Here is a 243,793-nt window from a genome sequence, read left to right as displayed (position 1 = left end):
ATCAATTGTTCGCCACTCTGTCTTTCGATATCTTCAATGCAAGTAGGTTTTTGTCTCATCCTGAGATATCATGTTCACTTGCCAACACCCAATCAGGAAATTAAACCTTGAGTTCAGAGGCATTTTTTATAGCACTTACCACTGTAGAGAACAACTGTTTTCCTGGAGCTGAGCCCTACTCTTGTGATGCACTGTTCTAAAATTTTATTCATCGGCAGAGTGGGTAGGGCAATGACTCACTACGCTATGCCTGGTTTTGGTATGGTGCACATAGTAAGCATAACTCTGTAATTTCATAGTCTATGGCCTTATGTCCCACCTGGGACAAAGTGGAATCTGTAAGTATAGTAAATCACAGTATACAGTATGATGATGATGATGTAGTGGAGGGGTTGATGGGTAGAGGTAAGATGCCTGCCATGTAACAACTGTATGGACACACAAACAAAAGTTGAAATAACAGAAATACAATGACTTTTCATTAAATTAAAGATAATTAATCAACTTTTTGAGAGATCGCAATAAAGTTCAAGCCTTTAAAAATAAGAACACCTCAGTCCCCCTTCATTACACAGGTCAGTTGGATACAGTAGGAGATGGCAAATACTGATGAATGGAATCTCTTGATTCCATTCATTTTTCCAGAGCTCTGTGTGTGTGTGTGTGTGTGTGTGTGTGTGTGTGTGTGTGTGTGTGTGTGTGTGTGTGTGTGTGTGTGTGTGTGTGTGTGTGTGTGTGTGTGTGTGTGTGTGTGTGTGAATGCATTAATTTGTTGAGTGTAAGTGTATGTTTTGCAACTATTGCAGGCCTCTGTTTCTTTTCTCTTTGTAAACCTGGTTCAGCCTGTTAAGGAGGAGTGGTGTGTACTTCTCTTATTCATGACCTCTCACTCTCTTCGCAAGTTTCGGTTGTCACCAGCCCTGCAAATGTGTATGACATGTCCCTCTCCCTGTGAAAGGGTTCAGGGTGGGGGTTGGGGTGGCACTGAGGAGCAGGTCTAGGTGTAGTCTAACCTGTTCTCCAGCTCAGGTGGTGGTCAGAGAAGGCATTTAACTGACAGATCCTCTTAAATTGACAGAACAGCTGAGGTACAGAGGAGACAACATTGCCTGGGCTTTTGGAGGACTCTAAGACGTTGACAAGGTGAGTCCTTCCCATCCTATGCCCTAATCCGATCCCAGCGAAGCCCCAGCATACAAAGATGAGCTTTATAAGCCTTCTGTTGCCATTAGAATGTGATATTTAACATTGTCGTTCGTGCTGCTGGTACAATGGGAACTTTGTACTCTTTGTAACTCTTGTATGTAGAGTACAGAGGCCTAACAGTTGTTCATCATGCTGTGTTGAAACTAGTAATGGATTTATAGTTTCTGCAATTTTATGAAATTCTTTTAGTTTTATATTTGAAATGTTTTGCTAAACAGATTAAATGGTCCCTCATGAAATTGCCTTGACTTAAATGTAAATGAGCAGGTGAAGGTAGTAAATCATTTGATTCGTGTGCCCCTGCGACTTGATTTGTGTGATATCGACATTTGTGGGTGGATGTAGGGTCATATTCCAGTAATGTATTTTGCCACATGGGTTATTGTTGTTGGCTGATTGTTAATGAACTTGGCGTCACCCTGAAAGATAGTTTGTCAAAATACCTTGCCCAGAACTGTAGATTGATCAATGATTGGTGAAGTGGATTTTGCTAGTGTGGTACTATTCATCAAACATATAGGGCTGGTTTTCCAGACGCACATTAAGCCTAGTCCTGGAATAGAATTCTCCATTGAGATTCTCCAGTTGAGCACGCTTTTTAGTCCAAGCTTAATCTATGTCATGGAAACATGTGTATTGTGTCTTTTATAGTACCCTTGTTACTTAATATCTCTGAGGTGTTGCTGTTGCATTACGTTCTTCATAGTGGTGAGATGAGAATGAAGCCACCATAACATGATGAAAAGGTATACAGCATTTCAATCATTGTCTCATAGAACTAATTTTACATATTTAATGTGTTGCATACCAAGCCAAGCCATTCATGCTGTATTTTTGCTGGTCTATGAAGCCACAATTATAAACCCACAACTATTGACTTGCTTCAACTGCATTATATCTTCTTTTACTTCTAATATTTATCCTCAATTGAAAAATAACTTTTTTCCTTTTCATGAAACAGAGAGACCGGTTAAAGTTGTAACTAAACTTATGTGGCTTCATGTTTTACATTTTCACAGAAGGCATTTGTGGTGGTGTAATAATGTATTGTTTTGATGCCAATATCATGACACTCATAATTCCACTTACACCATTTCTTCTTTCTGACATGCTGCCCACCCAAACCCTCATTATCACAATGCAGGTGAATGTATTGACATTCATTGAGAGTAGTGTGTGTGGCAGTGTGTGGCTGTGGTAGTAGGAATGGCATGTAAGCTAGCATGTGTCTCAACCAACTGGTTTGCAATACATTCCCCTGAGCATCCTGGCACGGGGCCATGCCTTGGATTCCTGAGGCGTGAGGCTGTAGGTGGGTGTCGCTGTCACTCTGTCAGTCTGGCAGCAATAAATTAAAGGCAGAGAGCTTTGACAAGCTTTAGCGTGGATATGAAGTATTATTGTCATTATAAACATTAAGAACACCTTCCTAATATTGTGCTACACCCCCCTTGCCCTCAGAACAGCATCAATTTGTCAGGGAATGGACTTTACAAGGTGTCGAAAGCGCTCCACAGGGATGCTGGCCCATCTTCACCCCAATGCTTCTTACAGTTGGTTCAAGTTGTCTGGATGTCCTTTGGGTGATGTGCCATTCTTGATACACACAGTAAACTGCTGAGCATGAAAAACCCAGCAGCGCTGCAGTTCTTCACACAAGCTGGTGCGCCTGGCACCTACTACCATACCCTGTTCAACGGCACTTACATGTTTTGTCTTGCACACATACTGTCACGGTCTTCCTCCTCTTCATCTGAAGAGGAGAGGCGAGAAGGATCAGAGGACCAAAATGCAGTGTGGTATGTGTTCATAGTGAATATTTAATTAGAGAAAGTACTGAACACTGCAACACTATACAAAAACAATAAACCAATGACAACCGCGAAGCTACAAATGAGACCTGTGCTGACACAAGCCACTAACATAGACAATCACCCACAAACAAACAGTGCAACCCAGGCTACCTAAGTATGATTCTCAATCAGAGACAACTAATGACACCTGCCTCTGATTGAGAACCATACTAGGCCGAAACATAGAAATCCCCAAATCATAGAAAATCAAACATAGACTGCCCACCCAACTCACGCCCTGACCATACTAAATAAATACAAAACAAAGGAAAAAAAGGTCAGAACGTGACACATACACAATCCATGTCTCAATTGTCTCAAGGCTTGAAAATCTTTCTTTAACCTGTCTCCTCCCCTTCATCTACACCGACTGAAGTGGATTTAACAAGTGACATCAATAAGGGATCACAGCTTTCACCTGGTCAGTCTGTCATGGTAAGAGCAGGTGTTCATAATATTTTGTATACGTAGTGTATAGTATTGTCCGGCTATTCCCAAACTGGGGTATGCTTACAATGCCGTTGGGGGTACTGCCCCCTTATTAGTGAAAGCACCGAACAACAGACAGAGAGGTTGGACAAACGAAGAGGCGCAAATATGATGAAAACTACATTGATTTGGGGTTCACTTATATTGGGAGTAGTGCCTTTCCTCAGCCATAGTGTGTTATATGTGCAGAAGTACTAGATCACAACTCGATAAAACCTTCACTCTTGTGCAGACATTTAGAAACTAATCATGACAATTTGAAAAATAAGCCATGGGAGTTTTTTGAGCGAGAATTAAGACAACTTTCAAGTAGTAAGACATGTATAAAAGCAACAGATACCATTAATAAGACTTTGACTTGGCCATTCTAACACCTGGATATGTTTATTTTTGAACCATTCCATTGTAGATTTTGCTTTATGTTTTGAATCATTGTCTTGTTGGAAGACAAATCTCCGTCCCAGTCTCAGGTCTTTTGCAGACTCCATCAGGTTTTCTTCCAGAATGGTCCTGTATTTGGCTCCATCCATCTTCCCATCAATTTTAACCATCTTCCCTGTCCCTGCTGAAGAAAAGCAGGCCCAAACCATGATGCTGCCACCACCATGTTTGACAGTGGGGATGGTGTGTTCAGCTGTGTTGCTTTTACGCCAAACATAACGTTTTGCATTGTTGCCAAAAAGTTCAATTTTGGTTTCATCTGACCAGAGCACCTTCTTCCACATGTTTGGTGTGTCTGCCAGGTGGCTTGTGGCAAACTTTAAACAACACTTTTTATGGATATCTTTAAGAAATGGCTTTCTTCTTGCCACTCTTCCATAAAGGCCAGATTTGTGCAATATACAAATGATTGTTGTCCTATGGACAGAGTCTCCCACCTCAGCTGTAGATTTCTGCAGTTCATCCAGAGTGATCATGGGCCTCTTGGCTGCATCTCTGATCAGTCTTCTCCTTGTATGAGCTGAAAGTTTAGAGGGACGGCCAAGTCTTGGTAGATTTGCAGTGGTCTGATACTCCTTCCATTTCAATATTATCGCTTGCACAGTGCTCCTTGGGATGTTTAAAGCTTGGGAAATATTTTTGTATCCAAATCCGGCTTTAAACTTCTTCACAACAGTATCTCGGACCTGCCTGGTGTGTTCCTTGTTCTTCATGATGCTCTCTGCGCTTTTAACGGACCTCTGAGACTATCACAGTGCAGGTGCATTTATACAGAGACTTGATTACACACAGGTGGATTGTATTTATCATCATTAGTCATTTAGGTCAACATTGGATCATTCAGAGATCCTCACTGAACTTCTGGAGAGAGTTTGCTGCACTGAAAGTAAAGGGGCTGAATAATTTTGCACGCCCAATTTTTCAGTTTTTGATTTGTTAAAAAAGTTTGAAATATCCAATAAATGTCGTTCCACTTCATGATTGTGTCCCACTTGTTGTTGATTCTTCACAAAAAAATACAGTTTTATATCTTTATGTTTGAAGCCTGAAATGTGGCAAAAGGTCGCAAAGTTCAAGGGGGCCGAATACTTTCGCAAGGCACTGTATGTGCATCCTTTCAAGCACACCCTTCTCATTAACCTGTGGTGAGTTATTCACAATTGTTGATGAACAAATAAGGTTTGTATACGAGCTCTTTGTCACCTCCCATGAGCCGGGTTGTGACAAAAAATCACACTCGTTCTTATGTTTAAAAATGTATCGTATAGTGTGTGTGTGGCAAGCTTACAGTGATGTCAAAAAACAACATTTTAGAGTGTGCTGACCCTGGTGCTGACCCTGGTACGCAGCTGGAGGTTGAATGTTTGAAGGGGTACGGGACTATAAAAGTTTGGGAACCACTGTATTAAAGAATTTGGCTGTACATCCAACCGGCCTCACAACCGCAGATCACGTGTTACCACGCCAGCCCAGGATCTCCACATCCGGTGTCTTCACCTACGGGATCTGGAGGTTGAATGTTTGAAGGGGTACGGGATGATAACAAGTTTGGGAACCACTGGTATAGTCCAATTTCTATTTTGGTTGGTTGTTGCATGTTATGATATGATAACTCCAGTATTGATGCGAGAATGTAGTAATAATGTAATATGTAGTATTGTTTAGAATGATAGTTGTCTTCCCCTTTATTGAAATGAGTGGCATTCCTAGGCCATAACACATCTTTTGTGTGATGAATTGTTTATCATTTTGTATGAGTGGGGTTAGGGATCTTGAGATGTAGCAAAAGTCTAGGAAAGACTATTCAGTTGTAAGTCTGACCAGAGAGATGCATTAACTCGGTTCTAAAGTGTTGTCACCTGCATAAAAAGTAGTTTTACTTCAAAGAAGTGGTATGCGTTTTTGTGTGTGCACGCATGTACATGCATGTGTGGATGTTTCACCCAATGGGCTCGGAGAGGATGTGGTTTCCTGCTAGCTACACCTCTAAAAAGTTGCACCAGTTATATCAACACATGCAGATATTATTATAATGTGAGGAAGTTTTGTAATTATACTGAACAAAAAATAAAATAAAAGGCCACTAAAATGTGCACAGATATCTCAAGTTTTGAGGGAGCATGCAATTGGCATATTGACTGCAGGAATGTCCACCGGAGCTGTTGGCAGATAATTTCATGTTAATTTCTCTACGATAAGCCGCCTCCAATGTCATTTTAGAGAATTTGGCGGCACGTCCAACAGGCCACACAATGGCAGACCATGTGTAACCAAGCCAGCCCAGGACCAACACATGCAGCTTCTTCACCTGCTGGATCGTCTGAGACCAGCCACCCAGACAGCTGATTAGACTGTGGGTTTGCACAACCGAATAATTGCTGCACGAACTGTCAAAAACCGCCTCAGGGAAGCTCGTCTGCATGCCCGTTGTCCTCACCAGGGTCTTGACCTGACTGCAGTGTGGCGTTGTAACCGACTTCAGTAGGCAAATTCTCACCTTTGATGACCACTGGCATGCTAGAGAAGTGTGCTCTTCGCGGATGAATCCCGGTTTCAACACTCCGGGGCAGATGGAAGACAGCGTGTGGGCGAGCGGGTTGCTGATGTCAACATTGTGAACAGAATGCCCGTAGTGGTGGTGGTGGTGAGGTTATGGTATGGGCAGCCACAATCAACAGCCTGATCAACTCTATGCGAAGGAGCTATGTCACGCTGCATGATGGCAAATGGTGGTCACACCAGATACTGACTGGTTTTCTGATCCACGCCCCTATCTTTTTTTTTTTTTTAGGTATCTTTGAAGAATAGATGCATATCTGTATTCCCAGTCATGTGAAATCCATAGATTAGGGCCTAATGAATTTACTGTAACTATAACTCAAAATCTTTGAAACTGTTGCATGTTGTGTTTATATATTTGTTCAGAGTAGTAACTACAACAATTCCACATTTTCATTGTAGAACGGTACCTTACAATAAAAATAGTTGAAAATATTACGTTGAAATAGATTTTTCATTATTCTGTCACAAAATGATAGGAGAAAATTGTCCTTGAAGATGTTTCAATGTCCATTTTAATGTAGTGCAAGATAAAACCATGTAAGATTGTTTTATATCTGCTTCTTAAACCACATTATTAACTGCACCTCACTACTTTTTTGTTTTTACAGGTTATAGTGAACATTTTTCTTGATATGCTGCTGTAAATATACTTCAGAAATCATGGTGAGTGAAATACTTTATTTATACAGTTTCCTGACATTTCATAACCTTTCATGCTTCCCATTAAAGAGGCAATCTGTGATTGGTACATCCATTTTTTTTACTTTTAAATTAATTATACCCATTGATTCATGAAGAATCTAACTTAAAAAGCTTAATTAGCTTAGTTCCACTGTCATCCCCCATTGGAACCCAACATATATACACGTTTGTTGCTACATTGTTAGTAAACAATTGATTTATAAACCAACACTAGCTTTAAACCATGTTAAAACTATACTTTTTATATCATGGTTGGTCAGTCCTTGCATCCATTGCTCTGGCAATGAATTTGAGAGTGGTTTCATTTCTCTAGCCTCACCCCTCAACTTTTTTACAAAAACAGTGTTTGAAATCCAGATTTTCCCTTTAAAAGAACAGAAGCATTGAGGAAGTATGTTCTCCTAAAAACAAGCTATCTATCCTATTGGAAATCAGATCCTAAAACCATGCAAATATTGTCTTACCAGAGTCTTTGAATACTGCTCACATACTAATGTAACTGTTACAAACAGTTGATGCTTAAACTTCATGATAGTGACTACAATTGATTTGATTTAATTGTATTTCACTGTTGACATCTTAGAATGGGGAAAGTCAGCAAAGACGTTATTCCGAAAGCTTGGTCCTGGAGGATTCAGACAGAGGAGGAGTTGTCATCACTGGAATCACAGACCCTAGAGTCACTAATAAGAGTGGCTTGAAAGAAGGTAAAGTGTCACAGATCAGTTAATTTCTGCAACAACAAAAAACATTCTTAATTATAAAATGTAAAGCATATGTACGTTTTGTTATTGGTTGTACATACAGTGGGGCAAAAAAGCATTTAGTCAGACACCAATTGTGCAAGTTCTCCCACTTAAAAAGATGAGAGAGGCCTGTAATTTTCCTCATAGGTACACTTCAACTATGACAGACAAAATTAGAAGAAAAAAAATCCAGAAAATCACATTGTAGGATTTTTAATGAATCTATTTGCAAATTATGGTGGAAAATAAGTATTTGGTCACCTACAAACAAGCAAGATTTCTGGCTCTCACAGACATGTAACTTCTTCTTTAAGACCCTCCTCTGTCCTCCACTCGTTACCTGTATTAATGGCACCTGTTTGAACTTGTTATCAGTATAAAAGACACCTGTCCACAACCTCAAACAGTCACACTCCAAACTCCACTATGGCCAAGACCAAAGAGCTGTCAAAGGACACCAGAAACAAAATTGTAGACCTGCACCAGGCTGGGAAGACTGAATCTGCAGCCTGGTTTGAAGAAATCAACTGTGGGAGCAATTATTAGGAAATGGAAGACATACAAGACCACTGATAATCTCCCTCGATCTGGGGCTCCACGCAAGATCTCACCCCATGGGGTCAAAATGATCACAAGAACGGTGAGCAAAAATCCCAGAACCACACGGGGGGACCTAGTGAATGACCTGCAAAGAGCTGGGACCAAAGTAACAAAGCCTACCATCAGTAACACACTATGCCGCCAGGGACTCAAATCCTGCAGTGCCAGACGTGTCCCCCTGCTTAAGCCAGTACATGTCCAGGCCCGTCTGAAGTTTGCTAGACAGCATTTGGATGATCCAGAAGAAGATTGGGAGAATGTCATATGGTCAGATGAAACCAAAATATAACTTTTTGGTAAAAACTCAACTCGTCGTGTTTGGAGGACAAAGAATGCTGAGTTGCATCCAAAGAACACCATACCTACTGTGAAGCACGGGGGTGGAAACATCATGCCAGGATGAGGACCAGGACGACTGATCCGTGTAAAGGAAAGAATGAATGGGGTCATGTATCGTGAGATTTTGAGTGAAAACCTCCTTCCATCAGCAAGGGCATTGAAGATGAAACGTGGCTGGGTCTTTCAGCATGACAATGATCCCAAACACACCGCCCGGGCAACGAAGGAGTGGGTTCGTAAGAAGCATTTCAAGGTCCTGGAGTGGCCTAGCCAGTCTCCAGATCTCAACCCCATAGAAAATCTTTGGAGGGAGTTGAAAGTCCATGTTGCCCAGCAACAGCCCCAAAACATCACTGCTCTAGAGGAGATCTGCATGGAGGAATGGGCCAAAATACCAGCAACAGTGTGTGAAAACCTTGTGAAGACTTACAGAAAACGTTTGACCTCTGTTATATACCCTTTGTTGGCAATGACAAACTATTGAGATAAACTTTTGTTATTGACCAAAAACTTATTTTCCACCATAATTTGCAAATAAATTCATAAAAAATCCTACAATGTGATTTTTAGGATTTTTTCTCTCTCATTTTGTCTGTCATAGTTGAAGTGTACCTATGATGAAAATTACAGGCCTCTCATCTTTTTAAGTGGGAGAACTTGCACAATTGGTGTCTGACTAAATACTTTTTTGCCCCACTGTATAAGAAAACGACAGAGACATTTTTTAAACCCTCCATTTCTTCTACTGTTTTAGGCGATGAGATTGTCGCTGCCACCATACATCTTAACCACCTTAATAAAGATGACCTGATGAAAATACTTAAGATCATGGAGCCTTATGAAGACAACATGAGTTTTGTGACAAAGCCGGATCTGAATGCCAGCGTCAGTCTCAGCTCACTGGACAGTGGTCTCAAAAGTCCCGGGGATGTACGTTTCAGAATCAAATTTACTTCATGATTTATGTCAGCAGTCATTACACTATGCTCAAGGTTCTTTTTAATTTCTGAACAATTATATTAATAATGTATTATGGATCAATACCTTAGTATTTGTCCATTGACTACCACTTAATTGCTATTTGATTGTCTACAGATGCTCAAAGATACCTACAGCAGAATGCAGCGAGCAGTTGAGGCACCATCTATTGAGGTTAATGGCCTCAATGGACAATTAAATGCAGAAGGCTGGTTGAAGAATGAAATCAATGGTCCCGCTTTGAATGGGGTATTGCCCAATGTGACATTGGACACACCTGGACCTGATGGAGGTGCAAAGTTCCCCACCATTGGAATGTCTGGACCAGTAATGAAAGGAGCAGATCAGGAAGGCACCCTCACACACCCTAAAGTCAGTCTATCAACACCAGAGTTCAGCACTCCAGATGCTTCACTTGACTTGGAGAAACCTGAGGTTAAGACAAGTGGATTGATGTACAAGCCTCCAAAATTCAAAATGCCTCACTTCAAACTACCACACGTAAAAGCCAACGCGCCAAAGGGAGATGTGAATGTATCAGCAGATTTAGAAGGCCCTGGTTTCAGTGGAGAGCTAGAGAAACGAGACCTGAACCTCTCATCCCCTGATGTGGAAATCAAATGCCCAGATTTGAATGGGCCAAATGCTGTCTTGAAAGCTCCAGCTGTTGACATAGAGGCTCCTTCTGGCAAATTCAAATGGCTTACTCTCACAAAGCCCAAGTTTGGATTATCTGGACCAAAAATGAAGGGACATGAAGTGGACATAGATGCTGACCTGTCTGCACCTGACATGAATCTCTCCACTCTAAACATTGATGGAGAGATAAGCGCATCAGATGTAGACTTGAGTATACCAAAAGCTGAGGTAGATCTGCAAGCTCCAGATATCGACATTGAGGCTCTCTCGAGTAAATTTAAATGGCCTCATTTAAATAAACACAAATTTGGTCTTCATGGGCCCAAAGTCAACTCCCCTGGTGTGGATGTTAAGGCAGATCTGGAGAAACCAACAGTTGATCTTTCTGTCCCAAAGATTGAGGCTGAAATGAGCAACCCAGATTTAGAACTGAATTTACCCAAAGCAGACCTCAGCAGCCCTGAGGTAGATGTGAAGGCCCATGTTGTTGATATTCATCCTCCCACTGGGAAACTTAAGTTCCCAACACTCAAAAAGCCCAATTTCAGGCTCTCTGGACCAAATATAAAAGCTCCAGACATTGATGTTGATGCAGATCTGAAGGCACCTGACCTCAGTCTCTCTGTCCCTGAAGTTGAGGCAGGGCTTAACATGCCTGATTTGCACACCAATTTGCCAAATGCAGATATCAAAGGCCCTGAAGTAGACCTGAACGCATCAGAAGTGGACATTGAGCCCGTTTCAGGGAAATTAAAATGGTTTACTCTAAAAAAAACAAAGTTTGGTCTCTCTGGACCCAAGGTTAAGGGTCTTGAAGAATTGAATCTCGCCCCTCCAAACGTTGATGGAGAAATAAATGCACCAGATGTAGATCTTATTTTACCCAAATCTGACCTGGAAGGCCCAGAGGTAGATGTTGACACTGATGCCCATTCTGGAAAATTCAAGTGGTTCAACCTAAAGAAGCCCACAGCTGATTTGAAAGGTCCAGATGTAGATCTTCAAGCACCAGAGGTCGACATTAAGACACCCTCTGGAAAGCAAAGATTTCCAACTTTAAAAATGCCCACAATTAACTGGACTGGACATAAGGTGAAGGGACCAAAGCTTGATGGTGATCTGAAGAGAGCAGAATTGGACCTATCAGCTCCCAAGTTTGATGTGAATTTACCAGGAGCAGATCCCCAAGGCCTTGATCTTAACCTCTCCACACCATCAATTACAGCAGACATTGCTGTTCCAGATGTAGATCTTCAGGCACCAGAAGTTAACATGGAGGCACCCACTGGAAAGAAACGATTTCCAACTTTAAAAATGCCCAAAATTAACTGGTCTGGACATAAGGTGAAGGGACCAAACCTTGATATTGATGCTGATCTAAAGAAAGCAGATTTGGACCTCTCAGCTCCGGAGGTTGATGTGAATTTACCAGAAGCAGATCTCCAAGGCTCTGATCTCAACCTCTCAGCACCAGCAATTGAAGGAAACATCGCTGTTCCAGATATCAATGTCAGTTTGCCTGAAGCTAACCTCAAAGGACCAGATGTAGATTTAGACCTTGATGCTCCCTCTGGAAAATTTAAGTTGCCAAAACTAAAATGGACAAAAATAAGAAAAGTAAAAGGACCAGAACTTGATGTTGATCTTAAGACCTCAGAATTAGCTGTTGATGTTAATTCACTTGAAGCAGATCTGAAAGGGCCTTGTCTCAACTTGAAAACAACAGATCTCAACCTTTCAGCACCAGCAATTGAGGGAGACATTGCTGCTCCAGATTTCAATACCAGTTTGCCTGAAGTTGACCCTGATGCTCCCTCTGGAACATTCAAGTTGCCAAAATACAAACTCCCAAAATTCAGTGTAATAGGGCGAAGAGTTAAAGGACCAAACCTTGATGCTGAGCTAAAGGCCCCAAAATTGGATGTCTCTGTTCCTGATGTGGACGTCAGTTTGCCGACTGCTGACATCCAAGCCCCTGTAGTTGAGCTGAAAACACCCGACCTGGACCTTTCTGCTCCAAAGATTGAGGGAACCATCGCTGCTCCAGATTTGAGTGTCAGTTTGCCTGAAGCTGACATCAAAGGTCCAGAGGTAGATCTCGACACCCCAGAAGTTGACCTTGATGTTCCCTCTGGAACATTCAAGTTGCCAAAATTCAAACTCCCCAAAACCAGTTTAACAGGACCAAGAGTTAAAGGACCAAACCTTGATGCTGAGCTAAAGGCCCCAAAATTGGATGTCTCTGTTCCTGATGTGGATGTCAGTTTGCAGACAGCTGACCTCCAAACCCCTGTAGTAGAGCTGAAAACACCAGACCTTTCTGCCCCCAAAATCAAGGGATCTATGGCTGCTCCAGATTTGAGGACCAATTTGCCTGAAGCTGGCATTAAAGGTCAAGCGATAGATCTTAAAGCCCCAGAAGTTGATCTTGATGCTCCCTCTGGAACATTCAAGTTGCCAAAATTCAAACTCCCCAAAACCAGTTTAACAGGACCAAGAGTTAAAGGACCAAACCTTGATGCTGAGCTAAAGGCCCCAAAATTGGATGTCTCTGTTCCTGATGTGGATGTCAGTTTGCAGACAGCTGACCTCCAAACCCCTGTAGTTGAGCTGAAAACACCAGACCTTTCTGCCCCCAAAATCAAGGGATCTATGGCTGCTCCAGATTTGAGGACCAATTTGCCTGAAGCTGGCATTAAAGGTCAAGCGATAGATCTTAAAGCCCCAGAAGTTGATCTTGATGCTCCCTCTGGAACATTCAAGTTGCCCAAATTCAAACTCCCCAAATCCAGTTTAACAGGACCAAGAGTTAAAGGACCAAACCTTGATGCTGAGCTAAAGGCCCCAAAATTGGATGTCTCTATTCCTGATGTGGATGTCAATTTACCGACAGCTGACCTCCAAGCCACTGTAGTAGAGCTGAAAACACCAGATCTCAACCGTTCTGCCCCCAAACTTGATGGTGAAGTGAATGTACCAGAGATTAGAATGAATGTACCCAAAACTGATCTCAAAGGACCTGGACTAGTTCTAAAAGCTCCAGATGTAGACATTGATGCCCCTTCAGGCAAATTCAAATTGCCCCATTTTAAGCTCCCCACATTTGGCCTTTCAGGTTCTGAACTGGAGGGACAAAACCTTGATGTTGAGACACCTGACATTAAAGTTTCAGTTCCCAGAGTTGAGAGTCGACTTGAAGCCCCAAAGGTAGATATAGCTCTACCTCAAGCATACCTCAAGCTATCAGATCCTAATGTTAAAAGTGATATCAGTGCTCCAGATGTAAATCTAAGTTTACCAAAAACGTACCTCTCTGGCCCTGAGGTAGAGTTGAATGGTCCTGATCTAAGTCTCTCTACCCCAGAAATGAAAGTAAGTGTCCCAGACATTAAAGGCCCTGATGCCAAGTTTAAAGCTAAAGATGTTGACATTGAGGCTCCCTCTGAAAATCTGCCACATTTTAAGATGCCAAAGTTTGGTCTCTCGGGGCCTAGAATAAAGGGCACAGAATTTAATGCTAGTGCAGATGTAAATACACCTGATGTGGAAGTTTCAGTCCCCAAAAATGAGGGAGAGATTAGTACCCCTGAACTGAGTCTCTCTGCACCTGGCATTGAGGCCAGTGCTGACATGCCATATTTGGATGTAAATGTACCAGAAGCTGACCTCAAAGTAGATGTTGAGGAAGAGGGAGACACTCACAAAAGTACATTCAAATGGCCATTCAAGTGGCCAAGCTTTAACTTATCTGGCTCAAAAGGTAAAGATTCTGACATGGACGATGAGGAAGAATCAAAGCGTGATCAGGTGGAGGTGCCAATGTTTACATTTCACAGACTGCCACAGAACAACAAGATTGAGAGTGCATTCCAAGATGCTGCCAAGGCCCTTGGTGAGGCGATGGACACGCCAAAGCTTGAAGGAGGCCTTGAAACAGCTGGCGTAGAGGTCAGTTTGCCTAAAGTGAATGAAGGACAGAAGGTGACATCACCTTCAGGACTTATTAACATCATGGAGCGGTTGAATAGATTTAAAGCAAAAACACCCACAGCTAATGTCTCCCTACCAGAAGTGAAAGGTGAGCTCCATACCCCTAGCCTTGATGTCAGCTCTACCTCAGACGTAGATAGTTCCACTAAGCTTAAAAGAGGGACTTTCAAAGTTACAAAACCTGAATCTGGGATAGGCCTGGAATACCCTGTAGTGGACTCAGAGGGAAACGATAGCATGTCAATAAGCCTCTCCAATATGCTTGGTCTGAATATCAAAGAGCCCGATACAGATTATTGATAGTTTCCAGTCATGTGAACCGTACACTTGGGATAAACCAACATGATTGTAACTACTTTGTAAATACATACATTTGTTCATGAGTTGACTCCATTTTAAGGATGTGTTTTTTCTCTATGTACAAACAAAACAGAAACATGTAATTATTTGTTTGTCGATTCTCTGATAACTTAGTTAATCCATATGCTACTACATCTATATTCAAACAGTTGACAGCAAAATGAAGGAAAATATGCTCATTGGCTCTGTGTACTCAAACGTATTTAAATTATGGTAATGTTTCCCAAATGCTGTTCACTTGGAAGTTTACTTATTATTATTTTTTACAAATGCCTCAGTATTGTATCTTTCACAATTCAGACATGTTTCACCCATAAAGGAGACAATCTTTATGGAAGCTGTCATCTTCACATTTTAAGCTAAAACAATTGTTGAACAGTGAAATGTAATTCTACTATTAATTTGTTATTTCCTTCTCCAATAAACTACAATATGTCTATATGACTAAATTTATTGATGATTGACTATAAATTATACTGTAATTGACTACAGCAATATGTAACAGTATTATATTACATGGCAGGTTTGAATTCCTGTTTGATTGGATATTCATCACTGAAATTAAAACAAATAAACATGAACCAAGTTGATATAATCATCACACACACAGAAAGCTCAAACTTTCATGGAAGACTTCCTATAGTAAACCTTTTTTTCGTCACTTGTATTTTCAATGTTTCCGTACCTGTAGATTTCCAGTCATTGCGCTAACACTAGTTAGCATTGGTTCACGAAACTACCGCTAATGTCCTTCATACTGCACGCAGAGACATACAAATGGTATCCAAGAGTTCAACTGATGCAAGATTCTCACAGTATCCCTTAAATAGTATTTTAATTGACATGATTAAAGTAAATGATGATATGAGGATATGATTTTTTTTTAAAAGTATTATTGAGGGAAAGTTAATAAGATTAGCAAGAATATGTAAACCATCTAGCTTTTATTTGCTTCAAGTGGGGTTGGGGAGAGGAATTGGAACCACATTCAATATATCTCTGCGTAAGGGCAAATTCCTAATTAGAATTCAAACTGTAGTGAAATTGAAAAACACAATCTCAGCTTCATCAAACTATCCCAAAATAATCAACTCATTAACTATGAATACGAACAATACATTATTTGGAGATTATTCCTATTTTTATGAGACTATAAAGACCAAAACGCAACACTGTCATCTTTGCCATATGATATATACTACATTAATTCTTATCATGGTCACTGTTCTAAAAAAATTACAATTGATGAACAATTCACCCTTTTAATCTCGTTCTCCTTTTCCCACCTCACCTTCTTTACGTGCTGTTGGTTAACACAGCTCTACTTTTTATGCTCTAGCCGCCTCATTATTTTTGTGGGTACACCAACACTTGAACACACAACAATTCAGAGAATGAGGAACCTTTTGAAAAAGAAAAGAATGTGCCGGTTGAGATAATCTGAACTACAGTATTGGTAACAAGTACAAAACGACAATCAGTCCCATTAAGTCCTCAACTCCACAGGAGTCATAACATGTGATCCAGTTGTCTTTTGCACACCAAATCATCTAAAATCCGGGAACCACTGGTTGTTAAATAAATAGGCTTCTGATAACAAATGGTCCAAGTCCCTGTTGTCATTGCTAATTCAATAAAGTGGATAGCGATTAATGAGGGCATATGTGATTAATGAGCATTTTGCCAGCGTGAGGGCCAGTCGTTCTCCATCCAGCGTTGCAGAAGCCGCAGCACATCAATGCGCTGGTAGACCCGGCAAAGTTCGGTGAGCTCAGTGACGGTCTTGTGGTTGTTGCGCAGCAGGAACTCTTGTGTGGGGCTGTGGCACATTGAGCCCTGGGTCCGGTGCTCCAGCAGAGTCAGCTCATCATAGCTCATACCCCAACGGCTCGCAAAGTTCTTCCAGTTCTTGACAGTGCAATGATTTGGATCCAGTTTAAGACGCAGTAAGTCAAGCAAGTCGTTGTCATCCATTAGGTCACTGATCTTTGGAGGTGGAGCTGAGCAGCAGCACTTCTCACATTGGTTGTTCAAGAACTGCAGCTCCTTGGGGAAGTCTAAGGGGTAGGGATTGGGGCAAGGGAGAATGGAATTACCAACAGCCTTGGAAATATACAGTGCACATGAAAATGATTAGTCTACTATTTTGGTACATGTACTGTATGCAAATGTAATGCATCTGTCTTGAAAGATGTGTTGCTATAATCTATCTACAACATGTGTTTGCAAATGTTGTTCAGGGGTATAGTATATATCATGATAAAATGAAAATTACCTGGTGAGATGGAGCCTGTGCAGATGCACTCTACACCATCTTCCACTGGCTGTATGAGGTTGGATAAAACAAAACATTACATTCAGTTCTAATTATAGAGAGGAATTAACTACAATATGATTCAGAATATCTTACAGCAGTGGTTCCCAAACATTTTATAGTCCTGTACCCCTTCAAACATGCAACCTCCAGCTGCATACCCCCTCTAGCACCAGGGTCTGCGCACTCTCAAATGTTGTTTTTTTGCCATCATACAACTAATAATAATCAATAATTTAGCTCTTTATTTAACGATCTTACATATGAAACCTTATTTGTTCATCAACAATTGTGAATAACTCGCCACAGGTTAATGAGAAGGGTGTGCTTGAAAGGATACACATAACTCTGCAATGTTGGGTTGTATTGGAGAGAGTCTCAGTCTTAAATCATTTTCCACACACACATGCTAGTGAGGGCCGAGAATCCACTCTCACATAGCTCACTCAAGTGCTTCGCTATGTCACATTTGACATTGTCCGTAAGCTTGATCATTTGCACACAAAAAATCATACAATGATGGAAAGACCTGTGTTGTCCTTGATAATGCAGACAGAGAAGAGTTCCAACTTCTTAATCATAGCCACAATTTTGTCCCGCACATTGAATAGTTGCGGAGAGTCCCTATAATCCTAGATTCAGATCACAGGAGAGAAAAAACATCACCCAGATAGGCCAGTCGTGTGAGAAAATGGTCAGTAAAGAAAACTTTAGGCTTGTCTCTCAATTAAAAAAAAAAAAAAGTGTCAATACTTTGCCCCTTGATAACCTGCGCACTTCTGTATGTTGTTAAAGCGTTACATGGTCGCTGCCCATATCATTGCATAGTGCAGAAAATACACAAGAGTTCAGGGGCCTTGCTTTAACAAAGTTAACCATTTTCACTGTAGTGTCCAAAACGTCTTTCAAGCTGTCAGGCATTCCCTTGGCAGCAAGAGTGGATGCTGCGGTGTACCCATGTGACGTCGGGAGCAACTGCTTGCACGTGCGTTACCACTCCACTATGTCTCCCTGTCATGGCTTTTGCACCATCAGTACAGATACCAACATAAGCAGCAGCTACGTCTGGCTACATACGGACCATTAGTGTAATTCCCGCGAGAGAGTAACGGTTAATGTGATTGGATGTTAATTATTTGACTAGGCTACCTGTATTTGACATTGTGTTGATATTTCGTTGAACACTAGATGGTTTAATTACATGTTTGGCAGTGAAACGAGGCTGCTCAGGCGAGAAAAAAACCTCACCCAAATGTATAGCCCTGTTGGAAAATATACATGGACGGTTTGAAAATGTGAATAAATAAATATATATATATATATATATATATATATATATATATATATATATATATATATATATATAACATGTGAATCACATTTTTATTTGGAATACCTGCCTTACAGTATTCTAATTGATAGTATTAAAATAACACAACCTTTTTAAACCAACTCACAAACCTTTTCCTATACGGAAACAAGCGATCATTCTCACTCATTAAAACGGTCTTGTGGTTTTGACACCAACCACTAGTTCCAGTTACAAAGGCTCAAACATTACAGACCAGGTCATGACATTTCAGATGCTGGCTTAGCGGTTGGAGTTATCTTTAGTAATCTACAGTTTACAGGAGCATCCTGTCAAGGCTCATCACCACATTTTCACATTAATATGAAACTAACACAAAGAAACTACACTATCTCAGTGTAAGTGAGCCCATCACCCACCTGTCTTATTCTGTCTGAGAGAGGTGTAAGGTAGCCAGGTGGCATGGACCTCAGCTGCAGTGTCACTGTATCTGGAAAGGACAGATAGAAGGTATAGATGAATATTGTACTTTCTCATCAGAGGCCCTAGAAAGGCACATCAGTTGTGTGAACAGATGTATTGAGTTTAGAGCACCTACCTTGAGGTTCTGTGACTTGGACTGGATAGTTGGACTTCAAGGACTAAGAGACACAAACACAAATGTTCAGCTTTGCTACAAAATGACACTGATGGATTCTGATCTTTATAGTGATAGAAATATTTGAAGACAGAGAGATAGCAATTAAAACACAAACTGTGGAGAAAAATTATACTCTGTGTTGGATAGCAAAAAGTGGCTTGTTGCAACTTGCTTCTATATTAGTCCCTGGGCGTAAGAAATCCCAGCATAATGTACTCAACTATGGTTAAATTACTTTACATGGCTATTTTCTGAAAACATGGCTTTTCTCAGTCTACTCAGGCTGAAGAGTTAGCACTCATTTTGTTCTATTCTTTTGAAATTAGAAAACATTCAATTAAATTCAGATTGTACATTTCTTAACACTAGTTTGTTTCTGATGATAGACGGCCATACCATTTCTGCCATGAAGCTACTAGTATCTGTGTCCTCCACTGGTTCAGAGATGATTCTATCTGTCAAGACAAAACAGGGATATTACATGAAGAGAACAATGGAAAGGAACATATTGCAGATGTTATATATAATGATGGCTGATGGAAATGATGGAATGCAGTTTTTCAACTAAGCAAATATCAGAATGAAGAGGATACATTAAATCTGAAATGATTGATTGTCCTGGGTCCTGACATAGTGGACATGGACACACATGGATGAGTTGCAGATGTACAAAGCCCTCAATTTTGGCTTTAAAACATACAGCTAAGTCTAACTGACAAAATATAGGAAACACCAACATAAAGTGTCTTAATAGGGTGTTGGGCCACCACGAGCCAGAACAGTTTAAATGCACCTTGGCATAGATTCTACAAGTGTCTGGAACTCTATTGGAGGGATGCAACACCATTCTTCCACAAGAAATTCCATTATTTGGTGTTTTGTTGATGGTGGTGGAAAACGCTGTATCAGGCGCCGCTCCAGAATCTCCCATCAGTGTTCAATTGGGTTAAGATCTGGTGACTGAGACGGCCATGGTTTACGTTGTTTTCATGCTCATTAAACCATTCAGTGACCACTTGTGCCCTGTGGATGGGGGCATAGTCATGGTAGCCAAAATAATGGCCTACTCAGTATTTTTATACATAACCCTAAGCATGATTGAATTTTAATTGCTTAATTAACTCAGGAACAACACATGTGTGGAAGCATCTGCTTTCAATTTACTTTGTATTCCTCAGTTGCTCATCTTTACATTATTTTGGCACTTACCTGTACCTCTACAAGGTCATTCAGGCTTCCATCAGTCTGCATCATTGTAAGGCTATTGTATGAGACCTGAGGGCTCCAAATAAAGAGCTGCTCTGACTTTTCTGGCCTTTCTTAGGTTACATTCCATGAAGCTGACACTCACTTCGGCTTAGATGGGAACATTGGGTTTGTAAACACATTCAAGTGAACTAAAGACCATTTCCTATAGCTACATTAAGTTAGTGACACAGTTGAAACTGTGCCAGGCAAAGATCTCAAATGAAAACACGTGGGTGGACTTCCTCGTACCAGAGACAACATTTTCAGGGTTCTCACACATTGGTGACGTGAGCAAACATATACACAAACTGATGCACCGTATCCAATTTTACCACAGCAAATGTTATTATAATGGAGCTGTAAGGTCACTCGCACCAGGGGCCTGTCAGTCTGTCATTGATTGAACATATCACCATCAAGAAGGGACATTTTGTCAAGACGTCAAATAACTACTAAAACACCCTCACAAGTTTTGATTGAACAAAATTATTTTCACATTTTCTAGTCATAGATCACGGTCCAGAAACTGTGATCATTTCTGTGCAGGCTACAAACAACTTAATTGGCACACACTGGTTCAATTAATGTTGAATTAAATTACATTGAATCAACGTGGAATAGATGTTGAATTGACATCTGTGCCACGTGGGAAAAGAGTACATTTTGCAGTATTTTCTGCATATTGTCATATTGCAGTATTTTCTCAACTGTTTCCTACATGATTATGATGACAGTGAGACAAGAGAGGACCTGCCAGTTACCCCTCCATATGCCAAGCTCTCAGTAAGATCAATAACAGCAGAAGAGTTAGTGATGTTTTATGCAGTGTCACTGTAATAACCATGTAATTGCTGTTGCATACATAGAAATAGAGTCTCATTCTAGGCCTGCGGTTGCACAGAGTTATGTACAGATCCTTTGGTAATGCATACTCACTCTACCTTGCTCCTTATTAGTGCATGCAATGCTGAGACACATCAGCCCCACATCCCCTACTCATCAACTATAAGCAGAAACCCAGCTCATCTCAGTATTGTTTCTGCTGCACAGGGAATGCAGAGACATGTACCTACTTGCTCAGGAAAAAGTTCAAGAGATGAAATATAAGCCACATCATAATAACGTTAGATCCCTCGAGGCCATGATTCCACAGAGATGAACCTACATTTTCTCCTTTTTGACCACCCATGCCTTTGCTGCTAAGATAAGTCAAGTTTTTAAACATTTAATCAGATCGTGTAACGGTGCATTTGCTCAGCAGTGACAAAGGCACACAAATGGCTTGAGATGAATGGCGTGCTGACGTGCTAATACCTAACTCAATCCATGCAGTTTCTATCTCTAGCACAAAGATGGACAAATGCCTCGTTGCCTCGTCTATGCACGGTGGATGATTGAGGGTTGTGTGTGTGTGTCTGTGCTGGAAAACTCAAGTTCCACCATGCTCAGCACGAAAAATAAGTTATGTGATTTGTTGAGTGAGATGAGGCGTACTTTGCTGACCTAAAGCCTTCGGCTGCTGTAAAGGCTTCGGCTACTGTAAAGGCCTTGGCTGCTATACTAAAATTGACAACGCAATAGTAAGAAATAATAGAGATCTTGTTCTTCAAGACATGCTGATGAGGACAACGTTTCAGTATTAAAAAAGCAGACATTTTTATGAAAGAACCAGAGCATTGTGCAGCAGTGGGGTATTATTGTTCTGCTCATTCAAGTGAAAAGGCATCCTCAAGACCCAACAAATATCTGTTCAAACAGATCACAGAGTAAATGTAATTCATTTGCATGAGCTCAAGGGGTCAGCTCACATTTTCACACACCAAAACAACCATTTACATTTGCAAACATTATTGATTAACCATTTCAAATCATTATAGATTCACAGTGAAAACCAAACATAAAATGTGGGGTTATATTTTTTACAACATTGACGTTTAAAAAAAACAGCCATTTAGGTTTGATTCATCAGGGTGTCCAAAGTCTCAAATTTGAGATAGCATAAAACTGTTATGTTTAATCACGTTAGTACAGTTTGGCATAGCCTAGGCCTACCCTACTCACTTTTATCACTGACAGAATTTTATATTTTCCAACTCCCACACATCTTATACATCCACTGAGAGCAGTGGAGGATACTCAGATTAGGAAGGGGAGGACTATCTTCCTCAGTGAATTTCATAAAAATTAAAATAGTGAAACATTAAAAAAGTTAGCCTTTTTAGATAAAACTATACTAAATACATTCATGTCACCAAATAATTGATTAAAACACTGTTTTGCAATGAAGGTCTAGAGTAGCCTCAACAGCAGCTAGCTTTCGTCCTCCTCTGGGTACAATGACTTCAATACAAAACCTAGGAGGTTCATGGTTCTCACCCCCTTCCATAGAATTACACAGTAATTATGACAACTTCCGGAGGACGTCCTCCAACCTATCAGAGATCTTGCAACATGAACTGACATGTCCACCCAATCAAAATATCAGAGAATGAATCAAGTACTGAAAGCATAAGCTACAGCTAGCACTGCAGTGCATAACATGTGGTGAGTTGTTGACTCAGAGAGAGAAGGACAATTGTTGAACACTTCCAAAATTAAGGAGAAGCGAGAGAAAGAGCTACGTAGCTATATTTGGTTGTATTTTGTCTTACTTTCACTTAGCTAGAGAATGCAGTGAACTGTGTTTGACTGTTATATTCATTCCGCCGAATCTGTTCAAAAATATTTCTTAAACAGAATGAAACTTGGATAAAAATACCTGAATTTGTCCAATAGAAATTCACATTTGCAACTGTTGGACTAATGATTACTCCCTAGATCAGCTAGATGCAGGCAAGAGTGTGCAAGGCAGTATTGAATGTGTCTGTCACCTTGATCACTGAAAAGTCTCTCTTGTAAACTTTCATTCATAGGCTATGTAGTGGCAACCTTGTGATGGGTACAGAGAAATTTAAAGTGTCACGTAGAAGCCTAAACCTATCAATCTTACATTGAGCTGGGTGACAGGGTCTATAGACAATCACACACTACAAAGGGAAAACCCCCCACGTCTTGCTTCCGGACATTAGCTTCAAGATGTCCACCATTGTTCCTGTACCCAAGAAAGCAAAGGTAACTGCACTAAATGACTATTGCCCTTTAGCACTAATTTCTGTCATCATGAAGTGCTTTGAGAGGCTAGCTCTTTCTCTCGCTTCTCTCGCCCTCTACCTTACCTGACACCTTAGACCCATTTCAATTTGCTTACCGCCCCAATAGATCCACAGACGATGCAATCGCCATCGCAATGCACACTGCCCTATCCCATCTGGACAAGAGGAATACCTATGTAAGAATGCTGTGACGATAGCTCGGGAACCTGGGTCTGAACCCCGCCCTGTGCAACTGGCACCTGGACTTCCTGACGGGCTGCCCCCAGGTGGTGAAGGTAGGAAACAACCCCTCCACTTTGCTGATCCTCAACACACGGGCCCCACAAGTGTGCGTGGTCAGCCCCCTCCTGTACTCCTTCTTCACCTATGACTGCATGGCCATGCACGCCTCCAACTCAATCATCAAGTTTGCAGACAACACAACAGATTACCAACAACGATGAGACAGCCAACAGGGAGGAGATGAGGGCCCTGGGAGAGTGGCGTAAGGAAAATAACCTCTCACTCAATGTCAACAAAACAAAGGAGCTGATTGTGGATTTCAGGAAAAAGCAGAGGGAGCATGGCCCTATCTATAGACACGGCCGCAGTGGAGAAGGTGGAAAGCTTAAGGCCAAAAAGATCATCAAGGAAATCAACCACCCGAGTCACGGCCAGTTTACCCTGCTAACATCCAGAAGGCGAGGTCAGTACAGGTGCATCAAAGCAGGGACCGAGAGACTGAAAAACAGCTTCTATCTCAAGGCCATTAGACTGTTAAATAGCCATCACCAGCCGGCTACCACCCGGTTACGCAACCCTGCACCTTAGAGGCTGCTGCCCTTTACACATGGACTTGGAATCACTGGCCACTTTAATAATGGAACACTTGTCACTTTAATAAATGTTTAAATAATGTTTACATACTGCTTTAAATCATCTCATATGCATATACTGTATTCTATTCTACTATATTTTAGTCAATGCCATTCCAACATTGCTCAATCTAATATTTATATATATTTTTTTAACTCCAGTATTTTACTTTTAGATTTGTGTGTATTGTTAGATACTACTGCACTGATGGGGCTAGGAACACAAGCATTTTGCTACAACTGCAATAACATCTGCTAAATACGTGTATGTGACGAATAAAATGTGATTTGATTTGAATGGAATATGAACGACAGCCAGCCAATATGCTGTAATAGAAATAAGGCCATGCTCATAAAAAAAATGTATCATCCTCCCTCATCTTAAACTGCACCAACCACCACTGACTGAGAATAAGGTGCAAGTCCCTTACAGTCATTGATACAGGAAGGGTTTTTTTTTATGTTTGGGGAAATGCCAGTTGTGTGAAGAGAACATTGAAATGGAACCAATAAAATGCAAGTTCTCTGTTATGTCAATACATTCTTACAACTAAGATGTGGAAATATGTATTCAGAAAAAAGTTCTTATAGCCTACATTTAAAAAACAAATCAAAAGGACATTCCAAATTTACAGTCAGACTGTCCGTTTGTAAATTAGTAGGTTGTTCAAAAAGCACACAACCCACTGGGGAGAGACGTCATTCAACGTATATTTTTAACCCACATTTCCCCGTTAGGCGGTCATTGTAAATATGAATTTGTCCTTAACTGACTTGCCTAATAAAGTAATGTGTTGGGTGAAAAACTACGTGTATGTCTTTACAAATATACTAATTAAATCAGTTTTCCACGTTGAATTGTTTGTTGTTGAAATGACGTGAACACAACGTTGATTCAAACAGTTTTCGCCCAGTGGGAAGATGTCATCCTTAACGCATGTTTGAATCTACATTCATCCACAACCAGTAAGAAGCCTATAGATAACATACAAGAGGACCATAAACGACATATCTATATAATTTAAACATTTTAAATACAAGTGCAGACTTACCGAATGGCTCCTTAAACGCCTTCAAGCTATTCATCTTGACACAAATTGACGTACACATAAGAGAAAAGTCCGTTGCACCTAATAGTAAAATGACAACGTCTGATAACAAAATTGATGCGGAATGGCGATACGACTTCGGCGACTGAGTACCCGAGACTGAGCTGAGGGGGTGGGAGGTTAAAGATGATGTAATGATGATGATGCTGCTCAATAGTAGAACAAGTTCAGACTTCAATCATATATGCCTCTTCTCTGATCAGAAGTGTCTCATGTCGAGCAACTTCCCGTACACAATGGAAGACATGTCATGGAGGCCGAAAGACCTGTCTGGAGATTAACCATTTAAGTTCCGCCATTACTACATGACCCAATAACTTTCCTTAGCCGAGGCGATGCTATTGAATACTATATAGCCAAGGAATTATATACAGTCGTGGCCAAAAGTTTAGAATGACACAAATATAAATTTTCACAAATGCTGTTCAGTGTCTTTAGAATTTTTGTCAGATGTTACTATGAAATACTGAAGTACAATTACAAGCATTTCATAAGTGTCAAAGGCTTTTATTGACAATTACACGAAGTTGATGCAAAGAGTCAATATTTGCAGTGTTGACCCTTCTTTTTCAAGACCTCTGCAATCCGCCCCTGCATGCTGTCAATTAACATCTGGGCCAAATCCTGACTGATGGCAGCCCATTCTTGCATAATCAATGCTTGGAGTTTGTCAGAATTTGTGGGTTTTTGTTTGTCCACCCGCCTCTTGAGGATTGACCACAAGTTGTCAATGGGATTAAGGTCTGGGGAGTTTCCTGGCCATGGACCCAAAATATGATGTTTTGTTCCCAGAGCCACTTATGTAACAGGGTTATATTGGTGATTCCCCTTGCCACTTTATTGTTAAGCCAATGGGTTTTTGGTTTGAGTTTGTCTTGCCTTCACCTACTCAACCCACATTTCAACCCACATTTTCCAGAGCCACTTATGTAACAGGGTTATATTGGTGATTCCCCTTGCCACTTTATTGTTAAGCCAATGGGTTTTTGGTTTGAGTTTGTCTTGCCTTCACCTACTCAACATGGCATCTTATTGGCTGGTTTGCGTAGCTTGCTTACGAGGGGGGATGTTCCAGTTAGAATCGTCCCAGTGAACAAGCACCAAACCAGCGGTTGGTTGCAAAGCACTGTACATCAAAAGTGATTTTTATACTCTCAAGTGATGATTTAAATGTACAATTTATATCAAATTGTTTGTAAATGCTATTCGAACATCACACATAAGATGCAGCGGTTTTTGCAGAATATTTGTTGTGCATTTTGTTGTAGAGAATTCCCGCCAGTATTGGCTAGCAACTTACTGTGTCTGGTGGGGGGGGTTCATATATTTTGTACAGTGCGTGAGTGCAGAGTTGGATGGTGAGACGTGCATTGCATGACGTGCCATTTTGTGTCGTTCTTATCAGGTACATTGTTAAAGATATTATATTGTATATTGTAATTGTATTATTTTGGTAACTAGCCCAGTGAACAAGCACCAAACCAGCGTGCGTGAGTGCAGAGTTGGATGGTGAGACGTGCATTGCATGACGTGCAATTTTGTGTCGTTCTTATCAGAATAAAGCTACATGACTGGTGCTACATGTTGGAGTTCCGTATCGATGACTGATTGTACACAACGCAAGACGAGTACTGTTACACTTAGTTATTACTGTTGCCTTATGGCAAGGTGCTCCATCATGCTGGAAAAGGCATTGTTCGTCACCAAACTGTTCCTGGAAGTTTGGGAGAAGTTGCTCTCGGAGGATGTGTTGGTACCATTTTTTATTCATGGCTGTGTTCTTAAGCAAAATTGTGAGTGAGCCCACTCCCTTGGCTGAGAAGCAACCCCACACATGAATGGTCTCAGGATGCTTTACTGTTGGCATGACACAGGACTGATGGTAGCGCTCACCTTGTCTTCTCCAGACAAGCTTTTTTCCGGATGCCCCAAACAATCAGAAAGGGGATACATCAGAGAAAAGGACTTTACCCCAGTCCTCAGCAGTCCAATCCCTGTACCTGTTGCAGAATATCAGTCTGTCCCTGATGTTTTTCCTGGAGAGAAGTGGCTTCTTTGCTGTCCTTCTTGACACAAGGCCATCCTCCAAAAGTCTTCACCTCACTGTGCGTGCAGATGCACTCACACCTGCCTGCTGCCATTCCTGAGCAAGCTCTGTACTGGTGGTGCCCCGATCCCGCAGCTGAATCAACTTTAGGAGACGGTCCGGGCTCTTGCTGGACTTTCTTGGGCGCCCTGAAGCCTTCTTCACAACAATTGAACCGCTCTCCTTGAAGTTCTTGATGATCCGATAAATGGTTGATTTAGGTGCAATCTTACTGGCAGCAATATCCTCGCCTGTGAAGCCCTTTTTGTGCAAAGCAATGATGACTGCACGTGTTTCCTTGCAGGTAACCATAGTTGGCACAGGAAAAACAATGATTCCAAGCACCACTCTCCTTTTGAAGCTTCCAGTCTGTTATTTGAACTCAATCAGCATGACAGAGTGATCTCCAGCCTTGTCCTCGTCAACACTCACACCTTTGTTAACGAAAGAATCACTGACATGATGTCAGCTGGTCCTTTTGTGGCAGGGCTGAAATGCTTTTTGGGGATTCAGTTCATTTTCATGGCAAATAGGGACTTTGCAATTAATTTCAATTAATCTGATCACTCTTCATAACAGTCTGGAGTAATTGCAAATTGCCATCATAGAAACTGAGGCAGCAGACTTTGTGAAAATTTATATTTGTGTCATTCTCAAAACTTTTGGTGACGACTGTATACAGTACAAGTCAACATTTTGGACACACCTACTCATTCCTGGGTTTTTCTTTATTTAGACTATTTTCTACATTGTAGAATAATAATGATGACATCAAAACTATGAAATAACACATATGGAATCATGAAGTAACCAAAAAAGTGTTAAACAAATCAAAATATATTTTATATTTGAGATTCTTCAAAGTAGCCACCCTTTGCCTTGATGACAGCTTTGCACACTCTTGGCATTCGCTCAACCAGCTTCATGAAGTAGTCACCCGGAACGCATTTCAATCAACAAGTGTGCCTTGTTAAAAGTTCATTTGTGGAATTTCTTTCCTTAATGCGTTTGAGCCAATCAGTTGTATTGTAACAAGGTATTTATTTTTTATGTTTTTATTTTATTTCACCTTTACAACTGCGACCTGGCCAAGATACAGCAAAGCAGTGCGACAAAAACAACAACACAGAGTTACACATGGGATAAACAAATGTACAGTCAATAACACAATAGAAAAATCTATATACAGTGTGTGCAAATGTAGTGAGATTAGGGAGGTAAGGCAATAAATAGGCCATAGTGGAAAAAGAATTACAATTTAGCGTTAACACTGGATATATATATGTGCAGATGATGATGTGCAAGTAGAGATACTGGGGTGCAAAAGAGCAAAAATAAATAACAATATGGGGATGTGGTAGTTGGGTGGGCTATTTACAGATGGGCTGTGTACAGGTGCAGTGATCAGTAAGCTTATGAACACTCCTTCCGAGGCCTCCAACTGCTTTTAAATGCAAGTAAAACTAAGTGCATGCTCTTCAACTTCGCTGCCCGCACCCTCCTGCCCGACTAGCATCACAACTCTGGACGGTTCTAAGTTGGAACGGTTGAAGAGCATGCATTTAGTTTTACTAGCCTTTAAGAGCAGTTGGAGGCCACGGAAGGAGTGTTGTATGGCATTAAAGCTCGTCTGGAGGTTAGTTAACACAGTGCCCAAAGAAGGGCCACATGTATACAGAATGGTGTTGTCTGCGTAGAGGTGGATCAGAGAATCACCAGCAGCAAGAGCGACGTCATTGATAGATACAGAGAAAAGAGTCGGCCCGAGAATTGAACCCTGTGGCACCCCCATAGAGACTGCCAGAGGTCCGGACAACAGGCTCTCCGATATGACACACTGAACTCTGAGAAGTAGTTGGTGAACCAGGCGAGGCAGTCATTTGAGAAACCAAGGATGTTGAGTTTGTCTAGAGTGTCTCCCCCTTTGAAGAGGGGTATGACCGCGGCAGCTATCCAATCTTTAGGGATCTCAGACAATATAACAGAGAGGTTGAACAGGCTAGTAATAGGGGTTGCAACAATTGCGGCGGATAATTTTATAAAGAGAGGGCCCAGATTGTCTAGCCCAGCTGATTTGTAGGGGTCCAGAAATGGCAACTCTTTCATATCATTTAGCTATCTGGATTTGGGTGAAGGAGATGCAGGGGGTGGGGGGGTGGCTGGGGTAGGGGTAGCCAGGTGGTAAGCATGGTCAGCCTTAGAAAAATGCTTATTGAAACTCTCGATTATCGTGGATTTATCGGTGGTGACAGTGCTTCCTAGCCTCAGTGCAGTGGGCAGCTGGGAAGAGGTGCTCTTATTCTCCATGGACATTACAGTGTCGCAAAACTTTTTGTAACTTGTGCTACAGGATGCAAATTACTATTTGAAAAAGCTAGCCTTTGCTTTCCTAACTGCCTGTGTATATTGGTTCTTAACTTACCTGAAAGTTGCATATCGCGGGGACTATTTGATGCTAATTCAGTACGCCACATGATGTTTTTGTGCTGGTCAATGGCAGCCAAGTCTGGAGTGAACCAAGGGCTATATCTGATCTTAGTTCTACATTTTTTGAACGGGGCATGCTTATTTAAGATGGTGAGGAAAGCACTTTTAAAGAATAACCAGGCACCCTTTACTGACGGGATGAGGTCAATATCCTTCCAGGATACCCGGGCCAGGTCGATTAGAAAGGCCTGCTCGCTGAAGTGTTTTAGGGAGCGTTTGACAGAGAAGGGTGGTCGTTTGACAGTGGACCCATTACGGACGCAGGCAATGAGGCAGTGATCGCTGGGATCCTGGTTAAAGACAGCAGAGGTGTATTTAGAGGGCAGGTTGGTCAGGATGATATCTAGGAGGGTGCCCGTGTTTACAGATTTAGGGTTGTACCTGGTAGGTTCCTTTATAATTTGTGTGAGATTGAGGGCATCTAGCTTAGATTGTAGGACGGCCGGGGTGTTAAGCATATCCCAGTTTAGGTCACCTAACAGTACGAACTCTGAAGATAAATTGGGGGCAATCAATTAACATGTGGAGTCCAGGGCACAGGTAGGCGTGGTATACAGAAGATAGCCCTATTTGGTAAAAGCCCAATTCCATATTATGGCAAGAACAGCTCAAATAACCAAAGAGAAACAACAGTCCATCATTACTTTAAGATATGAAGGTCTGTCAAAATGTTGAACGTTTCTTCAAGTGCAGTCGCAAAAACCATCAAGAGCTATAATGAAACTGGCTCTAATGAGGACAGCCACAGGAAAGGAACACCCAGAGTTACCTCTGCTGCAGAGGATACGTTCATTAGAGTTAACAGCCTCAGAAATTGCAGCCCAAATAAATGCTTCAGAGTTCAAGTCACAGACACATCTCAACAACAACTGTTCAGAGGAGACTACGTGAATCAGGCCTTCATGGTCCAATTGCTGCAAAGAAACCACTACTAAAGGACACCAATAATAATAAAAAACTTATTTGGGCCAAGAAACACGAGCAATGGACATTAGACAGGGGGAAATCTGTCCTTTGGACTGAGTCAAAATTTGAGATTTTTGGTTCTAATCTTTGTGTCTTTGTGAGATGCAGAGTAGGTGAACGGATGATGTCTGAATGTGTGGTTCCCACCGTGAAGCATGGAGGAGGAGGTGTGATGGTGTGGGGGTGCTTTGCTGGTGACACTGATGGTGATTTATTTAGAATTCAAGGCACACTTAACCAGCTTTGCTACCACAGCATTCTGCAGCAATACCCCATCCCATCTGGTTTGCGCATAGTAGGACTATCATTTGTTTTTCAACAGGACAATGATCCAACACACCTCCAGGCTGTGTAAGGGCTATTTGACCAAAAAGGAGAGTGATGGAGTACTGTATCAGATGACCTAGGGATGACCTGGCCTCCACAATCACCCAACCTCAACCCAATTGAGATGGTTTGGACCGCAGAGTGAAGGAAAAGCAGCCAACAAGTGCTCAGCATATGTGGGAACTCTTTCAACACTGTTGGAAAAGCATTCCAGGTGAGGCTTGTTGAGAGAATCCCAAGAGGCATGTATGAGAGCATCGGCTGTTCTGGACGACTGTGTGATCACGCTCTCTGTAGCCGACTTGAGTAAGACCTTTAAACAAGTCAACATACACAAGGCTGCGGGGCCAGACGGATTATCAGGACGTGTGCTCCGGGCATGTTCTGACCAACTGGCAGGTGTCTTCACTGACATTTTCAACATGTCCATGATTGAGTCTGTAATACCAACATGCTTCAAGCAGACCACCATAGTCCCTGTGCCCAAGAACACAAAGGCAATCTGCCTAAATGACTACAGAGCCGTAGCACTCCCGTTCGTAGCCATGAAGTGCTTTGAGAGGCTGGTAATGGCTCACATAAACACCATTATCCCAGAAACCCTAGACCCACTCCAATTTGCATACCGCCCAAGATCCACAGATGATGCAATCTCTATTGCACTCCACACTGCCCTTTCCCACCTGGACAAAAGGAACACCTATGTGAGAATGCTGTTCATTGATTACAGCTCAGCGTTCAACACCATAGTACCCTCAAAGCTCATCACCAAGCTAAGGATCCTGGGACTAAACACCTCCCTCTGCGACTGGATCCTGGACTCCCTGACAGGCTGCCCCCAGGTGGTGAGGGTAGGTAGCAACACATTTGCCACACTGATCCTCAACACGTGTTCAGCCCCCTCCTGAACTCCCTGTTCACCCAAGACTGCATGGCCAGGCACGACTCCAACACCATCATTAAGTTTGCTGACGACACCGACAACGACGAGACAGCATATAGGGAGGAGGTAGGACACCTGGCCGGGTGGTGCCAGAATAACAACCTGTCCCTCAACGTAACCAAGACTAAGGAGATGATTGTGGACTACAGGAAAAGGAGCACCGAGCACGTCCCCATTCTCATCGACGGGGCTGTCATGGAGCAGGTTGAGAGCTTCAAATTCCTTGGTGTCCACAAGATTGGTCCAAATACACCAAGATAGTCATGAAGAGGGCACGACAAAGCCTATTTCCCCTCAGGAAACTAAAAAGATTTGGCATGGGTCCTGAGATCCTCAAAAGGTTCTACAGCTGCAACATCGAGAGCATCCTGACCGGTTGCATCACTGCCTGGTGTGGCAATTGCTCTGCCTCCGACCGCATGGCACTTCAGAGGGTAGTGCGTACGGCCCAGTACATCACTGGACCATCCAGGACCTCTACACCAGGCGGTGTCAGAGGAAGGCCCTAAAAATTGTCAAAGACCCCAGCCACCCCAGCCAGCGGTACCGGAGTGCCAAGTCTAGGACAAAAAGGCTTCTCAACTGTTTTTACCCCCATAAGACTCCTGAACAGGTAACCAAAAGGTTACCCGGACTATTTGCATTGTGTGCCCCCCCCCCCAACCCCTCTTTTACGCTGCTGATACTCTCTGTTTATCATATATGCATAGTCACTTTAACTATACATTCATGTACATACTACCTAAATTGGCCCGACCAACCAGTGCTCCTGCACGTTGGCTAACCCGTCTATCTGCATTGTGTCCTACCACCACCCGCCAACCCCTCTTTTTACGCTTCTGCTACTCTCTGTTCATCATATATGCATAGTCACTTTAACGATACCTACATGTACATACTACCTCAATAAGCCTGACTAACAGGTGTCTGTATATAGCCTTGCTACTCTTTTTTCAAATGTATTTTTACTGTTGTTTTATTTCTTTACTTACTTACCTACACGCACACACACACACACTTTTTATTTCGTACCATTGGTTAGAACCTGTAAGTAAGCATTTCACGGTAAGGTTTACACCTGTTGTATTCGGCGCACGTGACAAATAAACTTTGATTTGATTTGCAGAGTGTGCAAAGCTGTTATCAAGGCAAATTGTGGCTACTTTGAAGAATCTCAAATCTCAAATATATTTTGATTTGTTTAACACTTTTTTGGTTACTACATGATTCCTTATGTGTTATTTCAAGGGTTTGATGTCTTCACTATTATTCTTCAATATAGAAAATAGGGAAAATAAAGAAAAACCCTTGAGTGAGTAGGTGTGTCCAAACTTTTGACTGGTACTGTAGGTCTCATAACACTGTTGTCGAAAATGGCCTAACAGTAATCATGCTTCAGCCAAAGGCAGCCATGCCACTTGGTGTGCAGAGGAGATTTTGCCTAATCTTGATGCATCATGATGCATTTATAAGTTATATTCTTCAAGAATCAATGTATATCAGTAGCTTTAGCTACAGTATTGAAATGTGAACATTGAACAGTAGGAAACATCCCAGAATGAAATATAGCAGCCGATCCAATAGGCTTGATACATTGTATGCGCTAGACTCCAGTAGAAACTAATGTTGAAATAAATGTTGGTGGTGTCCGCTATGTGAAAAAAAAACACACATTGTGATATGGGAAATAATAAACAGATACTTTCTTTGACACTGCCTTGACTGTTAAAGCAGTGATACAATGTAACAAGGTTGCATTGCATCATGGTATCATTTAATGGCTTACTTGCAATGCACCATTGCGTTTGCACTGCGCAAGAGATTCTTCCTTTCTAAAGTGTATTTTGCAGATTCAAATGTAAAGGTGCTGCCATCTGCTGTCATGTATGAGTACGTCATGTATGGGTACGAACACAGGTTCCCTTCGAAATGCAATGCAACACCTGCTTTTAGGCCTATGCATTTATTACGACTTAATTTCAGTCTATAGTCTAGGCCTGAATCAATGCGCGATATTATGTTCTTTACGCATAAATTATTTCGGAGCCTATCCTGTTTACTGTTTAAAGTGTTGTTTTGGCAAGCAGATGTTCTTGTGGAAAGATGAAATATGCCCAGAATTTGCCATTATTCTTCACGAGGCATGATTCACTGCGTAAAACTGGTAGGTGACTTTGAAAGAGACAATCATTTGGCTTCAGTTTTCCTGGGGTGTAACCATTCATCAAAACAGTTGCTAAAGGTTCCATTTTTCAACGAAAATAAGAGTTCCTATTGGAGAAATGCAAGTATGCATCTCCCCGTTTCGTTCCGTTTGGTTTCTTGTGAATACACCCCTGGGCTCGGTGCGTTGTGTCGCCTAACGCACACTTTTGTGACTCCGTCATTACGCACAACTACTTAAAACGTTCGCCCAATCAGATGAGGAGCTTGAACCCCAGGAAATAATTAGTGTCACGGCAGCAGCACCAGCTGGATCATATCCACATTAAGGCTTCCGGATTTTGAATTTAGCCTTCAAAATAAAAGTCAGCGGTAAAAACGCTAGGCGTATGATACAAAATCGATATATTTTTGCAGCTTTATATAGTGCATAATGTGAAAAGCCAGCAGCAAGCTGTGCAACACAGTCCCCCTTGAAAACAAATAATATTTGGTTTCTAGAAACTCTACTGAGTATTTTGGGGTGGGAAATACTCAGTAGGGTCTCTACTAACCAAATATGATTAATTTTGGAGGGGGAATGTGTTGCACTGCCCATTGCTGGCATTTCACTCTGCCCCCTCCGTAGCCCCCAATGCAATACACTCTAATACACCGTGCAAGAGATCTGTATTAGTTTGAACAGCAGTAGCAGTGTGTGGGTAAAATCCCTGGGGAAGCCAAGCCAGGACAATAATGCCATATTACAACCTGTATTGTGATATTTGCATTATTTCCTCAATAACCTGTTAGTTCATATGCCTTGCCACTGTGATAAATAGGCCTAAGGCTGAGACAATAAGAAGACACAGTGGCAGAATAAATTCAACCACACCTTTGTTTCATCACAAAACTGGAGCGCAACATCTGTCTAGTGGAGTCCGCAAGGCTGACATGACTGACAGCATGGTCAATCAAGTTAATGTTTTCGTCATTTTCGGACTACTAAACGAACACAGGAAAGTTACAACAAGTCGCAAAGAAAACAGGAGCTGCTTCCACTATTCCAGCACCATTTCAACATCATCAAATCACCTATGCTAATAGATGTCTAATATAGTGACAATTAAAAGATTCCCAAAACAATTTAGTCCAATAAACGTAAGCTAAATACCATGTGGCTGTCTATTGGTACTGATTTGTGTGTGTGTACATAAGTAGAAAAACATGTTGGCTCACCCTACATGTAGAGAAACACCAATGCCATCCTCCTTTCTTTCATGTTGCTGAAACAATCTATGACTGTCATACAGTACACACTTTTAGTTTCTGTTGTCCTAGGCTTGCTCGCTAGTCTAACTTCCTTTCATGAGCAATGATTAGCCAGCTAGTTAACATTAGCTTACTAGCTACATATTGAACTTCCATCCTCTCAGCCCCGAGGCACAATGTATAATTTTATGGTTGGGTCAGAATCACCTTTTATAATCATTGGCCAGTACTGATAATTAAGTTAAACCACAAGTCCAAATCAAGTCCTATCTCCATAAATGGATAATTTAGGATAGGGCCAATTTTTCGCTAGATAGCTCGCCACTGGAAGACAACAACACAACGACATGCAACAATTCAAGTTTTTTTCTGTTAATGACATTTGGCTTTTGATGTAAAGTGATTGGTGTGAAGCCAAATCCAACCTGGCTTCCCTTTACACTTTTTTTGTACCATTCACAGTTGAGTTCATTCAATTTAGCTCAATACTGAATGGCTATTAGTGTATAAATATTTTTTTTAATCAATGGAGGTCAAATGCTTATTGGCTTCCCTTGCACACAACCCTACGGTGGCAACAATATCATACATACTCTTTTTGCCCTGACAACATCAGATAGATTGGCTACACATACAGAGACAGAGGGGCGCTGTTTCGCTTTGTCGGATGCTTTCTCCAGTGAGATACAGCAAATTGAAGGTTAATTATGAAACAAAAAGAGATGACAGATAAATAAAAAACATAAAATAAGTTTTGCTTGGTCAATTTTTGGGGAAATATATATATATATATATATATACATACACACACACACACACACACACACACACACACACATACTGCTCAAAAAAATAAAGGGAACACTAAAATAACACATCCTAGATCTGAATGAAATATTCTTATTAAATACTTTTTTCTTTACATAGTTGAATGTGCTGACAACAAAATCACACAAAAATTATCAATGGAAATCAAATTTATCAACCCATGGAGGTCTGGATTTGGAGTCACACTCAAAGTTAAAGTGGAAAACCACACTACAGGCTGATCCAACTTTGATGTAATGTCCTTAAAACAAGTCAAAATGAGGCTCAGTAGTGTGTGTGGCCTCCACGTTCCTGTATGACCTCCCTACAACGCCTGGGCATGCTCCTGATGAGGTGGCGGATGGTCTCCTGAGGGATCTCCTCCCAGACCTAGACTAAAGCATCCACCAACTCCTGGACAGTCTGTGGTGCAATGTGGCTGGATGGATGCAACGTTGGTGGATGGAGCGAGACATGATGTCCCAGATGTGCTCAATTGGATTCAGGTCTGGGGAACGGGCGGGCCAGTCCATAGCATCAATGCCTTCCTCTTGCAGGAACTGCTGACACACTCCAGCCACATGAGGTCTAGCATTGTCTTGCATTATGAGGAACCCAGGGCCAACCGCACCAGCATATGGTCTCACAAGGGGTCTGAGGATCTCATCTCGGTGCCTAATGGCAGTCAGGCTACCTCTGGCGAGCACATGGAGGGCTGTGCGGCCCCCCAAAGAAATGCCACCCCACGACTGACCCACCGCCAAACCGGTCATGCTGGAGGATGTTGCAGGCAGCAGATTGTTCTCCACGGCGTCTCCAGACTCTCTCACGTCTGCCACGTCTGTCACATGTGCTCAGTGTGAACCTGCTTTCATCTGTGAAGAGCACAGGGCGCCAGTGGCGAATTTGCCAATCTTGGTATTCTCTGGCAAATGCCAAACGTCCTGCACGGTGTTGGGCTGTAAGCACAACCCCCACCTGAGGACGTCGGGCCCTCATACCACCCTCATGGAGTCTGTTGCTGACCGTTTGAGCAGACACATGCACATTTGTGGCCTGCTGGAGGTCATTTTGCAGGGCTCTGGCAGTGCTCCTCCTGCTCCTCCTTGCACAAAGGCGGAGGTAGCGGTCCTGCTGCTGGGTTGTTGCCCTCCTGCGGCCTCCTCCACGTCTCCTGATGTACTGGCCTGTCTCCTGGTAGCGCCTCCATGCTCTGGACACTACGCTGACAGACACAGCAAACCTTCTTGCCACAGCTCGTATTGATGTGCCATCCTGGATGAGCTGCACTACCTGAGCCACTTGTGTGGGTTGTAGACTCCGTCTCATGCTACCACTAGAGTGAAAGCACCGCCAGAATTCAAAAGTGACCAAAACATCAGCCAGGAAGCATAGGAACTGAGAAGTGGTCTGTGGTCACCACCTGCAGAACCACTCCTTTATTGGGGGTGTCTTGCTAATTGCCTATAATTTCCACCTGTTGTCTATTCCATTTGCACAACAGCATGTGAAATTCATTGTCAATCAGTGTTGCTTCCTAAGTGGACAGTTTGATTTCACAGAAGTGTGATTGACTTGTTACATTGTGTTGTTTAAGTGTTCCCTTTATTTTTTTGAGCAGTGTATAATATATATAGAATATACAGACCCTACTGAAGACTCTACACCCCACTTTTACATCTGCACAAAACACTTTTCCCTGTACCACTATAGTTGGACTATCTTGTGCCCAGGCACCTTGATCCTGGAACATGTTTTAAAACCATGATTTAATACAAATGCAACTGAAATATGAACACCTATTAATCATTGTTCATGTTTAGACAATTCTTTTTTCATACTTCATGAATACATATAGGTTAATGATGCTTTCCTACGATTATGGGGGAAATTTCATTTGGAACATTTCCGAAATTCTGTGACCCGGAAGTACTTTTTTAGTGTCGCTGACGAGCCGCTGATCAGGGAAGAGGCAGATGATATGGCAGCTTTGTGAGCGACCAGGTGGAACTTGCATTGTTAAGACGGTTAAACGTCGGAATATGAAAACATTTTAACGCGGAAACAGGGAGAGGGACACTGTTCGAAATGATTTACTTGATAGTCATTTCCGCATTATCTGGAGCACTCTTTACATTGGTATTACAGTTCTTACTGCTTTACCGGAGAAGCCCCGAGCCTATAGCCAGGACAGTGCAATATGTCAAAGCAGTGCCTGATCCCGCATTGAAGGATTACTTTAATAACCAACATGCAGAATCAGGCCAGCAGCAACAAGACAACACATCATCCGCTGCACCCAAACAGCAAGAGGCCATCACTCCCAGGCATCAGGAAGCGGCTGCCACCAGCAGTAGCCCTAAACAACAACCGCCACCGCCTTGTCAAAGTGAGCCCCTCCACACCTCCAAACCGGAGACGTGCAATTTTCTTAATGCTATCTTTTTGTTCCTATTCAGAGAACTCCGCGACACTCCCGTCGTTAGGCACTGGCTGACCAAAAAGTTCAAGGTGGAGTTCGAGGAGCTATTACAAACCAAGACAGCTGGTCGGCTGTTGGAGGGACTCAGTCTCAGGGATATCTCCCTTGGTAATTCTTTGCCCGTGTTTAAAACGGCCAAACTTATGAAGCCAGTGAGTTTAAATGAAGACGGCATGCCCGAGGAACTCAATTTCGAGGTGGACCTTGAATATAATGGCGGGTTCCATCTAGCAATTGATGTAGACCTCGTTTTTGGGAAGTCAGCATACCTGTTCGTAAAAATGACGCGTGTGGTTGGAAGACTGAAGCTGCAGTTCACTCGCATGCCTTTTACGCACTGGTCCTTCGCGTTCCTTGAGGACCCACTGATAGACTTCGAGGTGAAGTCACAGTTCGAGGGAAGGCCCTTGCCCCAGCTCACCTCAATCATTGTCAACCAGCTGAAAAGAATCATCAAGAAGAAACACACCTTGCCAAATTACAAAATCAGGTAAAACTTGCACGGAGTCTACCACTTTTATATTTATTTAGGTCTATGCAAGTCAGTAGGCCTACCAAGAGATGGTCAGAGATGTGTATCATCAACATTTCAAGCTGATTTAAGGACAAGGGAAAGTAGCCCAACTATTATTTTGATAGCTTCCAAGATCTGTAAGATGCACATTTGGACTCCAAATGGGTGATAACGCATAGCCATATAGCCTTCTATTTGGCTAAATTGAAGGCTCTGCTTAGGCCTTCTATCCTAATGCAACCTTGTAGATATTTATTTTAGGTTGAAATTGTCCACCACGTTATTGAACAGCCTGGCCTCAGACTAGACGTAACAGAATATTTGTTAATCTGTGAAACTGAAATGAGTATGATATGTTTGGTATGGTTACATTAAACCGAAGGTTACTTAGCCAAAACGAAAGGACTGAGTTTGTTCGGGGAGTATGGGTGGGCGTATAACGTGTGTCCAGCATCCCATAGGTTGTGTTTGAGTCACATCCATGGACAACTTTAGCATTGTAGATAATTAGCAACTTTGTTAAGTCCAGTTTGCAGCGAAAGGTTAAATGATGATAAACATGCAGTCTTTAATTTTTTTTCATCTGTCAGGCATAGGCCTACCGACTGTCAGTAGGCAGTGTGGTAGTATACAGTGTTGAGACATGGGACAGCACCTGTTGCAAAGGAAGCCATTGAGGGACATCATAGTTGCGAACTTATGAAATGATAAAGGATAGTGTTGATCCTTCTGAGACAGAGGAGTGCCCCCTGTCACTACATTGAGAACATTTTGAAATGACCACAACCTGGTGTGAAATAGTCACAGTTAAACACTTTGCCAACACTAAAACTGAAAGACAGAAAGCTTTTTAGTACTTCCCTGTTAGTAACATTAATGCATGTGCAGCATCTTGTCACCTCTTATTTATTTTAGACTCTGTCACACTAGTCAGGTACCCTTTTGCAGATGGATTATTTGCTGGAAGTGTTCACCATCACTTTTGTATTTGGTTGCACTCACTCAAAGCAAAAAACACCAATGTAGATTTAACTAGGCCTGAAAGTATACTTATTTTCTATGGATGTATTAAAACAGACCTGATGTCACACAGCCTAGATTTAACAATTTAACTAATATATTTCCTTGCTAATATGTTACTGTAGTACATTCTAACTTCTCAGTTATAAGAGCAACTTAATGTTAGACATGCTCTCGAACTTTGGTGACTACTAAGTATATTTAAACCTCCCACTTTGGGCTGGATGTGTCAATGTGTAGTTCATACATGCATAATCTGTTAGCAGAAATACTGCTAACACCTGAATTAGCCATGAAATGCCTAGTTTGAAAGCGACTGTTGTTCTGGAAGCTGTGCTGTGCCATTTTGCCTACATTTTCCCCACGTTGGCCGGCCCCCTAGCAATTTGAGTTCTAGCCAATGAGCTTCAGCACCTTGCCATTTGAGTGACAGTTGGCAAGATGCACATACAGCAGAGCGAGAGAGCAATGACGTGGTGCACACACTGTATCTGCACATATGTATGCAATTTTCGGGGACCACTTTTAGCTTGTGAGTGCTACTTTAAGAACTACTGGTTAAAAAGTATACAAAAGTACCAGGAAATCTCTAAGTGTTAGCTTTCAACATGACTAGGCCTGAATGTTAAATTAATCTAGGCTATTTCTAGATGTGGAAAACAAATTTATTGAATTATGCTGAAAGGGTAAGCCTTAGCCTATCACCTACAGAAGTCGCTATTGTTGAGGTTCTTGTTAGTGCTTCTTTTGGCCCAGTCAGCTTGTCACAAATGTTGTGACAGCACTTACTGGGCTCAGCATTTGTGGCCTCAATTACATGGCACACTGACCCATGTAGCTGGTTCGTCTGTGTTATGTCTGGAAGGGTCACGCTGGTGTGCTGGAACTGCAGCGATAGCCACATTGGAACACCAAAACGTCTTTTAGAATAGCACAATTCCAGCAAAATGCTATATTGTTGCCTGTTCTATCCTTTAAAGTGAAATGGACTTCAAACATCCTGGGTTGGTTGTTTGCAGGTGTGTTTGAGATTCGCTACAACGCGGCATGCCAAAATCACCTTTTTTGTTTGCTAATATTGTTTTTAGCGTTCTGTGATTTATTTCAAGATGTCGTGTTTAATTGTGGGGAAAAGTTGTTTTCTTTTTAGAAGGTGTAGTAGTGATTATTGGGCTGTGAAATAAGCTACTCTAATATGTTCTGGTCCATGACATACATCTGTATAATTGTAATATAGAGATATACGGTACCAGTTAGAAGTTTGGACACACCTACTCATTCAAGGGTTTTTAGCTTTATTTTTACTATTTTCTTAATTGTAGAATAATAGTGAATGCATTAAAACTATGAAATAACACACATGAAATCATGTAGAAACCAAAAAAGTGTTAAACAAATCAAAATATATGTGATATATTTTCTTCAAATATCCACCCTTTGCCTTGATGACAGATTTGCACAGTCCTGGCATTCTCTCAACCAATTTCACCTGGAATTCTTTTCCAGGAGTCTTCAAGGAGTTCCCACATATGCTGAGCACTTGTAGGCTGCTTTTCATTCACTCTGCAGCCCAACTCATCCCAAACATTTCAATTGGGTTGAGATCGGGTGATTGTGGAGGCCAGGTCATCTGATTCAGCACTCCATCACTTTCCTTTTGTTCAAATAGCCCTTACAAAGCCTGGATGTGTGTTTTGGGTCATTGTTCTGTTGAAAAATAAATGATAGTCCCACTAAGCACAAACCAGATGGGATGGTATATCGCTGTGGTAGCCATGCTGGTTAAGTGTGCCTTGAATTCTAAATAAATCACGAACAGTGTCACCAGCAAAGCACCATCACACCACCTCCTCCATGCTTCTCTGTGGGACCCACATATGCGGAGATTAGAGGTCGATCGATTAAGATTTTTCAACTCCGATACCGATTATTGGAGGACCAAGAAAGCCGATACAGATTAATCGGCCGGTTTTTAAATATATATATATATATATATTTTTTTTGTAATAATGACAATTACAACAACACTGAATGAACACTTATTTTAACTTAATATAATTCATCAATGAAATCAATTTAGCCTCAAGTAAATAATGAAATGTTCAATTTGGTTTAAATAATGTAAAAACAAAGTGTTGGAGAAGAAAGTAAAAGTGCAATATGTGCCATGTAAGAAAGCTAACGTTTCAGTTCCTTGCTCAGAACATATGAAAGCTGGTGGTTCCTTTTAATTAACATGAGTCTTCAATATTCCCAGGTAAGAAGTTTTAGGTTGTAGTTATTATAGAACTATTTCTCTTTATACCATTTGTATTTCATTAACCTTTGACTATTGGATGTTCTTATAGGCACTTTAGTATTGCCAGTGAACCAGTATAGCTTCCTTCCCTCTCCTCGCTCCTCCCTGGGCTCGAACCAGCAACACAACGACAACAGCCACCATCGAAGCAGCGTTACCCATGCAGAGCAAGGGCAACAACTACTAGAAGGCTCAGAGCGAGTGACGTTCGAAACGCTATTAGCGTGCACTAACTAGCTAGCCATTTCACTTCGGTTACACCAGCCTCAGGAGTTGATAGGCTTGAAGTCATAAACAGCGCAATGCTTGACGAACAACGAAGAGCTGCTGGCAAAACGCACAAAAGTGCTGTTTGAATGAATGTTTACACGCCTGCTTCTTCCTACCACCGCTCAGTCAGATACTTAGATGCTTGTATGCTCAGCCAGATTATAAGCAACGCAGGACACGCTAGATAATATCTAGTAATATCATCAACCATGTGTAGTTAACTAGTGATTCTGATTGATTGTTTTTTCTAAGATACGTTTCATGCTAGCTAGCAACTTGCCTTGGCTTACTTCCTTCGCGTAACAGGCAGTCTCCTTGTGGAGTGCAACGAGAGAGGCAGGTCGTTATTGCGTTGGACTAGTTAACTGTAAGGTTGCAAGACTGGATCCCCCGAGCTGACAAGGTGAAAATCTGTCGTTCTGCCCCTGAACGAGGCAGTTAACCCACCATTCCTAGGCCGTCCTTGAAAATAAGAATGTGTTCTTAACTGACGTGCCTAGTTAAATAAAGGTATACATTTTTTTTTTTTTAAATCTGCAAATCGGTGCCCAAAAATACAGATTTCCGATTGTTATAAAAACTTGAAATCGACCCTAATTAATCGGCCATTCCGATTAATCGGTCGACCTCTAGCGGAGATCATCAGTTCACCTACTAGGCATCTCACAAAGACACTTCGGTTGGAACCAAAAATCTCAAATTTGAACTAATCAGTCCATAGGACAGATTTCCACCAGTCTAATGTCCATTGCTCATGTCTCTTGACCCTTGCAAGTCTCTTCTTTATTATTGGTGTCCTTTTAGTAGTGGTTTCTTTGCAAACCTCATGAGAGCCAGTTTCATCATAGTGCTTGATGGTTTTTGTGACTTCGCTTGAAGAAACTTTCAAAGTTCTTGAAATGTTCCGCATTGACCGACCTTCATGTCTTATGGTAATGATGGGCTGTCGTTTCTCTTTGCTTATTTGATCTGTTCCTGCCATAATATGGACTTGGTCTTTTACCAAATAGGGCTATCTTCTGTATACTACCCAATACCTTGTCACAACACAACTGATTGGCTCAAACACATTAAGAAGGAAAGGGATTCCACAAATGAACTTTTAACAAGGCACACCTGTTAATTGAAATGCATTCCAGGTGACTACCTCATGAAGCTGGTTGAGAGAATGCCAAGAGTGTGCAATGCTGTCATCAAGGTAACGGGTGTGTACCTATCTTTTCTTGGTTACTACATGATTCCATATTCGTAAAAATAAAGAGAAACCCTTGAATGAGTAGGTGTCCAAACATTTGACAGGTATTATAAATAAATAACCTGGCTGTTGCCATTTACAATTTTGATTTAATATGAAGACATTTTATATAGTAATGCCGCAAACGGTCCATACAAAACCAGCATTTCTCATTGATTTAGGTTAAATGTATATAATTAGGTGGGATTAATCAGGCGATTATTGTTGTTAAAATGCCAGACTGTGAGAAGGCACATTGTTTCACTTGAAAATCAATGAAACGCTGTCTTGTGCCTGACAAAATGAACAGACTTTCCTTTTGTCCACCATATTTACTATGTGGGCTGCAGAGCAGGCAAACAATAGTTTGGTTGTTTTGTGAGAACAACAACTAAATGTAACTATTTTATGTCCCTCTGTGCAGCCACAGGCCTCTACTGGCATGGCATAGCCACTTCTTGTGAAATATCTGGTTTGGATCATGTGTGGGAGCTAAATGTTAAATGTAGGCTAAATGCAACAATCTGGAGGATTGACCTAAAATGGTGCATGTTTGTGAGGTGCCCATGATAATGACTCTGTCTGAGCGAGAGTTGTGAGGCGATGTCATCTAAAACAGCCTTTGAGGACGGTGCAGTGGACATTAGGATTAGCTGAATGTCACAGATGGCAGGACTCTGGAGGGGGGGGGCTGGAGGTAATCCAGGCATAACAACACCCATCTTGAGTCAGAACAAAAGCAATATGGATACTGTACTGAAACAGTGGGGAATGAGATACTACAGCAATCCTCTGTAGCATAGAATAAAGCTTTATCTCTGCAGTAAGTTTCAGAGAGGGTAACATTCTTTGTGTTCCAGATTTACGGTGAGAGTTGACAGAGTTATGATGACCTCCCTTCCTCTCTACTCTAACAAACCTGACAGGGTTGTGAGTCTTGACAGTGAGTCTGTCTGGTTTCTGAATGGAATGTTCAGGAGATAGGAGACGATGCAGTTAAAAAGCGTGAGATGAATGGCTGATTAAGTACTGGAATCAACCTTTCACCTGCTCCTATCTTCACTAAGGCAACACTGATAGCCCTGCAATCTCTGCAAACCCACATGGTGTGGATTGGAGAGTTCTTGTTTACATGCATTGCAAATACACTCAAATGTTGCGTTCAGGCGGTAGGTATTCTTAGCATAATAGATGGGGGTGGTGAACAGATCATTGCTGAATTTTCTGGCTACTCCCTCAAATGGTATTAAGCCTTTTGAGATTTCTGGGGGTCAGAGTATTTAAACCTATAAGAGAAGAATTCTCAGACACTGGACCAGTGTTAACTTGAGCACATCATTAACCACATTCCAGGTCTGCAAAGTAGGGGGCCAATCACTTGGCATATTAGATCACAGTCAAATGCACTGAGCCATTCACCCCTGTCCCCATCCTTATCTGGACAGGACATACTAGATTGGCAACATTTCTTCGTGAGCTTGGGTTTACCGTGTGCCATTCCTTTGTCATTTTCATGACTTTGGGTGGTTGTTGGACTGGCTTGTCCTCAAAATGATTCTAATATCCTGTGTGAAATTCTGAATTTATTACATTTGATTTGTCCTGGACCATCAGTAAAGTGTACCAATATGTAATGAACCCATTACCCCCCCATCCCTCCCTTATCCACTGTCAGCTTGGTTGTTTCTTACGGGCAATTCCATTATATCAGAGTGATGCTCAGATCCACTTTAAAATGAATGCCAAGCCAAAACCATTGACTGCAAAGTTCAACAAACCATACACCTATATATAGAAGTCTAGTTTTGACAATTTCCACAGAATATTTTACTGAAACACATTTACTTGAGGAACAGTGCAGATGCAAAGTTTGATAACAATGCTTTTTGTGACCATGTGCTCTGCCATTTCCTGGTTGCTAAAATTGTAATAGTTTGTGACAAAAAAAGAAAGTATAGTGTAGAGAATAATTGTACCATCTAAACCGCTGTGAAATATATTTTCCATAACACAAAATATTGTATTTTCTGCTGTTTTGAAGCTGGTGTACAAAACCGAAAGTAAAAGATGCAAAAACTACATTTTAAGAATGGGAAGCATGAAAATAGGGCACATAGAACATATCTACAACTTCTTAGACTTGCTTTCATTGAGAAATGACACGTCTATAACTCACATTTCTATGTGAATTTGGTCGTGTCGACCAAAAGGTTTCCGCTTTGTCATGACACCTTGAGTTTGAAAATATCCATTTTGGTAATTGAACTACAGTAAGTGAAGTGTATCAGCACATGTTAATAGACTGACTGTAACAGAATGACATGGGTCCTTGGTCTGTACTTCACAGAAATGCATAATTATTGATGTCGTTCTTTTCAAGGTGATGTATCCTGAATTGGTAGAAAATTGTAATATCCTCCTGTGTTTCGATATTATTCTATCCACTGGCTATTATTCTAATGAGCTCCGCCCTCAAACAAGACCAAATTTGGACAGAGTTTGGGGAAACCCTGCTGTACTGTGTTCTGCTGTACTGTGCTCTGCTGTACTGCACTCTACTGCACCTTTGTTTTTGTTTTCGTTTGGTTTTTGACTTATGATTTCCCATTGTGGCCAATTCAATTGCAAAAATACTGTTACTGATTTTTCAGGCACTCTGTTACTGATTTGATAACAGATTGACTCGTTTTAATCACTTAATATTTCATAAACAAAATGATCAGTAAAAACAGGAACTATGCTGAAAAAATATATATAAATGCCACATATAAAGTGTTGGTTCCATGTTTCCTGAGCTGCTGCGTTTGCACGTAGCGGTAGCGTGTGGAGGTTGCTTATGCAGCGGTAGCGTGTGGAGGTTACTTATGCAGCGGTAGCGTGTGGAGGTTGCTTATGCAGCGGTAGCGCGAGGCACGCAGCAAGGAAACAAAACATGAAGAGGATTACATTTCCTGAGGAAAACAGTCCTAATGTTGGAAACAAGCAGCCTTATGTTGTCACCCAGAATCACTTTTCTATTCCAAGGTATATAACTATTTTACATTATGTAGGTTTTTTAAAGGACGAAAGTATTTTAAGTCTGCTTTGAATTTTCCTTTTTGCCATGGATCAGGTATCGTAGTATCGTGACAACCCTACTTCATACCCTTCATTGATTGAGCTGTCATTGTTGTTTAGCTGTTCTATTGGATCCCAGAGAAGTAATACTACAGCCTCTAGCCAGAAAGCCACCATTTTGGTGCAATAATGCACTTCAACTACAGTTGCATATCGGGATATTATTTTGGACGATGTGTCATTTTGACAATATCACTATTTTTTGTGCTAGTTGGCTGTACCTGCGCTAAAACCCCAGTATTTTCCCTTCATAGCTTGTTCTACGTCTTTTTAAATAGGGAGACATTTTTTTCCCCTAGCATTTATATTTCCTTGACGGATCAAAACAAATATTCTCGTGGCTCTCTCGTCTCTGCAGCAGACATATGGTGAGCAATATGTTTGAAACATTGGAATAAAATCCCAGTATCAAATCACAATAATGTGATAATCGCAATACATATACTGTAGTATCGGCACCTAAGTATCGTGATAATATCGTTTCGTGAGGTCCCTTGCAATTGCCAGACCTATTTTTACGTCATAGTGAACAAATCGTGCGGGAGGGCAAAGTCCATCTCTTAAATCTCCCCTTACAGTATGTCCAACCTCTTTCAATAGAACGAAATATTGCATACTCTTGCATTAGTGTGTGTTAATGACTGGTGGTCAGGGTTCTAATCAATAATACTTTTGAAAGCTTTGATTGCTAATGTGTGGAAAAGGAGCCCTGTAGTTATACAATAAGTCCACTGCAGTACATGTTCATGACATCCTGATAGAGAATAACATCATTGCTTGAAATTTGGAGCAAAGCTTCTTTGTTGTTTTTTGGTGGGGCCTGGCCAAATGCTTTACCTTCTAAAGTGACAACCCACTGTCTATTAAATATGGATCTGCACAACCCGTTTCAACTCCAAGGTTCTCAAGATTTCTATCTGTAATGTAACATCTTATGATCTTACTGTTGCTTGGGAACTGACCATATGCAATGGGGTACTAGAATTTACTCGTAGCTGAGGAAAGGAGATACAGTAGGAAAAAGTACATTTTGTCTTGAGTACATTAATAACTTAAGAAGCATGCATGTAATTATTCAGTTCAATTTCTAGTTAAGTTGCAGCAAATGCTATTCTACACTCTTTTCCACACATGTTACAAGCTTATGATTGCACACACGTGCTCCCTGGTTTTGTTAGGGAATTGGGGTGTTGCACAGTTGGTGTTGAGTCCATTTTTATAACAAATAATTGAGGTTACCCCATTTTCCAGACATGCTTCTTCTCATATTGAGACTTGATACCTTTACAGAAAATTGGAAAATGCAGGGATTTTTTTGTCTGCTTTGCTGTGTAATGTAGCTCACATATATTATTTAGCAGAATCACAATGCGTTTGGCTATTCCATCAGAGTTCTGCATTTTACTGCATATAACCTCTGTGTATCATGCCCCCTTGTGGTATCTAAATCAGACAGCTAATCTTTGGTTTCATAGCAGGAAGAGGCCATATTCTCATGTAGCTTTTTTAAATCTTTTGAGCCCAACAGAGAGCTATTTGTTACTGTTTTATTACTGCCATCAGCATTTATTTAGACTGCCCTTTCCATTTTAATTTTGATGTTACATGTTTATTGGTTTGTACAAATATTAATCTTTTGAGAGTTACTGTATGTTAGCTTGTAAGCCCTTGAATGAATAAGATACCAATACTATTGCATCCAGTTGTTCCTTACCAATATAGGAGCCTACAAGTACATTCCTCTTGTCCTTGTGTGTGCACAAACCGTTTTCACAGAAAACAAATCTACGCCTTGGTTAATCTTTTAAGAGCTTTCTGATTAAAGAATCAAGTTTCCTTACTGAAAGGAATGTCTGGCCGGAACATTGTTCAGAAAGCTTTTGACTTCCCATTAGCTGAACAATTAACAAAAATGTTGGTTATTTTTAATTTTTTAAATGGTAAAATTTATTTGAATTCCATTTTTTAACAATTTTATGTGAGCTCAATGTGCATGTTGCACAGTTTCTTATGAGATAAATCAGATTCAGCCTGATCTGTGAGTATGGAGTGCTGGAGTAGTTTCTAGAGGTTGACCGATTAATCGGAATGGACGATTTTAATTTGGGCCAATTTCAAGTTTTCATAACAATCGGAAACCGGTATTTTTGGACACTGATTTGGCCATTTTGTTTAACACCTTTTATTTAACTAGGCAAGTCAGTTAAGAACACATTCTTATTTTCAATGACGGCCTAGGAACGGTGGGTTAACTGACTTGTTCAGGGGCAGAACGACACATTTTTACCTTGTCAGCTCGGGGATTCAATCTTGCAACCTTAGTTAACTAGTCCAGCTCTCTAACCACCTGCCTTTCACAAGGAGCCTGCCTGTTACACGAATGCAGTAAGCCAAGGCAAGTTGCTAGCTAGCATTAAACTTATCTTATAAAAAATTATCAATCATAATCACAAGTTAACTACACATGGTTGATGATATTACTAGTTTATCTAGCGTGTCCTGTGTTGCATATAATCGATGTGGTGCGTATCGTTGCTCCAATGTGTACCTAACCATAAACATCAATGCCTTTTCTTAAAATCAATACACAAGTATATATTTCTAAACCTGCATATTTAGCTAAAATAAATCCAGGTTAGCAGGCAATATTAACCAGGTGAAATTGTCACTTCTCTTGCTTTCATTGCACGCAGAGTCAGTGAATATGCAACAGTTTGAGCCGCCTAATTTGCTAGAATTTTACGTTTTATGACATAACATTGAAGGTTGTGCAATGTAACAGGAATATTTAGACTTATGAATGCCACCCGTTAAAATACGATAAAATACGGAACTGTTCCCTATTTCACTGAAAGAATAAATGTCTTGTTTTCAAGATGACAGTTTCCGGATTCGACCATATTAATGACCATAGGCTCGTATTTCTGTGTGTTATGTTATAATTAAGTCTATGATTTGATAGAGCAGTCTGACTGAGCGATGGTAGGCAGCAGCAGGCTCGTAAGCATTCATTCAAACAGCACTTTTGTGCGTTTTGCCAGCAGCTCTTCGTTGTGCTTTCAAGCATTGCGCTGTTTATGACTTCAAGCCCATCAACTCCCGAGATTAGGCTGGTGTAACCAATGTGAAATGGTTAGCGGGGTGCGCGCTAATAGTGTTTCAAACGTGACTCGCTTTGAGACTTGTAGTAGTTATTCCCCTTGCTCTGCATGGGTAACACTGCTTCGAGGGTGGCTGTTATCGATGTGTTCCTGGTTCGAGCCCAGGTAGGAGCGAGGAGAGGGACGGAAGCTATACTGTTACACTGGCAATACTAAAGTGCCTATAAGAACATCCAATAGTCAAAGGTTAATGAAATACAAATGGGATAGAGAGAAATAGTCCTATAATTCCTATAATAACTACAACCTAAAACTTCCCACCTGGGAATATTGAAGACTCATGTTAAAAGGAACCACCAGCTTTCATATGTTCTCATGTTCTGAGCAAGGAACTGAAACGTTTCTGAAACGCTTTCTTACATGGCACATATTGCACTTTTACTTTCTTCTCCAACACTTTGTTTTTGCAATATTTAAACCAAATAGAACATGTTTCATTATTTATTTGAGGCTAAATTGATTTTATTGATGTATTATAAGTAAAAATAAGGTTTCATTCAGTATTGTTGTAATTGTCATTATTACAAGTACATTTAAAAAATTGGCCGATTTTAATCGGTATCGGCTTTTCTTTGAGTCCTCCAATAATCGGTATCGGCGTAAAAATCATTATCGGTCGACCTCTAGTTTCCAACAGGCCATAATTATATATAGTGTAGAGTGGAAAACGTGATAATTAACTACAATGACCATAATCCATTGCGCACCTACTTGTCAGGTTTGTTTGTTTTTATGCTTGCTACAGAAGAGACCGCAGAATGTATGCTTAATTTACTTTGAAGAAATACAAAATAGTGACTTTGTCAGACAGCATATGCAGCAGCTCTATAGAGATGAGATGACTTGGGACAGAATGATACTCATCAAATTAAACAAATGTAATAAAGTATACACAACTGAAATATTTTATTCAAGTAAAGTCATGTGAATAAATGATGGTTAATAAGTGAGTAATGGGAAGTCACTACCATCATGGGACTTTTATTAATAGTTTTTTTCTGTGTTACAGCGTTCACAAAAAAATTATTGAATCAAAAAGTGTGATTTTTATTTTTTAATAATCTGAAGGAATCTGAAATTACTTTAAAAATACTAATCGCTCAGCACTACTGAGCTGCCATAACGGACCGGGTCTATGGGAGATGCTAAGCACAGAATACAAGGAATATTTGGCCAAACTTATTCAAGAACTGTATTGTGTGTCCATCTCAGAACGAGATATTCACTTCTACTGTAACACCCATGGTTGTTGTGGTTGAGACTTGCTTTGGTCCTACTTAATTATTAAAGGCTCTAAAGCCCAACCACTAGAGATAAGGCATTCTTTAGATCCCTCGATACAATAAATAATTATTGATAATATTTTAGCAAGAGACTAGGCCTATAGCAACAATCATGTTTGGTTTACATTGTAATATGCATGTTTTTTTTCAGCAATTAGGTGGTGTTAGCTTTTGTGACAGGGTACGGTGTTTGTGAAGGCCTAATCTAATGGATAATTGTAACGAGACTAAATGCAAGATGCAGGTAGGCCAAGGGGAAAGGGATGTTCCCTATGCATTTTTAATAGAGGCTTTTTGATGAGGCTAATGGTGTCTGTGGAACGTGATAGGCCACGTCTGCCCGCTTGTACTTGCACCAAGACAAAATGCAAACGTGTTTTCCAATTAAGATGACTTTGTCGTGGAATGGTGCTGTCAAGCCCTCATGCCTAATAATCTGCTATGTTCTCCTAATCATTGTTACAATGTTACTGAGCTGAGCTTCCTCTCTGACCTGCGCTGTCTGTGCAATTGAGGGAATGTTAACTGTGATTTAAGAATGTAGACCTGTGTGGCCTTTGTGTGAAAGTGGTTTTGGAACTGGGTTCATTCATGACCACGGAGGCGCACAACAGTGTCAACTGCTGATGTGAACGTTTGGTTGTACAAAGTACAGTATAATTAGCCACTCACCAAACATCTGACAGGCTTTGATTTGAAAGTATACTGTCCCTTTAGGGAGTTAGCTTACCTTTTGTAGATCATAGCCTACTACTCATCATATTTAAGGACTAATGAAGTGTTGTTTAGCCATTCTCACGTGCTAAGACATTGTTCATCTTGGAGTTTAGCATGAGATGAATGTTGCCGGTTTAAAAAAAGCAGGCTGCCCGTGAGTTAGCCAGCAAAGTCCTTCAGAATGTCCCCTGTCACATTCTTCTCCCCCTCTTCTGGATTTCTATTTTCGCCCTGTGGAAATGTATTGGAGACAGTGTGCTGACAACCACAAAGGAGCCTAAAGGAACTGAGCCCTGAACAATGGTTCTGCTTTTGTTCAGTACCCAAAGAACCTGGAGGGTACAGCCAGGGCTGGGATGCTGAATGTGGTAGTGGTACCATTGTCTTCCACCTTGTTGTTTGACCTCTCTGGACAACCTGTTGAAGCATGACAGATAAGCTGCTATGTATGTCAACATTGGGAATTCAAGATGCTGGATTGGAATAACGCTAGGAAAAAAATAATCAAAGTGGTAGCTATTGTAGAGGCATCGATATAAACACTTCATCTTGAAAACAAATATAATCTTTGGATGTAGGTTAGGCTCATAACTAGAATAAGTTATTTATATTTATTTTATTCTATGGTTAGGCTATCTGTCTCATATCTAGCATTTTATATTAACGAACAGTTACACAAAATCCTCTCTGGTATAGAATGCCAGAGGCTTCAGGCCTTCAGGCCTTCAGACATGGCACCAGGGGCCAAAAATAGTAGAGGCAGGCGTGTATTCCAAAACAACATGATGTTCATAATTACAATGAGGATTTTCATTACTGTTTAATCATTGGCCTTAATTTTGCTTTTAGCCAATGACCACACCCAATAGAGGAAGTCACAGTGCTGGGACCAAATGTTTTGGAGGACATCATGTTGGGTCAGCTTGTAAACTAGGGTGGGTCAGCGTGTAAACTAGGGTGAGACCGAGAGATGGAGAGCCAAGCTGTGTGTCTCACCCCACACTGGTTGAGGTCAGTCCTCCTGCTGTGGAGCGAGAGCAGGAAACACTCAGGATCTGTTAGATAATCTGATCCCAGCAGGGCAGGGATTTCCTATCCGCCCACATGCCCAATGGAACCGTGGGCCTCCAGTAGATGCTCCTGTAGCATCTATTCCATTTTGCATCTACAGTGCCATCAGAAAGTATTCTCCCCCTTGACATTTTCTACATTATAGCCTGAATTGAAGATGGATTAATTATAGATTTGTTGTCACTGGCCTACTCACAATACCCCGTAATGTCAAAGTGGAATTATGTTTTTTGAAATTTTACAAATGTTAGGCTGAAATGTCTTGAGTCAATAAGAATTCAACCCCTTTGTTATGGCAAGCCTAAATAAACATTTGCTTAACAAGTCACATAAGTTGCATGCACTCACTCTGTGTGCAATAATAGTGTTTAACATGATTTTTGAATGACTACCTCATAGGGCTGGGTGATATGGCCAAAATATCATATGGTATTTTTCAAATGTATGACTGTATTTGACAATTTATGTTTTTGATTAATAAAAGTTCTAAATTTGCTTCATGAGTAGTGCGTGACCCTAGGGTGGCAACACATACAGTGCCTTGCGAAAGTATTCGGCCCCCTTGAACTTTGCGACCTTTTGCCACATTTCAGGCTTCAAACATAAAGATATAAAACTGTATTTTTTTGTGAAGAATCAACAACAAGTGGGACACAATCATGAAGTGGAACGACATTTATTGGATATTTCAAACTTTTTTAACAAATCAAAAACTGAAAAATTGGGCGTGCAAAATTATTCAGCCCCTTTACTTTCAGTGCAGCAAACTCTCTCCAGAAGTTCAGTGAGGATCTCTGAATGATCCAATGTTGACCTAAATGACTAATGATGATAAATACAATCCACCTGTGTGTAATCAAGTCTCCGTATAAATGCACCTGCACTGTGATAGTCTCAGAGGTCCGTTAAAAGCGCAGAGAGCATCATGAAGAACAAGGAACACACCAGGCAGGTCCGAGATACTGTTGTGAAGAAGTTTAAAGCCGGATTTGGATACAAAAATATTTCCCAAGGTTTAAACATCCCAAGGAGCACTGTGCAAGCGATAATATTGAAATGGAAGGAGTATCAGACCACTGCAAATCTACCAAGACCTGGCCGTCCCTCTAAACTTTCAGCTCATACAAGGAGAAGACTGATCAGAGATGCAGCCAAGAGGCCCATGATCACTCTGGATGAACTGCAGAAATCTACAGCTGAGGGGGGAGACTCTGTCCATAGGACAACAATCATTTGTATATTGCACAAATCTGGCCTTTATGGAAGAGTGGCAAGAAGAAAGCCATTTCTTAAAGATATCCATAAAAAGTGTCGTTTAAAGTTTGCCACAAGCCACCTGGGAGACACACCAAACATGTGGAAGAAGGTGCTCTGGTCAGATGAAACCAAAATTGAACTTTTTGGCAACAATGCAAAACGTTATGTTTGGCGTAAAAGCAACACAGCTGAACACACCATCCCCACTGTCAAACATGGTGGTGGCAGCATCATGGTTTGGGCCTGCTTTTCTTCAGCAGGGACAGGGAAGATGGTTCAAATTGATGGGAAGATGGATGGAGCCAAATACAGGACCATTCTGGAAGAAAACCTGATGGAGTCTGCAAAAGACCTGAGACTGGGACGGAGATTTGTCTTCCAACAAGACAATGATCCAAAACATAAAGCAAAATCTACAATGGAATGGTTCAAAAATAAACATATCCAGGTGTTAGAATGGCCAAGTCAAAGTCCAGACCTGAATCCAATCGAGAATCTGTGGAAAGAACTGAAAACTGCTGTTCACAAATGCTCTCCATCCAACCTCACTGAGCTCGAGCTGTTTTGCAAAGAGGAATGGGAAAAAATGTCAGTCTCTCGATGTGCAAAACTGATAGAGACATACCCCAAGCGACTTACAGCTGTAATCGCAGCAAAAGATGGCGCTACAAAGTATTAACTTAAGGGGGCTGAATAATTTTGCACGCCCAATTTTTCAGTTTTTGATTTGTTAAAAAAGTTTGAAATATCCAATAAATGTCGTTCCACTTCATGATTGTGTCCCACTTGTTGTTGATTCTTCACAAAAAAATACAGTTTTATATATTTATGTTTGAAGCCTGAAATGTGGCAAAAGGTCGCAAAGTTCAAGGGGGCCGAATACTTTCGCAAGGCACTGTATATATTCGAAATGATTTAAATGGGTCTTTCTCCATTCTGATGGTTTTATAATGTTCAATTCAATTTCAACCTAAAATGTATTTCCTGCATTTCCATCAATTTCTGCATTTTCTGCATTCATTTGAGATCCTTTCCACACTGCCACGATATGGGCAAAAATACTAGGCCTTATTTTTAACCAAATGTTGCAATTGCAATTTAGATCATAACAGAACTTTTGGAATCATGGAAATAAAATGTTTATTATAATTCTATAGTTAGAATATAAATAATAGGGGGCACTTTGAATACAGTGTTTGACATGTCATCGAATTAAAAAAATTATATGGATGAGTTATTGTGACAGGGTAGGAACCAAAGTGATGAGTGTTTCCTAGGGGACCCTATAATCTTTGAGTACAGTAAATCTTTATTCACGTAGCTAACATGCTTTGCCTATTTTAGAAGATACTGATGCACAAACAACATGCTGATACATGCCTGCACCAGTACTGGTATCAGGCTGTATTAGCTAGCTACGTTTGCTCTGACTAAGTACTTTTATTAGCTAGTTAGCTAGCCATCGATATAAAACTAGCGATTAGCATTAGTGTCTAACATGATTTAGCTTAACTTGCTAAGAAAATACAAACTAGCTCTTTGCAGATGTAAGAAACACAAACTAATATTGTAATTATAGAATGCTTGTGGATTTATAGTGCAAACAACATCGTTGTCATCAAACTTGTTGCATGTGCTGCAGACTGAATGAAAGTGTCTCGTGGTCAAGCAACAACAAATGCGCTACTTCAGTGACGGGGTGGGATTAGGTCTGTGGAGAGGGATGACTCGAGTAGCGGAGTAAACTATAAAAATGGACGTTACACACGGAATATCACATTTAACAAGTTAAACATTCAAATACCATTATAGAAGGTAGTAAAAACCCAAACCGGTCCTACTAGCTCAAAACCCAAACCGGCCTACTAGTTCATTTACCCAACACATACAATTATCTGTAAGGTCCCTCATTAGAGCAGTGCATTTCTAACAGATTCAACCATGAAGACCAAGGAGATTTTCCAATGTCTTACAAAGGAGGACACCTATTGGTATATTAAAAGCACACATTGAATATCCCTTTTATCATGGTGAAGTTATTAATTACGCTTTGGATGGTGTATAAATATACCCCGTCTCTACAAAGATACAGGCGTCATTACTAACTCAGTTGCTGGAGAGGAAAGAAACCCCCTCAGGGGCCAATGGTGACTTTTTTAAAAGACATTTGCAGAGTTGAATGGCTGGGATAGGAGAACTGAGGATGGATCAACAATATTGCAGTTGCTCCACAATACTAACCGAACTAACACAGTGAAAAGAAGGAAGCCTGTGCTGAATAACAATATTCCAAAACATGCAAAACAAGTGTGGCAAAGTAATTCACTTTTTGTCCTGAATAAGTGTTATGTTTGGTGCTAATCCAATACAACACATTACTGAGTACCACACTCCATATTTTCAAGCATAGTTGTGGCTGTATCATGTTATAGGTATGCTTGTAATCGTTAAGGACTGGTGAGTTTTTCAGGATAAAAAAGAAACGGAATGGAGCTTAATTAACACAGCCAAAATCGTAAAGGAAAAACTGGTTGTCTGTTTTCCACCAGACACTGGGAAATGAATTCACCTTTCAGCAGGACAATAACCTAAAACAGAAGGCCACATTTACACTGTAGTTGCATATCAAGAAGACAGTGATGGTTCCTGAGTGGCCGAGTTATAGTTTAGACTTAAATCTACTTGAAAATCTATGGCACAATCCAGTTGTGGAAAGCTCTTCGGGCCAGATTCCAATTTATTAAATTATGCCTTTTCTTATGCCTTTCCAATGCACTTCTCAGTAGTTGATATTCAAAGTACCTTTTTTTGATATTGTCGTGGATTTGGAATTAAATAGGGTTTTCAGTACATTTATCTTAAGACATCCCTTTCAATACGGTGTACCTTTGCTTGAATTTTGTCTACAGACTCAATAGAACATATTGACAGAACGGGTTCAGAATATTAGGGATCAATAAAAGGAAGCCATCTTTCAGCACCAATTGGCAGATTTTAAAAAGGTTAGGAAAGTATTTATGAATCATAAACAGGTTTGGAGAGCCTTTACGCAGTAAAGAAAAAACGGTGGTTTGATTCGTTCTGAAAATTGCCAAATTCAGTTCTTTAACCCATGGTGATGTTAGAAAATTAGTGTACATAGAATTCTAACAGGGAGACTAGTGTACACTAGTAGGCTATACCCTCGTCTATTGAGTGCACTAACCATGGAACTGTGTGCTGACACAGCCAAGTATGCTATGCTGCGGGTTCAAACTGTTACAAACTGTTACGGCTTGGTCTGCACTCTGCTTCATAATGATTTAATTGGCCTACATGTTTTTTAAAAATAAAATCAACTGTTAGTAATGATCCTTAGCAACAACCACCTGGCCGTGATCGCTTTTACAGGGGAAGCAAATTAAGGTAAACAAAACACTAATTAAATGGAATGATAATGTAGGCTATACCAGCTGAAGGGAACTAACAGTAAATTGACAGTTGACTATGTGTGGTTATTAGGCCTACTGACGATACTGATAGTGGCTAAAATTGTACATGATTCAAATAAGAAAGAGTTGGGGTAGCCTATAATTAAGAGATTTGAGAATGCCCCTCCCTGCAAGTTAAAAGGCCATACAATTTAAATTATGCTTTGCGGCACAACATTTCATAAACCTTACAGTGGGAAAGTTGATATGCTTCAGTTTTCTGCCTTATGACTGGTTTCACATTTGTCTCCAGCGATTATAAGAAAATATATAAACAATAGACACCCCTTCAAATTAGTGGATTTGGCTATTTAAGCCACATCCATTGCTGACAGGTGTATAAAATTGAGCACACAGCCATGCAATCTCCATAGACAAACATTGGCAGTAGAATGGTCTTACCGAAGAGCCCAGTGACTTTCAATGTGGCAGCATCATTGGATGCCACCTTTCAGTTCGTCACAATTCCTGCCTTGCTAGAGCTGCCCGTCACCTGTCAGTGCTGTTATTGTGAGGTGGAAACGAGTAGGAGCAACAACGTCTCAGCTGCAAAGTGGTAGGCCACACAAGCTCACAGAACAAGACCGCCGAGTGCTAAAGTGCGTAAAATTGTGTGTCCTCAGTTGCAATACCCACTACTGAGTTCCGAACTGCCTCTGGAAGCAAATCAGCACAAGAACTGTTCTTCGGAAGCTCATGAAATGGGTTTCCATAGTCAAGTAGCTGCACACAAGCCTAAGATCAGCATGCACAAAACCAAGCGTCGACTGGAGTGGTGTAAAGCTCGCCGCCATGGGACTCTGGAGCAGTGGAAACTCGTTCTCTGGAGTGATGAATCACGCTTCACCATCTGGGTTTGGCAGATGCCAGGAGAACACTACCTGCCCGAATGCATAGTGCCAACTGTGGTTTAGGAGGAATAATGGTCTGGGGCGGTTTTCCATGGTTCAAGGGCTAGGCCCATAGGTGAAGGGAAATCTTAACTCTACAGCATACAATGACATTCTAGACGATTCTGTGCTTCCAACTTTGTGGCAACGGTTTGGGGAAGGACCTTTCCTGTTTCAGCATGACAATGCCCCGTGCATAAAGTGAGGTCCATACAGAAATGGTTTGATGACATTGGTGTGGAAGAACTTGACTGGCCTGCACAGAGCCCTGACCTCAACCCCATCAAACACCTTTGGGATTAATTGATTGCGAGCCAGGTTTGAACGCCCAATGTCAGTGCCCAACTACACTAATGCTCTTGTGCCTCAAGTCCCCTCAGCAATGTTCCAATATCTAGTGGAAAGCTTTGCCAGAAGAGTGGAGGCTGTTCTAGCAGCAAAGGGGGGACCAACTCTATATGAATGTCCATGATTTTAGAATGAGATGTTCGATGAGCATGTGTCCACATACTTTTGGCAATGTACTGCGTACTTTCATAACTTTTTCCGACTGGTACCGGGGGACAACATACTTTTGGTCATGTAGTTTATCTAAAGCAAGTGTCATTTATATTTACAATTCCCTTATTCCAACAGATTACTCATTTACCTAGCTCTTATCAAGTTGTTAATTACAGTTAATGGAGAATGGTGTTATTTCTACTGAGGTGGGGGAAAAAAAAGAAAGAACATGCTTTTCCCACTTGGAACTGGTAGGTTCGCTAGACCTTATTCATGGTTTTCTTGCACATAAAGGTGGTGGAATTATTAGGAAATTCAGTCAAGGTCAGAATACAGTGTATTTGTAGACACACAGAAAAGTAATAGCAGGTTAATAGCATGCTATTCTCATGCTTAAGTTCAAGGTCATAATACGCATAGAGAGGAAAGTGCATTAAAAGAGAAGTGTGTCCAGTTTGCATGGCTTAATCGGGCCCTTAATCTGAATCGGGCCCTTAGAGACTTACCCAGAAAGACTCACAGCTGTATTCGCTGCCAACGGTGCTTCAACAAGGCATTGACTCAGGCCTGTGAATACTTATGTAAGTGATATTTCTGAATTAAATTTTCAATCATTTACCAACATTTCTAAATCTTATTTTCACTTTGTCATTATGGGGTATTGTGTGTAGATGGGAGAGAAATTGATTTAATCCATTTTGAATTCAGGCTGTAATACAACATGTGGAATAAGTCAAGGGGTATGCATACTTTCTGAAGACACTCTCTTCATCTCTCCCCCACTTTTCCTCTCGTCTCACCATCCTCCTCATGTCTCCATCATCCATCCCTCCTTTAATTGTTCAACTCCAAGTCTTCTCAATCTCAACTTTATTTCTACTCAATTTTCTACATTTCTACTTCTCATTCACTTTTACATTCCACTTTCCAATCCATTTGTTCTCTGAGCAAGGAGATCTTACACTTTGTATTACAGTTACCTTATTACTGTGTAGTTATTTATTATTACCCATTTAATTATTCAACAGCCTACTGTGTGCCTATGCTGATAGTGTAGGTGTCGTGATGAAGCAGTCAATAGCAGCTTTAGTATATATTTTAGTCCGTTGGTTATTTCCTAATCACTGAGCCCGTGTTTTAGTCACTCAAGAGAAACAATCCTGAGGATGATGACAAAGCAGAGACGCTAACCGGTTCTGTGTCTGTTAAACTATTGCCGTGGGCTAGCAGCACATCATCTGAAACGTAGACAGTAGCGAGTTAGCACCGGATGTCCTCAGGGCTTTGCTACTCAACTTCTCCAACAGTATGGTGGCTAGAATAGCAGAACTAAGCAGAAGTGTTTTAAGCAATGCTTAAACACTGAATCAAATTGCTGATACAGTAGTGTTTGGGATTTGAGGGAAGTGATCACAAGTTCTGTTATTTTCTTCCCCCAGTGGAATAGCCATAGGCCTATGCATAGATTGTCAAACACTGCCCAATGAAGTGTTGAATCCCTCAGTCGTAATGTTCACACTGAAATCACTAGCAGTATACAACAAATGGACAACCATTTTCTAATTTAATCATTGTCTGTTGTTTGTGTTTTTTTTACAGATACAAACCCTTTTTCCCTTTCCAAGTGCAACCTCCTATTGGGTCTTCCGCCTGTGACTTGGACCTCTCCGTTCAGGACTCAGGATTGGTGGAGGGCCGGCTTAGGGTCACCCTTGTTGAATGTAGCAGGTAGGATGTCTCATGCCCTGTGTACATCGTGACATATTTCATTTCGATATTTTGTTACATTATAGCCTTATTCTAAAATGTATTAAATAAAAAAAATCCTCAGCAATCTACACAATAGCCCATAATGACAAACGAAAACAGATTTTTTGAATTTTTTTAAAATGTATTAAAAATGTAAAATAATACTAAGATCCTTTGCTATGAGACTCGAAATTGAGTTCCGCTGCATCCTGTTTCCATTGATCATCCTTGAATAACTTGAATAAATTCAATTGATTGGACATGATTTGGAAAGGCACACCTGTCTCACAGTTGACAGTGCATGTCAGAGCAAAAACCAAGCCAGGAGGTCGAATTAATTGTCTGTAGAGCTCCGTGACAGGATTGTGTCGGCACAGATCTGGGGAAGGGTACCAAAAAATGTCTGCAGCATTGAAGGTTCCCATGAACACAGTGGCATCCATCATTCTTAAATGGAAGAAGTTTGGAACCACCAAGACTCCTCCTAGAGCTGGCCGCCCGGTCAAACTGAGCAATCGGGGGAGAAGGGCCTTGGTCAGCGAGGTGAGCTAAAGACTCTCAGACCATGAGAAACAAGGTTCTCTGGTCTGATGAAACCAAGATTGAACTATTTGGCCTGAATGCCAAGCGTCATGTCTGGAGAAAGCACTCAAATCAAATGTTATTTGTCAACTGCACTGAATACAGCATAGAGAGGGGGGGCAATGCAAATAGTCTGGGTAGCCATTTGATTAGATGTTCAGGATTCTTACGGCTTGGGGGTAGAAGCCTCTTGGACCTAGAATTGGTGCTCCGCTACCGCTTGCCGGTAGCAGAGAGAACAGACGTCTATGACTAGGGTGGCTGGAGTCTTTGACAATTTTTAAGGCATTCCTCTGACACCGCCTGGTATAGAGGTCCTGGATGGCAGGAAGCTTGGCCCCAGTGATGTACTGGGCCGTACACACTACTCTGTAGTGCCTTATGGTCGGTTACCGAGCAGTTGCCATACCAGGCAGTGATGCAACCAGTCAGGATGCTGTAGAACCTTTTGAGGATCTGAGGACCCATGCCATATCTTTTCAGTCTCCTTAGGGGGAATAGGTTTTGTCGTGCCCTCTCCACGACTGTCTTGGTGTGCTTGGACCATGTTAGTTTGTTGGCGAAGTGGACGCCAAGGAACTTGAAGCTCTCAACCTGCTCCACTACGGCCCCATCAATGAGAATGGGGGCATGCTAGGTCTTCTTTTTCCTGTAGTCCACAATCATCTCCTTTGTCTTGATCGCGTTGAGAGGTTGTTGTCCTGGCACCACACAGTCAGGTCTCTGATCTCCTCCCTGTAAGCTGTCTCATCGTTGTCTGTGATCAGCCCTACTGTTGTCATCTGCAATTTTTATAAATATGTTATCCTTTTTTCTCTCCAGTTTTGTGGTATCCAATTGGGAGTTAGTCTTGCCTCATCGCTGCAACTCCCGTACGGACTCGGGAGAGGCGAAGGTTGAGAGCCGTGCGTCCTCCGAAACACAACCAAGACGCACTGCTTCTTGACACAACCCGGAAGCTAGCCGCACCAATGTGTTGAAGGAAATACCGTACACCTGGTGACCGTGTCAGCGTGCACTGCACCCGGCCCGCTACAGGAGTCACTAGTTCGCGATGGGACAAGGACATCCCTCCCGGCCAAACCCTACCATAACCCGAACGACGCTGGGCCAATTGCGCCGCCCCATTTGGTCTCCCGGACGCGGCTGGCCAGGATTAAACCCCAGGCTGTAGTGACACCGCATGCAGTGTCTTAGATTGCTGCGCCACCCGGAAGGCCCTTGCTGTACCTTTCTACTGGCAATTTGGCCAACTCTAAAGCAGCAACTGTTCTAATTCTTCTATGTATGAGTGGTGCCCTCTACCAACTGCTGCTTTCAGATCTCGCCGTAGGTTTTTGGATGTGATTCCGATACCGACCCTTCGCTGGCCACTCCAGAACAGTCCTGCGTTTCTTCTTGATCCATTCCTGGGTGCGTTTTGATGCGTGTTTGGGGCCTTGTCCAGCTGGAAGATCCACAGCCTTCAATGGAAACCCAGTTTCTGGACACAAGGTTGATTTTGGACTCTAAAACACCTTGATAATCTGCTGATTTCATGATGCCTTGCATGCGTTCAAGGCCCCTAGTACCAGAGGCAGAAAAGCAACCCCACTATATTATCAAACCTCGCCATGTTTGATTGTAGAGAAGGTGTTCTTTTCATTGAAAGCTTCATTTGGTTTTCGGTATACACAGTGCTGATCTGAGCTAGCTCTACATTTGTTTCAATGGTCCACAGCAGTTTTCCCAGAATTTAAGCTTGTTTTAGGTGGGTTTTTGAGAAGTTCAATGAGGCTTTCTTGTCTCTTTCAGTAGTGGGGTCTTCCTATGTTTACCAACGACCACATGAAACATTCAAAGATAATCATATCCTCCCTTAAATCAAACATGGGGGAGGTTCAGTAATGCTGTGCTAAGCTGCCTCTGGTAATGGGGGTGTTGAAAGTGTGCAAGACATCATGAAAACAGCAGATTGTCAAGGTGTTTTGGAGTGCAATGTTCAACCTTGTGTCAAACTGGATCTCTGTTAAAGGTTGTGGGTTTTCTAGCTGGACAACAACCCCAAACGCATATCAAAAGCACCTTGGAATGGTTCAAGAACAAGCGGTGGACTGTTCTGGAGTTGCCAGCAAAGAGTCCAGATCTGAATCACATCTATAACCTATGGTGGGGCTAAAACAGTCTGGACTATATCCAGACCGTGCATTTTTCACCACTATATGTGCTAGGTGTCCAATCCTGCTCTTGGTAAAGGCTCTGGCCTCACCCATGAAGGAAATACATCAATAATAAACTTAACCAGCAAGGCTACACATTTACCAGGTAATTATGTTACCTCCTGCTCAAAGTAGCCTAATCCATTTGGGTGACAATGCCTTGCACAGTTAAAAAGCAGTTTGTTTGTATTTAGGTAGGTAATGTATCTCTCCTCTAGTCTCCCCTCCCTTCCTAAAACACAGCCACATCTCCTCTGGGCCAATGACAACTTAAACATGTCAGCTCTGGGCCTGAGAATTGTCTCCTCCACCCTGTCCTGATGGCGGTGTAAGTCTTTGTTGTGTTGCTTGGGTCTAGTATAGTAGTGGAGTGGCCACAAGACTGTAGGACACCAGAAAAGCTCCTCATTAATAATACACAGTCCTGGCCCATTATGAGGCCAGGCCCAAGCCATGGCTGGCTGGCACTTCTATCCTTACAGCTGCTGCAAATGGATACCCTCTTACCTCACTGGGTGCAGCCAGATATGTCTAACAATGACGTCCATCCACTTCAATTTACACCGGCTCTACTGTGCCTAATATTGCGTTTGTCTCTGTAGGATTCCATTGGGTTGGAGCCAAATTAAACCGAATTGCGAGAAAGTCTTCGTTTTTCTGACTAGGCAATGCATTTTTAAGAGGAGGAATAAAAGGTTGTTGATATTCAGAGGAACATTATAATATTCTAAATAGACCTGAAATGATCAGTGAATTAGTTCAGATGAATAATTTATAGATTGTAAATAGCAACAAGATCATTTTTAAACTGCCTGTCATGTTCTTTATTTTTATGTTCTCTTAGTTTTGATTGGTTACTTTCTGTCTGTTGCTTGCTGCCCAAGGACAGTGCAAAACCTCTTAATGTAAGGATAGCATGCTTGCTTTTTTATTTATTTTTTATTTCACCTTTATTTAACCAGGTAGGCTAGTTGAGAACAAGTTCTCATTTGCAACTGCGACCTGGCCAAGATAAAGCATAGCAGTGTGAACAGACAACACAGAGTTACACATGGAATAAACAATAAACAAGTCAATAACATAGTAGAGAAAAAAAAAAAATCTATATACATTGTGTGCAAAAGGCATGAGGAGGTAGGCAATAAATAGGCCATAGGAGTGAATAATTACAATTGAGCAGATTAAGACTGGAGTGATAAATGATCAGATGAACATGTGCAGGTAGAGATACTGGTGTGCAAAAGAGCAGAAAAGTAAATAAATAAAAACAGTATGGGGGAGAGGTAGGTAAATTGGGTGGGCTATATACCGATAGACTATGTACAGCTGCAGCGATCGGTTAGCTGCTCAAATAGCAGATGTTTAAAGTTGGTGGGGGAGATAAAAGTCTCCAACTTTTTGCAATTCGTTCCAGTCGCATAAAAAGGCCACATGAGGTTTTGGCTTTAGGGATGATCAGTGAGATACACCTGCTGGAGCGTGTGCTACGGGTGGGTGTTGCCATCGTGACCAGTGAACTGAGATAAGGCGGAGCTTTACCTAGCATAGACTTGTAGATGACCTGGAGCCAGTGGGTCTGGCGACGAACATGTAGCGAGGGCCAGCAGACTAGAGCATACAGGTCGCAGTGGTGGGTGGTATAAGGTGCTTTAGTAACAAAACGAATGGCACTGTGATAAACTGCATCCAGTTCGCTGAGTAGAGTATTGGAAGCTATTTTGTAGATGACATCGCCGAAGTCGAGGATCGGTAGGATAGTCAGTTTTACTAGGGTAAGTTTGGCGGCGTGAGTGAAGGAGGCTTTATTGCGAAATAGAAAGCCGACTCTAGATTTGATTTTGGATTGGAGATGTTTGATATGAGTCTGGAAGGAGAGTTTGCAGTCTAGTCAGACACCTAGGTACTTATAGATGTCCACATATTCTAGGTCGGAACCATCCAGGGTGTTGATGCTAGTCGGGCGTGCGTGCGAGTGCAGGCAGCGAACAGTTGAAAAGCATGCATTTGGTTTTTACTAGCGTTTTAAGAGCAGTTGGAGGCCACGGAAGGAGTGTTGTATGGCATTGAAGCTCGTTTGGAGGTTAGATTAGAGGTTAGTACAGGTTAGCACAGTGTCCAAGGAAGGGCCAGAAGTATACAGAATGGTGTCGTCTGCGTAGAGGTGGATCAGGGAATCGCCCGCAGCAAGAGCAACATCATTGATATATACAGAGAAAAGAGTCGGCCCGAGAATTGAACCCTGTGGTACCCCCATAGAGACCGCCAGAGGACGGACAATATGCCCTCCGATTTGACACACTGAACTCTGTCTGCAAAGTAGTTGGTGAACCAGGCAAGGCAGTCATTAGAAAAACCGAGGCTACTGAGTCTGCCGATTTTAAGAATATGGTGATTGACAGAGGCGAAAGCCTTGGCCAGGTCGATGAAGACGGCTGCACAGTACTGTCTTTTATTGATAGCGGCTTTCTCTTGCCTACCATGCATCCAACATATACTGTATACAGTGAAGTCGGAAGTTTACATACACCTTAGCCAAATACATTTAAAATCAGTTTTTCACAATCCCTGACAGTTAATCATAGTGAAAATGTCCTTGTCTTAGGTTAGTTATGATCACCACTTTATTTTAAGAGTGAAATGTCAGAATAATAGTGGAGGGAATTATTTATTTCAGCCTTTTATTTCTTTCATCACGTTCCCAGTGTGTCAGAAGTTTACATACAATCCAATCCCTCCTGCAGCAAAGCACCCCCACAACATGATGCTGCCACCCCCGTGCTTCACGGTTGGGATGGTGTTCTTCGGCTTGCAAGCCTCCCCCTTTTTCCTCCAAACATAACCATGGTCATTATGGCCAACCAGTTCTATTTTTGTTTCATCAGACCAGAGGACATTTCTCCAAAAAGTACGATCTTTGTCCCCATGTGCATTTGCAAACCATAGTCTGGCTTTTTTTTATTGCGTTTTTTGTGCATTGGCTTCTTCCTTACTGAGCGGCCTTTCAGGTTATGTTGATATAGGACTCGTTTTACTGTTGAAAAGATGCTTTTGTGCCTGTTTCCTCCAGCATCTTCCTTCACAACGTCCTTTGCTGTTGTTCTGGGATTGATTTGCACTTTTTGCACCAAAGTACGTTCATCTCTAGGAGACAGAACGCGTCTCCTTCCTGAGCGGTATTTTTTATTTGTACCTTTTATTTAACTAGGCAGGTCAGTTAAGTACAAATTCTAATTTTCAATGACGGCCTAGGAACAGTGGGTTAACTGCCTTATTCAGGGGCAGAACGACAGATCTTTACCTTGTCAGTTCGGGGATTCGATCTTGCAACCTTTCAGTTACTAGTCCAACGCTCTAACCACGAGGATACCTGATGCACAAATGTATGACGGCTGCGTGGTCCCATAGTGTTTATACTTTCGTACTGTTGATTGTACAAATGAACGTGGTACCTTCAGGCGTTTGGAAATTGCTCCCAAGGATGATCCAGACTTGTGGAGGTCTACAATATTTTTTCTGAGGTCTTGGCTGATTTCTTTTGATTTCCCCATGATGTCAAGCAAAGAGGCTCTGAGTTTGAAGGTAGGCCGTGAAATACATCCTCAGGTACACCTCCAATTGATTCAAATGATGTCAATTAGCCTACCAGAAGCTTCTAATGCCATGACATCATTTTCTGGAATTTTTCCAAGCTGTTTAATGGCACAGTAAACTTAGTGTATGTAAACTTCTGACCCACTGGAATTGTGATTAAGTGAAATAATCTGTCTGTAAACAATTGTTAGAATAATTACTTGTCATGCACAAAGTAGATGTCCTAACCGACTTGCCAAAACTATAGTTTGTTAACAAGAAATTTGTGGAGTGGTTGAAAAACAAGTTTTAATGACTCCAACCTAAGTGTATGTAAACTTCCGACTTCAACTGTACAGTCGTGGCCAAAAATTGAGAATGACACACACATTAATTTTCACAGTCTGCTGCCTCAGTTTGTATGATGAATGTTATGAAGAGTGATCAGATGAATTGCAATTAATTGCAAAGTCCCTCTTTGCCATGCAAATGAACGGAATCCCCCAAAAACATTTCCACTGCATTTCAGCCCTGCCACAAAAGGACCAGCTGACATCATGTCAGTGATTCTCTCGTCAACACAGGCGTGATTGTTGATGAGGACAAGCCTGGAGATCACTCTGTCATGCTGATTGAGTTCGAATAACAGACTGGAAGCTTCAAAAGGAGAGTGGTGCTTGGAATAATTGTTCTTCCTCTGTCAATCATAGTTACCTGCAAGGAAACATCATTGCTTTGCACAAAAAGGGCTTTACAGGCAAGGGTATTGCTGCCAGTAAGATTGCACCTAAATCAACCATTTATCGGATCATCAAGAACTTCAAGGAGAGCGGTTCAATTGTTGTGAAGAAGGCTTCAGGGCGCCCAAGAAAGTCCAGCAAGCGCCAGGACCGTCTCCTAAAGTTGATTCAGCTGCGGGATCGGGGCACCACCAGTACAGAGCTTGCTCAGGAATGGCAGCAGGCAGGTGTGAGTGCATCTGCACGCACAGTGAGGCAAATACTTTTGGAGGATGGCCTGGTGTCAAGAAGGGCAGCAAAGAAGCCACTTCTCTCCAAGAAAAACATCAGGGACAGACTGATATTCTACAAAAGAAACAGGGATTGGACTGCTGAGGACTGGGGTAAAGTAATTTTCTCTGATGAATCCCCTTTCCAATTGTTTTGGGCATCTGGAAAAAAAGCTTGTCTTGAGAAGACAAGGTGAGCGCTACCATCAGTCCTGTGTCATGCCAACAGTAAAGCATCCTGAGACCATTCATGTGTGGGGTTGCTTCTCGGCCAAGTGAGTGGGCTCACACACAAATTTGCCTAAGAACACAGCCATGAATAAAGAATGGTACCAACACATCCTCTGAGAGCGACTTCTCCCAACCATCCAGGAACAGTTTGGTGACGAACAATGCCTTTTCCAGCATGATAGAGCACCTTGCCATAAGGCAAAAGTAATAACTAAGTGGCTCTGGGAACAAAACATCGATATTTTGGGTCCATGGCTAGGAAACTCCCCAGACCTTAATCCCATTGACAACTTGTGGTCAATCCTCAAGAGACGGGTGGACAAACAAAACCCCACAAATTCTGACAAACTCCAAGCATTGATTATGCAAGAATGGGCTGCCATCAGTCAGGATGTGGCCCAGAAGTTAATTTACAGCATGCGAATTGTCAATAAAAGCCTTTGACACTTATGAAATGCTTGTAATTATACTTCAGTATTCCATAGTAACATCTGACAAAAATATCTAAAGACACTGAGGCAGCAGACTTTGTGAAAATGAATATTTGTGTCATTCTCAAAACTTTTGGCCAGGACTGTATATAATACATGAATTGAAAACATTAGGTGTGTTTTGGTAACGTATTTAAAGTCAGGCACTGGCTAGTGAACTAGTTAAGACACTGGTCAAGACAGAAGGGTGTCCAAAGTTTAAGTGGCCAGATTTAACCTCCATTTTTAAAGGAGCGTGACAATTCATTGACTGGCAGGATTAGGTTGTCAAGTCTGTGTAAAATGTATTGTCTGTCACCAGCAGATGGAGACACAGTCAGCATATTGTTCATCCAGAATCCAGTATGTCATCTGCACATCCTGTATACAGAGAGCTTGAGGTATACAGTAATTGGGGACTCAATTGAGTTAATGGGACAAGAACATACGTATCCAGTGGTGTAATTGAGGCAAATATAAATAGTTATTACTGTTTCTTTGTTTACTTTTTTTAAACAGGTGTCAATTGTATTTTAATGACTTTAAAATAAGTTGAAACTATCAATTTCAAATAGGTCTACCTACTGTATATTTTAGAAAGTAATTCTGTAATATAAATAGTTAAACACTTCAAATGCACATCTACTACTGCTTTACCTTTAGTATTTTTTTTGTTGTTGTGTATTTTCATCACTTCACAAAAGGGCAGCAATATCCTTGACAGTGTTTGCTTCAGTATCCTTGTATCATTGGTCAGGGGTCTCTGATGCATTCTAGTAGTACTTGAAAACACTTGTCCCAGCCCAAATAATTTGGTTCGTCCACAGTGGCATCAAGGTCCTTCAAGTGTGTACGTCTGTATTTTAAATATATTGTTACATATTGTAGGCAATGCACTACACATAGGGAGACCGAGAGAATCAGCAATGATGTACTGTCTAAAATGAGCTTTTTCTTCTCTAATTTCTCCCTCAGGCTTTTTATCCTTGGCTCGTACGACAGAGAGACCTACGTGCACTGCACCTTTGAGCTGAGCAGCCACGAGTGGAAAGAGAAAACACGCAGCTCCATCAAAACGGTGGGCTTCTTTAAGATACTGTCCCCCCCCCCCCACTCCCCCCATGTAAAACAACACCAGCCATCTTTCTTAAAGACCGCCCAAGCGTAAAGCCTATTTGTCAGACAAAGAGCCAGAGGGCTACTGACACATGTTTTAATCTGCCATGTTCAACTAGGGGAGCTAGGGAATCATAGGTTTGTCCTTAAGAAGAACAGCAAGCAGTGTTGTATTGGTGCTCCATGTTATTTTTGTGGTCCTAATCAATTGTCACAATATGACAATAGTGTTTAACTTCTTATAGATGATTTACATTTATGACACATTAATTGGCTGGTACACAACACCTTATGGTGACATTTACCGGTTTCACTGATGGTATATTTTATTCAAAGATATTAACATGATTGAGACCATAGTCATTAGAGAAGAAGCATGGAATACTTGCTCTATTGATTCAAAAGTGTTATTTTCCCCCATCTGAGAAGTCAATTTCCCCCAGTGACATTTTGAAAGCAACAACAAATAATCGAGCCTTAGAGCAAACCTTTTCTAATTGCAGCAATTCAGAGATATTAACATTATAACATGGGACTTGTTCGGAAGTGACTAATGACTGTTTGAGACGAAAATGGCAAGTCTAATTACTGACCATCACTCTCACATCCCGACGCTGCTTCTCTCTGTGAACAACTGGCATTTGCATTGGCTCAAAATAAATTTGAGTTTCATTCAAGAGGTCATTTTTCAGAATAATGTTATTATGTTGTAGCAGTTTCCATCCTGTCCAGCAGAGGGCAATGCCACTATAACATTTGTTCCTCGTGACATCGCTTGCAAAAAATAAAGGGACATTTTCAGTAAAATAGTTCATATCAGTAATCCTCATTTACTGTATGTACTCTCTGTAAGCCATGCGTTCTAGCCTGCCACGATCTGTAAGTTAGAGTTGTGTGTGTGATATTTGTGTGTGTGTGATATCTGCCATTATCAACGGCGACCCTGGAGCAATTAAGTGCCTAGATCAAGGGCACATCAACAGACTTTTCACCCTGTTGGCTCTGGGATTCAAACTGCCGACCTTTCGGTTACTGGCCCAATGCTCTAACCGCTAGACTACCTGCCTGCAATAAGAGCTATGACTCAGACATGCTACAACACAATTTCTTCAACATTCCTTCCAATGTACAAGCCATCTACTGCAGCCGCTGAGGTAAGTGTTCAACTTGACCAATATGGCTGTCACCCGGTGTGTCCCTCTAATGACATCCTCTTCAGACAGAGTGCTGTAGCTAGCTCTCCATTAATATGCTACCTAGAGATGCAGATGCAAGGTGGCATTTGGGCCGTTGTATCAGCCTCTTGCAGCTTGTGTCCCAAGCAGGACCATGCTAAGGATTAAAGGCGATACCATCTTAAAAAAGGTCACTCTCCCTTTCTTTCTCTGCATATTCCTTTGCGTTTTTATTCCAAGAATGATCGCTGGAGATGAGGCCCAACTATCCTCTGAACTGGGCTCTCTGTGTGGCACATGTATGTTAATGCACGGAACAAAAATATAAATGCAACATTTAAATTGTTGGTCCCATGTTTCATGAGCTGAAATAGAAGATCCCAGAAATTTTGCACCAAAATTAGTTTACATCCCTGTTAGTGAGCATTTCTCCTTTGCCAAGATAATCCATCCATCTGACTGGTGTGGCATATCAAGAAGCTGATTAAACAGCATGAACATTACACAGCATTACACAGCATTGTACACCTTGTGTTGTGTACAATAAAAGGCCACTCCAAAATGTGCAGTTGTCACACAACACAATGCCACAGATGTCTCAAGTTTTGAGGGAGCATGCAATTGGCATGCTGACTGCAGGAATGTCCACCAGACTTGTTGCCAGAGAATTAAATGTTAATTTCTCTACCATAAGCCACCTCTGTTGTTTTTAGAGAATTTGGCAGTACGTCCAACTGGCCTCACAACCGCAGATCATGTGGTACCATACCAGCCCAGGATCTCCACATCCGGTTTCTTCATCTACGGGATCGTCTGAGACCAACCACCCAGACAGCTGATGAAACTGTGGGTTTGCACAACTGAAGAATTTCAGCGCAAACTGTCAGAAACGATCTCAGGGAAGCTCATCTGCGTGCTCGTCCTCCTCACCAGGGTCTTGACCTGACTGCAGTTTGGCATCATAACCGACTTAATTGGGAAAATGCTTACCTTCGATAGCCACTGTCACAGATGAATTCCGGTTTCAACTGTACCGGGCAGATTGCAGACAGCGTGTATGGCGTCGTGTGGGCGAGCGGTTTGCTGAAGTCAATGTTGTGAACAGAGTGCCCCATGGGGGGGGGGGGGGGTCATGGTATGGGCAGGCATACGCTACGGACAGTGAACACAATTGCATTTTGTCCATGGCAATTTGAATGCACAGAGATATACCGTGATGAGATCCTGAGGCCTATTGTCGTGCCATTCATCCCCCGCCATCACCTCATGTTTCAGCATGGTCATGCACGGCCTCATGTTGCAACGATCTGTACACAATTCCTGAAAGCTGAAAATGTCCCAGTTTTTCCATGGCCTGCATATTCACCAAACTGGCTCTAACCAGAATAGAAAGAGTGGGAGGCCCCAGTGCGCAACTGAGCAAGAGGACAAGTACATTAGTGTCTAGTTTGATAAACAGACGCCTCACAAGTCCTCAACTGGCAACTTCATTAAATAGTACCTGCGAAACACCAGTTTCAATGTCAACAGTAAAGAGGCGACTCCGAAGTTCCTCTGTCCAGTGTCTGTGTTCTTTTGCCCATCTTAATCTTTTATTTTTATTGGCCAGTCTGAGATATATGTATTTTTCTTTGCAACTCTGCCTAGATGACCAGCATCCCGGAGTCGCCTCTTCACTATTGATATTGAGACTGTGTTTTGCGGGTATTATTTAATGAAGCTGCCAGTTGAAAACATGTGAGGCATCTTTTTCTCAAACTAGACACTAATGTACTCTTGCTCAGTTGTGCACTGGGGCCTCCCACTCTTTCTATTCTGGTTAGGGCCAGTTTGCTCTGTTCTGTGAAGGGAGTTGTACACAACGTTGTACGAGATCTTCAGTTTCTTGACAATTTCTCGCATGGAATAGCCTTCATTTCTCAGAACAAGAATAGACTGACGCTTTTCAGAAGAACAGTCTTTGTTTATGGCCATTTTGAGCCTGTAATCGGACCCACAAATGTTGATGCTCCAGATACTCAACTATTCTAAAGGACAGTTAAAAAAAAAAAAAAAAATCAGGACAACAGTTTTCAGCTGTGCTAACATAATTGCAGAAGGGTTTTCTAATGATCAGTTAGCCTTTTTAAAATCCTAAACTTGGATTAGCTAACACAACGTGCCATTGAAACACAGGAGTGCTGGTTGCTAATAATGGGCCTATGTAGATATTCCATTAAAAATCAGCCTTTTTCCAGCTACAATAGTCATTTTTATTTGTTATTTAACCTTTTATTTAACTAGGCAAGTCAGCTAAGAACAAATTCTGATTTACAATGACGGTGTACCAAAAGACCTCCTGCGGGGACTGGGATATAAAAAAAAAAGAATACAATCTAAATATGGGACAAAACACACATCACAACAAGAGAGACAACACTTCATAGAGACCTATGGCAGAAACACCTGGCAACATAACATCAACAACAACATGGTAGCAACACAACATTGTAGCAGCATAAAACATTAGGGATGCACGATATATCTGTGACCAAATCCGAATCGTCCAAGATTAGCTAAAAATGCTAACATCGGTATCGGCCGATGTCTAGTTTAACGCCTATGTGCAAAACTGATGTCAAAGCTGACGTGCATACCTCTATAATAGGTACGTGACGTAATAATTCCACGTAAAATGTTGCGCTACACGTGCAACACACATTCCTAACCTAGCCCACAATTTCTGCTGTGTGGCTCTAGCAGTCAAAAGGTCAAGCAGTCATTTGAAGGAGTAAGAACCTTTCAGTGAGACAACTCAAAGGCGCAATCCATTAAAGCCAAGATAATGGAATTCATTGTCCTTGACAATCAACCGTTTTCTGGTTGTGGGTAATGTTGGCTTTCGACAACTGATCGAGCACCGGTACACACTACCAACAGCGCTATTTTTCAGATGTTGCCCTACCAGAGTTACACAGTAATAGTGTCACTGCTATTAGCTTCACTACATGCATACTATGGAACACCGTTTGGGTCTTTGCGTGTCAAAAAAGATGCAGTAGCACTGTCAAAGCTGTATAAGAAAGTCTGCAAACACCGGCCACGAATGATCTGTTTTCAATACCGCGTTGGTTGTAAAGCATGATTTTGTTCGACCGCAACTTTTGGGGTAGAGAGCATTCGCTTGGTACCTAGCTAGCACCAATACAACCAGCCTGAAAACAATGACCAGTAGAAACTGCAGTCATTTTCATTATTCTTAGCAATGATTTAGGAATCCTTGAGTAAGTATTAGCTAGGTTGCCACTTGTTGTTTTCCTATTGAAATTGAACTTCAGTTAATGAAAATTAATAGCTAGCCAGCTATTTAAACCTGTTTCCCAAAGATAATGTTATAAGCAGCCAGCTAGCTTCATCTGGCTAGTGAGGCTAACCCAGACCGGGTTATGTGTTGGGAAACTAGCCACAATAAGGATTAGGCAAAGTAGTGGATTTTGAGTTTTGCCTTCAAACTAAAATTATGTAATTGACAGTGATGCAAATGAATACAAAGGGTAGAATTATGCCATACTTCTATTTTGAAGGCTAACCGCAAAGTCCACTATTGTGGCTAATCCTTATTGTGGCTAGCTTCACATTGATGGGTCTGACTACCATTAATCAAATAAGAACTGTCTTATAAATTAGGGTTATTTTAGATGACACCTAGCTATATTGTTAGTTAGCTAACGATAGCTACTGAAACATTGTCGTTTTGCTGTTTTTGGGGAAGAAAAATATTTGCATCCATGAGCTAGCAAGCTTTTATTTAATGACCAGCGCTGTAGGTGTGCGAGACAACTTTACCAGCATCATAGCATACGTATCGATGAATCGTTGTGACATATGGAATACGAGTGATAGTGTAATAACTGAGTAAAAAATGTGTGAACACGTTAAACTATTTTGTGACCTGCAGTCATATTCAGATCCTGATTGGTCAACAAGCTTAATTGACACGTTAAGTGGTATATTTTGAGACATGCAGAGACCCAAACGGCCTTCCATAGCAATCCTGGTTGAGAATGAAGCCCCTGAACAAATGAACAACGAAACAGCTCACACAGCAAGTAAGTAAAATAAATGGATTTTGATTATGTTTTACTGGTAATGGGGACATGCGTAAATGCCAACAAAATTACTTTTTGGTGTGTGTGTGTGTAACCTTTATTTAACTAGGCAAGTCAGTTAAGAACAAATTCTTATTTACAATGATGGCCTACCCTGGCAAACTCTGACGACGCTGGGCCAATTGTGCGCCGCCCTATGGGACTCCCAATCAAGGCCGGATGTGATACAGCCTGGATTCGAACCAGGGAGTGTAGTGACGCCTCTTGCACTGAGATGCGGTGCCGTAGACCGCTGTGTGTGTGTTAACTATTTAACTGTACTAGAATGCTTTTAAAAGGCTGCAAAAATGAAATTAAATCGTTTTTGTTTTTTGGCAAGGAAAATGTTGGATATCGGTATATCCCAAAATTGTCCTATCGGTGCATCGCTATAAAACATGGCACAAACATTATAGGGCACAGACAACAGCACAAAGGGCAAGAATGGAGAGACAACAATACATCACGCAAAGCAGCCACAACTGCCAGTAAGAGTGTCCATGATTGAGTCTTTGAACAAAGAGATTGAGATAAAACTGTCCAGTTTGAGTGTTGCAGCTCGTTCCATTCTCTAGCTGCAGCGAACTGAAAAACATTAATAGTGTCTACACTGTATTTCTGATCAATCTGATGTTATTTTAATGGCCCGAAAAATATTTTTCTTTCAAAAACAAGGACATTTCTAAGTGACCCCAATCTTTTGAATGGTAGTGTAATACATTTATTTTACGGAGACGGTATATTTTACATTAGTTATCTTTTTGTTTGTTTTTAGTCTCTTCCTTCAGCTACCCTCAACCCCTCCACCTATTTCTGAAGACCATCCAGTTCTATTTGACATATTTTTCAACAGTGCTGTGATGTTTCACAAGTTCAGTACCTTTTTGATTCCTATCATTTTTACAGATTTTACATTTTGCTAACAACAACTATTATTATTATTATTATTATTATTATTATTATTGATCGATTGACTGAATTTTTAAATCACCCAGCAATACTATTTGCAGAGTTAGCTAGCTAAATCTGAAAGGATTCAGCCTTATTCTAAAATAAACCAATGTTTTTTATTTGTGTTTTTTTTTTCAATCTACACACAATATCCCATAATGACAAAGCAAAAGCAGGCTGCTACATTTTTTGCCGGTTTATAAAAAATAAAAACAATCTCCGCAAACTTAACGTGTCAATATTTGTATGAACATAAGATTCAACAACTGAACAAGTTCCACAGACATGTGACTAACAAAAATGGAAAAATGTGTCCCTGAACAAAGGGGGGGTCAAAATAAAAAGTAACAGTCAGTATCTGGTGTGGCCACCAGCTGCATTAAGTACTGCAGTACATCTCCTCCTCATGGACTGCACCAGATTTGCCAGTTCTTGCTGTGAGATGTTACCCCACTCTTCCACCAAGGCACCTGCAAGTTCCCAGACATTTCTGGGGAGAATGGCCCTAGCCCTCACCCTCCGATCCAACAGGTCCCAGACATGCTCAATGGGATTGAGATCCGGGCTCTTCGCTGGCCATGGCAGATCACTGCCATTTCTCTCATGCAGGACATCATGCACAGAATGAGCAGTATGGCTGGTGGCATTGTCATGTTGGAGGGTCATGTTAGGATGAGCCTGCAGGAGGGTACCACATGAGGGAGGAGGATGTCTTCCCTGTAACGCACAGCGTTGAAATTGCCTGCAATCATCACCCCTGTTGAGACAAAACCGCGACTTCTCAGTGAAGAGTACTTTTTGCCAGTCCTGTCTGGTCCAGCGACGGTGGGTTTGTGCCCATAGGCGACGTTGTTGCCGGTGTTGTCTGGTGAGGACCTGCCTTACAATAGGCCTACAAGCCCTCAGTCCAGCCTATCTCAGCCTATTGCAGACAGTCTGAGCACTGATGGAGGGATTGTGCGTTCCTGGTGTAACTCGAGCAGTTGTTGCCATCCTGTACCTGTCCCGCAGGTGTGATGTTCGGATGTACCGATCCTGTGCAGGTGTTGTTACACGTGGTCAGCCACTGCGAGGACGATCAGCTGTCCGTCCTGTCTCCCTGTAGCACTCTCTTAGGTGGCTCACAGTACGGACATTGCAATTTATTTGCCCTGGCCACATCTGCAGTCCTCATGCCTCCTTGCAGCATTCCTAAGGCACGTTCATGCAGATGAGCAGGGACCCTGGGCATCTTTCTTTTGGTATTTTTCATAGTCAGTAGAAAGGCCTCTTTAGTGTCCTAAGTTTTCATAACTGACATTAATTTGCCTACCCTCTGTAAGCTGTTAGTGTCTTAACGATCGTTCCACAGGTCCATGTTCATTACTTGTTTATGATTCATTGAACAAGCATGGGAAACAGTGTTTAAACCCTTTACAATGAAGATCTGTGATGTTATTTGGATTTTTACTAATTATCCTTGAAAGACAGGGTCCTAAAAAAGGGACGTTTCTTTTTTTGCTGAGTTTATATCATATTTATATAAGTATTCTGACCATTTACTCAGTACTTTGTTGAAGCATCTTTAGCAATGATTACAGCTTCGAGTCTTCTTGGTTATGATGCTACAAGCTTGGCACACCTGTATTTGGGGAATTTCTCCCATTCTCTGCAGATCTTCTCAAGCTCTGTCAGGTAGGATGGGGAGCGTTGCTGCACAGCTATTTTTAGGTCTCTCCAGAGAGGTTCGAACGGGTTCAACTCTGGGTCTGGCTGTGCCATTCAAGGACATTCAGAGACTTGTCCTGAAGTCACTCCTGCTTTGTCTTGGCTGTGTGCTTAGGGTCTGTGTCCTGTTGGAAGGTAAACCTTCACCCCAGTTGGAGGTCCTGAGCGCTCTGGAGCAGGTTTTCATCAAGGATCTCGCTGTACTTTGCTCTGTTCATTTTTGCCTCGATCCTGACTAGTCTCCCAGTCCCGCTGCTGAAAAACATCTGCATGATGCTGCCACCACCTTGCTTCACTGTAGGTTTCCTCCAGATGTGACAATTGGCATTCAGGCCAAATAGTTCAATCTTGGTTTTGTCAGACCAGAGAATCTTGTTTCTCATGGTCTGAGAGTCTTTAGGTGCCTTTTGGCAACTCCAAGCGGGCTGTCATGTGTCTTTTACTGAGGAGTGGCTTCCGTCTGGCCACTACAATAAAGGCCTGATTGTTGGAGTGCTGCAGAGATGGTTGTCCTTCTGGAAGGTTCTCCCATCTCCACAGAGGAACACTAGAGCTCTGTCAGAATGACCATTGGGTTCTTGATCACCTCCCTGACCAAGGTCCTTCTCCTCCAATAGCTCAGTTGGGACAGGCGGCCAGATCTAGGAGGAGTCTTGGTGGTTCCGAACAACTTCCATTTAAGAATGATGGGAGGCCACTGTGTTCTTGGGGACCTTCACAACTGCAGACATTTTTTGGTACTCTTCCCTAGATCTGTGCCTCGACACAATCCTGTCTCTGAACTCTACAGACAAATCCTTGGACCTCATGGCTTGGTTTTTGCCCTGACATACCCTGTCAACGGTGGGACCTTATATAGACAGGTGTATGCCTTTCCAAATCATGTCCAATCAATTGAATTGACCACAGGTGGACTCCAAGTCATAGAAACCTCAAGGATGATCAATGGAAACGATGCACCTGAGCTCAATGCCAACAGACAATTTCCTTACTTTGTTCCCCATTTTTTTTTTAGGTAATCCCCCAAAAAATGTGAACAAAAATAGTATGTTCAGTCATACTGAGTAGTGTTGTGGTCACATTTGTGTATCAGAGTATAGTTTGATTTAATATTACAGTATTACTGGTAAGTTACTGTGATTCAGCATAAGGTTTTTAAATGGAATTGAATTTTAAACCTAGAATAATTACTGAGCTTTCTGCTTCCCTTTTACCCTCACCTTGACCATACTTAGCCTACATTGAGTAATAACATTGTTGGCTTTCCTTTCGTAATACCGGTTATTAGAAGTCTTTTCCATCCTATTATATCCTATTGTATACTAGAGGGGTGCTCCCTTCCTTTACCCTCCTTCTTGACATCCCATAATACCCAGGCCAACCCCTGTAGTGTCCTCACGATCCTTCACCCAGTTCAATATGTAAAGTCCACTCAAACACCTGTGTGTAAGGGTGAGGGGACTTTGCGGGCTGTGGAGTAGATTAGCCCTTTTCCATTGCTGGGCTGGGTTTAATAGTGACAGGAAGCCTGTGGTGCGGGCTGCTCCACCAGGCGTGTTTGCACATCTGCCTCACTGATTCCATCATCAGCCATCATTTGGCCCTGAGTGCTGATGCTTCCTGACAGCCTAACAGGGGGGGAAGACAACAGTGTACCAGCCACAGTGTTTATCTGTATGTCTTTTGTATATATATTATAAATGTGTGCTTATACTTTACATGTGTTTTTACATTTGTGTGGGTGTGTCTTGAGTACCCTAATAATGTTAAAGCTGAAATACGTGTAAGGGTAATGGCGCCACTGTTCACCCCCAGCACATTTTTTGTTTTGTTGATAAAACGGCATCGTGGTAAAAAAAAATAATCGGAGTGGGAAAAAAACTGTTTGGTATTTGAAGTAACTTCTTTGTTGTAGTATCACAAATGGACATGGCAGTTTCACCATTAAGGATTCCTGCTTTAATGGTTTTTTAGACGGTTGTTCTTCTTCTTCTGTTGTCCTAAAGGTGTGTGCTTAGATTAGAAAGTGATTGGCTGAATGGCTATTCCCAAGAACTGATGTCTATTTCTCCTCTGTAACAAAGGTGTCCTGGTTCAGTGCCTTTCACATGAACACACAAACACACTTTGGGGTGTGTGTGTGTGTATCTCTTCCCATACATTAAGGGAAAGGCACTGCTCTGTTGATAGGATCACCTCACCACGATGGTTAAGACACTGAGAGAGAACACAGCGGGTTCTTTTTACCGCTAGTACCATTATATTTGTTGCGTACACAGATTAGAAGATGTTAAAGCAGGTGCAGCGAAATGCTTATGTTTCTAGCTCCAACAGTGCAGTATAGTTACCTAAAGCACTTTTGTACATCGCGCTGTAAAGTACCATTGATCTTATTTTAGCGCCCAAAAACAATACTTCCAGGTCAACTGTAATATGAATACCATTGTAAAGCACAGTTTCTCCCCTTTCCAGCAAAATCAATGACGAGACCTTGATGCTGCCCGTCTCTGCATGATTGAAGAAGGCAATGAGCTCCGTCGGGTCTTTTAAAAAATGGCGGTTGGGGAACGAAACCTACTGCGTGATAGGGAAAGGAGGAGCTGTGGGGAAACGGCTTTTTTCACCCGATCTGTCCAACTTATCACCTCCTAAAATGTAAATAAACACTATAAAGAGTTTATTTAATGTGTCATTATTTGAAGGTTTGTGTTGAATTTGAATCTGTTTTTTAGGGCGGTACTAAATTTATCTTCAGAAGTAAACAGCGGCTATTGAGTCATGATGTCTTGCAGTGATGCATTCAGTTGTACAATTGACAAGGTATCCCCCCTTACCCTGTCCCTTGTTTTTAATGTGCAAGAGAAGCGCTACACCTGGTGGAGAAAGGCTGTACGACACAGAATGAGTTGCATGCTGTACGTCATGACATGTCACAATTTAACGTACAGCATTGTTTGAATGCTGCGGTTGTGCAAATTTGTACGGAATGGGGTTAGTCAACAGTAAGTGTCTAACAGTACAATACTAATACACAAATAATCCCCCCCCCCCCCCCCCGCAAAAGAAGAAATTAATATTAGAATAAGCAATGTCAGAGTCCAGAATATAAATATGTGTTGTGTATAGAACAGTATGGACAATACTGAAGTAGTACAAGTTATGTACAACAGTAGTTAAATAGGATGAGCTATGTCGAGAATACAGTATGTGTGTACATACACTGCTCAAAAAAATAAAGAGAACACTAAAATAACACATCCTAGATCTGAATGAATGAAATATTCTTATTAAATACTTTTTTCTTTACATAGTTGAATGTGCTGACAACAAAATCACACAAATGATCAATGGAAATCAAATTTATCAACCCATGGAGGTCTGGATTTGGAGTCACACTCAAAATTAAAGTGGAAAACCACACTACAGGCTGATCCAACTTTGATGTAATGTCCTTAAAACAAGTCAAAATGAGGCTCAGTGGTGTGTGTGGCCTCCACGTTCCTGTATGACCTCCCTACAACGCCTGGGCATGCTCCTGATGAGGTGGCGGATAGTCTCCTGAGGGATCTCCTCCCAGACCTGACTAAAGCATCCGCCAAGTCCTGGACAGTCTGTGGTGCAACGTGGCGTTGGTGGATGGAGCGAGACATGATGTCCCAGATGTGCTCAATTGGATTCAGGTCTGGGGAACGGGCGGGCCAGTCCATAGCATCAATGCCTTCCTCTTGCAGGAACTACTGACACACTCCAGCCACATGAGGTCTAGCATTGTCTTGCATTAGGAGGAACCCAGGGCCAACCGCACCAGCATATGGTCTCACAAGGGGTCTGAGGATCTCATCTCGGTGCCTAATGGCAGTCAGGCTACATCTGGCGAGCACATGGAGGGCTGTGCGGCCCCCCAAAGAAATGCCACCCCACACCATGACTGACCCACCGCCAAACCTGTCATGCTGGAGGATGTTGCAGGCAGAAGAACGTTCTCCACGGCGTCTCCAGACTCTCTCACGTCTGTCACATGTGCTCAGTGTGAACCTGCTTTCATCTGTGAAGAGCACAGGGCGCCAGTGGCGAATTTGCCAATCTTGGTGTTCTCTGGCAAATGCCAAACGTCCTGCACGGTGTTGGGCTGTAAGCACAACCCCCACCTGTGGATGTCGGGCCCTCATACCACCCTCATGGAGTCTGTTGCTGACCGTTTGAGCAGACACATGCACATTTGTGGCCTGCTGGAGGTCATTTTGCAGGGCTCTGGCAGTGCTCCTCCTGCTCCTCCTTGCACAAAGGCGGAGGTAGCGGTCCTGCTGCTGGGTTGTTGCCCTCCTACGGCCTCCTCCACGTCTCCTGATGTACTGGCCTGTCTCCTGGTAGCACCTCCATGCTCTGGACACTACGCTGACAGACACAGCAAACCTTCTTTCCACAGCTCGTATTGATGTGCCATCCTGGATGAGCTGCACTACCTGAGCCACTTCTGTGGGTTGTAGACTCCGTCTCATGCTACCACTAGAGGGAAAGCACCGCCAGCATTCAAAAGTGACCAAAACATCAGCCAGGAAGCATAGGAACTGAGAAGTGGTCTGTGGTCACCACCTGCAGAACCACTCCTTTATTGGGGGTGTCTTGCTAATTGCCTATAATTTCCACCTGTTGTCTATTCCATTTGCACAAGAGCATATTAAATGTATTGTCAATCAGTGTTGCTTCCTAAGTGGACAGTTTGATTTCACAGAAGTGTGATTGACTTGTTACATTGTGTTGTTTAAGTGTTCCCTTTATTTTTTTGAGCAGTGTATATAAAGTGAGTAATAAATTAGCTTAGTTTCTCAAAGATCGAATCACATTTGCACAAAATGTTGCAGGAATGCTAATCTTATCTGTTTCTAACTACAGAAACGATTTCAGAACAATAAACATTATTAAAGTGACCAGTGTTCAATAACTATGTACATACAGTGGGGCAAAAAGTATTTAGTCAGCCACAAATTGTGCAAGTTCTCCCACTTAATAAGATGAGAGAGGCCTGTAATTTTCATCATAGGTACACTTCAACTATGACAGACAAAATGAGAAAAAAAAATCCAGAATCACATTATAGGATTTTTTAAAGAATTTATTGATGATTGATTTGGAAATGTGCATCATTTGCTTGCTGTTTGAGGTGAAGAGCGGTGCGTCAAGCCAATCAGAAATACTATCAGAACCCCAAATGGGCACATTTTTATGCCTACATTTGTGTGCAGGCCAGGGATCCTATAGGCCTACTTCTATGTGTAACCAGGTGTGCGTCCTTACTCAACATTGACAGGAGCGCTCCAAAAAAACAGTGACTAAGTTAACAACTCGTAAATAGAATGAAATAAACAAACTTGTTTCTCACAAGGTTGTGCTCTCTGCAAACAATGTGTCCACTCTGACAATGAGAATGTTAAGACTGGAATAATAATGTATTGATTGCATTAACAGACATTACCAAATATTGTAGATGAGAAATTATAGGAATTAACGGGAGATGTAATACTGGTGATCTATGTAATGGGGAATTGATAGACACTAACAATCAAACACAATGACGTTATGAAACAATGAATGTGTACAAATTGGTGGGAGAGAGCACATTCTGGAGAGAGACGCGCAGCCACACTCCCCTTCTTGGACTTTGCCATCCCCACGGCCTAACAATGGGTTAGTACACTGAGATGGGTGCAAAAAAGACGGGTGCCTCGAGCCATTAAAAAATATATATATCTATATACTTGCATGCATACATACATAGTCAGTCAGTCAAAGGTTTGGGGTTTTATTTATTATATTATTATAGAATAATAGTGAAGACATCGAAACTATGAAATAACACATGGAATCATGTAGTAACCAAAAAAAGTGTTAAACAAATCAAAATATATTTTATATTTGAGATTCTTCAAAGTAGCCACCCTTTGCCTTGATGACAGCTTTGCACACTCTTGGCATTCTCTCAATCAGCTTCACCTGTCAAATTTTTACTAATTATCTTTGAAAGACAGGGTCCTGAAAAGGGGACATTTGTGTGTGTGTATTCTACTGCTTTGACCAACAGCCTATCGACCAAATAATTGGGGTCAACTCTAGTAGCCACGCAGTCATGGGTGAACAAGGAGTACAGGAGAAACTGAGTACGCACCCCTGTAGGGCCTCCATGTTGAGGATCAGCATGGGATTTTTGTTGCCTACCTTCACCACCTGGGGTCGGCCCGTCAGGAAGTCTAGGACTCGGACCCATTCAGAGAGCGAATACCTGTGGCTATCCCGAGGTTCATGGTGGCTCAGTGGCTGGATTTAGGAGCAATCTCTGAGTATATTCACTGTTTTCAGCAGACTGAGCTTCTCCTCTAGTGAGTCTGTCTGTACACAGTCAGGAGTAGAGCGGTGCACACCGTCTGTTCAGAGGAGCTCCCCATAGATTGATGTGTCAAAAGTAGGACTAGACTACAGGTGCTCACTGGGCATCCCTCAACGTTGTGACCCAGAGAGCTTGCTTCTTTTTATATACTTGATCTTTTTCTTTCTGTCTTTCTGTTTTTTCGGTCCCTCCCACTGTCTTTTCACTAATTATTAAAGCGAGATTCCCTCATTTTTCACTGTAAGACCTGCCATTTTTGTACATGTTTTGTCAAAGGATCCTCTCATTTTGCTAATTCACCTGGAACAACTCCCCCAGTTCATCTCTGCAGTCTGGCCTTCAGCATCTCACCAGCACTGGTATGTAGAGATAGCGAGGGGGCACTTCCTGTGCCCATTGGGGTGATCAGAGGTGCTCTGACGCAGCTCTTCACTTGCCTCTGTTTGATGTTCCATTTCAGTTTGTGTGTCTTTAATCCACACTGCGCCTGGCTCTCCCTGACGGCTGATGAAAGGCTGTCAATAGACTCCTCTTTCTCGCATGCGCACGCTCTCTCTTCCACCTCACCTGCCCCTGCTCATTCTGCCCTGCGAAGATGAGGCTCATTCAGGCCCATGGGCTGATGGGCTCCAGACAACCCTAAACTCCACCATACCGGCGTGGTATACACAGTGCACTGACTGGCTCCCTTATTGTGTGACAGAGCTATAAAGCTCCTTTCTCGAGGGAAATGTTTGATCTACATGGCGAGGATGTAGAAAAAGTACATGATTTATCAGGTATTTTAAATTCTTTAATCTTTGTAGGTTTAGCCATTCAATTCCCTGATGTATCCTTTAAGTGATAATATACACTGTGGCCAGTTTATTAGGTGCACCCATCTAGTACCGGGTCGGGCCCCCTTTAGCCTCCAGAACCTTCTTAATTCTTCAGGTCATGGAAACGTTGCTCAGTTGGTATCAAGGGACCTAAGGTGTGCATGGAAAACATTCGCCACACCACCACCGCCATCATGTGGTTACGCCAAATCCTGACTGCCATCAGCATGACGCAACAGGAACTGGGATTCGTTGGACCAGCCAATGTTTTTCCACTCCTCAATTGTCCAGTGTTGGTGATCGTGTGCCCACTGGAGCTGCTTGTTCTTGTTAGCTGATAGGAGTAGAACCCGGTGTGGTCGTCTGCTGCAATAACCCATCCATGACATGGACCCACGAGTTGTGGGTTCAGAAATGCCGTTCTGCACACCACTGTTGTCCTGTGCCGTTATTTGCCTGTTTATGGCCTGCCTGTTAGCTTGCACAATTCTTTCCATTCTCTTTCGACCTCTCATCAACAAGCTGTTTTCGCCCACAGGACTGCCGCTGACTGGACTTTTTTAGTTTGTCGCACTATTCATGGTAACCCTAGACACTGTAATTTGTGAAAAGCCAAGGAGGCCAGACGTTTCTGAGGTACTGGGACCAGTGCACCTTTCACAACGATCATACCACGCTCAAAGTAGCTTAGGTCACTCGTTTTGCCCATTCTAACATTCAATCAAACCTTAACTGAATGCTTTGATGCCCGTCTGCACACTACCGGTCAAAAGTTTTATAACACCTACCCATTCAAGGGTTTTGTTTATTTGTACTATTATCTACATTGTAGAATAATAGTGAAGATGACATCAACTATGAAGTGGCACATGGAATCATGTAGTAACCAAAAAAACTGTCAAACAAATCAAAATATATTTTATATTTGAGATTCTTCAAATAGCCACCCTTTGCCTTGATGACAGCTTTGCACACTCTTGGCATTCTCTCAATCAGCTTCACCTGGAATGCTTTTCCAACAGTCTTGAAGGAATTCCCACATATGCTGAGTACTTGTTGGCTGCTTTTCCTTTCCTTCTTCCTTGTTGGCTGCTTTTCCTTCTGCGGTCCGACTCATCCCAAACCATCTCAATTCGGTTGAGTTTGTGGGATTGTGGAGGCCAGGTCATCTGATGCAGCACTCCATCACTCTATCTTGGTAAAATAGCCCATACACAGCCTGGAGGTGTGTTGGGTCATTGTCCTGTGGAAAAACAAATAATAATCCCACTAAGCCCAAACCAGATGGGATGGCGTATCGCTGCAGAATGCTGTGGTTGCCATACTGGTTGTGTGACTTGAATTCTAAATAAATCACTGACATTGTCACCAGCGAAGCACCCCCACACAGTGGCACCTCCATGTTTTACGGTGGGAAATACACGTGTAGATCCTCCGTTCACCCCTCTTAAAGACACGGCGGTTGGAACTAAAAATCTCCGATTTGGACTCCAGACCAAAGGACAAATTTCCACCAGTCTAATGTCCATTGCTTGTGTCTCTTGGCCCTAGCAAGTCTCTTCTTGTTGGTGTCCTTTTATTAGTGGTTTATTTGCAGCAATTCGATCATGAAGGCCTGATTCACGCAGTCTCCTCTGAACAGTTGATGTTGAGATGTGTCTGTTACTTGAACTCTGAAGCATTTATTTGGGCTGCAATTTCTGAGGCTGGTAACTCTGAACTAATCCTCTGCAGCAGAGGTAACTCTGGGTGTTCCTTTCATGTGGCGGTTCTCATGAGAGCCAGTTTCATCATAGCGCTTGATGGTTTTTGCAACTTCTTCAGTAAGTGCATCGATGACGTCGTCCCCGCAGTGACCGTACATACCCCAACCAGAAGCCATGGATTACAGGCAGCATCCGCACTGAGCTAAAGGCTAGAGCTGCCGCTTTCAAGGAGTGGGACTCTAACCCGGAAGCTTATAAGAAATCCCGCTATGCCCTCCGATGAACCATAAAACAGGCAAAGCGTCAATACAGGACTAAGACTGAGTAATACTACGAGTCATACTATGATGCTCGTCGGATGTGGCAGGGCTTGCAAACCATTACAAACTACAAAGGGAAGCACAGCTGAGAGCTGAAACCCTAGACCCGCTCCAATTTGCATACCGCCCCAACAGTTGATATAATCTTTATTGCACTCCACACTGCCCTTTCCCACCTGGACAAAAGGAACACCTATGTGAGAATGCTATTCATTGACCACAGCTTAGCATTCAACACCATAATGCCCTCTAAGCTCATCAATAAGCGAAGGACCCTGGGACTAAACACCTTCCTCTGCAACTGGATCCTGGACTTCCTGACGGGCTGCCCCCAGGTGGTAAGGGTAGGTAACAAAACATCCGCCACACTGATCCTCAACACAGGGTCCCCTCAGGGGTGCGTGATCAGCCCCCTCCTGTACTCCCTGTTCACTCATGACTGCATGGCCAGGCATGACTCCAACACCGTCATTACATACCATCACCACAGTGGTAGGCCTGATCACCGACAACATCGAGATAGGGGGAGGTCAGAGACCTGGCCGGGTGGTGCCAGGACAACAACCTCTCCCTCAATGTGATCAAGACAAAGAAGATGATTGTGGACTACAGGAAGAAGAGGACCGAGTACACCCCTATTCTCATCGATGGGGCTGCAGTAGAGCAGGTTGAGAGCTTTAAGTTCCTAGGTGTCCACATCACCAACAAACTAACATGGTCCAAGCGCACAAAGACAGTAGTGAAGCGGGCACAACATAACCTATTCCCCCTCCGGAGACTGAAAAGATTTGGCATGTTTCCACAGATCCTCAAAAGGTTCTACAGCTGCACCATCGAGAGCATCCTGACTGATTGTATCACTGCCTGATTGCATCACTGCCTGGTATGGCCACTGCTCGGCCTCCGACCGCAAGGTCCTACAGAGGGTAGTGCATACGGCCCGGTACATCACTGGGGCCAAGCTTCCTGCCATCCAGGGCCTCTATATCAGTCAGAGGAAGGCCCAAGAAATTATCAGACTCCAGCCACCCTAGTCATAGACTGTTTTCTCTGCTAACGCACGGCAGGTGGTACCGGAGCCCCAAGTCTAGGTTTGAAAAGGCTTCTAAAACAGCTTCTACCCCCAAGCCCTAAGACTCCTGTACATCTAGTCAATTGGCTACCCAGAGTATTTGCATTGCCCCCTCCCTCTCCACACCACTGCCACTCTCTGTTGTCATCTATGCATAGTCACTTAAATAACTCTACCTACATACTTCCTCAACTAACCGGTGCCCCCGCACATTGACTCTGTACCGGAGTTTTTTTACTGCTGCTCTTTTAATTACTTGTTACTTTTATCTCTTATTCTTATCTGTATTTTTTTTAAACTGCACTGTTAGGGGCTCGTAAGTAAGCATTTCATTGTAAGGTCTACACCTGTTGTTTTCGGTGCATGTGACGTGTTTTTTCCATATGAACTTTTACCAAATAGTGTCATCTTCTATCACAAATGAACTTTTAAGAAGGCACACATGTTAATTGAAATGCATTCCAGGTGACAACCTCAAGAAGCTGGTTGAGAGAATGCCAAGTGTGCAAAGCTGTCAAAGCAAAGGGTGGCTACTTTGAAGAATGTAAAACATCAAATATATTTTGATTTGTTTAACACTTTTTTTCCCTACATGATTCCATGTTATTTCATAGTTTTGATGTCTTCACTATTCTACAATGTATAAAATAGTAAAAATAAAAAATAAACCTTGAATGAGTAACTTTTGACTGGTAGTGTATATGGCATGCCACGGCCATTTGACTCGTGTACCAAAAAACTGACCACTGAGTGTAGGTAACCTTTCAGTGGACAAAATGCCTTTTGACACATAATGGTTAGGAAATGCATGTGGAAAACATATTGACATGATTCAATGCTCTCAAAAGCTGGTAAAATACTTTGTTTCTCAACCCAGTGGGCTTGATGATCTAGCCATTTTGGGGACTGCTGTCACCTCAATCTGTTACATAGCAAACAAATTGGCTGCCACAGTGTGTGACAGTTATCAGCCCCTTCCTCCTATTGTAGGTGTGGCAGATTTTTAAATGGCCCACTCTAATCCTGTTTACAGCTGTGTGTCTGCAAGGTGGTAACATATTAAAGAAACGGGCACCAGATCTCGTCGGCTGGTTATCATTATATTTACAATCAATTCACATCGGAAGGGGGCTTGCAGCAGTGAAGGCGGAATTGACGGGCGATAGTGTGCATGACGAACCTCGCCCCAACCGCATTACTGACTTCCTGTCAATTGTGCTCAGAATGCCTTTATCTGATGCCTTGGACAGCGTTGCTCATTAGAGCGCAAATTACCTTACGTTATTTGCTGCTGTATGTCAGAATTGTCCCAGGATGTTTCATTAGTTCTGGTATAATGATATTTTTTGTTGGAATTGGCTTTGGTTTACGGCTCTATTTTTAACAAACTTTACGCAATAGTAAATCTAAGTGTAGGCGGTTGCGCTATAGGTTCGTGGGTGTCAGAAATCACAATTGTTGGCGCACTTGTTGGCGTTGGCGCGAAAGGGCTGGGTTTCGATGAATAAACAAGTTGTGATTGTGTTGAGGCTTGGCCCCTCACTGGCCAATCAGAACGTGCTCCATGGCAAAAACATGTGGTTGCTTCAGGTTCTGTATTTATGGTCTTTTATGTATTGCCTTGGAATCAACTTCAATTCCAATGTTAGTCTAAAATAGTTTGTTAAATGACTTACAGAAATGAAATAACAAAAGGTAGACCTATCCCATCTTTGCTAAATGGGTTAACTTGATCCAATTTTCAGTAATTGTGTGGCTTCAATGGCATTCACACTGATATAGGGGCTAGGTCCAATCTAAATTGCATTTTGGCATGGGCATGCCAAACATTGTCAATAAGCAAGATTAAATTAATTATTGATAAGGCCTAAAAAGAAAATTATAATCAAAACGAAACAACTTGTTTTAAATAGTCTGTCACACTTCAAGGCACCATCATTTTACCTGTAATATTAAAACAGAGCAGACTATGGAGGGTTTGACGCACATCCAAAACGGGACCTGCATAGCTAAAATGTGGGCCTGCCTACAATGCATAGATGAAAAGGGAATGTCAGCTCAGTTTTACTCCTCTCAAACTTGATATTTTAATGAAGCTTTGGTGTTTAAGATTTGTTTCGAAGTGATCACAGAAGCCAAACCCTTTATCGACAGTCTTGACTACTTTGCAATTGCATTGGGCAGACAAAAAAAATATTTCATTGAGAGGAGGGGAGGCTATGCTTGGTTTTTAATCCAATAAAACTAAAACATCAGTGGTACCGCTAAAAGCAGCTTTTGGTTGGTTTTAAATATCCCTGTCGGTGCTGGCTGAAATTAGCACTTTGGATAATGGCGCCGGAGACGATGGCTGCTGTTTTACGTGCTCCTAACCAACTGCTATTTTGTATTTATTTTTTTGCATTGTTTGTAACTTATTTTTTACATAAAGTTGCTGCTACCTTCTCTGTTGCAACATAGCATTCCTAACCTATCCCACAATGTCTGCTGTGTAGCTTGAGCAGTCAACAAGTCGAGCAGTCATTTGAAATAGTAAGGAAATTTCAGCGAGACAACTCAAAGGCGAAATCCATTAAAGCCAAGATAATGGAATTCATTGCCCTTGACAATCAACTGTTCTCTGTCATGGGTGATGTTGGCTTTTGCTGACTGGTCCAGCACCGGTACACACTACCAATTGTGCAATTTTTCAGATGTTGCCCTACCGGAGTTACACAGTAATGGCGTCACTGCTATTAGCTTGGGTGCTTAGAGCATTGGGCAAGTAACCGAAAGGTTTCTAGATCGAATCCCCTAGCTGACAAAGTAAAGAATCTGTCATTCTGTACCTGAACAAGGCTGTTAACCCACTTTTCCTAGGCAGTCATTGTAAATAAGAAATTGTTCATAACTGACTTGCCTAGTTAAAAAAAGAAAAAAAAAGTATAATAGCTTCCCGACATACATACTATGGAAAGCCTTTGCGTGTCAAAAAAAGATGCAGTAGCACTGTCAAAGCTGTTCAAGAAAGTCTGCAAGACGGTCTGTTTACAATACCGCAATGGTAATAAAGCATAATTTGTTTGACCGCAACTTCTTGGGGTAGCTAGCTTTAGCTTGGTACCTAGCTAGCACCAATACAACCAGCCTGAAAACAAGGACCAGTAGAAACTGCAGTCATTTTCATTATTCTTAGCAAAGATTTAGTAGCATCATCTGATTACTTCCTTATTGAGCAAGTTACTGGTACTTCCTGCTTTAGTTTCACTTGTACGTACTTGAGTAAGTATTAGCTAGGTTGCCACTTGTTGTTCGCCTATAGAAATTGAACTTCAGAATATGAAAATTAATAGCTAGCCAGCTACTTAACCCTGTTGCCCAAAGCTAATGTTATAAGCAGCCAGCTAGCTTCTTCTGGCTAGTGAGGCTCGACCGGACCAGGTTATGTGTTGGGAAGCTAGGCACAATAAGGATCAGGAACAATAGTGGATTTTGAGGTTTGCTTTCAAACTAAAAGTATATCATTGATAGTGATGCAAATGAATACAAAGAGTAGAATTATGCCATACTTTTATATTGAAGGCTAACTGCAAAGTCCACTATTGTGGCTAATCCTTATTGTGGCTGGCTTCATATTGATGGGTCTGACCACCATTAATCAAATAAGAATTGTCTTATAAATTAGGGTTATTTTAGATGACACCTAGCTATATTGTTAGTTAGCTAACGATAGCTACTGAAACATTGTCGTTTTGCTGTTTTTGCGGAAGAAAAATATTTGCATCCATGAGCTAGCAAGCTTTTATTTAATGACCAGCGCTGTAGGTGCGCGAGACAACTTTACCAGCATCATAGCATATGTATCGATGAATTGTGACATATGAAATATGAGTGTAATCAATGAACGGGTTAAATTATTATGTGACGTGCAGTCATATTCAGGTCCTGACACGTCAAATAGCGTTATTTGACGTGTGTCTTTTTTGACATGCAGAGACCCAAACGGCGTTCCATAGAAATCCTGGTTGAGAATGAAACGACTGAACAAATGAACAACGAAACAGCACAGCAAGTAAGTGAAAGAAAAAGGTATTGATTGTTTTACTGGTAATGGGAACATACCTAAATGCCGCCAAAATAACTTTTTAGTTTGTTTGTGTAAACTTTATTTAACTTGGCAAGTCAGTTAAGAACTAATTCTTATTTACAATGACTGCCTACCCCGACCAAACCCGGACGACGCTGGGCCAATTTTGCTCTGCCCTATGGGACTCCCAATCGCGGCCGGATGTGATACAGCCTGGATTTGAACCATGGACTGTAGTGACGCCTCTTGCACAGATGCAGTGCCTTAGACTGGTGCATCCAGGTGTGTGTGTTAACTATTTAACTGTACTATAATGCTTAAAAGGCCACAAAAATTGTAAATATTGGTTATTGGTATCATTTTTTTTGTCAAGGAAAATATTGGATATAGGTGTCGGCCAAAAATGTAATATCAGTGCATCACTCCCAAAAATAGCTTCTGGACATCAGAACAGCAATTACTCACTTCGAACCGGAAGTCCAACTCGAAGGATATACTGCTTCCCAGAGACCAGGCCCAAATCCCTGTCATTAGTGTGAAGAAAAGACGGAGATACATGGAGAAGGTCGGGGGTGCCTTGTGAGAATTCGTAGCTGTCTATTTAACACCACAAACCAATGTGGACACTAAGAATGCACTCAACGAGCTGTATAAGTCCATAAGCAAACAAGAAAATGCTCATCCAGAAGCGGTGCTCTTAGTGGCCGGGTACTTCAATGCAGGCAAACTTAAATCCTTTTTACCTCATTTCTACCAGCATTGTCACATGTGCAACCAGTGGGGGGGGACTCTCGGCCAGCTTTACGCCATACACAGTGAAGCATACAAAGCTCTCCCTTCCATTTGGCAAATCTGACCTTAATTCTATCCTCCTGATTCCTGCTTACAAGCAAAACTAAAGCAGGAAGTACCAGTAACTTGCTCCAATAAGGAAGTAATCAGATGATGCTACACTACAGGACTGTTTTGCTAGCACAGACTGGAATATGTTCCAGGATTCATCCAATGGCATTGAGGAGTATACCACCTCAGTCACCGGCTTCATCAATAAGTGTAACGATGACTTCATCCCCATAGTGACTGTATGTACATATCCCAACCAGAAGCCATGGATTACAGGCAACGTCCGAACCGAGCTAAAGGCTAGAGCTGCCGCTTTCAAGGAGCGGGGCACTAATCCGGAAGCTTATAAGAAATCCCGCTATGCACTCAGACAAACTATCAAACTGGCAAAGTGTCAATACAGGACTACGATTGAATCCTACTACACCGGCTCTGATGTTCGTCGGATGTGGCAGGGCTTGCAAACTATTATGGACTACAAACGGAAACCTAGCCGCGAGCTGCCCAGTGACGTGAGGCAAGCAACACTGAAGCATGAATGAGAGCACCAGCTATTCCGGACAACTGTGTGATTGCGCACTCCGTAGCCGATGTGAGCAAGACCTTTTAAACAGGTCAACATTCACAAGGTCGCAGGGCCAGACGGAGTACCAGGACATGTTCTCAGTGCAAGTGTCTACTGAAATATTCAACCTCTCCCTGACCGAGTCTGTAATACCTACATGTTTCAAGCAGACCACCATAGACCCTGTGCCCAAGAATGTGAAGGTGACCTGCCTAAATGACTACCGCCCCGTAGCACTCACGTCGGTAGCCACGAAGTGCTTTGAAAGGCTGGTCATTGCTCACATCAACACAATCATCCCAGAAACCCTAGACCCGCACCAATTCTCATACCGCCTGAAACAGGTCCACAGATGAAGCAATCTCAATCGCGCTCAGCGCTGCCCTTTCCCACCTGGACAAAAGGAACACCTATGTGAGAATGCTATTCATAGACTACAGCTCAGCGTTCAACACCATAGTGCCCACAAAGGTCATTACTAAGCTAAGGACCCTGGGACTAAGCACCTCCTCCTGCAACTGGACTTTCTGACGGGCCACCCCCAGGTGGTAAGGTAACAACACATACACCACGCCGATCCTCAACACCAGGGCCCCTCAGGGGTGCGTACTTAGTTCCCTCCTGTACTCCCTGTTCACCCACAACTTTGTGGCCAAGCACAAATCTAACACTAACATTTAAGTTTGTTTGACGACACCACAGTGGTATGCCTGATCACCGACAACGATGAGACAGCCTATAGGGAGGAGGTCATAGACCTGGCAGTGTGGTGCCAGTACAACAACCTCTCCCTCAATGTGATCAAGACAAAGGAGCTGTTCGTGGACTACAGGAAAAGGAGGGCTAAACAGGCCCCCATTAATATTGACAGGGCTGTAGTGGAGCAGGTTGAGAGTTTCAAATTCCTTGGTGTTCACATCACCAACGAACTATCATGGTCCAAACATACCAAAACAGTCGTGAAGAGGGCACAACAATACATTTTCCCCCTCAGGAGTCTAAAACGATTTGGCATGGGTCCCCAGATCCTCAAAAAGTTCTACAGCTGCACAATCTAGAGCATCCTGACCGGTTGCATCACCGCCTGGTATGGCAACTGCTCGGCATCCGACCGTAAGGCGCTACAGAGGGTAGTGCATACAGCCCATTACATCACTGGGGCTAATCTTCCTGCCATCCAGGACCAATATGCTAGGCGGTGTCAGAGGAAGGCCTAAGAAATTATCAGACTCCATCCACCCTTATCAAAGTATGTTCTCTCTGCTACCGCACGGCAAGTGGTACTTGAGCACCAAGTCTAGGTACAAAAGGCTCCTTAACAGCTTCTACCCCCAAGCCATAAGACTCCTGAACAGTTAATCAAATGACCACCCGGTCTATTATCTATGCATAGTCACTTTACCCCTACCTACATTTACAAATTACCTCGACTAACCTGTACCTCCGCACATTGACTCGGCACCGGTACCCCCTGTCTATATCTTCGTTATTGTTTTGTAATTTTGTTACTTTTATTTTATTTTGTACTTTAGTTTAATTAGTAAATATTTTCTTAAACAATGCAGTTTAATAAATAGAGTTAAGGGCTTTTCACAGTAAGGTCTACACCTGTTGTATTCAGCGCATGTGACAAATACGATTTGATTTGATCGTTTGACACTAGTGACGCCCTAACACCAGCCGAAAATAAGCCCTTAGACTCAAAGCAGATGAATCTTAGGCTACACAGTAGATCACACAGGTTGGCAAACTGCTCAGATGAACTGAAGGAGTACTTTAGTTTTGTATTCCATCTGACAATGTTTTTATCTTCTGTTTAACTTTATTCAGTTTGAAATAAATTGATGGTAATTGTAATTTCTTATAATTTATTCTGCTGCAGTTCGTATTTCCTCTGTTCAAAACTGATAGTACACACGAAGTGTAGTACAAGTACAGCCCCAAAACAGAAGGCTAATAAAATGGCAAATGGAGAGACTGGTGCTGGAGGAGGTGCTGTGGGCTAGTTGGCAGGAGATGTTCTAATACACTGTGGTAAGCCAGACTGAAACTGTGGCTGGACCAAACGAATGCACTGTGTTGCTGTTTACCTGCGGGCTCCAATCAGTTCCAAAAGCAAGCTGAGGAGATGCAAGGGGTTAATCAGGCAAGTCAGCCCTGAAAAGTTCCAGAGAGCTGAGTGGCACCTGGCGATCCTAGCTGCACATTGGAGCTCAAAGGACGAAGAAGAAAGAATTAAATACCAATGTGATAAGGAAAAGAAAAAAAGTGTGTCATGCCATCCCTCTCTCTCTTTGCTGTTTGAAAGGAAATTGCTGATATGAGAGGTGGTGGTTTTATTTCCATTTTGGAAAACTGTTCAAGCATGATGCTGATGAGAGATAATTCTTTGGGCGTGAAGGACAATGGACATGCTATAAACGGACCTGAGTGGACTACGTGTGGGTGAAGAACCTACAAGGGAGGCTGTATATGCAAGTGCAAATTAGGAAGGGGGGGTGGACGAGCGGACGAGCACCTTTTTTGTGTTCGCTTCCGTCTCCATAACAACTCCTTTGTCCCCTTGCTTTTGAAGCCGGTCTGCTATCATAAGCCACAGTAGCAACATGAAAATTCAAAGAACCTCTTGATGACAAACACAAGCATAAATTTGACCGCAAGCTTTGTCAAAGATTAGAAAAGGGAAATAAAATCGTTTGCACTTTATATAGGTTCTTTCCACCTACTGTAGGTGCTCAAAGTGCTTAACATTGTAAGGGGAGAAACTCAACTCTTCCACCACCAATGTGTAGCAGCCACTTGGGTGATGCACGGCAACCATTTTGTGCCAGAACACTCACCACACATCTGCTGTCATGGTGGAGAGTGGTATATGCCAATCAGAGGGATCATTAGGTGGCTATGATTGAAAGGGGCCAGGTTGGGAAATTGGTCTGGACACCCGGGTTAACACCCCTACTCTTACGATAAGTGAAAAGGGATTTTTTTATGACCACAAAGAGTCAGGACACCCGTTAACGCCTCATCTGAAAGACGGCACCCTACGCAGGGCAATGTCCCCTTCACTTCCCTCCAGTCTAAGGAGATTGGGATCTTCTTAGAACAGAGGAAAGCGTGCCCTCATCTGGTCTCCTCCCATCAAGGGACTGACCAGGACTGACCCTGCTTAGACAAGCCAGCAGTGGGATGCAGGGTGGTATGCTGAAATGTATTACCTTCTGGATCACTTGGTGGATTTTCAGATTGTGCTTCTCATCTGTAACTGTGTCACTTTATGCTCTCATTTCATGTTGCTTACCCTCAGCTATTTTTTCTTTGAAGGTGTTGGAATCAGCTAAACTTTGAACATTGTGATATTAAATACTCTTTTTTTTTTTTTTCTACTGTGTTATTGACTTGTTTATTGTTTACTCCATGTGTAACTCTGTGTTGTTGTCTGTTCACACTGCTATGCTTTATCTTGGCCAGGTTGCAGTTGTAAATGAGAACTTGTTCTCAACTAGCCTACCTGGTTAAATAAAGGTGAAATAAAAAAAGAAATGATAGATTAGAACCATAGAATATAAGAAGTGAGATCTGTAGAAAGAGTGGCTGTGGAATGTGCTGGGTGGAAGGGAGGAGATCAAAGGATTGCTATAGGGGAAGCAGATGGACCTCTATGAATTAGGCGAAGGAGGGGTTGAGGTCAGGTCAGATCCCCTGAATGGAGTAATAAGGGTATACTACCCTTTTCCTGTGGAACCTTAAGATGTATGGATGTGAGAACGAGAGGAGTGTCTTAAGTGGGATATATATACCCGTGATGGTGAGAAATGTTTGGCTGTCTGAATACAGCTGGGACGACCCTTTGGGAAGAATTAAACTTGGTTAAAGCTTCTCTAGTGTCCGTGAGTTATTTACTCTGAAAAATAAGAACCTAACAAAGGTAATTAATCCTGAATAGGTTGCATCATTTAAACTTTTTAATTTTTTAAAACCTTTGATATCAGGACCATTCATGCTTTCCTACTTTCATTTCAGTGTTTACTGATATGACAACATTGATTGGTTCAATGAATTCTGATGTTGAAATTGTAAGTGGGCTGGTGGAGATGGGGTAATACTGATTTAGAGTTTTATTGAGTTTTCACAAAAGAGAAAAGGGCAACCATGACAGTCAACAATAATTATATCAGTTACGTGTTTGCTTTCTCCTTCAATTAAAAGTCCAGCTTGCATTGCTTCGTATCCCAAATAGATTATTTATGAAACCTCCAATATGATACACAATAATCTGTTAAACAGGCAGCCATAACCAGCCATATAAAACAATCACACTCTCTCAATCTCTCACACATTCTATTCTATATAGCAAAAAAACTGCCCAATCCAGCCAAACCAAATGGAGACCTTTCAAAAGGTTGGGGTCAACATGTTTTATTTACTGGTTTTTCATTTAGGAGCCCTCAAATTTGCAACTGTGATTTCCAAGTGTTTTTCTAAAGGAGCTAATCAACTTGAACAGTGCTCATGTGGACCCCATAGCCAGTGGCCATCCAAGGCTCCTCCGATGGTGCCACTAATTGGACATGGCAGCGAATTGCTGCCTGCCTGCCTCGCAGGGACTTGTACCCTATAACCATACACAAATCGATCTGACATGTGGTATTAGATTAGATTACTGGGCAGCCTAGTGACCGGGAAAAGGATTTGTTTGCCCCAACCAGCATCCGGCAGATGCTCTGCTCACGTGCAACCCCTTGGACCACCCAAGCAGCGCATCGATGAAGCTGGTTTAGCTACGGCTGTGGCATTACTTGGCCTATAAACAGTATTAAAAGGAAAATTGGAGGCAGTAGGAAAAGAAGGGGCTGGTATCGTTAACATGTTTTGCCTTTTGTCAGAATAGTGAGATCACTGCAAGCATTTGTTTTGCATGTTTTGTCTAACCTCTCTAGTTTTGCACCTTTTTCCTCCTAATGTCATGATATTGCTGTGTTATAGTCTAGCATCTAACATGGTGTCTGTCTACACATGGACCTTCATTTAAGAAGTAGGGAGTGCTGCAATTGAACATCTATCATGCTGCTTATCTAACATTGCTCTGTCATTGAATTTCACATGAATTTGTTCGGCTACATAATAACAAAGAATACACAGACACATAGTATCTACAAACTATTGAATACATTTTTCTGTACTGGCCAAGTCTTTGAGATTCGAATAAATACTATAACGTGATGAATCAAAGAAAATGTCTGACTGTATTCTTACTCAAGCGTAGGATGGGGCTACAGATTTGTGTATTTAAAGCAGTGATAACTGCTTAATAGTCGTATTAACCTTTAATTTTCTTCTCCAAGGCAGCACAGATATGAGAGGTTTGTTGAAATAGACAGTAAATTGTGCTATTTACATCTGGGCCATTCACTGTTGCTACACTGCCTGTTTGTTTTCTCCTCAGTGAGAAGCAACCAAGAGCTGTCTGTTCTCTTAGTCAATGTTAACTAGATTACTATGTCGCTTCAGCTCAGGTTTGAGATAAATCTCCCACATAAAATAATAAAACAATGTAATTTGAGGGTACAAGGGCACAAAAAAATAACTTTAAAAAGAAATGTTCCGTAGAAAGGAGTTTTTTTGGCACCCATTGTTTTTCATTAGTTGAATTTCAGGTCTGTTTTTGTTCAACACCATTATTTATATCCGCAGTCTATTAAATTTCTTACAGTGGAGGCTCCTCAGAGGAGGAAGGGGAGGACCATCCTCAGTGAAATTCATAAAAATAAAAAGTGAAACATAAAAAAAGGTTATCCTTTTTATAATTTAACTATGCTAAATATATTCATGTCATCAAATAATTGATTAAAACACACTGCAGCACCATAGTGTTGCCGGAGGACATCTAGTTTCCGTCCTCCTCTGAGTACCTTGACTTCAATACAAAACCTATTAGGCTCATGGTTCTCACCCCCTTTCAAAGGTTTAATTATGACTTCCGGAAGATATCCTCAAACCTATCAGAGCTCTTGCAGCATGAACTGATATGTTGTCCACCCAATCAAAGTATCAGAGAATGAATCTAGTACTGCAAGCATAAGCTACAGCTAGTTAGCACTGAAGTGTATAAAATTTGGTGAGTAGTTGACTAAGAGAAAGACAATAGTTGAACTGGTTTGAACAAATTAGTTTCTTAAATTATGGAGAAGCAAGAGACAATTATATTTTGTTCACTTAGCTAGCGAATGCAGCTAGCTAGTTTAGCCTACTCAAAACACCCGGCTCAAACAGAGCAGGATGTTATGTTAGCTAGCTGACTATGGCTATCCAACACTGGAACTCTTCCAAGTCAATGTTTTATTGGTTTATTGCCACTGGGGCCTGCCGGTTTAACTGCAAAACTGATTGCTGACTATATACTGTACTGCATGATTGTAGCAGGTTTACTAACGCGTTACTACTAGTAGCTATGTTGACTATGACATTAGCTAACATGGTGACAACAACGGCCAGCCAAAATGATAATGCTGTTTGTAAGTGGCTGCTATCAATGTGAACTGTGTTTGCATGTGATTAGGGGTGTATTCATTCAGGCGGTTGTAAAACGTTTCTTAAACGGAAGCAAATGGCAAAACAGGGAAAAACATAACTGAATTTGTAGTAGCCTAAATCTATCTATGTTTCATTGAGCTGGTTGAATGTAATATAAATGACAGTCATCCAATATGTTGTAATAGAAATAAGGCCATTATCATAAAAAAAAATTGTCCTCTCATCTTAAACGTCACTGACCACCACTGATTTCTTAATAATCAGAAACTTGTTTACTGACACACATTATTTTTATGAATACTTGGATACTAACATCAAGCTGAAACGATTACTAACGTCAAGCTGAAAATATATTTCAAGGGGTTATGCTGGTTTCTCTTATGTTAGTTGAATGAAGCATCAGTGAACATTAAACTGTAACACTGAAGGAGAGCTGTGGGACCGGGATCACATTCTCCAAATGAACGATTCACCCATTTTGATTGTTGTATTGTTTTTGTGCATCTCTGTGCGATGTTCGATCCATTCCCAGGGTCATTTCATGTGTTCATGTGTATCTGAGCTATTGGTGTTCAAGTAGGCAGAAATCTGTCCGGTATGACGTAGAACTGTGTTAGTCTCATTACACTGGAAGTTAATAGGAATATGACTTTTAGATGGCAAGAACATCTATCATACATGTCAGATTTCAATGTTTTCTCTTGAAGGATCCATTGATCATATTTTTGCTGTATTCCTACCTCAAAAAATATATTTAACAGAGGGTCCACCACATTTCTCCTATTTGTCTTCCTCTTCAATCCAGGGTACATTGCATTGTGCCATTGTGAATATCAGACTCCACTCTGTGGCGCATCGATCTGCAGGTTGAAAATAGTGAGATTGTGGACTACTAAATTGATAGTGCGGTTTGTTTAGGGGATTTTTACAGCTAACTAGCTACTTTACATGCTGATATTAACTTTGGTATTATTGTGTTTAGCTACGTTTGCAGCGGGCCCATGGAGCATTGCGGGTTTTGTAGTCGACTTGAGCTGCAACAGATTTCCACAATGATTTTCACATGTTGATACCCACCTTATTATAATGACAAAATGAAACATTTGTTCACACAAAACATTATTGTCACATATTAGTGTTATTTAACACTAAGTTATAGGAATTAGCGGTTTGGGGTGGATTTTTCCTTTTAATGAGCACCTGGGAGAGAGTAGTGGTCTTATTACTAAATTCAGTAGGGGTTCTCTATCTTGTCCGCCATGTGTGAGTGTTGTGCACATATCACGTGGGAGGGGAGAGGGCACTATTTGCACTTCACAAAAAACTCTGCTCTCGTATGCAGATGACCCAGGGGGTGGAGGAGGAGGCAGATTGGACAGCGGCATCGCTCGAGCAACAGGTGTATACACAAGGATACTGTGTTTATCAGCACAATGGCTTCAATGACTGTCCCTCAACACCTACACACACACACACGCTCTGCAGTAAACCATCCATGTACCTCAAACGTTGATGTCACTTGGCATATTTGCTCAAATCTTGGCATCTGCTACATGGGTAATTTGTTTCTCACCAATTGTAGTTTCAGATGGCCTGTCATTACAATTGCAGTGCACCATGTCACGTATTTATACATTTTGTTCAAAGGCAATGTGTTAGCTTAGCAGAGCATACAATTGTGTTTGTGGGTGCATTGTGGTTTTTAGTGTGATGCTTCCTGTAGTGTACATGGGACCCTGTGAACAGTAAATGAACAAAGGATGCAGTAGAGTTGTATTAGTCATAAATGGTGTTGACTCACCAAACTTACTACCTTTACAGAAAAATATATGATCACCGCATAGCTTAGTGCATGGTGAACATTTTTCAGAATGAGTACTTGAAGTGCTGTAGCTTAGAGATACAAGCATAGATTTATTCTACCATGTATTGCTGCTGCCCCTCAACTTCGTCATCTAACTGCACAGCTTTCTAGTGTTATGTCATTGCATTTACATGTCACTCAAGGCAAAATGGTAACATCTTGTACTCCCAGCTCCAGGGGACAGTTATGCTGATGAAGGAATATTCTTCCTCAGGGAGGTGTGTGGCCTCTTCAGCTAATGACAGATAGGCCATCTGTGGGCCAGACCTTCTGATCTTTAGGGACTGTGTACAGCAGCGGTGTAAATTGATGTGGAGCGGGCACTGCACGCCACGGCCCTGGCGAGAGGCCGGTTTACCTGCTCCCTGACGTTATTGGCCTAGCTAAATCCTACGCAGCTCCCACCGTCTCCTCCGTAATTGCCCTTTAGTCGGCGTTCATCCTTGCAAGTAAACCATAATTGCCGCTCAATGACGCCTCTCTGTGAGCGTTTTAGGATAATGAAGCCCCCTCTGTACTTTTGGGGAAAACGGGGACATTGACACAGGATGTCTCTCTCAGGGTGTTGCTGTAGAACAGTCATAACAGAGAGTATTCGCTCTTTCTTCTTTTGTTTAGTCTTACTAGCTACTCTGTAGTTCTAGTGAGCGCCTTCAAGAGGTGACAGGCCTATCAGATGAATAGGATGTGTAGGAGATCTGTTTAAGGCATACAGATGAGCATCAAGCCTAACCCTCCTGCTGAGCTTTATCACAAAGTATTGATACCGTGAAACACTCACTGCTGGTGCACTAACATGAAAACTTTTTGTTTTAATGCTTTTTAGGTTTGTGTCTGACTGAATGGCTAATGCAGAGATCAGTATTTCTTCAGGATGGATGCTGAAACACATGAGGGTCCAGCTGATGGTTTTCACTCAATTGAATTTGCTTAGTGACTATAGCAGTGTATAGCAGGCCATTCGATCTGATGTTGAATTGTCTTTTGTCAGTCGCAGCCTTGTGTGTGATTTGCGATTGACATGCATCATAACCAGCGACTGAAGTGGAGTGCAATGCTTTCAGAGGCAGACATCCTCAGATGAAAGCCTCAGGTTTAGATCACACAGCGTTTCCTCTCCTGGCACAAAGAAGATATTAGCCTCAGTAATAGCAGCAGCACCCTTGATATTCACTCCTGCCCAGCTACTTGTTGAGCTTGAATTGCTTTATTTATTTGTCTGTAAGTGGTTTCAGACCCTCTTCTGAATCTCACTGGCCTCTTCCATTAGAAAGGGGGGAAAATGTGTTTTCTTTGGCAAGATTGTGCCCCATATTTTGACTTTCCTACATACAATATATGTATTGTTTCCTGCTCAATTATGACAAGACCATGCTGTCAACTCTGATGGAAGAGTTTTGACACATATGAAAAATTGGCTTTGTGTGAGAGAGTATATGCCAGCAGCCAAATGGCTAATATCAGAACTCAGAATCAAATATTGCTTGCGCGGGCCAGCTATTCACGAGGCACTACCAAATGGCTACTCAAAGATACACAGTGTTCTTCATCATTGACTTGTGCACAATGTAGCCTAACATGGCAATAGCTTGACGATTTAAAGGCTCTTGTGCACATTTTGTTGTCTTTACAGCTGCTGTACATCGTTGGGTGAACTTAGTGTTTTATTTCCTTTGCAGCCCTCATTGTTTCCCCACTAACACCTGTTGGCTTTTAAATGTAATTAGGGCATTCTAGGAAAGGGGTGCAATGTGGCCAGATCCGGTTGAGCCTTGAGGCAGGGACCTGCATTAAATGAATTAGGAAAGTTTCAAATGAAAAGGCAGGTTCCTTGGTCTTTAGAGACAGGTAATAGGACTGACTGAACAACTGCTGTCCACACCATATTCCTGTCAGTTGCCACCATTGTGACGAGGCCTACAGGCTATTTTTATGGTTCACACACTATTTGTTGTGTTTCTATAGTACTGGAAGTCTTTTTAAACCATGTGTGAACATAGTCAAGATAATCAGCAATACTGTATGATTGCACAATCGTTTGATTTCCAAATGTTTGTGCAACAGTAAAATATTTTTTTGTCGTAAAAATACCTGAAACATTTTTAATAGAAGTAGAGACCATTTATGAGCTGTTCTTGCCTACCGTGTCACATTGTGATAGACCCACATGTAGCTTAGGTTCTGGACTGATCTCTTTATCGCCAAATTTCTCCTGAAGGTTCTTATCCAAGGTTTGAAATCATCCGTCAGCTTCAAATGAATCAACTACCCTCTGCTTGTCAACTCGTATAGATCATCTGCTTCTTCATCCCCGCCCCTAACTCGATCAGTGCCCTCCTCGAGAATTAGAACAAATGACAGCTGGGAAATTACAGTCGTTTGTCTCCGTCTCTCTGGGTTCTCTGAGTCCCCTCTGTCTCCCAGACCACTTCCCCTCCTACCTATCCCCTCGTCTTCCTCTCCTCCCACAACCATCAATCTCTCATCACATTTGACCTCACATTCAAGATCTGACAGACATCAACTTCCTCCACAATTCTATAGTTGTGTTGGTGTGTATGCCATTTTGATAGTTGGAATCGTCCCATGATGACATGGTATTATGAGAATCTGCATAGAAGACGGGGGGACTCTACATTAGAAGTACTGCACTATAGCAACACGTTGTCATGTTGCATTGGCCCAGGGAGACACAAAGCAGGTTGCCCCGACATCATAACAGGTGCATGGTGGGATACGTGACTTGTGCTCAATGTGCTGTGACAGTGATTGAGGCATCTGGTAAACTCCAGGGGTGAAATTGACCCATAATTGCAGACCTTCCTTTATCTCCGAATTAGCATGCAGTGTTTTACCGTCATCTAACCCGAAGTGTGGAGGCAGACTTCTTGTTCTGAAACATTAGTCTTCTCTCTTTATATACCATTTAGTCCTCTGCTATAAATGGAGGCCCTCACAAGAAGCTGCGTGTTTACTTAATGTCTAGAAATGAACTTCTTCAACTAGGTCTAATATTGTTGTATATTTGTATGCTGTAAGGGTATGCTGCCGTTAACATTCTTCAATTTAACGGTTTTGTGATGGTTTAAGGCAGAGTAGCCTAAAGGATAAGGCTTACTGCATTTTCTTCACTGTTCTGAAATCGATAGCATGCTTAAAGTGATGCTAAGTTGAGAGTTCTAATGTGTGTTCGTTTCTCTCTGTCTGTGTGTGTGTGTTTCAGACGGAGGTGATCAAAGGACCCTTTGGCAATGTGGGTATGACGTTCAGGCACGTCCCTGCCTGTGAGGGTGACGCAGTCCATGTCAGCATCGAGACGGTCACTCCCAACTCTCCTGCTGCCCTGGCAGACCTGCAGAGGGGCGATCGACTCATCGCCATTGGAGGTAAGACCCTAAAGCCATGCAACCTAACTAGCATGATCTGGCAACCCGGAGAATGTTTGAAGTGACTTAAGATCAGTAGCATACAATAACACTGGAATGCATGTTGTTTTGGTATATACAGTGCCTTGCGAAAGTATTCGTTCGGCCCCCATTGAACTTTGCGACCTTTTGCCACATTTCAGGCTTCAAACATAAAGCATAAAGATATAAAACTGCATTTTTTTGTGAAGAATCAACAACAAGTGGGACACAATCATGAAGTGAAACGACATTTATTGGATATTTCAAACTTTTTTAACAAATCAAAAACTGAAAAATTGGGCGTGCAAAATTATTCAGCCCCCTTAAGTTAATACTTTGTAGCGCCACCTTTTGCTGCGATTACAGCTGTAAGTCGCTTGGGGTATGTCTCTATCAGTTTTGCACATCGAGAGACTGACATTTTTTCACATTCCTCCTTGCAAAACAGCTCGAGCTCAGTGAGGTTGGATGGAGAGCATTTGTGAACAGCAGTTTTCAGTTCTTTCCACAGATTCTCGATTGGATTCAGGTCTGGACTTTGACTTGGCCATTCTAACACCTGGATATGTTTATTTTTGAACCATTCCATTGTAGATTTTGCTTTATGTTTTGGATCATTGTCTTGTTGGAAGACAAATCTCCGTCCCAGTCTCAGGTCTTTTGCAGACTCCATCAGGTTTTCTTCCAGTATGGTCCTGTATTTGGCTCCATCCATCTTCCCATCAATTTGAACCATCTTCCCTGTCCCTGCTGAAGAAAAGCAGGCCCAAACCATGATGCTGCCACCACCATGTTTGACAGTGGGGATGGTGTGTTCAGCTGTGTTGCTTTTACGCCAAACATAACGTTTTGCATTGTTGCTAAAAAGTTCAATTTTGGTTTCATCTGACCAGAGCACCTTCTTCCACATGTTTGGTGTGTCTCCCAGGTGGCTTGTGGCAAACTTTAAACAACACTTTTTATGGATAGCTTTAAGAAATGTCTTTCCTTTTGCCACTCTTCCATAAAGGCCAGATTTGTGCAATATACGACTGATTGTTGTCCTATGGACAGAGTCTCCCACCTCAGCTGTAGATCTCTGCAGTTCATCCAGAGTGATCATGGGCCTCTTGGCTGCATCTCTGATCAGTCTTCTCCTTGTATGAGCTGAAAGTTTAGAGGGACGGCCAGGTCTTGGTAGATTTGCAGTGGTCTGATACTCCTTCCATTTCAATATTATCGCTTGCACAGTGCTCCTTGGGATGTTTAAAGCTTGGGAAATCTTTTTGTATCCAAATCCGGCTTTAAACTTCTTCACAACAGTATCTCGGACCTGCCTGGTGTGTTCCTTGTTCTTCATGATGCTCTCTGCGCTTTTAACGGACCTCTGAGACTATCACAGTGCAGGTGCATTTAAATGGAGACTTGATTACACACAGGTGGATTGTATTTATCATCATTAGTCATTTAGGTCAACATTGGATCATTCAGAGATCCTCACTGAACTTCTGGAGAGAGTTTGCTGCACTGAAAGTAAAGGGGCTGAATAATTTTGCACGCCCAATTTTTCAGTTTTTGATTTGTTAAAAAAGTTTGAAATATCCAATAAATGTCGTTCCACTTCATGATTGTGTCCCACTTGTTGTTGATTCTTCACAAAAAAATACAGTTTTATATCTTTATGTTTGAAGCCTGAAATGTGGCAAAAGGTCGCAAAGTTCAAGGGGGCCGAATACTTTCGCAAGGCACTGTAAATATGACTTTAACATGTTATTTTTCTTCCGGGCAGGTGTCAAAGTGACATCCTCTGTCCAAGTGCCCAAACTGCTGAAGCAGGCAGGGGACAGGGTGCTGGTCCTGTACGAGAGGCCTGTGCGTCACCAGAGTCCCACCGTGGGCCTGGGAGCCCTCCAGGAGGGGCTGGGCCAGCTAGAGGAGCCCAGCTTCATCCCTCCCCCGGGGGGCTACGAGGAGGACCCGGCCCCCATCACCACACTCGCCGACATAGCCGACAGCAAAGACATGGACTGTGAGTTTGAAGACTTGACTGTGGACCCCAAGCCTAACCCCCTTAGCAGTAGCGTGGAAGCCAAGGAGGATTTCCTGTCCGTAAACCAAAGCCCCAAAAGGACTGTGACCAATCTGGCCTCAAAACCCCTCGGCAGCATATCGCCCATCCTCAACCGCAAAATGAACCTGGCAGGGCTTCAGTCGCCGGCCAGATCCCCACCCACACCAAAGCCCTCGCCACACAAGAGCATTGAGCCAGGAGAGGGGCCACAGCGCCCCACCGGCCCCCCTCCACCCCCACCCACTCGCCCGCCGGTGCCTCCTAGACCCCACATTAAATTAACGTCCGCCTCTTCTGAAACCCAAAGTCTGCTGGAGGGGAGTGAAGCTACCAACGGGGCTGAGAAAACTCCAGAAAAGACTCAAACACACTCCACAGGAAGCAATGGTGACAAAGGCAGTGTTTTGACGACTCCTGTGAAACAGCCCGAACCAAAGCCAGCAGTCAAACCACCCGAACCCTGCGAAGAGCCGCCAGCGCCCCCCTCCACTCCCAGCAAGCAGGACCTGGCCAAAGACAAGGTTTCTGAGAGCTCCATCAACACCCGAGACAGCATGGAGGATCACTCAATGTGGGAGTCTTCAGAGATCATGTTCCGCAACCGGACGGCCCACTGGGGCCATGCCTCTGTGGTGTTAGAGGTGGAAAGCAACCATAAGTACCTTAACGTGGCACTGTGGTGCAAAGACCCCTTCAAGCTGGGCAGCCTTCTGTGTCTGGGCCACGTCAGCCTGACACTGGAGCACGTGGCCCTGGAGTGTCTGTCCACGTCCTCATCTGAGTACCAGAACACCTTCAGGCTGGAAGCCCCAGAGCCCAGGGCCAGCGTCAGCCGCACCGCCCTGCGCAGCCTCAGCACCCACAAGGGCTTCAACGAGAAGCTGTGCTACGGAGACATCATCCTCAACTTCAGCTACCTGGCTGATGGAGAGTCAGAGACGTGCGGCGGGCTGGCGGAGCGGGAGAAGAAGGCCAGCATGCCGGACGAGGAGCTGAGGGAGAGGGAGAGGGAGCAGCCTTCCTCTATTCCCAGTGATGACCTGGCCTACAGCACCATGCAGCTGGTGGAGGTGCGCCACAACTTCCAGGACACCCAGTTCCAGAACCCCACCTGGTGCGAGTACTGCAAGAAGAAGGTGTGGACCAAGGCTGCCTCCCAGTGCATGATCTGTTCCTACGTCTGCCACAAGAAGTGCCAGGAGAAGTGCCTGGCCGAGCACCCTCTCTGCGTGGCCGCCACAGACCGACGCAGTGCCGACCCGGAGGCTAAGTCCACCATCAACCGTGCCACCACAGGCCTCAGCCGCCACATCATCAACACCGGCTCCCGTCTGCTCAACCTGCGCCAGGTGCCCAAGAGCCGGCTGGCAGAGCAAGCGGCTGACGTTGTGCCCGACGTGGTGCACACCCCCGACATCTCAGACAACGAGAGCAGCGATACAGAAACCTATGCCGGGGCCAGCCCCTCCAAGCATGCAGCCGGCGTCACCACCAAGCTGGTAAGGAGGGAGGGAGGACTTGATGACAGTGTATTCATCGCGGTGAAGGAGATCGGCCGGGACCTGTACCGGGGCCTTCCCACCGACGAGCGCTCGCAGAAACTGGAGCTGATGCTGGACAAGCTGCAGCAGGAGATCGACCAGGAGCTGGAGCACAACAACGCCCTGATGCAGGAGGAGAGGGAGACTGGGGACGCCCGGAGGAAGGCTCTGATCACGGCCGCCCTGGCCAAGTCTGGGGAGAGGCTCCAGGCTCTCACCCTGCTCATGATCCACTACCGGGCAGGCATCGAGGACCTGGAGTCTGTGGATAGTGCCGGCACCTCCCCCTCGGAGCCACATGGCCTCCAGGCCAAGGGCGGGGCCTTGGAGGAGGCAATACTGGGGACAGAGGTTTATGACAGTGACATATGCAGCCCAGTGGAGGCTCAGCTGCTGGATGACATCACAGAGGAGCAGATTTGTGTGGAGGCGCTCCACTAGAGAGGATGAGGCATGGGCTTGAGACTTACAACAAAATCATTGGAATCTTTTTCTTTGGGGGTGGTGGGGTTTAGGTTACCATCTGAAGATTATCTGAAGTGGTCTGGTGAGGGTGCAATTGTTGTTTTGTAAACCAATCGGTCATGCGATTCATTCTTGTTTTTTTTTCTAGTTTTCTTAGTCATACTTTTAAAGGGAAGCTGGAAAGCTAGATTGTGACCTGCTTCAATTGGCATTAAGAACAGTCTCCCAAGTCAATCTGTAAGTGCTTGGATTCAATAAAAGTTGAAAACATACTGTACATTAATATTCCATTCTATTTTAGCTTTTATTGACGTTAATTCATTTGTTTTCCTTACAAGGCACCTTGAAACAAAACATATTTTCCTATTGCTTAAATGTTTGTATTCAATGTTTTAAATGGAACTGTTCGATATTTTATCACTTCAAGTTACAGCAACCGCTTTTCAAATTTGGCATAAGATTACAATCAAAATGCGATCACCATAGCAGGAGCTATGCAAATTGCAAATGGTTCTGTTTTTATCTAAATTGTCTTTGGGCAAGGAAATAAATATTAGTGTAAAATATATACTGTATAATATATACTGTATAATATATACTGTATAATATATACTGTATAATATATATATATATATATATATATATATATATATATATATACTCAACCATATGGAAATGTGTTTTGTTTCAGGTTATGTACTTTTCATGTCAGTCATATCTTCTGTTTGAGTACTTTTAAATAATGCATAATCAAGTTTTTGAGGTCACCCATGACTTTTCTCTTCTTTGTTTTAGTTTTTGGAGGTTCTGGAACTACAAGCTCATGTGATAATTCAATGAAATGGGCAATAATTTGGGGAAGATAGTGGTCTATCCCTGTCATCCTCGGTTTAGTGTTTGTCACCGAGGCCAAACATGTTTGACTATGTATATGACCCAATGTTTAACCAGCATATTAACTGTACATGTTAATTCTTTCTGTTACTTTTTTTCTGGGGGAAGGGATATAGGGATGTAATAGTTGTTTCTAATTAAGTTATTTGATTAAACACCTGTTGTCTTCCCCCCCCCCCCCCATCCAAATGGTTTATTTGTATGGATATAATAACCCTGAACTAAAACTCAACTCAAATATGGTGGTGGTGGTGGTTTTATCCGATCATGTTACTTGAGAATAAATGCTTGCTGTTCAAATTCTTATTGATAGATGCAAAGTATTTATGTATTTATGGCAGAAAATTCATTTATTTGGTTAATTTTGTGATGAGTGTTGTTGTGTAAGATACAGGAACACGTGGATTTCTTTTTGTTTTATTGTATGTATATCGGTCTTTATTTATGTGGTTTGGTGACGGGTGTTGGGTCTGATTTTGATGAATACTCAGAGCAGTTAGGCTGTGATTGTGTAAAGTTCTTGGCCTTTGAAAGTTGTTCTCAATTATGGACGAATGTATGTCCATTTCTATGTATGTGTAAATACAGTCCAGCACAAACCCTCTACAGAAATGCAACCACTGTTCTACCCCAATACAGTGATGTCATCATGACAGGGCCACAAACAAACTCCATACAAAACTATTACAACTGTTGTAAGGCACAGAAGAAAAAGCTCTGCTTTTAGGATAAGGAAAGCGTAATTCTCTTCTCAAGGGACCCAAAGCCTCTGGATAGGATCACTAACTACGGGTGTGCCCGAATACCCATAGCTATACTCCTAAATAGTAGGCTGTTTGAATATGTGAAAAAAAACAATGTTTTATAGTATGTGAAATGTTGAAAATCTAGTATACTTTAAATGCCCGGATGTCATACTCATTTCAGCTTTTTTATCTAGTAGAATACGCTGCACACTATTGAGGAAGATAATTGTCTTTTCACACCCACGTTTGTTGGAGAACAACTGATAATCAGAATAAGGAGCACGCTCTACAAAAAATATTACATGGTGGGGAACAAGCGCGCATTCGATGACGCCTTCTCAGTATGGATGAGTAGTATGTTGATATTTGTTGCTGACTGCATACGTTTGTACTCAACAGTATGTTCTAAATAGTATGTAGTACGATTAGTACACCGTATGCAGTTTAAGTAGTAGGCAAGCAAGATTTCGACACAGCCTATGACTCCTATTCTATTCTCACCAGGCTCATTGAAATCACAGTGCGTTTCTGTGGCTGTGCTGCCATTGCTTCAGCATAGGACCAGAGATGGTGAAGTAGCTCTTTGGGTCAGACAGGAGATGGAAGAAAAAGGGTGAGGGGGAAAGAAAGCTAAACTAAATTCTGTGCAATAGACGTGATGCTCTTGTTGAAGCTGGCTTGGCTGCTACTTGTTGATCTCTCTTCAATTGTTGTATATTCAGATTGTCGTGCAATATTTTTGTAGGAAATGAAGACAAAAGTGATAATCGGGAAAGGATTCTTCAGTTTTCTATTTCTCGTTGTTTCTCTCCATAGAAAACCGTATCTGACCGTTAGGTAACTTGGGACCCCTGGGCTGGAATTGAGCTGATGAGAAGAGTAAACAAAAACACATTTTGGGCTGTCATGCTACTTCTGCTACTGCTGCTGTTGTAACTCTGTACTCTCTAAACCCATTCATACGCTCCTGATCTGTCTCTCCCTACGATTCACAGTATACTAACATAGTGTCATGGCTTTCTGCTGCGGATTTTTTTTTTTTGTAAGAGGGATGTTGTACACGGTTCTAGAGATGGATCATGTGATGAAGCGCTATTGTACATGGCCTCAATAAAAAAAGCTCACCTGAAGTCCATTTGAGTTCCTGTGTGTTCCTACTCTAAATACTCTTTGAATTAAGCAATACTGAACTCATTCTGAAGATACTGTAAGACTTTAAGGTATTTTCTCAGTCAGTATAACATTACGTTGGTCTAATGCCCTTTCTCTCACACTGGCCTGTTCTGTAGACACAGGGAAAGATAGCACAAGACCGATGGCTGTCTTTTAACTGTTAAGGCTCCTTGGTTGAATGGGAAATCATTGTTTATATTTGACAGTTCCTTGGTGGAATGGGAAATCATTGTTTGAGCATCTGGTAAGTAATTGGAGCCCAGTGGTGAGATGGACATGATGATTAGAGTGTGTTGTCTCAAACATGGGGAACTGGTGACACCCCCCTATCCTCAGTCTGCTCCCCCAACATCCTCATGTCTCCCACTACTGCTTCAAAGACATCAAGAATAGGTGTCATTTCTCCTCAGTCAACAACAATTAATCATACAAAAAAAAAACATGTATCAAATGTAGGTTGGTTGAATGTACTGTTTAAAAATTAAAAATAAATGGACATCCAATGCTAATGTTAACATATTCCATCCAAACACGTTTCCAGAGTATACAACATTTATTTTTGTTTCCCATCCCCACTGAGTATCAACATATATTACACAATCAGCACACTTTACACGTAAACAACCAGTCCAGATTATAAAAGGTCAACATTAGTTTTTTTGTACCAGTTAGTAAGTATTTGATATACACACAAACCAATGACATACATGTCAGAAGGCACACACACCAACATGAGCACACACACATTTTTGTGCATGTGTGCAATACATTTCACACCCAAACAAATGACAACAAAAATATATGCATCTCCACAATATATAATCAATTATGTAACCTACATGACCCAACAATGTATTGCAAAATAACGACAACCTCTCAGAATAGTAGCCATCTTGACATAAAAATATTTTCATTAAGGGTGCGGCGAATTTAAATATACATTTGAGAAAATAATGAAACTAATATTGAAGTTATCAGGTAAATTATCTCTGTCAACTCCACCACAGACAATTTTGCTTATATCATTAATATACAATGAAACTCATTCGAGTGTCCATTCAAACAGACCTGCAATCCAGCAAACCCAGGGTTCGGCAAATAACAGTCCATATACTTCAAAATGCAATCTTATTTGACATTTTGAATATGGGTTATTGTGCTGTTCTGTGGCAAGGGCATTAAAGTATTTTCAAAGATTTTTACATATTTCCAGGATATCTAGATGTCAGATTTGCTTGAAGAACCAAATAATGGTTTGTAATAAATGCACTTTACCAAACAATTACATATATATTTGACATTTATTAGCTGTGCTTTGTATGCCTGACTTTTTCTGTTAGATCACCATGATTTTGACAAAAAGCAGAATAGTGGATGAGTCTATTTTCATTTTCTGCTTCAGGACAAATAGGAGAGGAGAGGGGGTGGGGAAAAGGGAGGGGCCCCTTCATGGCCCTGTGCTGTGGATTAATACTGGTGACTGACTGCACACAAAATTCACTAATGACATGTGCAGGCCAGGGCCCAGTCAGCCATTCAAATCCTCAAACTTAAGTGTGTATGTATACTGAGTATTCAAAATATTAAGAACACCTGCTCTTTCTGTGACAGACTGACCAGATGAATCCAGGTGAAAGTTATGATCCCTTATTGATGTCACTTGTTAAATCCACTTCAATCAGTGGAGATGAAGGGGAGGAGACCGGTTCAATAAGGACTCTTTTTAAAATCCTTGAGACATTGATTGTGTAAGTGTACCATTCAGAGGGTGAATGGGCAAGACAAAAGATATAAGTGCCTTTGAACAGGGTATGGTAGTAGGTACCAGGCACACCAGTTTGTGTCAAGAACTGTAACGCTACTGGGTTTTTCACGCTCAACAGTTTCCATTGTGTATCAAGGATGGCCCACCACCCAAACAACATCCAGCCAACTTGACACAACTGTGGGAAGCATTGGAGTCAACAAGGGCCAGCATCACCGTGGAACGCTTTCGACACCTTGTTGAGTCCATGCCCTGACAAATTGAAGCTGTTCTGAGGGCAAAAGGGGAAGATGCAACTCAATATTAGGACGATGTTCCTAATATTTGGTATACTCAGTGTATGTGCATGCACTGCTGGACAATATAATAAACTCTCATTTCATTTTGGAAACAATGTATGCTGTGCTTTCTCTATTGTGTGTTAAACAGCTAGAAAAAGGGTCTACTTTTTGATGACCTGGAAGTGATCAATACATTCACATATAATAAAGTTAATGCTCTCAAGGGATTAGCTTAACTAAGGTTAAAATTGGTAAAGATTGGGACCTAAAATTGAACCTTAGTGCTTGAAAATACATTGAGTTTCTACTTATTTTATGGATTAACACTACTGGGAAAGTGTACTTAAAACACAATAATAATCAGTGCATGTATCTTTGATAACACTTTGAGAGTGTTTTCTTACTAACAGACAACATGACAAAACAGACTGATCACCTCAATATCCTCAATATTCTCTCTCTGCTAAACCAACCAATTAACATACTAGAACTGTCCTTGGAGTTAAATGGTGTGGATATCTAGACTCTGATAAAGTGCTTATGGAATTTCTCCTCTCCTTATGGTGATGTTTAATCAGAGACAACTAACTAAAGCTGTGTCCGTATGTGTTTACTTTTCACCACAGTATATTTTATGGCTTGTCATATCAATAGGGAAAGTTAAAAGAATCGTAGTTACACATCATCTACCTAAACATTGTATTGACACAAACACACTAAGAAAAGCCTATAAGATATATGTTTCCAATTGTCTGTAAATGGAGCTGAGGGTAAACAGAAAGATCCAATTCTATTATCTGTATTAAAAAATCACTCAAATATAAGTCTTACTTTTCCACACATTCAAATGGCTCCAAAATGTACAAATAAAAAATGCAAAATCTGTTTTTTATGAGCTGAGGTATTATTTACAGTGAAAATGTGTTTCATTAGCCATTTTTTTATGTGGAAGGTGAAACTGAGGATGATATTGGAGTGATGCTGTGTTTTTTATGTGGTATAACATGCAAATAGCCATAAGCAGTCAACCCAGGACAACACTGGATTCTGGGGATATAACTTTCTATGACTTCAAAGGTTTCAGTTCAGGTATTTCCTCAAATCGAATGTCAACGTAAAAACATGTTTGTAGGATCAATGAAAAAAAGGCCAATTTCAAGGTAGAATGTAACCCATACATTGTGATTTGCCTTGTCCAAAGCAGTTAACAAATTCTCATTCCAAATGTATTGAGTAACTTGTATAGACTAAGTAATACTTTATATCTAAATAATTTACCATCTCATCATAATATAATTATAATCAACAAATAGAATGACAAACACTAAAGCAGTGTTCTCATAGTGCCTTGTTCGAGATGTTGAATCTGATCCAAAGTCAGTTTCTACACAGATAGAAGTAACTCTCTACCCCCATTTGTTTCATATTTCTGTATTAGATATGTTGATGAAGACTGTTAATGGCCAAAAGGTGAATTATTAAGACAGGTTTGTACTCCTTGCTAACCTACAGTACACAATTTGGTGATCTATAAGATCACCGTCAGCTGAACTATCCAGTAAATATGACTCAGAACATTCTACTATTCCGGCCTATGAAAACCCTGTTTTGACACGTGTTCCACTTCCATTGGATAAGGCTGTTGGCTAAAAATAAACACAAGCAGCGTGCTTGTGACCACAGGGGGATGAGAACAACTTTGGTTTGCTCCAGTCGTACGATCACAATGACATAGAACAGTGAAGACCGACCGCACGGAGGACATTCACATCGAAACAGCTGGGCTGTTTTTTTTTTGTATTTTCAATTTTTATCTCTGTTTTTGTACAACAAAATAGATCCTCTGGAAGGTAACATACCTGTCTGGTGTCCATTACTACTCATCATACTCTGTCTCCATCTCTTCGTACTCTGTGTTCCCTTGTGTTGAGTATGATCGGGTCTTCATTGCGCAGTTGGAGTCCATCAAGATGGCCTGAGAAGAAAACAATTGTCTAGAGTCAGAGTACAACCCAAAAATGGACCATAAATGGAAAAAGAGAATAAAATGGTCAGCAATAATTTGTTATCAAGGATAAAAGTATCAGAGGCGAAAGATGTCTCGTTTGAAAACAAAGAGCATTGTACTGTGGTTGTATCGTATACAGTCATGTAGCTTTGAAGGAAGACAACTACCTAGGCTAATTTATTAGTCTGCCTCGAGAGGCATAATTCTTTGAACCTTTGTCACAATATCTAGTTACAGAGACACCCATGTGCAATTTATAAAAGATTTTCAAACTATGTAGATTCACCACCACCATCTACCCCCAAAATGTGCAACCAAAGGGGAAACTACCCTGAGTGTACAAAACATTTTCCTAATATTGATTTGCACCACCCCCTTTTGCCCTCAGAACAGCCTCAATTCGTCGGGCCAAGGCGTTGAAAGTGTTCCACCTATCCCTCCACCATGTGTACAATCTATCCACCTATCCCTCCACCATGCCCACAATCTATCCACCTATCCCTCCACCATGTGTACAATCTATCCACCTATCCCTCCACCATGTGTACAATCTATCCACCTATCCCTCCACCATGTCCACAATCTATCCACCTATCCCTCCACCATGTCCACAATCTATCCACCTATCCCTCCACCATGTGTACAATCTATCCACCTATCCCTCCACCATGTGTACAATCTATCCACCTATCCCTCCACCACGTGTACAATCTATCCACCTATCCCTCCACCATGTGTACAATCTATCCACCTATCCCTCCACCATGTCCACAATCTATCCACCTATCCCTCCACCATGTGTACAATCTATCCACCTATCCCTCCACCATGTCCACAATCTATCCACCTATCCCTCCACCATGTCCACAATCTATCCACCTATCCCTCCACCATGTCCACAATCTATCCACCTATCCCTCCACCATGTCCACAATCTATCCACCTATCCCTCCACCATGTCCACAATCTATCCATCTATCCCTCCACAATGTCCACAATCTATCCACCTATCCCTCCACCATGTACACAATCTATCCACCTATCCTTCCACCATGTGTACAATCTATCCACCTATCCCTCCACAATGTGCACAAATAAGCTATCCTCTTCTACCTGCCCATACATACTGTAGCTTACTCATACTCTAAACCAGGGGTCTCCAACCTTTTCTAGCACGAGAGCTACTTTAGGAAAATCAAACACAGAGAGCAAGTAATGTATTTTTAATAAACAACTCTAAGGGGGGCCCTTTAAAATCTGAGATTTTTTCCCGCCAAAGTATGTTTTATATTATCCCAAAAGATTTTTCTCAGTTAAAATGTTCCTGGTTTTCCATTTTTTTGTTTTTCACATTCAAAATTACAATTGTTCCTGGAGAAACAATAAAATTGGATGTTCTGAGTCCATGTCAATGCTTAAATCACATCAGTAAACCTTTTTTTTGGGGGGGGTCTGGAAGAAAACTAGTACATTTGGATTTTGTAATTCCCCTTTCATTGAGCATCTGGCCTTTTAAAACCCCAGCGTCTATCCGTAAATCTAATTTGCATAATCAAATAACCAATTCCATCCGTTCTAAAATAGAGATATCAGAGTTTTGGCATTGGATGCGTGTCAGTCTACTCCATCAGCCTATGTAACACTTCCGTACCTGCAGAGAAAGGTGACAGAGCTAGAGCAGTGTTTGTCATATCATGAGACATCACAAAATCGTTTGTAGCGTTTTGCTCTACTCCATTTTGCTCTACTACCCCCACAAGCATCTTGGGACTCGTCTGAAGTCGTTACAGCCGATCTGCCAATTTCTGTCTGTAGCGTCCGGACACTTCGGACTAGACGCTAATATGACCCCTCTGCGTCAAGGTGAGACTCTTACAAACACGTGCATTTTGCTCTAGGACAACCACAGGCCTCACAAGACTCGTCTGAAAGTCGCCCGGGACCAGTCGGAAAAATGTATGAAAGACACCTGCTCATCGAACATCTCATTCCAATATTATGGGCGTTAATATGAAGTTGGTCATCCCTTTGCTGCTATAACAGCCTCCACTCTTCTGGGAAGGCTTTCCACTAGATGCTGGAACATTGCTGCGGGGACTTGTTTCCAATCAGCCACAAGAGCATTAGTGAGGTCGGGCACTGATGTTGGGCGATTCGGCCTGGCTCACACGTCGGCGTCCCAATTCATCCCAAAGGTGCTCGATGGGGTTGAGGTCAGGGCTCTGTGCATGCCAGTCATGTTTTTACACACCGATCTCGACAAACCATTTCTGTATGGATCTCGCTTTGTGCACGGGGGCATTGTCATGCCTTCCCCAAACTGTTGCCACAAAGTTGGCAGCACAGAACTGTGATGCTGTACCACTAAGATTTTCCTTCACTGAACTAAGTGGCCTAGCCCGAACCATGAAAAACTGTCCCAGACCATTATTCCACCAAACTTTACTGGTATCTGCCAAACCCAGATTCGTCTGTCAGATGTTTAAGCATGATTCATCACTCCAGAGAACTCGTTTCCATTGTTCCAGAGTCCAATTGCGGCGAGCTTTACACCACTCCACCTCACGCTTGGCATTGTGCATGGTGGTCTTAGGCTTGTGTGTGGCTGCTTGGCCATGGAAACCCATTTCATGAAGCTCCCGATGAACAGTTCTTGTGCTGACGTTGCTTCAAGAGGCGGTTTGGAACTCTGTACTAAGTGTTGCAACTGAGGACAGACGATTTTTATGTGCTATGCGCTTCAGCACTCGGTGGTCTTGTTCTGTGAGCTGTTCTGTGAGCTTGTGTGGCCTACCACTTCACGGCTGAGCTGTTGCTCCTAGACGTTTCCACTTCACAATAACAGCACTTACAGTTGTCCGAGGCAACTCTTGCAGGGCAGAAACTTGACGAACTGACTTGTTGGAAAAGTGGCACGTTGAAAGTCACTGAGCTCTTCAGTACGGGCCATTCTACTGCCAATGTGTGTCTATGGAGATAGCATGGATTATTACATGGCTGCTGTGTGCTCATTTTTAAACACCTGTCAGCAACAGTGGCTGTGGCTGAAATAGCTGAATTCACTAATTTGAAGGTGTGTCCACATACTTTTGGCCTTGTAGTGTATATGGAGTCTGTAGGTGACAAAAATAAGGGGTTAAATATTTTTTTCTTTTTTATATCCTCATCTTTCTTACATCTGTCAGATATAGGATAGACTCTTCATGTTGTTCCATGTAGATCAAACCCCAGGCTGTAGTGACGCTGCCACACTGTAATGCAGTGCCTTAGACCACTGTGCCACTCGGGAGGCCTCAAATCATTTCCCCATATATTTTTGGGGTACTTCAACGGTTCTTAGAATTCTAAATCAAATAGAAAAATGATCCTTGGTGTGACCTTCTTAAAACAATTCCATACAGCTTAGTAGTACCCCCCCCCCCCCCCCCCCCCCCTCTAATGTGCCGGTCTACAGATGGTTCTGTACTGCTGCTGCTCACTTCATGGCAAAGTTTGCAAATAACAAATAATATACTTACTCATGATTTACTTCTGCCAGGTAAGCCTATTTTGCAGTTAACATGAAGGTTTTCTTTCCACCCACAATTGGGTTACCACATCAACTGGCTACACACAGAGGAGTGATAGACAAACGCGCACACCCCACAGACAGACAGGGGCAATATTGCTGGAAATTAATTGGCTGATAATGTGTTAGGTTTGGCTTTTTAGGCCATAGTGGCTAAACAGGTGTGGGATGATGTCAATGTTGCGTTGATTAGATAGTCGCTAGGAGATATTTGTGAGATTTGTTTATGACAATTAGCGGTGGAACACGTGAAAATTGCATGTACTTTCAGAATTGTTTGGCGAGCTACTCATAGGTGGGCTGTGAGCAACTGGTAGCGCACGATCGACCTGCTGGAGACCCCCACTCTAAACCAATTCAGTCTGGAGAAGAAAAAGTGGGTGGAAGCTGGGGTGGGGGTGGCCAACAGCAGTAGAATGCATTACACAGCAATGGTGAGACTTGAACAGGCCAACTTAAATAGACAGCCAAATCTAAGAAGGCATGTGTGTCTTGATCAGAACTCTGTCTCGAGTTCCTCTTTCTCTGTTTCTCCTGGTACTATTGCCTGTAAAAGACGGCAGTAGTTTGAGCCTCTGGGTATGGCAGTTCTCTCTGCATCAGACGCAGCTTTACAAGTCATTCGCATTCAAATGCTGATGTGTGTGTAGTAGGTTTGCCCGTGTGTGTGTGTGTGTGTGTGTGTGTGTGCGAGCTTGTGTGTGTGCATGTGTGTGCGCTTGTGCGTGTGTACGAGGTGTTCAGTGTCTCACCATTTTCTCCTCCCTCCCAGGAGGACTCCTGAGGAAGTAACAGAGGGGAGCGAAGAGGATGTCCACGACGCCAATGATGGTCATGAGCCAGGAGAACCCAATGCTCTTCGCTATGGCACCCCCAGCGGACGGACCTTCATCAGCAAAGGAAGGCTAATGAGCTTATAGAGGAGTTGAATATAGAGGCCTAATTTTCCCCATTTTGACATATCATGATAACTATCCCCATGACGGCAAATCTGCGAACTCTTACTATGCCTCACCTTAAAAACATACTTAAGAACGCACGGTACATAATCAGAGAATATAAAAATATGGACTACAACACTTGGCAGTTTAAAATCGTTACTTTAAATATGTGTACTTAAGTAAGTGGGTCCTGTGGGTGGGATAGGGAGGGGGTTGGGGGGGATAAATGTGTATTTGAGTAATGTCTTTTGGTTTGTGATTTTTTTTGTTTGTCTTGTCAACCCCAAAATTAAAACCTGATCATAAAAAAAAATGAAATAATGTGTGACAGAAATGTTTAAAAGACTATGCTACTTGACTGGGTTATTTCCAAGCATCTGAGTTACCTAAAGCAAAGCCCATGCAGAATGCCACATCAGCAATGGCGTACACAGTGCCATAGACTGACACGTGTCTCAGGTCCACTAAGTAGCCCATGATTGGCATCATAGAGGAATCCACCATGCCTGACAAGAGACAAAACAGTGAGAATACAGTAGTATCTGTTACAAACCAGATGCTAGTTTCATCATTTGCGGTTTTCCTGTACACTGTGAAAACATATTGACTTACCAATTGCAAAACCAACACCGAAATTCGGAAGTATTAGTCCGTAGATGTCCTTAGCAAAAGGAACCTGTGACACAGAACATAGTCAAGGTAAAGAGTGGAACAGAGGTTTTATTGATCAAATGTTAACAGTGTTATCCAGAATACCATTCTTTATGTGGGACTTGAAGATATTTGTTCTCCCACACACAAACACAACTGCATAAGGCACTACAATGAAAATGGAATTGTCTGTTTCCAGAGAATCGGCTGTTTGCCGGTTGACTTCTGAGCGAACTCCCCTTCCCTAGACTCAGAATGTGATTTGGAGACTAATGAGATATAGTAGGACATTAAGACAATGGGACTGTTCCAATATTTTGAAAATGCATCATTACTTCCCCCTTTCCTCTATGTAATTCCTGTAAAACCCTAGCTTTCACCTATACCCATAGTATTACACAAACAATCTTTAGATGGATCCCCTAATACTGACGATGCCATGCCAAACAGGTAAGGTAAGCACCGTGTTGAGCTGGATGCTAAATTCTAGCTGAGGAAGATGTGTCTAGTACTCACACAGAGGATGCTAACCCCCACGAGGACCATCCCGATGAGAGCGCACAGCCATCTGGGAAAGGAAGAAAGAGCAGTTCAGCGTCTGCCAATGACAACAGTCAACGTCCCTCTCCCCTCCCTCCACCGTTGTTTTGTACCGCAAGGCCACAAAATCTGATTTACTCTAATATTAAACTTAAAATAAATGAATAGAGGAAGTAAATGGATCACAAACTGTTTTCTTTGAGTCAGGATTAGGACATTTTATGAAACAAATAGGAGTTGCTTTATTTCAACTTTCTAAAATAATACTGCTATGGCTACAGGAAACATTTGAGTCCTGAAATACATTTATTTTCATAAAGTGTGAGTTAAAAATAGAATGATTCATATGTGACAGATCGCACACTTGATCAACTGCGGAAAACAAACAAACATTAGCCAAGAGGTCATAAACTCATTGTCACACTGAGACTTCAATAAACAGCAAATACCCAACCTGCCAGAGAAATCTCATTCAGAGTTGCTCAATAGTACAGGAAACAGATACCAACACGGAGAAGATAAGGAGACGGAAAAACGGGAGTAATTTCCCTCCCTACCTCCCCATCTTGTGTGCGAGGACGCCAAAGATGTTGGTTCCAATAAGGTAAGAGATGCTGGCTGGCACGAAGGCAATGCCTAGCAGAGAGAAAGAGAGAGAGGGAGAGAGAGAGAAAGAGAGAGCAAGATTGAGAGAGAGAGAGAGAGAGAGAGAGAGAGAGGGAGAGGGCAGGGTACAGAGAGGAGAGAGCAGGGTAAAGAGAGAGTGCAGGGTACAGAGAGAAGAGGGGAGAGAGAGAGAGAGAGAGAGAGAGAGAGAGAGAGAGAGAGAGAGAGAGGAGAAACAGAGAGCAGAGTGGAGAGAGAGAGAGAAGGGTAGAAAGACAGAGAGAGGAGAGAGAGCAGGGTAGAGAGAGGAACAAGAGAGAGAGAGAGAGCGCGCGCGAGAGAGAGAGAGCAGGGTAGCGAGAGAGGCCCAGATAAGCAGCCACATTATCAGCCTTCATCATAGGGCTCCAGCACATCTCCTAGACACAGTAATGAACACTCCCGCTCTACACTCGCCCTCAAATGACACCCTAATATCCTGCCCTGTCCCCCCCATCTTCCTCCAGACACTCTCTCATCCCCTTTTATCTGTGCGAGTCCTCACAGGCAACGCCACTAATAAAATAAGTAATAATGACAGAAAAGAAAAAGAGTGATTTGGTTTCAATGGGAGGTTCAATGAGATTTTCAATGTTCACCTACATACTGTTTGAAGTCATTGCAAGTCTACAGTTATAATCCAAACCTTGAGTTGAAATGAGGACCTTTATTCTAAGTACATTCAGCGGGCAGAATGGTTTCATGAGCAGCATTGTCAATAGGGGAAACAGGGTTGTCAAGAGGGACAAAAAGGAAAATAAATGTAAAAATACCTAGCTGCCATTTTCTTGGACACATGGTCTCCATCATCCAAATAGGCAACGCTGGTTCTAACATGGCGATGGCCATGTTCGCAAAACAAATGGATCCTGAAAAAGAGAATGTGATTGGGGATAAGTGGACCCTGGGCCTATTATTCTCCATCTTCACACGTTTTGTGTGTCCCTATCAACCCCCCCCCAACCACCACCCACCCCCCGTCCCTGCAGCCTCAGACATAATACCAAGTATTAGTCCACCCTGGCCAAAGGACCTGGTAATTGAAGTGGTGGGGAGGCTCACTGACACATAAATGCATTTTCCCCCAGTACTTCAGTCTCACATATACTCCAACACACACAAGCAAGCACGCACACACACATGCACGCACGTGCACATGCATGCACAAGCACACATGCACCAATGCACGTGTGAATGCACACACGAATGTAGGGATGCTCGCACTCACTCACTCACTCACTCACTCACTCTATTCTAATGGAGAGATGACCCCATCTAACATGCAGCGCTCGCTCTCTCTCAACACTCTCCCTGACAATAATACTGTGTTTCCCTGGCTAAGGGCACAAATTCAACCGCTGAAATAGAATTTGATGGAACATCTGAATCAATTCTTCTTCCACCTCTTTGCTCCCTCTTTGCTCCCACATCTTTGCTTCCACCTCTTTGCTCCCACCTCTTTGCTCCCACCTCTTTGCTCCCACCTCTTTGCTCCCACATCTTTGCTTCCACCTCTTTGCTCCCACCTCTTTGCTCCCACCTCTTTGCTCCCACCTCTTTGCTCCCACCTCTTTACTTCCACCTCTTTGCTCCCACCTCTTTGCTTCCACCTCTTTGCTTCCACCTCTTTGCTTCCACCTCTTTGCTCCCACCTCTTTCCTTCCACCTCTTTGCTCCCACCTCTTTGCTTCCACCTCTTTGCTTCCACCTCTTTGCTCCCACCTCTTTGCTTCCACCTCTTTGCTTAGTGTGACTGAAATGGGAAATGGCACAGCAGGTGCTTCAGAATGAAGCAATAATATTACAGTATTAATAAGTGACGCGTTCTTACCTGCAGCAATGAGTATGTATGGATCTTTCATAAGACTCCATAGCGAAGACCCTTTCTGGCTCTGTAGAGAGAAAAGGGACAGGAAATGTAGAGCTAAACAGAGAGCCATTAATCTGTCAAAACAGATTAATACAAAAAAGGCAGCCAAAATATGATCTAGGGTACGTAATTACTACAGTGCTTTTACATCATTCCACAATGATGTTTAGTTACTATCTGTGCTTATGTCAAACTGGAACACAATTCTCCCTCTCTATTCTGAGGATCCCTGCTCTTACAGTAGCGAATAGAAAATGTCCACACATAGCCAATGAGTTTACAAAAGACTGGCACAGTGTTGACAACAACCCGTTATCAGTCCCTCTGACACCGTCTCTCAGCTTAATGACAGATATGTAGTAATTGTGAGGATTATGTCATGACCCAGACCCATTCCACTTTCCCCTTTTTAATATTCTTCAAGACATCAATATCAAACAAAAAACGATTTCAAACATAAACAACCTTCCCCTATCATCCACAACCAAACAACGTCTAAGCGCCATTGGTCTGACAATCACAGCCACCATCTAGCACTCTGATTCAGTCTCTGTCTTCTTGGTATCCGTGGTGACTGATACACATCAGCCCCATAGACCAAAGTCATAGGGGCTGTGATAGGAATCTCTATCACAGGCACACATCTCCTCTAACTGGAATGGTAACCCATCATACCAGAGACCCACACATTTAGTGGTTTAAATTCAGACAGTTTTTTTGGTTGTTTTAACTCAGACACCCGTCGCGGGTTTAAAACCTCCCGTTGCGAGCAGCGACCCCGGCTTGAGTATCACTGGTGTAAAGCACTTTAATCATCTGGAAAAACGCTGTTTGAATCCAATCCCAATCAAATCACATATAATACACTACTGATATCACAGTGATCTGGTGATTGTGAACACATTCCAGCACAATTCCAATGAATTTACATCAATAATCCTAAAAAAGAGCTGTTAAATCGATAGCCATACACTCACCTCTGGTTCCACCTTTGAGGGCTGGAGAATGAACAGTTGCAGTGCTGTTGGGAGACAGAGTCTGTACTTAGTTAGCATCCCTAACAGGTAACTTCTGATTGGAGAAAAAAGAATGTCTGCTTCATGATAGAGAGAAACATGGCCACATTACCTCCATCCAGCACAGCCAGAACAGCCAGAATGAGGAAAGGTGCCGTTTTCCCCACAAACTCATACATGACACTGCCAAATGGTGGGCCCACTGGGTGGAAGAAAGCAAAGACGGTCAATGGTTTTGGCCAAACATAGCCTGTTACTGTAGTCTACAAAGAGCTCAAGTGCACCATGAATTGTGTACATACCCAGCACACCCATGGCGAGACCACCGAGGGCTATCCCAATGGCATTTCCCCTCTCCTCATCATCTGTGTACACACTGGCAAGCATCCCCATCCCTAGAAGAAGAACAGGACATGATAAATGATTGTTCAACTTGAGAGACATAAAGATGCATAACAAGGTTGGCCCACAGTAATGAAAATGTGAAGATTCTGGAGAAACTGTATGTTCTTGCGCAGCTGTCTCAAAGTGAAGCTAATCCTGAAAGCGTCCATAAATGTCAGGGGTAATGCCAAGGACCTTACCAGCCACAGAGGAGCAGGAGGAGCCCACACCCTGCATGGATCTGGCCAGAAACAGCAGAGTGTAGCTCGATGAGAAGGCGAACACTTAACAACAACGACGACAATAGAAATTCAGACAAAAGAAAACATCAATCATGAAAAAACATTGAAACACTGTGTGAGATCTGAAAACAGGTGTGGATGTGACGGGTGTGGATGTGGGTAATACTTACTGATGGTTGACAGGAACATAATACAGAACCCGGCAAACATGGGGATCTGGTATCCTATTCTGTAGGCACATAGAGACATCCCTTCTCAATACTGTTCTATGTAATACAATACAATATAAAACAAGACAACAATAACTACAGCTCATCTAACACTCGGCAGTCTAGTTGCAGCAGTCGGGCAGAAATACTCTGGCCCTGTACAAACTCAGGTCAAGTTGAACAACTGATGTACAATGCGTTTGCCACAATGGTTGTGATACAACTGATATTTGTGTGATGCACAACTGAGAGTTGGTCTCCACAGAAATGTTTACACAACCATTGTGTGGTGTCAATGCCTTGTAATTATTTTTGTGCAGGAAAAACTCTGTTGTATCACAATAAATTGCACATCAGTTGTTATACAACTTGAGTGTGTACTGCGGGCCTTGTTCCATGTAACTGACATGCATGACTTGCCTTGTGTTGTCCTTATCCAAGCCGAAGGTGACTAAGGGGAAATAATAGGATTCTATTGTTTGCTTCAATTACAGCATATTGTGGTGCCCAGTTGAGACGGTAAGTACTAGCCTTGATGCATTTGCCAATACTGAGCAGAGAGCACTGCTAGAGCTCACATCTTGACTGATTCCATACTTTACCCATGGGCGCATTCCATAAGAAAATACCTCACAGTAATGTCTCTGACACCTTGGTCTTCAGAATGTGTGCTGACATATAAAATACTTGTTCTAGACTATAATCGATAGTGAGCAATTTTAGAACACAGTAAGTAGTTCAAAACAATAACTACAAGTGCTTGTAAAGCCCTACAAGCAGGGATCCTTACTGAATGCATGCTGCATGCATGCAGGGAAGCATAAATCCAACACAAATCACAAAACAGGAATTTAGCTACATGGGAGCAGGATGGATTAGATCTAATTTACATGACAATTGGTCTCAAAATAGCAATATAATGTAATATAATGTATATAAATGTTATCAGTTTTTGATTTTCCTCCCTGTCACTTGAAAATAGTCTGTTACTGATCTTTCTTTCCATAAATACTGTGATTTGACTTAGATAAATACATAACTATTATGAAATAATGACCTTTGACTGAGTACCCAAACTCAGGATAAGCTTAGTCACCATTCAGCTCTGGGCTAGCAGGAAGCCACTGTGACCTGGCAGGCACCCACACTGCATGGGGCTATGCACTGAACTGGGAAGATACAAACACTGGTCCAGCTTGCCTGCCTGCTGTCATATCATTTTAGTGTAATTCAAAACTACTTGTTTTAATTATTAGTCAAATCAAGTCATAACTGTATGAAACAACCACTTTATACTCCCAGGTGGCGCAGCGGTCTAAGGCACTGCATCTCAGTGCTAGAGGTGTCACTACAGACCCTGGTTTGATGCTGGGCTGTATCACAACCGGCTGTGATCGGGAGTCCCGTAGGGTGGCGTACAATTGGCCCAGCGTCGTCCGGGTTAGGCGAGGGTTAAGCCGTCATTGTAAAATAAGAATTTGTTCTTAACTGACTTGCCTAGTTAAATAAAGGTTCAATAAAAATAAATGAGTTCCAGCAGTGAATCATTTTAAATGCTAAAACTTTTACATTTTTGTCATTTAGCAGACGCTCTTATCCAGAGCAACTTACAGGAGTAATTAGGGTTAAGTGACTTGCTCTAGGGCACACTGACGGATTTTTCACCTAGTCAGCATGGGCATTCAAACTACCAACATTCGCTTACTGGCCCAATGCACTGAACTGCTAGGCTACCTGCCGCCGCTCTTCATAAACAAGGGAAACATAAATAGACATGTCTTATGAAACCTGAATTATATGACTATACAGCTAAGCTAGTTGCCATGCAAACCAGTTCACAGCTGGCATTCAATTTAAGATAATCTAGAAATAAGCATAAAACTATTGTATTTGAAAAAGAGTGAGTAACAGAAAACACACCAGTGTGGACATGGGGAAATGTGATGATGGTTAAAAGCTTTCATTCACCCACCTGTTGGTGAGAGGTCCAATGAAGGGGTTGGTGATGAGCTGTACAGTGGCCTTGGAGGCAAAGAGTAGTCCCACTTTCACATTCTCATTGAGCAGCTGGTCGTCTGCTTTGGGGCAGTCGGGCTGTGTGGAGTTGTGGGGTGTGAGAGCCGAGGTGGAAGAAGAGACCCCCTGCGTCTGACCCAAGGGTATGGGTGTGGAGTCCATTGGGGCCCCGCTGGTTACCCTGACAGAGTTGTCATAGAGGGACACGATGGTCTGGAAGGTTCCAGAAGGGGTGTGTGGGGAGGCCGTAGTGTGATTCTTGGCCATGTTGGCTGCTGCATCATCAATTGTGTATAGGTAGCTAGGGATGATGGGGACTACCAAGAAGAAAGGATCAGAAGAAGAGATGAGGGGGAGGGGGGGGGGGGGGGGGGTTTATCTACATTCTGATATAACTTCTCTCCAATAGACCCACCCACAATTTGAACACCGTCTGTCGGGAATATAATTAAGAAATGATTTTGTATTTATTTTATTTGTGTAGCGGATGGTACATTAGGACACACACTACATTTGTTTCAAAGGTTAAGAATAGATTGATTGGATTTCACTAATTTAGCTATAAATATGGCAGATAACACAATAATTGACCCCATGAAGATGGTTTTAACCTATTACTTTCATATTATTATGTTATTATCATGTTTTTATCATATTGTAACGATATGGTTATTAGGGGGTCATGACCGTCCCAATATTTGAAACAGGACAATTGGACCCCCCCAATAATATACCATGATCGGGTTAATTGTTTGGATAAAAAACTCCCAATCTAAAGCGCCTGGCTTTATGTGGTTTTGCACCAGAGTGCCCCTCTGCAGTAACTGTTCAGCAGCCTGCACTAACCGCTCTCTCTCTTTCTCTTTGTATACATGTGTCGAAAGTTTAAAATTAGTAAAACTTCATGAACATTTCATAGATGTATCCCTATGTTGTTGTGTAACTAGCAAACTAATGGTGATGAGATAATAGTGTGTAAAAATAGTTTTATACAAGTTATACGGAATCATGCAATGTTAGGTTGGCTATTGTAGCTAGGCTAACGTAAGCTAAATTAGCTAGCTAAGCTAGCACCAAAGCTAGCACAGTCTCTGGATATTTTCAACTGCAGTTTCCGATGAGCAGCACTCAGTGAGTCAGTGTTCACCTTTGTGAAAAAGTAGATAGTGCCTTTAATGGAGGTGCCAAAACCAAAGAGGATAAAAGTGCTGTACATTAGTTTATTTTTGGGAGTGCAAAAGACTATGTAAATAAATAAATGGCGACATAGCTAGCTAGCTAACTACACTGTACAATTCCTAATAGACTGGTGCCCAAGTGCTATAACAAATGTTGTTGCCCACATTCTGATTTAATTTGGTTGTCATGGCAGGGGTCAGAGACAGGTAGTATAGAGAGAGGGGGACAGAGAGCACCGCCCATGTTGAGGCAGGGAGAGGACGAACAGGTCATCAGATTGAACCATGTTGATGTCTGTCATATCCACCTGGAAAAGCTGGATACCATAGATAGGAAAACAATCTACCATAATTGTATTGCGTGCAGTGACATGCATAAAAAGGTATTTGGTGCATTTCAGTGAATTGAGACTGAAGATCTGACTCCTCTCTGTACCACTATATGCCCACCTTTGTATAAGGTTGCAACAGGTTATTGACTGTTTTTGAATGTGTTTGTTTTTTACTTGATGGTGAATGACAATGAGTTGTTGCTATGTATTTTTGAAGTCTATTGCTTGAGCATGAGGCCATACTGATTGGGATATTTTGAAGTCTATTTCTTGAGCATGATGGCATACTCATTTATTTATTTTGAAGTCTATTTGCTATAGCATTTTATTCCTTATTGAGGAGTTATATTTTGACTGTCACTGAAGTATTGTATGAAATAATATTGCAATAAAACAGTGTAACCAAGTGAGATGTTTCTGTATTCAGATGGCTTCGACTCCTTTTAAGTGAATTCAGTACGGGAAATGAGTTATTCAAGACCATGTACTAGCCAACCGTGGTGAAGGTTACACAAATAGATTGATGGGTTTTGTGGTGGTGACTTTCTGGACTGTTAAGAGTAACAACACAGTTAGAAGTAATATTGGTATTTCAGTTTGATTGATGTATATTGACCAAATTATCAGGACATTTTTGGATGGATGATTTTCCCTTAGAAATTGACGAGAAACAACCATTTCACTGCTATGTTTTATATCTTGAGGGGCATTCCCCCAGACCCACCCTGAGGGGTGTTGCCACCGGAACCCATTGACCTAATATGCAACACAAAGTTATGCCCTTGCTGTATATAGATTTGCCTCCAATCACATATAGGCATATACGGCTAGCTACTCTAGAGTAATTTCTGACTGACATATTCTGACATTCTTCCAATGCGCACCTGTGTCCAGTGCTCAATGGACATGTCCGGGAGACCTGGCCAGCGTTGAGAGTGTAATCTCGCGCGAAATAACAGCATTTACGCACACATATTTGTCATCTATAATCTATCGGATACGACTGGGAGATTCATTGGCAATGGCAGTTTTGATGCTTTCAGGTAAATCAAGTGAACTAGGGACATTGGAACCAAAAACATATCTGTAGCGGGTACACCATCCCGGTCCACCAGATTTGATTTAATAATTACTCTGTACTTGGCTTCGTGAAAGGCAATATACATTATGTTAAATTATGAACAATTCATCTCCTTGTGAAGCTTTACACTATAGGCTACAGCGTTTGAAAATTCCCTAAGGTTGTAAGCAATTTGACGCAATCTGATAACATGACTAATCATAATGGACAGATTAAACGTTTAAGGAACAACATTGTTGCACATTGGCCGCCTACTAATATGTTATTATGGGTATAATAGCATTTTAATTCAGAATCTGTTTGATTTATGAAATATTTGATGCATTCATTCTTACTCATTGTCATATCTAATATTGGATATCGGATGACAAACCAATCAATGTCTATCTTATTTGAATTCAATTAAATTAAATGACCAGGTCTATGCAAAGGTAAGAACTGAAGTAGCTAGTGTCTAATTTCGTACATTATTACAAAGCTTAAGGCAATGCTAAATTATGAGCAAATCATAGGCTTTAGACTAGCATAGTTTATTTCTTTTTTTATTGGAAAGCAATAGCCAGGACGCTGACATGAAGAACTTTTGTTCCACACCCAAAAAATAATAATAATTGAACTACTCGAAACAAAGAGGAGAATACTACCTTCTTAAAATGGAAATAACAAAACATTGCATGGTTCAAAATAATATCTGTTATATGTCCAAATTGTTTATGGGTTATTTAGGCTAGCAACGGACTCGAATTGGTTTTAGAAATGCATTTTTATGCGAACTTCAACGGGTGATATAACAGTTGACGCAACAGGTAAGCAGTGTGAAAATACTTTATCCAAAGTTGAACCTACCGACCACCGTTAGAAGCATATTATCCAGCAGCAAGGCGATGAAAACGATGACCAGGATCAACTTCCTCGATTGTCTTTCCTCTCTCATCCATGACAATAAATTAAATTCTCTCAGTGTGTCTAATCTTCCCATTTTTAGAGTTCACAAAGGAGCAAGTGAAAAAATATTCGGTCTGAAAAGAACAAACGTTATGGACACCAGAGAGTGACAGTCTGGAAACCAAAAATGTAGGCTACTGTAGTATAGAAGCCTAATTGCAAATTACGCACGTTAAAATGTCAAATAAATAAATGTTAATGTTGTATAAATTGTATAGATTTCACACAAGGCAATGTAAAATGCTCTTATACAGTGTGGCGTAAACTAATATACATTGCTTATGTGCCAGTGGAATAAAGTAGAAATTGGGACATCCGCTTCAAAAGATCGTGACCTGAAATGTGTTAAAAGTGCCATAATGGTTGAAATCTTACCTTAGATGCACATTAGCAAAAATCCCTTTGCGGCCGCAAATCCGAAAGGAACGATAGATGCGGGGCGTTTTAGTTACTTGAATGCTCCTTGACGTCATGCAACCTTTATCATGAACATCCTCACATACAGCATCACAGTGAGGGATACGCACAAGCAAATAACATTGAAGACAAAGTCGAAATCGTGAGACAATGTGGTAGTCGGGGTTTTGATGATGTGCATACTATGAAATTAACAAAATTGCATGTTACTCAAAGTTTTTAGTTACTTACACTGCTGAGGGATATCATTATCATTTTGAAACCAACTACAGTTTATCAGAGTAACAGTATGATACTGACAATCAACATTTTGTTGACTATGTAAGTCAAATGCGGTTAATTCCTTATCATACATAAGCAATAGCCTATATGTGTGCAGTAGGTGTGTGTGTGCGTGCGTGTGCTTGTGCGTGTGCTTGCTAGCACGCGAGCAATGTGGAACACGCTTAAAATATATTTCGCATGGGGCTGCGAACCAAAAGCTGGAGCAAGAACACACACTTGTAACTTCCCATGTTTCAATACAGCGACAGGCTCTCTACAATGTTATATAGATGCCACAAAACCTGTCAGGCCAACCGTCAACCCTCACAAAGTCTGTCAGACCCCGTTTTTACACGTTTGACCACTCCTGCCTCATCAAAAATCACTTTTTATCAACCATGTGACTTGACCTCCTGAGCGTTCGCTCTCTGCGTTTATCAGATACCCTCATATTCCTATATTTGTATGCAAGATCAGTGCAGAATCATCTCTCAATGATTAAACTCTGTCTATTTTGAAAAGGACTCATCATTATGAATGCTTTTGAGCACTTCATTGCAGTAAAGGGTGGCAATGGCACCACCTTGTGTTTTATGCTGTCTGTTGCATCTTCATGAGACAATGCAAAACGAACACTAGCAGGCCTATGTGTTGGCATACACGGGGAACAACCTATCTTTGCATTTCCACCTCTGTGGAGACTAAAAGATGCGGCTGTAATCTGTCTAGACTTCACGCGACTGAAAGTGTAATTGCATTGCATTTTTAGGCCCTGGATTTATCCACCACTTTCATCCAGTTAAACTGAAGCAAATCTTAACCATATTGACATATTCAAACTCCCACCAGTTTCATCCACATCTAAAGGATCACCAAGTCAAGATGTTGTCCAAGATGACTTGTATTATAAAGATTTTTTTTTAAATGACCATCACGTTTCACCCACTCAATTACATAATCCTACAACCATTGTAGCCTATTTACCCCCTTGACTGACCTATGAGATCTCCAGCTCATTGAGTAACCATAGCCTCCTGCCCCTTTGATTACATAGCCAACACAAGTTTACCAAGAACACCTTTTCTCAACCGTAAGTGAATTTGTACCTTTGTTTTTTTGTGATTTATTAGTGCGTTGTTGCTGTAGGAGTAGATCCAACTATTTTATCTATTGGTTACCTCAACATGTAATGACACAGCTTTCCTGAAATGTAGTTGGCCTGTGCTGTTGCTACTGGGGTTTTATGTGAAGTGGTATGTTGGTTGTGGTCTCTTGTGATTGGCCATTGACAACAAACCTCCCTTTACAACATTGTTCCTCAGGTTGAGTTATGGGCCTTTTTTCAGACCACTCTCTACCTTTCTTTTTTCTTTCTGTGCTCTGAGAATTTGCTGCCATACTAAAAGGATATAAGCATATCATATTTTGCTCTTTGGAATATACTGTGTGAGTAATGTCTCACAATGTCTCGTGTCATTTCTTTCATAAAATATTTAGACACCACACATTGACCTGAACGTGTTTTAATGGTGATGTGAAAGCAGGATATACAGTTTGCTAGACAGCATAAGCTTATGCATGTAGGGTGATTAACAACAAACATGCATTTCTCATATTTCTCCATTTCCCTACTATATTTGCATGTTAGGAGATACTGCTGGCACATAAAAAGCACACAGTCAAAGACTACCTTAATAACAGACACCGTAGCTCAATGAACACAGAAGGCAATTTGAAAAAACCTTATTGGTAGTACTTCATTTTACCGTACATACATTAGTATTTAGACATGATACATACACAACAATAACCATTTGGTACCAGGTACTATAGCTACTAATTGTGTTGAATTATTTTAAGTAAGCACCAGAAGGTATACATTGATAATAAATACAAGGTAAAGAAATAACAGTGGTACAGTACTGTAAAAATAAACTGCTACCAAAATGCAGGTGAAAGCTTTAATGTGCACTTCTCACAACTTGAACAAAGACTCATAAACAATTCTAACCAATGCAAGTCATTGCAGCTTCAGTCAAATCTACCAACAGTAGATTGGGATGTCCCCATCCTCAATCAAAGGTAGAATATTGGACCAACAGGTTGAACTGTAGACCACATGTATACATACCATAGATAGTATAAGTAACTTGTTGGATAAATATATCCAGACAGAGTGCATATCTATATTCGGGCAACAGACATGTAAGATAAATCTCACATACATAAGTCACATAATTTTGCTTAAGCTTTGGGCACATGCACATTTTCATTTGCTCAAGCTAATGATGAGGGGTCAGCTCAAGGGTTAGCTTTGCACCCCACTGAGCTAGACACTGTTCCCAAGTCAGCCGTACAGAAGTTTGTGCTTAGCGCTTTTTGGACCCACAATGGCAGGGCCTCATAACCCTAAAACTCTTGAGCCGCCCGGTGGAGGCCGAAATCCTTTTTCTCAGTCGCTCCCCAACTCATCAAACCTCTCTACCATCCCCCCGCTGATGCAGCGCATGCACTGGCGGTAGCAGCTGACGATGCGTGACTGGCCCAGCTTGAAGGCCATGGACATGATGGCCATGCCCATGATGATGAAGACAAAAGTGAGCATGAAGTACTTGGGGTGGTTGGGCACGATGTCACCAAAGCCGATGGTGGTGAGGGTGATGAAGCAAAAGTAGAAGGCGTCAAAGGTGTGGAACTCTGTCTCCCACAGGGGCAGGATGAGGCCTCCAAACAGGATGTAGGCAAACACCACCACCAGGATGAGGAGCAGCGGCACATTCAGCTTGTCCATATTGTCCCCGATGCCTGTGAAGTCCCAGATGGCAAAGCCCTTGGGCAAGGGGGGCATGCGGTCCAGCTCAGGGCAGGAAAGGCTCCGCACCAGTGGGCCCTGCCTGTTGAAGTTCTCCCGTGCAATGATGCGGTTGAAGATCTCTGTGTTGTTTCGCAGCTGGATGGACTTGCGCTTCACAGACTGCTGGCTGTGGAGGACCTGTCGGATGTCCATGGGCTCCCGGACCACCACCTCGTGGCTGAAGGTATAGGTCCCGTCCTGGAAGCCCCCCTGGCCCCCGTGCCCTGGCTTCTCTGTGTCCTGGGAGGGGGACCAGCGGCCGTATTGGGGCAACCTGCAGAAAAGAGTGTGCAGGTGGCAGTAGGCCCTGGAGAGGAGCATGGCCAGGAGGTCTCCCACATCTGTGATAACCAGGAGCATGAGGGGGATACCCACCATGGCATACAGGATACAGACCACCTTACCAGGCAGGGTCACCGGATAGATCTCTCCATAACCTGAGACAAGAAGAGCAGCAGGGTATGGAATCATACAGGTAGGTAGCTTACTTATTTCCCTCTCATTTCCAAATATTCTCTTTATCGACAACAATAATTTTGTGTCTAACCACAAATTATATTGTAAAAATGTCCGCTCCTAACACACAAAAAAATATGTGCAGAAGATTGAAAGAATATAGTTTGTCAAACATGGTTTTAGATCTATTGCTGCCATCTGTCGGTCATTTCTAATACTGGATTTGCTGATGCTTCTCTCTAAGGGCATTCAGGGGCATCATACACCCATTCTTTTATAAGGGGCACGAAGTATGTGAGGATGGAGGGGGGAGGAAGTTTAGAGCCATAATAATTATTCAGACCCCTTCACCTTTTCTTACATTACAGCCTGATTCTAAAATGGATATCATTATTTTTTCTCTTATCAATCTACACACAATACCCCACAATGACAAAGCAAAAACAGGTTTTTAGAAATGTTTGCAAAAAAACTGAAATACCTTATTTACATAAGTATTCAGACCCTTTGCAATAAGGCTCGAAATTGAGCTCGGTGCATCCCGTTTCCATTGATCATCCTTGAGATGTTTTTAGAACTTGATTGGAGTCCACCTGTGGTAAATTCAATTGATTGGACATGATTTGGGAAGACACACACCTGTCTATATAAGGTCCCACAGTTGACAGTGCATGTCCGAGCAAAAACCAGACCATGAGGTCGAAGGAACTGTCCGTAGAGCTCCGAGACAGGATTGTGTCGAGTCACAGATCTGGGGAAGGGTACTAAAAAATGTCTGCAGCATTGAAGGTCTCCAAGAACATAGTGGCCTCCATCATTCTTAAGTGGAAGAAGTTTGGAACCGCCAATACTCTTCCAAGACTTTATCCCCTAAATTATTTCATAATGGTTGCATCACTGTTTTAAATGCACTTTGAATTGTTATTAAACCATTTATCCATCACATTAATCATTCTATTTGTTGTGGAATTGTTAGATATTACTTGTTAGATATTGCTGCACTGGCGAATCTAGAAGCATAAGCATTTCGCTACACTCGCAATCAAATCTGCTAACCATGTGTATGTGACCAATAACAATTGATTTGATTTCATTCTGGCTGCATGTGTCCCTCTCCTCTCCCCGTCTCTAACTGGGGCTCACGTTACACAACCGGCTCGCACGTCTGCTTCAAAAAGTGTTGGCAAAAACAATTCTCCGATATGATTGAGTTTATTTGGCCACTTGTGATAAATTCTAAAAGGAATTATAAAAGCAATCCGTTTGCAGTTCTCACTGGAAAGTATGTTGTTAATAATTTTCTAAAGGTAATGAAATAATGGATATTATGATTGGGCACTAGTCAGCCTATCAATAGCCTATTTGTTGCCTTACCTTTCTCTTACTGACAGTTCGAGTTGAGATGCGTTTGGATTTGGAAAGTTTACGAGGTGAACTCATTCATTCTTTTTTTAATATTCTGTCTGCAGTGACTTTTGTCTGGGCTGCTTCAAATGGGTTACACTGGAGTTCGTTTTAATACCATTACTTAATTCCAACTAGAAAATGTCTTCTGAAATCATGCATTCATTGCACATTATAATGCATAAGGGTGGTTTTGAAGATGTGTAATTTTAACATTGTGGGACTGCAGGCTGAGATCTGGCAGGAGCAGGTCAGTGTTGGCAAAAAAAACCTGTGGGGGCGGGCACGGTACTAAAAAATCAGTTCTCCGCAGACCTCTACTACAGAGGACCACGATGTGGGTAGTGGACAAACATTGACATCTATTTGGCCAAAACAGACATCTATATTGTGTTATACTGTACTCTACTGTACCCTACTCTCCTATTCTCCACTGTACTCTACCGTACTGTGCTCTACTATACTGTACCCTACTCTACTGTACCCTACTCTACTATTCTTGACTGTAGTGTCCTCTACTATACTGTACCCTACTCTACTGTACCCTACTCTACTGTGCTCTACCCTACTGTACTGTACTCTACAGACCAAGACCACTAGATCAATAGTTCATGGGCCCTTTCTTCAATTGTTAGAAACGCAAGAAGAGTAAACTCGAGCACAGAGCAGTAGAGAACAGTACAGTAGGATACAGTATAGCAGAGCACAGTAACTTGTCATGGTCTCAACTCACTGGGTCTGGGTCTGAATCTTGGGACCAATGTCCTGGTATAAATCTTGGTCTTGGCTCCTAGATATTACCTTAGTCTTTGGTTTACGAACTATACGCAACCCAATTTGAAATAGACAATGCTCTCTGATCATTGGCTGATCACTCCCAACCCATAGGAATCCCCACCCAGTTGACTACATTTAAATGGCGGAAGCCATCAATGCCAATGTCTATATCAAAACAAGTTCTATATCAAAACAAGTACTATTCAAAAGTTTGGGGTCACTTAGAAATTTCCTTGTTTTTGAAAAAAAAAGCACTTTGTTAATTGTAATATTTGTGTTGTGGAGAAATGACCAGGCAGGAGACGGGAGTACAGTTAGTTTTCGTTTAGTCAAAACACCTCGTGCTCTACAGTTCCCGGCATTCCAGTGCGCATGTGCATTTCCTATTAGGTGTGGTAACGTAACACTGCCGTAATGCATTACTGCTTAGTAACCGCACAGTAACTAATATAAACCAATGTAGATCCCAGATACTACATTAATGTTGTAAATGACTATTGTAGCTGGAAACGGTAGATTTTTAATGGAATATTTACATAGGCGTACAGAGGCCCATTATCAGCAACCATCACTCCTGTGTTCCAATGTCACATTGTGTAAGCTAGTGCAAGTTTATCATTTTAAAAGGCTAATTGATCATTAGAAAACCCTTTTGCAATTATGTTAGGACAGCTGAAAATTGTCATGCTGATTAAAGAAGCAATCACACTGGCCTTCTTTAGACAAGTTGAGTATCTGGAGCATCAGATTTGTGTGTTCGTTACAGGCTCAAAATTGCCAGAAACAAAGAATGTTCTTCTGAAACTCGTCAGTTTATTCTTGTTCTGAGAAATTAAGGCTATTCCATGTGAGAAATTGCCAAGAAACTGAAGATCTCGTACAACGCTGTGTACTACTCCCTTCACAGAACAGCTCAAACTGGCTCTAAACAGAATAGAAAGAGGAGTGGGAGGCCCCGGTGTACAACTGAGCAAGAGGACAAGTACATTAGAGTGTCTTGTTTGAGAGTCCTCAACTGGCAGCTTCATTAAATAGTACCCGCAAAACACCAGTCTCAACGTCAACAGTGAAGAGCCGACTCCGGGATGCTGGCCTTCTAGGCAGAGTTCCTCCGTCCAGTGTCTGTGTTCTTTTGCCCATCTAAATATTACATTTTTATTGGCCAGTCTGAGATGGCTTTTTCGTTGCAACTCTGCCTAGAAGGCTAGCATCCCAGAGTCACCTCTTCACTGTTGACGTTGAGACTGGTATTTTGCGGGTACTATTTAATGAAGCTGCCAGTTGAGGACTTGAGAGGTGTCTGTTTCTCAAACTAGACACTGTAATAATAGTATGGAAATAATAATGTATTTTATTTTGTAAAGTGGTTTCTTGCATCAAACAACACAACAACATTTTCAGTCACCTACTTGTCTGAAGGACAAGTGGATAAAACAGGTGAATGTCAAGCCCTGCATGCTTTTTTTCAAAAGTCTCATGGAACGTAGGCCCTACATTGAACACCACACATTGGCTGCAACTGAAGGCTGAATGATAGAACAGCTCAAATGTTATAGGATGCATTTTCTCCATTGTTTTTTTTTTATGGTAGTCCACTCTGGTAGGTCTACATTATGATCAAATAGCCACAGTAGCCTACTTGGTCACTGTTAAAACTGTAACTTAAAGGTGGCACAGCCTCAGTGTTCACAACGTTCAAGTTTGCGCTCAGCAGACCTGAAATTTGCTCAGTGCCGTAGCGGCATTTTGCCCTAGTTAAACCAAGGGACCAGGGTGCCGGTCTAGAAGCACAGCTTCGACTGCTCCTACAGTTTTGCTTCGGTACTGCAGCTTAACTGATGCTTGGCCCAGAAAGACAATTTTCATACACAGCTACATAGAGAAGTCAGATTAGAAAATTCCTATTAAGACACTTTAGTCATCACCTTTGTGCACAAAACATCAATTGAATTATTATAATAATTGTCGCTGAGGCCAATACATTTTTTCACAGCCGAAGAGATTCAAAATTCATCCAATGTCTGCCATGTTTTTTTGTCACGTATACTCCCTCTCCAGCCTAGGTCATCAGGTCATCAGGCTGCTGATTATCACGCACACCTGTCACCATCGTCTCGCGCACCTGCGCCTCTTGACAATCACCTGGACTCCTTCACCTCCTTGATTATCTTCCCTATATCTGTCACTCCCCGAGGTTCTTTCCTCAGGTGTTATTGACTCTGTTTTCATGTTGGTGTCTTGTTTGTGTTTCGTGTTTATTGTTTCATTTACTTATTAAAACACTCACTCCCTGAACTTGCTTCTCGACTCTCAGCGCGCTCGTTATATTTTTGGATTACGTGATGATGTCGTCGCTGCTCACGCTGCTTCCTGTGCACACTGAGTGCTAGCATGTGATGTTGTTCGGTATAAACCGGATGCAATCCGGATATAGACGGTCCATAAATTGGCACATGTGAACATGAGTAGATAACCTTGAAAACAAAGGTATTGGATGCAGTCTCCAGTTCTTACTATACCTCAATGAGCTAAACATGAGCACAATTCCCGCCTGCATTTTAAGCCCTGCCTACCCAAACTTGTGATTTGCTGGTAGAGTTGTCTGTCTGAAAAGGACCCTACCCTGATTTTTTTTTCTCCCTTTTGAAATTTCAGAGAGAGGCGGACATCCTCCCCAGACCTTGTGCCGTTGCCTAGTTTACGATATTCCAAGGTCTGGGATATCCAAGACTATTGAGAGAGTGTCCCTGGTAATGATGGTTTCATGATGGAACAGTGAAGCTTCATAAGAGTGACTATAGACGCAAATCATAGCATTAACAACACATGTATAATAATAACAACATGTCAGACAAGCTCAATCATTTACAATTTGACGACAAAGGGAGAAAGAGAAAAAATAGTTGAGATGAGATCCATTGTGGTTTTCTAGTCGTGACATAAGGATATATTGTGGTGATCTTGGAGATTGGAACCTAGAAAGCAATAATTATCAATAATGTGGAAAGAAGTCCGTCTTGAGACCTCTAATCTGCTTCTGGTGATGTGAAATGCATTTTGGTCTTCGAGGGACTTTCTTCAGCAATTTGCGGCCTTCCTGTTTGCCGACCAAGCTATTAGCCAATAACCCAAACATAAATGGACCATGATAGCTATCATATATCAGACCTTAACAGACTTCCTAATGTATTTTATGAACATAAAGTGGAACATTAACAAAAAAATAGAGTGCAGAGATGTCATTCGAAATGGGATTCTGATGTAATATTACTTGGTTTGGAGTGTTTGAGTGTTTTCCAACATGTTTTAGCAACATTTGCATAATGCCTTGTAGTCAATGGCAAGTGATGACAATTGTATATGTAATGAAACAAAATATGGAGGGAAAAAAAACGTTTTTGGGGATCAACTACAATCACAGAAAGAGTGAAAAGAAGCCTACATGTAAAAATGTGTGAACTTCCCCTGCAGGTACTCCCACAACATTAGAAAATAACAAATGGAATCTAGCAACCTCTCCCTTTTCACTTTCCGATATATGATCGGTAAATGTTTGGTTCAATACAGCTCACTAGAAAATCATCCTGTTGAATGGTGTATGGCTTGCCAACTGTATAGAGGATGGCCCTAAAAATGGTCAGACTCCAGCTACCCAAGTTATAGACTGTTCTCTCTGCTACCACATGACAAATGGTACTGATGTACGAAGTCTGGAACCAGCAGGACCGTGAACAGCTTCAACCCCCAAGCCATAAGACTGATAAATAGCTACCCGGACAATCTGCATAGAACTCTTTTGACTCATCACATACGCTGCTGTTACTGTTTATTAGCTGTCCCTTTATTCCTAGTTAAATCAAAATCAAATCAAAGTGTATTTGTCTCGTGCTCCGAATACAACAGTGAAATGCTTACTTACAGGCTCTAACCAATAGAGCAAAAAAGGTATTAGGTGAACAATAGGTAGGTAAAAAAATAAAACAACAGTAAAAAGACAGGCTATATACAGTAGCGAGGCTATAAAAGTAGCGAGGATACATACAGACACCGGTTAGTCAGGCTGATTGAGATAGTATGTACATGTAGATATGGTTAATGTGACTATGCATATATGATGAACAGAGAGTAGCAGTAGCGTAAAAGAGGGGTTGTTATATGCACATCCTGTATCTACATGTACCTCAATTACCTCTTACCCCTGCACATCGACCCATGTATATAGCTAAGTTATCGTTGCTCATTGTGTATCTATAGTATTATTGCAGAGTTAAAATTCTCTCTATTATTACAGTTTTGCTTTTCATTATTTCTCTATTTTCTTTCTCTCTGCATTGTTGGGAAGGGCCCGTAAGTAAGCATTTCACTGTTAGTTCACACCTGTTGTTTACGAAGCATGTGACAAATACATTTTTGATTTTAATACATTAAAAGTTTCGAGATTCAGAACAATGCTGAACAAGAACTACACAATATGCATGTGTGAAAAACTGTCTGCAAATGCAGTTGATGGGAATGGTCCATTAGCAATCACGGCTAGGCACTAATGCTGAAACTGTGGCTTGAAATGGCTGTTGAGTGAAGTCAAGACTGGGGGTGAGGCCAGGTCAATGATCTATGTTCTTCACTAAAGGAGCGTTGAAAGAGAAGGCTAACCAGTATCTTATCTTGTTACTTTAACCACTGGACATACATTATATTGTCCTCACACTCCCTCAAGATGGTAGTAGTTGTATGACCACATATATCATTAACAGTTCATATTATGTATATAGGCACATCTTAAGACACAAATACTCCTGTATTAATCTAATGGGCACAGCCTCTGATTTCAATTATTTATATGACATCTTCATCTTAAGGTGCAATCAAAATAGCGGTTTTGTCCCTGGTGGTGATTATTGCAATCAGAGAGGGTCTGAGCCCAGCGTGAACCTGCACCAGGGACTGACACATGAAAAGCGCACAGAACATGGCAACCCCCCCCCCCCCCCCCCCCCCCTCCCATTCTTTGCAGCAGCTGTCTGCAGATGAGAGCCACAAGGTGCTTGCAAGAATTAATGCAGAGCACAGCCAACTGTTTTTTATGTCTGTAAGTTTTATAAAGTGTAAGAATAACATAGTAACATCCCTAACATAGTCTTCTGCCATTATAGCTCGTTCCTGTTGTCCCCGGAAAGGCTCATTTATTTGACATTAATGCAGTCATTTTAAACTCAATTAAAAAATGGTTTCCTCTGGAAAATAATTGTATGGGAGGTGGTCAAGAAACCAAATTTGTTTAATTTAGGGAACGCGGTAATCTACTCTATGTATATCGACATTGCATGTGCTACTAGATACAAGTATGTCAATGCCAACCATTGTTTTAACAATTCATTTGACAAATGATAAGGGTTAGATGGATATGAATTCGTACTACAGCCCAGACTTTTTGGGGAAAATGTTTACACATCGATCTGTTAATACTACTGATAACTTTATCCATGAAATGCTCTGATGTGACATGCACAAATGTGTAATGTGTATTCCACAGTATTTCCATTTAATGACAAACTATTTATCAGGGAGGTATGGTAGGAGTCAAATCAGCTATGGTAGCAATTACAGATAGACAAATCCACAAAATATCCCATTTTCAATCCCTGTTGGCCAAAACCGTTGTTTCATGGTTGACTGCTGATTGATGGAGAGCGGATCCACTCTCATTTACAGCCTGATAACATCAGTTCACTCAGTGAGCATGGCACACAGCACACTAAGACCAAAGTTCATCAAGCTTGAGGCCAACAACATGATTTAATGTGGTGGAAATTTCAATGACTAAAGAGATGAGAGAGACAGTGTCCTATTTGTAAAAAAAACAACATAGTAATGACATTGTACTAATAATACATCATGCCTGGTGTTCCAAATCCATGGATATTTATTTCAGGTGGGCTTCATTTTGACAGGAAAGCCATTGTAGCTTAGAGGCAATCTATATCAGTGGTGACCATGCATAACAATCCATAACCAGACATAACAATTGATAGTATCTATCTATATTGTCCTAATGAGGCTATACATTTACAAAGAGAATCAAATGAGCCCAAAAAATTAGCAAATGGTCTACAACACCAGCACAATTATATTTTAGTATACTGTAGGCCTAATGTGCTGTCTTAATTAGGCCTATTTTGTGTTTGTTTTGCATGTCTTTTAACTTTAAGACGAAACTTAACTTAAAAGTTGGTAATTTAGATGACTTACCCACGGTTGTGAATACAGTACAACAGAAGAACAGGGATGGATAGAATGTCCATCGCTCTGGATGTTGAAGCCATATGGACTTGAACCCCCCGTTGATTTCTTTCTCTAGTTCTTTCACCAAATGTTGTTCTTGAGAAGAATTGCTGGACAAATTACCTGTAAATAAAAGGCAGTTATTTGAATGAAGTTAATCGTAAACATTTTTGAACACATTTTACAAGACATAAAAAAAAGTGTAATGTAAAAATCCTATTTTCACCCCATATACAAAGACTGTAGCCCTATATTATAACAAGTTATAACAATAATAATAATAATAAACATCGATCTAGCTTTCTGGCCTTTTTAGGCTGAGTTTCTGTATAGCACTTCGTGACATCGGCTGATGTAAAAAGGGCTTTATAAATACATTTGATTGATTGATTTACCTTACCTGGATAATTTTGAATTGTGCGCAACAGTTTACCCAAAAACTCATGATATTCCCCTTCTGTTTTGTACACACTCCCTCCCTCAATGCACCAGAATAGCACCGCTCCCAAGGCGGCATATCCGACGAGTGAAAGTATGAGAAAAACGTGAGGAAACAGCTTCCATAGCTTTGAAGTACACTTTTTGGAATTCTCTATCGAACTTCGTGTTTTACCCAATGCCAACGACATCTTGCAGTCTCTGAAGAGCTATTGGAACGTGATGCCAAATTCTCTCTCCATGGCAAGGCTGTCAAGACCGTCCGACGGCGAGAAGCGCAGAATGATATGTGTCCGCCATCCCCCCGCATTAAGCAAACACCAAATTGAAGTCCCCCGGGAGACAAGTGCTATTGACTTCATCTCTCAGGTAGGCTATTTTGAAACTCCACAAAATAGGACATTTATTCGTTTTGTACTTGATTCCCCATTAAAGCCTCCTTAACTGGATAATGCAATTGCCATTTAAATCAGTAAACACAATTTGATCTTGCCCCCTCGCCTTTTTGAGCATTGAGCGACAGGTGTTGATGCCATCTATATTTAGCTAGCCCCATATGAATGCAGCTGTTGTTTCAGAAGAACAACTGGAGCTTGTTAAATTCCAGCCAGTAAAACAGGCATTTCCCTACAAGGCACAGCGACAAAACTGCATTAAAAACATCCTACAAACTTTACAACAAACTTCTGCTGCTGTGAATCACAATGGAAATCATTGGGTGAATAATGACCATTGCCTAAAACATTGACAAAATAGGCATACTGCTTTACTTAGTTGTGATATTACCTGTTTAGGTGTAGGATCTTAATTTGAACCAGTTTGCTACAGCAGGAAAATTAATTATTATGTGGATTATAATTCATGAACATGTTTGTAGGGTTGATACCAGATGAGGCTGGTGGGAGTAAATCAGTGGAAATGTATAAGCACATCAAACACATTGAAACAATGTGTTTGACTCCATTTCATTGATTCCATTCCAGCCACTACAATCAGCCCGTATAGCTCCTCCCACCAGCCTCCTCCGGTTGATACATTTTGTGTAAGGGAACATTTAAAAGCAGAAATTACAAACTTCAGAAGCCTTTTTAAACCGCAGATACACTATAAGTTTTACATTTCCTGCATTGCAGAAATGTTCTGCAACAGAGTGATCAAATTAAGATCCTACATCTAAACAAAGAGCCTTCTGTGAAGCAAGAAATATACTCTAAATGTTTGTATTTAGCTTTCAATTAATCCTGTCCTGTTTAATCCAACAAATCACATTAAAAGGTGCACAATGTCAGACGGTCCATTCAAAGTCTTTTGAGACTGTTGCCAAGGTCCGAAAGGACTGCCTGGATGGGTGTGTGTTTTAAGGTCTCAAGCAAGGTGCTTCATCATGTGAGCGGGGGTTCACCGAAACACAAGTAACGAAACTAACCTACCAGAAGGTTGTCCAATTTTGTGAGACAGGCAATGAAGAACCTTCTATGGGTAGGAGCCTTTGTTGCTGCTCTATGCGGGGATAAGTGATAGAGTACGGGTAGGAGCCAACAAAGGGTTTATTCTCAGACTAGTTTTTTCTTATTCTTCATATCATGTTGTATAATGTAGGAGACAGGCGCAGGAATACGAAATAGAGGGATTTTATTTCTCTGCCCAAAATAGAGTACGTCATGAACATGACAGGGACGAAGCCCAAAACAAACACGTATATACAGTTGAAGTCGGAAGTTTACATACACTTAGGTTGGAGTCATTAAAACTCATTTTTCAACCACTCCACAAATTTCTTGTTAACAAACTATAGTTTTGGCAAGTCGGTTAGGCCATCTACTTTGTGCATGACACAAGTACATTTTCCAACAATTGTTTACAGACAAATTAATTCACTTATAATTAACTGAATCAAAATTCCAATCGGTCAGAAGTTTACATACACTAAGTTGACTGTGCCTTTAAACAGCTTGGAAAATTCCAGAAAATTATGTCATGGCTTTAGAAGCTTCTGATAGGCTAATTGACATCATTTGAGTCAATTGGAGGTGTACCTGTGGATGTATTTCAAGGCCTACCTTCAAACTCAGTGCCTCTTTGCTTGACAGGGCCGGCAGGGTAGCCTAGTGGTTAGAGCGTTGGACTAGTAACTGAAAGGTTGCAAGTTCAAATCCCCGAGCTGACAAGGTACAAATCTGTCCTTCTGCCCCTGAACAGGCAGTTAACCCACTGTGCCTAGGCCGTCGTTGAAAATAAGAATTTGTTCTTAACTGACTTGCCTAGTTAAATAAAGGTAAAATCATGGGGAAATCAAAAGAAATCAGCCAAGACCTCAGAAAAAAAACTGTAGACCTCCACCAGTCTAGTTCATCCTACACAGCTGTCATTCTGCTCAGGAAGGAGATGCGTTCTGTCTCCTAGAGAGGAATGTACTTTGGTGTGAAAAGTGCAAATCAATCCCAGAACAACAGCAAAGGACCTTGTGAAGATGCTGGAGGAAACAGGTACCAAAGTATCTATATCCAACAAGTCCACTATCAACATAACCTGAAAAGCATCTCAGCAAGGAAGAAGCCACTGCTCCAAAACCTCCATAAAAAAACAGACGGTTTGCAACTGCACATCGGGTCAAAGATTGTACTTTTTAGAGAAATGTCTTCTGGTCTGATAAAACAAAAATAGAACATAATGGCCATAATGACCATCGTTATGTTCGGAGGAAAAGGGGGAGGCTTGCAAGACAAAGAACACCATCCCAACCGTGAAGCACGGGGATGGAAGCATCATGTTGTGGGGGTGCTTTGCTGCAGGAGGGACTGGTGCACTTCACAAAATAGATGGCATCATGAGTAAGGAAAATTAAGTGGATATATTGAAGCTGGAAGAAGGTCTGTTCAACGCTGGTCCGACCAATGTGATTCCACACTCCAAGACTGCTTCCATCACGTGGACTGGGATATGTTTCGTATTGCGTCAGGCAACAACATTGACGAATACGCTGATTCGGTGAGCGAGTTCATTAGAACGTGCGTTGAAGGTGTCGTTCCCATAGCAACGATTAAAACATTCCCAAACCAGAAACCGTGGATTGATGGCAGCATTCGCGTGAAACTGAAAGCGCGAACCACTGCTTTTAATCAGGGCAAGGTGACTGGAAACATGACCGAATACAAACAGTGTAACTATTCCCTCCGCAAGGCAATCAAACAAGCTAAGCGTCAGTATAGAGACAAAGTAGAATCTCAATTCAACGGCTCAGACACAAGAGGTATGTGGCAGGGTCTACAGTCAATCACAGATTACAAAAAGAAAACCAGCCCCGTCACGGACCAGGATGTCTTGCTCCCAGGCAGACTAAATAACTTTTTTGCCCGCTTTGAGGACAATACAGTGCCACTGACACGGCCCGCAACCAAAACATGCGGACTCTCCTTCACTGCAGCCGACGTGAGGAAAACATTTAAACGTGTCAACCCTCGCAAGGCTGCAGGCCCAGACGGCATCCCCAGCCGCGCCCTCAGAGCATGCGCAGACCAGCTGGCTGGTGTGTTTACGGACATATTCAATCAATCCCTATCCCAGTCTGTTGTTCCCACATGCTTCAAGAGGGCCACCATTGTTCCTGTTCCCAAGAAAGCTAAGGTAACTGAGCTAAACGACTACCGCCCCGTAGCACTCACTTCCGTCATCATGAAGTGCTTTGAGAGACTAGTCAAGGACCATATCACCTCCACCCTACCTGACACCCTAGACCCACTCCAATTTGCTTACCGCCCAAATAGGTCCACAGACGATGCAATCTCAACCACACTGCACACTGCCCTAACCCATCTGGACATGAGGAATACCTATGTGAGAATGCTGTTCATTGACTACAGCTCGGCATTTAACACCATAGTGCCCTCCAAGCTCGTCATCAAGCTCGAGACCCTGGGTCTCGACCCCGCCCTGTGCAACTGGGTACTGGACTTCCTGACGGGCCGCCAGCTGGTGAGGGTAGGCAACAACATCTCCACCCCGCTGATCCTCAACACTGGGGCCCCACAAGGGTGCGTTCTGAGCCCTCTCCTGCACTCCCTGTTCACCCACGACTGAGTGGCCACGCACGCCTCCAACTCAATCATCAAGTTTGCGGACGACACAACAGTGGTAGGCTTGATTACCAACAACGACGAGACGGCCTACAGGGAGGAGGTGAGGGCCCTCGGAGTGTGGTGTCAGGAAAATAACCTCACACTCAACGTCAACAAAACAAAGGAGATGATTGTGGACTTCAGGAAACAGCAGAGGGAACACCCCCCTATCCACATCGATGGAACAGTAGTGGAGAGGGTAGTAAGTTTTAAGTTCCTCGGCGTACACATCACAGACAAACTGAATTGGTCCACCCACACAGACAGCATCGTGAAGAAGGCGCAGCAGCGCCTCTTCAACCTCAGGAGGCTGAAGAAATTCGGCTTGTCACCAAAAGCACTCACAAACTTCTACAGATGCACAATCGAGAGCATCCTGTCGGGCTGTATCACCGCCTGGTATGGCAACTGCTCCGCCCACAACCGTAAGGCTCTCCAGAGGGTAGTGAGGTCTGCACAACGCATCACCGGGGGCAAACTACCTGCCCTCCAGGACACCTACACCACCCGATGTCACAGGAAGGCCATAAAGATCATCAAGGACAACAACCACCCGAGCCACTGCCTGTTCACCCCGCTATCATCCAGAAGGCGAGGTCAGTACAGGTGCATCAAAGCTGGGACCGAGAGACTGAAAAACAGCTTCTATCTCAAGGCCATCAGACTGTTAAACAGCCACCACTAACATTGAGTGGCTGCTGCCAACACAATGACTTAACTCCAGCCACTTTAATAATGGGAATTGATGGGAAATGATGTAAAATATATCACTAGCCACTTTAAACAATGCTACCTAATATAATGTTTACATACCCTACATTATTAATCTCATATGTATACATATATACTGTACTCTATATCATCTACTGCATCTTTATGTAATACATGTATCACTAGCCACTTTAACTATGCCACTTTGTTTACATACTCATCTCATATGTATATACTGCACTCAATACCATCTACCGTATCTTGCCTATGCCGCTCTGTACCATCACTCATTCATATATCTTTATGTACATATTCTTTATCCCCTTACACTTGTGTCTATAAGGTAGTAGTTTTGGAATTGTTGGCTAGATTACTTGTTGGTTATTACTACATTGTCGGAACTAGAAGCACAAGCATTTCGCTACACTCGCATTAACATCTGCTAACCATGTGTATGTGACAAATAAAATTGGATTTGATTTGATTTGAACATCTCAAGACATCAGTCAGGAAGTTAAAGCTTGGTCGCAAATGGGTGTTCCAAATGGACAATAACCCCAAGCATACTTCCAAAGTTGTGGCAAAATGGCTTAAGGACAACAAAGTTATTGGACTGGACATCACAAAGCCATGACCTCAATCCTATAGGACATTTTTGGGCAGAACTGAAAAACCGTGTGCGAGCAAGGAGGCCTACGAACCTGACTCAGTTACACCAGCTCTGTCAGGAGGAATGGGCCAAAATTCACCCAAATTATTTTGGGAAGCTTGTGGAAGGCTACCCGAAATGTTTGACCCAAGTTAAACAATTTAAAGGCAATGCTACCAAATACTAATTGAGTGTCTGTAAACTTCTGACCCACTGGGAATGTAATGAAAGAAATACAAGCTGAAATAAATCATTCTTAAAAATAAAGTGGTGATCCTAACTGACCTAAGACAGGGAATTTTTACTATGATTAAATGTCAGGAATTGTGAAAAACTGAGTTTAAATGTATTTGGCTAAGGTGTATGTAAACGTCCGACTTCAACTGTATATAACACAGGGCTGTAACCCAAACCAAGCGCGAGGTGGAAACCTCTAATAAATACACGGGACGAGACCTGTAATAACAACACACGGGACGAGACCTGTAATAACAATACACGGGACGAGACCTGTAATAACAATACACGGGACGAGACCTGTAATAACAATACAGGGGACGAGACCCGTAATAACAACACACGGGACGAGACCTGTAATAACAATACACGGGACGAGACCTGTAATAACAATACAGGGGACGAGACCCGTAATAACAACACAGGGGACGAGACCCGTAATAACAACACAGGGGACGAGACCCGTAATAACAATACAGGGGACGAGATCCATAATAACAATACAGGGGACGAGACCCGTAATAATAATACAGGGGACGAGACCCGTAATAACAATACAGGGGACGAGACCCTTAATAATAATACAGTCGGACGAGACCCAAAATAACAATACAGGGGAGGAGACCCATAATAGCAATACAGGGGACGAGACCCATAATAGCAATACAGGGGACGAGACCCGTAATAACAATAAAGGGGACGAGACCCGTAATAACAATACAAGTGGACGAGACCCGTAATAATAATACAGGGGGGACGAGACCCGTAATAACAATACAGGGGACGAGACCCGTAATAACAATACAGGGGACGAGACCCGTAATAACAATACAGGGGACGAGACCCGTAATAACAATACAGGGGACGAGACCCGTAATAACAATACAGGGGACGAGACCCGTAATAACAATACAGGGGACGAGACCCGTAATAATAATACAGGGGACGAGACACGTAATAACAATACAGGGGACGAGACCCGTAATAACAATACAGGGGACGAGACCCGTAATAACAATACAGGGGACGAGACCCGTAATAACAATACAGGGGACGAGACCCGTAATAACAATACAGGGGACGAGACCCGTAATAACAATACAAGTGGACGAGACCTGTAATAACAATACAGGGGATGAGACCCATAATAATAATACATGGTAACACGAAAGCCGATACCATAATGGTTTTGTTATACTGTATTTCAGTCTTCTGTGATATATATACTGTGTAATTTGGGATGCAAAGTAAAAATGTAATCTGACATGGTACTTTTTTTAAGCCCATAACCATGTGTGTGAGGTGTATACTTTTGTTTCAAAGTAGATTTGTTTAAGACCAAGAAACACTCTGTGTGACCCTGATTTAGCCCAATGCAGTAAAAGGTTAAAGCAGACAGTTGTAAGAAAATTGTTAGGCCTAAGAAGAATCCTAACCCGGCCTAAGAGGTAAGTGGACAAATTTGACCATGTGAGTTCTCTGAGCCTGACCATATAGGCTACTCTCCAGGTGAATACCAAACCATTAAGAGTTCAGACCCCATGGCACTACTTCTGCAAAACATCCTTCAGTGGGCGTACATATAGGCCTACTGTACAATAATTCAGATGAGGAGTGGTCTTACTGTGAAACTTGCTGCACTATCTGTATGGTCATCATACACATTTGAGCATCATACAATCATACAATGGTCCAATGAATAATGATCAATTGAAAGGATCATACACAGACATTGCTGTAGTCTGTGACATGCTGTGTCACACTATGTCTACAATCGCAATTGATCAGTCTGGTGGATCCCAATCACCATAAAAGTGTTTCATTTGTACTCAACAATGAATTACTTAATTATAGTGTGCATTATTCCATAGCTTGAATACTCTCAACTCCGATAGCTTGTCCCTCAACCATTATCAACGACTGTTCAATGTAAACCTTGCACTGTATGTTTTGTACATACTGTCCGAACACATCCCAGTATGTGAGTAGTAAACCTGGAGAAAGCTACAAGAGCTCTTACCATATAAAACAACCTATTGTGTTAACAGCTAATGTCTGGTCAATGTTAACTTTGTAAATATTTAGCTGAAATTAAGGCTGGTATAAACAGAGATCAGTGAGTTTCAGAATCACAAGGCTCTGATAGGTGGCTTTAACGGCCAAGTAAGGCGGCATTCGGGCTGCTCACATTCTTATGTCTGGAGCAGACATATACTCTCAGACAAACCTTTTATTAGTGAAGTAAGTCAGCTGTTGTTTGAATTAGGTGACGTGCTTCTTGATGTTGGATGATTGCTATAGCCTCAACTTCTAGCCTGGTGGGGCCACAGTATTTTAAACTCTTTGTTCAAATTGTATTGGTCACATACACATGGTTAGTAGATGTTATTGCGAGTGTAGTGAAATGCTTGTGCTTCTAGTTCCTACAGCGCAGCAATATCTAACATGTAATCTAACAATTCCACAACAACTACCTAATACACACAAATCTAAGTAAAGGAATGGAATAAGAATATATACATATTAATATATGGATGAGCAATGGCAGAGTGGCATAGGCAAGATGCAATATATGGTATAAAATACAGTATATACATACAGTTGAAGTCGGAAGTTTACATACACCTTAGCCAAATACATTTAAACTCAGTTTTTCACAATTCCTGACATTTAATCCTAGTAAAAATTCCATGTCTTAGGTCAGTAAGGATCACCACTTCATTTTCAGACTGTGAAATGTCAGAATAATAGCAGAGAGAATAATTTATTTCAGTTTTTATTTCTTTCATCACATTCCCAGTGGGTCATAAGTTTACATACACTCAATTAGTATTTTGTAGCATTGCCTTTAAATTCTTTAACTTGGGTCAAACGTTTTGGGTAGCCTTCCACAAGCTTCCCACAATAAGTTGGGTGAATATTGGCCCATTCCTCCTGGCAGAGCTGGTGTAACTGAGTCAGGTTTGTAGGCCTCCTTGCTCGCACACGCCTTTTCAGTTCTGCCCACAAATTTTCTATAGGATTGAGGTCAGGGCTTTGTGATGGCCACTCCAATACCTTTACTTTGTTGTCCACAACTTTGGAAGTATGCTTAACTTCCTGACTGATGTCTTGAGATGTTGCTTCAATATATCAACCTAATTTTCCTGCCTCATGATGCCATCTATTTTGTGAAGTGCACCAGTCCCTCCTGCAGCAAAGCACCCCCACAACATGATGCTGCCACCCCCGTGCTTCACGGTTGGGATTGAGTTCTTCGGCTTGCAAGCCTCCCCCTTTTTCCTCCAAACATAACGATGGTCATTATGGCCAAACAGTTCTATTTTTGTTTCTTCAGACCAGAGGACATTTCTCCAAAAAGTACCATCTTTGTCCCCATGTGCAGTTGCAAACCGTAGTCTGGCTTTTTTATGGTGGTTTTGGAGCAGTGGCTTCTTCCTTGCTGAGCGGCCTTTCAGGTTATGTCAATATAGGACTCGTTTTACTGTGGATATACTGTGGGGCAAAAAAGTATTTAGTCAGCCACCAATTGTGCAAGTTCTCCCACTTAAAAAGATGAGAGAGGCCTGTAATTTTCATCATAGGTACACTTCAACTATGACAGACAAAATGAGAAAAAAAATCCAGAAAATCACATTGTAGGATTTTTAATGAATTTATTTGCAAATTATGGTAGAAAATAAGTATTTGGTCAATAAGAAAAGTTTATCTCAATACTTTGTTATATACCCTTTGTTGGCAATGACAGAGGTCAAACGTTTTCTGTAAGTCTTCACAAGGTTTTCACACACTGTTGCTGGTATTTTGGCCCATTCCTCCATGCAGATCTCCTCTAGAGCAGTGATGCTTTGGGGCTGTTGCTGGGCAACACGGACTTTCAACTCCCTCCAAAGATTTTCTATGGGGTTGAGATCTGGCGACTGGCTAGGCCATTCCAGGACCTTGAAATGCTTCTTACGAAGCCACTCCTTCGTTGCCCAGACGGTGTGTTTGGGATCATTGTCATGCTGAAAGACCCAGCCACATTTCATCTTCAATGCCCTTGCTGATGGAAGGAGGTTTTCACTCAAAATCTGACGATACATGGCCCCATTCATTCTTTCCTTTACACGGATCAGTCGTCCTGGTCCCTTTGCAGAAAAACAGCCCCAAAGCATGATGTTTCCACCCCCATGCTTCACAGTAGGTATGGTGTTCTTTGGATGCAACTCAGCATTCTTTGTCCTCTAAGCACGACGAGTTGAGTTTTTACCAAAAAGTTATATTTTGGTTTCATCTGACCATATGACATTCTCCCAATCTTCTTCTGGATCATCCAAATGCTCTCTAGCAAACTTCAGACGGGCCTGGACATGTACTGGCTTAAGCAGGGGGACACATCTGGCAACTGCAGGATTTGAGTCCCTGGCGGCGTAGTGTGTTACTGATGGTAGGCTTTTTTACTTTGGTCCCAGCTCTCTGCAGGTCATTCACTAGGTCCCCCCGTGTGGTTCTGGGATTTTTTGAGTGAGAGGTTGTTTACCTGACACCACACTCCGAGTGCCCTCATCTCCTCCCTGTAGGCTGTCTTGTCGTTGTTGGTAATCAAGCCTACTACTGTTGTGTCGTCTGCAAACTTGATGATTCAGTTGGAGGTGTGCATGGCCACGCAGTCATGGGTGAACAGGGAGTACAGGAGGGGGCTGAGGATGCACCCTTGTGGGACCTCAGTGTTGAGGATCAGCAAAGTGGAGATGTTGTTTCCCATCCTCACCACCTGGGGGCAGCCCATCAGGAAGTCCAGGACCCAATTGCACAGTGCGGGGTTGAGACCCAGGGCCTCAAGCTTAATGATGAGCTTGGAGGGTCCTATGGTGTTGAATGCTGAGCTATAGTCAATGACCAGTATTCTTACATATGTGTTCCTCTTGTCCAGATGGGATAGGGCAGTATGCAGTGTTATAGCGATTGCATCGTGGACCTATTGGGGCGGTAAGCAAATCGAAGTGGATCTAGGGTGACAGGTAAGGTGTTGGTGATATGATCCTTGACTAGTCTCTCAAAGCACTTCATGATGACCGAAGTGAGTGCTACGGGGCGATCATCATTTAGTTCAGTTACCTTTGCCTTCTTGAGTACAGGAAAAATGGTGGCCATATTGAAGCATGTGGGGACAGCAGACTGAGATAGCAAGAGATTGAATATGTCTGTAAACACACTAACCAGCTGGTCTGCGCATGCTCTGAGGATGAGACATGGTATGCCGTCTGGGCCGGCAGCCTTGCGAGGGTTAACACGTTTAAATGTCTTACTCACGTCGGCCACGGAGAAGGAGAGCCCACAGTCCTTGGTAGCGGGCCGTGTCGGTGGCACTGTATTGTCCTCAAAGCGGGCAAAGAAGGTGTTTAGCTTGTCTGGAAGCAAGACGTCAGTGTCCGTGATTTGGCTGATTTTCCTTTTGTCATCCGTGATTGTCTGTAGACCCTGCCACATATGTCTCGTTTCTGAGCCGTTGAATTGCAACTCCACTTTGTCTCTATGCTGACATTTCGCTTGTTTGATTGGCTTGCGGAGGGAATCTAAATTCAATCCGTTTATTTAGGTAATTTATTTTTTCATCCTCTGGACCTTGACTGAAGTATCAGCAATGTCACAAGCATAGGCCATCATGTGTTCTCACATCACCAGAGAATTGCATTTTACCACCTGCACCACTTTGAAGGAATTAACCTCTAAAGTTAGGTCAATAGCAAAAGCATTTGAAAATCTGGAGTGCTGAAAATATACTGTACGTTTCCCATCAAGTCTATAGTTGCATTATGATGAGTTGTGTACGATTTCTATTCAATCCTTTAGATACAATGCTGTATGCTGGACCCAGTGCCATTAACACAATCTAATTCCCATATTATGAGTCTCAAGACAGAGCTCGGATCGTGAAGTTATTTCCAATGAGCCTGCTCTCTGTCTTTACCACCAAACACATCATGTTTAGAAGTCTCATTTGCTCTGGGACAGATGCCAAGCTTTCTATCATTTCGAAAGACGCCTGTGTTAAAGAACCACTTTGTAAACATTTATTTTTCCTGTGAGTGATGCTTTGGTGTGACACTTATTTGACAGTGTTTTGAAGGTGTACTCTGTGGGGATCTCGAAGCATTATTGTGTGTGTGCAATTAGCCAATTTAAGAGTAACCATTACTAACTTATGAAAATAGCCATTCAAAGAGTTACTCTATAAACGAGGACTGCATTAACTCAAATCAACTAATAGATTTATTAGTCATGAATTAATTAACTTTCAAACAACAACAGTATACATTGAAGACATGGTACATAATAAAGCAGAGTAAATTACTATCAAGGAATACGATTTAACGTGGTTACATGTGTCTCCAGAATAACCTCCAAGAGAGAAAATACTATGTGTGTATAAACACACAGGAGTTCTGTGCTAAAATGAACTCAACAAGATACAATTCATAATATGAAACATACAGTAAGGTTCATAAAGGTAGAATGTAAAAAAAGACAGTCTAGAAAAACAACCCACGAGCTCGGAAACAAGAACTCAAAGTTACAACAAAATGCATTCTCCCCTTTAAACGTTTAGAAACACGGCTTAGGACGCACCACCAAGAAATTGCGGTTAGAGTTGCTCCTCTAAATCTGCTCTGTATGCATGTTGTTCTCTCTCTTCCTCCATGGAAGGGCCCCTGTTCAATGATATGAGTGCTGCTCATGGTGGTCTGATTCTTCCACAGGCACCTTCCTTTCGAGGACCTTCCCGAGAGCCTGGAGGATCTGCTCCTTGTTGTTCTGGATGTTGTATGAGGTAAGGTCTGTCAGTGCTCGGAAGTCCTTTGCTGTGTAGGTGAGATGTTTAGTGAGGTAGGGGGAGCTGCTTGAGCTAATGTCAACATCCCCTGCCTTCCTCTCCTCCTCACCCTTACGTGCCACACCTTCAGAATGAGAACATAACAATACGGTCAGCCTTAAACATTAAACAAACAAACATCAAACTATAGTTTAACTAACAATATCAACAAAGTGCAATACAATCCAGTCCAATACAATACAATACAATACGATACAAAGGTTTATGACAATGATTTTTGGCCCTGATCTCTAAAGCACACAACATTGAAAATTGACAGAATATTGATTTGATTGACAGGCACAGGGCGAATGGCATATTGACAGCTTGAGCCATTAGCTAGCTACAGTAGGTCATTGACTACCTCTGCTTCTTTTACAATTATGATAATCTTGACAGTGCTTACCAGGGGCCTTGAACTCTTTGAATGAGATGTTGACTAAAGGGAAGTGAAGGACTATGGGAGCCTTGGGGTTCTCCTCCTCCTCAAAGATGTAGAGCTCTTTCAGGGGCTGTCCCTCCAGGCTGCTGAAGTCAATGCGGGGGAAGGGGATGCTGTGGTCTTTGCAGTAAACCTCAGTCCTCTTTAGGACCTGGTAGATCGATTAAAGAGATGTCAGTCAGACAATTCAAACACTGTGTATGGCAGTTACAAGTCATATGCACCTTCTGGCCTAGTGTGTGTGTGTGCAAACCTGTACGAAATATGGATCTAGCAAATTAAGTTCACTCTTGTATTATTCATAAACTCAACCCATTTACTTTGAATTGGTCCTCACACCACGAATAGTTGAGGGACATGATGATATCAACACCCCTCTCTGGTCTCAAGACAGGGGGACAGCCTGTGTTGATGGAGAACCCAGAGTCCGCCAGGTAGAGTGTGGGGTCAGCTGGAGTCAGTCTGTTGGGGAAGGCATCTGGATGCATATCTGCAGCAAGATTGGGAGAAAAACTTCACAAACATAATCTGAATCTACATGCATTAATAATACAATGCATAAATAGACTGCTGATGCCACACACACACACTGTATAACAGTGTTTGAGTAAATCCATGTTGAATTTGGATTAACAGCAATAGTTTGGGTGGTTCATGAGTGGCACCTTTCCAGGATGTAAAGTTGCTGTTGTCATTGTAGTTCCGGTGCAGGAAGAACCCACGCATGAAGTTGTAGATCTGAGTGATGACTGGCCGGCTGGTAAAGAAGCTGGTCAGCGCTGAGGCAGTGTTAGTGATAGGCTTGAAGAGGTAGGTGTCCAGGGTGGTTGGTTCATTGTCAAATTCTTTAGAGGAAGAAGCGGAGTGGTGTCAAACTCAAACATTGCCACACAGAGTTTATTGTGAGTTTGGCAGAGCAGTATGTTAGCTGCAGCAGTAAAATAAATAACCGAGACACTTAACATAGCTCTCCAGTCAGTTTTAGAATGGGTGACTAGCAATAGGCTGGTGCTAAATATATAAAAAACTAAAAGCATCATTTTTGGGACAAATCACTTGCTCAAACCTCGTTTAGATCAATTATTGAATAATGTGGCTATTGAGCAAATTGAGGAAACTAAACTGCCTGGTGTAACCCTAGATGGCAAGCTGTCATGGTGAAAACAGACTCAATGGTTGCGAAAATGGGACGAAGGTCTGTCCTTGATAGGGCGTTGCTCTGCCTTCTTGACGTCTCAGTAGACCAGACAGGTCCTTCAGGCCCTAGTTTTGTCGCACCTGGACTACTGCCCAGCTGTGTGGTGATGTGCGGCAAAGAAGGACATAGGTGAATTGCAGTTGGTCCAGAACAAAGCAGCACGTATGGCATTTAGATGCACACGGAGGGAAAGTGTCAGTAACATGCATGTCAGTCTCTCCTGGCTCAAAGTTGAGGAGAAATTGACCGCATCACTATTGATCTTTGTTCAGTCCTTGACTAATAATGTTCTGTATTATGTATTATGTTATGTGGACACCAAGAAGAGTAGCTAATACTTATGCAGCGGCTAATGGGGATCCTAATAAATACAAAATGCCAAATAAACATGTTAGAGACCTATTTTGTTGACTTCTTCCCCCAGCCATGTGCTCCAGGATGTTTGACCTCCAGTTGCAAAGTCCCAAAGCTGGGTCAGGTTAAGAGAGAAGACACTGCTCCAAAGACCTGTCAACACAGAGGCAAAGGTGCCCACACTGTAGAAAGTATTGCATTTACATTGAAATCCATAGATCATTAGTAGCAGGTATATTGTGACATACAGTAGAAGTCGGAAGTTTACATACACTTAGGTTGGAGTCATTAAAACTCGTTTTTCAACCACTCCACAAATTTCTTGTTAACAAACTATAGTTTTGGCAAGTCGGTTAGGACATCTACTCTGTGCATGACACAAGTAATTTTTCCAACAATTGTTTCCAGACAGATTATTTCACTAAAAATTAACTGAATCACAATTCCAATGGGTCAGAAGTTTACATACACTAAGTTGACTGTGCCTTTCAACAGCTTGGAAAATTCCAGAAAATGATGTCATGGCTTTAGAAGCTTCTGATCTTATTTGAGTCAATTGGAGGTGTACCTGTGGATGTATTTCAAGGCCTACCTTCAAACTCAGTGCCTCTTTGCTTGACGTCATTAGAAAATCAAAAGAAATCAGCCAAGACCTCAGAAAAAAAACTGTAGACCTCCACAAGTCTAGTTCATCCTTGCGAGCAATTTCCAAATGCCTGAAGGTACCACGTTCATCTGTACAAACAATAGTACACAAGTATAAACACCATGGCACCACGCAGCCATCATACCTCTCAGGAAGGAGACGCGTTCTGTCTCCTAGAGAGGAACGTACTTTGGTGCGAAAAGTGCAAATCAATCCCAGAACAACAGCAAAGGACCTTGTGAAGATGCTGGAGGAAACAGGTACAAAAGTATCTATATCCACAGTAAAACGAGTCCTAACCTGAAAGGCCTCTCAGCAAAGAAGAAGCCACTGCTCCAAAACCGCCATAAAAAAGCCAGACTATGGTTTGCAACTGCACATGGGGACAAAGATCGTACTTTTTGGAGAAATGTCCTTTGGTATGATGAAACAAAAGTAGAACTGTTTGGCCATAATGACCATCGTTATGTTCGGAGGAAAAAGGGGGAGGCTTGCAAGCCGAAGAACTCCATCCCAACCATGAAGCACGGGGGTGGCAGCATCATGTTGTGGGGGTGCTTTGCTGCAGGAGGGACTGGTGCAATTCACAAAATAGATGGCAACACGAGGCAGGAAAATGGTTGCGATATATTGAAGCAACATCTCAAGACATCAGGCAGGAAGTAAAAGCTTGGTCACAAATGGGTCTTCCAAATGGACAATGACCCCAAGCATACTTCCAAAGTTGTGGACAACAAAGTAAAGGTATTGGAGTGGCTATCACAAAGCCCTGACCTCAATCCTATAGAAAATTTGTGGACAGAACTGAAAAAGCGCGTGGAGGCCTACAAACCTGACTCCGTTACACCAGCTCTGTCAGGAGGAATGGGCCAGAATTCACCCAACTTATTGTGGGAAGCTTGTGGAAGGCTACCCAAAGCATTTGACCCAAGTTAAACAATTTAAAGGCAATGCTACCAAATACTAATTGAGTGTATGTAAACTTCTGAACCACTTGGAATGTGATAAAATAAATAAAAGCTGAAATAAATCACTCTCTCTACTATTATTCTGACATTTCACATTCTTAAAATAAAGTGGTGATCCTAACTGACCTAAGACATGGAATTTGTACTAATATTAAATGTCAGGAATTGTGAATAACTGAGTTTAAATGTATTTGGCTAAGGTGTATGTAAACTTCCGACTTCAACTGTGTCTGTCTGTCTGTCTGTCTGTCTGTCTGTCTGTCTGTCTGTCTGTCTGTCTGTCTGTCTGTCTGTCTGTCTGTCTGTCTGTCTGTCTGTGTGAAACGCATGCACACACACAAGTAAGTGTTCTCTCACCAAGCAGAGAGGCGATACATATCTCTGGATGTTTCTTGACCAGGTGACCAAGGTAGAATTCACTCCCAAAGTCCTCCGCATGGACATAGGCCCCATACTTTGGGAAGCCCACCTCATATGGTGTGAACTCACACCACTCTAAAAGGATAGGAATAGAAAGATAAACAAATTGTTCTGTTATTATTACATTTATAGGTCATTTATACTGCAACTGCTATTTTCAATCGGTTGTAAGGCATTTTATCTATGTCTTGCCTCCCACTACAAAAATGTTTTAGTTTGTAACTGGATACATAAGGATATGTAAATAACATAAGTTAACACCATCAAAATGGTGTTACAATATTCCTTGCTTCAACATGTGGACCATTGTTTGGGTTTCATTAAAATACATATCAAACATAAGTTGCTCGAACAGCTTTACCAAACTCTGTTGTGGTGCCTTTCGCTCCGTCCTTTAGGTTGACAGCAGTACAGATGGGTAAAGGGTTCTGGCCCTCTGATACTGCCTTCTGCTGGTCAGACAGGGTACTGGTTTTCTTCTACAAACCCCACAGGAGAAATCAATGATTTACATAGTATGAACAACACTAATGTTAGGCGCTGTGTTGAAGCCACCGTGTCTCCATCATGGCACTTTCCCACCATTGTAAACCATATTTTGGAAGCTATAGAAATGCATTTATTAATGTCTACATTCGTTTTTGCCACCTTTATTCTATTAAAGTTAAAGCACCACAATCCCCACATTCCATGGGTAGTGACAGACAGCCAGGCTGAAGTGGCTGACTGAGCACAGAGCAAGGCTTGCTGTGACATCAGAGAGACCTGGTGATAAACACTCCCAGACCCACAGTGTGAAGTGTGAGAGACTTGACTGAGAAAGCAGCCCTGCTCCATTCAAATAGAGAGCTGCCTCTCAATAATTAAGACTATCTAGATCGCCACACAGTTACAAAGTTTAATACTAGGTCGGGTACATCTCATCCAATCTACTATCTAAGTGGAGAGCCAATTCTGCCCCTCTGTTTTTTTTCTGATTTGGTGGCTCATTTCTTTAGCGGGCGTAACAAATAGTCATGTCAGTCATGCTTTGTTTTGACAGGATTGATTTACCCATGTTTCTGGATCTGCTTGATCCTATAGTCATTTTATTGTGTTCCGTGTCTACCAGCAATCATTCTGTTATTTGATTATTCTCATTTAATCAGATTCATCTCTGGTAAACTCTAGCAATCAGAATAGGCTGAAGACAGAGGTTGGTTCTTGGTTGTTAGAGTTCTCACCAATGATTTATATATACACTAGATGACGGACAGGGGGGCGCTGTGTTGATACCACCGTGCCTCCATCTTGGTACTCCCCCACCGTAGTAAAAAAGTGTTTTGTAAGCTATATAATGCATTTATTAATGTCTACATTTGTTTTTACCACATTATTATTTCACAGACACCTTAATGCATACTTTGAAATTATATTATGTGAGCTAAACATACATTTTCCTTAAAGTATATATTATATGTTACTAGTACCCACCACAACAAAAAATACTTAAATACATGTAATTCTGTCCTTGAAACATTTAATTGAAATACTTTAGAATTCCATTCATTCCCATTGAGGACTGTTCCTACTGGGGAGTACCAAAATGGCCAACTGATGGCTTCAAAGCCTCTCTGGCCAATAGCATCAGCAATCCAGGGTTTATATACATCATTGGGAGAAATCAATCTGTCAAATACGCTGCTGTAACCAAATTCACAAAACACATTATGTAAAGTATCATAACTCAGTGTGAAAGACATAATAGTGTGTCTGTAGTAAAAACATCTCATAGTTTCAATGTAATTAAAGGCGACAAAACCATTTTTGCGGAACTTCTTCCTATTGCAGTGTGATTAGTACAGTGTGTATTGTAAAGTATGAGTGTACAGTAGGCTGCTGTACCTTCCCATGAAGGCAGTGCTCAATGACCAGACCCCACATGTCTATGAGTGACACCATATGTCCCTCCTTCTCTTTCTCTGCCATCTGGTGTTTGTAGTACAGCAGCTTCTCAGTGGTGAAGGCACTGAGGATACTCTTGGTGATTTCCTCCTCCATAGCCGAGATGGACTCATCCATATCACGCTGTGACCAATCTGCTTCCTGATACAGGGTGGCTAAGGCCCTGTTGAACAGGAATGTGTTATGTCACTTACTGTAAGTAGGAGTCTCAGTAGTATAAACTTAGTAAGTGAAGACAGGTTACAGTAGAGATTACAGGGTAAAAATACCTGTGAGCCAAAACTGTCTGAGCTCATAAGGAAATTCAAAGTGACAAATGTAATTTGTTAGTTTTTGTTTGTTTGTTAGTTTTTGTTTGATTGTTTGTTCGTTCATTCATTCATTAATTCATTCATTCATTAATTCAGCTTATTGCAGATTTAATTGCGATGGAGATAAATGCCATGCTCACCATGTGGAGCCTGACACACCAGTGATGTAGCTCACAGCGTCCAGTAGGCCCAGTCTCTGCAGCCCCTTCAGACTGCCATACAGGCCGGTCATTGCTCTGGTCCCTCCCCCTGAGCCAACCACAGCTACAACAGGCAACTGGGGGAAGAAAGACAAACAACATCTCTGGTTGGATTTTCCATCTGTCAGTCAATCTGTTTTAACACATTCTGTTGAGACTTGTTTCGTAATGACAGTGGATGACATCTGCACATCACAGTAGAAATGAACAATTTCCCCACAACAATGAGACTGAAAAAAGGCAAACAAATTTGGTCAGCATCAATATTCAGTCTCCATTAGTGTTGAAATTATGGCTGATAAGCAGCAATTAGTGTGGTGTGTAAATTAGTGCATAAAAATCATCACCATGTACCTTTTTAGGGTCAGGAGGAGAGGTGAGACCCAACTCTTTTCGTAAGGCCTGACCCACTAGCACCTTTCTCTTATTCAGGAATTCTTTTTCCTCCGAAGGGATGTCAAAATCAAGACGCACCTCAAATTCAATGTCTGGGCTGTGGATTTACAGAGGCCGTACATACACCCACCCACCCACCCACGCACGAACCCACGCACACACACACACACACACACACACACACACACACACACACACACACACGTACACACATCTAACACATTAATAACAACTAAATACGCCACGTGTTTAAATACTTCTGAATTAAATGAAGAGTTTATTTCCATCTATATATCAACCATTTTTTTTGTTTTTTCATCAGAAAGGATTGCTTATGGATACCTTCATGTGTAAAATATTACTGTTCTCAGATTTGTTATGAATAGATTTTAGATGTGTATGAAAATGTAGTTTTTTTTTGCAAAACACATTGTTTAGCTGGAATGGAAGGTTTGCATCCTGTATATTTATTAGGATCAATGCACTCAATGTATGTCGCTCTGGATAAGAACATCTGCTAAATAACTAAAATGTCAAATGTAAATGTTTTACATACATGTCTCATATTACTGTATTATATTATTATTATAAATATGTATATACAGTACCAGTCAAACGTTTGGACATACCTACTCATTCAAGGGTTTTTTCTTATTTTTACTTTTATCTATATTGTAGAATAGTAAAGACATCAAAAATATGAAATCACACATATGGAGTCATGTAGTAACCAAAAAAGTGTTAAACAAATCAAAATATATTTTAGATTTTAGATTCTTCAAAGTAGCCACCTGCCTTGATGACAGCTTTGCACACTCTTGGCATTCTCTCAAGCAGCTTCACCTGGAATTGTTTCCTTCAGTCTTGAAGGAGTTCCCATATATGCTGAGCACTTGTTGGCTGCTTTTCCATCACTCTGTGGTCCAACTCATTCCAAACCATCTCAATTGGGTTGAGGTGAGGTGATTGTGGAGGCCAGGTCATCTGATGCATGCACTCCATCACTCTCCTTCTTGGTCAAATAGCCTTTACACAGTTTGGAGGTGTGTTTTGGATCATTGTCCTATTAAAAAACAAATGATAGTCCCACTAAGCACAAACCAGATGGGATGGCATATCGCTGCAGAATGCTGTGGTAGCCATGCTGGTTATGTGTGCCTTGAATTCTAAACAAATCATTGACAGTGTCACCAGCAATGCACCCCCACACCATCACACCTCCTCCATGCTTTACGGTGGGAACCACACATGCGGAGATCATCCGTTCACCGACTCTGTGTCTCACAATGACACAGCGGTTAGAACCAAAAATCTCAAATTTAGACTCATCAGACCAAAGGACAGATTTCCACCGGTCTAAGTCCTTTGCTCGTGTTTCTTGGCCCAGGCAAGTCTATTCTCCTTATTGGTGTCCTTTAGTAGTGGTTTCTTTGCAGCAATTCGACCACGAAGGCCTGATTCATGCAGTCTCCTCTGAACAGTTGATGTTGAGATGTCTGTTACTTGAACTCTGTGAAGCATTTTTTTGGTCTGCAATTTCTGAGGCTGGTAACTCCAAGGAACTAATTGTCTGCAGCTGATGTAACTCTGGGTCTTCCTTTCCTGTGGCGGTCCTCACGAGAGCCAGTTTCATCATAGCGCTTGATGGTTTTTGCAATTGCACTTGCACTTGAAGAAACGTTCAAAGTTCTTGAAATGTTCCAGATTGATTGACCTTAATGTCTTAAAGTAATGATGGACTGTCGTTTATCTTTGCTTATTTGAGCTGTTCTTGACATAATAAGGACTCTTTTAGGACTCTTTTACCAATTAGGGCTATCTTCTGTATACCGGCCGTACCTTGTCACAACACAACTGATTGGCACACATTAAGAGGGAAATAAATGTACTTTTAACAAGGCACACCTGTTAGTTGAAATAAATTCCAGGTGACTACCTGATGAAGCTGGTTGACAGAATGTCAAGAGTGTGCAAAGCTGTCATCAAGGCAAAGGGTGGCTTCTTTGAAGATTCTCAAACATAAAATATATTTTGATTTTTGTAACACTTTTTTGGTTACTACATGATTCTAAAATCATGTGTTATTTCTGAGTTTTTATGTCTTTACTATTATTCTACAATGTAGAAGATAGTAAAAAATAAAGAAAAACCCTTGAATGAGTAGCTGTGTCCAAACTTTTGACTGGTACTGTCTATACACTGCTCAAAAAAAGAAAGTTTACTGAAAGTAAAGGGGCTGAATAATATTGCACGCCCAATTTTTCCGTTTTTGATTTGTTAAAAAAGTTTGAAATATCCAATACACAATGATTGTGTCCCACTTGTTGTTGATTCTTCACAAAAAAATACAGTTTTATATCTTTATGTTTGAAGCCTGAAATGTGGCAAAAGGTCGCAAAGTTCAAGTGGGCCAAATACTTTCGCAAGGCACTGTATATAGCATTTGGCAAAAAAACATGATTTATTTGTCTCTCTGAAATGAAACCGTCAAGTGAAAGATATTGATATTGTCATTGAACAATGCCATGACATGATTGGATCGTGAAAAAATGTACACATTTTTCTCATAATTTCTTTAAACAATACAAGCTATTTTAATATTTCTGAAAATGGATATATAGCGTTTTGGAAAGAAACTCTTCAAATACTGATGGTTTGTTTCATAAAAAAGGAAAGCACTTTACCAGTCCTCTGTTCTCAAATGTAGATCCACCATGTCCTGTGAAGGGGGAGTGTCCATGTAAATCACATGGGCTTTATAAACATTGTTCATCAATAAGCTTTCCTTGGCACTTTATACATACACTAGAAGGGTGCAAAGAATTAGGTCTACTGTACCTCTCCCACAGGTAAAGATACTTTGAAATCATTACTGGCTGGAAGTTGCAGGAGTGGAACAGTAGATAAGCCAGTGACATTTGGATCTTCTACCTCACCCAATTTATCCTGGGGATACAAAAAATATGATTGTGGAATTTAAAAAATCATATGGAACTTGTATAAAGATAGGAAAGATATTGGTCAAGTAAATGATCAGTTAACCGCACCCTCACGCAAAGCTCTGTCTCCAGGTCTCTGTTGATGTAGTAGCGCAGAGTTTTGGTCAGGTTGGATGTTTTTTGAGGAGCAAGAATCTTATGCTCTTCTGGAAAGGCCCCACTCATTTTCAGGACCACATTCTGCTCCACTAGAACAATAACAACATAGATGTGGTTGCTCAGTTCAGTGATCTATGATCTCAGTTCAGTGATCAGTGATCTATGAATATCCTGTGTAGACCGGTCTGATTATGCACAGACAGACAGACAGAATGCATACATACATTGGGAGGTATTTAGAGAATAAGTGGCCCCTCCACTAGAACAATAACAACATAGATAATACATACATTGCAAGCAACTTTGCAGCAGGGGCAGTCTTTAGACTGATAGAACTTTCTTCTTTAATTTTGCAAACATTTTATGGGTCAAGTAAAGGCCAAACTATGTTCAACAGGACAGTAGATAATAATTTGAATGATACTCACTGGCAGTGGTCATCAGCTTTTCTATATTCACATCCACAGTAGAGAATGGGGAGGCCTAGGACAAAGTATACCACAATAAACAGCATATAGAATTGCCTTCTGTTCGTGGGTGTGAATTATTTGCTTTAATTTTGTACAGCATTACATTACACATACAGTTCCTTCAGATGGTATTCACACCCCTTAATTTATTGTACAATTTGTTGTGCTACAAATTGGGATTGAAATTAATTTAATTGTATTTTTTGTTTTTTTACGATCTACACCAAATACTCTGTAATGTCAAAGTGGAAGAAAAAGTATGTTTTTAAAGATTTATGAAACAATAAAACACTAATATATGTTGATTAAATAAGTGTTGACATCCCTGAGTCAATACATGTTAGAATCACTTTTGGCAGTGATTACAGCTGTGAGGGTTTCTGGGTAAGTCTCTAAGAGCTTTGCACACCTGGATTGTACAATATTTGCCTATTATTATTTTTTAAACTCTTCAAGCTCTGTCAAGTTGGTTATTGATTATTGCTAGACAGCCATTTTCAAGTCTTGCCATATATTTTCAAGCCGATTTAAGTCAAAACTGTAATTAGGCCACATTCAAGCAACTCCAGTGTACTGTATATTTGGCCTTGAGTTTAAAGTATTTGTCCTGCTGAAATGTGAATTTGTCTCCCAGTGTCTGTTGGAAAGCAGACTGTACTTGATTTCCTCTAGGATTTTCCCTGTGGTCAGCTCTATTCCGTTTCTTTTCATGCCCCCAAAAAACTCTCTAGTCCTTGCTGATGACAAGTATATCCATAACATGCTTGAAAATATGAATGTGTTTTGATGTGTTTGACCAAACATAATGCTTTGTATTCAGGACAAAAGGTTTTGCCACACTTTAGTGCATTATTGCAAACAGGGTGTAGGTTTAGGAATAGTTTAATTATGTACACTGTATTCTTTTCACTCTGTCATTTAGGTTCGTTTTGTGGAGTAACTAAAATGTTGTTGACTCATCCTCAGTTTTCTCCCATCACAGCCATTAAACTGTTTTAAAATCACCATTGGCCTCATGATGAAATCCCTGAGCGGTTTCCTTACTCTCTGGCAACTGAGTTAGGAAGGACGCCTGTACATTTGTAGTGACTGGGTGTGTTAATACACCATCCAAAGCATAATAATAACTTCACCATGCTCAAACTCATATTTATTGTCTGCTTTTTCAAATGTTTTACCCATCTATTAATAGATTACCTTCTATGCGACGCATTAGAAAACCTCCCTGGACTTTGTGGTTGAATCTGCGCTTGAAATTCACTACTTGACTGAAGGACCTTAAAGATAATTGCATGTGTTGGGTATAGAGATGGGGAAATCATTAAATAACCATGTTAACCACCTTTATTGCACATAGAGTGAGTCCATGCAACTTATTATGTGACTTGTTAAGCTAAGTTACATTTTTACTCCTGAACTTATTTAGGTTTGCCATAACAAAAGGGTTGAATACTTATTGACTCAAGACAATTCAGCTTTTCATTTTTTATTAATTTGTCAAAATTGTGGGGCATTGTGGGGTATAGTGTGTAGATCAGTGGCACAAAACCTCAATTTAATCCATTTAAAAATTCAGGCTGTAACACAACAAAATGTGGAAAAAGGGGTGTGAATAATTTGTTGGTTCTTATAGCACATTGCTATGTCCTGTCATTATTGACCTCATCATTATCCATCTCTGACCATCCTTGTGATGTTGACTTTGCCTTAGAATGATCAGCAAACCAAATGAATGCCCTTACCACGAGTACACCATTAGAGAGATACTCGCCAGCAGGCTCTTTACTGCAAACAGGGAACACAAGAAACAAACTTTTTTCAGTCATTGAAGTAGTTCCCTTACAAAAAAGGTGTTTAAAGCAGCAATCCTTAATTGAAACATTAACAAAGTGTTCTCCCCTCCAGTTTCGGTAAAAAGCTGAGGGATGGGGCTGAAGAATTGCAACCACTCTCAAATCCATAGACTACAGGTGTCACGACCGTCAGAAGAAATAGACCAAAGCGCAGCGTGGTGAGCGTACATTACTTTTTTTCTGATGTCGCCAACAAAAACAATAAACAATACCACACGACCGTGAAGCTTAAGCGAGATATAGTGCCACTAACAAAGTCAACTTCCCACAATCACAACAGGGAAAAAAGGCTGCCTAAGTGTGATTCCCAATCAGAGACAACGATAGACTGCTGTCCCTGATTGAGAACCATACCCGGCCAAAACAAAAAAATACAAAGAAACATAGAAAACAGAACATAGAATGCCCACCCAAATCACACCCTGACCAAACCAAAATAGAGACATCAAAAAGGCTCTCTCAGGTCAGGGCGTGACAACAGGGTTCCCCAATAAGCAGCCCGCTGTCCAAATTCGGCACACGAGTGATTTTATTTGTTTTGTATTCATTTTGTTGTCAGATATAAAAGACTGCAAAATCACCCGGAAATTAAATTGCGTGATTTTATTTTATGAAATCTGTTCCCAAGTAATAGAGAGGCATGTTTGTTTGTATCCCAATGTAATTAAAGTTTGAAATTATTCAGTTTTTAACTATGTTTCGACCCCACGACCATCCGCTCAAGGAAAAATTGCGCCACAGCTGAATATACAGTTGATGTCGGAAGTTTACATACACTTAGGTTGGAGTCATTAAAACTTGTTTTTCAACCACTGCACAAATTTCTTGTTAACAAACTATAGTTTTAGCAAATCGGTTAGGACATCTACACTGTGAATGACACAAGTCAATTTTCCAACAATTGTTGACAGACAGATTATTTCACTTACAATTCACTGTATCACAATTCCAGTGTTCCAGTAGGTCAGAAGTTTACATACATTAAGTTGACTGTGCCTTTAAACAGCTTGGAAAATTCCAGAAAATTATGTCATGTCTTGAGAAGCTTCTGGTAGGCTAATTGACATCATTTGAGTCAATTGGAGGTGTACCTGTGGATGTATTTCAAGGCCTACCTTCAAACTCAGTGCCTCTTTGCTTGACATCATTAGCAAATCAAAAGAAATCAGCCAAGACCTCAGAAAAAACTGTAGACCTCCACAAGTCTAGTTCATCCTTGCGAGCAATTTCCAAACGCCTGAAGGTACCACGTTCATCTATACAAACAATAGTACGCAAGTGTTAACACCATGGGACCACGCAGCCGTCATACTGCTCAGGAAGGAGATGCATTCTGTCTCCTAGAGATGAACGTACTTTGGTGCGAAAAGTGCAAATCAATCCCAGAACAACAGCAAAGGACCTTGTGAAGATGCTGGAGGAAACAGGTACAAAAGTATCTATATCCACAGTAAAAACGAGTTCTATATCGACACAACCTGAAAGGCCGCTCAGCAAAGAAGAAGCCACTGCTCCAAAACCGCCATAAAAAACAGACTACGGTTTGCAACTGCACATGGGGACAAAGATTGTACTTTTTGGAGGAATGTCCTCTGGTCTGATGAAACAAAAATAGAACTGTTTGGCCATAATGACCATCATTATGTTTGGAGGAAAAAGGGGGAGGCTTGCAAGCCGAAGAACACCATTACAACCGTGAAGCACGGAGGTGGCAGCATCATGTTGTGGGGGTGCTTTGCTTCAGGAGGGACTGGTGCACTTCACAAAATAGATGGCATCATGAGGCAGGAAAATTATGAGGCAGGAAAATTATCTATGTAGATAGAAGCAACATCTCAAGACATCAGTCAGGAAGTTAAAGCTTGGTTGCAAATGGGTCTTCCAAATGGACAATGACCTCAAGCATAATTCCAAAGTTGTGGCAAAATGGCTTAAGTAGTAGTAAGTCAAGGTATTGGAGTGGCCATCACAAAGCCCTGACCTCAATCCTATAGGAAATGTGTGGTCAGAACTGAAAAAGCATGTGCGAGCAAGGAGGCCTACAAACCTGACTGTGTTACACCAGCTCTTTCAGGAGGAATGGGCCAAAATTCACCCAACTTATTGTGGAAAGCTTGTGGAAGGCTACCTGAAACGTTTGACCCAAGTTAAACAATTTAAAGGCATTGCTACCAAATACTAATTGAGTATATGTAAACTTCTGACCCACTGGGAATGTGATGAAAGAAATAAAAGCTGAAATAAATCCTTCTCTCGATTATTATTCTGACATTTCATATTCTTAAAATAAAGTGGTGATCCTAACTGACCTAAGACAGGGAATTTTTACGAGGATTAAATGTCAGGAATTGTGAAAACTGAGTTTAAATATAATTGGCTAAGGTGTATGTAAACTTCCGACTTCAACTGTAATTGGGGACCCCTCGATTACTCTATGGATGCAAGGACTGACCATCCATGACATCATAAATAGTTGTAACAATGCTTTTAGGCTACACAGAGCTTGTTTACATTTACTTTGTTTACAAACATTGGAGACAGGTAGCCTAGCGCAGGGGTCTTCAACCTTTTATTGCATTAGAGCTCCTTTTAAAAAATGAAACATGTCACGAGCTAGTCATTTCTTCCTAACTTTCAAATAGGCACATTCTTCTCCTCTCACCTGCAACTCTGCCTCGGGTCCTTAGTGTACAAGAGAAAGTAGTGAAGTAGTACTGTTGTAGTGTTTTCTGTCAATATACCTGGTAAAATAATTTTCTCGCAAATTTCATATTTTCCCAAATGATGTTCTCAGTTTTACTTTTCAGTCTTCAAATTACAATTGTTCATAGAGAAACAATGACATTGGATGTTGTCAATGCAGCATGTCAATGCTTAAAACATATATATTTTTTAATTGGTCTGGAAGAAATTTAGACTTTTGAGTGTATTTCCTCTTTAATTGTGCATCTGGCCCTTTAATTGAGCATCTAGCAAGTGAGGAATGTGCAATGTGCCGGTCTAGAGATGGTTCTGTACTACAGCAGCTCATGGCAAATTTTTCAAATAACAAATAATAGATGCAAATGATATACTTTACTTACTCATGATATACTTCTGACAGGAAAGCCTACTTTACAATTAACATTTAATATAAAGGTTTTGGGGAAAGTATTTCTGTCAACCCACAAGGAGGTTATCACATCCACTGGCTACACATGGGAGTGATAAACAAGCGCGGCACAGAGGCTATTGCAGGAAATGAATTGGCTTTTTAAGCCAATAGTGGCTAACCAGGTGTGGGATAATGTCAATGTTGCGTTGATTAGATAGTCGCTAGGAGATATTTGTGAGATTTGTTTATGACAGTTTACGGTGGAACTAGGGCTGTGGCAGTCACAAAATATTCTCAGCCGGTGATTGTCACACAAATAACTGTTGGTCTCATGGTAATTGACAGTTAATTAACATAAAGACATTTAGCATCTCCTGGCTTCCACTGCCTCTGATGAATATCTACATTTTAAAAAGTCTAATAAATTAATGTAATATAGCCTACACTTCACAGTAAATATATTATTTACTTTAGACAGGTCTAAAGATGCACGATATGAAGAAAATGTAGCCTATTTCAGAAGACCAGAATATCATACTCTGAGTTGTCCTTACGTTAGGTCCTGATCTGGTTACGTCAAATGGCTGTGGGCTACACTAGTTCATATAGCAGACAAGATTTGCTTAGAATTCCGTGGCATTATTTTATAGTATGAAGAATTCAATTGAACAAAGCTGAATAAAATAGAAAGGATATTTTCTCCAAATGATTTGAGGAAGTGTGCACATGCGGCTATGTTGAGCCGTTAATGAACAAAGAAATAGATATTTACTATACAAACGTTGGTCTATATGTTTTGATTTTTAATACATTGTAAGGCTGCATGACGCAACTCTAATGATGATTTGAAAAAAGTCACTTGAAAGGCATGAGCTCAGTTTTTTTTGCTGCAGGCTGTACACACTTCATCAGTCTCTCATTCACAATTTGACAAGCACTTGATAATGCCTGGAATTTCGCGGTGGCATCCCCTTTCTGTGGCCATAATGCACCCTAAAAAAATCCATGCCTTTTGCGGCCAGTGGCGGTTGTGCCCTTTTCCCTGAGGGGTGCGCGCTCAGAATCACCTCTCACTCACATGGCTCTCCATCAAGTGATCGGGTCTTTCTGACAGGTTACAAGTGAAGGCAGACATATGTGGGCATCCTTATCCAATTCTGAGGTGCATATTGAAGATATTGGAAGAACTGTCCACATTTACTTTTCATCAGCCGAGAAGATGAGTAGGCCTAACAAACAGCAAAAGCACTAGCCTATGTCAATCTACTATCTCCCATAGTACAAACGTTGACCTATTCTATTCTGTGCAATAAATAAATATTCCAAACATAGTCTGGGACAGTTGTGGGATACGATACATCCCAAATTAATATAACCACTAGCATCAAAACATGTTTTTAACGCGATGTGACTGACGCAGCAGATCAGAACGTTTAGCTTAAAATGTTGAGAAGCTATTTGGATATTTCTTCACATTATAAGTGTAGAAATGAGCACATGGTAGTAGGCTATCAGCCGAATGTTCCATTAGCAGAAAACACCATTATCAAAAGTGACCATAAATGCAATTATGCATGTAATGCTTTAATTATAAAGGCGCATTTTTATGGTGAAAATGATTTTCCCCAAACTTGAAACTCAGGCGCTGTTTATGTAAGCCAGTTAGGCTCTAAACCCCTTGTAAAGCAGATTAACGTGCTTAATTTATTTGGCCACTTTAGTTGTGATACAAACCTTATCAAAACATACCGTATAGGCCTGTGGGCTAGGCTACATGAGGTGTGCGACTATGATTAGAAAAAGACGCAGAAAAAGGCATTGTTTCTTATTCTGGGCATCATTCACAAGTGATACTATATAATTCACAAGTGATAGGCTAATATTGTCACCCCATCAGACTATTCTTGATTTAATCTTGTTTTTACATATACTAAATAATATATGTGTGAATTTGTATTTATTTAGAATGGACCATTATCATGCACCTGTATCGAAACAGGGGCAGCAGGAAAAAATATATGTAATCGATGCACTTAAATAGCGAATGGAGGACGCTGTTCCCGTGGTTCATTTTCATGCCAGCCAGGTAGGCTATACTCCTGTTGTAAATATAAACAAAGTGCTTAAAATTAGGAAAGTTGAGAAATAAATATAAACTCAGCAAAAAAAGAAACGTCCCTTTTTCAGGACCCTGTCTTTCAAAGATAATTCGTAAAAATCCAACTAACTTCACAGATCTTCATTGTAAAGTGTTTAAACACTTTCTTGTTCAATGAACCATTTACAATTAATGAACATGCACCTGTGGAACGGTCGTTAAGACACTAACAGTTACAGACGGTAGGCAATTAAGGTCACAGTTATGAAAACTTAGGACACTAAAGAGGCCTTTCTACTGACTCTGAAAAACACCAAAAGAAAGATGCCCAGGGTCCCTGCTCATCTGCGTGAACATGCCTTAGGAATGCTGCAAGGAAGCATGAGGACTGCAGATGTGGCCATGGCAATAAATTGCAATGTCCGTACTATGAGACGCCTAAAACAGCACTACAGGGAGACAGGACGGACAGCTGATCCTCCTCGCAGTGGCAGACCACGTGTACCAACATCTGCACAGGATCAAGTACATCCGAACATCACACCTGTGGGACAGGTACAGGATGGCAACAACAACTGCCCGATTTACACCAGGAACGCACAATCCCTCCATCGGTGCTCAGACTGTCCGCAATAGGCTGAGAGAGGCTGGACTGAGGGCTTGTAGGCCTGTTGAAAGGCAGGTCCTCACCAGACATCACCGGGAAACAACGTCGCCTATGGGCACAAACCCACCGTCACTGGACCAGACAGGACTGTCAAAAAGTGCTCTTCACTGACGAGCCGCGGTTTTGTCTCACCAGGGGTGATGGTTGGATTCGCGTTTATCGTCGAAGGAATAAACCGAGGCCTGTACTCTGGAGCGGGACCGATTTGGAGGTGGAGGGTACGTCATGGTCTGGGGCGGTGTGTCACAGCATCATCGGACTGAGCTTGTTGTCATTGCAGGCAATCTCAATGCTGTGCGTTACAGGGAAGACATCCTCCTCCCTCATGTGGTACCCTTCCTGCAGGCTCATCCTAACATGCTCCTCCAGCATACAATGCCACCAGCCATACTGCTCGTTCTGTGTGTGATTTCCTGCAAGACAGGAATGTCAGTGTTCTGCCATAGCCAGCGAAGAGCCCGGATCTCAATCCCATTGAGCATGTCTGGGACCTGTTGGACCGGAAGGTGAGGGCTAGGGCCATTCTCTCCAGAAATGTCCGGGAACTTGCATACTCTTGGTGGAGGAGTGGGGTAACATCTCACAGCAAGAACTGGCAAATCTGGTGCAGTCCAAGAGAAGGAGATGCACTACAGTACTTAATGCAGCCGGTGGCCACACAAGATACTGACTGTTACTTTTGACCCCCCTTTGTTCAGGGACAAATTATTCCATTTCTGTTAGTCACATGTCTGTGGAACTTGTTCAGTCTTGTTATCTTGTTATGGTCATACAAATATTTACAAATGTTAAGTTTGCTGAAAATAAACGCGGTTGACAGTGAGTGGACGTTTCTTTTTTTGCTGAGTTTAGGAGGCCTAGCCTATTGAAAGCTGATGGGATCCTCCTCTTTTTAATAGAGGCCATCACTCAGTTTTCTCGCACAACTGCATAGCCTATTGAAATGTTGCGCAACCGGAGCTCATGGGCTCTCTTGAAGCGTTTGGTTAGATTTTCGATTACATTTGCATTGATGTCAGAGTGATTAGAGGGACAATAGAGTGCTGAGTACCAGGCAGTTAGCAGGTTTGGTAGGCTACTAATGACCAGCAGCATCACAGCTTGGAGAAGCCTAATTACAGTGACTAAACGGTCACGTGGAATTTGACTGCCTTCATGACGGTCACTGCAACAGCCCTGGGTCGAACACCTGAAAATACTTTTAGAATTATTTGGAGGCACACAACTGGCCTTGCGGTTAAGAGCGGCAGGTAAACTAGTGGTTAAGAGTGGCAGGTAACCTAGAGGTTAAGAGCTTTGGGAAAATATCCTAAAGGTTGCTGGTTCGAATCCCTGAGACAGCTAAGTGAAAAATCTGTCGATGTGCTCTTCAGCAAGGCACTTCATCCTAATTGCTGTGGATAAGAGTGTCTGCTAAATGAATAATTGTTTTGTTACATGTGAAACTGCAAATTTGATTTTTACTATCACATTTGGAGAAACAATCACAATGGAAAGTTTTTCACATAAGAAACTGTAATTGAGATTGTTTTTCACATGTGAACTTGCAATTCCATAGGTGAAATTTAAGCTCAACTTGTGAAAACAGCTATTTCACTTGTGCTTTTTTGTAAGGGTTGTTACAACAAAACTTTTAATCCTCTTCCCACAATGGCATGGATGTCAAAGTTGACACTCACCTCTCCAGCAACTCAAACTCAACCCACAATTCATCTTTGGTCTGAAATAGAGAGGAGGCATAGGAGACTAAGGATGTGATTCATTAATTACATATTCTAGTTATATTCCTTAGCGCTAGAACATGTCCTACCGGTTCACAGATGAAGGTCTTGGTCTCCTTCTTCCCAGGGATGAGGTTATTGATGTCAAACACTACGGTGGAGCACAGGTCATCGTCATTGCCAATGAAACTGTCCTCATCGTACACTTTCAACTCCACGATATTCTGAAAAGACAAGGGCATCTCTTTATCACAATTGGATGTACTGTATTTTGATTTACAGCATACGTTTGTTTACACATGCAAAACTAGTAAGTCTATAAACTCTCTTTCTGGAATTGACTGGAATTTTCACACAAGATAACGCATTCCTTTTGCAATTCTAATCTGTTCCATGGCATGTGAAATAACACGATAACCTATTATTTTCAATATATTTAAGGGAAAAAAATGCATCCAAACTAGCTTTTCAGGTGTTTGTGAAAGCAAAGTCGGGTAGAAAGTATTTTTTATGTTTTAAAATTCAATTGGTGTTACAATAAAATGTATTATTTGAGCTGCACAAAAGTAAGTCACTGCATTTGTGTAGTTTGCTTAAAGTGTGTAGCAGCCTTAAGGGGATTCCAAGGGATGTGACTTACCAGCATGCCCGAACACCCAAAATGTGTAGCTACGCCTGTCATTCAATGTTGCCAACTCCTCAGTAAGGAAAGTAGCTATATTGGCTGTCCTAAAAGTCGCTAGAAGTCACAAAATGACATCATCGCCTAATTTGCATATTTTGCCATGTGCATGTAATTGTGATGTATGCTGTAGGAGAGAGGAATAACGTTTGTACTTTCTTTTGTTTTTTTTAATGTCACAATTCCAACCCTCCTCCTTTATCCGGGCTTGGGACCGGTAAAAGTGACCCAAAAGAAACACTCTGGCGGAGTAACTTAGTTTTTAATTTAAAAAAAATAGCATTTCTTTTTTTTGTTTCGTTTTTTACATTTACATCACGTCCTGAATGTAAGCCAGGGCGGAATCAGCCAGCTGCGGCTTTCCGCCTGCTCTGACTACAGCTGGGAGGGACTGCTGCGCGAGGACTGGGCCGCCTGTGAGTGCTTTGGGACAGGGCTGGGGCCCATGGCAGCACCCGCTGCTCTTTGAGAAGAGTAAGAACGGTACCTGCTTTCACCAAAAGTCTCCAATAACACCAGAAAAAGTAGATTTGTTCGCTAGTTGCCTTTTTTAAAATGTGTCTCTAGAGGGGTCTGAATACTCGCTAAATATATAGCAACAAAGTCGCTAAGTTGGCAACACTGCTGTCATTACACCCTATATGCAAATACATAAGATTTAGGGACACCATATCCCTCTGAGGTATATCTGCCTAGTGATTGGCATACTGTATGAGGGGGTTTACCTTGACGTGACTGTGGACCCTGAATTGGAAACTCTCATTCCACTCTGGGGTCTTGCTGTTGGGCACAGTTTTAGTACAGAGGGTCCTGGCAGACGCTGTGGGGAGACCTACAGTAACATAACAGTCGGACTCAGACCCTGCAAAACAAAACAAAATAAATATTATTATTCACCTGAAATAATTGTCTGCTGTGATAATGAATTTAGAAATCTATGAAAAGTATATTGAAAACAATATGACTCACAATAATCATGAGAGCAGTTGTTTATTGCTCGGAGTACGGTAACTGTCAGGCTCTGGTAGGTCATAACCTCTCTCTAATAGGGGAGGCAAAAACATACATGGTTACAAAAATACAAACACATACTACATACTATATACATATTATGGACAAATGTGCTGAATGGTGTACAGATATCGGATCTCTTAAGTCGCAATTTTTTTCCCTTGCGCATCAGGAAGTTCAAATGAGCTTTGTGAAACCCACATGTATCTTTTCTCCATGCGGAGGCAGTCATTCAGACCAGCGGGTCTATCCATTGTCACATAATTGAAAGTGTGAAAACTGATAAAAGGCTACTGTTTGTGTTGAGTTGATGAGCTGATTTGGGCCATCAGAGGAAATCTTAACGTTTCTAGCGAACCTAATTTTACGAATCAACTGTCAACATTTTGTTGAATTGTGGCCTGGGGTGATCTAGTGGTTAGGGCCGCTGCCTTCGCATATTTCGGCCCACTGATTCCGGCCCATGCCATTCTGGCACAAATAACTAAATTCCCTCGATTGACAAGATTTAGTTACACATTTTAAATATGTACAGACAAGGGATTATTTACCCCTAATCTTGATAAGAAATGACCATAGCATACACTTTTATTTTAGGCCATGGATGCGGATCCAACTTTTTGGAGATCTGTTGACTTAAAAATCTGAGCTTCCCAAAGCTTCTGGGCGTGTGGATCATTCTCTATGCGTAGAGAACAGGCTACTCAAAATAAGTACCCTATAGTGTTGTTTCGAAGTAGCTAGCCTACAGTGATTTTTCAAAGTAACCTACAGTGCTGTTTCGAAGTATGCTACAGTGTTGTTTCTCAGTAGCCTACAAGGTTGTTTCAAAGCACCCTACAGCGTTGTTTCAAAGTAGTCTACAGCGTTGTTTCGAAGTAGCCTACAGTGTTGTTTCGAAGTAGCCTACAGTGTTGTTTCGAAGTAGCCTACAGGGTTGTTTTGAATGGTGAGCAGATGATGTTAACAAACCATAGAATAGCCTACCTGTGTATTTTGCCTAGTGGCGCACGCTGTTGAGTGTTGACCACGTGAGAGAAAAATGTGGTGGTGTTACGTTATACTACTATGCTAAAATGTTTGGTTCTGTTTTGTACAATAATGTGATCATTATGGGCTCTTGCAGACACTGATTCAGCTTTAATCTAACTTTATTTAATGACCACCATTCTCTTGAGTGGCCTGTTCTCTATGCGTAAAGTAAAGAATATACAGATGCACAGAACATGAAGAAGGAAATAAATTCCACAAATTAACTTTTAACAAGGCACACACACCTGTTAATTGAAATGCATTCCAGGTGACTACCTCATGAAGCTGGTTGACAGAATGCCAAGAGTGTGCAAAGCTGTCATCAAGGCAAAGGGTGGCTACTTTGAAAATTCTCAAACATAAAATATATTTTGATTTTTGAACAGGTTTTTCTAAACTACATAATTCCATATCTGTTATTTCATAGTTTTGATGTCTTCACTATTATTCTACAACGTAGAAAATAGTAAAAATAAAGAAAACCCTTGAATGAGTTTATGAGAAGAAAAATCATATATATATGATTTTTCTTCTCATAAAATGTTATTATTATTTTATTTAACTAGGCAAGTCAGTTAAGAACAAATTCTTATTTACAATGACAGCCTAGAAACAGTGGGTTTAACTGCCTTGTTCAGGGGCAGAACAACAGATTTTTACCTTCTCAGCTCAGGGATTTGATCTAGCAACCTTTCGGTTACTGGCCCATAGCTCTAACCACTAGGCTACCTGCCACCCCAACTTGGCTGGCCAAACACAATCACCCGCGGGCCACTAGTTGAGTAACCCTGGGCCTACACTGTCCTCACAAGTTCTCAGAAGATCTGTTGCATAAATATTCTAGCTACATATTTAAAATAAAGAGGTACCTTCAACATGGTTAGTTAATGTTCCTCCTACAGTAGGTTTGCAGAGAATTGAATGTCCTGTCAGCTGTCGGGTATCCTTCTCCCTGCAGAGTGGAAGGAATAAACACTATATAGGTGAGGCAAAATGGGAGGAGCCACTGTTCCTCTTTTCTCAGGCTCAAGCATGTCAAACTTCACGTAGGTCAATGCGAATGTGGAGGAAGGTTGCTCTAAAGCTGTCCTTTATGAGATGTAGGGTTTATAAGGGCTCGGTTGCAACATGAAAAAATAACTATTATCAACAGCCAACATTCTGACAAGAGAAGCTGCTGATCAAAGCGTAATTTTATTAAATTGACGCCAGACACAAAAACCTTTCTATGTTCTGACATGTATGTATATATGTGTGTATGTGCTTGAATTGGACACAATTACACTTTGATCAGCAGCAACTCATCAGTATGTTTGCTGTTGGTAATAGTTCATTTTTCATTTATGTCATGTGTGTTTATGTTCCATTCTAACAGAGGCCTCATGAAACCTGCATCCTATAAAGGACAGCTTTAGAGCAACCTTCCCCTACATTCACGTTAACCTGTATGGAGTGGGCACTGGCCGGGACTGGTCTGTCCATTAACAGTTCTTAAATGGCCTTCAAAACCTTTAAATGAGCCGTCCGGGATTCGAAAAACAACAAAGCAGTTCCCCTGCCACTTGTTTTGGTAAAAATGGATGACCAATTCTAGATTAGGAATGGTACATAATTTTTTAAAACTTTGATGTTAATATAATTGTAAATAGACACTGCATACTGTAGCTTCAAAACATGGTTACATCATGGATGGTTCAGGTCGGCAGGTAGCCTAGCGATTAGAGCGTTGGGCCAGTAACCAAAAGGTTGCTAGCTTGAGCAAGGCACTTAACCCTAACTGTTCCAGGTTCATCATTGATAATGGCAGACACTGACAGTGAACCCACTCTGCCAGGGTGTCTCATTTCCCATTGACACATGCAAATTAATACACACTTTTACATGTGTGAAATAAGACAAATATAAGCACCATCACATTATTATTATTATAAATGCAGCATGAACTTAGTTTAACTGTCGTACCCCATCAGAACCCAAAATATAAGCCTGTTTTACTCCCATGTTTGTAAACAAAGTAAATGGAAACAAACATGATATAGACTCAAAACATGGTTTAAACTATAATTGTTATATAATAGATGGTCAGTCCTTGCTCTCATATCGCTGTCTATGAATTTGAGCGAGATTACATTTCTCTAGCCCCAACCCTCAGTTTTTTACCCAAAACAGTGGTGGGAAATATGCTTCGTTATTGATTCAATTCCAGATTGGCCCTTTAAAGCTACAGTCTGTGATTTGGGAAGCGGTTCAAAGGTCATTTCAATTCTTGATATTTACCCATTTATTCTTGAAGAATATAACTTATAAATGTCTCATGCACTTACTGTCTGCCTTGTTAATATCCCAATGGGCCCATTCCCCCATGCACAACTGTCTATCTTGTTAATAACCCAATGGGCCCATTGCAACCAACATGTTAGCATATACATTTTTTAAACTAGGCAAGTCAGTTAAGAACAAATTCTTATTTTCAATGATGGCCTAGGAACAGTGGGTTAACTGCCTTTTTCAGGAGCAGAACAACAGGTTTTTACCTTGTCGGCTCAGGGATTTGATCTTGCAACCTTTCGGTTACTAGTCCAAGTCTCTAACCACTAGGCTACCTGCCACATATATTATGTATATCCTGACAAGATAAATGCAGTACATGTCTCTCAGCCCCAGCAATGGGGGTCGTTGTCCACAAAGTGGCATGGTGGGCTGTCTTGCTCCTGGCTATCCTTGCTCCTGGCACCCCCCTATCCACATCGACGGGACAGTAGTGGAGAGGGTAGTTAGTTTAAAGTTCCTCGGCATACACATCACGGACAAACTGAATTCGTCCACCCACACAGACAGCGTGGTGAAGAAGGCGCAGCAGCGCCTCTTCAACCTCACAAGGCTGAAGAAATTTGGCTTGTCACCAAAAGCACTCACAAACTTTTACAGATGCACAATCGAGAGCATCCTGTCGGGCTGTATTACCGCCTGGTACGGCAACTGCTCCGCCCACAACCGTAAGACTCTCCAGAGGGTAGTGAGGTCTGCACAACGCATCACCGGGGGCAAACTCCCTGCCCTCCAGGACACCTACACCACCCGATGTCCCAGGAAGGCCATAAAGATCATCCAGGACAACAACCACCCGAGCCACTGCTTGTTCATCCCACTATCATCCAGAAGTACAGGTGCATCAAAGCAGGAACCGAGAGACTGAAAAACAGCTTCTATCTCAAGGCCATCAGACTGTTAAACAGCCACCAATAACATTGAGGGCTGCTGTCAACATACTGACTCAACTCCAGCCACTTTAATAATGGAACAATTGATGTAAAAAATGTATCACTAGCCACTTTAAACAATGCCACTTTTATATATTTATATACCCTACATTACTCATCTCATATGTACAGTATATGTATATACTGTACTCTATATCATCTACTGCATCTTGCCATATTTATGTAATACATGTATCACTAGCCACTTTAAACAATGCCACTTTTATATATTTACATACCCTACATTACTCATCTCACATGTATATACTGTACTCGATACCATCTACTACATCATGCCTATGCTGTTCTGTACCATCACTCATTCATATATCTTTATGTACACATTCTTCATCCCTTTACACTTGTCTGCATAAGGTAGTTGTTGTGAAATTGTTGGGTTAGATTACTCGTTGGTTATGACTGCATTGTCGGAACTAGAAGCACAAGCATTTCGCCACACTCGCATTAACATCTGCTAACCATGTGTATGTGACAAATACGATTTGATTTGATTTGTTTCATCGCGCCTAGCGCGTTCAAAGGATCACGGCCGTTTGAGATGAAAAGGCCTATACGGATTGACCATGCAATGCATGCTTCCAGCAGAATGCACAGCCAACAACTATGGTTTGCATGTCCTGCCGATTGACCATATTATGCGGAGCAGGTGGTTGAAGTTTGTTGGTCCCCAGTGGTGGTGAGTATACTGGTAGCGAGACCATAGACTGTATCCGGTTATGTATATTTAAAAAATATTTATCACTATCATTGCTAGCATAGTCATTTTCAGTTTCACTGTACCGGCCGTGTGTACTTAGACTTGTATGCTACTGGCAGCATCAACCAGGTAGCACCCCGCAATGTAGAGGTTGAACCTGGGCACGCTAAGCGGTGAACAGCCGGGGCACAGTCCTCCCTGTGAGGGCCCTCTCCCTTAAGGTAGACCCACAATTTCTGTTTAGTCTGGACAATATTGCAAAGCATCTTGATGCTCTCAGTATCACTGGAGGTCTTGCATGTCTTGACTCATACTGTTTTTATGCCTTTGCCTTTGTGGGCTGGATGGATGTCACACACGATTAACTCAAGCTGAACTGAAAGAGGTGACTGCAGCTACTGTATGGTCTATGTTGTGTTTATAGGAAAAGATAGACACTTCTAGAGAAGGATCCTGCCCTTCTCAAGAAGTGTGAGAGGCAAAATGGGAGGAGCCACTGTTCCACTTTTTTCAGGCTCAAGCATGTCAAACACACTTCTTGAGAAGGATCCTTCCCAACCCAAATGCTTCAAATGGCACAATTACATAGGAATCTGTTTGTTTGATAAGTGTTCATCAAATGGAAACAACCAGAACACTATCCCTCACAGGATAGACAAAAATCTGTGAATAAAGTGATTGTTTGATTGAAGCTGTTTTATCATAAACTAATGATTAATTACATGTTGATGACATATTTTATGTTACCCTTTCCCTATATGATTGAATAAATCCTGACTGCTGTCTCTAGGTTAGTCTTGTTGCTGAATGCATTGCTAAGACCGCCCCAAACACATAGCCATTCCCATGCTGTTTCATTCTGTGTATCTTATGAATAATTTACATCGACGTCTGTGTGTGCTACGTTGTGACATTTTTTTCCTGTGTTGACAGTTGCAATGGTCAAAATAAGCATTACAAAGGTATTTATACATTTTCTTTACTTGTTGATGAAAAGAAAATCATATGATGAAAATACATGTACAATGCATTGGGAAGGTATTCAGACCCCTTGACTCTTTCCACATTTTGTTACGTTACAGCCTTATTCTAAAATGTATTCAATTGTTTTTTTTCCATCATCAGTCTACACACAATGGCCCATAATGATCTTCTCTGCAGATCCTCTCAAGCTCTGTCAGGTTGGATGAGGAGCATCACTTCACAGCTATTTTCAGGTCTCTCCGGAGATGTTTGATAGGGTTCAAGTCCGGGCTCAGGCTGGGCCACTCGAGGACATTGAGACTTGTCCCGAAGCCACTCCTCCATTGTCTTTGCTATGTGCTTAGGGTCGTTGTCCGGTTGGAAGGTGAACCTTCGCACCAGTCTGAGGTCCTGAGCACTCTGGAGCAGGTTTTCATCAAGTATCTCTCTGTACTTTGCTCTGTTCATCTTTCACTTGATCCTGAATAGTCAGTCTCCCAGTCCCTGCCACTGAAAAACATCCCCACAGCATGATGCTGCCACCACCATGCTTCACCGAAGGGATTGTGCCAGGTTTCCTCCAGATGTGATGCTTGGCATTCAGGCCAAAGAGTTCAATCTTGGTTTCATCAGACCAGAGAATCTTGTTTCTCAGGTGCCTTTTAAACTCCAAGTAGGCTGTCATTTGCCTTTTACTGAGCAGTGGCTTCCGTCTGGCCACTCTACCATAAAGGTGTGATTGGTGGAGAGCTGCAGAGATGGTTGTCGTTCTGGAAGGTTCTCCCATCTCCACAGAGGAACTCTGGAGCTCTGTCAGAGTGACAATCTGGTTCTTGGTCACCTCTCTGACCAAGGCCTTTCTCCCCATTTTCTCAGTTTGGCCGTGTGGCCTGCCCTAGGAAAAGTCTTGGTGGTTCAAAACTTCTTCCATTTAAGAATGAAGGAGGCCACTGTGTTCTTGGCCGCAGACATTTTTTGGTACCCTTCCCCAGATCGGTGAAAGACAGCACAATGCTGTCTTGGAGCTCTACAGACATTATCTTTGACATGGCTTGGTTTTTGCTCTGACATGCACTGTCAACTGTGAGACCTTATATAGACAGGTGTGTGCCTTTCCAAATCATGCTCAATCAATCGAGTTTACCAGAGGTGGACTCCAATCAAGTTGTTGAAACATCTCAAGGATGATCAACGGAAACAGTATGCACCTGAGCTCAATTTCGAGTCTCATAGCAAAAGGTCTGAATAATTTATTCATTTTTATAAATTTGCAAAAACTATTAAAACCCTGTTTTCACTTTGTCATTATGTGGTATTGTGTGTAGATTGATGAGGGAAAAAAATATTTTAACACATTTTAGAATAAGGCTGTAACGTAACAAGATGTGGAAAAGGGGAACGGGTCTGAATACCTTCCAAATGCACTATACTGAATACAAAAAAGTATGTGGACACCCCTTCAAACTAGTGGATTTGGCTGTTTTGGCCTGTTGCTGACAGGTGTATACAGTACAATCAAGCACACAGCCATGCAATCTCTATTGACAAACATTGGCACTAAAATGGTCTTACTGAAGAGCTCCGTGACTTTCAATGTGGCATCGTCTTTTCAAAAGCAAGATCTTCCACACCAATCTCGTCAAACCACTTCTGTATGGACCTTCCTTTGTGCATAGGGGCATTGTCATTCGGAAACAGGAAAGGGCCTTCCCCAAACTGTTGCAACAACGTTGACAGCTCAAAATCATCTAGAATGTCATTGTATGCTGTAGTGTTAAGATTTCCCTTCACTGGAACTAAGGTGCCTAGTCCGAACCATAAAAAACAGCCCCAGACCATTATTCCTCCTCCACCAAACTTTACAGTGGACACTATGCATTCGGGCAGCTAGCGTTCTCCTGGCATCCGCCAAACCCAGATGCATCTGTCAGGCTGCCAGGTGGTGAAGTATGAGAACGCGTTTCCACGGCACCAGAGTCCAATGGCAGCGAGCTTTACAGCAATCCATGGTGATCTTAGGCTTGTGTGTGGCTGCTTAACCATAGAAACCCATTTCATGAAGCTCCCGACAAACAGTTATTGTGCTGACATTGCTTCCAGAGGCAGTTTGGAATGCAGTAGTGAGTGTTGCAACCGAGGGCACTCCCTACTGCATTATGAGCTTCAGCTATGAGCTTCAGCACTCGGCAGTCCTGTCCTGTGAGTTTGTGTGGCCTACCACTTTGTGGATGAGCCGTTGCTGCTCCTAGAGGCTTCCACTTAACGATAACAGCACTTACAGTTGACCGGGGCAGCTCTAGTAGGGGAGAAATTTGATGAACTGACTTGATGGAAAGGTGGCACCACCCCCAGAAGAAGAGTAGCCAGCAGTTAAAGCTTACATTTTTCTGCATCAAAAGTGTCCAATCGTTAAAGCTCTGAAGTTCACAAGCAATGTAATTACATTCAAATTGTTGGCTAGATGTTTCAACTCTGTATGGCAGGTGTGAATGTCTGACTGGAAACGTTTGAGGCTGTTTTGTTCTAGCTACGTTAACAATCTAATCACATCATTGTTTTCGCGAGACATTGGCAAGACAAAAAACTACAGGAAAGACAGTCGTTTGATGTTAGAGGCTCAGCGATTTTGAAAGTCGTGTAGTGTCCACCCGTCTTTAAAGGTTTAACAATGAGTGGGGAAGAGAGCTGTAGTAAGAAGGGGTAAAGTGAATCAGCACCTGTGGATTTCTTTACATTGATCTTTAGCAAGGTACTTAATACATCAATAGCTAGGTTTCCATCCTATTGGCGACAGAATTTCATGCGAATATTCTAAAATCTGCATAAAGAAGTTGTGCGCATTTTCCCATCAGTGCGTGACGACATAGTGCACACAAAATGTAATTTTTCACATCATTTTTTTTTTTTCAATTTAAAGTTTTATTAAGTTTTCTTGTTTTTCAATCAACCAACAAAACACATTTCACATTCACAGATGTGACAGGCTTTAAAAAAATAAAAAATAAAAAAATAATAATACTTTTGAAAAAATAAAAATACAATTAAAATGAATGATAAAGTCAAATAAAAGCATTTATTTTTCTTAATCTATATATTTTCCTTGGTACATATATATATACATACATACATACAGTGCCTTGCGAAAGTATTCGGCCCCCTTGAACTTTGCAACCTTTTGCCACATTTCAGGCTTCAAACATAAAGATATAAAACTGTATTTTTTTGTGAAGAATCAACAACAAGTGGGACACAATCATGAAGTGGAACGACATTTATTGGATATTTCAAACTTTTTTAACAAATCAAAAACTGAAAAATTGGGTGTGCAAAATTATTCAGCCCCCTTAAGTTAATACTTTGTAGCGCCACCTTTTGCTGCGATACCCCAAGCGACTTACAGCTGTTATGTCTCTATCAGTTTTGCAAATCGAGAGACTGAATTTTTTTCCCATTCCTCCTTGCAAAACAGCTCGAGCTCAATGAGGTTGGATGGAGAGCATTTGTGAACAGCAGTTTTCAGTTCTTTCCACAGATTCTCGATTGGATTCAGGTCTGGACTTTGACTTGGCCATTCTAACACCTGGATATGTTTATTTTTGAACCATTCCATTGTAGATTTTGCTTTATGTTTTGGATCATTGTCTTGTCGGAAGACAAATCTCCGTCCCAGTCTCAGGTCTTTTGCAGACTCCATCAGGTTTTCTTCCAGAATGGTCCTGTATTTGGCTCCATCCATCTTCCCATCAATTTTAACCATCTTCCCTGTCCCTGCTGAAGAAAAGCAGGCCCAAACCATGATGCTGCCACCACCATGTTTGACAGTGGGGATGGTGTGTTCAGCTGTGTTGCTTTTACGCCAAACATAACGTTTTGCATTGTTGCCAAAAAGTTCAATTTTGGTTTCATCTGACCAGAGCACCTTCTTCCACATGTTTGGTGTGTCTCCCAGGTGGCTTGTGGCAAACTTTAAACAACACTTTTTATGGATATCTTTAAGAAATGGCTTTCTTCTTGCCACGCTTCCATAAAGGCCAGATATGTGCAATATACGACTGATTGTTGTCCTATGGACAGAGTCTCCCACCTCAGCTGTAGATCTCTGCAGTTCATCCAGAGTGATCATGGGCCTCTTGGCTGCATCTCTGATCAGTCTTCTCCTTGTATGAGCTGAAAGTTTAGAGGGACGGCCAGGTCTTGGTAGATTTGCAGTGGTCTGATACTCCTTCCATTTCAATATTATCGCTTGCACAGTGCTCCTTGGGATGTTTAAAGCTTGGGAAATCTTTTTGTATCCAAATCCGGCTTTAAACTTCTTCACAACAGTATCTCGGACCTGCCTGGTGTGTTCCTTGTTCTTCATGATGCCCTCTGCGCTTTTAACGGACCTCTGAGACTATCACAGTGCAGGTGCATTTATACGGAGACTTGATTACACACAGGTGGATTGTATTTATCATCATTAGTCATTTAGGTCAACATTGGATCATTCAGAGATCCTCACTGAACTTCTGGAGAGAGTTTGCTGCACTGAAAGTAAAGGGGCTGAATAATTTTGCACGCCCAATTTTTCAGTTTTTGATTTGTTAAAAAAGTTTGAAATATCCAATAAATGTTGTTCCACTTCATGATTGTGTCCCACTTGTTGTTGATTCTTCACAAAAAAATACAGTTTTATATCTTTATGTTTGAAGCCTGAAATGTGGCAAAAGGTTGCAAAGTTCAAGGGGGCCGAATACTTTCGCAAGGCACTGTACATACGTACGTACATACATACGCACATATACATACACACACACACGTACTCAAAAACTAAATTAAAATAAAAACACACAAACAAAAAAAAAAACAACATAACACTTGCAGCAGCACTATCAAGGTTCTTATCAGCTATTTCAAGCATTCGCTGAGACGGGCCAATCATTCGTTTTTAGGTTTTACAGTACCTTACACAACATGTATCTGCGCATTTCCCTAGTCACCCCGTTCACTCTGTCCAGTTTGAAATATAGTTGAATAGTGGAGACCAGAGTCTATCAAACTTGGGCTGTCTCTTGTGGAGGTCATAAGTGAGCTTTTCAAGAGGAAGAAAGTCAACAATCTGGTCAATCCACATTTTAAATGTATGAGGGGTATTAGAGGCCCACAATAGAAGAATACATTTCTTAGCAAAGTATGTAATAGTCATAAGCAAATTTTCTCTGTTAGGATCAAGAACAAAGTCCTGCTGGGCATTAAGAAGATAGATACACGGGGTCATATCAAACTGTACCTCTAGTATTTTCTGTGCAGCAGTATGTACAGATTGCCAGAATCTGGCAATCTCCCTACAGCTCCAAAATACATGCATATAGGTTCCGCTTTCAGAGGTACATCTTTTACAGTTAGGAGACATATCTGTTTTCATTCTATGGAGTCTCAAAGGAGTATAATAAAATTTGTACAAAAATTTGTAATTAGATTCTTTCATTTTTACACTGGTAGAGGAGCAGTATACCCTGTCGCAAACCTCCGCCCATAACTCATCACTGATAGTCAGACCAAGGTCCTTTTCCCAGATTATTTTCAAAGGAGTAAAGGAGGAGCTTCCTTTCTCAGAAAGGAGTCTATAGATGTAAGATATTTTGCCTTTAATGGATTGTGCTGTGACAAGAAGGGTTTCAACTTCATTCAACTGAGTTCTAAACCTCCTCTTGGAGGTAAATGAGGAAATGACATGTCTAATTTGAAGATATTTAAAAAAAATGGGATCTTGGCACATCGAATTCACTGCAGAGCTCTTGAAAGGATTTCAGTGTAGTGGTTTTCTGATGAAATAGGTCTGAAAAGGTCCTGATTCCTATAGTATGCCAAAGATTAAAGTTGGCATCCCTCAGGGCTTTTGGCAAGTCTGGGTTGCCTACTATAGGCGAGTGAGAACATATTTGGGAGGAAATGCCCAGGTATTTCTTACAGTCCCTCCACGCTAGTACGGTGCTGTAAATCGCAAAGGTTTTGGCTATGTTGCCCACTTCACTAAAGTTATTAATGAATATAATTGAGCTTAAGGGCAATGAACCACAGGATTGGGCTTCTATCTGAATCCACGTTGACTCTTGTCTGTTTGTGATCCATGTTAGCATGTTGCGGATTTGGGCAGACCAGTAGTACAGTTGAAGGGAGGGAAGGGCAAGACCACCTTTAGATTCAGGTTTTGATAAAGTGGAAAACTTGATCCTAGGTTTTTTATTGCCCCATATAAATTTGGTGATGCTTTGGTTAGTTGTTTTGAAGAAGGAAACTGGGAGATAGCATGGGAGCATCTGAAATAAGTAGTTTAGTCTAGGGAGGACGTTCATACGGATTACATGAATTCTTCCTACTAAGCTAACTGGGAGGGAGATCCAGGTTTGGAGATCGTTCTTGATTCGATCCAGGAGTGGAAGATAATTTTCCTTAAAAAGGCTATTCAGATCTGGTGTTATGAAGATCCCGAGGTATTGAAACCCGTGTGTTTTCCATTGGAAAGGACAAAGTGTCTTCATAGAGCTGGTGAGTGTAATATTGAGAGGGAAGACAGTGGATTTGTTCAAATTGATCTTATAACCTGAAAACTTGCCATACTGAGCAATTGTGTCTAAAATAAGAGGGAGGGATTTCTCAGGGCTGGATATGTAGAGCAAGACATCATCCGCGTAAAGCGAAATCTTGTGCTGCAGGCCACCTGCAGAAACACCCATAATACTTGGATTGCTCCTTATCAGCTCTGCCAGAGGCTCCGCCCCCAACAAGTAGAGCAGGAGTGAAGGGGGAGTTGAGATCTTCCTGGTCGGTCTCTGATAGTTTAGGTAGCGAGATTCCCTCTAGGAAAGAGTGGAGTTCTGCCTCTGTGTGTTTTCTCTCAGAGGTATATAGTTTGCAGTAAAAATCATGAAAAGTTAAATTGATCTTTTTTGGGTCATATACGTGACCTCGTCCTCTGCTGTTCAGATAGCCATGATTGTACGCTCTGACTGCTCCTTTTTAAATTGGTAAGCAAGCAATCTACTGGGCCTATTGCTATACTCATGGTATTTCTGTTTAGTAAAGAAAACTTTTTTTTTTATCTCCCGAGTGTAGTCCAAATTCAGTTTGGCTTTGGCTGCTTTAAGATGACTCCAGGAGGTGCTGTCTAGGGATTGTTTATGTATTTTTTCACAGCATTCCAGCTCCCTCTCAAGATATAGCCTGTGTGCTTCCATTGCTTTTTTCTTAGAGGAAGCATATGCAATTAGATGACCTCTTAGTGTGGCTTTAGCAGCGTCCCACATTGTGGCCGGAGAAACAGGACAGTCTTTATTGTCTTGTGTGTAGTTGTCTATCCATGTAGTTACCAATGTATGGAACTCGTCATTTGATAGCATGGAGGTGTTGAATTTCCAGCTCTTTGACCTCGGGATGTTTTTGCAGAGGTCAAAGCAGAGGTGGACAAAGGCGTGATCTGAAAGTGCTATGGGTCCGATTGTACATGTGGCTGAATTTATGAAACTCTTTGGGATAAAAATGTAATCTATACGGGAGTAGGTGTTATGGACATTAGAGTAGTATGTATAGTCCATAGATGAGCTATTATTCTCTCTCCAGATATCTATCAGTCCCATCTCTTTAGTAAGAGAGTTCAACATCTTTGCAGATCTAGGATTTGTGGTGGGGACTTGAGATAATTTGTCTAGGGTTGGGTTAAGGGTACAATTAAAATCTCCGGCCACCACGCCAAAGGAGACACAATGCTCATTGAACAGGGTTATAATTTTTGACATGAAGGCAGGAGTATCTGTGTTAGGGGCGTATATGTTTAATATAGTAATTGGTTGACCATATAGTGACCCAGTTATCAAAATAAATCTCCCCTCCGGATCAGATATGTTTTTGTCAATTATGAATGGAACATTTTTATGGATAAGTATGGCTGTGCCTCTACTGTTTGATTTGAAAGATGAGAAATACACCTGTCCCACCCAAGCTCTGCGGAGTTTGGCATGTTCAGCATCACAGAGGTGTGTCTCTTGTAATAGCGCAATGTCTGCTTTTTCCTTTTTTAGAGCACATAGTATCTTTTTTCGTTTTATTGCATGCCCTAGACCATGGCAGTTCCATGTCAATAGATTTAAGGTACTAGTCATCGTCATCGAGCAGTAATCGAACTTTAGTGCAAGTCATCGCTGGGTAAAAGTGGATAGTAATTACAGCTGCGTTCACATAAAAGGAAAATAAATGGTGTACATAAAATAATAATCTCTGAACACCCCAGCCGAGTTCCCAAACAACTCGACACATCCCGTTGGATCTATTACCCCCCCGCTCAGTCTCAATTCTGTGTTCCGAATAAAACAAAAACCGGGAACAGTTAGCAACGCACAACGTCTCCCTCTCCCCACCAAAGAAATGCCTCATCCTCTCCACCCCGCATTGAGTAAATAACACAGTTGCCCTCGTCCAGACCACAGTAAAAGAGGGGAGAAAAATAAAATCAATAGCCCAGCCTACATATACCTCCCCCAAGGGACATAGGGAACCCCAGGTAATAATAGCAACAACAAAAAAACAGGGAAATAAAAGTAGGCTGAAACATTAGTAGGCCTAGGTTAGGCTATACAGCCCATCCCTCTCAGTTAAAGGACAATAAATATAAATTGGACGGCTATAATGACATTTAGGGGGTGGATCTCTGGATATCGGCTATATGTCGTCTTACCTCCTTTAGTAATGGCATTAATCGCATTTAGTCATTGGTCTGTTTCTCATTGGCCAGGATTGTCTTTCAAAAAACGTTTTGCCTCTTCGGGAGTTTTGAAGTGTCGCAAGGCTCCTTGGTGAAGAATCCTGAGCTCGTTTGGGTATTTGAATCCCCTGAAGATGCCTCGGTCAATGGAGTATTTCTTCACTTCGTCAAATTCTCGGCGCTTTCGGCGTATTCCAGCTGACAGGTCCTGGTGTAAAGCGAGTTTGGCGTTTCCCACTGTGATGGTGTTGTTTTTCGCCGCCTGTAGGACTCGTTCCTTGTCGGTGAATCTCAGGAAACGTATGGTGATTGGGCGCGGTGGTTGTCTGGCTGCTGGTGGGGGCCTCAGTGCTCGGTGAGCTCTCGCGAGTTCTATGGGCCTGTCGGTGGGCAGGTGGAGCCACTCGGGAAGTTTGTCTTGCAGGTAGCGGATCAGTGGCATGTTTCCCTCTTCTTTTTCGCCCAGATTGAATAGAACACAATTATTCCTTCGTCCCCTGTTTTCCAGGTCCTCTGTTTTCTCTTCCAGATGCTCGATTTTCTTTTTAGCATATGCTATTGTTTCCATGGCATCTGTCAATAAGTTTTCCATGGATAGGATTCGCCCCTCTGCCTCGTCCAGGCGCCCCGCGTTTATGGTTATCTTGTTGTTGATGTCAGGCAAAGCGTTTTCCAGGATTGTCACCTTGCCCCCTATTGCACTGAGCTGAGAATTAATGGCATCTAATTTAATGTTTAGTTCTGTACGTTGGGATCTCAACTCAGAAAGGATGTCTTCGACAGAGTGCGAGGTTGGCATTCGTTGTGCCTCGTGGGGGAGCGGGTTCTCTTGCTCCTGGCTAATGGCGCTAGTTTTTCTGAAGCTAGCTTCTTCTTGGAGGCTTTTTCCATCGCTAATACTCGAGTCCGGGTAAAAATGTCACCTGTAGTGTCGCCTTTTGTAGCCGCCATGACTTTTTCTTACTAAAGCTAAATGAGTGTGAACTTGGAGTGGAGGTAAGATTAGGAATTGGAAACTACTTGTGCGGAGCTCTTAGCTCATGCGGCCATCTCGTTCAAGGGTCACGTGATCCCCCTTTCACATCATTTTTAATGTACCGAATAAAGATTAATATGGATATTTCTTTTGTCAAACAGCAGTCAAGTACATGTCGCTAGATTCAGACATTCAATATTTATTGAAAATTAACATCAACATCACCGTGCACCTTCACCACCAAAAGTTGTTTCATCTGTAGCCTAATAAACTGTATGGTTTCCCTAGCAGCAGTGGGAAAACCACACACAATATCATTGTGTGATTCCATTTTTGTCTAGTATGGGACCAGTGGCTGTCAAAACCTGCTGGGTCAACTAGGGGATGGTTTCAAAGATTTGACCACTAGTTGGCTGGATTACCACCACTTTCCAATACAAAATATGTTGAAATGTCTGAAGAACTGCCAATCAGATGTAGAATCAGTCAGTCTAGTCTTAGCCCAAGCTACATTTCTTTCCTGTAATTTCTCAGACAATTCATGCGCGAACCAAGGATTATGTTTGTATTTTATCCTTAGTCTTTTGTACGGAATAATTTATATATTTGAAAAAAAACTTTTTACCCCTTTTTCTCCCCAAATTTGTGATATCCAATTGGTAACTACAGTCTTGTCCCATCGCTGCAACTCCCGTACAGACTTGGGAGAGGCGAAGGTCGAGAGCCATGTGTCCTCCGAAACATGACCCTGCCAAGCCACACTGCTTCTTGACACACTGCTCGCTTAACCTGAAAGCCAGCCACACCAATATGTTGGAGGAAACACCGACCGAAGTCAGTGTGCATGCGCCTGGCCTGGCACAAGGAGTCGCTAAAGCGTGATGGTTACAAGGACATCCAGACATGCCAAATCCTCCCTTAACCCAGACGACACTGGGCAAATTGTTCGCCGCCTCATTGGTCTCCCGGTCGCGGCCGGCTGCAACACAGTCTGGGATCGAACTCTAGTGTGGTAGCATACTCTAATCAAGTGAGAGAGACTTTGTAATTTCTTCATACAATCATCTTCAGTCAATATCGATTAATTATTGCAATAATAAAACCGTCAACCGCCGAGTGTTTAACCTTTACAGACAATGCTGTTTCTTATATAGCTGACACCAAGAATACTTAGCCATGGCTGGTACCACCCCTTCCATGCAGATTCTAGGCACCATAAGCCACTTTGGGTTCATCCTGTCGTTATCTGCACAGGGTTGTTGTCTTAACCCCACCCTGGCTTAGTTTCCCAGATGCAAGGATTTTGAGACAATGAGGGATTGTTCTAAATTCTTCCAGGCTATCTCTGTCTCAGTTACACACACCATATCTTATCTATGTAATGCAGTCTTTAACTCATTTGTCAACTCAAGCAATCTCTAGTGACCATACACCCAGATCAGCTACAGGGAACTAGAGTGGAGACCATAAAAACACAGACACTAGTAGGACAGAAATGTCTTCCAATTAGTTAAACATGAATTGTTAACCATTAATAACAAATAGATCAAGTAAATACCGTATGTCATTTTTCTGTCACAGTAGTGACGCCTCTAGCACTGCGATGCAGTGCCTTAGACCGATGCGCCACTCAGGAGGCCCCGAACAGCACTCTATCTGCAATAGAGTTAAACAGGGAAATAAAACAATTAAGGGCCTGATCCAAGTCAGTTATTGTTGACATAACCCAACCCCAGCTCAGACAAAAATAATTGCTCATAACAATTCTAATAATTTCTCTTTGTCACTGAACTCATTAGCAAATATCCCATTGGCTGTAAACTTATAAGTGGCATTTGTTAGAATAATATCTAAGATAGTAGATTTTTCAGGGTGTTTAAAGTTGAGGCGAGTTGGGTTAGTTTTCAGCTGAGTTAGATTTAGCTCAGTACGAACATCTTTCAGCCTATCAGATACTGGCATCAACCAATTCAGATTAAGATCACCAACTTCTAATAATTTGGATTTAGCATAGTTAGACTGCAGGTCATATAATTTTCTAAGAGCACATAAGGAGGCTGAAGGAATACGATAAATTCCCACTAGTGTATTATTACCAAGGCCTTATTACCAGTACTGCAGAAACACTCACATCAAACCGCATCCCCAAGACAACTCTTGTTTGCCTTCTGCCATTACCGCTAGCATTTCTTATTGAGCATTGATGGGAAATAGTGAAATCCCCACTTAGTCTTCTCGATTGCCAGGTTTTATTTCAAATTAAGATAATACCCTGTAGAGGGTGAATATATCTTGGAAAAGTTTGGAAGAAAGCAGGACTAAGTTAGCACCGACCTTGCGCGTATTTCAGCTTTTTGGAAGCGGGACATGTTGGAAGCATCTTAGTGTATATTAATGGTTTAATAAGAGATCATCTGGAGGTCAAATGGTTGCGTACAGTGGTTGCAAAAGGCCTACTACGGGTGGTTGTGACTGAGTAGTTGCTTTAAAGAGCGACTGCCCCTAAAAAACAACTCACTTTGAACAAATCACTTTGAAAACGCCCCATGTTGCATCTATATGAGTCAGAAACATTTTCCAGTGTCAAAATTGACTAAAAAGTGTAAATAGGATCAAAAGTCAGTCTCATCTAAAATGTAGATTGGAACCTCAGTGCGTCACAACGAGTAAATTAAGGTTGGGTTTGGATTACAATCAGGTTCACAAATCATGCTCCCCATTGCCAAGCTCCACGTGCAAATCGCTCCTACGCCCACTTAGCTTCCCTTCATTTAATGGGCTCAGATTTTTCATCCCACCCAACCAACGTGTTAAAAGGATCACGGCCGTTTGAGACTGAAAAGCCCTATACGGATTGACCGTGCAATGCATGCTTCCAGTAGGATGCCATATTATGCGGAGTAGGTGGTTGGCATTCATTGGTCCCCAGTGGTGATGAGTATACTGGTAGCTAGACCATAGACTATATCTGGTTATGTATATTTTGATCATCTTTATCATTATCATCGCTAGCATAGCCATTCACAGTTTCACTGTACCGACTATGTGAACGGTGAACGGCCGGAGGTGAACGGCCGGGGTGCAGTCCTCCCTGTGAGGGCCCTCTCCCTGGGCCTAAGGGTTCAGCTTACTCCCTGGACCTCCAGGCCTCCACACTTTCTCTCCCTACTCGGCCAACATCCCTCTCTCTGGGCATCAACCGTCAAAGCATCCCGGCCATGGCTCAGCTAGCCCCACAACCTTGCCCACCAGGCGAACCTAGGCAACTGCACTTAGGCACCCCTCTCCCGGCCACTAAGACCTCACATGTCAAGTTTCAATTATTTTTGAGCTAGTCCGTATAAGGAATATATTTATCTGACCCCTTTATAAATGGTATATTTGCATGAGTTGTTTGATTTTGCAACCCTGCTTCCCCCGTTGCCCTAAGATGAGTGGTTTTGACCACTAAAGTTTTGGTCACTACACACTCCACTGCTTTGAATAGTGCAGCCAGAAACCATCAGTGTCTATCCTATAACAAAAAGACATTTAAAGGAAAATTTTTAAATATTTTGTTGTGCTGTTGTTACATTTGTATTGGTGTTTTTTGTCCGATACACAGTGTTGTTGCATATAATTTGCTTTGTGCATTATGAGCAAAGACATTATAGCCTACAATTTCACCCCTGTGAGAACCATGAGCATGACACTTGGCTTTGCCCTACCACAGACAAATAGCCTGCGTAGATCAAATTCATATTTCAACAAAGTAATGTTGCAGGAATTCTAATCTTATCTGTTTCTAACAACAGAAACAATGTCAACATAATCTGACATGGTGGGTGTCACTGCTTGCTGAAATGACATGGAACGACCCAATCTGTCTATGTAGCCAGTTGGCTCTTTGCTATGTTAAATGCGTTATTTGTTCTACTGAATGTCTCCAATTCATGAATGTTGAATGTCAAAACTTAATTTGGTAAACCACTGACAACATGTATTTTTCCAATATTACGGTATGAGATAACTTTACAGGGATCACAACTGTAGTTACCATGTTGATAATTTAGCATTTTTCTAACTAGTACTACCAACTTTAAGGTAGACCCACAATTTCTGTTTAGTCTGGACAATATTGCAAAACATGTTGATGCTCTCAGTATCACTGGAGGTCTTGCATGTCTTGACTCATACTGTTTTTATGCCTTTGCTTGGGTGAGCTGGATGGATGTCACACACCATTAACTCAAGCTGAACTGAAAGAGGTGGCTGCAGCTACTGTATGGTCCATGTTGTGTCTACAACTGTCTCCACACTGACAGGAAAAGATACACACTTCTTTGAAGGATCCTTCCCGACCCAAATGCTTCAATTGACACAATGACATAGGACCCTGTCTGTTTGATAGGTGTTTATCAAATGGAAACCACCAGAATACCATCCCTCACAAGATAGACTAAAAACAGTGAATAAAGTGATTGTTTGATTGAACCTGTTTTGTCAGAAACAAATGATTAATTACATGTTGACAATATATTTTATGTTACCCTTTCCCGATATGATTGAATAAATCCTGACTGCTGTCTCTAGGTTAGTCTTGTTTGGCACAAACACTTGTAGCTGAATGCATTGCTAAGACCGCCCCAAAAACATAGCCATTACCATGCTGTTTCATTCCGTGTATCATGAATCATTTACATAAACAGCAATATGATGTAAATGCAGATGTAGATGTGTTTGTTCTGGTAATCAGAGGCAACCTAACATGAGTTGGGCTAACATAGACAAAGGGGTGCATTAACAGCATGACATTGTGTTTAATGTATATTTGTGCCTTGACAATTCATTTTATGACATTCCCCCCTGCGGTTTTATATTACTATTGAAAAAAACGAACATACATGACAAATCTTGGGACTCGTATTTTGAAATTGTAAACTGTCAGACTTATATTTTGTCATGACAAAGCGAGGGACTCTTATTTTGAAATCGGAAATGGCAGGATTTTTATTTTTAAGAGGTACATTGACAAAAAATTAAACAAACATGTATGTACCTGTGTGAAAGAGAGGCTATGATAGAGTAGTAGGGGCACACAAGGTCTTATCTGATGACATGGAGTCTGAGCTTGCGAAACATACTGTATCAAGAATCTCGCATTCCAGTTTCATGAGATTTGTAGCCTCAAATACAGAGAATTTGCCTACGAATTGGGCCAACTAAACAACATCCCTTTCCCAGATAGCTGGTCAAGAAATGGAAGGGTAAGTGATATTGAACAGTATCTGAATGTAGGAATACATTTAAGATGTACAATATACCACACCCCCATTCCATAAATGAAACTTTGACCTACCAGTACCATCACCCACTGTCACAGGACACCATCACCCACCAAACCAGGCTGGTCTCAGACTAGATGTAACAAAGTAAACGAAAATCGGAGACATTCAAATTAGTATGATATGTTACGTTTGAAATGGTTACATACGACTGAAGGGCACTTACAGAAAAAATGAAAGGAGGGTGGTTGGTTGGTTGTTTGTTTGTTCGGGGTGGATGGGTGGGCGTATAATGCGAATGTCCAGCAACCCAAAAGTTGCGTGTTTAAATCTCATCACGGACAACTTTAGCATTTTAACTAATTTGCAACTTTGCAACTACTTAGGGATGGATCTACATTTACATAATGGGTACATAATACATTCTCCCCTGGGCGCGCAATATCAAGTTTGCCTATAAGCTATTTAGTGTGGTCTCAATCAAATGATCCATAGCCTGTAAGCTATAGGCTACGAAGTGCATGCTTGAAGAAGCACAGAGCAAAGTTATATTTCTAAGCCAGTTGCTGGGATGGTGTAAATAAAACTATGGCAGTTCAGGATGAGAGTCAAAAAGTCTTCTACCGCAAATCTTTTTTCGATTAGGCCTAGTCCGAAAAATGCACTGTCTTGCGTGTGGACTAGCCTATAGCCTATGTTCTGTTCAGTTTGAGAAAGAGAGCTCGAAGATGACAAGGAGAACCGGAGGTCAACTTTGATAGCATGCTACTACTATAATTGCTTTAATTAAAAAACCATATGTTTCTTGCCTATTATGTATTTATGAGGAGCTGGCTTATGCCACAGTAATCGATGCTACATCCAAGTGGAGAAATGTCACACACCGTAAACCCAACGCAAGGCAGCAATCTTTGGTGAATCCCATACTGCTGACCAACATGTTTGCCCACCTGCTACCAGAGATTCCTGCTCCGTCATTTTTTACCCTATCTCCTGAAGGTCCAGGTCAGGGGGACTCTACCATAGGCCTGTACCTACCAGGCTCCCTCGCACATCAGGCCTCGATGGTGTCTGAGGCTCCAGCACCCCCCGCCTTCCTGTTCGGAGGGGTTCTATTGATGATGTGGGTCCTCTGTACTCCATCTCCCGTCGGTCCTCAAGGAGGCTCAGAAAAGGCCGGACGGCCACTCACCTTCCTCCAGCCATCATTGTTAGTTTCATGGTGAGGCACATCTTAGTTCCTGGAGCAAAGACCCTGTGCTACCCAGGGGCTATGGTGAAGGATATCACAGAATGTCTTACGTCTGTCCTACATCAACAGCTAAGAGCTGCTGCTGTCATAGTAAGTATGGGATCAAATTATATCAAAAAGGATAAATCAGAGCTACTGAAAAATTATTTTATTGAGCTGATCAACACCTTAAAAGGCTTGAAAAGCATTCAATTATCACTGGTCCCGTGCTGTCGCTGGGTCATGACTGAGAAAGGTGCAGCACCCTCTTAGCACTTCCTATCTGGCTTAAAGACTACTGCCACTCTTTTGACATAACATTTATTGACAATTTCAACACTTTTTGGAAACAAAATATACTCTACAGGGAGAGTATCTGGGGGACACCCCCCAAACCATCAAGGAGCCTGGACCTTATTTCAGGCTTATTTCAAGGCTGCAATAAGATATTGACTCAGAGACAGACCAAACCCCGCTCAGGTAATACCTCCCATCCTCTCTAAGCCTTATCGTCGTATGGTTGTCTATACTGCCAGGTGTATTGTCAGTTGTAATCTTGAACCCATTCATTTGAACACAACTCGTAGATCTGCTATTGTTAGCTCAAAAGAGAAACCCACTGTGGTCTGCTCACCCATTGCTTTTAGTTCAAATGTGAATTCCATAAACCTGAATACCCCCTTGGTTTTCAAATCACGTAGAGGGTTTCGGCTGTTGTACGATAGCAACCAAAACCCATGTAAGTCAGTTTATAACAATCCATCATTGGTTACTCTGAGAATTCTGAATTGGCTGCAGCCTCAGGCCCTATGGTGCGGCCTCAGGCCCTATGGTGCGGCCTCAGGCCCTATGGTGCTAACCTATGGTGCTAATTCCAATTTCTTCTTCTTCCTCTATTACTAATAGGGATCAACCAAACAGTGCAGTCCTATGCAATCTCATAGCCATACCAACTATATCAATATCAACCATCAGACAGGGCCTGCAACCACCTATTGAACGTAGCTTGTTTGAGTTGGAGTTTCCATGTGACTTTAAAAATTGGTTGATGCATCTGAACATTAGGAGTTTACTTCCTAAACTGGATTACATCAAGATCTGGGCTATGCAGACGAATCCGGACATTCTGGTATTGACTGAAGCGTTGATCTCTGGGGACATTCTGGACTCTGATATTAATATTGATGGTTATCATGTGGTCAGAGCTGAAAGACAGGGTAGAGGTGGTGGAGTGGGCATTTTTATAAATTCAAAAAATCTGTCTCTTTACTGAAATCCATTTCCCTTGCCCAAAAATTTGGGCTACTATCTTTAAGCCTTTGTCTGGGGAAAATTTGACAATCTGTTATAGGGGTCTTTACCGTCCTCCCTCAGATAACTCCTTGAGTGCACAAAGGTTAACTAGTTTGTTGTCTTCTTTTACTAAATAAGAAGTAATTATCCTGGGTAACCTAAATTATGGTTGTGAAATGCAGGCTTCAGACAATCTAAAAAAAAAAACGTGAAATTATCTAAACCTAACCCCGCTGGTGAACATGCTTACACGGCCCAACTCTAGAGATCCTTCAAAGTCATCTCTGATTGATCTTATTTTAAAGAATAAACTAGAGAAATATTTTTCTACTGGTATCTTTGCCAAAAACATTAGTGACCATTGTCCAGCTGTTGGTATTAGAGAATTCTAAGCCTCGTGTCATCACAAAGAACAGGCTATTTTACAACATCTTTATTTTAGTGACCTCGATTGTATTTCAGCTATCCCTGAACCTGATTTAGCTTTGAGCCTCTTTGCAGATGCCTTCAATACTATTGTGGATAATCATGCTTCGTTAAAAACATTAAGGGTTAAAGGCAGATTTAATGCCTGGTACACTATGTTAAAAAAAATCAGAGAAGCTAAATCCTAGTCAATTCCTCCACCCACCGTGCACTCTTTAAATAACAGCCCTTCACTGACACGGAGGTAGGTTAAGTTAAAACCAAGACTCAAATTGAGAGGGTATGCCAAGAAAATGGCAAAAAGCACACGCCTACCCCTTGTTAGCTTAAGATTTTGAAGAAAATAAAACGGATCCAATTATATAAAGTGATCCATAACAGCGCTTTGGTCCGCGATGCTTTATGCTAGAAACTGCGTGGCCATGCACGCCTCCAACTCAATCATCAAGTTTGCGGACGACACTACAGTGGTAGGCTTGATTACCAACAACGACGAGACGGCCTACAGGGAGGAGGTGAAGGCCCTCGGAGTGTGGTGTCAGGAGAATAACCTCACATTCAATGTCAACAAAACAAAGGAGATGATTGTGGACTTCAGGAAAAAGCAGAGGGAGCACCCCCCTATCCACATCGACGGGACAGTAGTGGAGAGGGTAGTAAGTTTCAAGTTCCTCGGCGTACACATCATGGACAAACTGAATTGGTCCACCCACACAGACAGCGTTGTGAAGAAGGCGCAGCAGCCTCTTCAACCTCAGGAGGCTGAAGAAATTTGGCTTGTTACCAAATGACTCACAAACTTCTACAGATGCACAATCGAGAGCATCCTGTCGGGCTGTATCACCGCCTGGTACGGCAACTTCTCCACCCACAACCGTAAGGCTTTATGTAATACATGTATCACTAGCCACTTTAAACTATGCCACTTTATGTTTATATTTCCTACATTACTCATCTCATATGTACAGTGGTGCAAAAAAGTATTTAGTCAGCCACCAATTGTGCAAGTTCTCCCACTTAAAAAGATGAGAGAGGCCTGTAATTTTCATCATAGGTACACTTCAACTATGACAGACAAAATGAGAAAAAAAATCCAGAAAATCACATTGTAGGATTTTTTATTAATTTATTTGCAAACTTTCAACTCCCTCCAAAGATTTTCTATGGGGTTGAGATCTGCCGACTGGCTAGGCCATTCCAGGACCTTGAAATGCTTCTTAGGAAGCCACTCCTTCGTTGCCCAGACGGTGTGTTTGGGATCATTGTCATGCTGAAAGACCCAGCCACATTTCATCTTCAATGCCCTTGCTGATGGAAGGAGGTTTTCACTCAAAATCTCACGATACATGGCCCCATTCATTCTTTCCTTTACACGGATCAGTCGTCCTGGTCCCTTTGCAGAAAAACAGCCCCAAAGCATGATGTTTCCAGTAGGTATGGTGTTCTTTGGATGCAACTCAGCATTCTTTGTCCTCCAAACACGACGAGTTGAGTTTTTACCAAAAAGTTATATTTTGGTTTCATCTGACCATATGACATTCTCCCAATCTTCTTCTGGATCATCCAAATGCTCTCTAGCAAACTTCAGACGGGCCTGGACATGTACTGGCTTAAGCAGTGGGACACGTCTGGCACTGCAGGATTTGAGTCCCTGGTGGTGTAGTGTGTTACTGATGGTAGGTTTTGTTACTTTGGTCCCAGCTCTCTGCAGGTCATTCACTAGGTCCCCCCGTGTGGTTCTGGGATTTTTGCTCACCGTTCTTGTGATCATTTTGACCCCACAGGGTGAGATCTTGCGTGGAGCCCCAGATCGAGGGAGATTATCAGTGGTCTTGTATGTCTTCCATTTTCTAATAATTGCTCCCACAGTTGATTTCTTCAAACCAAGCTGCTTACCTATTGCAGATTAAGTCTTCCCAGCCTGGTGCAGGTCTACAATTTTGTTTCTGGTGTCCTTTGACAGCTCTTTGGTCTTGGCCATAGTGGAGTTTGGAGTGTGACTGTTTGAGGTTGTGGACAGGTGTCTTTTATACTGATATCAAGTTCAAACAGGTGCCATTAATACAGGTAACGAGTGGAGGACAGAGGAGCCTCTTAAAGAAGTTACAGGTCTGTGAGAGCCAGAAATCTTGCTTGTTTGGAGGTGACCAAATACTTATTTTCCACCATAATTTGCAAATAAATTCATTAAAAATCCTACAATGTTATTTTCTGGATTTTTTTTCTCATTTTGTCTGTCATAGTTGAAGTGTACCTATGATGAAAATTACAGGCCTCTCTCATCTTTTTAAGTGGGAGAACTTGCACAATTGGTGGCTGACTAAATACTTTTTTGCCCCACTGCATATACTGTACTCTATACCATCTACTGCATCTTGCCTATGCCGTTCTGTACCATCACGTATTCATATATCTTTATGTACATATTCTTTATCCCTTTACACTTGTGTGTATAAGGTAGTAGTTGTGGAATTGTTAGGTTAGATTACTCGTTGTTTATTACTGTATTGTCGGAACTAGAAGCACAAGCATTTCGCTACACTCGCATTAACATCTGCTAACCATGTGTATGTGACAAATAACATTTTATTTGATTTGAAGCTGTAAAATACCTGGGAAAGACATAACTCCATTGCATATGGGGATATCATTTCATTTGTTTTCATTCAGAGGCTGAGCTACAACCTACAGCTGAGGAGACAAAAAATGACTTTGCTTGGGAAGTAATCTAATTCTGTCACTATCAATTGATTAAGCTATTCACTCTGTACAATAGAACAGGGCTTCCCAAACCTTTCACTCAGTCCCCCGTTCCTGCATTGGGGAATATCCTGTACCCCCCCACAGCTCATTTTCTTGCAATTCTATACATTTTGCCATGTCTAATGTATATTCATGTGATATTTGAGTGACTTAAACATTAGTACAAAATAGTACAAAAAAACATTAGCTGACATGGGCTAGTTGATCTGGACATTTCAGACAAGGTCTAAAGTGCTCTCTAAGGTATGGAATGACTGAGAGGACAAGAGGAAAACTGATGATGCACTACCCAATTTCAAAATGACACCTTATGCATTCGACTATTACAACTCTGAAGAGTAAGTTGAAAGCCGGACTGAGTTCCTTTTTTTTGGGAGGGGGACCCCCGCACGCCCCCACCCCACTTGTGTCCTTCTCTCATTGACTTAAGCCATGGAAGAAGAGTAGCCAGCAGTTAAAGCTGACATTTTTCTGTTTCGGTAGGCCGACTCTGACTGGGGTGGAAAGGTACCAGGCTCAGATTCCTAATGACGTCTCAGATTTTATTATTTGCAAACAGGACACACTGAAATGGCATTGGAGAAATATGATAAACACATGCCTATATTTTCTCTCATTCTTAGCTTGTAATTTCTGTAATTTGAGTGGTATTTAAAAACAAATTGCTAATATGTAAAAATACGTAGAATTGCATGAAACGTTTGGAAAAGCTTTTTTTTTTTATCATACCTGCAAATACGATGATAGATTCATGCAATGCTTTTATAAAAAAAGAAATGTTAAGGCTCTTGTTTGTGGAATGACCGGACCAAGGTGCAGCGTGGTAGGCGTACATCGTTCTTTTTATTGATGACAACCAAAGCAACATAACAACGACAAAAACGAAAATGCACAGTTCTGTAAGGCAAAATAAACTATACAGAAAACAAGATCCCACAAAACCCAAAAGGAAAATGACAACCTATATATGATCCCCAATCAGAGACAACGATAGACAGCTGCCTCTGATTGGGAACTATACTCAGCCAAAAACACAAAGAAAACACCCACCCGAGTCACACCTTGACCTAACCAAATATAGAGAATAATAAGGATCTCTAAGGTCAGGGCTTGACAGTACCCCCCCCCCCCCCCCCCGGGGTGGGCATCTACTCTAGGGTCCGGGTGGGCATCTACTCTCGGTGGAGGCTCCGCCGACCCGCTACGCTTGAGGCTCCCCCCACTTCGGTGACGCCTCTGGGATCGTCGCCGTGACCTCCGGACCGTAGATTGTCGCCAGAGGCTCTGGACTGGGAACCCTTGTTGAAGGCTCTGGACTGGGAACCCTCGCTGAAAGCTCTGGACTGGGAACCCTCGCTGAAGGCTCTGGACTGGAAACCCTCGCTGAAGGCTCTGGACTGGGAACCATTGCTGAAGGCTCTGGACTAGGAATCCTCGCTGAAGGCTCTGGACTTGGAACCGTCGCTGAAGGCTCTGGGCTGCGGACCGTCGCTGGAGTCTCTGGGCTGGGGACCGTCGCTGGAGGCTCCTGACAGGGGACCGTCGCTGGAGGCTCTGGACAGGGGACCGTCGCTGGAGTCTCCGGACCGGGGATCATCGTTGGAGGCTCCGGACCGGGGACCGTCGCTGCAGGCTTCGTGCCATGGATCGTCATTGGAGGCTTCGTGCCATGGATCGTCACTGGAGGCTTCGTGCCATGGATCATCACTGGAGGCTCCGGGCCATGGATCATCACTGGAGGCTCCGGGCCATGGATCATCACTGGAGGCTTTGTGCCATGGATCATCACTGGAGGCTTCAGGCCATGGATCATCACTGGAGGCTTCGGGCCATGGATCATCACATGAGGCTTCCTACGTGGAGCCTGAACAGGTCTCACCGGACTGAGGAGACGTACTGGCAGCCTAGTGAGTGGAGCTGCCACAACACTTCCTGACTGGATACCCACTTTAGCTTGGTGAGTGTGGAGAGCTGGCACAGGACGCACTGGGCTATGAAAGAGCACTGGAGCCCCCTGTAGCACGGCAAGTGCTGGGAGTTGGCACAGGCCACACTGGGTGGTGCTGGCGAACTGGGGATACCATGCATAGAGCTGGCGCAGGATATCCTGGACCGAAGAGACGCACTGGAGACCAGGACCGCTGAGCCGGCACAATATGTCCTGGCTGGATGCCCACTCTCGCATGGCTACTGCGAGGAGCTGGCACAGAGCGCACCGGGCTGTGAATGCGCACTGGAGACACAGTGCGCATCCCCGCATAACACGGTGCCTGACCAGTCACACTCTCGCCACGGTAAGCACGGGGAGTTGGCTCAGGTCTAAAACCTGACTCCGCCAATCTCCCCGTGTGCCCCCCTCCCAATATTTTTGAGGGGGGCTGCCTCTCGTGCTTGCTCCGTTGCTCTAATTCCTCCTATCGTCGTCGTTCTGCTTTAGCTGCCTCCATCTGCTCCCTTGAACGGCGATACTCTCCTACCCGTGTCCAGGGTCCTTCTCCATTCATCATCTCCTCCCATGTCCACTCATCCTGGCCATGCTGCTTGGTCTGTTTTTGGTGGGATCTTCTGTTAAGGCTCTCGTTTGTGGAATGACCGGACCAAGGTGCAGCATGGTAGGCGTACATCGTTATTTTTATTGATGACACCCAAAGCAACATAACAACGACAAAAACGAAAGCGCACAGTTCTGTAAGGCAAAATAAACTATACAGAAAACAAGATCCCACAAAACCCAAAAGGAAAAGGATAACCTACAGTATATATGATCCCCAATCAGAGACAACGATAGACAGCTGCCTCTGATTGGGAACCATACTCAGACAAAAACACAAAGAAATAGAAAACATACATGGATGTAAAGGCCCTGGGCTGGTGTAGCATTTTTTGAAGGGGGAAATAAGCCTTTTGTGCTTATGTATAATTTTTTATTTCCGCTCATGAAACATGGGACCAACACTTTACATGTTGCGTTTATATTTTTGTTCAGTATAAATAAAATTTACTCCCTTGCTACTTTCCAACTACTTAGCATGTTAGCTAACCGTTCCCCTAACCCTAACCTAACCTTAATCCTTTAACCTAACTCCTAACTTTAACCCAAAACTTACCCCCTATTCCTGAACTCCTAACCCCTAGCCTAGCTAACGTTAAGCCACCTAGCTAAAGTTAGTGTTAGCCCTCTAGCCAACACTAGCCACAACAAATTGGAATTTGTAACATATACGTATTGCAAATTTGTAACATACCGGTATCATATGAATTGTCATTCCTAACATATCATACGAAATGGATAATGAACATCCACAAATGAATACCTACCTACCATACCAAACATAACATATCATACTAAATTGAGTGTCCCGGATTTTCATTTGCTATGAGTCCAAGTTGATTAAACACATGAAAATCCTATGTTTGATGTATTTGATACCATTCCACTGATTCTGCTCCAACCGTTACCATGAGCCCATCCTCCCCAATTAAGGTGCCACCAACCAATGAAAACTTGAGCGAAAAAATACATTTTGTGTGCACTATGTCATCACACACTAATTTTTATCCGCAACAAGTCGGTTTGGTGGAAACACACCGCTGGTAGGAAAATGCACCTCGACAGATGGCTGTATAGGACCGCTAATACAGGAATAGTAAAGGCCCACTGCACTACTTTCATGTATATAAAAGAACAAATCAATAAAAACAAATACATTTTGTAATTATGATTTTTCAGGGGGTGCAGTAGCACCATAAGCCCCCCTACTTCCTGTGGCAATAGGCTTCACATGCTCCTGGGAAATGGGAAACTGGGAAATGATAAATCCGACATGATTGTGTTCAAGTGCTTTTGAAGTTGGAAAAATTATTCTACCATTAAAATTTTATTTAGCTTGATAAGCTAGCATTGCTAATAATAAAGTAAGCTTGCTTGGTTAGCATTGGCAATATGGTCAAACTAGCTACATTATGCATAGTGATAAGGTTGTAATGGGGGAAAATTATTTGTTTTGGTCAGTGGTGAGACATCACAACTCTGCAACTTGGGTAACAACATTTTATCTGAGTTTCCCACTTGTAAATTCCGACTTGGAGGGCCATTTAAGTGAAACTTCCCACTGGGAACTAGGAGCTTTCAATAACTCCGATAGCGCATGAACGCTGCATAATTACCAAACTTGTGACTTCCAATGTTCCTGATAGGTCCATAGGGCGGGACTCAGGAATGTTTTAGTTTAATTGTAGTCTCATTATGACATGAAATCGACTGATCTGCTGAGGGTTAGTCCCATGTAGCTCAGTTGGAATAGCCAGGGTTGTAGGTTTGATTCCCACGGGGGACCTGTATGGAAAAGTAGTAAAATGCATGCACTCCCGAGTGGCGCAGTGGTCCAAGGCACTGCATCTTAGTGCTAGGGGTCATCAGTACAGAGCCTGGTTCATTTCCAGGTTGGGAGTCTCATGGGGCGGTGTTCAATTGGCCCAGCGTTGTCTGGGTAAGAGTTTGGCCGGGGTAGGCTGTCATTGTGAGGAAGATTTATTTCTTAAATGGCTTGCCTTGTTAAATAAAGGTTCAATTAAAATAAAAAATACTGTTAGTTGCTCTGGATAAGACTGTGTGCTAAATTACTAAAACAAATCGGTGTACTACAAAGCACGATCAATGAGTTAGCCAGCAACTTATCCTTCTGAAAAATGTAAAGTTATTTCGGGAACTAAACGTTCCCGAAATAACTTTACATTTTTCAGAAGGATAAGCTTGCATGTGTCAGCAACGTCTGAGCAGCGTAACACAACCATAGTAACATTCTAACGCACATCTGCATGCAGTTCTGTCCTGTGGTTGGCTAAAATGGTTTTAGTACTCCATCGTTTACAAACAACAAGAATGTAAACAAACATTGTATACTTTCAAAATATGGTTTAACTGTCCGCAACAAGTCGGATGCGATGGATGCGATGGGGAGGCAGGGTAGCCTAGTGGTTAGAGAGTTGGACTAGGAACCGGAAGGTTGCGAGTTCAAACCCCTGAGCTGACAAGGTACAAACTAATCTGTCATTCTGCCCCTGAACAGGCAGTTAACCCACTGTTCCTAGGCTGTCATTGAAAATAAGTATTTGTTCTTAACTGACTTGCCTGGTTAAATAAAGGTAAAATTAAATCATGGAGTACCAGTTTTAAGAGGTTTTATTCCTAGCCTTTCATGTTTTTCGAGTCAATTGACAACTCTATGGCTTTACTACTAATCTGTAAACTCGAAATAATCTGTAAATAATTGGTATTACACTTATCTTTGTTCACAATTATCTGTTTCTGATACCCCCACCCATTATCACTACATGGGATGGGGATGGCCACATGAGGGCGGTAGAGCCTCAATAGTTAGAGACCTCCAGTCTCAGTCATCAACTGAGGAGGCTGCAGCTTATTGAAACCCATGGCCATATTTTATCGTCTGTCCTTGATCACCTCTCTGTTTGGTCTTTGTCATAGTTTGTGTACGGCTCACCTTACTTCTTTTAAAAAAAATAAACATTCAATTTGAGATGTTTTGAATACCCAGGCAGTAAAAATACCATAATCAACATGTAAAATAGTCTGATTGACCATTAGTAGCTTAAACATGCACCATCAGTTCGCATGTTAGTAGCTGTTATATACGTCAACTGTTTGGGGATACGGGGCAGTGGAGAGCATTTGGGGTATTCTACCCTAAAATAAGTCCAGTTTGGATGTCATTTTCTCACTTTCACAGTGGCCTACCATTCACAGTGGTGTATGTCAGATCATTTTGATGGAGTTACAGTAATCATCAATTTATCTTTCGCATTTGTTGTTCTAAATTAGACATGCCAGTTAAAACTGTAATCTCAAAATAGCCCACAACCAGAACTCTTTAATTCCCAAATCAGAGTCTGATTAAATGGAATTAGTTCTTCCCCCTAATTTACCCGTTTAACTCATTTTAGGAACAGGGGACAGCTCTAATGTGTAAGAGGCTGCCAGACGAGTTTAAATACCTTGCAAACAGATTGGAGTCTTTAGGATATTCCTATAAGCAGAGCTTTGAGGACGAAATTCTGATACCAAGCTAAAGTGGGACACTCTCAGGGGCGGGGGGCTGGAGGGCGGTTGTGGTAGGAGATACTCATCAAATGACTTAAATGTGGCTGGCTGCACCATAATCAATCTATGTACACAGGAAATATTCAAATATAAAAAATGTAAATGTTGAATTATTCAGGCTAGTAGTCACAAACATGAGATGCTTATAGTTTTCATATTGATGTTATTGTGGCTGTATAAGATACTGTAATGAGGCCCAACACCCAAAATCTCATAGCTAAGCTAATAAGCCTCTGCACACCTTTGTCCAAATGCTGGCTACATTGAAGTTGAATGAAGTTGACAATGTCAAGATTTCATAGTTGCAGCTGTTGAATACTGTATGCAAACATACATGATGAATCGTTCTTCAAATGCTGAATGTTTTCTCCTTTAAACATTTTGCCATGCACAAAATGTTACAATTACAGTAAGATCATAGTTATATGAATTGTTTTATGCTATTTGAATAAGATATTCATGAGTTTAACTAAACATGGACATAAACATATTTAGTCATCTCGGACAGTGTTATATATAGATGCTACTTTTCTTATTCCTTTCATGAAAGCAATCTGGACTGCATGAAATGTGTTTTTATATGCTTTATTTGAAGTGTTTGCTCTTAAATGATTCACAGGTCCAAATGTTACTGTATGCATAACCACTGTGCATAAGTTTCTATTGATGCCATGTTGAGCAACTGTACACTCGAAATTGAATGTACTGTATTTATTTCCTTAAAGTATATGGTACTTCACATCTATAATACTTATCAAGTTATTGATCACTCTCAGCACAATAATCCCTTTCCCTCTTCCAATGATTGCCAATGTTGGTAAGATTCTGTTTTTCCTGGTTGTATCAAAATATATGTTTTTTTCCCCCCCCTTGATCTGGACCTCAGGAGCCTACAATAAAAAGAGCACATATCCTTTCTGATGAGGAAGATCAGGCCATGCACTTGACAAGAATATCACCCCAATACAGAAAGACTAAACACAGGGTAATGGGGACATATTTGAAAAGAGCTGAATTCATCCAGGTAGCCATTGTTGTGCAGACTTGGTTCACTGCATTGGTTTGTTTATTGAAGAAGTAGGCTACTTATGAAGGTATTGATTTTCTTTGGAGACTGAATGATCGCATATGGCTACAGATCCAGATAGAATGCTGTTTGATTATTGAGGATATTTGTTACAATTATTCACATGAAACCGTCAGGTGACAATATTTTTTTTAAATTTGACTAACCTTGAACCATTTTTTTCTGGTGATATTGATAGAATGGGATCATAATACACACGATTATATGCAGTAATTTATTTAAAATGTTCAGTCTTTCAAATACCCTCTGCCATTTGCTGGGATGTAAACTGTATCTGATTTGTTACATGCACATGATCATATCCTCATCAGTTGAGAGTGTAGTTCCTTTTTAAAATCATAGCCTTGAGAGTTACAGTGTATCAGCAAGAATCCAATCAAACTCTTCATACTGCATCCCTCACAATTTTAGAGCAAAATAATTTGATTTTATCTGATCAGATATGTTTCATTATAAACTGAGTGTTTCGAGCCCTGACTGCTGATTGGCTGACAGCCGGCGTATATCAGACCGTATATCACGGGCATGACAAAACATGCATTTTTACTGCTCTAATTACATTGATAATAGCAATAAGGCACCTCGGGTTTGTGATATATGGCCAATATACCACGGCTAAGGGCTGTGACCATTCACTCTGCATTGCGTTGTGCTTAAGAACAGCCCTTAGCCATGATACATTGACCATATAACCCACCTCCTCAGGCCTTATTGCTTAATTAGACCACCATTGCACTTCTAACTCCACATTACAAGACTACAGCGTTCCCTTTAAGTCTGAATTCATTCAGATTTCATATTCGTTGTTTGTTATTACTCACATGCAATACAGTTCTCATGTTCTGTCTGGGTGAAGGCATCTCAGGCCTCCATGTGAACACTCTGATTTGGTCACAAGATGGTGAGGGAAATACAAAGTGACACCTTGTTTTCACCCTGAGGGTATTGTCTGCCTACCTTCCTATGATATTTTTGTGTTGAACCGATTGTGCTGTGGTCTTTAAAACCATTGTGTTACATCACTCCACATCAGTATGACTAGGCCCACAGTTTAATTGATCTTATTGTACAATGAAGAGTAGCCAGGAGAATAACAAAAACATTATACAATTTTATCTCTAATTGATTTGAAAATATAAATATTTTACTTTGACAGGTGTATCTTTCAATATTCTGGATATTCTGAATAGTCAGGAGGCTGGTATATATATATATAAAGAAATAAAACATTAAAGTGTGCATGCACTAATCTACTATTTAAAATACAATAAATGTTTTACATTACCAGACTGCTTAAAAGCTATGATGAAGCAAGTATGGGTCTTAGATTTTTCTACAGTATTCCCGAGGAATTCTAGATTGCACTCTTTGTCCTGTATAATTTATCGGTGTAGTAATTGCTACAGGTGTAATTTGAGCTGTTCCTTTGTATCTCTGGAACACTTATGTGCCATTGTCAGTCACTGTATATCTTTCGACTAAGGATGACAGTCTTGATGAAAAGCACCATAAAGGCTTTTAAAATAGATAATTTTTCCCACCCAACAATAGATGTCATTTCAGGCGCACAGATGGATTTTTGGGGTAAATCTTTGTGAGTGTTTGGAAACATGGGAGGCCGAGTGGGGGAGGCTGTGGTGCTCTCCATTTAACCTCATCTTAACTGTATTACGTGATAGAGAATTACTGAGGATTACTCCTGCTGTGAGTTGTACCTATTACGCAATGTACAGTTGTGGAACAGTCACTACATAGGGACAAGCCTGGTGTGTGACGAGCGCCTACACTCTTAGAAAAAAGGGTTTGAAAAGGGTTTTTCGACTGTCCCCATAGGAGAATCCTTTTTGGTTCTAGGTAGAACACTTTTGGGCTCCATGTAAAACCCTCTGTAAAAAGGATTCTAACGGCAACCAAAAATGGTTCTTTAAGAGGGTTCTCCAATGGGGACAGCCGAAGAACCCTTTAAGGTTCTAGATAGCACCTTTGTTTTCTAAGACTGAACCTATTGAAATATTCCCCTCACTCTCCTCTCTTGCTGGCTTTTGTTCCTCGCCCTCTCCCTCCCCCTCACTGAGCTCATAGAGGGGAGAACAGGTCTCATGGTAAACCTTTGGTGGAATATGAATTGGTTATGATTATGTTGCCTCATTTCTGTTTCTTAATATGAAGACATAATTTATTTAGGCCTTGTTAAATGAAACAGCAGTACAACAAGACATTAAATATCAAGTTCTTTCTTTCTCTCACTTCATTTACAGGCTACATTTCAGTGTTCCGTGTAGTATACGTTAGGATTCAAAAAGCAGGGCGTGAGCTAATCTTATGCCCTTTCTCAATCATCAGGTTATAAAGACGAAGTACTGTAAACTTACTGTAAGTTTACAGTACTTTGTCTTTATAACCTGATGATTGAGAAAGGGCATAAGATTAGCTCACGCCCTGCTCTTTGAAAACAACAGAGTTTATTTTGGCGCAGCAAGGACCTTTAAGAACATATGGCACCTGAACCAATACAAACTCATTCATCCCAATTATTAGCTCACTTGTCACAATTGGTCATTTTTAAACCCCAGTACACTGAGTGCAAACCCACTTCTCAAAATGTTGAGTATAATTGGGAGGCAAGTTTATTTTCAAAATATCACTTGTAACCAAAAGCACTCCAATGTAAAGGCTCAAGGGTTTTGACAAGAAAATATAAATGTCAAAGCAGGATAAAAATGACAGCTTGTGCTATGCTGTAAACCCCCAACAAGACTCTCCAGCTCAGCTCCCTGTGCAGTCCCCTAGGTACCTATGTACAATAAGCTCCTTACAACAGAGTTCAGTTTGGAAAACAGTTGGCTTCACTACTGTGCAGGACATAATCATGCTAATTGCAAACGTAAAACTCTTTAAATACGTGCATTTACCTTCAATAGAACATTTTGAAAAAAATGTAAAGACTTTGAAGGTCTATCCCCTGGTAGCAAATTAACTACTATTAGAGGCTTTGTTAGTGAGTGCCAAGTAACATCACCCACAGAAAACACTGGGAAGCTTGGTAATTAGGCATTAATGACCTACAACAAGAGAGTTCTCAGGTTCTCTCTGTTGACTGAGCAGGTTCTTCACTAATGCCAGGAGTACCATTGTTTAGGCAGCATAAAGGAATTAGAATAGAAATACAGATGGATGTTATTGTCTGGGACATGTGTTGACACATTTACCATTTCATATTTTAGATAGCTACAAATGTCAAGCCACACCATTGAACCAATGTATATTTTACCTGCAGGTCTATTTGATTTCTGGGCGTCTGTTTGTAAAACACATACATTTCTATCGAGGCATTAAATTTGTTTAGAGCAAACCTCTGGTTTCCTTGATTGTTGGAAGGATATTGAAATGCCCTCTCTCTGATTTCCAATCCATTGCACTATACACACACAATCACACTGAAGGAGCAAGGTTCTGATACTGAACCTTCCCAACAATCATGCTGGCTGTGATCATGATGAATGTTTTATGGCATTACTAGAACTGGTTGTGGTAGTGGCCCTGCTTGCACTTGGCCTTTTCTGTAAACAGTCGCTAGCCCACCCATGATGACCAATATGTCATTGGGGCTGCTGCTGTTAGGTGTTCTGAAAGAGGTTTTGAATGAAGCTACAGATGCATATTATATGATAGGATAGTGGTAAGTGGGATACTGGTGATGAAAGTTCTGGGAAAGATTAGGGGTAGTTTCCCTACCATCTGCCATAGAGCTATACATTCAGTTGAAGTCGGAAGTTTACATACACCTTAGCCAAATACATTTAAACTCAGTTTTTCACAATTCCTGACGTTTAATCCTTGTACAAATTCCCTGTCTTAAGACAGTTAGGACCACTTTATTTTAAGAATGTGAAATGTCAGAATAATAGTAGAGATAATTATTTATTTCAGCTTTTATTTCTTTCACCACATTCCCAGTGGGTCAGAAGTTTACATACACTCAATTAGTATTTGGTAGCATTGCCTTTAAATGGTTTAACTTGGGTCAAACGTTTCAGATAGCCTTCCACAAGCTTCCCACAATAAGTTGGGTGAATTTTGGCCCATACCTCCTGACAGAGCTGGTGTAACTGAGTCAGGTTTGTAGGCCTCCTTGCTCACACACGCTTTTTCAGTTCTGCCCAGAAATGTTCTATAGGATTGAGGTCAGGGCCTTGTGATGACCACTCCAATACCTTGACTTTGTTGTCCTTATGCCACTTTGCGAGTGTGCTTGGGGTCATTGTCCATTTGGAAGACCCATTAAAGATCAAGCTTTAACTTCCTGACGGATGTCTTGAGATGTTGCTTCAATATATCCACATAATTTTCCTGCCTCATGTTGCCATCTATTTTGTGAAGTGCACCAGTCCCTCCTGCAGCAAAGCACCCCCACAACATGATGCTGCCACCCCCGTGCTTCACGGTTGGGATGGTGGTCTTCAGGTTTGCAAGCCTCCCCCGTTTTCCTCCAAACATAACGATGGCCATTATGGCCAAACAGTTATTTTTTTGTTTCATCAGACAAGAGCACATTTCTCCAAAAAGTATGATCTTTGTCCCCATATGCAGTTGCAAACTGTAGTCTGCCTTTTTTTATGGCTGTTTTGGAGTAGTGGCTTTTTCCTTGCTGAGAGGCCTTTCAAGTTATGTCGATATAGGACTCGTTTTACTGTGGATATAGATACTTTTCACTCCTTCAGTGTGTACCTGTTTCCTCCAGCATCTTCACAGGGTCCTTTCCTGTTGTTCTGGGATTGATTTGCACATTTCACACGAAAGTACGTTAATCTCTAGGAGACAGAACGCATCTCCTTCCTGAGCGGTATGACGGCAACGTGGTCCCATGGTGTTTATACTTGCGTACTATTGTTTGTACTGATGAACGTGGTACCTTCAGGCGTTTTGAAATTGCTCCCAAGGATGAACCAGACTTGTGGAGGTCTTGGCTGAATTCTTTTGATTTTCCCATGATGTCAAGCAAAGAGGCACTGAGTTTGAAGGTAGGCCTTGAAATACATCCACAGGTACACCTCCAATTGACTCAAATGATGTCAATTAGCCTATCAGAAGCTTCTAAAGCCACGAGATCATTTTCTGGAATTTTCCAAGCTGTCTAAAGGCACAGTCAATTTAGTGTATGTAAACTTCTGACCCACTGGAATTGTGATGCAGTGAATTATAAGTGAAATAATCTGTCTGTAAACAATTGTTGGAAAATTACTTGTGTCATGCACAAAGTAGATGTCCTAACCAAATTGCCAAAACTATAGTTTGTTAACAAGAAATTTGTGGAGTGGTTGAAAAATGAGGTTTAATGACTCCAACCTAAGTGTATGTAAACTTCCGACTTCAACTGTACATACGTGAATAATGTGTACCACAATGTACTTATCTTAAAATAAACAAATTCAAACCACACAACTTTGACAATCTTATAACCAATTGCTTCTTACGAGCAGAGTAAGTAACGTTTCTCACCTTTAGGTTTTTTTCCCACCATAAATGATTTTATCTGTGATTCTTATAAGCAAAAAACCATTGTATTTGTAGGAGGATAATGCTAAAGGAGAGTGCTATTTCTGTGGCAAAATGTTACTGTTACTCAGACTGTTATGTCTCATGCCCGTTATTGGGAGTGATGTAACCTTGTTTTTTGGATAGAGTGGAAAACCTGATGCACCATGGGGTGCAGCCTCTAAGTGTATTTGTTTTGCTTTTGCCATCTGATCCGAAGGCACACTGCTCTGCCAGGACTGATACTGGGGAAGGCTATGCACATTTAACACCCGCAGCACAACCAGTGGCTTCCTCTTCATATTGTGCTCAACCAGTCGCACTTTGACCAGTATTAGCGTACTTGCTGGTTCTGGTAACAATTTACATAAACTTGCTATTATACTTGCGTAATAACCATGTTAGTACGGAGCATTTTAGTTATTGAAATCTGATTGCATAGTAATGGAGTTCACATGCACCGAATACAACGTGTATAGACTTAACGAAATGCTTGCTTACAAGCCCTTCCCAACAAATTTTTAAAAAATAATACAAGGAAAATGAGTAGCACAAGAGGAATAAAATACACAAGAATGGAGCTATATACAGGAAGTTCCAGCTTAATGTGCAGAGGTAGGAAGTATTTGAGGTAGATATGTACATGAAGGCAGGGTAAAGTGACTTGGCATCAGGATAGATAATAAGACTAAAATAAAGAACAGAGTAACAGTAGCAAATGATGAGTGTAAAAATGTGTGTTCGTATGAGTGTGTATATGTGTGTTTGAGTTGTGTTGATATGCATGTGTGTGCGTGTCTGTGTGTGTGCGCTTGTGTTGTGTATGTGTGTTTGTGAATGTGTGTGGGAGTATCAATGTAGTGTGTGTATGAGTGTTGGTACTCTATATAGTGTGTATATATAGTCTTGTGAGTGTGCATAGAGTCAGTGCAAGATAGGGTCGGTGCAGATAGGTAAATAATTGTGGTTATCCGGACTATTTAGCACTCTTATGGCTATTTAGCGTTCTTATGGCTTGGGGGTAGAAGCTGACTCGGAGCCTGTTGGTCATGAGAGCCAATGGTCTGGTACCGTTTGCTGGATGGTAGCAGAGTGAACAGTCTATGACTTGGGTGGCTGGAGTCTTTGACAATTCTTTGGGACTTCCTCTGACACGGCCTGATATAGAGGTCCTGGATGGCAGGGAGCTAGGCCCCAGTGATGTACTGGGCTGTCGCACCACCCTCTTTAGCGCTTTGCTACCTCTGAGGGAGAGGTTGTTGTCATGGCACCACACTGCCAAGTCTCTGACCTCCTCCCTGTAGGCTGTCTCATCACCGTCGGTGATCTACCAGTCTATCTATCTACTGTCAGCTAACTTGATGGTGTGGTTGGAGTCGTGCGTGGCCATGTAGTCGTGGGTAAACAGGGAGTACAGGAGGAGACTAAGCACACACCATTGAGAGGCTCCGTGCTGAGGGTCAGCATGGCGGAGGCGTTGTTGCCTACACTGACCACTTTGGGCCATCCCGTGAGGAAGTCCAGGATCCAGTTACAGAGGGAGGTGTTCAGTCCCAGGGTCCCCAGTGTTGAACTCTGAGCTGTAGTCTATGAACAGCATTCTCACATAGTAATTTCCCCTCTTGTCCAGGTGGGAGAGGGCAGTGTTGAAGTGCAAATGAGATTGCGTCATCTGAGGATCTGTTGGAGCGGTATGTCAATTGGAGTGGGTCCAGGGTGTCTGTATCTTGACTGTTCCTTATTTCACTAACAAAGAACACTTAACCCCATAACCATTACAAAGTGATTAACCGCATGTTAATACAATGTTGTTACTATAGTAATTACAACATTACTACACAGGTACAGAGCTACCTTGTTTGATGTATGCAAAGCTTTCAAGTGAGCTCATAATTAAAAATGAGAAACACAACAAACACATTGTGATGAAAACATTGGAATTAATTGTAAAACTAGCAGTGAAGCCTGCGAAATGACATGCAAGTAGCTAAGGCAAAAAATAGAGCATTTCATTTCCCAACAAGCCCACCCATTGATTTTCGAATACTCAAAATGTTGAATGTGCATACTATTTTCCGGTCTTTAACATGGATTTTGCATTTCAACATTATATTCATACTATTCTGCGGTACTGTCTTTGCAATATTGCTGTAGAACTGTCCATTGAGGACCGGATTTTTCAAGATGAGCCATTGTTGGAACCCGAGAGGCCACAGTGCTGCGTGGACAAGCTGTTTCCCAGGCTGAAGCTCAGCAACACAGCTTGAGAAGCAGGAGTCCCCTTCAGTCGCTTTCTTTTTAGCCCCTTTTTACCTTTATTTAACAATCGCTCCTTCTCCACTCCAATCAGCCACCCCCAAACACTCAGTGAATAAAGTTAGTCCAACATGAGGCCCTTAAACCCACCCCAAGTTTGCTGCCTGGCAGCCACACTCACAGAATTGTTTGTTAATAGTCCAATTAGATAATTGCCATCTTTCACTCCTTTTCCTCTCTGTTTCCCATAAAGGAATGAATGGTGTTCAGGGAGGGGGGCAGCTTGAAGAGGGCTTCTGGCCCCACAAGGTGACGAGAAGGGCCGGAGAATGTTCCTTGCACAAGGCCATTGGTTTGAATTGAGTCATTGTAGCCTAATCAATGGTCTTATTGGATTACTGGCAACTGCTGTTCCCTGAGATATTGTTGCTCTGACAATGAAAATAGCTAAAAGTTGGTGGGTGGGTAGCGGGGTGGAAGGAGAGTGCTGGAGAGGGGGGCCGTTCCAGGGGTGTTAGTGTAGGCACTAATGACAAGTTTTGTCCCGTTTTTGTGTTTTTCAGATCGTGCAGGTTAAGATTGTATTAGTGCAACAGACTGCTTCTGTGGTGCATATATATGAATGGTGGGGACGCAGCGTTAATGACAAGGACCTGTGGGCTACTCGTCGTGCTGTTGTTGTTTGTCGTGCCGAGTGACGTGGGTCAACACAGGAAACTTGAACACAGTTCCTGTGAAGCAGAGCCGGGTGATTTTTGTGAATCAGCTGTCGTGGCCAGTACAAATTCCAATTGGGGTGTATTCACTTTTTTCTGTATCCTCTGTCTCTCCGCCTCTCCTTTATTCTCTCTATCTCAGTCTCTCTCGTTCTCTTCGTTCTCTCTTGTTCTCTCTCTCTCTCTCATCTCGCTCTCACTTTCTCTCTCTCTATCTCTCTCTTTCTCTATCCCTCTCTCCCTCCCACTTGCCTGGGATAGCACTATAGCGGTGAGAGCAGTATGTTGCAGAGGGACGATCATTGGCGAAAGACACAGTAAATGCGATTAAAGTTAGCCATCGTGGCCAGACAACCAACACTGGAGAAACGCTGAAAATGGCTGGCCATGTTTCTGGGGTCGAAGAATGAAGTGCCTGGGAACTTTTCTGGAAGTGTCGTACCTCTGTGATTCTGTCTGTGTGCTCAGGAAGGCTTTTTTTGCAAAGTGAGACCAATCATTTTTCTTGATTCCCTGGCTGACAGAGAGGGACGGAGCGAGCAAACCCCTCCATTAGGACCTGATATATTTCCCAAACAATTTAGTGTATTCATGAGGCTACGCAAATGTGGAGGCAGCAAAATTACCGTAATCAATTGAAACAGTGAGTGTGCGTCGGTCCATGGCTCTGATTATTTGGAGATCATCTATCAGCCTGATGTGTATGTAACAAGGCTGTTGAGTTTCAGGGATAAGTCCATGATCATTGGGCAAGTGAGTTGGACAACGATAATCGGGCACCTTGGCAGGTGAGGCAAGCGCTCCCCGAACATTAGGTAGGTGACTCTCTGGTCTAAAAGGTGCTGTTTTAAAACAAAGCCACACTGTCGAGACAACACACCGTGCAATACTCTCTGTAATCCCTGTTTTCTTCACCTGACAAAGGAAAAAAAGAAAGAAACATTGAAGAGGATAAGTTAATATGGAGGTCAGATACAACCAAGAGCCTGAACCAGGGATGGGGCTGAAGAATGGCATAAAGGATGGGAAAGACGGCAAGGATTCCCAGGGAAACCTTTCCAAAACCTTCCTAAAGGATCAGCAGGAGTCCTTCTCGCCATCTGGGACGGTGGAAAGCTGTGAGAAAAACCGGGGGACGGGGGACCCGGACTACTGCCGGAGAATACTTGTCCGAGGTGAGAGGATTTCCACTCATGTTTACTCCTGTTGCAGTGTATGGACTCTGTTTGTTCATTTGCTTTACTTTATATGTATCCACAGGATGAAATAAGATCGTTTGCTATGTGAGATATGCTGAATTGCCAGACGGATGTTTTGGATATGGGATTCTGGTATTGGCTTTGTGTATGCTCAAGAAGGATAGAAATAGCTTTTGGTTTTTACAGACATACTGCTCCATTGTTCACAACCAAATGCTCTGTTTTTATACTGTATGTACAGAATATTTGAGGTATTGGATCACTAAAATTTCCCAACCATTAGAATTGTTAAACTTATTTATTTGACTTTATATATTTGACACAAAGCAGCAAATTTCTCCCAAGCGCTATTTGGTTTATTTTGTTGTTTTTATCACTCGTTCATTTTCAGAAAAAGCACAGGAAATTAGTCACTACCAGTTAACAATGCGCTATAGTCCCTTTTGCAGCTTCCGGGGCGTTCTCGGTTGAGAGTGCAACATTATGCCAAAGAAGAAAATGTTTTTAAAAACACACACCCCCACTCACTCTTATCGGTCTCATGGTAGTTTTAGTCATTGTAAAAGTATTTTTGGCTTTTTTGTTAAACCATTTTGAATTCAAAGTAAATACAAACATTTTTTTTTTTTTTCACTTTTGTAAAAATGTACTATCTGCACATTTTTATGTATTTTGAATGTTACGAATTTTACCCATGTGATATACTCCCATCAAAATGGTTTGCGTTCACAACAATTTTGTTTCTTCCAAAATTGAATTATACAGCACAGAATCATAGAGCACATTTATTTAAGATATTAAGTACTGTACATTTGGTTTTAAAATGAAGGATGAATTTCATGCTACTCTATATTATCTCTCTCCATGAAAATACTATTTCATTTGAAAGCAATATTCACAGAAGTTTCAAATCATAAGATACACACGTTTTCACTATCTTATCGTATTCTGATACAGATGATGAATAAGTAATAATAATGGACGTAAAATGCATTTGCTTACATCAACTTGTTCTAAATAATAGAAGGTATTCCATATGCAGTTAATACAAAAGAAATGAGTTAATTGTTATGTTGTTCTAGTACTCTTTCTGAGTGTCGTCTGGCCTCAGGGCTAAATTGTAGCAGAATAAGCACACATCATTTATTTAATCTGTTTAACACAGGTGGTCAAACATAGAGACTGTTGGAAAACATGAATATATCCTTGCTGATTGTTATGGAAATAATTTAGCAACGAAACTAAATTCAAACATAAATGTTTATGTACTTTCAGGTTATCTTTTGCTGCTTTTAGATGATGGGAGAAATAATCACAATTTAAAAAGTAGTAGTTCATTTTAGTTAATTGAGTAAATTCTTAAGAAATGTTTTTTTCCTTATTTTTATTCCTCATTTCTCTATTTTTATTAAGTCATTAAAAGCTCATACAGTTATAAAATTAATATCACGTTATCTAAAGGTATATCCTTGAATTATTTTCTGTTTACATGACAAAAGTACAACTTTTTAATTACACACTACATTTTGATTGTAGAAAACTATAGGGGAAACAACGATTTTGAGGTTAGTTTACTATTTAGGAGAGAGTACTGATTGAGATGCTAAAATATGATCATCTAGACTAGAGTATTGATGCAATTAAATGGGTTGACCAAAGGAAATGATCACAATGAAATAAAAAAATCTATCATTGTATTTTGTATTTGTTTTATACATTTGATCAACTTTCTTCTGTAAACGGTGCTTTTTCAAATGAATTAATTGTTATTTTTGACTGCTTTTAATGTGGTTGAGGTTATCCCCTAGTATTTTTTGAAAGTACACTAGTTGGTTTGGAAAATGTCAGTGTGTTAATTTTAGTTATGCATATTACTGTGGTTGATGTTGTGTGTTTGATGCATTCATATAAATGATGTACCATATTCATGTGCATACTTGAATGGTTCATTTTTAAATTTTGCAAACATGAAATCATCCTCGATATCTTCATATAGCTTTATGCTATGCACTGCAACAAGACCTAAGTCTTTCATTGACGGTAATCAGTCATTTCATGGACAACAGAAGGCCTACACACATTACTAAAAATGATGAATGGTCATTCTGATGTTGTGATAATGATGAGCCAAGAGTGTTTCTACATTTTGAATATAGTTATCATTGACAAATCTTCAATGGTCACTTGTTCTTTTTTGTAGATGCAAAAGGGTCTATCCGAGAGATCATTCTGCCAAAGGGACTGGATTTGGACCGTCCCAAACGAACCCGGACCTCTTTCACCGCAGAGCAACTCTATCGTCTGGAGATGGAGTTCCAGAGGTGCCAGTATGTGGTTGGGAGGGAACGAACAGAACTGGCCCGCCAGCTAAATCTATCTGAAACGCAGGTAAATTCAAGCAACACAATACATGTACCTATTTCACTCTGGCCATCAGTAAATAAATACCAAATCCACATTCTGTGTTATCATAGATATGTTATGGGTCATTCCACGAATAGAGTGCCTTTTGGGTAGTGTAATTTTGTAAAATAATAACTGTTTCTTTTTCACCCCAATTTAACATTCTGTCATAAAGAGCACTTGTTCAACTTCATAAAAAATATGTTTTCCCATGTCAAGAGGTTAAGTAAAATAATAAAAGACCATAAAAGTGTTAATTAAAGTAATAGGGTTGACCGTAACAGGGTTGACCGTAACAAAGTTGACGATTTCATCTTAAATCAACAGTAACTCCCCTTGAGACAGGGGAAATGGAAGCTTGTTGTGTACAACAGGGAGGGGCAATTGAATGCAAGCTTTCCAAAAAATTTAGCTAGCCTATCGATCTAGTGTAACAGGCATGACATGTTATGCTCGTTGTACTCAGTTTTCTACAACAAAACCCCGGCCAATGGCCAAAAGGAGTAGAACCAGCTCACCTACTTTTACAATATTATTTGACTATTAGATGTTCAATGTTAGATGTTTAATATTAAACACTAAATCACAGTAAATAAATAATCATCTTCAGAAATTACTTTTTCAAAGCAACAAAAGAACTAGGGCTTTACAAGGATGGTGAAAACTTGGTGAAATCTTGGGGTTAAGGGGCGACAGGTAGCCTAGTGGTTAGAGTGTTGGACTAGTAACCGGAAGGTTGCCAAATCGAATCCCCGAGCTGACAAGGTAAAAATCTGTCGTTCTTCTCCTGAACAAGGAAGGCAGTTAACCCACTGTTCCTAGGCCGTCATTAAAAATAATAATTTGTTCTTAACTGACTTGCCTAGTTAAATTAAATAAAAATAAATTAAGTGAGTTACAATCTTCCTAGAAGTCGGACAAACATGAAAACACTACTATTGGAGTATTTAGTGGTTAATCAAAATGTACACAGATAATCTCACATGGACATAAAGGCCACTCTATTCGTGGAACGACCCTTATGTATTTCAACATCTTATCTCAAATGTGAAACATAGAGTGTATGATTACACACACTTATCTCACTTACGCAATGCTTTCTATATTGTCATCATACTTCTGTAAGCATACCCCATTCCAATACAATCTTTACAAGTTTTACTATAACCCTGGCATTTTCTATTTAGCTGACTGATTAGTTAAAGATCATTTAGAAAAAGGCAGACTGCAGACTGCTTCACTGATCATATAGCTCTAGCAATAGTATTAAGTTAAGTGATGATCCTATACAAAACTCAAATCAAATCAAATCTCTTTCATTGTATTTAGCCTAGTGAACTATGCACCTCATATCACTGTTATCCCAACAAATTCTATAACCTTGTTAGCCTAAATTGTTGCATAAAGGAGGCTTATTTTCAGTGCAGAAACAGTATGTTTCTAGTCCACAGGCCTTAAAAAAAGAAAAAAGTGCTTAGCTGTGGGGTCAGGGAAAGGTCACACTGCGCCTACTGTGGGTGAACTGTATTTGCACTTGTCTGCTCGTTCTCGACAAGATACCAAGCTTAGTCACCCTCCAATGTATAATTTTCACTTCAGGGAAATCTTGCTCTCTGCTTCAGAGAGCTTAGTCCAAAATATTTGTAGCACAATTTTATTTCTTAGTTTATCTTGCAAGCTGGCTAATGGCATAGTCAGCCACATTTACCTTACGTTTATTACGTACATCATGAACGTTTCAGTGGACCTAAACAAGCTTGACTTTGGACAGAGGTCAGACCAGGGAGCATTATGCAAAGTTATTTTCTGAGTCACAGCATAGACACGTGTTTCTGTCACACATTTCTGATCATTACAAGAAATATTCATATTGATCTCGGGGAATTTATACTTGAGTGTGTATATATATATATATATATATATATATACATACACACATACATACATACGTACATTTTACCATGATAAATAAATGTTTTCCTGACCAATACATTTGGACCAATACATTTCATGCATGTATTTTGTATTCAGCTACAGTATTCATGTAGTTTACCTTGTCAGCACACAATGAATTCAGAATTCTTTGGTGGTTTTTAGAATAGAATAATGGTGCTTTAGACTTCACACAGCCCTTAGGTCCCCATTCATAGGGAGGACAATAGGCTTGAATTTCTTAATGTATTTTCACATGCAACATTAAATGTTGCACGCCGCCATGCTCCTTGATTGCATTAAATCTTCAAATGTCTCCTTCATTCGTTGATGAAGTGGTCTCTAATGATGGCATCATGAAATTAACATTTTGTTCCAATGCACTCTTGGGGTGTTACATTAAGAAACGACAGCCATATGCTGAAGTGTGCACACCTAATCATCTTTGTTTGGGTCGCTGGCTTCAGAGCCCCTTGTTGGACCTTGTTGAAAATGTATCCTCTCAGATAAAAGATGTTCACCAATCATTTCGGATATTCTTATAACATGAGGGAATATGGTCATAATGTAATTCCTTACTTCCAGAGTGTCAAATAGATTGACCAACTAACCTTGAGAAGTACTGAGTTGTTTATCTACAACAACTACATGGAGGAAAACATGCTATTCAGATGTGATTGAAGTAGCTGCCGTTTGAGGTACTGTAGCTGGAGGCTCATTGATTGAGACACATTCACTCTAATTATGGTCCGTATGAAAGCAATCAGATTTAATTGCCACAGACTTGATAGAGGTGGGGAAATACATGAAGAAAACCGCAACAAAAAAAATACGAACTCCAATTATCCTTTTTTGGAAAAGGAATAGAATATATCAAACAGAAATATATGAAATGCAAATGGGAAAAAGAGAGGTCTATTTTCATTGTTGAATGACTATCAAACATGTGCAATGCAAATGCGGTAACATTACTTCATTAGCGTCAACATGGCCTCTTCACAAACACATTTGTTGCTTCATCCACATGAATAGGAATACGATAGCCATGTTTATCTGTATGCACACTTTACTTTGTTTATACTCATATCCTTGTTACAGTATACTTCAGCCACACATACATATATACTCATTACTATCTGACCCTGCTTGTGTTACTTTCATGTCTTTGAGTTCAAAAATGATTTTTCATTTTCATAAAATGCCTAAGGTCATGGAAATACATGTGATTCATTTCTAGCTACTTTATCTTACAGTCTGCATTTCACTAGAAGAAAAATATGTTCTAAAGTCATTTATGCCTCCCGTTACAGAAGGTTTTGTTCAAGTTTAGACCACAAACAGTACTGTATTGTATATGTGTGACTCTGATAACATCCATTAATGTGACATTGATATGTAAATATTTACAAGGCATTATGGTTTTGATTGAATCCGTATTTCTGTAAATTAGCTACTAAATCTGTCAAGGTGTAGAAGCTGGGCCCCCTGGTCTAAGTCCCTGATCGTGCTACCAATGTTATTACTATCACAATTCAATTCATGTGGACATCAAAGTGACCTATACTGAGATCACAAGGGAATTAGTAATTATTTACAACAATCCAAATTATTCAGTCATTTTCTGCAAACATTGGTGTTGCAATAAATTCCTACAGATATTAGAAAATAATCCATATTAACCAAAGTATATTAATTAGGCTTTTGTAAATAGACCCTGTTGTTGAAGGTCTCTACTGCTTTTTTTGTCCTCCCCTCAAGGTTAAAGTTTGGTTCCAGAACCGACGCACAAAACAGAAAAAGGACCAGGGCAAAGATTCAGAGCTGCGCTCAGTGGTGTCGGAGACGGCGGCCACCTGCAGTGTATTGAGACTTCTGGAGCAGGGCCGGCTCCTCACGCCACCAGGCCTGCCGGGGCTCCTGCAGCACTGTGGCAACGGCTCCCTGGGTGCCGCCCTGCGAGGACCCTCCATGGGCATGGCCAGCAACGGAAGCAGCAGCAGCAGCAGTGGTGCCAGCTCAGGGACGGCCGGCGGCAGTCCCCCTCTACCTATAGTGACGAGCTCAGGGACAGTGGCAGGCCTCCAGAGCTCCCCGTCAGCTCACGGCCTGTTCAGCTTCCCCATGCCCTCTCTGCTTGGCAGTGTGGCCACCCGCATGTCCTCCAACCCGCTCTCAATGGCCGGCTCCCTGGCCGGGAACCTGCAGGAACTGTCTGCCCGCTATCTGAGCTCTTCTGCTTTTGAACCTTACTCACGGACCAATGGCAAGGAGAGTGTGGACAAAAACGTTTTGGAATGATGTTTTTCAAAGGATTTTGATTTGTTTTGTTGTTCTCCTTGTTTTTCATTGTCTTGGTTTAGTTTGTTTGTTTCACCCTCTTCTGTCCTGTTTGTGTTGTGGTTGTTGTTCATGTAAATCAAACTGAACATCTGATGCCTCTCAGAGGGAGGAAAACAAAAACATACACATGTATACATTTTCATTCTTACTTATGCACTAAATTAAAATTGAATCTCCAAGTTCTGAATTTCAATACAAATGATCAGAGAAACAAATATCCATGAGATTACCAAGGAACAGCATTTTATTTCTTAGCCACATTTTCTCACATGTATTTATCTGCAATAGTAATCCCCCAAAAAGCACAGAAAATGAGTCTGTTTATGTTTGGGTGACACATCACAAATGTTTAGCTACTGGTAATTGACACATTACATACAAAGCTTTTGAGTGGTTGGGTGTAACATGACGGTACCTTTTTTGATTTTGTGTTTTATTATTTGCTTGTTTTGGGTAGACTTGTGTCACAGTGTGTAGACTTAGAGTTATCAAGCACTACAGCTTGTGCAATTCAGGTGACAGACTGTCAGTTCAGGACGGCCTGGTGAACTTGGAGTTAATTTGGCCCTTTGTCAAATATGACATTTCTGTTTACGGAAATATCGCAGGTCTCTTTTTCCATTTGCAGATACTCATGAGGAACACAGGTATTTAACATGCAAATGCCATTTACATATGCAGTTTTCCAATATTAAGCTACAATAACAGTCTTTTATACCAGTTTGTATTTGTTTTTATTTTTGGCCCAAAACAAACTAAAGAAAAATGTTGTCATACAGTATGATAGTTAAATGGTTCTGTGTTAGTTGTTTTCTAAATGGTTCTGTGAGGGTTTTCCCAATATGATTTTTAACACAGTCTAAATTTGTGACTTTCATGTCTTAAAGATGCAGTATTCCACTTTTTCGTCTGTGATTTGAATAATATTAGAGTGGTAGTCCAGATTTACATGTCAAGGTAAGAGTTGGAGTAAAGCTTGGAAATGTGGGGTGGGGAAAAGAGATTGGGTTCTGGGAAAGCTTTTGAACTTCAGAATGCTGCTTGCAGAGTTGGATATACAGAATTGAGCTTGATGCGACAGGATTGAAAACGGTGCAGAAGGTTTGCAATCTTTAATTGAGACAACAGCTTTTCTCATGTGAAATGTTTTAAGACCAGTCACCATGGCTGTAGTATAAAAGAAAAGAAAGAAAATGAGAATTGTACCTAAAATTGTTATTTTATTGTAAATTATTCACGTCTGTAATGAATTGATGATTAGTATATCTGCAAAATAATGAATGAATGAATGTAAAAGACGGGGGTGATAAATCAATCAAAGCTCTTTGGTGCTGTTGTTGTGAAATATCTTGAACTTTGTGAAATGAGTGTGGATATATATTATATATATATATATATATATATATATATGGCTACCAAAAAAAGCCATGTGTGTTTTTTCAATTTCTTTCATGGATTCGTCTTGATGATAATCCAGTTATGATAAAAAGGCCATGTTGTACCTTCATTGACAATGGGTTTGAACAGCAGTTTATTTCATATTTTGTTGGTATTCAAATGGGGTGTAATGCCCTATGCAGAGACCTTCTTATGTATTATTTTGGGCTACTTATTGTAGCCTATTCAGCGTATGGTGAACTCATACAGCGCTATAACGGAAATGCTGACACAAGGGGAAGGACATTTTAGTTATTGAATTAGTCCCCCTAAGCTGGTAACCAGGATTGTGTTCAACAGTAGCATACGTGTTTTGGGGGAGGGTTTTTGTTTGCTACCTTAACCCTAATCCAAACCCTAACCACTCACTCATGGGAAAATGTAGTGAGCTGCAGATGGAATTGCTATAAACAAATCGTGTGAGACAGTTTAATAAATAATGATAGGAGCATAGCAAAATAAATGTTATATGTTGATACATTTTTACCCTTTAATTAATAGAAAGAAAAGTGCACTTCAAAAAGTGCAACTCTCTCAAAATGTTGTATTCACAGTGTGTTCTTGAATATTACCACTAAAGTCAAAGGACTTTGAAAAGATGTTCGTAAGTTAACTGGATAAAGATCATTATAACATAGAGGGGAGGAAGTGAGAGTACATAGTCTTAGGGCTCCCGAGTGGCGCAATGGTCTAAGGCACTGCATCTCAGTGCAAGAGGCGTCACTACTATCCCTGGTTTGAATCCAGGCTGTATCACATCCGGCTGGGATTGGGAGTCCCATAGGGCGGCACACAATTGGCCAAGCGTTGTCCGGGGTAGGCCGTCATTGTAAATAAGAATTTGGCTTTCCTAGTTAAATAAATGTTAAACAAAAAATAAATAAAAAATATGCATAAATATAACAAAAAATGTGCCCAATCACAAATTCAAAAATGTAATTGAGGGAATGAATATGGTCTATATATGGTCTGACTCACTTCTATAAACTTTCGGAACTAGATGGGGTTAGTTGAAAGATTACAATTGTTAAAAGTGTTATAGATCTGTCAAAATGGACACTGAAAAAATGTTGTCTGGAAGCCAAGCAATGCAGCGAAAAGGGCCTTTGCAGTCTCTGTCTTCAAGAACCCTTGGAGGACTTTTCATTAGTACTGTTTTCTATGGAATAGGAAAAAATCCCACTCCGGGATTTCATACAAGGGGGGGGAACTGTCGATTTAAAAAGCAGTTGCAGTGATTTTAAGTTACATTTTAAGACAAAGTTCCATTCTGTCCATCCCTCTCTCTTCTGTGGGTGAATGAAGTGATGCTTCAGTGGCATTGGAAACTGAGGGTCTTTTGTCGATCAGCAGTATGAGCATAGGGAGTGAATCGTACCTTCCCCACTGTGTCTTGGGAATCTCCCTGGAGAAAAAAAAACACAAAAAACGTCTCTTAAAAAAGGAGTTGCAGTGGTCAGATCCATGAAAGTCTGGGGACGAATGTGATTATTGTTGTTATCAAGGTAGTATAGGGTATCCAAACAAATAAGCAAATAGCCCACCATCTGGCTGAATGGCATAATACCCCTGGAATGGCTACTGCTCTACCATACTACATGTGTACCAAATTGTACGACCATGTGTCAAACAGCTTTCTGTTTATTTGAGTCAATGATTATTGCATAAAAATATGTTTTTTTTCCCAAATGTAATAGCGTTAGCTTATATCAGCCAAGTTCATTAAGTTGTACCTGGTACATTGGCTGTCAATTATTGTCACATATTTAAAAGTTCTATAGCCCTCTTTTACCACAGCAACAATTTAAATATGGCAATTCAACCAGTGATTCATATATAAAGAGGGGAGTAATCCAATATGGCTTAAGTTATGGTTCCATGTTGGACATTTATTTCCCTGTGTGCGGATGGAATTTGATAAAAAGGATTCGTCTTTTTTTACTTTGATACCTAACTTTGAACTAGTAAAATTAACATTTTTAGTCATGTGTTACCGTGAAATTTATGCTACAAGGAAACCTGATGATACGAGAACAGTCTGTGTCCATTTAAATATTTGATCTCAGAGTGCTGATGCTGCACCTCCTATTACATTAGGGGTACCATGGGAACACAACACCCTGTTCAGCTTTAACATCCCATATATATTTATAAAAATGTTCAGCGCATGTTTGCCTTGGGTCTTAAGTAAAATTTTAAGATGCAGTTCCATTCCATCAATCCCTCTCCCTGCTGTGGGTGAGTGAAGTGATGCTTCAGTGGCATTGGAAACTGAGGGCCTTTTGTCTACCAGCAGTATGAACGCAGGCAGAGAATCTTACCTTTCCCACTGTGTCTTGGGACTCTCCCTGGAGAAAAAAACGGTCACATTTATGCCCCCACCCCTACACCCACCCATTATCTCTCTTCTCCTGCAGTCCAATTAGACAGAAGGCCGGGAGATTTTGTAAGTAGGGGGGTCAGGGAGCCGGTGGAGTTGTTGGGGGGAGTGTCATAGCTTGAGACCACCAACACATTTCTCCCATCACATGACCTGTCTTTAAGCTAAGGCCTTGGGAGGAAAGAAAAGCTGCATCCAGTCTGTTTTTGTTCTTTTTGTTCACCTCTTTCCTCTTTCTGTTTGTACATATGTATGGTGATTAGAAAGTAAACAGGTCTCATCAAAGCGCCAACTCTCTCATGCCACATAGGACCAGGGAGAACTAGTGACCTCAGTTCCTGAAGTGTGACAAATCTAGAGGATTTCCTAGTCCTTCCCAGAATGTTAAGTGACCCGCCTACCTTGGACAGGCTGGTAACCTCACTGAATAATTAATCCAATTATGCGCAATCAAAGGATTGAGAAGAGAAAAAACCCTTAGTGACTAATCTCCTACATGTCTAAACTATGAGACTACTTTGAGTAGTGGGCCAATCCAACATTACCGACATCACATTTGCATGCAAAATTACAACTTTAATGTTTCACAGAATGGACAGACAAAATTAAATGACATTTTTTATGCGTGTCTCTAAAAAGCAGACTTCTAAGTATTGGCATGTTGGCGAAATAAAGTAAATAAGAGGAGTCATGGACGTAATATGAAATTGACAAGCTTTTTGCAGAGACTGAACATATTACCAAAAGAGTTTGTAAGTCTTAGGTCGAAACATAGATAGCCATTTCGAGGGAAAGGCTTTGCTGAACACAAATATTATAATTTTCTAAATATTGTCATTTCCATTATTACTTTGGAGAGGAACAATTACTATTATGAATGTTACACTCTGCTATTGATGTTACCGAGTCTGATTTCTTGATCAAAATCTATCATAACACATTGTTGATTTTTCCTGTGCTTAGCTCCATTCCATTTATTTTTCATCCTGAAAAACTCCCCAGTCCTTAACAATTACAAGCATGATGCAGCTACCACTATGCTTGAAAATATGGAGTGTATTTGTTTTAGGACAACTTTTTAATTACTTTTGCCACATTATTTGCAGTATTACTTTACTGCCTTGTTGCAAACAGGGTGCATGTTTTGGAATATTTTTTATTCTGTACAGGCATCCTTCTTTTCTCTCTGTCAATTTTATTTTATTTAACCTTTATTTTATCAGGGAGTCATACTATTTTACAGATAAGCCCTGAATTACATAAATTACAGTAAATACACACATCAAAATATGAACACAAAATGCAAGCATTCATCAGTAATTCTCAGTCAGCTTTCTGAATTGCCTTAGAGGCATCAAAACATCAAATGTAAGAACATTTTGAAGATCGTTCCACAAATAAGGTGCAAGAAAACTAAAAGCTGATTTACCTTACTCAGTAGAGACCAAATTCATTTCCAGAGTTAGCCATCCCTCGAATGTCTAAAGTTAAGTAAAGATGTTCGACTTTTTGTAAAAGGGCTTTATAAATAAAACCATAGCAATGTATCAACCTACTTGACATTTAATTTTTAAAATTTGTTTAACCTTTAACTAGGCAAGTCAGTTAAGAACAATTTCTTATTTACAATGATGGCCTACCAAAAGGGAAAAGGCCTCCTGTGGGGATGGGGGCTGGGATTAAAAATAAAAAATATAGGAGAAAACACACATCACGACAAGAGAGACAACACAACACTACATAAAGAGAGACCTAAGACGACAACATAGCATGGCAGCAACACGACAACACAGCATGGTAGCAGCACAACATGACAACAACATGGTAGCAACACAGCATGGTAGCAGAACAAAACATGGTACAAACATTATTGGGCACAGACAACAGCACAAAAGGCAAGAAGGTAGAGGCAACAATACATCATGCAAAGCAGTCACAACTGTCAGTAAGAGTGTCCATGATTGAGTCTTTGAATGAAGAGATGGAGATAAAACTGTCCAGTTTGAGTGTTTGTTGCAGCTCGTTCCAGTCGCTAGCAGCAGCGACCTGAAAAGACGAGCGACCCAGGGATGTTTGTGCTTTCGGGACCTTTAACAGAATGTGACTGGCAGAACGGGTGTTGTATGTGGAGGATGAGGGCTGCAGTAGATATCTCAGATAGGGGATGAGTGAGGTCTAAAAGGGTTTTATAAATAAGCATCAACCAGTGGGTCTTGCGATGGGTAAACAGAAATGACCAGTTTATAGAGGAGTATAGAGTACAGTGATGTGTCCTATAATGAGCATTGGTGGCAAATCTGATGGCCGAATGGTAAAGAACATCTAGCCGCTCGAGAGCACCCTTACCTGACAATATATAAATTATGTCTCCGTAATCTAGCATGGGTAGGATGGTCATCTGAATCAGGGTTAGTTTGGCAGCTGGTGTGAAAGAGGAGCGATTACAATAGAAGAAACCAAGTCTAGATTTAACTTTAGCCTGCAACTTTGATATGTGCTGAGAGAAGGACAGTGTACCGTCTAGCCATACTCCCAAGTACTTATATGAGGTGACTACCTCAAGCTCTAAACCTTCAGAGGTAGTAATCACACCTGTGAGGAGGGGCATTCTTCTTATCAAACAACATGGCTTTTGTTTTGGAGGTGTTCAGAACAAGGTTAAGGGTAGAGAAAGCTTGTTGGACACCAAGAAAGCCTTGTTGTAGAGCGTTTAACACAAAATCTGGGGAGGGGCCAGCTGAGTATAAGACTGTATCATCTGCATATACATGGATGAGAGAGCCTCCTACTGCATGTTGTTGATGTAAATTGAGAAGAGCGAGGCCTAGGATTGAGCCTTGATGACAGGCAGTGGCTGAGACAGCAGATTTTCTGACATTATACACTGCACTCATAGAGAGGTAGTTAGCAAACCAGGCCAAAGACCCTTCAGAGACACCAATACTCCTTAGCCGGCCCACAAGAATGGAATGGTCTACCGTATCAAAAGCTTTGGCCAAGTCAATAAAAATAGCAGCACAACATTGCTTAGAATCAAGGGCAATGGTGACATCAATGAGGAGCTTTAAGGTTGCAGTGATACATCCATAACCTGAGCAGAAACCAGATTGCATACCAGAGAGAATACTATCGACATCAAGAAAGCCAGTCAGTTGATTATTGACAAGTTTTTCCAACACTTTTGATAAACAGGGCAAAATAGAAATAGGCCTACATTATAACAGTTAGGATCAGCTTGGTCATCATCAAAGAGGGCCAATCGACTGTCTGGTAGAGAATGCAATGATGAGTACTAACATTTTAACCAGTAATAAAGTGCAGTGCGTTATGATAAACAGCATCTAACATCTTTAATGAAGTGGCAGCTGCGTTCATATAGATGAGGTCGCCATAGTCTAGGTGTAACGGTTTTCTGTATAAGAAGGAGAGTCGGACCAAAATGCGGCGTGTCTATTGCAATCCATGTTTAATGAAGTAACACACTAAACAAACACTATCAAAACAATAAACTTAACGAAAACCGAAACAGCCTATACTTGTGTAACCTAACACAGAACAAGGACACTAAGGACAATCACCCACGACAAACTCAAAGAATATGGCTGCCTAAATATGGTTCCCAATCAGAGACAACGATAAACACCTGCCTCTGATTGAGAACCACTTCAGACAGCCATAGACTTAGCCAGAACACCCCACTAGCTACAATCCCCATAAATACACACCACATACAAAAAACCCATGCCACACCCTGGCCTGACCAAATAAATAAAGATAAACACAAAATACTTTGACCAGGGTGTGACAGAACCCCCCCCCTAAGGTGGGGACTCCCGAACGCACCTCAAAACAATAGGGAGGGTCCGGGTGGGCGTCTGTCCATGGTGGCGGCTCCGGCGCGGGACGTGGACCCCACTCAATCAATGTCTTAGTCCCTTCTCCTCGCGTCCCTGGATAGTCCACCCTCGCCGCCGACCATGGCCTAGTAGTCCTCACCCAGAACCCCACTGGACTGAGGAGCAGCTCGGGACTGAGGGGCAGCTCGGGACTGAGGGGCAGCTCGGGACTGAGGGGCAGCTCGGGACTGAGGGGCAGCTCGGGACTGAGGGGAAGCTCGGGACTGAGGGGAAGCTCGGGACTGAGGGGAAGCTCGGGACTGAGGGGAAGCTCGGGACTGAGGGGAAGCTCGGGACTGAGAGGAAGCTCGGGACTGAGAGGAAGCTCAGGAGTGAGAGGAAGCTCAGGCAGGTAGATGAATCTACCAGATCCAGGCTGGCTGGTGGTTTCGGCAGATCCTGGCCGACTGGCAGATCCTGGCCGACTGGCAGATCCTGGCCGACTGGCAGATCTGGAAGAGTCTGGTCGACTGGCAGATCTGGAAGAGTCTGGTCGACTGGCAGATCTGGAAGAGTCTGGTCGACTGGCAGATCTGGAAGAGTCTGGTCGACTGGCAGATCTGGAAGAGTCTGGTCGACTGGCAGATCTGGAAGAGTCTGGTCGACTGGCAGATCTGGAAGAGTCTGGTCGACTGGCAGATCTGGAAGAGTCTGGTCGACTGGCAGATCTGGTCGACTGGCAGATCTGGTCGACTGGCAGATCTGGTCGACTGGCAGATCTGGTCGACTGGCAGATCTGGTCGACTGGCAGATCTGGTCGACTGGCAGATCTGGAAGAGTCTGGTCGACTGGCAGATCTGGAAGAGTCTGGTCGACTGGCAGATCTGGAAGAGTCTGGTCGACTGGCAGATCTGGAAGAGTCTGGTCGACTGGCAGATCTGGAAGAGTCTGGTCGACTGGCAGATCTGGAAGAGTCTGGTCGACTGGCAGATCTGGAAGAGTCTGGTCGACTGGCAGATCTGGTCGACTGGCAGATCTGGAAGAGTCTGGTCGACTGGCAGATCTGGTCGACTGGCAGATCTGGAAGAGTCTGGTCGACTGGCAGATCTGGAAGAGTCTGGTCGACTGGCAGATCTGGCTGCTCCATGGTCGACTGGCAGATCTGGCTGCTCCATGATGACTGGCAGCTCTGGCTGCTCCATGCTGACTGGCTGCTCCATGCTGACTGGCAGCTCCATGCTGACTGGCTGCTCCATGCTGACTGGCAGCTCTGGCTGCTCCATGCTGACTGGCTGCTCTGGCTGCTCCATGCTGACTGGCTGCTCCATGCTGACTGGCTGCTCCATGCTGACTGGCTGCTCCATGCTGACTGGCGGCCCTGGCTGCTCCATGCTGACTGGCGGCCCTGGCTGCTCCATGCTGACTGGCGGCCCTGGCTGCTCCATGCTAACTGGCGGCCCTGGCGGCTCCTTGCAGACTGGCAGCTCTGGCGGCTCCTTGCAGACTGGCAGCTTTGGCGGCTCCTTGCAGACTGGCAGCTCCTTGCAGACTGGCAGCTCTATGCAGACTGGCAGCTCCTTGCAGACTGGCAGCTCCTTGCAGACTGGCAGCTCCTTGCAGACTGGCAGCTCTATGCTAACTGGCAGCTCTATGCTAACTGGCAGCTCTATGCTAACTGGCAGCTCTATGCTAACTGGCAGCTCTATGCTAACTGGCAGTTCTGAACAGGCGGGAGACTCCGGCAGCGCTGTAGAGAAGGAAGGCTCTAACAGCGCTAAACAGGCGGGAGACTCCGACAGCGCAGGAGAGGAGGGCTCCGACAGCGCTGGACAGGCGAGGCGCACTGTAGGCCTGATGCGTGGTGCTGGCACTGGTGGTACTGGGCCGAGGACACGCACAGGAAGCCTGGTGCGGGGAGCTGCTACCGGAGGGCTGGGGTGTGGAGGTGGTACTGGAAAAACCGGACCGTGCAGGCGCACTGGAGCTCTTGAGCACCGAGCCTGCCCAACCTTACCTGGTTGAATGCTCACGGTCGCCCTGCCAGTGCGGCGAGGTGGAATAGCCCGCACTGGACTATGCAGGCGAACCGGAGACACCGAGCGCAAGGCTGGTGCCATGTAAACCGGCCCAAGGAGACGCACTGGGGACCAGCTGCGTAGAGCCGGCTTCATGGCATTAGGCTCGACGCTCAATCTAGCCCGGCAGACACGCGGAGCTGGAATATACCGCACCGGGCTATGCAACCGCACTGGAGACACCGTGCGCACCACTGCATAACACGGTGCCTGTCCGGTCTCTCTAGCCCCCCGGTAAGCACAGGGAGTCTGCCCAGGTCTCCTACCTGGCATAGCCATACTCCCTGTTAGCCCCCCCCCCCCCCCCAAGAAATTTTTGGGGCTGCCTCTCAGGCTTCCATCCGCGTCGCCGTGCTGCCTTCTCATACCAGCGCCTCTCTGCTTTCACCGCCTCCATTCTACGATAACCTTCCTCGCACTGCTCCAGCGAATCCCAGGCGGGCTCCGGCACTCTCCCTGGGTCGGCCGCCCACCTGTCGATCTCCTCCCAAGTAGTATACTCCATACTGTACTCCTCCTTGGGCTGTTCCTGTTGTTTCTTCTCCCGCTGCACCTTAGTGCGGCTACACTCCCCTGGTTTAGCCCAGGGTCCTCTCCCGTCGAGGATTTCCTCCCATGTCCAGAAATCCTTATTGCGCATCTCCTCGCGCTGCTCCTGCCTGTTGACACGCTGCTTGGTCCTTTTGTGGTGGGTGATTCTGTAACGGTTTTCTTGGTGAGAAGGAGAGTCGGACCAAAATGCGGCGTGTCTATTGCAATCCATGTTTAATGAAGTAACACACTAAACACAAACACTATCAAAACAATAAACTTAACGAAAACCGAAACAGCCTATACTTGTGTAACCTAACACAGAACAAGGACACTAAGGACAATCACCCACGACAAACTCAAAGAATATGGCTGCCTAAATATGGTTCCCAATCAGAGACAACGATAAACACCTGCCTCTGATTGAGAACCACTTCAGACAGCCATAGACTTAGCCAGAACACCCCACTAGCTACAATCCCCATAAATACACACCACATACAAAAAACCCATGCCACACCCTGGCCTGACCAAATAAATAAAGATAAACACAAAATACTTTGACCAGGGTGTGACAGAACCCCCCCCCCTAAGGTGGGGACTCCCGAACGCACCTCAAAACAATAGGGAGGGTCCGGGTGGGCGTCTGTCCATGGTGGCGGCTCCGGCGCGGGACGTGGACCCCACTCAATCAATGTCTTAGTCCCTTCTCCTCGCGTCCCTGGATAGTCCACCCTCGCCGCCGACCATGGCCTAGTAGTCCTCACCCAGAACCCCACTGGACTGAGGAGCAGCTCGGGACTGAGGGGCAGCTCGGGACTGAGGGGCAGCTCGGGACTGAGGGGCAGCTCGGGACTGAGGGGCAGCTCGGGACTGAGGGGAAGCTCGGGACTGAGGGGAAGCTCGGGACTGAGGGGAAGCTCGGGACTGAGGGGAAGCTCGGGACTGAGGGGAAGCTCGGGACTGAGAGGAAGCTCAGGAGTGAGAGGAAGCTCAGGCAGGTAGATGAATCTACCAGATCCAGGCTGGCTGGTGGTTTCGGCAGATCCTGGCCGACTGGCAGATCCTGGCCGACTGGCAGATCCTGGCCGACTGGCAGATCCTGGCCGACTGGCAGATCTGGAAGAGTCTGGTCGACTGGCAGATCTGGAAGAGTCTGGTCGACTGGCAGATCTGGAAGAGTCTGGTCGACTGGCAGATCTGGAAGAGTCTGGTCGACTGGCAGATCTGGTCGACTGGCAGATCTGGAAGAGTCTGGTCGACTGGCAGATCTGGTCGACTGGCAGATCTGGTCGACTGGCAGATCTGGAAGAGTCTGGTCGACTGGCAGATCTGGAAGAGTCTGGTCGACTGGCAGATCTGGAAGAGTCTGGTCGACTGGCAGATCTGGAAGAGTCTGGTCGACTGGCAGATCTGGTCGACTGGCAGATCTGGAAGAGTCTGGTCGACTGGCAGATCTGGTCGACTGGCAGATCTGGTCGACTGGCAGATCTGGTCGACTGGCAGATCTGGTCGACTGGCAGATCTGGTCGACTGGCAGATCTGGTCGACTGGAAGAGTCTGGTCGACTGGCAGATCTGGAAGAGTCTGGTCGACTGGCAGATCTGGAAGAGTCTGGTCGACTGGCAGATCTGGAAGAGTCTGGTCGACTGGCAGATCTGGAAGAGTCTGGTCGACTGGCAGATCTGGTCGACTGGCAGATCTGGAAGAGTCTGGTCGACTGGCAGATCTGGTCGACTGGCAGATCTGGAAGAGTCTGGTCGACTGGCAGATCTGGAAGAGTCTGGTCGACTGGCAGATCTGGCTGCTCCATGATGACTGGCAGCTCTGGCTGCTCCATGCTGACTGGCTGCTCCATGCTGACTGGCAGCTCTGGCTGCTCCATGCTGACTGGCAGCTCTGGCTGCTCCATGCTGACTGGCAGCTCTGGCTGCTCCATGCTGACTGGCTGCTCTGGCTGCTCCATGCTGACTGGCTGCTCCATGCTGACTGGCTGCTCCATGCTGACTGGCTGCTCCATGCTGACTGGCGGCCCTGGCTGCTCCATGCTGACTGGCGGCCCTGGCTGCTCCATGCTGACTGGCGGCCCTGGCTGCTCCATGCTAACTGGCGGCCCTGGCGGCTCCTTGCAGACTGGCAGCTCTGGCGGCTCCTTGCAGACTGGCAGCTTTGGCGGCTCCTTGCAGACTGGCAGCTCCTTGCAGACTGGCAGCTCTATGCAGACTGGCAGCTCCTTGCAGACTGGCAGCTCCTTGCAGACTGGCAGCTCCTTGCAGACTGGCAGCTCTATGCTAACTGGCAGCTCTATGCTAACTGGCAGCTCTATGCTAACTGGCAGCTCTATGCTAACTGGCAGCTCTATGCTAACTGGCAGTTCTGAACAGGCGGGAGACTCCGGCAGCGCTGTAGAGAAGGAAGGCTCTAACAGCGCTAAACAGGCGGGAGACTCCGACAGCGCAGGAGAGGAGGGCTCCGACAGCGCTGGACAGGCGAGGCGCACTGTAGGCCTGATGCGTGGTGCTGGCACTGGTGGTACTGGGCCGAGGACACGCACAGGAAGCCTGGTGCGGGGAGCTGCTACCGGAGGGCTGGGGTGTGGAGGTGGTACTGGAAAAACCGGACCGTGCAGGCGCACTGGAGCTCTTGAGCACCGAGCCTGCCCAACCTTACCTGGTTGAATGCTCACGGTCGCCCTGCCAGTGCGGCGAGGTGGAATAGCCCGCACTGGACTATGCAGGCGAACCGGAGACACCGAGCGCAAGGCTGGTGCCATGTAAACCGGCCCAAGGAGACGCACTGGGGACCAGCTGCGTAGAGCCGGCTTCATGGCATTAGGCTCGACGCTCAATCTAGCCCGGCAGACACGCGGAGCTGGAATATACCGCACCGGGCTATGCAACCGCACTGGAGACACCGTGCGCACCACTGCATAACACGGTGCCTGTCCGGTCTCTCTAGCCCCCCGGTAAGCACAGGGAGTCTGCCCAGGTCTCCTACCTGGCATAGCCATACTCCCTGTTAGCCCCCCCCCCCCCCCCCAAGAAATTTTTGGGGCTGCCTCTCAGGCTTCCATCCGCGTCGCCGTGCTGCCTTCTCATACCAGCGCCTCTCTGCTTTCACCGCCTCCATTCTACGATAACCTTCCTCGCACTGCTCCAGCGAATCCCAGGCGGGCTCCGGCACTCTCCCTGGGTCGGCCGCCCACCTGTCGATCTCCTCCCAAGTAGTATACTCCATACTGTACTCCTCCTTGGGCTGTTCCTGTTGTTTCTTCTCCCGCTGCACCTTAGTGCGGCTACACTCCCCTGGTTTAGCCCAGGGTCCTCTCCCGTCGAGGATTTCCTCCCATGTCCAGAAATCCTTATTGCGCATCTCCTCGCGCTGCTCCTGCCTGTTGACACG

General features: G+C 42.0%; 7 protein-coding genes across 10 annotated transcripts; 3 read left to right on the top strand and 4 right to left on the bottom strand.

Moving 5' to 3' along the window:
• The first annotated feature begins 1,016 nt into the window (after nucleotides 1–1,016).
• On the top strand, nucleotides 1,017–15,354 carry si:ch211-125o16.4 (neuroblast differentiation-associated protein AHNAK). Its single transcript, XM_021610006.2, has 5 exons — nucleotides 1,017–1,143; nucleotides 7,160–7,214; nucleotides 7,837–7,960; nucleotides 9,693–9,868; nucleotides 10,034–15,354. The coding sequence occupies exons 2-5, from the start codon at nucleotides 7,212–7,214 to the stop codon at nucleotides 14,843–14,845; spliced, it is 5,115 nt and encodes a 1,704-aa protein (XP_021465681.2). The 5' UTR covers nucleotides 1,017–1,143; nucleotides 7,160–7,211; the 3' UTR covers nucleotides 14,846–15,354.
• A 380-nt stretch (nucleotides 15,355–15,734) lies between these two features.
• On the bottom strand, nucleotides 15,735–25,804 carry edaradd (EDAR-associated death domain). 2 transcript variants are annotated; one of them, XM_021610021.2, is made up of 6 exons: nucleotides 25,475–25,804; nucleotides 19,565–19,623; nucleotides 19,127–19,169; nucleotides 18,948–19,018; nucleotides 17,181–17,229; nucleotides 15,735–16,962 (listed from the first exon to the last, which is right to left on the bottom strand). In XM_021610021.2, the coding sequence occupies exons 1-6, from the start codon at nucleotides 25,530–25,532 to the stop codon at nucleotides 16,574–16,576; spliced, it is 669 nt and encodes a 222-aa protein (XP_021465696.1). In that variant the 5' UTR covers nucleotides 25,533–25,804; the 3' UTR covers nucleotides 15,735–16,573. The 2 variants fall into 2 exon arrangements, with proteins under 2 accessions (XP_021465696.1, XP_036839848.1); XM_036983953.1 differs by having other exon boundaries at nucleotides 19,565–19,619; nucleotides 25,475–25,803.
• A 12,688-nt stretch (nucleotides 25,805–38,492) lies between these two features.
• LOC110528163 (PDZ domain-containing protein 8) lies at nucleotides 38,493–113,137 on the top strand. The gene is made up of 5 exons (XM_021609993.2): nucleotides 38,493–39,533; nucleotides 61,447–61,575; nucleotides 70,632–70,734; nucleotides 106,123–106,285; nucleotides 108,075–113,137. Exons 1-5 carry the CDS (start codon nucleotides 38,650–38,652, stop codon nucleotides 110,336–110,338), a joined length of 3,543 nt encoding a protein of 1,180 aa, XP_021465668.2. The 5' UTR covers nucleotides 38,493–38,649; the 3' UTR covers nucleotides 110,339–113,137.
• Nucleotides 113,138–113,713: 576 nt separating this feature from the next.
• LOC110528148 (synaptic vesicular amine transporter) lies at nucleotides 113,714–133,332 on the bottom strand. Of its 2 annotated transcripts, XM_021609975.2 has the most exons (16): nucleotides 133,223–133,332; nucleotides 132,749–132,921; nucleotides 129,268–129,628; nucleotides 127,257–127,315; nucleotides 127,045–127,128; nucleotides 126,763–126,855; nucleotides 126,573–126,662; nucleotides 126,422–126,465; nucleotides 125,406–125,466; nucleotides 124,348–124,443; nucleotides 123,487–123,565; nucleotides 122,906–122,957; nucleotides 122,351–122,414; nucleotides 122,125–122,244; nucleotides 121,550–121,683; nucleotides 113,714–117,196 (listed from the first exon to the last, which is right to left on the bottom strand). In XM_021609975.2, the coding sequence occupies exons 2-16, from the start codon at nucleotides 132,879–132,881 to the stop codon at nucleotides 117,098–117,100; spliced, it is 1,569 nt and encodes a 522-aa protein (XP_021465650.1). In that variant the 5' UTR covers nucleotides 132,882–132,921; nucleotides 133,223–133,332; the 3' UTR covers nucleotides 113,714–117,097. The 2 variants fall into 2 exon arrangements, with proteins under 2 accessions (XP_021465650.1, XP_036839828.1); XM_036983933.1 differs by lacking the exon at nucleotides 133,223–133,332 and having other exon boundaries at nucleotides 132,749–133,197.
• Nucleotides 133,333–135,035: 1,703 nt separating this feature from the next.
• On the bottom strand, nucleotides 135,036–146,196 carry LOC110528139 (potassium channel subfamily K member 18). Its single transcript, XM_021609964.2, has 3 exons — nucleotides 145,702–146,196; nucleotides 145,269–145,424; nucleotides 135,036–136,819 (listed from the first exon to the last, which is right to left on the bottom strand). The coding sequence occupies exons 1-3, from the start codon at nucleotides 145,928–145,930 to the stop codon at nucleotides 135,981–135,983; spliced, it is 1,224 nt and encodes a 407-aa protein (XP_021465639.2). The 5' UTR covers nucleotides 145,931–146,196; the 3' UTR covers nucleotides 135,036–135,980.
• Nucleotides 146,197–157,688: 11,492 nt separating this feature from the next.
• Nucleotides 157,689–181,868, bottom strand: LOC110528130 (cytosolic phospholipase A2 zeta). The gene is made up of 20 exons (XM_021609953.2): nucleotides 181,782–181,868; nucleotides 179,839–179,911; nucleotides 179,595–179,731; nucleotides 178,277–178,411; nucleotides 178,146–178,186; nucleotides 170,497–170,539; nucleotides 168,713–168,767; nucleotides 168,234–168,373; nucleotides 168,025–168,132; nucleotides 167,871–167,905; nucleotides 165,145–165,283; nucleotides 164,731–164,867; nucleotides 164,220–164,442; nucleotides 162,697–162,814; nucleotides 162,273–162,410; nucleotides 160,347–160,454; nucleotides 159,415–159,594; nucleotides 159,070–159,239; nucleotides 158,714–158,900; nucleotides 157,689–158,392 (listed from the first exon to the last, which is right to left on the bottom strand). The coding sequence occupies exons 1-20, from the start codon at nucleotides 181,788–181,790 to the stop codon at nucleotides 158,151–158,153; spliced, it is 2,418 nt and encodes an 805-aa protein (XP_021465628.1). The 5' UTR covers nucleotides 181,791–181,868; the 3' UTR covers nucleotides 157,689–158,150.
• A 40,158-nt stretch (nucleotides 181,869–222,026) lies between these two features.
• Nucleotides 222,027–232,070, top strand: vax1 (ventral anterior homeobox 1). 2 transcript variants are annotated; one of them, XM_021609946.2, is made up of 4 exons: nucleotides 222,027–223,046; nucleotides 223,183–223,433; nucleotides 225,658–225,845; nucleotides 229,551–232,070. In XM_021609946.2, exons 2-4 carry the CDS (start codon nucleotides 223,220–223,222, stop codon nucleotides 230,088–230,090), a joined length of 942 nt encoding a protein of 313 aa, XP_021465621.1. In that variant the 5' UTR covers nucleotides 222,027–223,046; nucleotides 223,183–223,219; the 3' UTR covers nucleotides 230,091–232,070. The 2 variants fall into 2 exon arrangements, with proteins under 2 accessions (XP_021465621.1, XP_021465615.1); XM_021609940.2 differs by having other exon boundaries at nucleotides 222,027–223,073.
• The last annotated feature ends 11,723 nt before the right edge of the window (nucleotides 232,071–243,793 follow it).

The sequence above is a fragment of the Oncorhynchus mykiss genome, chromosome 1, assembly GCF_013265735.2.
Source record: "Oncorhynchus mykiss isolate Arlee chromosome 1, USDA_OmykA_1.1, whole genome shotgun sequence".
NCBI lineage: Eukaryota > Metazoa > Chordata > Actinopteri > Salmoniformes > Salmonidae > Oncorhynchus > Oncorhynchus mykiss.
The sequence above is the reverse complement of the archived record's forward strand: the minus strand, read 5'-3'. Positions and strand labels throughout refer to the sequence as shown.

Excerpts from the sequence above, each read along its gene's own strand:
- si:ch211-125o16.4 (XM_021610006.2), top strand. Across the intron at positions 7,961-9,692 it reads TAAGAGTGGCTTGAAAGAAG|GCGATGAGATTGTCGCTGCC; the intron begins GTAAAGTGTCAC and ends CTACTGTTTTAG. Across the intron at positions 9,869-10,033 it reads GTCTCAAAAGTCCCGGGGAT|ATGCTCAAAGATACCTACAG; the intron begins GTACGTTTCAGA and ends GATTGTCTACAG.
- edaradd (XM_021610021.2), bottom strand. The coding sequence starts at position 25,532 with ATGTGTACGTCAATTTGTGTCAAGATGAATAGCTTGAAGGCGTTTAAG. Across the intron at positions 19,019-19,126 it reads CCAAGTCACAGAACCTCAAG|ATACAGTGACACTGCAGCTG; the intron begins GTAGGTGCTCTA and ends TGTCCTTTCCAG. Across the intron at positions 16,963-17,180 it reads CACAGGCTCCATCTCACCAG|ACTTCCCCAAGGAGCTGCAG; the intron begins GTAATTTTCATT and ends CCTACCCCTTAG.
- LOC110528163 (XM_021609993.2), top strand. The coding sequence starts at position 38,650 with ATGATTTACTTGATAGTCATTTCCGCATTATCTGGAGCACTCTTTACA. Across the intron at positions 61,576-70,631 it reads ACCCTTGTTGAATGTAGCAG|GCTTTTTATCCTTGGCTCGT; the intron begins GTAGGATGTCTC and ends TTTCTCCCTCAG. Across the intron at positions 106,286-108,074 it reads TCGACTCATCGCCATTGGAG|GTGTCAAAGTGACATCCTCT; the intron begins GTAAGACCCTAA and ends TCTTCCGGGCAG.
- LOC110528148 (XM_021609975.2), bottom strand. The coding sequence starts at position 132,881 with ATGGGAAGATTAGACACACTGAGAGAATTTAATTTATTGTCATGGATG. Across the intron at positions 127,129-127,256 it reads TATGTTCCTGTCAACCATCA|TGTTCGCCTTCTCATCGAGC; the intron begins GTAAGTATTACC and ends GTTGTTGTTAAG. Across the intron at positions 121,684-122,124 it reads CTGCATGGGCTTTGCTTTAG|GTCCGTCCGCTGGGGGTGCC; the intron begins GTAACTCAGATG and ends TTGCTGATGAAG.
- LOC110528139 (XM_021609964.2), bottom strand. The coding sequence starts at position 145,930 with ATGTCGTTGGCATTGGGTAAAACACGAAGTTCGATAGAGAATTCCAAA. Across the intron at positions 145,425-145,701 it reads CACAATTCAAAATTATCCAG|GTAATTTGTCCAGCAATTCT; the intron begins GTAAGGTAAATC and ends TTTTATTTACAG. Across the intron at positions 136,820-145,268 it reads TACTGTATTCACAACCGTGG|GTTATGGAGAGATCTATCCG; the intron begins GTAAGTCATCTA and ends TTCTTGTCTCAG.
- LOC110528130 (XM_021609953.2), bottom strand. Across the intron at positions 179,732-179,838 it reads CAACTGCTCTCATGATTATT|GGTCTGAGTCCGACTGTTAT; the intron begins GTGAGTCATATT and ends TTTGTTTTGCAG. Across the intron at positions 168,768-170,496 it reads TCTCTAATGGTGTACTCGTG|GCCTCCCCATTCTCTACTGT; the intron begins GTAAGGGCATTC and ends ACTTTGTCCTAG.
- vax1 (XM_021609946.2), top strand. The coding sequence starts at position 223,220 with ATGGAGGTCAGATACAACCAAGAGCCTGAACCAGGGATGGGGCTGAAG. Across the intron at positions 223,434-225,657 it reads CCGGAGAATACTTGTCCGAG|ATGCAAAAGGGTCTATCCGA; the intron begins GTGAGAGGATTT and ends TCTTTTTTGTAG. Across the intron at positions 225,846-229,550 it reads TAAATCTATCTGAAACGCAG|GTTAAAGTTTGGTTCCAGAA; the intron begins GTAAATTCAAGC and ends CCTCCCCTCAAG.